The sequence below is a fragment of the Rhipicephalus sanguineus genome, chromosome 2, assembly GCF_013339695.2.
Source record: "Rhipicephalus sanguineus isolate Rsan-2018 chromosome 2, BIME_Rsan_1.4, whole genome shotgun sequence".
Classification (NCBI taxonomy): Eukaryota; Metazoa; Arthropoda; class Arachnida; order Ixodida; family Ixodidae; genus Rhipicephalus; species Rhipicephalus sanguineus.
Genome location: NC_051177.1, coordinates 225427831 through 225672918, shown reverse-complemented (window position 1 = coordinate 225672918; position 245088 = coordinate 225427831). Strand labels below are relative to the sequence as shown.

The 245088-nt window shown below is 47.3% G+C and overlaps 2 protein-coding genes and 1 long non-coding RNA gene across 3 annotated transcripts; 2 read left to right on the top strand and 1 right to left on the bottom strand.

The window, feature by feature from the left end:
• Window positions 1-2171: 2171 nt before the first annotated feature.
• Window positions 2172-199062, top strand: LOC119384135 (nitric oxide synthase-interacting protein; the record flags this gene model as incomplete). Its single annotated transcript, XM_037652427.2, is given in 7 exon segments — window positions 2172-2283; window positions 34055-34163; window positions 68483-68586; window positions 73735-73851; window positions 100934-101004; window positions 164038-164146; window positions 198959-199062. Coding segments are annotated over 7 exon segments (694 nt in total), but the record flags the coding sequence as incomplete, so codon positions are not given.
• Window positions 113588-118109, bottom strand: LOC119384134 (uncharacterized). The gene has a single exon (XM_037652426.2). It carries the CDS (start codon window positions 118056-118058, stop codon window positions 116538-116540), a length of 1521 nt encoding a protein of 506 aa, XP_037508354.1. The 5' UTR covers window positions 118059-118109; the 3' UTR covers window positions 113588-116537.
• Window positions 174505-175863, top strand: LOC125757320 (uncharacterized). The gene is made up of 2 exons (XR_007415241.1): window positions 174505-174846; window positions 175792-175863. It is a non-coding gene; the product is annotated as an uncharacterized LOC125757320 (long non-coding RNA).
• Window positions 199063-245088: the final 46026 nt, after the last annotated feature.

Sequence of the window (245088 nt, the reverse complement as noted above, 5' to 3'; positions counted from 1 at the left end):
TCGCCCAGCCTCGTAAGAAATGAAGAGGACACTGTGTCGTTCTGGCGGACTAAGTGCACTTTACGGTGCGATGATGTGAATATCATACGTAATTTTCGTTAATGTATTCCTCCGGAGTCAAGCAATGCTTGAATATAGCTTGCTGAATCATAAGAATACAAATGTAATGTTTATTAGACTGCTATAAAAGCGGAGCCAACACTGGAACCACAGACGTCAATCTGATATGACATCTGTAACGTAAGAGTATACGCATCGTAGGAGTATGATATATAGTGTTTATTGCTTTCTTGTAAAATTAGATAGCAAGCACGACAACCACAACTGACGTTGCACCGATATTACACCTGCATAGGCTGTTTTTCCAAACCAGTTCATAGACCTGGCGTGGCTCTGTGGTAGAATACCTGATTGCCATGCAGAATGCCTGGGTTCGATTCCTGCTGGGATCCTAATTTTCATTCTTTCCATTCGTCGGGTCAACGCTGCCGATGTCGGTTCTTCTTAGCGCTCTCGCATTTAATGTCTGTTCTCGCCGTTCCTGGGTAGATATAAACTGTCAATCACCTGTGGCGCATACGCATGCACCGCAGCCCGTGGTAAGTGGGTATGTGCCACACGTGTCTGGAGGAAAGGGTTTGACGACGTACGCGACACGATTTTCACTTTATTCATGTCATGACCCGACAGTCATATTCGTCAAATCTTGTTACCCTCCCATGCCAATTTTGGTCTGCACCAAGTTAAGGAGGCGATCATGAGAGCCCCCAGACGTAGCTCAATGCATAGCTGGTTAGACTGATTAGACTGCTATAAAAGTGGAGCCAACACTGGAACTACAGACGTCAATCTGATATGACATCTGTAATGTAAGAGTATACGCATCGACGTATACGATTAGCTGGTGACTGATTGCGCCAACGATTTTCTAACCCCAGACGTAGGCGGCTAGATAGATAGATAGATAGATACTTAGATAGAAACGCTGAAAGTGCCAAAGGTTCGCTAAGAAATGCTTCGCATTTAAAAAGCAGCGAACTTTACAGTGCTTGACGAGCCTCGCCATCCTTGCATGTCAGCAGCAGGCACAAAGCAGAAAACAACCACTGTACAGGGAGTTCGTGCAAGTATCCGTGCATGTGAAAAAATAAAAATAAAATAAAAATAAAATTGACAAAAAGAGAGAGAGAGATAGAGATAGAGATAGTAAACATCTTTATTTGGGTTTCATTTAGGCATCGTCATTGGGGTGGTCTCCCCATTCCAGGAAACCATAGACTTTCGCCACGTCGACAGCCCTCACTACCAGCTGGCGCTGGTCTTGACCTATGTATCATAATTGGCAACAGTACTGCGAGTGTAAAACAATAACACAGATTGATACAATATATGAAGAGATGAAAACACTTGATATTATGGTGGCACAGATTGCCGAATAATGCTCTTGTGAATGGCAGAAAGAGATATAGTATATAGGCTGTCATAAAATGAGGTATTCAAGAACTTTGGTGCAATATAATTAACATAGAAAAACCATAGTTTGTTCTACACTTTGGTAATACGTAACTACTTTGTGCTCTGGTGTCATATGTTGAGTGGCAAAACGTAAGTGGAACAATTTTAGAAAAAAAAGAATAATTTTTTCTTGTTATTGTTTCTTGTCATGCTTGACCCTACGACACAGCACGCTTTCCGCGTGCGTGGAACACCTATTTTGCCAGCCACCTTCTTAAGCCTGTGCGACACCTCGTGTACGTAGGGGATAGCAGCTGTGATGTGTTGACTATTACTTTGTCTTTTATTGTACACCCTTAATGTCATTAAGAGAGCCTCTCTGCAATGAAAGTTAGTTAGCGTCGGTGTCTTCATCTCGTCCCATCTCAAGCACCGTTTTATTCATCATCTACTATGCACCAACTATCCCAGTCAAGCACTCTGCTACAATAGATGTTGTGAGCTTTTTATGCATGTTCTTAGAGTGATCAAGACTTTCAATTTCTAATCACTTCTTAATATTTTTAGTGCAGTAAACGTATCTACGTTGTTTTGAGGACATTTTTGTAGGAAAAATTTTAGTTTGGGACACCACTTGAAAATCTTTTCAGAGGGACTTGAAAGTGTTTGAGAAGCCTTGACTGTTTGAACAACTGGAAGGAACTTTGATGATGCAGGCCAGAAGGCTACCTGTACGACAAGGAATGCATCCTGGAGTACATCATCAAACAGAAGGCAGACAATGCACGTCTCCTGAAGGAGTACGAAGCCGAGCAGAAGAGAGAGGCTGTAAGTATGGCACTCTCGATTCCGCCATCTTATTGCACGAGACATTTATCGAAAAGAAATTGTGTGGCAGAAGGTGGTGTTTTCTCCAGAGTAATTACATCATACACTGGCCATTGCATCTTCTTTTGCTCTGTGACTCCTTGCATTCATGCAGGACCAACAAATTCCCTGGGAAAAAGGCAACATTTTGTCCTGTGATTTAAATGTCCCACAAGAATGGATTAAAACGATGCATTGGTTAGCCTATGTTAGGCAACTGCTTTTTAAAAATCCAGTATTTATGGTGCATTGAAAAGCCCACTGTCAGAACTGGTTATACCATAATACCAAATGTTTATTTCTTCAGCACTTGGCAGAGTTGTTTCAGGGACAGGGTATCTGCCGAGGAAGTCCAGCTTACAGTGACTCGGAACGATAAGCCCTGTGAGTGAGTCAAGTGAGGCAGGACATCCTGTAAATGAGCACGGCACGACAAAGTCTACTTTGAAGCAATGGCCGTTCACATGAACCACCATTTGGTGGCGTCATTCCTGTGACAGCCAAATACGACTGATGCATTTTGTCCCCAAAGCAATGCAAAATAAGCTCGCTTTCCGCATAGGTTGCTGGTCGCTCTTTGGGCAGGAAACAAGTAGCATGCATGCTGTTCATTGCCACAGTGATCACACAAACCTTTCAGTCGTCCTCAAGGCCATTCGCAGTACTGGTTCACTCATCTTCTGGAAGCTTCATGAAACCTCAGGCTGGCTGCCATCGTGGTTAACTTCCGTGCCTCAGCACTGATGTTGATGGAGCGAGGCTGTGAGTTTATTGGGTTGGTCACACAAGCTAGTATCTGGCAGGCTTGCGATGAACCGGTAGTGCGTGAGGTGTTCCTTGACTGCCGCCAAATGAGTAGCTGCACTTTTTTGCCACGTTTCAGAGTCTGTGCAGAAGATGTTCACGCTTTCATCTTTGTACGTCAGTGGAATCTGTGCATTTCATTGGCGAAGTGACCTGCGAGTGGCTTTGAAGGAAGGATTGGCAGCCCTTGGTGTCTGTCATGAACAAAGAAAGTATGACCCATGCTTGGGGGTCTCTGCAGTACAGCAGTACTTTGGGTTTCTTTAGTGGCAGCAATGACACGTAGTCCTCGAATTGGAGTAGCCATGCTGTCCATTGGCTAGGGCCATAAAACGTGAAAGACAGCAGAGAGGGGAGCATAGTGCTGGCTATTGGCAGAGTTGTGGGCGAACCACTTTCTGGAGCTTGTCAGCAAAAATAGCCACTTTGCTTCATGATTGGTCCCAATATACATTGGGGAGGCACCACTGTGTAGCCGCTAGTGACCCCCCCCCCTTCCCCCCTGCACTTGGCCTGTGCCTGCCCCCACTGTCCTCATAAGACAAGCCAACTTGTTCAAGATGCTTTTACTTGTGCCAATGGATGACACTGTGCATGGTCATTTCTATGAAGTGCTATACTTTTCTACTAAAAACAAATGAAGATTTAATTGTAAATTGTTAGTTATACAGTAAAAGCTCGTTAATTCGACACTTGTTAATTTGGAAAATCAGATAATTCAGACGTGTTCTCTGGTCCCAGCCAGCATATGCATTAACGCCATCAAACTCGTTAATCCAGTCATATTTGGCCGCAACTCTGTTAATTTGGACGATCTTCGGAGCGCACCGAGCATGAAGAGCCACAAATCTGCGAAGCAAAGGAACAAAACGGCATACGCGGACAGCCGAAACTGCCGCGGGCTTTCAAAAAGGCGTGGTCGCCACGCAGAAACGCGTTGTTGCTCCATGATAAGGTATGGGTTGAGGGCACGTTTCGGATTAAGACACGAGGGTTTTGAGCTGCGTTCACGTTCTGAAGGAAATCTCAAATGACGAAAATTGCAGCTTTTGCACTGCTCTTATGCAAAATAAATACTGGATTTACATATTCCTCAAGGAAATGAAGTGCATCAATGTAACAGACATTTATTTATTGTTTCTTTAATACTTCCGATAAATCGGCATTCGGTTAATGCGGACAGTTTTTTCGGTCCCGTGAAATTCGAATTAATCAGCTTTTACTGTAAGAGAGAAGGCTTATAATAGAAATAACATATTATATTTTAAGATGGAATGAAAGCCTAGCAGCCGCGAATACTACTGTAGTGACACGGGATAGGGTGTCCTACATGGTTCGTGTTTTGTCACATAGGGTGACATATGTCAATTTCGAGTGCACACCATCATCTCGATCGCACTAGCAATCGAAAACCATAAGAGGCCTAATCTTGTCCAATTAAAAAAGATGTCTTGAACCGAGAAAACTGTCATTCAATGTCTTGCATAAAAATATGTGTTGGTCTAAACAACCTAGGAACTGTGCACACCGTGCACAGTAGTGGAAACAAACCAAAGGGCACTCATTGTACCTTCTGTGGATCTTTGACCATAAAACGGTGTGCACATTGGGGCCTCCGCAGGCCATTGTGAATGAGGAGCAAGTTGGCTGATTTCAGCAATGAAGTTAGTACTATTTTGTAAATGTGGACAAGCAGGAGGGCAATTGTCATAAAATGTGAGAACTGCATCAGAGACTTGAAGGATGAAACTGCGCTGCACAATGGGTGCCTGTGTCACAAACAAGCTAAGCCGCCCGTGCTGGATAGGTAATTGCTGGCAATGACTGCCAGGCTAACACTGCCTTAGCAGTGTCCCCTTTCACACAAAGCTTAGGTGTAGGCACAGTGCTGCATCTCATGAACATGAGAGGCCTTTCACGTAGAGTCAAATGCACAGTACTGTGAGTTTTCTTGCTTTGTTGGGAATGCAACAAGTGTCCCAGCCCTAGCAGTGTGACCACAAGCGACTGCCTAGCTATGAGGCATTTGAATGATTTAAGGTGATATTGTGGGTAAATCGAGCAAAAACCCGAATTTTTTTATTTCGTTACTAAAAGATACTGCACTCTGTGAGGAGAACAACCATGCACTGGCGAGAGCCTAGGAGCGCTCGAAGCCATTTAAAAATCACGCCTAAAACCCCGCCTCCCGACGGATGCGGGAGCTTGTTTACAAGTTGTTTTCGATCATAATTTCGCCGTGTGTATATTTCGTTATTATAAATTTGGCTAGATATTTATGTTCTGCCATTTTGATAAATAGTGATTGCAAGTTTTCCCACCAGGGATGATTTGGTAGCACAGTCATTGGTTTTTGTTGTGAGCAATTTTCATGTATGCTCTTAAACACAGAATGGAAATTTTCCCAACATAAATTTTTAAAGAATTTAGAACCTAGATGTACTTCTTGATCTTGATTACTATCTGATCAATTATGCTGAAACCTTTTTAGAGTGTACCGAAACACCTGCTAAATAGTCTTAACTAAAACTTTGAAAGACTCTTTGAGCTATAATTTACAAAAAAATTAAAAATTATTTGGAATGTCTCTCTCGCAGTATGTGATAATTGAGGGAAATACAGTGAAAGCTCGTTAATTTGGAAAATCGGATAATTCGGAAAGTTTTCTGGTCCCAGCCAGCGTATGTATTGTTTAATGGCATCAAACTCTCGTTAATTGGGTCATATGTGGCCATAACGCTCTTAATTCGGACAATCCTCAGAGTGTGCCGACCGCGAAGCACTGCAAAAGTGCGGTGCAATGGAACGAAAATGGCATTCGCGGGCAGCCGAAATGTCCACGGGCTGTGGTCGCTACCCACAATTGCGTTGTTGGTACAGTCGAACACAGATGTATCGAACCCACATATATCGAATTTCCGGCTATATCGAACACGTAAATTATCCCCTTGAAAATCCTTTGTAAAATTATAGAAACTCGCACGTTTATATCGAACGGTATTTTTACCCGCCATTGGATATAGTATCGAATGCCGCGTGAGCCGGCACGCTTTGGCACTCGCTGCGCCCCGCGACCTTAACGGCACCGCACCTCAGGCGACACCCGAAACGCTAAAAAAACGTGAGGGTGAGAGGGCTTGGACTGTACTCTTGTTGGGCGCGTTCTCGAACTTGCGGAACGGCTTTTTTTACTTTTTTTCTGTCTCTCTCTTTCTCATGCTTTCTCCGCATTACTGTCGGCTCGGAGAGCAGGAACGAAGGAGCCGGCGGCCTCCTTTCTTCACCTTTTTTCTTTTTTTGTTCCTGTTTTGTGCGCAGCTCGCGCCTTTCATATTCGCTTAGCCAACCAGAGCTCGCGCCTTTCGTACATCGCTGCTGCCCTCGCAGGTAGCCCGTGTAGCCATCACTGCCATTGCGACTGATCGCGAGCGCTTTGTTGGCGGAGTTCACTTCCGTGAGTTGTCGCATACCGCCACATTCCTCTTTTGCGTGCGTGCTCACCTGCGAGCTCAAAACCATCAAGCTGGAGTTTCTGCCAGCCAACACGACAGTGAAGCTGCAACCGCTCGATCAGGGCATCATCAAGTCCGTTTCGTAATTCAATTCTTCCCGATGATTGGCGTACGGCACGTGTTATTCCCGTATTTGAAAAAGGTGATCGCCTAAATGTTGAAAACTACCGGCCAATATCATTAACTTCTGGTCCTTCTAAACTTCTTGAGCACATCATCACGCATTACATAATGTCATTTCTTGAAGAAAACAATATTTTGACTCCTTTCCAGCATGGTTTTAGAAAAGGCCTCTCAACTACCACTCAACTTGTCACCACAATTCACGACTTCGCAATAGCACTTGATAAGGGCGACCAAATAGACGCCATCTTCTTAGATTTTAGAAAAGCTTTCGACTGTGTCTGTCATGGTAAACTACTCACCAAACTTTCAAACATTGGTCTACCCTTTAATGTAATTAATTGGATCCGCTCCTACCTTAGCAACCGGAAACAGTTTGTCCAGATCGAGGGCGGCAGCTCTGGGGTTGTGCCTGTAACCTCGGGAGTTCCACAGGGAAGTGTCCTTGGCCCTGTCTTGTTTCTCGTCTTTATCAATGACATCGTTTCATCAGTTGACACCTCCGCCATAAGCCTAAAGCTTTTTGCAGATGACTGCATTCTTTATAAGCCAATTAAAAGTGAAAGAGACCAAGAGTGCCTGCAGAACAACCTAAATTCTCTCTCCGATTGGTGCCATACCTGGTCGATGGAGTTAAACATTAGTAAATCAGTCTTTATGCGTATCTCAAATAAAATTACCCCTTTTACATCACGCTACACCTTAAATAATAATCCGTTGATCGAAGTGAGCAGTTTTAAATACTTGGGAGTCAATATTACCAATCGACTGTTGTGGAGTAAACATATTGACGACGCTTGTTCCTCCGCCTCTAGAAAACTAGGGCTTCTTAGACACAAACTAGAAAACGCGCCATCTCAGATCACACTTCTTGCATATAATACATTTATTTGGCCCCGTCTAGAGTACGCATGCGTAGCCTGGGACCCGTATTTTAAAAAGGATGTTCATAAACTTGAAATGGTCCAGAGGAGAGCAGTAAGATTCATCTATAATGCCTATCAGAATCTTGATTCACCTTCATCACTTATGGCTACTAACAACATTCCCCTCCTGAAACAGCGTAGAGCTATCGCCAGACTCAAGTTTCTTTTCCTGCTTCGTAATCGGCAGTTTAATATCGATCCCAGTAAATACATCTCTCCCTCTTCTTCCAGGAATACCAGACATGCTCACAATCATGATCTGACGCCATACTTTGCACGTACTAACCTTTTCAAACACTCCTTCTTTCCGAGAACCATTAGCGAATGGAATACACTGCCTTCAAATGTTTTTCCTGAACGTGGCACTCCCAACTTTGAAAAATACATCCATCTTTTTGTGTAATCAACACTGTTGATATTGCAATGCTACATTATCTGATCTTATTATTTCAGCTGTGTAGCTTTACTTTTTTGTGCTTGAAACTGTTTCTAGATGTTTGTTCACTTTTCTTCTACAGATGTATAACTAAGCATCCTAGTTAGTAAGACTTGTTTTTCAGTAGTATTGTGTATTCTAACTTGCTGTATAATTTGTTCGATTTTTTTCGCTATGCTCCCTTTTTTCGCCCCTCCTGCTTGGTCTACAGACTGCAGTACAGTAAAACCTCGGTAATTTGTACTCGGTTAATTGGGAATCCCAGATAATTTGTATTATTTGCGTGGTCCCAAATTTTTACATGTAAATTTAACCGGATAATTGGTGCGGCCAGTCTGCGACTTCCCGGTTAATTGGCACACTTGGCCGCGACTTCCAAGATATGCAAAGGGTGTTGCGAATCTCGGAGGCTGTAACTAAAACATGCATTTTTTTTTTGATGTACGGATCTCGAAGGCCATGTTTTTTTTTTACCGGAAATACGTCGTAGACGCCATGTTTTAGCAATTGCCAGGCGGCGATGCGTGCGGTTGCGATCATGATCATCATCATCTCAACAGCGATGTTAGCCACTCTAGCTACAATGGCTAGAATATTAGAAGTGTGATCACCGCCAAGCGGCTGCAATCATAGAGTTAATATACTGACTCTAGAGGAAAAGCTGGGCCGCGAGACCTATAACCACAAGAACGCTGACATCTTGGAACGTTGTCATTCTTGCCATCACATATCAATCCTAAAGAAGCATCTGCACAATTAAAAACTTGCGGATATTGTTTTGTGTTTATTTTGAATACTTCTACGAAAGAATACGACGGCTATTTATGCAATTTACTGCGAGCGGAAAGGAGCGTTTGCAGGCTAGTTAACTAGATGGCACCACCATATCAACACTCGCGAGTACGCGAGTGTGTGCTTGCGGCCGATTGCGCCGGTTTGCGCGCCGTGTTAAAGCCCCTGAAACTTCGTTCGCGTCGTGTGTCTCGTAGTTGTCATAGTGTCCCATTGTGTGCGTTTTCTCTCGCCGCATACCACTCGACTTCATGTGACAGCCCTTTTTTCTTTCGAGCTGGAAACTTCAGTGCATCAGTGCAAACCAGGACGGACGGCAAAGAATAGATGAGACAAGCCCTGAAAGTTATGTACGAACTAGTCGGAACCGATCTTTTTTATACTTTCTAACGGCGATAAAGCTTCGTGGGCCGTGTAACTTTAGTTTCGATTGAAGCTTTCGGGAGATGTCTCACTCACATTCGCCGCTGCATGCTGCAATCGACATTGTTCTGCTTTACGGCTCTCTGCGCTGAAGTACGGCAGCAATGAGCTGAAAAAGAACGTGGATACAGGTGTCTCGCCATGGCAAGTCGAATCAGCGCGCGACCACGGCCTACGGACTTTGCTTCGAGCTGCGAATCTGTCGAGTGACCTTTGTGCCAGCGAACGGAGAAACTTTGGTATGGAGTGCCTAGTAAAAACCACAAACAGGTGGAAATTTTAACTGTTATCAACCGGACCAGCTGCACAGACAACCGTACACTAACACACGGCTTCACGCATCAAAACACAGCTGATGTTCTCTGAACAGCGCGTAACTGGCTTAGGTTGGTAGATTAAAACTGATTACTACCGTCAAATATAGCGAGCGTCTCAGGGTCTGGCAACGCTGGCAACGATCGTTTCGTTCCATCATGGCGGAACACATGCGGTTATAGGTTTCAATGCATGGGCCCTATGGGGAGCTTTTCCTCTAGAGTCAGTATATTAACTCTATGGCTGCAATGGGAGCTAGTGACGCCGCCTTGCGATGTTTCCGCTAGGTGGCGCGCGCTGTCGTATACACGTCAGGCTCTCAGGCTGCGCACGTTGTTCAATGCTGGAACTCGCCGGTTAGGCGTGATTCTTTCGCCTGTTTACGCTGTTCTTTCGTGCTACATTTGCTGGTCGGACAGCCTTGTCGTGTTTACGTTATGTCTTTTGCGGAGTGTGTGCCATGAGCAGACGTCAGAGCCACTGTTTTGTGCCCAGATGCTCAACTGGGTACAAATCGTGCAAGCAGAAGCTTTCATTGTTTGGAGTCCCGAAGACGACCATTTGTTCCAGCAGTGGCAGCGTAATATACCAAGAGCAGGCGAGCCTTTGGGAAAAAATGCTGCCGTTCCAATCCCCGAGATCCAATCGAAAAGCTATTCGGGATGATTCGTCAGTTATCCGGGTGCAATGATCATCCCACATCAACCCAGTTCCTTACTGCCGTGAATTCCCTTAGCTTTTGCAATTTGGTAAAAGCACCAGACACGTGCAACTGTGTAGGTGACACACTTGCGTCATTAGTTGGAACTGATCAAGTGGCCATCCATGTTGACAATTTACTGGACACTGGAAACCTGGACGAAGATTCAAGTGAGTGTTCTACAGGCATCGACTCTCCTCTCTGACCATGTGTATCCTGTGCAAGTCAGTGGCGGAAGACTGGTGTACTATTTGGCCGGCTATGTGGCACGGAGGAAACTTATGCAACGAAATGCCAGGACTGTTTTGAGCAGGTGCTCAAATCCCTCGAGAACGCAGATAAGGATCTTGCGTCATTCACAGCATTCTGTGATGTTGGAGGGCTTTTGTACCTGTCACCCAGTGTTGTAGGCGTTACTGAAAAAAAGTAACTAAATACGTTACTCGTTACACTATAAAAAAAAGAACGCGTTACCGCCCTACGTTACCTACAAAAAAATGTAACGCGTTACCGTTACCGTTACCGAAAAAAAAGTAACGGACGTTACCTCTGCCGTTACTCCGCAATAATAAATATTAATCTATGTGTCTTTGCTGCAGGAACCCACAATAACAATAATTTAAATGTGAAAATTTTGTTTCACATAAAACTTCTAACCCAAACAACGAATATACCCAAAATGCTGATTTAACGAGTATTACTTGCACAAATGTACCGGACGTTAGCAATGGTATAGTGGCTTAAAGTTGCCTTTAGAGTTACGTGTGATGGCTTCTGACTCTGACACATGGTGAATCCATTTTTCTCAATGTGACATTATACAGAATATGAGATTCAATCATAAACGCTATTCGCAAAGAAAGCATCAATGAAATCTCAAGAAATTTACAATAATTCTGATGGTGTGCTTCTGCTAGCAAAATAGATGCGCGAATTTCGTAGTAGTAAAGAAATGCTTAAATGGGCTAGTCACGCAAAAAAATATCTGTGCATAAACATTTTTTGTTCACTTTAACCTGTATAATTACCGCAAACATTGCGAGCGTTTATGTGAGGGTGTTCAAGATCAGGCTCACTCGCTCAAGAGTTCAATAACCAGAAACTTCGCTGCAGTTGCGGATAGAAAAAGCAAAATTTATTTCAAAAACAAAGTTGGTAAGCCTTATCAACTTTGTAGCTGCTATAAAATGTCGCATATTTAGACACTTTTCAAAAACAGTTTCCTTAGCTCTACAAGTTTCAAGCAAATGCATTACTTTACTCTTTGTTGCGCATACATTTCATACACAAAATATCTTCTTTGTAACGATAATATTTGTGTTTTACAACATCGTGAACTTTCGAGAACGACAGGTAATGAAATTGGTCCCTCCGGATTGAATATGTTTGATATTTCCTGCCTCGTAAATCATGCAGTTAATAAGGAAATTAAGTTTCTTTTCGGGCTACTGGCATGGGACATGCATAAAATATAAAATACTCAATCAAATCTAAGATATCTATTTTCGGATCCGTGTCGATCTCTCGTGGAATCACCCGTTTGCAATAACCACGATTAGTACACTAACTGCGGTAATATCTGCCGTGTAGCTACCTGTAACCGTGGTTAGCCGTAACCGTAGTTAGCTTAACCGCGGTTAAGGCTGTTCGTGTGACAGCGGTATTAATGTAGTGAGTAAAAAAATTTTTTTTTTTGCGTTACAAGAAAAAATTCTACGTTTCGCGTCCCGCTCGCATTATTTTTCAGGGTTTTCTTCCAGCCGGAAGTCACACCTGTTCTCCACACGGCAGACTCTCGATCGGCAGCGCACCTGTAGACCGGTTGACGTTACCGGCTGTCGCCTGGATGGGCCAGAATTCCACAGAAAGCCGCTTAAGTCGACGACGCGGTAGTTGTCGAATTCGATGCGGCGGCCGTTTACCATGCTATGCTCAGCGAGTGTACTCCTTTGTCACGCGAACTTGCGGACATCGTTTTTATGTTTTCGCAGCCTTTCGGGGGAGTTCTTCGTTTCCCTCACGTAAAAAATTTCACGATCAGCACGTGGTATGGAGTAAAGCAGCCCCTTCGCTTTCTCTTCCGGCGGCCTGTCTTTTGGGCACAAAAAGCGCAGGTGCCAGCAATCCATCTGCTACATTCACTTCCACGAGAAGCATGTCCGTACAGTTTCTCATGTCGAATTATGCGGCTTTCATCAAGCTTTGTGTGGCGACGGCCCAAACGTCCGAACGAGGAGTCGACGCGTCTTAAGAAATTGGTCCCCACAAATTCCACAAAAAAGCGATTCCGCCCGCGCTTTCTTGGTCAATGCCTGGCAGGCCGACAGCAGTCCGACGCTGCGACAAACGAATTTGTCGGGGCGCGCTCTGAGAAGACTGCACCCCCAGGATGAAAAAGTAACGAGTAACGTGACACCACACGTTACCGAAAAATGTTAACGTAAGTACGTTACCCGTTACAGTTTCTAAATTGTAACGAGTACGTTACTAAGTTACCGAAAAAAGTAACGCGTTACCGGTAACGCCGTTACTTGTAACGCGTTACCGCCAACACTGCTGTCACCTGAACTATTTTCATTTGTGGAGGCACTGGAGGACACATTCACATCGTGGTTCAGTTATAATAAGCTCTAAGGGGCCAGGGGCGTAGCCAAAAATTTTTTTCGGGGGGGGGGGGGGGTTCAACCATACTTTATGTATCTTTGTGCGTGCGTTTGTATGTGTGCGTGCCTATATACGCAAGCAAAACTGAAAAATTTCGGGGGGGGGGGTTGAACCCCCCCCCCCTGGCTACGCCCCTTCTTAACTCAATGCAGACCGTACCATCCGTATAGTGCCCGACGCACACAAGCAAGATCTGACGAGCAACATGATTAATCAAGTTTTTTGTTCTCACACGGCTTCACTTCTTCACGAAATCTCTAAACAAACAGAGAAGTTCTGCAAGAGAAAGATCAAAGCACTTCAAGTTTCGAAGGGCGATGTTATGTGCATCACCCTGTAATGTGCTAGCTTTCTTCCCTACTTTGATTCGGCCAACTTTAAATAAAATGTGTAAGAAGAGTAAAATGCTCTCCGATTTTCTGTGCAGTTAATTGAAAAATATTTCCACTGCGAATACGCAAGAATACTTAAGTTCTTGAAAACTAACTCATGCAAAAAAAGAAAATTGATATCAATGTCATAGTAGCATTTTTTTTTTCGTGCTTCTTGAGGTTGCTTATAACCTTGTTTCTTGTGAAATGGCAATCCCCCCAAAATGTTAATCAGTTACATTCCTCAGCATCAAGGAACGATCGCAAGCAGTGGCAAGCTTAGCTGGCCGCGATGTTTGCGAACGATGTAAAGCTTCACTTAAGATACTGTGCGTACGGTCATACCATACGGTGATAATGTTTGATAATATCTGCCGCAAATTTCATTTCTTTATGAGGCACTTACGCCCTGCATTATAGTAGAGACACTAATAAAAATTTACGCCGCAAACAAAACCATATGAGCCACAAATCAGCCTTGACATGGCAGCTTCGCTGCAGCGAGCCGAGCGAGCGACGTGTAAGCTACAACCAGCGCCACCTAGACAGCGCCGGTCGAGGCATCGGTGGAGAGCGTCAGCGCAGGCGGCGCGGTCTTCACACTTCCCTATTCTAGCCACTGTACTCTAGCGAAGTGAATGTTTTGTGGAGTCTTTGTGCCATTTGGATGTCGGCTGGCGAGCATTGTGCGATTCGGTGCGACTGCTCCATTTGTCTCCTGTCTCCGCTTGAGTGTCTTCCCTGTGAATTACTTGATTGAGGTGTGCTTGGAAGGAAGATGCCGAAGTACAAGAGCTTGTCCCTGCACGAAAAGGTGTGCTTAATTGAAGAGGCCAGCAAGTCGACGGCGTCGAAAACGGCTCTCGCCGAAAAGCACCACGTGCCTCTGTCAACGCTGTGCAACATCATCAAGACTAAGGAGAAAATTCTCGATGCTTACAGCAAGACGCACTCGTCAAAGCGTACACGAGTACGCCCGCCTACGTACGCCGACGTTGAAGCAGCTCTGATCGACTGGCTGCAGAAAGCCAACGCAGCACACCTTCCTGTGAATGGGACCATATTGCGTGAGAAGGCCAACCAGCTGGCTCTGCAACTTGGACATTCTGAGTTTAAATGCAGCAATGGATGGTTTTGCCGATTTAAGGAGCGCAACAACCTGACATTCGTGACTGTTTGTGGCGAGAGTGGCAGCGCGGATCAGTCTGTTGTCGACGGCTGGAAGCAGCACACCTTGGCTCCACTACTCGCCAAGTACGAAGCAGCAGATGTTTACAACCTTGATGAAGCTGCTCTGTTCTACAAAATGTTGCCTACGAAGACGTTCGCTTTGAAGGAGGCAGACATTAAGGGGCGGAAACAGAACAAAGATAGAATCACTGTTTTGTTTGGTGCAAGCATGTGCGGTGAGCACAAGCTGCCACTGCTTGTTATTGGGAAGACAGAAAAGCCTCGTTGTTTCAAAAATGCACGACTGCCATCCAAGGATGACCTGATCTATAAAAACAACAAGAAAGCTTGGATGACGGCTGCACTCTTTGAAGAATACGTGCGGCACCTTGACCGCAAGTTTGCGGCCGCAGGGCGCAGCGTTTTGTTCGTCATCGATAATTGCCCAGCTCACGGCGACATTCAGAACCTGCAGGCAATCAGGCTGGTCTTTCTACCCCCGAACACGACGTCGCTATCGCAGCCGATGGACCAGGGCGTCATACGCCATACCAGGAAAATATATCGCTACAATCTGTTGAAGCGAATGCTCCTTTGCTATGACAACGGAAAGGAGTATAACATTGACCTCCTCGGTGGTATTTGCCTCATTGTTCACGCATGGAGGCAGGTGGAGGCCACCGTTATTCGACGGTGTTTTGAGCACGCCGGTTTTGTGAAAGAAGAGGCAACCTCCGCTGAGTTTGCTGTCACCGCTGTCACTTGCCCGTTTGATGAAGAAGGGGAGACTCTCTGCGCTCGATATGAGGCTTTGCACGCGGACGAGGAGTGCACTCCAATCGGATTCTCCGAGTACGCAAATCTCGAGTGCACAGTGCAGACGTGTTACGCCGACATCGACAGCGAGATAGCTGCGAGATCGACCGATTCGGCCTCTAATGTTGACAGCGATGACGAGCCCTCCCGAGCACCCCCTTTGGCGGATGTCATCGATGCCTTGAGAGTGTTGTGCGCAGCTTCGTCGAGTGCAACGGCGGCGAGGCTGAGATGCTGCGCCTCATTGACAGGCTGGAAAATATGACTTTCAGTGCTGGGAACTACCGAACGCGTCAGTCACGCATGGAGGAATTTTTCTCCAAGTAGGCTGACTTGCCACAATAAAGGTGTGACTTCCGTACATCACGTTTTCTGGCTGATTTCTTTGATTTCGCGTTGTTTCGGATAATTGGGAATCCCGCTTAATTGGGATATTTTTCTCGGTCCCGAGGCCTTCGAATTAACGAGGTTTTACTGTATGTACTAAATAAAAATAAAGGTAGGCTACAGGAGGTGACTCCTTGATAGGCTGCTGGTCAACCTCCGCATGGGCACCGATCATAAGGTTGACCTGCTTCGTGCCATTCAAATGGTGACGGGCGCCTGGCGAGACGTGAAGACTGACACAGTGGCCAACTGCTTCCGGAAGGCAGGCTTCCTGACGGCAGAACTTTCGGAAACTGGTGAAGACGGTGACCGACGAGCGTATAGACGACGCGTTTTGCGAGTTGTCATCCCTCTTCCCGGCTGCTGTTCCACCCGAAGTGTCTGCGGACGATTTCGTGCAAGCAGACTGCAATGTTCAGGCTGTTGCGAGCCTCATTGACGAGGACATTGTAGCTGTGGTCGCAGGGACCCAGGATGCCCAGGCCGACAGCTCAAGTGGCGACGAAGATCGTCTGGACGAGGAGGCGGCTACACACGCGTACTCCGCCGCTGATGTGGCAGCAGAGTTCGCCTTGATTCGCCATTTTTGCGGCGACATGGAGGGAACCGGGCTGTCGCACCTGGACAGCCTCGATAAGATCAAGGCCAGCATCTTCATTTCAAAGACGAAGAAGCAGGCCCAAGATAAGCGATTTTATTCACGCAAATAAAACATTCTGTTGCATCGTGTGTGCGGAATTAGTTGTCATTCTTGAATGCGCCGATTGTAGGTGATCGTCCGCCACTGGTAAGGTCTCGGGACCTGTATTTTTTAATATCGAATTTTTCATATATCGAACAAATTCGCGATCCCCTTTGAGTTTGATATATCGGTGTTCGACTGTACGTAGCAAGGTATGGGTTCAGAACATGTTTTGGATTAAGACGTGGGGGTCAGTTGAGCCGTGTTCTCACTGTGAACAAAGTCCCAAATGACGAAAAGGGCAGCTTTTGCACAGCTGTTATGCAAAATAATTACTGTATTTACGCAGTCATCAAGAAAATGAGAGTGCATTGACGTAATAGACATATATTTATTGTTTTCTTGATAGTTTCGATAATTCGGCATTTGGTTAATTCAGACAATTTTTTCAGTCCCGTGAAATCCAAATTAATGAGCTTTTACTGTATTTATTTTTCTGGTGAAATGAATGTAGGAACTCGTTCTTTTCGGTAGGGATTAAAGCCAGTATTATGTACCATTAGTGTGCTAAATTTCATGCTCATGCTATTTTTTTTAATAATAAAGGTACATTCATTATTACACTCCAGCCTGAAATCTGGTTCTCATATAAAACGCAGAATCTCCTTTGGGAGTTGCGTTTTGTTGCAGTTAGCGGCTGCCCTGGAATGCCTTTTTTGGGCTGCATTGGCATGCAGCCTTTCATCTTCTCTCTAGCGCTCATGTACAGGTCGGTCCACTGTTAAAGGGAACAATTGCGTTCAGGGCATGTCAGGATATCGCTCTCTTGCAACAGTACAGTGGCTTAGATTTACATAAGACTACTGGTGGTTGACAGTTCCGACTCCCTTTGACAGACCAGTACCTTGAACGAACAACGTTTCCACATCCACTTGGAATGAGGGGGCCAGCAAAATGAAGGGGGCTCATTCGAGTGTTCCCTTTAACAGTGGACCGACCTGTACATGTCACGGGACAGCGTCTGGAACGCACAGGGGTGCAACAGCTGCACCAATTTCGCCAATTTGATACAATTAATAATTTTTGCCCCAAGCTGAGGCAAAACCATGTAATTTGTTGAAATTGTGCCACGCTGCGCCAAAATGCCCCACCATCCTCAAAATTTTCTCAGTTGCACTAATTTTAGAACGAAAGAGGCGTTGTTGTCCACCTGCAGTTTTGGCAACATAATCCAATCCAGTCCAAATGTGCAGACCCTAACCATAATCCTAACTCCGCTAAGAAAGAAAAGAACAAAGGACAGCGCTTCTAGAACTTCCTGGCCTTGTTCCATCACGCACAGAACGCCTTTTAAGCCACTTTCGCCACTGTACACCGGTACCGTGCGCACAAGTGTACTAAAATTTAGAAGGGGCTATTCCACTAGCTGACTCCGGACACAGCACATTTTGTTCCTTAATTATGTGTGCATGCGCAGTAAGATTTCGAGTACTAGTATGATCGCTGATGTCTAAAAAAATTACTGGCAATTATTCAGAGCTTTGTATGATGTTTCTGCGGCCCTGAGAGACAATAAACAAAAACGTACGCCAGTTTTCTTTTTTCGCCACCCCCACTCGCTCCTGCTTTATGAATCTCCCGAATTTCAAGATTGCAAGGTTGCCAGGTTAACATTAGCATTTGCAGCACCTGTCAAATCATTTGGCAGGCACTGCAAATACTAATGTGCACTTCATCATGGTTTGCATTGTAGGGTAGTTCAACATACTGTTTTTATTAAAATAGCAGTGCACACGTGAACTGTGCATGAGTTAGCTGATTTTGAATGGCTTGTACATATTTTTGTTTTCTTTTCTAAAAGTAAGCCTTCTTTGTTATACTGCTCCAAATTTGAATTTCGTGCTAAAAATTGAGGTTTTTTTTCCCGCAACCTGCTTGATTTTCGTGCTCCAAAAGCAACATTTCGCTGCTCCAAAAATTGCTCTAAATCCTATTTTGGCTGTTGCACCCCTGAACACTGTCCCACAGCATGCGCATTCCGCGACCACTGAACTGCGTTATAAAATATATGGCAAACAGAACAGCCGACATGGTCTTGGGAACACGCACAGACTTTTATTGGCGTCCGCATGAGCCCATAACTTGGAAGACAGCTACTAGTTTCTTGTCGAACGTGCTCATGTGCTCGCTTGCACAAAGCTCTTCTTCTTCTTGCACTGGATGAATGTGGGAAATTTAACATATTCGCTGAGGCAAAAACCAGTCAAAAAGACGCCGGACCAGGGGAAGAAGTGACACACACAACGACTGATGTCTTGTCTGATGTCTTGTCTGTACGGTGTTACGTTTGGCCTGAAAATTCATCGAGGCAGGCGCCATTGAGCGTACAGCTATCAGCCAGAATGCTGTCTCCCCCACGTGTCGGCGCAGACGGATACGTGGAACGCCACGTCTCCCTGGAGGAGCTTTTGCCGAGCGAGCGGATATGTCGCCGTGGATGGATTTCCCAGACAAAGGACGTCGGAATTCAGAGACCCCTTTTTGGCTTGTTGATCTCTGCGTGAGATAGCACCGCGGGAAAGATTCTCACCCAGCCACTTCTGCCTTCTACCCTACCGCAGCAGGGAAAATTAACCTGTGCCGACGGGAGCGGTCTGCGTGCCTTCCGAAATTCGACACACGCTTTATCGTGCGCTTTGATCAGCGTGGGAGTGCGCCGTTGAAGACGCTCCCATCAACCCAGGTGGGGCCTTCACCCGAGGCAGCCATCTTTCAACGCTTCTTCCGAGTATTACCGGCAGTGGAAGCGGAGGTCATCGGCCCTCCTCCCCCAATTCCCCTTTGGACTGAACTCCTCGCCGACCTTCTCACCTACGAGTCTTCGGGGCGTGGCGAGCGTATTGTGTGACTCTTTGCCTCCTTTCTGGAGGCCGGACGCCAGGACGACAGGTCACCGGATTGGCGGAAGACGCTGACACCGGTTTGCCTGTGCTTCTGCAGTGACGGTTTCGGGGCTATAAAAGCCGAAGACTTTTGACGTTTTTCTCTCTGTTCTTTTCACCTCCTGACTTCATCATGTAAATAAACACGTTCCTTCTTGAAAGAACGCGTCTCCTCCCTGGGAGCCAGCTACGGTAACGAGACCTGCCGAACCCCACTCTTTACAACTGGTTGGCAGCGGTGAGATGGACCGTGCGACATGGTGCTGCGTTTGTGGTGAGTGCTTGGTCTTTGCTATGACTTTCCAGGCTTCATTTTGCGTTTCCACTTAAGTAGTGTAGAAGCTAGATTGTTTTTTGTGTGGGTTAGGTAGATCACCTCTTTATGAGTATTGAGTGAGTTATAGGGATCACCTAACTATTAGCGAGCAGGACCAAAGCAAAACAGCACTCATGGAGTTAAAGACAATGCTAAAAGACGAACTTTGTTTGTATGTGAGGATCTAAGCATTGAGGTTGAGGAAGGAATGGGCAGGTCTCAAATTGTGAAGCTGATTATGGAAAGTGCCAGTAAGGGGGAGATTGAAACCGCGTTAAACACTTTCAAAAGGTTTGAGGAGCAAGAAAGAAAAAGAGAGGAAAGAGAAAAAGAGGAAAGAGAGTTGCGGAGAATCGAACTTGAGAATGAAGGCAGACGTTTGGCTCAAACGAGTGGAGGGGCTCCTGAGAGAGTGAGCGAGATAGATTCATACCGCATGGACAAATATCTAAACCCTTTTCAAGTCGGGAAAGATATAGGAATATTCCTCGGGGGTTTTGAACGGACTTGCGAGAGGATGAACCTTGCTCCAAGTACATGGTCGCAGCGGTTGCTCTCGCTGTTACCGTATGAGGCGGCTGAAGTAATTACCAGACTTAGAGCGCAAGAGGCAGATGATTATGCGAAGGTTAAGGCTGCCTTATTAAAGAAGTACCGCCTTTCAGCCGAGGCATTTCGTCAAAGGTTTCGAAACACAGAAAAGAAGGATAGTGAGGGATATCCGGACTTTGCCTACGGCATGAAGAGAAACCTAATCGAGTGGTTGAAAAGTGCGGAATCCTACGAGAGTAGAGACAGGGTCATCGAGACCATCTGTCTAGAGCAATTTTACAGGAGCATTCCACAGAACGTGAAGCTATGGGTGCAAGACAGAGATAACGTAAACAGTGGAAAGGGCGGCCGAGTTAGCCGAAGATTACGCAATGCGTAGAAAACTGAGCATCGAGGGTGGAGGACCGGACGGGCGAAAGGGATCGCGGAAAGAGTTTTCGTTCAGGAAGGGCTCACATGCGAAAAAGCTAGACAATCCGAGGGCAGAAACAAGTACGCCAGAGAACAAGGGTGAAAGCGCGAGTGGTGGACATTCCCAAAGAAAAGAGTTCGAAGCTTTCAAACCCATTCGCTGTTATAACTGTCAGAAGACCGGACATATCGCGGCAAACTGCAGAAGTCCTAAGGTGGTTCTTTCCTACGCGGACGAAAGTGACGAGAACATAGAGCTGTTACGCCTGTATCTCCATGACCTGGAGGTTAACGGCAAACCTTGCAAAGTACTCAGGGACAGCGGCGCCACCATGGACATTGTCCACCTATCGTACATTACTGTAGATGACTTTACGGGAGAAGTGGCGTGGATCAGACAGGTTGTAGAGGAAAATAGCGTCTGCCTTCCTATGGCTAAAGTAACGATCACTGGGCCGTTTGGAAAAATTGTGACTGAGGCAGCGGTCTCGACATCTCTGTCGTTGCAGTACCCGTATATATTTTCAAATCGGTCAGACAGGATACTGCGCGAGCGGGGTCAGAAACTTGGAGAAGGAACTGTTCAAGCGCTGACTCGGTCCAAGGCGCGAGAGCTCGCCTCTGTGGCACCAGAAGAACCAATCGCAGCGTCAACAGAGACGGAGTTAGGTAACCCTACAGGCGCGCAGATAGAGCCAGCTGATAAGCAAAATGAGGCTTTATTGACGGAGTTAGATCATGACCTAGAGGGAGAGTCAACTGATCAGCAAAATGAGGCTTTATCAACGGAACTAGATCAGGGAGAACCAGCTGACACTCGCACAAGCAAAATGGGGTCAGAACTGTCGCCGGCCTCGAAAAACTTTGATCGGCTTGTACGAGTAAACAGAGTCGCTGGCAGCCCAGCAACAGAACGATCCTAGCTTAACTAGATTACAGTTTAACGCTAAAGAAGGGATCGCCAGGGGCAATGTGACGTTGCATAAGAAGGGAGGTTTGTTGTATCGGCACTACAGGGACAAAAGAGGCCGGATTCTAGATCAATTGGTCGTTCCTAGAGAATACCGGGAGGATCTTTTGAACCTCTGCCATGGAAACGGGTGGTCCGGCCACCTAGGAATAAATAAATCCAAAGAGAGATTGCTAATGGAATACTATTGGCCTGGGTGCTTCAAAGATGTGGAGGAATTTGTAAGATCCTGTGACACGTGCCAACGCACGGATAAGCCTGGGGAAAAGTGGAAAGCTCCGCTAAAATTGGTACCTATAATATCAGAACCATTTCGACGTCTGGTGATAGACATAGTGGGTCCCCTACCAGCAACTACACTGTAAACCACTTTGCACCCTTAAGGGTGTTTCAAGCAAGCAAAACACCCTTTTGCCTAACAAAATTAGCAAAAATTTGGGTGTAAGGGTGTTTTCCTTCTTCAAAATAACCTTTAAGGGGTAATGCTCTAACTAAACACCCTTTAGGAGGTAAGGGTGTTATGGGTTATCGAAACACCCATGGCCCGTACCACAGCGTGCCAGATGATAACTGGGACTCGCTAATTAAAATGTCGTTGGATCTTAGGCGAGTTTAGATTAAAAGCCATGTCTCTTTTAGGGATATCTACAAGCGTACCATAAATGTACGCCTATTCTCTTAATGTTTAATGTTCATTTATACGGAACAGGAATATCTCCACCGGCACTGAACGGCGGCTTAAGATACTATGGCTATATATACCAGATGGTCAGTGTAAGGCTGTGTAGCACGAGCGCTCCGTCCATGTGGTATTTTACAATACGCTCTGTTGTGTGTGCGGTTTGGCGCGTGCGTGCACCTTCTGTGCTGATGTCATCTGTAATTGCGTGTCCCCTGACTGGTAGATTTTTTTTTCACATTTTTCAGTGATAAGGGTGTTTAGGCTATTGAAAACACCCTATGGTATGGGTGTTTTGATACGTCAAAACACCCTTTTCCTAGGGTGTAAGGGTGTTAGTTATAGACACGGCAAAACCCCCTTAAGGGTGTAAAGTGGTTTACTGTGTAAGTCGGGTTATAGGTATTTGTTCACCATGCTGTGCCCAGCCACGAAGTTTCCAGAGGCAATCCCTCTGAAGGAGCCCACTTCGACAGAAATAGTAGACGCGCTTCTGTCAGTTTTCACACGCGTCGGCTTTCCGGCAGAAATAAAGGCTGATCAAGGGTCGGTTTTCACGAGCTCGTTAACTACAACTTTTTTACAGAAGTTTGGGATAAGGTTGATACACAGTTCTGTCTACCATCCTCAATCAAACAGCGTCGAGAGATGGCATTCAGTCTTGAAGCGAGTGTTGCGCGCTCTTTGTTATGAGCATAAGGAAGACTGGGAAAACTGTCTTCCAGCTACTTTGTTCGCTTTGCGTACGGTCCCACATGAGGCCACGGGGTTCTCACCGGCAGAGTTAGTGTATGGCAGAACGCTGCGTTCTCCACTTAGAATGTTGAGAGAAATGTGGGAAGAAAGAGGGGATAGTCAAACAGTGGTAGAATACGTGCTAAATCTGCTAGAACGACTAAGTACGACACAGGGGCTTGTCGAAAAGAACATGGACAAGGCTCAAAGGAATGCCAAGCTTTATTACGACAGGAATGCCAGACTTCGGACATTTAGCATTGGGGATCAAGTAATGATTCTCAGACCGTCGCGAAAGAACAAACTAGAAGTACATTGGGACGGGCCAGTCGAAGTGTTGCATAGGCTTTCTGACACTAACTACGCGTTGAAAGTGCCAGGTCGAAGGAAGGAAGTTAGAATCTACCACTGTAACCTGATGAAGCCTTACATAGAACGACATGGGGTTGTGAATCTCACCCTAAAGGAGCCCGAAGAAATTCAATCCGAGTTCGACGGATTCCCAAAGACTTCCGACTCAGAAATTAGCCTTGAAGAGGTTGTAGCTTTCTCTGTAGGCGCGGAAGCGCTTAAGCCTGAACAGGTACAGGAACTACAGGAGCTACTGAGGCAGTATCTCGATAGGTTCAGTCATCGGCCGGGTAGAACCGAACTAATAACTCACGAAATAGAACTCACATCAGCCCAACCGGTAAGGTCCAAACCTTACCGCGTGTCCCCACGACAGAAGGAGATTATGGAGGCCGAGATACGGCGCATGCTGGAGCTGGGGGTGATCGAGCCCGCTGAAAGTGACTACGCGTCACCACTAATACTTGTGGAAGCCCCAAACAAGGACCCTCGTCCATGTGTAGACTACAGGAGGTTGAATGCCATCACTAGGGATCAGTTGTACCCGATCCCAAATATTGAGGAGCGAATCGAAAGGGTCAGCGCTGCTAAATACATTTCAACGCTAGATCTCGTGAGAGGATACTGGCAGGTTCCTCTTTCAGAAAGTGCCAGCCGCTATGCCGCATTCATTTCACCTGTAGGCACTTTTAGACCTTTGGTTCTAAGCTTCGGCCTAAAGAACGCGCCTTTCAGCTTCTCCAAGTTGATGGACATCGTACTGAAAGACCTACAGGAGTTCGCACTCCCGTACCTTGACGATGTCGCGATATTTTCAGACAGCTGGGAAGATCACATAGAGCATCTGAGGGAAGTATTCTCGCGGTTGAGAAGGGCGGGTTTGACAATGAAGGCGGAAAAATGTAGTTTTGGCTGCTCTCAAGTGACCTATCTAGGCCATGTTGTTGGGCAGGGAACGAGACAGCCGGCCGACTGAAAACAGCTGCGATTGCCGGTTTTTCACAGCCACGCACAAAGACCGACATTCGGTCATTCTTGGGACTTGTCGGCTACTACCAGCGTTACATTCCCAATTTTTCGCAACTGGCAAGTCCGCTTACAGACGCACTGAGAAAAGGGGAGCCAACTAACGTGCATGGGATGGGGGTAAAGAAGCCGCCTTTCAGGGTTTGAAAGCATTGTTAGTTTCACGACCTGTGCTACGCGCACCGGACTATAGTAAAGAGTTTATAGTTCAATGCGACGCAAGCGACAGAGGTATGGGCGTTGTGCTTACCCAAGTTGGTGATGATCATGAGGAACATCCCATTCTCTATGCCAGCCGCAAACTAACGGTCCGGGAGGAAGCCTATAGTGCTTCCGAAAAGGAATGTGCCTGTTTGGTTTGGGCAGCCCAGAAGTTGTCATGCTACACTCTAAGCCAAAAATGAAAAAACTGAGAGTAACTGCGGGTTTTAGTCCTAAAGACCAACTGTTACTCCCCAAAAAGACCAACTGGAACAAGATGGCTGACATGTCTCAAGTTGGGGGAGTAACCGTTTAGGGTTAGGTCGGAAGGGAGCAACAGAAGGACGAACGGCAACATTTGCTCTCGGCCCGCAACCGTTGCTCTCCTGCAGGACGCACCCTGTATCGGTCGATGCATGGGCCACATTTTCTTGCGGGCTGGCGTAAGGAAACTACTTTTTGTAAATTGAACAGAGAGATACGCACGGTAATAGGGACATTTAGCTTGTACGTATACTTTTTAACGTTACCGTGTTACCCGAACACATGTTTTAGAAAAGTTTTAGCTCCCCGTACGTAAACGTTTACGTAAGTACGTAAACGGATACCTTTACGTTTGAATAAATCATGAAATGGTGATGATAACGGCATTTCAATTATATTTGATTTAGATAATATTGTACCACCGCTGCGGCAAAATCACGAGGGGTTTTTAGCGTGTACAGTATCCCGGTATACGCAAAGGGGTGTTGAATACCGGGTTATTCGACGATGGTGTTGCCATCTTGTGACGCTTTGTGCAACCATAGTATGGGCACGTTTGTTTTCGCCTAGTGGTTTTGAGTAAAAAAATGATTGAAAAGACAACTCATTCGTAATTATGCCGCGGCAAAGCATTTACACCAGAAGTAGAACGCACGATGTTTCTGCAATAACAATTTTTTGCTTGCCTGGTTCATCTTGTTCCCGCTAGATGGCGTCACCTATTAAGCCTGTCGGGGTATTTATGTCGAGGCTTCTCACGTTTTTACGGCTTCGGTATTCCATTTCTAGCTCACTCTAGTGACTTTAGACGCTGAAACAAGGTGATCGCAATTGGCGCTCGCACTTCGGCTTATTTTTACTCGGCGGCTGGAGCCTCGGCAAAGCGGGTATCGCGAGTAGCCGCGAACGAAGGTGGATTTGCGAGATAGGGCCGTAAACGTAAAGCCGATCCGGCGAGTAGTTCACGTTCCGTAAAGGCCTGCGCATGCACAGATTCCTTCTGGCAACTCGTAACACGGTAGCGTAAAGCTAAAAGCCCCTAATACAAGCTAAATGTTCCTAATAAAAGGCATGGTTGCACTAGAACGCCAGCACCTGAAGCTGCCGTCGTCGCAAGTTAAATGGTGTGTTTGCATATAACATTTGGCATAAATATATAGCCTGAGAATGTGGCAATAAAATGCGAAGCTTCGCGGTAGTTTGGCTTTGCGTTTTATCTCAGAGCAAATGGACGTTATCAGCTCGGCTGTGTTGTCTTTTCAAAGGGGAGGTGACTCTCCCGCAAAAACATAAAATATAACATTATTAATATTGATATTAATAATAATGATAAGGAAGAAAACACACCTCAGGGCCAAAAAGAAAAAAAGAAATTACCGGCCTTTTAGCTAGGGCAAAAGGGAGCTCTGGCAAAGCCTGTGTTTTCGCGAGAGACTCATTACCCTGACGTTTTAAGATGTTTACACTGTTACTTTCCATTCTCTTTCGAACATCACCACTGGTTCTGCACGCCTATGCTGATTTCACTAACGTGTCAGAACGCCCAGCGACCCGTCGGTAACTACATAACCCCGTTTCTGTTCACACGGGGCAGTAGCGTGTGGTGGCTTAGTGGTGAGCGTACGCGCATGGCGATTCAGTGGTCGCGAGTTCGAATCCTGTGTGTTTGTTGCAAATTTTCTGAAATTTCATTCTGAATGACGTGTCTGTATATCATTTGTACATCTAAACAAATGTCTGTATATACCTCAATATGCTCTATAAGTCAATCAAAAACGAATTTTTTTGGCCCAAGAAGAAACTAAGGAGTAACGGGAAGGAGCATCCGTTGCTCCCTTGAGGAGCATCAGGAAGGAGTAACAGTTGGTCCTCAAGGAGCAACTGGGGGGACTAACCATTCATCCCCTGAAGGAGCAGCTGAAAGAAGAGCAACGGTTCGTCCCCTTGCCGTTGCTCCTTTTAGGAGAGTAATGGGAGTGGCAATGCACTTGCTCCCTCAAAGGAGGAACCCCTATACCCCCGTTGCTCTCTTTTGGCTTAGAGTGTACTTGTACGGAGCGAGGTTCATCTTTGAGACAGATCACTGTCCTCTGACATGGCTCAATCAAATGTCACACAAAAATGGTCGCTTACTCCGACGGAGCCTCACCCTCCAGCAGTTCAACTTCGAGGTTCGTTATAAGAAAGGGAAATTGCACGGCAATGCGGATGGTCTGAGCAGACTAATTTGAAAAGTGTTGTGTTGATGAATCAAGGGCCACATTATATTGTATCTTTTGTGGTTCTCTTATGTGACCAAAACTGTTCTTTTTTTTTTCTTTGGCATGCCTTCTTCCATGAATGCTGTAGCTTTGGTGGCACGAAATTCCGTCAATATTTTAGAGTAGCGGGTTTATCATTTATTTGTGTGTCCTGAGAAGCCTGGAGAGTTTTTAGCGGGTCCAAGGCGCTTGATCGCGGCATGGCATTGTGTTGTGTGGTTCACTTTGCTGCTGTCGATCATTGTGAGGTGGTTTGGGAGTTTGTTGCGAGTTCGCAGTTGCGGTTCCAAGACAGGACGTCGTCCTCGTCACCAGCCTTTCTCTTCGTGCCCAGCGGTTGTGAGCGCTGGCCAGCCGAGATTTTCCGGGCGGTGGAGGAGCTGTTACGTTTGGCCTGAAAATTCATCGAGGCAGACGCCATTGAGCGTACAGCTATCAGCCAGAATGCTGTCTCCCCCACGTGTCGGCGCAGACGGATACGTGGAACGCCACGTCTCCCTGGAGGAGCTTTTGCCGAGCGAGCGGACATGTCGCCGTGGATGGATTTCCCAGACAAAGGACGTCGGAATTCAGAGACCCCTTTTTGGCTTGTTGATCTCTGCGTGAGATAGCACCGCGGGAAAGATTCTCACCCAGCCACTTCTGCCTTCTACCCTACCGCAGCAGGGAAAATTAACCTGTGCCGACGGGAGCGGTATGCGTGCCTTCCGAAATTCGACACACTCGCTTTATCGTGCGCTTTGATCAGCGTGGGAGTGCGCCGTTGAAGACGCTCCCATCAACCCAGGTGGGGCCTTCACCCGAGGCAGCCATCTTTCAACGCTTCTTCCGAGTATTACCGGCAGTGGAAGCGGAGGTCATCGGCCCTCCTCCCCCAATTCCCCTTTGGACTGAACTCCTCGCCGACCTTCTCACCTACGAGTCTTCGGGGCGTGGCGAGCGTATTGTGTGACTCTTTGCCTCCTTTCTGGAGGCCGGACGCCAGGACGACAGGTCACCGGATTGGCGGAAGACGCTGACACCGGTTTGCCTGTGCTTCTGCAGTGACGGTTTCGGGGCTATAAAAGCCGAAGACTTTTGACGTTTTTCTCTCTGTTCTTTTCACCTCCTGACTTCATCATGTAAATAAACACGTTCCTTCTTGAAAGAACGCGTCTCCTCCCTGGGAGCCAGCTACGGTAACGAGACCTGCCGAATCCCACTCTTTACAACGGCCATGTGCTTTCTGTGTTGCATTCTCCGAAAGGCCTCCGTACGCATCCTCCCGCTTCCTCTACATGACCTTGAGGTGCCTTCGTCAGCCTTCTACTTCTCGAACTCATCCTTCAGTTGCTGAAGCTTCTCTCGCCACTTGGCGTGGATACCGATGTCTACCTTTCCTGCCAGCTCGCGGATGTAGGCAATCAGGTCAACATGCCTCTCAGCAGGCGCTGCTTTGACTTTTTCAGTATGTTGTAGCCTGACAGTGTTAGCCTGCAGTCTTTGTGTTGGAACATCACCTCACGTGGTTTTTCCTTTCCCGAGCCGCTGCTATAAAAAGGCCAGGCTCACTCAGTAAAGCGTTCAGTATCATGTCAATCTGCGTACTGTCGTTATCGTCCAGCCACCCTTGGTCACCGCCTGTAACATAGGCAGAATAGCAATGGCAACGAGCATCGAGTCAGCCTTTTGAAGATTACGAAGACAACCATTCATTTGCCGATATATCGGGTGAAATGCCACAGTTCAACGACGGAAACGATAAGTGGACTTTATATGTTATCCGTATTGAGTTGTGCTCTGAGGCAAATGGCATCGTAGATGATGCGAAGTAAAAAGCACTTCTCGTCTCAGCACTATGCACTAAAACCATTGATGTTAAGTGGGCGTTGTGCTCCGCAAAAGGTTAGTCAGTTATCCTACATGGAAACAGTACTATTTCTGGAAGAAATGTTCACACCAAAGCTGAATGAGATAGCCGAGAGCTTCAAGTTTTTCATTCGGATTCAAAAGGAGGACGAATCAGCTCAAAGGTTCATTTTAGAACTTGGAAGCTTGGCCGACATGCAATTTTAGCAAGATGTTAGACCGCATGCTACGGTACAGGATAGTTTGCGGCATTCGAAGTGTCGACACCCAGAGGGCATTACTTCACGGGAAGTTGACCCTGCAGGAAGCAGAGAACACTGTACTCGTGCCTGAAGTGGCAGGACAAGGCGTAAGGCTCATGAAGATGCCCGACATAAAAATCGTGCCAGAACTGCATAAGCTGGTAAGTGAGCGACGACCTAAGTCCTTCTGGAAAAATAGCGAGGACAGGAGTGAACCATTGAAACCGTGTGGCCGCTGCAGCAGCCAGGAGCACCCTGAAGTGACCTGTACATTCAAGAATGCTAAGTGTTTCCAGTGTGGAAGGAAAAGGGAAAGTGGAAGCAAAAGACGTTTGCCATTATGGGCTATCCACATTCGGAGGACGACCAAACACTGTCTTTGCAGTTCTCTAAAACAACACCCAGTCATCGAGAACAAGATCGTCGAGCCAGTACAGTGAAAGTTCAACTGGGGTGGTGCGGACCTTGTCATGGAGATAGACACCAGCTCACCAGTATGTGTAATATCTTGGGACGCCTACAACAAGCATCGAGTTAGCTGGCCACCGCTTGAGAAATCGGAATTGAAGCTCTCCTGCTACTTGGGACCACTGCCAGTAGCCAGCAAGCTGATCCTTCCTCTTTCCTACGGTGACAAGACTGTTACGGTGCCAGTGACAGTGCTTCGTCAACCAGGGTCATGTTTAAGTAGCCCAGACCTCATTAAGAAGCTAAACAACTTGGGAGTTCCTGTCCTTTGCTTGTCACGCTCGGCAAGTCAAGAGGAAGACGTGAACTTAGAGGCCATATTGGCAGACTACTGTGAGGTGTTTGAGCCAGGATTAAGCCTATTCAACGTACCACCTGCGCACCTGTATGTGAAGGAGGGGGTGAAGGAGGGGAAGCAAGACCGCTGCCGCACGCTATGAAGGACAAGGTGGTCGTCGAGCTAGACAGACTACTGACATCCAGGGCGCTCTCTCCAGTTGCGCATTCGGAGTGGGCAATGCCTACATGCCAGTTGAGAAAGAAGATGGTTCAACCCGGATTTGTGGGGATGGAAAGTTAACTGTCAACTCGGCATGTGAAACAAAGCGGAACAATATCCGCTTCTCTTGATAGACCATTTCGCTGCATTCAGTGTGGGAGATCTATACAGCACATTGGATCTCAGCGACGTATACAGTCAGATACCACTGGACGAAAAGTCCAAGAAGCTAACCGTAATCAACACCCATCGGGGGCTGCTTTGTTATAACCACTTGCTGATTGGAGTGTCGGCACTGGCTATTTTTCAGCGTACTGTGGAAACCATTCTGATGGGCATTGCAGGAGTTCAAGTGTACTTGAATGACATGCTGGTTGCTGAAAATAAGCGTGATGGAAGAATTGTTCTCAAGGTGGTACGTCAGCGGTGCCGCGAGAATGGTGTGAAGCTCCGAAAAAGCAAGTGTACCTTGCGGAGCACTGAGGTTTCATACCTGGGTCACAGGATCAGCAGCGAAAGACTACAACCCCTGGAGGAGAAACTGGAAGCAGTCATGAAGGCTCAGAGTCATGAAGGCTACGAACGTAAGCACATTGCGTTCTTACATTGGTCTTCTGACATACGACAAGTTTCTTCCTAACACGACTAGCTTGTTCGCTCTGCTCTACAACCTGCTGAGGAAGGATTTCCGCTGGGTATGGGGACCGAAACAGTAGGAGGCATTTGGCAATTTGAAGCTCTCACTGCAGCAAGCAAGGATGCTAACACATTTTGATCCCACCAAGCCACTGCGCCTCGAGTGTTATGTTTCACCGCGCTGCATAGGACTGGTGCTGTCGCAGTGGATTGGAAGTATTGACAAGCCGATTGGATTCCGCTCACAAAGTCTGTCTAAAGCAGAAAGGAATTACAACTCGAGCGGGAAGTGCTGGCGTTGGTGTTTGGGGTGAAGAAGTTTCGGTACTTCCTGCTTGGGTGATATTTTGTACTGGTTACAGATCACAAACCATTGCTTGGTCTGTTCCGAGAAGACCGCCCGACGCCTCTCATGGCCGCTACCCGAATCCAGTGTTTGACACTACTACTGGGAGCTTCTCGGTACAAGATCGAATACAAACTGGGTCCTGACAACCAAAACGCAGACGCCCTCAGTTGACTTGCATTGGAGACCCTGGAGGAAGCCTCAGAGGAGCAGCCAGAGTACGTGCATTCATTGCTACAATTTGACAACACGCATCTTTCGTCACAGGTGCGCAGCAGATGACGTCAAAGGACGAACTGCTCAAGACTGTACGAAGTTCCATAGTTAACGGCTGGCCACATGCCCGGAAAGGGTGAAATTCACACTTGCAGCCATATCTGTCCAGCAAGTAGGAGCTAATGGTGATTCATGGTCTTGTGCACTGGGGCCACTGGATCGTTGTGCTGGCTGCGGCTCGTGAACAGATGCTGGAACTCCTCCACGATACACACCAGGGAGCCTCTGCAAGGAAGGCGGTCGCTCACACGAGGGTCTGGTGGCCCGAATTGGACAGTGACATCGAAGAAATGGTGAATAGTTGTACTGGATGTGTATAATCAAGGCCTCTGCCACCAGCCAAGCTGTCTGTTAACTGGCCGATGACGTAGGACATCTGGTCACGTGTGGATGTGGATTTTGCAGGGCCGCTGAACGGTGTGATGATTTTGGTGGCAGTGGATTCACACTCTTAAGTGGATAGAGGCAGTCACCATGCCGTACGCCACGACCGAAGCTACTATTACAGCACTGCATGAGATTTTCAGCCGATTAGCTATACCAAGGACGGTGGTAAGTGCCAGGCCCCATCCAAAATTACTAAGCACTCTCTGAAACAAGAAAGGGCATTGGTACAGGGAACAGCGTCCATGCCTCCTGAAGAACCAGCACTGCCACAACCCCTTCCTGTTGACGATTACCTGGTCCCAGAATTGCGGCGGTCTCGCCGGAACAAGAAACCAGTAGACCGTTGTTCATTTTAAGGATGGAGGATTGTTGTAGCCTGATGGTGTTCGCCTGCAATCCTTGTATCGTGACGTCACCTCGCGTGGTTTTTCCTTTCCTGAGCCGCCGCTATAAAAAGGCCAGGCTCACACAATAAAGCATTCGGTATGATGGCGTTCTGCGTACTGTCGTTATCGTCCGGCCACTCTTGGTCGCCGCCTGTAACGTTGGCCGAATAGCACAGTAGCAGACATCTGCCAAAGCAGTCCAGCATTGTCCTCACGTTTAGGCTTTCTGTCTTGGGTAGGCCATTCTGTACTCTTGTTACTAATGCCCATGTTGTTACTATTGTCATTTTTGAGGGCCCCATTTGGCGTAGGATCACCAGAAAAGCTTGCATCTTCTTGACCCTCACCCACTGATGACCGATGGGTTTCCAGCTTTTTTCCACTTATCTTTTTGATTTCATTTGACTTGCTTGCATGCCCCTTGCCGCCGACTTTTGAGATTTGATCCCTTCCTGGTTCACTTTGAAGGAATTCCTTCATTTCTGCTTTCCTTTTGCTTGTAGCAACACTGCCTCCAAGTCGGGTCTCAAAGCGCTGGAGTCTTCCTTTTTACTTGCAGATGATTTTGCAGAATTCTCTTCAGTTTGCCTTGTCTAGTTTGCTGGAAATGTCCATGAATCGGGTGTCAAATTTCTTTGACAATGACACCGGAACTTTTCTGTGGTAGTCATTGCTTTCCCGTTTCCAGGTCTGGAGTGTTCACCAGTCACTTTGACGTCTTCACGCGGCTTTTACCTTAGCTTATCTGGGTTGCACATACTGGACGCATGACGACCGCTGCAGCCGAAGCACGCAATTCTCTGCCTGAAATCTCTTGCATGGTGAACTTTACTGGTGCATCGAAAGCACCACATGTCAGCAGAAAGAAGTTTCTTCTCTGGAAGTGGCAAGTTCATACTGCATGACTCCGTCTAATGCTGCGTCAGCTCAAATTAGTAGCAGTAATAGAAACATGGCAATGAAGCACTGATGACGTTGGGCTCGCACTGTGAAAGTGAGGACTCTTGTCTTTAGGATGAGCCACCTCATCGTATCCTTTCTGCTCCCCAAAGTCACTCTGTTCGAGGCTCTCCACTTCAGTAGAGACGAACTGAAGGAGACACTCTAGTTCCGTGACGTGCTGAACACGTGGAACTTGCAGCTTGTGTTGCGCAATATCTGTGATAGGCTACGACGATGTAGTCTACGGCAATCACGCGCTCGCTTGCACAAAGCTCATCTTCTTTTCAACAGCGTAATTCATCAGCATATTTGACATAAAAATTTTCCAAAGTTTGAATTTTCTGATGTGTATGGTGGTCCCTGTCAGCTTTACATCTGTTATGAAGAGGGCTTTTATTTCAATTCTACAAAATTCAAGGAAGCCTTCATAAGCAGTGCTATCTTGCTGCATTTGTTCTGCACTGCCGGTACAACTCATTGATGTAGGTCATACGTGTTCATACTTTGCAAGCATGAATGCGTAGTTAAGGACACTTACGGAGCATGAGGGCCAGTGTTCAAACCCACGCACCGGAGTGAAAACTTTTCATTTATTTCTTTATAGCGGTGATCTTCTTATGCAACAGACAGATGGACAGTTTTCTCGTTGAGCCAGCGTAGTAAGGAAGGCTGCAGGAAAAAAAATTAGACTATGTGACGGCCAAATGCGTTCTTAATCCACATGCACAACAAGTATAGAACACTTGTTGAGATATGAAGCTAAAAGTAAAATGACGCAGTTAGCCTACCATACCTCCTCAATGTACCACCATGGCAGGCGTCTGTATCACTAATGACACAGTAGAATAACAGTTTTCAAAATGTCTTTTTCAGAAAGAACTGCAAGAGCTGGCCCTTGCAGAAGAACGTTCCAGAGCGGAATCCTTTGTTTGCAAGGAGCGTACCATTGTGAGCTGCTCAGCATCGACGTCGTCTTCAGTGGGTACGTATGCCAGCTCATTTAGTGCCATTTTGCCACATTATTTTATGCTTTTGCTCATGAAGACCTCGAGCAGGTAAGCACCAATGAGTACTGGATTTAGAATGTGATACTGCACAAAATATCAAATGGTACAAATGAGAAGTGAGGAATCGTAAGTGAGGCATTGTTTTCTTTTACGGACAAGGAGTTTGCCTATCTTCTCAGCTTGTGTGCCATTAGGTGATACGCTATGTTACTTCTTCCATTTGTTTTTAACACTTCTTCGCAATGTTTATATGTTTTTTTGCTCTTACGTTCATGTGTTCTTCAAATAAATCTTTTCAGTTGTGAGTCAGTGCTCGTCCACGTCCCTTCTGTTCTATTCAGTCTTCGTCGTTCTCTCGTTGTACCCAGACATGCTACCGTACCAACTAACCCAACTTTCAGTACTATTGCAAATGGCAAGATGCCCACTGCTGCGATGCCTAGTATTGCTTGTGCGAAGTGCTTGTACAATAAACAATCCTTTGTGCCTGACAACATTCAAAAACAACCTCAAATGGCTCACTGTATTGCATGGCAAGCTCCTGCTAGCCCTGCTTTTTGCTTGCTGTCTAGCGTAGACTGCTTATAACGTAAAATGCTGGAGTCGCGAATATTGGCGTTATAAGTGGTACCGCGTTGTAACAAAAACAACCTTTTTCAAAAGCTGCGCAAATGCAAAACATGTTGAGCAAGCAGGCGCATGTGTCTGACACTTGGCACATGTGGCTGGGGTATTTATCTCTGTTTAAGTTTCCAAAAATTCAGATTAAGTCCAAGAACCTGCATTGCTGACGAAACGAACACAGGAAAATAAAAGCTAAAAAAAGGCACTCTTATGAAAGGTCGCCATCTAACTTTCTGGACTTTCTGGATTATGCAGACTTCTCTTTCTCGCTGACTCTTTCTATCGCTTTCTTGCTCTCTATTTCTTTCTGTGCTTCTTGCTGCCTTTCGTTTTCTCTATATCTATTTCTTGCTATGCTATGCTTTACTCTCTCCCTCCTCCTTTCTCTCCTCCTCAGCCTCGCTTTTCTTTCCCTTCCCCTTGCTATACTGTACTATACAAGGCTATGCCATGCTCTGCTAGCGTGCCTGGATAGCCGAGTGGTTAAGGCCCTCGCTTTCGGATAGCTGGTACACGGGTTCGAATCATGCCTCGCGAAGAAATTTTCCCCCCTAGCATTTTTCTCTTTCCCTGTCTTTATTTCTTTTTCGTTGTCTCTCTCTCATTCCCTCTTCTTTTTTTTCTCTCTCTCTCTGTACTCGTCTCGCCCATCAGAGTTATTGCATTGCACTCCGGAAAACCGGTGCATGTGTTCTGGGAGCAAAGCAATAGATGAAGTAGAAGAAGAAGAGAGTGCGTGCCGCGAGGCACTCCTCAGTGGTTTTCTGCAGACACCAAAGCTTTTACGGCTGGCTTAAACAGCTTCGCTGTTAAAAAAGTGTAGTGCTATTTGTTCTGACTTCTAAAAGATTTCATCCAGGACCCTCAAGTTTTAATACCATCATACAACGACCAGGATCTGTCAACAATTCCAGCCGCTGCAGTGCGTGTGGGAAAGTATGGTGACGCACTATCTCGGTGTATCAGTTCTGCTTCTCAACTATGAGAAAACTTCAAGTTAAAGAACCTGTCTCAATAAAATGTGAAGCCTTTCATTCTCACACGTTTTTTTAAGCGCAGCGTTGGAGTTCAAACACGATATATACCAATGATTTATTAAACCCTCTCTGTTATTAACTGCCAATGAATCAAAAGCCAAACGAGTCTGTCCATAAAGTGCAACAGCATATAGTTCACCACACAACTTTAACGCCTAAGTTGTACTGGCAAGATGCCAGTATAAGCACAGACGTCATCACAATAGTTATCTTCAATAATAAAAAGAATATTAGCAGAAAATTAGCGCTGCCTGCCAGGGTGGGAATAACAGTGCTGAGGGCCCGGTTCAAAAAAAGCAAGGGTGGCCCCTTTCCACTACCCCCACCCGCCTTACCCTCTCATAATTCTTACAGACTTGGTGCTTTTTTGACTACACAGGACACATGCCGTAATTACTCGAATAATCTCCGAAGCATTCACGAACATCGCGTGGGTGTATACGTTCTTACAGAGTACGTCAAGAGATTGTCGTCAGAATTGAGCTATACCAGGAGACGAAGAGACATCGACAGCATTAAGATTTGTTAGGGTAGTTGGTTCACACTGAAAGAAGGGTTAACTGCGCGAGATTTGAGACAGAAGGAAGAAATGCTTACGACACGTAGAAGGGCAATCTAAGTGTCGCATGTGTTTCTTTCATTTGTCTTAATCTTTAGCGCAGTTTACCCTTAATTCTTGAAAATCAGAAAGCGCATTCATGCAAAAATGGCTTCCTCTATCTGCTTCATTGATTCGGCAGCACACGCTTTATTGCCTGCGTGTGAGCACTGGCGAAGCGAACAGGTGGGCCTTTTTCAAAAGCTGTTTGCACGTCCTTACAATAAATAGGGTATTTTGCGATTTCATCCAACACAACAAATTTAAGCTCTCCTAAGGTAGCATTTCCATGCAAACAGTGATAAAAATGTTATGTACATTGTATATGCCAAATGAGCACAACAGATAATTTAAATGATTTATTATTTAAATCTTTTCATCATGCATGGAGCTACATCTTTTAGAAAAGGTGTTGCCTATGAAAGATAAGCTCGATACCGCACTTTCACTGTAATGTTTTTAATAAAAGTCTCGAATAAACAATCATACGTATTTTCTTTTATGCACAGATCGTTCACTTGTAAACAGATAATACAGTTTTGCAGGCAATATCCACTTTTATAAGAGAAGGAGAGAAGGAAACACATTTGTATTGCACACAGATTTTCTGCTATTAAATGGTGGAATAAATTTACAACTTTTGTAGTGTGCACGTATCCCACAAGAGTACGGCCACTAGCGTGGGTTCGGACTTAGCGAGCCACAGGGCCGCGTCTGTCGTCGCCTCACGTGAACTAGCGCGCCGCTGCACACATACGTTCGGGCGCAAACAAAGGCGCCGAGCTGGCCGAGCGCAGTGTGGCACAATACTGCTCTCGAAATCCGCAACACTTTATTGCCTGCGGAAACACCACAAAACGCAGTACAAGGCCCGCTCCCAAAGGCGGCGGGAGAAGCAACACAGGCTTAACCACGCCACGGGCGAATATACAACACATAGGGTGCCGCTAGCACGTCTCCACGGTCAAAGGGCTCACGGCGACACGCCGCTGAGGGAAACAGTCCCTCGCGACTAGGCTGCGTACTCTCACGATCCGCGACCACAGGGCCCGATCGCTCGAGCGAGGGCAAACACCGCTCGCGTTGCCTTTGATAGGTACGGTTTCGGCGTAGTATGACCATGTGCGAACACACCGCACTGCTCTTCGGCCTAGCGTTCGGAAAGGACAATGTAAGGTAAGCGCTCACCGCTGGCGCAAGGCACCGTTAGCGAACTCCGCCGAGCAAGCCCCAAAAACAAAGGAGCCGACGGACGGGAAAGAAAATACGTGCTTACCCTACGAGGTCCAGAGAGAGTCTGAACCCCCCCCCCCCCCCCGTCGTGCAAAATGTCTCGTGAAACGAGAGACTCGAGCGCAGCGCCACCATCGAGGTGCGATGCCGGGGAGAGGGAGGTTAACGTCATTCCCCCGCTCGCCCAGCGCCGTAAGACGGCGGAGGAGGGGAGCGTCATATGATCGGACGTGAGGATGGCAGCAATAGGTAAAAAAACCGCGCAATGGCGACGGGCAAGCCTCAATCCCCACACTTTACAAAAATTTTCTACTTCAGCAAAGTGTAGAAAATAGGTTATGCGTTTCACAGAAATTCAGCCGTTTTTGTTCATCTTTTAAGAAAAGAAAGAAAGGTATGTAAATTTCTACACGCATTTTCGTCCCTTTGCTGGGACAGTTCGTTGATGAGACCTTCAACACTGACCCTACTAAGAATCTGTCTCCACGCTTCACCAGTGACAAATCATTGAGGCAGCTGTCAGTCATCATTAATCGAAGCATGTTTTTGATCAACATGTGCTTGCTGGATGATTGTTTGCCGGTGCAACTTGTGACCAAAAAGAAATCCAACAGCAACATGAACATCTGGGAATGAACCTTCAAGCTTTTCCCGAATTAGAAGGTTCAGCATGTCTGCCACAGAAGAATGGCCTTCGTTGCTAGCAAATTAAATAACTGTGGCAGAAAAGCGCAGAAGGCGGGACATGAGCACACAGGACAATGTCCTGTGTGCTCAGCGTACCGTTTTCTGCACTGTTCTGCCACAATGCTCATGAACCAACTAGCCCTTGGGGAGTAACTGTTCAAGCCAGGGGCGTAGATTTTTGTTAAGGGGGGGGGGGGGGGGGCTGAGGGTAGAGGACGAATAGAAACAGCGCTAGACACGGGACGAGAAGAGGACACATACACGGCGCCGTGTATGTGTCCTCTTCTCGTCCCGTGTCTAGCGCTGTTTCTATTCGTCCTCTACCATGCAGAACCAACCAGCCCAATCAAGCACATTGTTAAAGGGGCTGAGGGTGTTAACCATACTTATGTATGTTCATGCATGTATTTGTATGTGTGCATGTACTATATACGGGTTGTCCCACATAACTTGAGCCAAGACTTTGAAAATGAAAGACACTTTACAGGCAAATTGAGCCAAACGTATACTACTCGCACTAGCCTATAGATACTCAGGCTATTTTTATTTAAACTAATTATTTAATTATTTTTAATTAACTTTTTAATTATTGGCTGAAAACCCAAAATATGAACACTGAGCTGTAGAGCACTTCTAGAAACCACGGACTGAATTGTTTCCTGTATGATAAGTCTCGCGCTGTTATTTTTTCCGCGTTGTAAAGAAGACCCGCGAATTTTGAAAAGAAGCCACGTGACAGACCACGAGCGCACGGCTATAGTGCTGCTCTCAAGCGTGCAACCGATGAACAAGGTCGCCTGCAGCTGCCACGGGGAAATGACAGGGTGCTTTGAAAGTGGCCGATGTTTGGGCGTCCGTCTTTCTTTGAATGACGGTGCAAATGCACGCTGCTGGCCGAGTGCTGCCAAGATAAACGTCCAAGACGGATAACGAAAACAAGAAAATAGCTTTATTGTCTATTCTGAACTTGAGATGCATAAAAGGAGGCCACGACGTGAAGCTAGTCACAGGGTGGTGGTGGGTAGGCGAACGGCATGGAATGGAGTCGCAAACTTGTCATTTTTTTTTCTTTTAGATTACCTGATGTTGTGGTTGGTGCCTAGTATACCTGACTCTTGATGTACCCCCAAAGAAAAAAAATCAAGGGTGTATAAATCTGGAGACCTTGCTGGCCAAGCAATGATCCCGTGCCGCCCTATCCACTGCTGCGGGAAAACTTCATCCAGCCAATTGCATGCTTTGCTGCTTCCGTGCGCAGGAGCTCCATCATGCTGATACCGGATATCTTTAACCCTTTCAGACGCCACCTATGAAGAACTGTCTGTAAATAGAATTGAAAACTGGGCAAATTGGTAGCGATTCATAGCTGGTCGAGGTAAACAGCGCAAAGAAAATGAAGACAGACCACCTGTCACATAGGCTTAAGAAGGTGGGCTCACGTCATGGTATTGAAGTAGTTTTCGCGGCCAAGAATATGGTCGGCAATGTTTGCGCGGCGGTGCGGAAACGCGCCGAAAAAGGCCCGTTGGTGAACAATGCATGCCTCATCAAGCACAAGAATATGTTTGTACCATGTGCAGTGATTCCACTCCTGCGCCAACTGCGCCAAAGTGCGCCAAATTGCATTTACTGCGCCATCCTGCTAATATCGACGAAATTTGCGCCAAGCTGCGCCAAAGTCTCGGGTTTGGGGGCGTCTATCACCGGCAATCGCACTGCCGGCGCGTCAGAACATGTGCAGCTCGATCTTGGGGTTGCCAATAAAGTCGCACTCATGGACCAAGAATTACTCCGCTGAATAAATAGCGCTCGCGCGTGCGTTCCGAGTAAGCCACGATGCCATGCACGGTGCCGACGCAGCTTCTGTTCTGCAAGTCAGCTCGACAGCAAAACGCGCTCTCCGCAGAGGCTCCTGACGTCTAGGCCTATCGGTAGCGAGAAAGTGCGACGGCGATCCATCGGCGGACGTCGTCTGTTCCAGAAACGCTGCTGATAGCTCGTTTCAAGCGTCGCATGGCACGTAAGGAAAGCAATGTTCAGTAATAACTACATGAGTGCCGCTAAAATGTCTGTCACTTCTGTTTCCGGACATCGCGGAATGAAATCTGGGATCGCTCGCAGTAGATATATGGGACGATATCGAATTTTCCTTGCTTCGCGTTTATGGAAGAGTATGCGAACGGTGGAAACGCGTTGACACTTTTCCTCAGATATACTTTATCCATGGATCTTCATCCAGAACAGCTTTTTCGTAATTCCTTCCGCCAGCACGTCCGAGTTTGTAATCACTCTGCGGTAAATACCCCCTAAAAGGCCCTGCCCTTTCGATCTCACGTGCTAGGGTTCCAATTCGAATTTTTGCTTGCTTTTTTAAAAATGTCATCTCATTAGTAAAATCATATCTCCTAGTCGGAGCAGCCGCAAATGCGCAGCTGTCAGTAGCGGGCCCGTCGCTGACGGCCCACAGTGAAGCGGCTACGCCATGTTACACGTCCGCCCCTCGCTTTCGGGGGTCAATAGCTAACGGTTAAAAAAACTCAGTTTCGCTTAAAGGGATACTGAACAAAATTTTCGCCGCCGAGATAAATGACTCAATTGAAAGATTGGGTGCTGAAATTTGTTGAAACAACCTTCATTTCAGCCAGAGACTAGCAGAAAATAATGAATTTAATGCATTTTTCGCAAATTGGCGCGTCTAGCGGCAGTGCCGCGAACTAGAGAGGAAGTGAGAATGGCAGACTGGGCTTGTTGGTTACACATATTTCAAGTTTTAAGGCGCGAATAAGACACGGACGAAGAATAGGAACACACACACACACACACGTCCGTGTCTTATTCGCGCCTTAAAACTTCAACTAGAGAGGAAGTGACGCGAAATTCCGCGGATAGTGACTCGCCAACCATGCTCGCAGCAAAATCGCTTACCAATCGACATCGCAAGCCGCCACCCGCTGCCGCGCGTCGGCGTCTCTCTCAAAACGTGTTTTCACGGTCGGGAAAGTGTTCTCCGTGCGTGTACTCAACCGGCAGCCAACGACGCCATTGCCGCGCTCTCGGCCGTATATTTGTTTTCTCGAGCGGAGCTTGCGCCCACGTCTACGAATTTGCCGTCTGTGTTGTGTGCTGCTACGTAATGTGAACGGTGAAGCACCTGACACAACGCAGAATGCCTCAACGCTGTTCTGCGCTAGGGTGTGCCCTGTCATACCTTTCCAACAGAGCCGAAGCTTCGAAGGATATGGATTCGCACTGTGCGCCCATCGCAGCCAACGTGGGTGCCTTCAAAGCGTGACTTTTTGTGCTCCGAACACTTCGAGGATAGTGATTATGAGTTACTGTGTAAATTGCTGGTCCCGGCTGCCGACCCACGTTGGGCTACGGCGGCTCGTCTGGCTCGTCGTCCTTGCTGTCGCTTGACACAGTAGAACGGTCACACGCTTGTATTTGGCGCATCCGTTTTGGAGGCCTGTCGAACTCGGAGTCGCAATGACCGCTCGTGGAACCTCTGTCACTCGCACCCTGCATCTTTGCGCTCTCGCGACACGCTCGGTAGTTGTTGCGGCTTTTGAGGAATAAGCGCTATTTTGTTTCCTATACTCTAAAAACTGGTAAGCGTATCGCAAGAGTAAGAAAGCCGAGTTACTCTTCAGAGCGTTCTCTTACTCTCGCAAAGCATCGCATAGAGTGAAATGCACGTTCACTCTGTACGAAAGGAGAGAGTGAAATGTGCTTATACTCTACCTCCATCTGAGAGAGTGGAATGCCCGTATACTCTTCTGGCATGACAGAGTAGAACGCAGTTATACTCTTGCTCCTCATATATAGTATATGTCGATGTGCCGGCATACCGCGAGCGATGACCACTCATTATTAAGCACACGCATATACAGTAGAGAGCACTGCATTCGTCGCGGGGCTGGATACAATTAATAAAAAAAAGCAGCGTTTCCAGCGCCTCCCAGTGCTTTTCAGTTTACTGGAATGCACTGGAATCCAGCGCCTCCCAGTGCTTTTCAGTGTTGCAGGAAGACACTGGAATAAAGCCTAATATCCGCGTTTTTAGCTTTGGATTTGTGCAGTTAAATAAGCGAATATCACGTCATCGAGTCGGTCGACGATCGAAACTACATTCGAAAGGTTTTTAAGTTCTTCGTATTTCAGTATCCACGTTTTTCGCTCGAACGTCGCGCACGGAGTACACTGCCCATAAGCTAAATGGTCCGTACGGCTAGAGTGCGCTATTACGGCTGTAGCCGCGGAACGTGAACAATAATGACCGAAAATATGACCAAGGGCGTGACCAAAACTGAAGTGTTCAATGTGCAGTTCAGAAGTACAGCGTTTTCTACACAGAAATGACCGCTTAGCTGGTCAATGCGAATGCCGCACATATCCTCGGTTACGCTAATCTTGCTTGCTGAGAAACAGGCCGGATTGACGTTCTGATACCGGGAAGCACAAAACAAAGAAATGAACTATCTTGTGTTTGGTTGTCGCATGCACGGAAATACTCAAACCCAGAGCCGTCTCAAACCGGCGTTTCTAAACAAGAAAATGAAGACAGATCACCGATATGGTCAGTGCAATCAGTGACAACATGAAAGAAAAAGGACGTGTTGGTCGTCGCCGAGTGTGGCGTTGTGGTAGCGCGTCGGACTCACAGTCTGAGGGTCGCTGGTTCGAATCTCGCTCGCGCGTGTTTTTTTTTTTTTTCTCACGTCTTTTTTTTTTGTCGCAGTGCTCGTTATTATGTCATCATTACGATCTACGCATGAATAAATTCTCAAATGCACTATTAAGGCCCTATTTCGCCCGGGTTCTGCTATTTCTTTCTTGAGGTGTACTACTACTCCTTTCGGAGGGGTCCGGCTACTCTGCTTCGGCAAGAGTTATGTTACTCTGTTGAGGTGGAGTACTGTAACCCTCTCAAGGGGCATTACTCTACTCTGCCTCAAGAAGAGGTGATTTACTCTGGAAAAGAGAGTTAAATATGGGACAAGAATATACTCTCCCAAAGAGAGTGCCCAGCACTCTCTTAGTTCTTAGAGTGTATGTGGGGAAAAGAGGACAAGCCTCAGCGCCACACCAGCCACCCTCGGTTCTTGAGAGGAGAGGTGGAGAAAGGGAAGTGGCAGGACAGGAGAAAGCGTGCCGGTTGCCCCCCTCTTGCTGGAGCACTCGACGTCACGTCCGCCGACAAGCGCAGTGGAATGCAGCCGCCGCGCTCTCACAATCCACTAAAAATACGGCCAACTGCTCGAAATTACGTGAAATAAACGCTGCGTACAGGAACAGTCGTGTCGTCCGAGTCGAATGTAAGTGTTTTCGTAGCTTTTTCAAATTTTTGTTCAGTATCCCTTTAAGAGCGAAGCAATGAATGCGACACCAAAAAATTGTATTGTGAAACGAAGTAAGACTAGCAGCTAACTCTTTTGGATCCGATCTCGCGTAACTCAACAAAACGCTGGTTTAAGCGAATATGGCCCCTCCAGGAACCGAAGCGTTTTCTTGCTCTGCGTTCTCTAAACGTGAAGTAAGCGTTGAAGGCACAGCAAGTTTACGAGCCGTCTCCTGATGACTCGAGATAGTGCGCGCGCAAGCGACTGCGCCCTTTGAACGATGCGCCCCCCCCCTTTCCGCTCCGCTGGCGTCCCTTCATGCTCCTTACGAAAGACGGGTGGGGCGTTTCCTCTTTGTTTGATGAGCAATCGACGGCAGGCCCGCACGCGGGAAGATGTTATCTCATGCGCTGTCCGTGCGGCGGAGACAGACGGCCGGCTAGTTTAATCTGCGCTTCAGCCGCGTTCGTCGCCAGCGCTCGCGAGCTTTTACCCGCGGCTAGAATGCGCGTGGTGATGTTATTAATTTCGACTTTATACGGAAAATTACAGCAACGGCGACGGCAAAAATCCGCCGAGAGTGTCCATATAATTGCTATCGCAAGGGTCAATGTACGGGGCAGATTTTGCCCCCCCCCCCCCTCTTAGGTTCTTTCAGAGGCCACGGATGTGGCTATTTCGCGCAAAGAAATCACAAGGGGAGGGTTAAGGGGAGCGCGGTTAAGCCCCCCCCCCCTAATCACCCTCTTAGGTGATTAGGGGGGGGCTCCCCCCATGTGCGCACGCCTATGCTCCTGAGATGATTTTTTCCATGAGATTTGCAATGAATCGAAATATTTCTAGCCTTCATAAGAGCCCCATAATAATACTCAGGTGCTTGAATGTTAATGCAATATGCTTCTGTATTGCACTCCAGGATGTAAAATTCGCTGCTCCAAAGTGCTCCCAGATGCAAAATTATCTGCTCCAAAGTGCTCCAAGATGAAAATTTTGCTGCTCCAAAGTGCTCCAAAACGGAAATTTTGCTGCTCCAAAAATTGCTCCAAATCAGAAGTCCTCGGTAGCATCACTGCATGTGCCATTGGAGTTATTTATTTATTTATTTTTATTTACAAGTACCTTACAGGCCTCGCCGAGGCATTGTGTAAGGGGGGTGATACAAAGTAAGAACAAATTGGGTTAATATCAAGCAGTAAGAAGAATGCAGAACAACATCAAGAACAGCAAAAATGTCCAAGTACAAAAACTAGTCATATGTACATGACTACATGAGTACATACATGAGTAGGAAAGTTTGAAACACATACAAGAAATTCAACAGCGTGTTGTGCAGATCGAATGATGTGTAGTGAAACAGACTATGCAGTTTACCGGTGCTAGTTGGGAAACAAACAAAACTTAATGCAACAGCATAACTTTGATGATGAAAAAAATAAAGGGGGGATGCATGAATAATTGGAGCAGATGAACCAGCTAAGCATTATCAGTGAATTGTTGAAGGGTATGTTGTATACAACATACCCTTTACGTGCGGAAGCGTTTATATTGGTCAGACGGGGCGTGTGTAAATACGAGACTGAGGGAGCACCAAAATTCCCTCGGAAGTACAGTGCCTGTGACACACTTGGCCATACACTGCCGGGACTGCGGGTGCACGCCAGAATTTTCAAGAACGAGGGTGCTTTTCCGCCACCGGGACCAGCTGACACGGGAAATATTCGAGGCCCGGCCCACAAAATTCAAAAGGCAGGTCAAAATTGCGTCAGTCAGCCGTCAATTGCCCTCCGTGACAAGGAAATATCTTTTTAGATTATTGTAACCGCTAACGTTGTTAAGATAGTTGCCTCGTGCCACACAGAAGTGTTTTCTTCTCTCTTTTTTTTTTCCCTTGTCTTGTCAGAGCATGCGCAAGAAAATGTATATGTTTGGTGTTTCTTCAATAAAGTTTTCAATTGAAATCAGCGCTCGTGTTGTGTCCCTCCTTTACTCTGTCTTCGTTTTTTTTTTTGCGCTGTTTACCTCGACCAGCTATGTCTGTAAATGTGTCACATCGATACAACGTTATTTCAAGGCACCTAAAATTCTGTTACAACAAAAATAATGTCATAATGTGTTAATTTCTAAGTGTTATAGTATTAATTCTAATTCAGTTGTAATTAAATATCTATTTATTCTGAAGTCATTCATGCCCTGTTTTTGCATTAATAGAATGAAATCTCAGGCTAGAAATATAGTGCAAATTCGTTTTCAGTTATGTCTGTTTGGAAAGAACAATTATACTTCTGATGGTGGCTCGCGGGTAGGGGCATGTCGAACGACTCGTCGAACAGTGTTGTGCCTTCAGCAAACTGGTCGTATACAACAGTATACTGCAAAATAAAGTTAAACGAAGACAAATTTATTATGCAGGAGGTTCATTTCATCCAAAGCTCAGTGTACCTTGCTCTTTCTAATCTTCTAGTTGTTACAAATAGCAAAAACAACTGATGTACATAATTGTGTACATGGTGTGTCGAAGGGTTAATCCTAGCCAGTGGAACTTCGCACAGAAAAGTTTGAAGCGGTCCATCCACGATATCATTGACATACCACTCGCCTGTAAGTGTGCTGTCGAAGAAGATAGGTCCGATTATAGTACCACCGTAAATGCCACACCACACATTGAAAGACCACTGATATTGGTGACGTGCCTGCCAAACCCACTGAGGGTTCTTGTCACTCCAATAGTGATCGTTGTGGATGTTTACTTGAGCATTGCGCGAGAAGTTAGCTTTGTCCGTCCAAAGTACCTTGTTTACGAAACCTGGGTCTTCTTCTGTCTTGATTAGGATCCAGTTTGCAAAGTCTGTGTGATTCTGGAAGTCGCGAGGCTCCAATGCTTGTTGCAGCTGCACGTGGTAAAGATGAAGTTGTCTCTTCTTTAGTATTCTCCACACCGAAGATTTCGAGACACCAGCTTCAGCACCCACAGTATGGATACTTGCCTGGGGGCTGCAGAAAACTTCGATAGGATATCCCTCTCCACTTCCTCGCCCAAAACTGAAGATTTGTGCCGTTTCGTGGTAAATGTCCCATTCTCTTTCAGCGTTTCATATAGTCGAGCCCGACTATATCGAACCCGTTTATATCAAATTATCCCACGGAGGAAGGAAAAATAAGGAGAGGCCCTGACGTCACATTCGTGAAGCCTCCACATCGCAAACACCCGCATCGCCTCCTTGCTGTGTGTTCTTTAGGAAAGCTACGCAATGCCCAGCTGTTGCGTATGGTTGCGTATACCCGGTGCAAATCGCGTGCACTGCGGAAAGTACCGGGTGTCACTTTTTCGTGTGTACAGTACTGCTGGATTCAAACGAGACATCAAAATATTTAGTATAACGATCGGTATGCGCAATTACTCAAGATAACTACGTCGTGTCGCGACAAACCTGGTCTCCAAAGTTAATGTTTGCTATGATCTGCGCGTTCGAGTCAAAATTACTCCGATATGACCCGTAGTGAAGACGGTGGAAACGAAATTATGTGCATTATTAGCCCTAAATTGTCCTGTTTCAATCCGTGAGTACTGTACGTACACGTTCGCTTCATTGCTGATCACTAATGCATGGTATTTGCATACGAAGCTCTCGGATGTGCGCTCTGTTGCTTCTTACTCATTGTGTCAACTCAGAACACACGTGAACTTTTGTTTTTTGGCGTCTGACGCGCCGTACATAACATGCGCCGAAGGCATCGTACGTTTTTAGAGGCTGTGTCGTTCAACGAAAGGGCAATAAACTTATGTTGTTATCGGACTACGTGATATATGTATTGTGCGGTGTGCGCTCGCTGCGTGCTTGTCGTTGTGTGCGTACTGGAATTACAAACTTTACGTGCACGATCGCGTATACAATACAGCGGTGTCCTCTTTTCGACGTGAAGTTACGTCAACTATAGGTTGGCGTTGCGCCGAATAGCTCCTACGCTCAGTCTCCATATACACGAACAAAGAACCGTGCTAATCCGGCAACATATCGGGAAATCGGGCTGCGAGAAAGGGAAGGCCTAACGCCCAGCAGAACACGTAAGTCACTGCTAGGTGAGTTCGAATACGATGATGCAGGGGCTGAAGGTTTTTGATCACGGTACGTACCGGCATTCTGTACTGTTGCACAAAAACGCTCCACGAAGAATTTCAGCACGCAGCGCTCGGACCTGCCACGCACGAACAGCCTGGTAAACGTCTGCTTGCAACATTTTACTGCGTGTGAACCGCACAATACGCGATAAGTTTACGCCGGGACTACAAATCTGCGCAGAAGCTAACCACCGCGGAGAGCACGCCGCGGGGCGTCTGCTTTTTTGTTTGCCCCATACCGGTTTGTTTGCCCCATAAATCTGACGTCACTTCCGCCACACTTTTCGCAATGCATTGAAATACGATAGAGCCTCTCCTTAGTATTCCTTCCTCCATGAATTATCCCGTATATCGAACAATTTCTAAACACGGTAAATTTACATTGAGAATATATAGCAAAAGTTACTGTTACATCGAACGAAAAGTGCCCCAGCAAGTTGGCTTTCCCTCGCGGTGGCGGGGAAAACTACCGGCGCCACCCTAGAAAAAGTGGTTTAGACCCGGTTGTGCACGGGCGAACACCCCCCTGCAAGGAATGATCCTGGCCTACTCGCAGCGCTTACAGCCAATCAGAGGCCGTCGTGCTTTCTCCGAGGCGCGGAGGCGGTAGAAGTGAGCGCCATTTTTTCTTTCTTTATGCTTGTGTGCCTGCTGCTGCCTGTTTTCCTCGAGTCCTCATTCGGCGTGGTTCGTGCTGGTGGTGTTGCCTGTTGGTGCTCTGTGAACTTTATTGGCGCACTGGCTTGTCATGGCTTGTGCAAAGAGGCAGAATTTGCCGTTCGCCGCGAAACTCGAAATCATAAATCGGGTCGAGCGCGGTGAAAAGAAATCCGACGTCGCCGCCGTGTACAAAATTCCAAGGAGCACCTTGAGTACTATCCTGAAGAACAAGGCAGACATCAGGGCCAAGTCGGACAAAAGGCCAGGTGCCCGTGGCGCCCGACGTGTGCGCACTGCTGTGTACGAAGATGTTGAAGCGGCCATTTACAAATGGTTTGTGGACGTTCGGTCGCGAAACATCCCGGTGTCCGCCCCTATGATCGAGCAGAAAGCCAAGGATCTTGCTTTCCTGCTTCCTGAACGGTATGACATCGTTGGCAAAGCTGTTACAGGTGAAAGCAGAGCGGCGGACCTGGACAGCGTAGACAAATGGCTCGAGGAAAACTGGCGAGATATCGCAGCAAGATATCAAGCCCAAGATATCTTCAATGCGGATGAAACCGCTCTATTTTGGCAAATGTTGCCAAACAAGACACTTGCGTGTCGTGGCGACAAGACTTGCGGCGGCAAGGCAAACAAAGCTCGTGTGACCGTGCTGTTGGCAGCTAATTTAGACGGATCGGAAAAGCTTCGACCTCTGGTTATCGGGAAAAGCACAGCACCGCGGTGTTTTCGAAATGCGCTGTCGCTTCCAGTTACCTACCGAGCAAACTCAAAAGCGTGGATGACCGGGGAGCTTTTCGGCAGGTGGCTATCGTCGTGGAATGATGATTTGGTAGGCGAAAATCGCAAGGTGTGCCTGCTCGTGGACAATTGTTCATCGCACCACTGCAGTACTACCTTCACCCTAGCAAAAATCCCCAATAGAAAACCAATAGCCTATTGGGTTATGGAACACCTATTGGTTCTGCATAGGTCTACTTGTTTTGTATTTGCATATTTGAACTATATTAGCCTATCGGTAATGTATTAGTTTTGTATCTGTCTATTTGCCATTCATTAGCCCATCACAAATGGTCTTGCATAAATGCGTCGTTGGTGTCAGTTTTCATGCAGAAGGCCCACAATGTGGCAGCGCCCCTGCAATGACACAGTGGATGAATGAGGCATATGTTCAAATATATTCTCATAATCAAAACTACAAGTGCTTCTTCTGGCCCTTGATGATGTTGGCGATCTTGCGGGCGACTATTTTGCCAAGGCAACTATGTCTTGTGTCAATTTCTTCTGGACTGCCTCATCCGCACTCGAGGAAGTGCCTGAAAGATTCTGTAAATAAACAGAGCCATGAAATCAGAACACAGTAACAGATATTTAATTAAAGTTTATACCTTTGAAGCAATGTATAGAAAGTAGGCGGCACAGTGAGAAATTATCTAGACCTTCATTCGCTGCACATGTTCACAATGTTGCAGGAGCTGAACTATAGCAAAAAACTGAGTGAAATATTACACACCCAACTGTGGCTTATTGCGTGAAAGAAAACAGTATATCGGCAAAATTTTGCGGCAAAAAAGGAAGGAAAAGAAAGGGGCAATTTTTTTTTAATTAAGCAGCGCCTTATTTCGTTTACACGCTTGCGTCCTGTGTTTTTTGAGCTGTACCCAAGAATGAACTGCAAACTCGTCCTTAAATTACAGCAAACTCAATAATCACTTACTATCTGTGACGTGCTCTTTTTCGCGATGGTGGTGCGACTATCATACCTAGAGCATGCCACTAAATAAATTAAGCTAGGGTAGATTCACGATGAGGCAACAGTAATATGTAAGACTGTAGTAAAGGCAGCCTAGATTCCATATCGTTGCAAGCCCAACACAGCAGTCAGGCTGCAATGAGTTGGATATAACACACGTGCTGCATGTTACGTGCTTATGCAATTAAGCCAACAACATTAATAAATCGCACCAGTGTAGTACATATGCTATGCGCATTTTGTATAATGAATTATCATGTGGCCTTGGTTCTTGTGACATTATGTCGAACAAGTATTATAAGCCGATTGGCGCACACTACAACACACAAACCGCATCGACTAGAGCGTTTTACTATGAGGCGATAAACGCGTTTTCGGCTCAACATACACGTTGTAAATACTTACAAAGGGCTTGCGAGACTCCAACTACACTCACGAGCAGGGCGCCTGTCCTTTACCTCTAATCTATGCTACGTTTTTTGTGCATACTGACAAACACAAAAACAAACTGCAATAATATATGCGCTCAATCATTCAACTTCTATTAGAGCGTGTGGACTTGCAATCGAGGCATCGCTGGTCTCGCTGTCATCAAATACCGGAGACAAAGGACGAGGGACTTGTTTTCCCGACCTTTCGGCTTCGTCCCAAGTTTGGATACAAAAAGAAAGGTGACATCGAATAAATACTAAATAGGAGTAAATACACCATGCCCACTCAACTCACCAAACAATCGGAGCACATGGGCCTTGAAGTATAACCTTAATTGTTGCTCGTCTTGCCATTATTCGTGGTGCCACTTTGTAGAGTCGAAATCGGTCGAAATCCGCTCAGAACGTCTCCATCTGGTGCACGCTGAACACAGTCTTCACGTTATCGTCGCGGAAGCACACCAAAGCAAACACCGTGTAAGCAGGCTTACGTGAAGCATCGAGATCACACAAAGCGCGCGCTAAGGCGACAGACACAGAACGTTTTGGCTTAGCTTGGCCGCAGGCTGGGCTTGTCTTCGTATCAGCCGAGCGCGGATGGCGCGCCAAACGCACGCTCGGTCGCGTTTGCAGATCCACAATTCTTTCTCCTGTATCTTTACAGTACTACTTATATTGCTTAGCATAAATAGTTATAAACTTTACATATTATCCAAAGCTTCTCTTAAAGCTTAGCACATGGCTTAGCCTGCTTAACCAAGGAACGTGTAAAAAAAAAAAAAATGTTCACACATGCAGCGTCGCCACGCCGGCCACGCCGCGCACAGTCTCACTTTTTTTTTTGTCACATGGCATGGTTTTATGCCGGTTGTGATCCCATGGCGGTTTCTTTATTATTATTCTGTGGTGTCTGTGTTGTCAATTCCTTCGCAAGTTCTTCTTTAGCGTGTTTTACTATAGTGCCCGTTTACCGCACGGCAGGTACGGAGACACCGTACCCACCGTACACGCAGCCTTTTTTTTAACTCTTTTAGTCGCGCGAGTTGCTAACTGCACACGGTGTCTCACGGTGTACGATTAAGCTCAATCGGGATCAGACTTATCAAAAGTGAATTGATCCCGTCTGCAGCTTGCGTATAATAGCCAATCATGATCAAGAAATTTGATCGGGATCGGGTCCGACGCGCTCAATCAGTCATAAGATATTATAAACAGCTACCAATAGGCGGTAGCTGTTTGAACAATAAAACTCCTGTTGGCCTTATACATCTTCTGTTAGTACATTAAGAAACCAATAGAAGTACTTATTTGACCAATACAACTTCTATTGGTCCAATAAGACACCAAAAGGCAGCCCCTATTTGACCAATACAACTTCTATTGGTCCAATAAGACACCAATAGGCAGCACCTATTTGACCAATACAACTTCTATTGGTCCAATAAGACACCAATAGGTGATGGCTGTTGGTATCTATTGGTACCAATAGAAGTCTTATACGACCAATACAGCTCCAATAGATGTCCTATAGAACCAATAGCGATTTTCTATTGGACCAATAGAAAATCCTATTGGTATTTTTGCTAGGGCAGCAACATCGAGCTGTGTTTTTTGCCCCCAAACACTACGTCTGTACTGCAACCACTGGATCAAGGCGTTATACGCGCACTGAAAGCCGGCTATCGGAAGCGCCTTGTGGAGAGGCTGCTGCAGAACCTTCGTGTCGGCAGGGAGCTTAAGATCGACTTGCTCAGAGCTCTTTCTATGTTGAGTAGATCGTGGGCAGATGTCACGAAGGAGACGATCCAGAACTGCTTTAGGCATGCCGGCTTCCGCATGCCTGGTGATGACACCCCAAATTCCGATGACAGCACTGAAGACACCGCAGGTGTTTCCGCCGAAGTTTAGAGCGAGCTGGCAGAGTTCCCGGGAGCTATCGATGGATCGACATTCGACGAGTTCGTCAGTGCGGACGATGATGTCGCCATCATGGGTGAGCTACAAGATGAGGACTACGTTGCAGACGTCGTGCCGACCACGAGCCAAAGCGACAGCAATAAGGAAATTGACGATGGCCCATTGCCTACATCCTCCGAAGTGATTAGTGCACTTGCGTTGGTCCGGCGCTATTGCGTGAATGTGGAAGGTTGCGGCCTCAGCTGCTCCGACTCAGACAACGTGGAGGCGTGCGTGCTGTCGCAGGCAGCGAAGTTGTTGATACAGAAGAAAATCCAGGACTATTTTGTTCCAAAGTAGGGCACGCAAGTAACCCACCATATTAATAAAGTACTTTTCTTATTGTTATGTGCCTTTGTGTCAAAATCCTATAGCGGGCCTATATCGAATTATGCGATATATCGAACTAATAAACGTTTTTTGGCGAGTTCGATATACCCGGGTTCGACTGTATACGCACAGTGGTCATTCAGCTTGGCCGCATACCTGGATGCCAGCATTGAAACAGCTTAACTGCCTGCCTTCTGTGTCCGCGTGATGCACCTAGGGCCAGAACCATATCCGCTCGTTGCTCATTCGAATTTGGCATGTCAGCTGCTTGCACAGATTAAAACAATGTAACGTTGCTGTCCAGAACACGAAGGGTTTTCGGGTGTCTGAGGAGCACCTGAACAAAGACAACTCGTAAGGAATGGTTCGGACGACGCAGACGCTTTGTGGGGTCTCTTTTTGTTCAAACTGCGAAATTGCAGCAGCCGTCGAGGCCTTTCATCGTTCTGTCGCGTTTCGCCCTATTTACATGAATCAGAATCGAACTGCTGTTTTTTTTTTTTTTTTTTCCTCACAGTTGTGACCGCTTTATCACTGCGGTAGCGCTCTGCCAGCAGCGTCCATTTGCACCGTCATTCAACGAAAGACGGACGCCCAAACATCGGCCACTTTTAAAGCACCCTGTCGCTTCCCCATGGCAGCCGCAGGTGACCTCGTTCACCAGTTGCACGCTTGAAAGCAGCACTATAGCAGTGCGCTCGCGGTCCGTCACATGGCTTCTTTTCAAATTTCGCGGGCTTTCTTTACAATGCGGAAAAAATAACAGCGCGAGGCGTATCGTACAGGAAACAATTCAGTCCGTGGTTTCTAAAAGTGCTCTACAGCTTAGTGTTCATATTTTGGGTTTTCAGCCAATAATTAAAAAGTTAAGTAATTAAAAATAAGTAATTAGTTTAGGGGAAAATAAAAAATAGCCTCAGTATCTATAGGCTAGTGCGAGTAGTATACGTTTAGTTGAGTTTGTCTCTGAAGTGCCTGTCATTTTCAAAGTCTTGGCTCAAGTTATGTGGGACAACCTGTATATACACAGGCAAAATTGAAAAAGTTTGGGAAAGGGGGGTTGAACCCCCCTTCCCCTCTGACTATGCCAGAGGTGCAAGCTCATCGGGAAATGTGCCAGTCAAAAAAGGATACTCTTCATGAGGTCCATTCCCTGCAGGCGTTATGCATTTCATTGGGCGTTGTTTACACTATCATGAAAGCATAATATACCTAGCATAGAAAGAAACCTTTGTGTCAGCTTATTTCTGTTTTCTTTAGCGTATTAAATGAGATTTCAAAGAGAAACTGCTCTCTCTGCGCCTTCTCTTTGTGCCTTCTGAAACTGATGGACTGTAGCTGCTCTCTGTGTACATCGGGTGGATCAGCTCCGTCGTTGTACACGATGCATGATTTTCGGCGAGCGCAACGCTTTTACCTCAGACTGAAGAACTGAGAGCAGACTTCAGGATTATGCACCTTATACAACAAACAGCCTTTTCGAAGCATTCATCGTTGAAATAGATAATCTCTGTTTTTCACTTAGAGGAAATCACCAGGCGGCTTAAACTTTTTGGAACCAAACCACGAAGTCTGCCATTTTTTCCGGCCCTCGGGGTGCCTTTCAAGTCCCGAGGGCCCGGTTCATTTGAACCCAACTCCGGATAATCCTCCCCTGCTGCCTGGAGCGTCAAGGGAAACCCCACAGAATAACAAATAAGAATTGTATCGGGAGGAAATGTTGGGTGGCCACATTTCATGGGCAGTCTGCAGGAAATTCAGGAGCAGCGAATTCATTTCACGTTTTGAGATATTAGTATATAAAACTATACATGTGAGTGTGCATATATTTATATTGGTGAACGTGGGAAAACTACTCCTGCTTAGCAACCTAAAAAGTGGGCTCGAAAATGTGTGATAGGCAACTGCTCCAAAAGGCTGATTTGCTGCTCCGGCTACAAGGTTTTAGCAGCTCCAGAAGCTGAGCCAGATTGGCTTCGGCTGATCACATCACTAAAAATACAGGCTGCATATACCTACCACTAATGTACATCACGTACAACTTGCCTAGAGCACATGAGCTTTAAAAAAAATCTTGGTCGAAGTTAGCTGGGACACCTGGTATAGTTCGCAAATAAATCATCCATCCTCTAGCGAAAGTAACATCGAGCAAGATATGGAAGTTCCATGTGTAACTACCAACTAGGTTAGAAAGGCCATACGCGATATGCCTCACGAAAAGGCAATTTATTTGGAAGAAGCTTGCTATACTTTACACTCAGTGTCTCAGAACAACATTTCCAGTGAGCTGGAAGAATGCGACATTATGCTCATACACGAGAAAGGCAGCGTATAAGACTTGAGGATTATAGACCTATGAGCTCGGCATTTTGCGCTGTCGGCATTTTTTTGATAAAAAAAATATTCACAAAGGTAATTTCAAACATAAGAGAAACACTTGACTTCAACCAAGCTGGAGAACAAGAAAGTTTCAGGAAAGGACATTCTACAATGGATCACATTTGTGTGATCAATCAGGTAATAGGGAAATCTGCTGAAAAGAACAAACGCCTTTATTTAGCTATTGTAGTCTACGAAAAGGCCTTCGACTCAGTAGAGATTCCAGCAGTCTTAAAAGCACGAAGTTGACCAGGAGCACCAAGAACTTGTCACTACCTTAGCCAACATCTACGACTCCACAGCTACCTTACTGGATTTCCACACACAAAAAAGCGATATAATTTATTTATTTATTATTTTTTTTTATTTATTTCAATGTACCTTACAGGCCCCATGGGGGTCATTGAGTAAGGGGGGCAATACATATATACACCTCAAACTGGAAAAAGAATACAAAAGAAACAATTGCAAAATGTTAAGTCAAGCACAAAGCACCACAGTTCAACATGTACAAAAGATACACGCATAGTAACCATGAACAATAAAGGAGTTATACATAGATAAAGATACATAGATAAAGGAGTCGTACAAAGAGGTACGATATCTCCAATGTTGTTCAATGTATGCTTTGATTGTTTAAACAGCTAGACTGGGAATAAGCAGGAATCAAAGTTTACGGAGAATATCTCGGCAACCTACAATTTGCAGATGACATAGTGCTCTTTAGTTGGCAACTATTTGCAAGAAAGTGATTGAGGAATGAAACTGTCAAAGTAAAGTAGGCCTAAAAATGACTATGACGATGACAAAAATTATGCTGAATAGTGCCACGCCCGCTTCTTGTTTTATTTAGATGTATTCGGGTTTGACCCACAAGGACGGTTAGCCACGCTTGACGCTGACCGCGCCGCAGTGTTCGAGAAGCTTCGCGATTGTAGTAGACCATTTTGTTAACATTGCGCACAGGACGCGAATAGTCAAGATTATTCCAGAGCTTGCGTGACCACCAGTGATAAGGCTGGAAAGTTCGATGCGTGATGTATAAAACACGGCGCGTCCCAGCCATGATCAGTTTTATCGACGGTCGACGCTCCGTTCGCCGCTATCAGTGTACAGTGTCTATTAGCCCCGAGAAGTTGGGGTGGCGCCGCCTGGCGGGAGGCGTGGATGACATCACGGCAAGGACTCTTCGACGCTCGCCGTGACGCGCCGGCATATCACGCGCTTGCTTCGGGCGCTGTTCCGCTGTTTACGTTCGCTTTTTGCCTGTCTCAAGCTTTAGATGAATGAGGAAAAAAGCATCGGTAATGTTCCTAGTAAAACGACAAAAAGTTATATGCATTTTTCTTCACAGTCCCCAACGATGCCCGCGCGCCGTCGTGCACACTATGAGAGGGGTGATCAGGTTTGTTGCTGTGTCGCGCTGCTAACTTCGGGGATGGGTCTGATTCCCGACCATAGCAGTCGCATTCCGACGGATGTGAAAAGCAATATTCCTCTGCTTAGATACAGGAGCACGTTAAAGGATTCGAGGCGGTCAAAATTAATCTGCAGCGTGTCTCACAATCATGTCGCGGTCTTGACACGCAAGGCACCTTATTCACATTATTAGGTTGGGTTGTTCACGGGCGATTCCTTTAAAAAATATGATGGCTTCACCTCCACAAGTGTTATTTGCATCGGACGCATCCGCGATCGGCGGACAGTGTTCTTGCCGTTGTGCCAAGCCCCGCGCACGATTACGAAAGCACATGCAGTATTGAGCTTCACAAAATATCTCGAAAGCGCTCACCCGAGAATACTGCCGCAGTTGCTGTGTTTGTTTTTCTTGTGTACTCGCTCACTCATCATGTTGTTTAGTTTCACTTTTTTCTCGCAATAATTTCGGGGCTTCATTTCTCAACATAAAAAAGTTGAGGTTATTTGCGGAAACTCCTTATTGCTGTCAGATTGTGTCTTCATGCAGCATCGTAGCAACGGAGCTGTTACACTTGTATAAGTACTAGTTTAGGTAGCCAGCTCGTAAATTAATTTTCTTTGCATTTGATATACCCCTGAGCATCATGAACCTTTATGTGGACATGACGTGCGAGACCATTAATTGACTCATTATAGCGAAGGACGTTCAAACAATACGTGGGCCATGTTACTGAGTGTGTCATCGAAACAGTTCAAAACGCTCATTTCGACTTTCAGGCGTTTGTTTTGCAGACGATTTTTATCAACAGTGCTCCCACGAGAATTTAACATTACCGCACGTGACCCGGCAGTTGATCGGACCAGCAGTTCATGCAAATCAGGGTATATGGTCACATAATCGCAGACGAGTGTTGAGAATAAATGTTTACATCAGGCCCGTAGCCGGCCCCCCACCCCCCGAAATTTTTATGATACATGGTGTTTTGCCAAAAATAAATAATGAAAATAGGCGTTTTTCTCAAATAGTCAAGGCTTTCAGCAAGTGCCCCCCCCCCCAAAAAAAAAAAAATCCTGAATACGGGCTTGGTTTACATAATCCAAGTATACTAACACCTAAGAATTTCCAAAACCATTGTGTGCGTGGCAGCATTTTGTTTAATTTCCCGGATGTATTAAGTGATTCTTTACGATAGACAGATTCATCTAAAGTCTTCTGTAGCAGAAAGCGCAATTCTGTCAAATCGCCTAGATAATCTGCAACGGCATACATAACTTGTACGATAAGCCGCAATGTAGTTAGTGAATTGAAAACGTCCTGATTTAATTTGTAATCTTCGGGATGCGTGTTCTAACCGTGAAGTATGCGCCAAGTTGTAATGAAGTTAAAACCATTAGAGTAAATTTTTTTAACACCGATGTCCTGGAGTACGCGGTGAAAACAACGAATGTCTCGCTCTCGTGCGTCACCATTTTCACGGCGAAGCTTCCGTTCGGATGGGAACTTGCCCATTACAAGCTATATTATCCAAACTTTCTACAGCTTACGAAACTGTCGCTAGTAGTGTAAACTTGTACCTTCTCCCTTGGGTGATTTGCATCGCAAGAATGAGCAGTAATCACCACCGTATCGCGAAAGAGCGGGTACGCGGCGGGCGCAGAAAAAGGCGATCCTCGGCCGCGGAGCAAGCGACTCCTTGCCGTGACGTCGCATCGCCGCGACTGCCGCGCCGCCAGTGTTCGTTCTCGGGACTGATTGCTGTAGTTTGACTTTCCTTTTCCCAGCCACAAGTTCGGCCAAATAAAGAGTTTCATCATGGACACGCCGACTGCTGCTTTCGTTGACGTCATGACCACGTGACGTCTGGTGGAGGTGCTTCCTTGTCCATGTACCGAACGCCAACCTCCAGCCGTGAGCCAAGCCCACACCATCAAGGGGACATCGATGCCAACGCTGACCAGAGCCAGCCACAGGCAGCAGGGTCTCCCACTAGAATACGGTCCTCTACATGAAAAGAACAAGACCACGACGACGAAGACGACAGGCACCATGACGGCTGCTGTGTCACCTCAACGAGTCGTCATAAATCAGCCCAGGGAGCCGCCGACTTTCCGCAGATCACCATGTGAAGACTTGGAAAGCTGGTTAGAAAAAAATTACACCATCTCCCGCTAAAGGGGACCATGAGGCGATGCGAAGCCGGAGCACTTGCACGATCGCGTTTCGTTGGCGTTCGTTGGGCATGCTACCGACCTCGCGTCGTGGAACGCGAAGAGGGACGCTACGCGCGTCGTATCTTCCATCTAGCCCGGCCGTTAATTCTCACAGGGCGAGCGGGGAACGCGGTCGACAGGCGGGCGAGAGGGGGGCAGCGTAGGAGAGGAGGGAGAAGGGGAGGGGACGCGCATGCGCTCGAGCTCATCGCGGCGTTGCGCAGGAGAGAATTTCGGCATGTCTAGCCCGCGTTTCAGTGGAAGAGTGGAAAGGGGGAGGGGTATGGGAGAGGGAAAGCGGAGATGGAAAGTGGAGAGAGGGAGGGGAGAGGGAAAGTGGAGAGGAGAAGGAGGGGAGAGGGGGAGGGAGAGGGAATGTGGAAAGGGGAAAGGGAGAGGGTGAGTGGAGAGGGGAAGGGGAGAGGGTGAGTGGAGAGGAGGTGTGTGGAGAGGGTATGCGCATGCGCAGTAAGGGTGGTCACGCCGCACACCACCACCACCACCGGATTGAGCTCCGCCTTAAGATACTTCGCATCTAAAATACGACAGAGTTGCTCAATTCAACAAGAAGATAGGGCCAGGACCTGGTTCAAGAACAGGGAGGCCACCCTGAAGACCTGGGACCTATTTCGCGCTGCATTCCTTGGAACCTTCGCAAGTGTCGTGCGCAGGGAAAGGGCAGAAACCGTGCTGGTAAGCCATGTACAGCTCCCAAACGAGAACGTCGAAATATACACAGAAGAAATGACCCGCCTGTTCCGTCACGCCGACCCTGCCATGTCTGAAGAGAAGAAGCTCCGGTTCTTAATGCGAGGAGTCAAGCAAGACCTGTTTGCGGGCCTTGTTCGCAACCCACCCAGGAGTGTCAACGAATTCCTTGCAGAGGCCACAACAACAGAAAAGGCGCTTGAGATGCGGACAAGGCAGTACTACCGCCACTCATCAATAACTGACTACGCAGAAGTTGAAGCCCTCAGCACCGACGACCTGCGCGAGACCATTCAAGCAGTCGTGCGTGAAGAGCTGCGTAAGATGTTTCCGGAATCGCAGCCTCGAGTGGACTCGATGACCGACATTGTTCATGAAGAAGTCCAGCAAGCATTGGGCATTCCCGAACCACCGCAGCCTCATCCGGAGGCTATGAGCTATGCTGCTGCTGCGCGTCGTAGCGCTGCCCCTCGGCGCCCACGGGAAGACACCGCAGCACCACAGTTCCGCCGCCAGACACCGACGCCATACCGCCCAACTGTCGGCCAGCGCAACGCTCCGAGGAAGACCGACGTGTGGCGTGTCCCCGACCACCGTCCACTCTGCTACCACAGCGGAGAAGCTGGCCACACCTACCGCCGCTGCCAGTACCGACAGATGGGACTGTGTGGGTTCGCCATTGACGCGCCGCGTCCACAGCGGTGTGAACGGCCACGTGACATCGCCGACTATCTGGCAGTAGCGCAGTGGACCCCCCTAGGACCTTCCCGATCACTGTCGCCAGGCCGCTACGCCTTTCCCCAATGCCGACCATACACTGGCCCAACCCCAGGCCGGTCACCTAGCCCGTATCCAGAAAACTAAGGGCAGCAACCGATGGAGATGCGGTTGCTGTATGACGAAATACCGAAGATCCTCCGCCACTGCCGCCGACGCCATGACGAAACCTTGAGGACACAACGCGAACCAGACAGAGCCCAGATGATGAAACCTCACGGGCCGAAGTAGACCTGACGACCCAACGTGGAAGCAGCGGAACAAACCAACGTAGCCATGACCCGACACCACGACCGAACTCAACGCAAGACATTGAACTAGTGACCTCAACGTTCTTATCGACGGCCACAGTGTCACAGCTCTTGTCGGCACCAGAGCCGACTATTCTGTCATCAGTGTACCGATCGCCACAAAGCTGAAGTTAGGACAGCCTAGAAGGCCCCGAAATCTGGACAGCTGGAGGTCACCTAGTAACACCCGTGGGAATTGGCACAGCGAGACTCACCATTAACAGCTGAATTTATCCCGCGAACTTCATAGTGCTGCAGCATTGCTCGAGAGATGTCATCCTTCGTATGGACTTCTTAGGCCTTCATGGGGCAGTCATCGTCCTGAGATCCAAGTCGGTAACACTATCCACGGAAAAAGCACTGCCGCTGCACACTTTTCCAGGAAAGCACGCCTTGAATGTGCTGGACGACAAGGTCACCATTCCCCCTTGCTCCAGCGCCATCATTTCCGTGGGCACTCAAAAATCAGCAGACCTGAAAGGCGTTGTTGAAGGCGACCAACACCAGTTGATTAACCGCGAGTTTTGCGCCGCAAGAGGAATAGCCGAGCTGCGGAGAGGGAAATCAACAGTGATGCTCACAAATTTCGGCAACGAGTACAAGCACGTGAACAAAGGTACGACTGTCGCCTACATAGAAAAAATCGTGGAAGCCACCACTGCTTTCGCCCTCACCAATTCTTCCGAGCCTGCTCCGACGAACCACACTCCTCAACCAGCTTTCGACGTCAATCCCAGCCTTCCGAAGCATAAGCAAGAACAGCTCACAACCCTGCTCTTGCAATACAAGGAGTGCTTTTCGTCGTCGTCAAGAAGTCGGCAGACCCCTGTCGCAAAACATCGCATCTATACAGAGGAAAATGCCAGACCACTCCGTCAGAGCCCGTACAGAATTCCGACGTGAGAACACGAGGCCGTAAAGAAAGAAGTCAACAAAAAAAATTCGGCACATCCCGCGTATCGTGGGAATCGATGTTATGCAAAGCATGCGCGGGATGGTGACTGTGGCATAATTTTTTTACATTGAGCGAAACGTTACGGAATGACGCTAGAGAAATGTGGAAGTGGTATATGCACACTCATATATTGAAGAGTCCCATGTGTATTATATAACCAGTTGTGTGCAGTTGCGTGACGATGCCAACAACAACATGGGTGTTACCAACACCAGACCCGTTAAGCTGACATGTAGTGCTTATATTTTTCAATACTGGATAGCGCGAATCCGAACAGCACAAAGAAACACATATGCACAGGACAGGTGTTACTCACAACTAAGCTTGATTCACTGAAGTTTCCCTGGATATACATACAGCCGAGTGGCATGCGCAGGCGCACTGCGCGTACGTTACATTCACAGTTGCAGTTGTTACAGTTGCGTTATAGTTGCTATGCTTATGCTTGTCCGTCATGACGGAGAACGCACGCCCGTTTCACGAAGCCGTGTGTATGTGTAGAAGGGGTTCTTGACAGTTCTTGAACAAGGTCATCATCACCGTGATCAGTGAGCACCAGCAGCTGGACCGGACTTGTTAATCGGATCCGTTCGTGAAGGCAGTTACGAGCGGTCTAAGTGTAGTGAAGTGCGAGGTATAGCACAGCTGGTGGAAATCCTGGATGCCTCTTATAATGAAATGATCCATGATGACGTCTGTCCTGGACGTGGCAGCGAGGTTTCTTGATGCGCTTTCCATATTCAAGCCTTCTTTCACGCAGTATAAAGACCTGGCATTGTTGGGTCTTGATAAATCGATGTTGAAGTCACCGGTAATGTTGAGAGGCCTGGTTCTCTCGGTAGATTTATTGTAGGAAGCATTGACCCCTGTTTTTGTGTATACGACGTGGTCCACGTGGCGGACCACGTTGGTTGAGCGTCTTCCAGGGGTCTTCTGTCTTCAGCTTCCTCACTATCCTTGCGTCCGCCGCGGTGGTGTAGCGGTTACGGTGCTCGACTGCTAATCCGAAGGTCGCGGGTTCGATCCCGGCCGCGGCGGTCGCATTTCGATGGAGGCAAAATGCTAGATGACCGTGTACTGTGCGACCTCGGTGCATGTTAAAGAATATCAGATGGTCAAAATTTCCGGAGCTCCTCGCTACGGTGTTTCTCGATCATAATCATATCGTAGTTTTGGGACAGAAAGCCCCAACAATTATTATTATCACTTTCCTTGCGTGTCAATGTGTGTGTTCGCTGTTGCTGTGTTGGTTGAGACTTTGTATCACCTGTGGCACATACCCGCATAACATGAACTCTGGTATGCGGGTATGTGCCACACGTGACTGAGAGAAAGGGTTTCATGACGTACGCGACAGGTATTTTGCGTTATTCATGTCATGACCGGTGAATCATGTTCGTCATACACTGATCCCCTGCTGTGCCAATTTCGGTATATTACAAGTTATGGAGACGACCAGGAGAGCGCCCAGACGTAGGCGGCTAGATAGATAGATAGATACGTAGATAGAAACGCCCAAAGTGCCTGAGGTTCGCTAAGAAATGCTTCGCATTTAATACTACGCGACATCATCCAGCCATCTAAGAGTCACTGGGCGTCACCTATGGTATTAGTGAAGAAGGACGGAACCCTATGCTTCTGCGCCGATTATCGCCGCCCGAATAAGATCACGAAAAAGGACGTGTACCCTCTCCCACGTATAGACGACACCCTGGATAGACTCCACAATGCCCGGTACTTTTAGTACCGGCTACTGGCAAATAGAAGTCGACGAGAGAGACCGAGAGAAGACTGCCTTTATAACTCCAGACGTCCTGTTCGAGTTCAAGGTCACGCCCTTTGGTCTTTGCTCGGCACCTGCGACTTTTCAACGCGTTATGGATACAGTTCTGGCCGGCTTGAAGTGGCAGTCGTGCCTCGTATACTTGGACGACGTCGTTGTGTTTGCCTCCGATTTCGAGGGACACCTCCAGCGCCTTGAAACGGTACTTCAAGCAGTCAAGAGCTCCGTACTCACCCTGAAGCCAGTAAAGTGCCGCTTCGCATACGAGGAGCTCTTGTTTTTGGGTCGCATTACCAGCAAGGATGGTGTTCGCCCAGACCCACGGAAATCAGCTGCCTTCACTGCCTTCCCGCCACCCGCCGATAAGAAGGCCGTAGGGCGATTTCTCGGCTAGTGCGCCTACTACAGACGCTTCGTCAAGGAATGTTCACGAATAGCTGACCCGCTAACACACCTCACCAAGACCGACATGCCATTCAAGTGGGAAACGGCGCAAATAGAAGCATTTTAAGAACTGAGACGACGCCTTCAGATGCCTTCAAGACTAGCGCATTTCGACGAATATGCCGATACAGAAATCCACACCGACGCAAGCAGCGTAGGACTCGGCGCTGTCCTTGTGCAGAAGACTGACGGGCTGGAAAGAGTCAACAGTTATACTAGCAAGTCGCTATCAAAGGCAGAAAGCAACTATTCCACAACAGAAAAGGAATGCCTGGCCATCATCTGGGCCAGAGGCTGGGTCTGAGCTAGTTGGTACATTGACATTATGAAACCGTTAAGCGCACAAAGATGGGGGAACAAGAAGATGACACACGGAGCGCTACTTCCAACTCAGATGGTAACTGCGCATGTTTGAGAACTGGGCTAGCTATCAGTTTCTCTCTTATTTCTACGCTCTCCTCTCTTTCCTTTTATTCTTTTTCGCGCTAATGATAACAGGCTTTGTTAGCGCGCGTATGGAAACTGGGCGACGCAAAAAGAGCACTTGAATCACGCAAGATTTTCTTAACATCGATCATAAAGACGCTCCCAAAGGCAAAATCAACAGGGTGAAAAGGTGACGTACTTAATTGAAGCCAGGGGAACAGAATATATAAGGGCACACGTGACCTTACATGACGCTGGCGCAGCAGGCATAAAATACGACACAATCAATGACATCGCAGGTAACGCATTTCTTTGAAGGATAGTGCAATTGACAGCTTAGCTACACATTTATCTCCTAGACTGTCTATCTTTTCCGCCTGAATTATCTCCCGCACGAGTTTACTTTTGTTTCTTGTTACAACTGTGCATTTATTAAACATTGGAAGGCACTTCTTTTCCACACTGTGATTTGCATTACGGTCAGCACTGGTAACACCGGTATCATTACAACCATCACACCTTCTGCAGTGAACATCCAAGAACCCTCCACACTTCTCCCTAACATTCCGACAATGTTCCCTGAGGCGATCATTTACACAACTCCCGCTTTGTCCTACATAGGTTTTGCCACATGAAATAGGCAAGCTATACACGACAGATTCCGCACAATCGATGAACTTCTCTTTATGTTTCTTCTTGCAACCTGGATTGTGAGAGGAACTGGGGTTCGTCATTCTGCAAAGTTTTTGAAGTTTCTCAGGAGCAGAAAAAACTATTTTGACATTGGCTTTGCTGAAAAAAGGGCCACATATCCGTAGCGTGTAGGGCAAGTGTCAAGAAACATAACACCCTTGCCACAAGGGACGCCATAGGGGATACGTAGCACTTACTTCTCAGCTGTTCACAATCAGTGAAAGTCATGCTTCAGTGCCAAGCAATGAAATCGTCGATCCTGTACGGCTGCTGTGGAGGCATTGACCTAGTCATGGAAATAGACACCAGGTCGCCGATATGCATCATGCCCTGGGATGTGTACAACAGGCACCGTATAAGGTGGCCTCAAATTGAGAAGACGGACCTAAGGTTGTCCTGTTATGTTGGACGGCTTCCTATTATTGGTACGCTAACACTTCCCATTTCCTACGAGGGCATGACTCTGACAGGCTTCATAACCATATTTCTTCATTCAGGGCCTTGTTTTTGTGGATTACATGGACGCGACGTCATTCGAGCCCTTAACAACCTTGGTGCTCCTGTTTTGAGCCTGAGCAGCGCCGGCAGACGAGATGACAAGGAGCTTGAAGAAATTGTATTGGAGTATCAAGGCGTGTTTGAGCCAGAGCTACGCATGTCCAAAGTTCTGCCCGTTCGCCCCTACACGAAAGAAGGAGCCGTTCCACAGTTTTTCTTCAAGGCGAGACAAGGTGACTGAAGAGCTGAAAAGGCTAGTGTCAGGATCTGCAGCGACTACAACCTAATCGTCAACGCAGCATGTGTCATTGAACAGTACCTGCTTCCAGTCATTGATGATATTATTGCAGCGCTGCGCAAGGGAAATGCCTGCAGCACCCAAGACTTACACAACATCCATAACCAGATTTCATTAGCTGAAGTGTCAAGGAAGTTGACCACCATCAGTACCCACAAAGGGTTCTTTTGGTACAACTGCCTACCTTTTGGTGTGTCATCTGCACCAGCTATCTTCCAGCGCACGATGGAAAATTGGCTTGGTTGTTTAACTGGCATACAAGCATATCTAGATGATGGCGGAAAGGCAAGCCAACAGTGGAAGCAATCTCAAGGCAGTGCTTCAGTGCTTCCAGGATGTGGTGTCGAAATACAGAAGGATAAATGTTCTTTCAGGGATTCGGAAGTATCGTACCCGGGCCACAAAGTAACCAGTGACGGCCTTCATCCACTGGAGAAGAACATGGAGGCTGTGATCATAGAGTTTCTACCATAATACCTAGAGGGAAATCTGGCGCCACCGTTTCTGCGAATTTTTTAAGGCGTTGCCACGATGGGAATGATGGTATATGTGTCTGCGAGGCTTGTGTTGGCCAGTGTTGAGCGAGGCTTCGACTAAAAAGCAGATATGACTGCGCAATTAAAGTTTCTCTAAAAGAAAACTTTTATAATTGGATCTTATTTACGTATATTATATTCTAGAATAAAAGTCCACCCACCTGTACGGCATAACCAAACAACAAAAGAGAAAAACAGACGACAAGCAGTTGCAGAGTGAACGCTGGCTTTGTTGTCTGCATTTCAATTTTAGCGGCCGTTCATTAGTTCTTACGTTTGTAAAATTGTACATCGACGCATAAGTTTCCAAAGTTAAATAAAACTAGTTTCCGTGCAATGATAAAAAATAAATAGTTTACTACGTGCTCCTTCAGTACAAAATCGACCGTTTTAATGCAAGGAAGCCAAACGCGTCTTCGAGGTGTCCGGGCTCTTCATGAATGATGCCAATCTCAATCTAACATACCCCAGCATTCCCATGCCTACAACAGCTCGCAGCGCCAGTTTTCCCTCTAGGTAAGGGTAAGAAATTCTATGGCTGAGATGAAGGCACCAAGTCTGAGGAACGTGAGTGAGCTATGTTCTTACATCGATCTACTCGCTTACTATACAACAAGTTCCTTGTGAGTATAGCAATGATGCTTGCTCTGTTACGACCTGAAGGAAGATTGTCAGTGGAAGTGGACTTCGAGACAGCAACAGGCGTTTGAGCAATCAGAAGAAGCCCTCCGACAAACCAAAATGCCCACTCACTTTGATCCAACCAAGCTATTGCGTCTCGAGTGTGATGCGTGTCCGCGTGGCATGTGAGGGGTCCTTTCCCATCGTGTTGAAGGAGTCGTGAAACCTATAGGAATCCACTTGAGAACACTGACACAGGCGGAGCAGAATTATTCGCAGCTTGAGCGGGAGTCCTTGGCTTTGGTTTTCAGCATATCCAATTTCCGTGTTTACCTGCTGGGGCAGTCTTTCATTCTTGTGACCGATCATAAGTCGTTGGTTGGTTTGTTGCACAAAGATCGACCTACATCTGTTATGGCAGCTGCTCGCATCCAGCGCTGGTCTTTGCTTTTGGGAGCGTACTAATACAGGATGGAGTATAAACCCAGAGGAGACAACCAGAATGCCGATTTTCTCAGCAGACTGCAAAAATTAAAGCGAAAAATTTTTTCTATGCCAACAGCAAAAGAATCTCATGAGCCACCTTCTGCTAATTGTTGTCCTAATGAAAGCAGAGCACAAAAAAGACTGGACAAGAGAGACAAGAAGACAGGATGAGTGCTCACTACCAACTTTTTTTATTAGAAAAATTGAGGAATTTATACAGCTCAGTAAGTCACAGGCACACCTGCGCACACATCAACAAGCAATCTAGTCAAAAGATCTGCTTCAGATTATGGTAAAGCAGCGCAAACCCTTTCCCCCACAAACACACTTATGTTTGGCTGACACAATCTGTGCCCTTATCTTTTATGTGAAACACCTCCAGAAGGTTTCATGCAACAGTTTCCCTACTGCACCCCAGCACTTTCGATTTGAAAAACACAGCCACACACCATGCAGTGTGCAGGAAGATGAGCGTGCCGATTGTTTGTCAGTGCTGACCCATGCTCACGCCAAAAGGGTTTCTTTTTTTTGGCTGAGTTGGTGCTTAGGTTGCTTTCTTCTCCTAGTGCTTCGATTACACTTTCTTCTGTTCTCTTCTGCCCCCCCCCCCTTTTTTTTTCTTTTCTTGCAATGTATTCTGTGCTACAGTCAAGCATACATACCTAAGCAGTCATGCTCACGCGCTTACCCTGCCTGTCTTGTCCTGCGTTTTTTTGCGCTCTGCTTTTATTAAGACTATAAGCCAACTCATCCAGCAAAGCATCCTGTTAATTGTCCTTTTTTGTGAGGCCACTGATGCATTTTATGTTCACCCATTGTGTATTATCACACTGACCAGGGCATGGCTGGGTGCCCACTGAGACATTCCCACTGACAGCATATTCCACATGTGGTTAGTTGCATGCAGTGTATTGATGCACACTATCCGGACAAAATTTGCTTGAAACGTGTCTGTTATTTGCAGGGTAATTGCAAGGCCTGTAAAAACAGATGTTGTTTCAGGTCCAAGTGTGTCCAATATGGTGAATGGTAAGGATGCTCAGCTGCCGAGCTTCTGGGTGCCTAGCCTGACACCGAGTGCCAAGAAGGACAAAGCTGCCAAGCCTGTAAGATCCTTGACTTTTCAGAAATTACTGGCAGTTAAGTGACACTGTTGCAAAAAAGCCTATCAGTGCATTGTAGTGCTTTGTTATCTTCAGCCCTTTTCCAAATCTTGGTTTTTACACTGCCACATCATGCCTCACCTATTTGACATAGTGAAGGTTACAACTTCATGTGTACTGTGACCTTTTCTCTACTTATAACAGTGCATGCTTATCTGCGGTTTCAATATTGTCACGTGGTTGTGACTGTGAAAAACGTGGCAATCAGACTGGCAAAGGCAACGCTCTTCATTGGCCAAATTTGTGCCTGAAAAATCCAGTAACACTCACTGTACAAGCAAGCAAACTCCATAGGTCGGCAAAAAAGTTGGAGCTCACTCAGACTCACGCAAAAAATGTATTCTGCTCTGAGGGCTCACTCGGACTCATACTCACCAAAATTTTTCTCTACCAGACTCACTCGGACTCAGACTCACTAAACCTTTTCTCAACCGGACTCACTCGGACTTAGGCTCACCAACATACTACTCAGCCGGAGTCACTGAGACTCGGGCTTACGGCTTGACTTGAGTCTGAGTGAGCCTGATGAGTTGAGTCATGTGTTCGTGAGCGTGAAACTACCTTTTTTTGATCTTGGTGTCAGCACTCTTTAATGCCAATAGTATCTCAAATAATCGATGCTCTTCGATACGCCTTTTGATCTTATACCTTCAAACACGAGTTATCAGTAATCCAGTAAGGACATTTTTATGAAATCCCCGACTCAAACGAGATATTTTTATCAAGAACTTTCCGTGGAAGAGTTTGAGGGGGGGGGGAGGGAGGAGGATGGGGTTATGGCACCCCTGGCAATTCACATCTCTGACCAATAAATATTGAGGTGGTGCATGAACGTGAGTGCGTTGAGATATGTGTGAGTAGACTTGAGTATAAATGTAAGGTGATCGTTATAAGGCTGACAGTAACGCTGAAGATGAGGAGCTCACTCGGACTCACTCAAGAAATATATTTTGTGACTTCACCATCGAAGCGCATGCCCTACCATTAACATTTGCTATCATGTCACTGGCAGGTTGTAGAAGAGCTTGGTGTACTGGCCCAGACAGTGATGCCGGGCAGAAAGGAAACTGAAGTTGCCATGTGACATGGCAGGCTTTCAGTAGAAATAACTGTCTTGGTGAAAATGTGAAGTTTATGCACGCAACTTTATACTGTGTGTCTACGCTCAATTCAGCCGTTAAGGGGGACCCTGCTTCAGAGACATATTTCGTTATTTTTAGTACTTTTTTATTAAACTCACATCTTATGTCTTTCTATGTCCTGATTTCAAATATGCCATTATTTTTCTATTACAATATGCTGTTTTCAAAATATCAAATATTGCATGTATATTGTTGGGAGCAAGATTTATTTATAAATTGAGAGAGTTATAAAGCAAATCAGCATATCACAATAACCTGCAATGAATACTGTATGCAATAAAACAAGAATGGATGTTCTAGGCCCATTTGAACAAAAGTTATGGTATGCTGAACTTTCCCAGGTTGATCCCAGTTTGACCAAGCTCAACATTGCCCACTTGCCAAATGTTCAACATACCATAACTTTAGTTCAAATGGGCCTAGAACATTCATTCTTCTTTTACTGCATACAGTATTTATTCCAGGTTACTGTGATATGCTGATTTACTTGATAACTCTCACAGTTTAGAAATAAAGCCTGCTCCTAACAATACAAAAACTATTTAATAGTTTCAAAACTACATATAGTATTAGAACAATAATTACATGTTTGAAATCAGCATGTAAAAATGCATAAGTTGTGAAAGTTTCATAACGATATGCTCAAAAACAAAAAAACATGTTTCAGAAGCAGGGTCTCCCCTTAAAGGGACACTAAAGATCCAAACGATTTTTCTCGCATTAGTAAAGTAAGTCTTCCACGATACCAAAAACACCACGATTTCTGCGCGAAGATGCTTAATAAGTGAGAAAACGCGCAAAAAGAAAATACAGGTGGCGACGCCACCTTGGAATTCCCGCACCATTTGCCGTGACATCACATATTTTTGACGGCGCCTGCTTGGGCCTACGTAGTTCCTAATCGGTTAAATCGAAGTACATTGTCCTCTTAGGGGGCCAGAGACTTCACATAACGAGTTTGTGGAAATTTCGTTGAGCCAGGGGTGCCAAAATACTTTAAATGGTCTTTGAATTCTTTTACGTCACGAATTGCAAAGTTCGGCGCGAAATTTAAAAATGAAACTTTGAACTTAATTTTCTCCTCTAATAATAAACCCATGGTGGTGAAATAAACTACACAAGAGTTTTCAGAACACACTTTATCAATCTAAACCAATTCATTGTTTCTCTTTAGTGTCCCTTTAATTCTGCATGTTGAGTTTTCTGGCCAGGAGGGGTGAGGGGGGACCCTGCAAAACAGTGCCAACTGCCCTCTACTGTGAAATTACATCATCAAAACAGGTAAAAATATTTGCTGAATGTTATGGAGTCAGAAAATATATAATCAGTGAAATTACAAGTTTTTGTGAGATGCAAACCTTTTATGTGAAGATCGATTGCATCAATCACGGTAAGCAGTGCATGTGTGTACTTAGAACGTTTCATTCTAGTTACGTTATTTTACAAAAATATTATGGGGCTATTTGTTCGGACTTCCAACACATTTTACGCAGGGCACTTATGTTTGAATATTATACAACGGTCAGGATATATCAACAATTCCAGCCGCTGCAGGGGCCTGTGGGATTTCGCTGGGAAAGCTTCGTGAAATACTATCCAGGTGCATCGGTGCTGCTTCTCAACTGTTAAAGAACCTGTCTGAATGAAACGCAAAGCCTTTCATTCTCGCTGCTTTCTGAGCGCGGTGTTGCAATTCGGACGTAATATACCAATTATTTATTAACTCCTCTATTTAATTGCCGTCAACGAAGCAAAAGCTTAACGAGCTTGTCCATAAAGTGAGATAACTGATATTTATTCTCCAACCAAAGTTACGAAAACACGTAAAAGCCCGACGTTTCGGAACCAGCTTGGTTCCTTCCTCAGGGGGGACTGCGGCGGCTTGGCAGCGGCCTCTTTAAGGCACTCTTGCGGCGGTTAACAACCCCACGCATTACCGCGGAGCGTAGCCCATGCGCATACACTGGGGGGAGAGTTCCGAGGGAACGATTGATATTTTGAGTGGCCCTCTGTATGTGCCACGACTTCAGTAGCAACCTCCTCCTCCACTTGGTTTCACTTTCCAGGATGGCCGTTCCGTCGAAGTCTATTTTGTGGTCAAACGTCTCGGCGTGCTCGGCGACGGCGCTGCGTTCTTTGTTGAGTTTACGGACGTCGTTGACGTGTTGCCTAATTCGTTCGGGGAAGTTTTTGGTCTCGCCGATGTACGACGAGGGGCAATCGGCGCACGGTATTTTGTAAACAACGCCGGGAGCCCTGTCGGGAACGCGTCTCGGTCCCATACGTCCAGGGAGCCAGCGAGGCGTTGGCCCGGATTTTTAGAAAAGAAGGTGTACACATCGCGCACGTGCCTTCATGCACGCTGGGCCGCTTCCTTCCCCGCCCGAAAGACCGACCAACAAAGGACAGGGCTCCCGGCGTTGTTTACAAAATACCGTGCGCCGATTGCCCCTCGTCGTACATCGGCGAGACCAACTTCCCCGAACGAATTAGGCAACACGTCAACGACGTCCGTAAACTCAACAAAGAACGCAGCGCCGTCGCCGAGCACGCCGAGACGTTTGACCACAAAATAGACTTCGACGGAACGGCCATCCTGGAAAGTGAAACCAAGTGGAGGAGGAGGTTGCTACTGGAGTCGTGGCACATACAGAGGGCCACTCAAAATATCAATCGTTCCCTCGGAACTCTCCCCCCAGTGTATGCGCATGGGCTACGCTCCGCGGTAATGCGTGGGGTTGTTAACCGCCGCAAGAGTGCCTTAAAGAGGCCGCTGCCAAGCCGCCGCAGTCCCCCCTGAGGAAGGAACCAAGCTGGTTCCGAAACGTCGGGCTTTTACGTGTTTTCGTAACTTTGGTTGGAGAATAAATATCAGTTATCTCAGTTTACTTACCCAACCAGACAGACTTCTGTCTAATGTTTACCTTCAATGTCCATAAAGTGTAACAGCGTATACTTCACCGTGCAACCCGAATGCCAGTGTTGCATTGAAATTTCCGACGTCATCGCAATAGTTATTTTTGGTAGTAAAAAAAGTATGTGTGGAAAATTTACGCAGCTTGAAGCATCAGAGAAAGCTGCACTGAATAACAGATGAGAAGTGTATCGTGAGGCAATGTCGGGCAACCTGATGTCACGGGTATAGGAGATGTAGAGATTATATAGGATATATAGGCTGTGCGCAGGAAAGCGAGGATCAGTGAGGTCACGTTTCGGGAGATTATATATATATATAGTATATACATATATATATATTTATATACACACACACACACACATTTATGTGTGCATATATTTCTTTTGTTAAGCATGGCGGAACTGCTCCCGATTAGCAACTTTAAAACTTGCGTTCGTAAATGAGTGACAGGCAACTGCTCCACAAGGCTGATTTGCCGCTTCAAAGTGAGGTTTTAGCTGCTCCAGAAGCTGCACCAAAGTGACTTTGGTCGATCACATCACTGATACTCGGTAAAATGAAATGCAAAGGATCGGACAAAAAAGGTGAGACAGATGGGACGGGCGCTTACCCAGCATTTCTGTAACAGCTAGAAGCGTACAGAGAAATCCTGCCTGTTGCGACCGTGCTTCTTGGAGCATTTCCACTGACTTGTGTGTGCAAGACTTTAAAAGGGGCTGACCTGCAGCATGATTTGGCGATGCCCCTTTTAATCACTTTGGAATGTGAGAAATCAAAGGGTAGAGTGGCTTTCTTCGTCCTTGGCAAGAAGCACTCTTCCTGTGTGTCCCGTTTTTTGTGCTACATTTTACAAAATTTTCTATTTCATGACAATAAGGACATGCATTGAGTGTTTCTGTTACAGACTTAACAATGTTCAGGCTGTTGAGTCATGTGCTGATTTCAGGGACACGTTTATCTTGTGGCTGCTTAAGCTGTGCAGCTCAGCCAACATATGTGAGCATAAATTTAGAATCTGTGCCCACTTTTCAGAGGAACGTTGTGCTTTGCCCCATGAGTGGAAACCCAATCAAAGCCAAGGACCTGATTCCGATCAAGTTCACACCTGTTGTGGACCCTGATGAGAAGGCATCCCTCATTACCAAAAAGGCAAGCATGTCTGGTTTCATCATTCTTTGCGGGCGCTCCTCAAATGGCAAAATGTGCAACTCTTAGAGAGGCAGTTTGTGCTGTTTGCTCCAAAGGTGCTTGTGTTGTTCCCTTTTGTGTGTGCACTGTTTGTCGCCAATATGCCTTTTGGATTTTACCCCAGCACAGTTCTTGGATTAATTTTTCTTGCCACCTTTATATACATGTTCACTGTCTCCCAGTCATTAGTGATTGGTGGATGACGTGAAACCAAAATCAGCATGAAAAAACTCTTGCTTAAAGGTTGTGTGATGTAGATACGATCACACATCCTAAGATTTTCTGTGTTGCTGGAGACACCCTTAGTTTGAGTGGTCAGTGGAAATTGAGAATGCTAAGAAGAAAGGCAAAAAATATTAAGGCATTGAGGCCCAAGACCCAAAAAGGGTCGGCGCAACACAGACAAAACGAAGGCGCTGACATGTGAACTAGTGCGTCGTCGTCTGCTTCTTTCTGCAGATGGATGAAGCGTGCGACATAACCCTCCTACCGAAAGAGTGTCGTCTCGATGTTAAACAATGCAGTCAAACATGAAAACCTAGTGTCCGGAAAACGATGAATATCACAATGTGTGGTATGGTTTTAACAGCACCACGCGCACAGTCTCTGGTCGCTGCTGTGGGCATTGTGGTGTTTGGCTTCTGTCCAGAGGAACTTCATTATTGACATCGTTCTCTAGCTGCAGCTCTTTGTTAAGGGCCGAAGTACTGATGGTGAATTTTTCCAGAAAGACCTTTGCATTGCACGGAGGTCCAAACTAACGCTTGGTCACTTGTTCAGGGATGCAACAGCTGCGCCAATTGCGCCATTTTGATACAATTTCGTTTTTCTGCGCTGAGCTGCGCCAAAACCGCGATATTTGTCGAAATTGCGCCACGCTGCGCCAAAACGCCCCAGGAGCCGCAAATTTTTTTTCGGTTGCGCTAGTTTTAGCCTGGTTTTAGCGCGGAACGAAGCCCGCATTGGCGACCTAATGTTGGAAGAGGCACCTATCCAATCCGATCCAGTGGCGCTTGACTCAAACATGACGTTTATCTGTTTATCTGTTCTGGCGGGTTTGCTGGTGGGCCAATGGGCTTAAATGTAGTTTTTACTCCTGGTTCAAACGCTCCTTCAACATGAGCAAAGGTCATGTTGAAAAGGTCATTCAACATGAGCAAAGGTCAGCGGCCATTTAATGTGGAAGCACCGCGTAAGGTTAACTGGCAAGCGGGCCGTTTGACGCGTGCTGCAAATCTTAGTGGGGATGTCGTTATTGTTAGGTGGAGTCTGGTTCAAGGCTGCCTTTGTTCAACTAGCAGTGCTCACGTGCACGAATGCGCGGGTTGTATATGCAGCAAAGTCTTTTTAAATGTACTGACGAGTAAAGTGTTGTTTAGAGAAGTGCTACACACGAAAACCTTGACCGCCTTAGCCGAACGAGTTCGTCAAGGTCCCCCCAACTCGCAGTGAGGCCGACACCACAATCAGGGATTTTTGCGCCAAGCTGAGCCAAAACCGTGAAATTGGTTAAAATTGCGCCACGCTGCACTAAAATGCCTGACCAGCTTAAAATTTTCTCAGTTGCGCAAATTTGAGCAAGAAATGGAGGCCGCGTTGGTCATCTGCAGTGTGGGCATCGTCATCCAATACAGACGCGCAGACCTTAACCCCTCGCGAAAGAAAAAAAAAAAAAACTCAGTTTCACCGCAAGGACGAAGCAATGAATGCGATAGCAACAAATTGTAATGTTATACGAAGTGAGGCTGGCAGCAAACTCTTTTGTATTCGATCTCGCGTAACTCTACAAAACGTTGGTGTAAGAGAATATGGCCGCTCCAAGGAAAGATGCTCTTTCTGCACAGTGTCTTCGCATTGAGAGCGCAGCACGTAGCAGGATATACGAGCCGCCCGCTGATGGCTGCCGAGATAGCGCGCGCGCCAGCGATCGCGACCGTGGCCTTAGAATCAAAGTTCAAAGTTGCTACTCGAGCGACAGACCCCCCCGCCCCCCCCGCCCTCTTCTCGCGTCTTTTCATGCTCGTTCAAGACGGGCGGGGCGTTTCCTCTATGCTTTGATGGCAGGCTTCCCGAGCGGAGTGGTGTTATCGCATACGCCCTCCGAGCGACGGAGATGGGCTGGCTCGTTTAATATCTGCTTCAGCCGCGTTCGTCGCCCGCATTCGCGCGCTTTTACCCGCGGTAGAACATACTATGCACAGGGATATATTATCAGTTTGGACTTTATACGGGAGATGAGGGGAAAAACTCGTCGAGAGTGTCCATATAGTTATCGCAATAGAAAAGGACAGTAGTTCTCAAATTTCCTGATGCTTGTTTTATTGCGTGCAGAACGCTTTTTAAGCCACTTTTGCCGCAGTACACTGGTGTCCTGCGGAAAAGCATACTGAGATATAGAATGGGCTATTAGTACTAGCTGTCAGGGACACAGCACATTTTGTTCCTTAATTACTCATACGTGCACGCGCTGTGTAATTACGAGTACTAGTATAATCGCTGACGTCTGCAAAATCATTGGCAATCATTTGGAGCTGCTGTGTATGGCGTTTATGCGGCCTTGAGGAACAGTAGACAAAAGCGTATGCCAGATTTCTTTTTTCGCTACCCCCACTTGGCTCCTGCTTTACGAATCTCCCAAATTTCCATGTTGCCAGGTTCGCAGGTCCACATTAGCATTTCCAGTGCCGGTCGAATTATTCGACAGGTCCTGCAAATGCTAATGTGGACTTAGTCATTGTTCGCACTGTGGGGTGGCCCAACACACTGCTTATATTGAAATAGCAGTGTTCACGTGCACTGTGCTCGAATTAGCTGATGTTGAATGGTTTTTACATATTTTCGTTTTCTTTTCTAAAAATAAGCCTTCTTTGTTATACTGCTCCAAATTTGGGATTTCGGGCTAAAAAATTCAGGTTTTCTTTTCGCAACCTGCTCCAAATTTGTGTTTTTGTGCTCCAAAAGCAACATTTTGCTGCTCCAAAAATTGCTCCAAATCCTATTTTGGCTGTTGCATCCCTGCTTGTTTGGAACTTGACTTGTCTGTGGCAGAAATATTAGGTGTGCATAAATGCCCTTTTGTTTATTGATGTTCACACACTTGTGTGTGGCAGAAATATTAGTGCCGTGCATCGATGCCCTTTTGTTTATTGACGTTCACACAAGCCAGCTAGCATGCTTCCTTGGTGCACAATGCACAAAAAAAACACTCAGTGTCTTCATCAAGATTGTCAGTGTTGTCTCATGGGAGCATTGCATCCAACATTGTTAGGGCATCACTGCTGTATAGAAGACGAAACGGCATGAAGCGTGTGGTCTCTTGTGTAATGGTATTGTGCGCGAACGTTACGTAAGGCAGTACCTCTTCCCAGGTCTTGTGCTGTACGTTTATGTACATAGACAGCATATCAGTCATCGTTTTCTTCAGCCTTTCAGTCAAGCCATTTGTCTGTGGGGATAGTTTGTCGTTGTGCGATGCATGGTGTAACTTACTTAGTTGGAAGACGTGTTCAAGTAGGGTCATTCCACGCCAAACGTCCCAGACATTGCGCTCGACCCTCTCCAATTGTATTGTAAAAAATTGTGGACGTTCATATCAGTGCACTATTTGCCCTCGGTAAGTATTTTTTAGAAAAAAAATTTTTCTTGTCTGTTACAGTGATTTGAATTTTGCCGTAGTGGGTGAAACATAGGTTGCGAAAAAAATACTCTAAAAAATACAATACTTTATGGAACGCCTTAAATATCTGCTGTTTACTTGAAAAGGAATGGCACTATCTTATTATCACCCATTGACGACCACTACTTTGTCTCACGATGTGCTTTGTGGTGAAGCAATGCTGCAATTCTGTGCCCATTTTGATTATTTTTTAAAAATTCTACGAATATTACAGACAAAATAGGACTATATCACATGGCTGGATAGTTGGCAGTAAGTGTGTCAAAAAAGTATTGAAGTCGATGACCGAGTAGTTTCGAATAGGAAGGGGCGCAAACATTGAAAAATGTGTGAAATGCTCCACGTTCAGGCACATGTAGAGTGGTGATGCAGTCCAAGTAAAAATGCATGCTTGGTCTCGTTGGGAAGAGTAAACAAAGGAGATTTATTTGTGTAAGTTTAATCGGAGTGTTTTTTGTTTTTGGCGAGAAACAAAAATTTATGTTGAGCGTTCGCGGCGTGCCTGGGCGTGGGCCCGTAGGTCCGCTTCACTGCGCCGCCACTGTTCCTTGGGGCAACGGAAGTATGCAGCGCCCACGCGGGTGACACTATCGTGTGCTGCTGTGAGTTTTCACGTTTCGACACGCATTCTTCGGCATTCCGCAGTACCGCCGACGAAGTATCAGGGAAAACGAGGGATGGTTCGTTTAAAATATATTATTATGTAATAAAAGTGGCTAACTGGCACCGGGAATACACTTATAATTCCTTTTTATGGGCAGCTCGCTTGAACGTGACTCGCGCCATTCGTGCCTCGGAGCCGAATGGTGCTACGTATTCTTACGCTCGGATCTTCGGCAGAGGTGAACTTTGCTCCGGTGATCGCGTCGCCGAGCGAGCACGCGGCACTCGAAGGTTCGTCTTTCGGCCGCATCCCTTGGCAGCGCGTAAGATAAACATTGCGAATGGTGAGTATACTGCTATCGTGTCATATTTTAGACGGAGAGCCTGTGCGACGGAAACCGAAAGCGATAAATATACAGAAGGACGAAGCCGCCTTTAAGGCGGCTTCATCCTTTTAAATGTCTATCGCCTTCGCTTAGTAATCGCAAGGCGATTACTAAGATGAAAGCATCTCATGCAGCGTAGCAGAAAGTTGAGCTCTCAGCAAGGTTTGAGTCTACAATCTCCCTCAAAGATACGCGCACGTTTCACCTTTTCGTGCCATCATCACTGACCACTCTTAATACCGAGCTCACCACCTACTCAGCAACACAGGCATTTCAAGTGGCGAAGACCATACGTCGGCAACGGAAGTAAGAACTGCAACCTCCGCAGAGATCGAAAACACAACCCAAGCTCTGCGCCTGTCGTACGTGTGCATGCAGTGACGTGGCAATGAAATCGTGCTCTCCTCCGACTACTAACCGGCAGCCTTTAGTGCCCTTCCGAAACATTCTGCCAGCCATATACACTGTTTGCAAGTTTTCAGCAACGTGAAAACTCACAGTAGCACACGATCGTGCCACCCGCGTGGGCGCTGCATACTTCCGTTGCCCCAAGGAACAGTGGCGACGCAGTGAAGCGGACTTACGGGCCCGCGCTCAGGCACGCCGCGAATGCTCAACATAAAATTTTGTTTCTCGCCAAAAACGAAAAACACTCCGATTAAACTTTCACAAATAAATCTCCTTTGTTTACTCTTCCCAACGAGACCAAGCGTGCATTTTTACTTGGACTGCATCACCACGCTACATGGGCCTGAACGTGGAGCATTTCACACATTTTTCAATGTTTGCGCCCCTTCCACATTGAAACTACGCGGTCATCGACTTCAATACTTTTTTGACACGCTTAATGCCAACTATCCAGCCATGTGATATAGTCCTATTTTGTCTGTAATATTCGTAGAATTTTTAAAAAATAATCAAAATGGGCGCAGAATGGCAGCATTGCTTCACCACAAAGCACATCGTGAGACAAAGTAGTGGTCATCAATGGGTGATAAGATAGTGCCATTCCTTTTCAAGTAAACAGCAGATATTTAAGGCGTTCCGTAAAGTATTGTATTTTTTAGAGTATTTTTTCGCAACCTATGTTTCACCCACTATGGCAAAATTCAAATCACTGTAACAGACAAGAAAATTTTTTTTTCCGAAAAATACTTTCCGAGGGCAAATAGTGCACTGATATGAACGTCCACAATTTTTTACAATACAATTGGAGAGGGTCGAGCGCAATGTCTGGGACGTTTGGCGTGGAATGACACAGTACCCTTTCCGTAAATGCTGTTCCTCGATATGTGATGATGCACAGTAGAGTGCCATGGCATAGCGCAACATTTTGTATGAAAAACTGTGCGTTTGGGAATAGTTTCAGTGGGGCGGGTTCTGTAGCAATGATTATCCACTTGTTTTCTGAAGACAACAAGTGAAACAGGTTCAGGAGGTCCATGCCGACTTGATCATTGGGTGTTCTAGTTGGATTGATAGGGTTGAGTAATCTTGCATGCTTCTCAGCTGGTGACTTTCTGTACTTATTAAGGCACGGCAGGACAGAGGCCTTGAATAACTGTTTAATCGAGAGCCTGAAGTCAACTGCTCGGCGGCTTCTCTTGCTCTCCCTCGAAGCACGAACCCCTGGAGCAACTGGAAATGGGTGAGAGGAAAGCAGCACCTCGGTGCAAGCATGGGCGCGAAGCGAAGTCTGGTCGGCTCTGCTCTGGCTCGTGGTTGTGGTTGCGCTGGCGGCACAGGCAATGGAGGCGGTATATGACGCTTTCAATGCTGGCTTTCACGACAGGCCTGAATGTACCGTTTAACCAAGTGGAAAGCTTCAATCAGGAGTAAGACTTGTGTACCCTAGCGATGGTTCGGGTAATGCCTAGCGTTGTGAAGTATGGGGTTGTCGTACCTCTGGTGCACACCTAGGAGATACGGGTCGTGGTATCCCACCGCTGTCACCACTGTTGAGAACTTGCCCAAGTTCTATGGGTAGGGTGTCGTAGTGAGCTGCAAGGCTGACGAGCCAGCATAGCCGAGGTCAGACTTTCACTTAGAGGTCGAGCAAGGAGACAAGCGCTTTGTCAAATGATAACAAAGTTATAGCAGGTGAAAGGTTTCGCTGTATACCCTTGCAGTTTTTTAACAGTACGTGTTGCAGGAGTGCAGAGCGTGGGTATTGGTAGCGTCTAATATTCTTGGAAGGTAACAAGATCTGCCGACGATGCTCAAGCGCACAAAGCACACCAACTGCGAGTGCCATCTGCTACCCTGAAGCCCAAAAAGAGCGACATCAGTGTGCGTGTCTCTGCCTCCTAGACACTCACGCTTTCCAGGTGGATGTGTATGGCATTCATAAAAAACCAAACAAACAAGTGGACCGATAACGCAGCAGAAAGCACTGGTATCGAATGTGCCTAGCAGAACAGCACAGCTGAGGACACTTGCACTTGGCTGTGCATAGCGAGCATGCACATACTCTTGACCATTTCCCTGATGGGCTCCGTTGTACAGCGCTGTTTACTTAAAGTTTACTTAAAGATATATTGAAGTAAACACCATACCACACAGCACTTGCAGATCAGTGTGCTTTGTGGGCTTGTACATTGTTGGCAGGTCTTGTTAACTTTCGAGAATATTGGATGCTACTACATCCCTTGCTCAGTGCTCCTACGATACTGTTACAAAATTGCAAGGGTGCAAGGGTGCCAGCTTGACAGAGTCGGCTGGGGCGACTGTCTCTAACAAGGGGCCAGCATGGCCTTAAATAACATGTCGTCCGTTGTCTTGCGTCCCCTCTACGGTGGTCAGGACATGGTCCACCTTGTCCTCCCACTTCAAAGAAGTCCTCCTACATAGGCGGGGCATTGACCATTCGTCGAAAGCCGGCACGTCACGGCACGACGCTGTCGAAGACAGTCTAGTTCCCACAACTGAAGCCTGAGGAAATCCAGCTGCATAGGTGGGGTGTTAACAGTTCGTTGTAGGCCGGCACTGCACGGTTGAAAAAGGATCTGTTCCCACGGGACCGCAGCTTAATGGCATTAATGGGGGAGACAAGAGTTCGCCAAAAGTCTCTAGACTGACCAGTCTTCCGGTGGGAAGAAGGTTTGCACGAGGGCAGGGGATCTGGCATAACAGCAGATGGCCAGGCGGAAGTTCATCGTGGCAAGCAAACAGAATTTCATCACGAAGCTCTGCTGGTATGACCAATAGATAAGCTTTGTTGCTGGCGGCAGCATTCTTGTGCAACATGCTGTGTCGCACAAAAAAAGCTGACAATCTGTGAGGTTTGTGTGGGGACTGTCTACATTGCAACTCTCTAGGTGTTCAACTGTAGGTCACAATCCAGCTTTTTTTTTGTTCACTGCCCTATAGGTAAGTCTGTCATGCTTATGGCAGCAAGGAAAGTGCAGTCATCGTTGAGGTTTTGATTGGCAGGTTAAACAGGTGCGACGTGCCCGTGTGTTCCTGTGTGCTACCTGGCTAATTTACGATGGGGACGTCGTATTCCTGCAGGCGTAGACTCCCCCGTGCTAGTCGTCCAGAAGGGTATCTTAGGTTCCCCAACAAGCACGGCGAGTGAAGATTTGTCACTACCCTGAATGGGCAGCCATTGAGGTAAGGCCAAAACTTAGCAGTTGCTCATACAACGGCAAGGCAGTCCTCCGTGGTACTGTAGATGGACTCCAGGCGTGATAGGGTGCTATTTGCATAAGCAGTTATCCTTTCAACACCCTCCTGCTGCTGTACGAGTACCACACCCACACCAATGTGATTGGCATCTTTATGAATGTCTGTTTTGGCTTCTTCGTCGAAGCGCCCAAGAACAGGTAGTGACGCAAGGCAATGTTGGAGCTCAGTGAAAGCCATTTTTTGTTCAGTGCTCCCAACGAACAGCGATTTGTCTCTAGTGAGTTGGGTAAGTGGTTTGGCAATTTTCGAAGACTAGCCTATAAAGCGCTGGTAGTATGTGCATAGTACAAGGGAACGCCTAACACATTTCCTGTTGACAGTGGTGCAAAAGGCCTCTGAAGCGGCGGGCCTTCCACGCTTATAACATGTCCAAGGGACTTCAGTTCTTTCTAACTGAAGTGGCATTTCTGAGGCTTTAATGTGAGATTTAGCCCATAAGATTGCCTCGAGTACTTGTACTTGTAGTCGCTTAAGATGTTTGGAAAAGATGTTTGAAGTTGCTCTTCCACACTTTGCATCAAATGATACAGCTTCTTGTCTTTGGATGTGCTAGGATCAGCTCGCTTGAAGAGATGTACCATATCTTCCACATACATAGCCATGCTTCCATTAGGCATCTGAATGTGGGACTGGAGGGCACATTGTGCTTGCTGTTCATAATCAGGCCTGGAGTAAGTGCCCATAAGCTTGCGAAGGAACTCGTGCCATGTCTTCATGGTTCTGGAATCAGGTGTGAGCGCCATCCAGAAGACTGAGTTACGCATTTCTAAGCTTCACTTGTTCGTCCCACCTGTTGAAGTCTGTTACGTGCTTGAAATTGGCCAGCGTGTATTCCACATCATCAAGAAAGCTGCCATGGAAAGGACTGTTTTGGAACGGGTAATGAGCAAGGGTTGTAGCAATGGTGGTAGCCTCTGTAGCTCTCGACATTCTGGTTGCACTCTGAAGCACAAACTAGAGGGTCAGTTCCTGAATTCTCCGGATGGCACGGTGTACTGGCATAAGCTCCAGTTTCTGGCTAACATTAATGCTGCTGGGAGGGCTGCATTGCATAGATCGAGAATTACCCAGTACCTCTAGCAGTGAAATGTCACATTCAAAAGAAAGACAATGTTCACAAAATGAAGGGGTTGAGGCCCGAGTCCTAGATAGGGTCGGCACAGCACAGGCAAAACTAAGGCGCATGAACTACTGCGTCTTTGTCTGCTTTTTTCTTGCATGTGGATTGAGCAAGTTGCAACATTTGTCATCTTTGCATGCCGATTGTGCCAATGGTTCGCTCAATTTCGTCAACAAGGATGATGATCACAAACTGGTGCCTACGAGCTGCACTCTAAATAGAGTGCACGATGTCACGTCATTGTGACTTTGAAGAATGCAGCAGTCAGACCGGTACAAACTGAATTATTTATTGGCCCTCAAAGGAAGTAATACTCGCCGTACGATGATAGCAGCAAGCACAGTGGTCGACCATTGATAACTTCATCTTCTGTGAAATGCATTAGATTTTATACATGCATCATAGTGCATGCCTGCGTTCTTGCTTGTGCTTGCATTTAACTAAATGCATCATGCAGGCAATCTGAGTAGAGTATTTGGAAACATTCGAGAAGGTTCCCATTCACTCAAGCACTGCCGACTGGTAACACCTGTTAAAGTTTTAGATGGTGAGACCTGGTCACTATGAAAAAGGAAAACAAGGACTTGTGTAAATATGGTGTTACTGCCCCAAGTGAAAGGCTCTTATGAAGTGCACACTGTTGTTATGCATTGTGCTGCGTATATACATTAAAACCTCAATAATTTGAAGGCCATCAGACCACGAAATTCTTCAAATTAAGCAGATTTTGAAATAACCAAAATGAAGAGAAAAAGCAAGAACCTGCCACAGAATGAAATTACATTTATGTTCCATGTCAGAGAAAGGTTGCTTGCAATAATCAGCGATGTTGGATTGCTTGGTGTGGTAGTTAGCTGCCCCATTTGCCATATTCTCCAGCTTGCTCGCAACACTTAGCATTTCTTACGGTAGAATAGCGCAAATACCACGACGAGAGAAGATGGGAGATGAACAAGCGCAAACTATCAACTGATTTTATTCGAAAAGCACACACATATATAAACGAGCAAATTCATAGTCACGAGTCACCTTAGCAAACATTAAACTCGTTCAAGTAATCTACCTCTGTGGCATGCAACATGATAGATGGCCTCGCTACGCATGCCTCACCCGATCTGTTAATGAAAAAGGCCTCCTCAATTTCTCGCGCAACCTTCTCTTTTAATCTTGAGAGCACTTTAGCTTCTGATAGCAAGGGTGCGCAGCCGCACTCCCTGCAATGTAAAGACAGATTAGAACAAGGTGTTCCCCTCAATGAAGCTTTATGATCTAACAGTCTGTTGTTCACACATCGTCCCGTCTGGCCGACATAGCATTTACCACACGATAGCGGTATATGATAAACTACCCCTCTGCCACAGTCGACCAATTTATCACTGTGCTTGATGTCGCACCCATGGTCCCGGTTGCTCTGCCCTAGCAACTTCTTACCAACGGCCGCGCATACCCGCCCAAGCTTGTCTGCAGCAGAAAAAACCACACTGCATCCGAACCTATTACCCACTTTTTTCAACCTATGGGATACACCGTGAACATACGGAATGCTTAGAAAAAGTTTCCCTTCCTTATGCTTCACTTGACTTACACCCCGCGCTTCCATTTTCATCTTTTGCAAGATCCTTTCGCTCAGGACGGCCAAATGACGCTCTGGGAACCTAGACTGCCGGAGCCTCTCAACCTGCCATGCAAAACTCTCATTCATGCGATGAGGGCACAACTTCTTGAGTGAAGCCCTTAGGCTGGCCATCGCAACACCATTTTTTACTATTTTAGAGATCCCCGAATGGAAGTCGGTGATAGGTTTGACACGGCGGGGGGCGTACATCCAACATACGTGGCTTCCTCCAAAAAATATGCTCAGATCTAAGAACTGTATGCAACCGTTATTGGGAACCTCACATGTAAACCTCAGCCCGGACCCCAATTCCTGAACTCCTTCAATGCATCGATCCTAGTGCTCAAACACCGAATGTCCTCTACAAAAACCATGTAATCGTCCATGTATCTAAAGGTTTTTACCACAACGGTTGTACCCTGAAGGTTTTTACCACAACTTAAGCATTTCACAGTCACCACCACTGCATGCCACAAACCTGCAAAAGGGATTCATGGCATCGAGAACTGCTGCTAAACCACGTGCGTGGGCGAGCTTATTATCGTCACTGTCATCGCTGACCTGCCCACTGTCGATGATTTCTTCGTGCACATCAGCATACGATGTTCGTACACCTGCCTCAACATTTGAATACTCCGCAACACCTAGTTCTTCGCCGTCGTCTTCACCGGAGTCGGTGATCCGGGTACACATCGAGTCTTCCTTATTATTTAGGCAGAAGGAGCTGCAAGTGCCATCCTGATTCTCGCCACCTTCTTTTCAAAACCCAGCATGTTCAAAGCAGCGCCTTGTGACCTTTACCTGCAGCTCTTTCCAGGCAAAGGCAGTTAACAGATCGCACTGAGGAGATCGATGTTGTATTACTTGCCATTGTCGTAGCACAGCAGAACCTGCTTCAACAGGTGGGGGTGGTAAATCTTCCTCTTTTTTTTTTACCGCTGGTGTCGTCGTACCTCCCTCTGTTCTCGTCTTTTTTGTGCGGTCAAAATGTCAAACAGTAAGCACCAACTAGGCCAAACGCAAGTTCTCCTGAAATCCTCATTTGCATTGTCGCCCCTTGTCTATCTGCTGCAATATGGCCGTTGCATTAGCAGGGAGGAAGACGATGCCCTTCCAGGTTCGCGATGTCATCGTAGGCTGGGCAGTTGTCGATAACAATGAGCACATTCTGCCCTTTGGCAGCAAACTTCTGGTCGAGAAGCTGCATGTACTCCTCGAATATTGCCGGCGTCATCCAGGCTCTCTTGTTATGTCTGTAGATGACAACATCCCTCGGAGGAAGACGCACATTCTTAAGCATCTGGGCTGCCAATCATGAGCAATGGAAGCTGGTCGATATGTCCGCTCGGAACAAAATATTTTCCTTGGGCTGCTTCCTCTCTGTGCTCTCCTTGGCAGCAAATGTTTTTGTAGGAAGCATCTAAATTCCTCTCCATACTCCTGAAGCAGCACTGTCAATGTTGCCAGTTGTCAACCGACGTTCGTGTCCGTGCTGCTGCTGCTTTCCGCCACACACTGATAAAGGGCAACTCCGGCGATTTTTTTACCGTGTTTAAGTAATGGTGCTTTTATGTGTCTGAGATGCTCCTGTCACGGGCCCAGTGGTGGAAATACTCAGCAAATTGGAAAATAACTTTAATTGAGCAAAAAAAGTGCGACACTTAATCCGAAACCCAGCCGAGCAGTACTGTCTTCATGTTGTAGAGAAGCATTGGAATGCTGTAATGGGTCGTCCTCTCGAGCGCTTTCTAGTGGGTGGCCCTTCGCCTCTTCTCGGAGAGCACGCCCCTCGTGCTCGTGAGAGTCTGCGAGTCTGTGCTCCGTCGTGACTGTCGTCATTGTGCATCGTCGCCGTCAATCCTGCCGTCAATAAACGCCTTTACAAATTGGTGGAGAGTGCTCTACCGTCACAACAACTTCGGTCTTCATTCGATGCCCCTGGAGCTTCGATGCCGTACTGTGCCATCTACCATGCCGCAAGACGCCGCTCAGCAAATGCCGCCTCCAGCACCAACCGCTTGTCCCAGTTTCCCCCGTGTCCGCGACCCTCCACTCTTCACTGGCGCGGATGGCACCGACGTGGAGGACTGGCTCGCGATTTTTGAACGGGTGAGTGTCCTCAATAAATGGGACGAAGCAGGCAAGCTGAGCAACTTAGTTTTCTACCTCACGGGTGTGGCAGACATCTGGTACAACAACCATGCATCCGATTTCCTGATGTGGTCTGATTTCAAGATCGCCATTGTCGGCATGTTTGGCTGCCCTGCCGTTTGTAAGCTGCAAGCCAAACAGCGTTTACGTGAACGAGCTCAGCAGGCAGGTTAATCGTTCACGAGCTACTTTGAAGACATCCTTGACTAGTGCAAAAAAGCCAACGCGAGTATGTCGGAGTCTGACCGAATCAGGAATGTTATGAAAGGCATCAACGACGATGCTTTCTCTCTTTCTTTCTTCCTTTCTTTCTTTCTTTCTTTCTTTCTTTCTTCTTTCTTCTTTCTTTCTTTCTTTCTTTCTTTCTTTCTTTCTTTCTTTCTTTCTTTCTTTCTTTATTAGTTTATTTAGAACAACAGTGAATTGTCCAAGGGGACACGGCTAAAAGCAAACATTGCCTGACTGGGCCGTGCCACCCATACAGCAGCAGCAGCAGCAGGAAGACGACATTTTGGAACATAAAAGCATACATAAAAATCAATCATTACACTTGTTTACACAGATGAAAGGCACAATTCATCAAATCAAAGGCAATAATCGAAAAGAAGAAAAACATCAATGTTATCAGTTTGACAGGTACTTAGCACTAAAAGGTAGAAACCCAAATATAACAGATGATGCACGTGTAACTCTCGCGCAAAAAATGATCGGCAACCAAGAACAACCTGATGGGGCTCATGAGCCACATACGAAAAAAAAAGAAAAACAAACAAACAAAAAAAAACGATACATTGATGCAGAATCATAGTGCTCACAGAATAACTTTGGTTTCAGTCCTCTGAGAATAATAATTCTCTTATCGTTTTTTGAAATGCTTGCAAGCTTTTGTTCACCGTAATTTGTTCTACTACGTGGTATAGGTATAAAACTATTTCTGAAAGTATAGCCTGTCGTTTTTACACAGTATTTACTCTGGAAGGTATGTTTATCGCTCTGAAATTGCCGCATAATCTCAAGAAATGGCTTATGTGTATGGAGTTTGTACACTGTAAATATTTTATATTTGCAATAGTACGTTTTCGTGCTGACCATATGTCCTAAGTCCACCACGCTGCTGACCACATGTCCATATGTCCACCATGCTGCTGGCCAAAAACCCTCGCACAGTGGCCGAGGCCATTACGCTGTGCCAAAGCTGCGAGGAGCTGCGCTGCCAGCGCTTGATGACCTGTCAGCCGCCATCACGCGATGCTGATTTCGCGGGCTTGTCGGCCATTTCTGACCACTCCACCTTGCTCGCCGAAATCAAGTTCGTGCGTGAGGAAATTGCCCGCCAGGTCTCTCTACTGGCTTTCGCTCCACCGCAGCATGTTGACCAGCCGCCAACTACACTTCTGCCTCCCCCCCGCCGAGCGATTCAGCAAGAAATCACGGAGGTCATTCCTGAATACCACCAGCTGCCTCCAGTGCCTGCGCCACTAAGCTACGCGCAAGCTGTAGCCAGGCCGCCCCTAGCGGTTCCTGTGGCTGGCCCGCAAAGTTGCGCCGAAGCTGTCGTCAGACCTCAGGCCTTTGACGCGGCTGTGCCACCTACATACATCGACGTCGTCCCCAGGCCCGACTGCTGCCCACAATGCACTCATATCAGCAGCCGCCTCGTCCATCCCGTTCTGCGACATGGATGGGACCTGCGAACCGATGGCGCACTTCCGACAACCGCCCCATCTGCTTTGCGTGCAGTTGCGCCGGACACGTCGCACACTACTGCAATCGCGTGCAGGCGCCTCGGGTCTCATCAACCCTCACCAGCCCATCAAGCCACCCTTACTATGACCAAGCGCCGCCTATGTCACCGACGTCCCGCCCCGCACTGTCTACCCGCCGTTCACCGCCTCCACGACGTCGCTCACTGTCGCCGATGCGGCGACGTCCGGTCCCACGCAACCAGGAAAACTAGTTGTTGCAGTTCACGAGGCAAGGGCTGCGACGCTATCGAATTGCGAAAGCCCTCAGCGAAGCCCATCGAACGTGATAGACGTGTTTGTGGGCGGTGTTCGCGCTTCTGCCCTTATCGACACTGGAGCTGCCGTATCCTTTATGGATGCCAAACTTAGCCGATTACTACGAAAAGTGACCACGCCACTTTCCGAGCTCTCCCTCCGTACAGCCAGCGCCCAAAGTATTCACCCTACAGTGGTGTGCACAGCCCGCATCATTATTCAGGATGCTCTGTACGCCATCGAATTGCTCATAATTCCTGCCTGCTCTCACGACGTCATCGTAGGATAGTATTTTCTCTCCCGCCACGACGCCGTAATTCATTGCACACCACCCGAAATAGAGCTCTCACCATTATCTGATTAGACGCCTGCAGACAGTCCATCGGCTGCGGGCAAGGTACTCGTCAGAGATGACACCAAGGTGCCTGCAAACTCATCAACGGCGGTGTCAGTCTACTGCACCAGTCTCTCCGACAACGTTGCACTCCTCTCGCCATCTGACTGTGTTTGCACGAGGAAAGGCTTGCTGGTGCCTTTCGCAACCGTGCAAGTCACTCAAGGCAGCACCTCTATTTTTGTTATCAATCCATCCCCGTACTGTGTCACGTTGGTGCGAGGGGAATGTCTCGGCAGCGTGGAACCCCTCAAAGATGCACAAGTTATGGACGAACCAGGTGAAATGCACTGCCACAGTTCCAGTATGCTCAGTGCTGTTTCCACGTCTGGTTCATCACCCACTGAAGTATTTGCTTCCTCCATCGCTGACAACCTTACGCCGGTCCAGCGTTTCCAGCTTCTGGGCCTGTTGGAAGAATTTCGCTCTTCTGTCGATGTCACTCAAACTTCTCTCGGCCGCAGGTCCGCCGTTATGCGTCGCATCGACACTGGCGCCCAGCCGCTACTTCGGCAACGTCCATTACGCGTATCTCCCACAGAACGCTGTCTAATCAACGAGCAAGTCGACGACATGCTTCGACGCAATGTTATTCGACCCTCTAACAGCTCCTGGGCGTCTCCTGTCGTTCTTGTTGCAAAGAAGGACGGTTCTGTGTGGACTACCGACGACTCAACAAGATCACTCGTAACGACGTGTATCCACTACCGCGAATAGACGACGCGATTGACCGCCTGCAAAGAGCAGAATTCTTTTCATCTCTTTTTATCAGGGTACTGGCAAGTGCCTATGGCTGATGACGCTTGACCGAAGACCGCCTTTGTCACGCCCGACGGCTTGTACGAATTCAACGTCATGCCTTTTGGGCTGTGTAATGGGCCCGCCACCTTTGAGCGCATGATGGATACCGTTCTGCGCAACCTGAAATGGCACACATGCTTGTGCTACCTCGACGATGTCGTCGTTTTCGCTCCGGACTTCTCCACGCATCTTCAAAGCCTGCGGCATGTTCTGACGTGTTTGAGCGACGCCGGTCTGCAACCGAATCTAAAGAAGTGCTAATCTGCAGCACGGCAGCTGACAATACTCGGTTACGTCGTGTCCAAGGACGGTATTCTCCCCGATCCAGCCTAGCTTCGGGCCGTGACTGAGTTCCCCAAACCTACGTCCGTCAGAGAACTGCGCAGTTTCGTAGAACTGTGTTCCTACTTCCGGCGCTTCATTCGAAACATCGCGACTCTCATATCGCCGCTGACGAAGCTCCTCGGAAGTAACGGGCCCCTCAATTCGTGGTCGTCAGAGTGCGACAACACTTTCGCAAAGCTCCGTCGTTTGTCGACGTCGCCGCCCATACTACGCCACTACGACCCTACGGCCCCTACAGAGGTACGCACAGACGCCAGCGGTGTTGGCCTCGGCACTGTCCTTGCGCAGTGCAAACCAGGGTTCCCTGAACATGTCGTGGCATATGCAAGTCGTAGGCTTACCAAAGCCGAGACCAATTACACCGTCACTGAAAAGGAATGCCTGGCGATCATCTGGGCCCTTACGAAGTTCTGACCTTATTATATGGTCGCCCATTTGATGTCATCACCGACCACCATGCACTGTGCTGGTTGTCATCATTGAAGGATCCATTAGGCCGCCTTGCCTGCTAGGCACTTCGCCTACAGAACTACGATATCCGCGTGCTGTACCGCAACGGACGCCAGCATGCCGATGCACTCTCGCGCTCCCCTTTGCCTGACGACAATGCCCACAGCTCAATGTCTCACAATGCCGTTTCTTCCATCGACATTCACACCATCGCTACCGAACAGCGCAAGGATCAGTGTGGATCGCTTCACTGAGACTTGGTCACTGATCCATCGGCAACACCATCCACTTGCTCGTTGCGTTGTCAAGCCCACCATTTCGCCATTCGCGACGACCTCCTTCACCAACGCAATTACAATCCCGACGGCCGCCAGTGGCTACTAGTAATACCTCGCAGTCTCCGTTCTGACGTATGTGAATTGTTCCACGCTGATCCGCAGTGTGCGCACTCTGGGGTATCGAAAACATACCACTGCATTTGCGAGCGGTACTTTTGTCGAGGGATGTACCGCTACGTGCAGAAGTTCATTCGCTCCTGTATCGATTGTCAGCGCTGAAAAACTTCAACGCACCGGTCACCAGCAGGTCTGCAATCATTACCTTGCCCTGAACGGGCGTTTGGGAGCGTTGGCATCGATTTGTATGGGCCACTTCCGCTGACGTCGGCTGGTAACCGCTGGGGCATTGTCGCTGTAGACCACCTTATGCGATACGCCGAAACTGCCGCCCTCCCAGCGGCTACAGCGCGATGTAGCCTCCTTCGTGCTCCATCGGTTCATGCTGCACCACGGTCCACCCCAGGAGCTGCTCAGCGATCGAGGCCGTGTCTTGTCGGAAGTCGTCGAAGCCATACTCAAAGAGTGCAACGTTGTTCATCGCAAAACTACTGCCTACCACCCGCAGACGAATGGGCTCACCGAACGCTTTAACCGCATGCTCGGCGACATGCTCTCGATGTACGTCGCCACCGATCACACAAATTGGGATGCCATTCTGCCTTTTGTCACCTACGCCTACAATATTGCCCCTCAACGCGCCACTGGTTTCTCACCCTTATTGTACGGCAGGCACCCGTCGCACACAATCAACACAATCCTTCCATACAGACTGGATCGATCTGAGTGTGCGCCTCTTTCTGCCACAGCCAGACTTGCTGAGCAGTGTCGCATGACCAAGAGCAGCAGAAGAGCATTCGCGGTGACGCCAACACTTCTGCGCCCACATTCTTCCCTGGAGCGCTCGTATGGCTCTCGGTCCCTACAACTGCAACTGTCCTATCTTCCAAACTACTGCCGAAATACGAAGGCCCCTACTGTATCGTCGAACGCACATCTCTGGTCAACTACCTGATTGAACCCATTGAACAATCTTCGGACATACGCCGTCGAGGGCGCGACATTGTCAATGTGGAGCGCCTCAAGGCTTACAGTGACCTGCTCATAGTGATGGGCAAAAAGCAGCGTGCAGACGGACGGGACGAAGAAAGGGATACACACAACAAGCGCTGACTCTCAACTGTGGTTTATTAGGCATATGCAGATTATTTATACACAAATGATAAGCATCAAGAACATGCGCAGAGGAGCTGGCAAGGGACCATAACAAGGAAAAAATAGAAAATGCTTTTATACCGTGAAGAGACTGCGCAGGAGCGACAAAAGATCAGAATTACACCATTTCCCGCTAAAGGGGACCACGAGGCGATGCGAAGCCGGAGCAGTTACATGATCGTGTTCCTTTGGCGTTCTTTGGGCATGCTACCGACCTCGCGTCGTGGAACGCGAAGAGGAACGCTACGCGCGTCTTGTCTTCCCTCTAGCCTGGCCGTTAATTCTCACAGGGCGAGCGGGAAACGTGGTCGGCAGGCGTGCGAGAGGGGGGCAGCGTAGGACAGGAATGAGAGAGGGAGGGGACGCGCATGCGCTGGTGCTCATCGCGGCGTTGCGCAGGAGAGAATTTCGCCATGTCTAGCCCGCGTTTCAGAGGAAGAGTGGAAAGGGGGAGCGGAAGGGGAAGTGGGGAGGGGAGAGGGTATGCGCAGTAAGGGTGGTCACACCGCACACCACCACCACCGGATTGAACTCCGCCATAAGATACTTCGCATCTAAAAGAACGATTGTTCAATAAAGTTTTACATTCATCCATCTATCTTTTGGCAGCGGCACTGTACAGCACGCTTTAGGTGTGTCTTCATGGGAGCATGCCCTTCTGGCATATAGTAGCAATAACCGCAAAGGAAACCATACTGATACGTCATCTGGCGTGTCTTGCACATAAATAGCCGAAATGCGATCACAGGTCAACGTGAGGCGACTGTAATGACCACTAAAACGAATGCACGCAGCCAGCTGGCCACTTGTGCCAGCGGGTTTTCTTTACCGTTGTGCAGGGCTGCGGCGGTGGGAGCAAGAACTAGCCCTGTCACCGGTGCAAAAGAGCATTCGGCAGGCCGCACCTCTTTTTTATTTAGCGGCCGTGGTACAACTTTCCCTTCAAGCTTCTTGGCTAGGCTTAAGCCGACTTTTCCTAGGAAAATGTTGCTCAGTACCGGTGTCACCCTGGACCCTACCCCGCCTTTTTGGACCATCCTTTTCTCTCCCACACACTGAAGGTCAATTCCAAATAAAACATCAATAGCTCTAAAAACGTCTCTACGTTCAAACCACATTTATTTTGGAATTTTTGTTCATCGTTGTTTTCTGTAATGCATTCCTTCACGCAATTCATTAGCTCTCGCTGTGGAAGGGAATAATACAAATCTACAACATCTACACTGAATGCAGTACATCCGTCAAAATTTCCATGGCGTAAATCTTCAACAAGTACATCGGGCAAACGGGGTGCTGCCTCTATGTACGGCTAAAAGAACATTCTGGAACCTTCAAGACATGCACGTATGCCAACCTGCCTTCGCACTGCAACACGTGTGGATGCAACCCATTGTTCAGTGACACGACTGTGCTCTTTAGACACAGTGATCAAACGACACGGGAACTTGTGGAAGCTTTCTACATTAAAAAAGAAGGAGAGTCCTGCGTCAGCCAAACATCGATTTCTTTACACGAAAAAGAAGTAAACTTAATCAGTCGTATGTTTGTTTGATCTTTTGTCGCTCCTGCGCAGTCTCTTCACGGTATAAAAGCCTTTTCTATTTTTTCCTTGTTATGGTCCCTTGCCAGCTCCTCTGCGCATGTTCTTGATGCTTATCATTTGTGTATAAATAATCTGCATATGCCTAATAAACCACAGTTGAGAGTCGGCGCTTTTTCTGTGTATCCCTTTCTTCGTCCCCTCCGTCTGCACGCTGTTTTTTGCCCATTATCTATCACCAACTACCCCAACTTTCAGTCCTGCTGCTGCTCATAGTGACCAGCTGTTAGGTCGCCAGGTGGCTCTCTTTTCGTACTCGGGGTAATTGTAGAGAAGCATTGGAACGCTGTAATGGGTCGTCTTCTCGAGCGCCTTCTAGTGGGTCGCCCTCTTCTCGGAGAGCACGCCGCTCGTGAGAGTCTGCGAGTCTGCGCTCCGTCAGGACTGTCGTCATTGTGCATCGTCGCAGTCAATCCCGCCGTCAATAAATGCCTTTACAATGTCATGTATAAGATTGTAAAAAGGGGAAATCATGCAAGGCATGCGGGTCCCACCAGCACGTAGTATGAAAGCTGCGAAAGCCATGAAGAGCAGTGGCCCAGTGGAAAGGTGACCACGCTGCACCAGCCGTACCATGTCAATGGCTGACTGTGTCACTTGCACAAGCTCCTTGGAGCTGTCTGACAATGACAGTTGCGATTTGGATGCACTTGGAAATCAACTAAAATCACCATTGCTCTTCTATGAAGTAGAACACACTTGTTTAATATTGTGCTTGCCTGGTTGCACACTACGCCGCCATGTGGCACCACCTGTCCAGGCCACTCAAGCCACTGAAGTTTGTGGCTGCTGGGATGGATAAAATGCTGTCGTGAAGAAGTTGGTTGACAAACTAAATCTTTTTGGTATTCTTATGGGAAGAGTGCATAAGTTTATGGATAGCAGTGTTTGACAGTGTGTCAATGGGACTAATGGAATTCAATATTAGCCACGTACGACCTACCTTTCGCACGATGCGCAGCTTTCTATATGCGGATAGGCCCGGTATAGCAATGTTCGTGCATGTGCACTGTTCAGCCAGTACGGTATTACAGTACTTTCCGTGTGGTAAACCGGCACTGCTAGCTAAAACATTCGGATATTGAGACGAAGGGGAAATGTTAGCTGCGAGTGTTTAGCGGCTGTTATATTTATATGGGGAATCGTGTGTAGTCCACAATGCAACACCAGTTGCCACCCATCGCACGACCGCCCACAGAGAACTGAAATCGTGTGTGTTTGACCAGCGAAGCGTGGTCAAACACACACGATCTTTGCATTGTGGACAGCAGGCGCTGTAGGGGCACCTCAGTTTCGTTGTTTTCGTTGCTTTGGCATAAATGACGCCCCACACAATGTTGCGATAATTGTGGGAAGCTAGGTGGGTGATTTAAGGCACTCAATAAAATTCATATGTAAATAATCTGCATACCTCTCCTTCCTGTAATTTGGCATAAATGACGAAAACGTGCAAAAAAACATACCCAGTGAATTTTGTTCAGATTCATTGGCCTTGAAAAATCGCTGGAGTTGGCGTTTAAACAGGTTAGGTTATTTTGTTCTTTGAATCGAGCAAACCAACCATTACTGTACTTGAATCCTTCGTGGCCCAGGCGCAATGCCAGCTCATTGGCCTTCTTATTTACCGGCAGCGCAACCACACACGCGGACAGAGAAAAGAAGCGAAACGGAAAGACAGCGCTGTCTTTCCGTTTCGCTTCTTTTCTCTGTCCGCGTGTGTGCTTGCGCTGCCGGTAAATAAGAAGTACAACCAACTGGCCCAAGTTTCCATTTTGTTACAGTTCATTGGCTTTCTCTCGAAGGATGGTGCCATTCACGGAAAGATGAGCGGCGTTTGTGTGTTGTAGCCACTTCATCAAAGCGACTACAACGTCTGGGTAGGTTGGGAGGCGAATCCTTGATAGCTTAGACGAATGCATTTTCCCGTATGCCTGGAATACCGTATCCTTGTTTTTCGAGATGGGCAGAAGTGTCGTCAAAGGCATCTTGTATTTTTTGGCGAATTGAATCTTTGTGCATGTTAACTTTTCTGCCTCCTCGATTAAGCAAACTTCTCGCGGCGTCAGCATCTTGTATTTTGGCAATGTGAGTCACACAAGTGGCCGGGATTTTGCACGCTGTAAACGCAGGCACAGGCAACAAAGCCATCAAGAATGCAAGGCGGCAAACTGTGTGAACAATGCAACGCAGGCAACCCAATCTACCAGTGTAGCCCATGGGGGGAAACACGAAATGGAAAATGCACTTGACTTGCTGGCAGCTAGCGTGTTTCTGGCCCTGACAGGAAACGATGTCATGGTCACACATTTTGGAATTAAGATGTTGCAAAATCGAACGCACCAGAAGTGCGCCGCACAGCAAGCAGAGGAAAATACGAATGTGCTCTGGTTGGCTGGCTCTGGCAGCTCGCTGATCGTCAGAAAGGCAGTGGAAAAATTGAGGATGCCCATGTCGCTCAACCAACTACCATGACCCCCGAGATATGTGTTGCACGTTGCTGCGCTGGCTGGAAATTACAAATTATCTGGATGGAGACCTGCGGCTATTTAAACAGTCCAGTAGAACTTGCAATTAAAATTATGGGATTGCTCAAATTTTTCGAATTAACTGAAATTTGTATTTAACCGAGATTGAATTATGCCAACGACAGTGATTGATGCTACTGCTGCACCAATTGTGCCAAGCTGCTCAGACACGCGAACCCTGCATATATCCAAAATATGGCAAGTGTGTGCCCACTTTGCGCCAGAGGGCTTTGAGAAATGAAACCTTGAGTGCTACGTATCCCACTATCAGAGGAGCTGCCGGAATCTCGATACTGAGCCAAATTAGATTGTGCTGTTGTTATTCAGTGTGGTGATAGCGACGCAATTCCCATTTTTACTTTATCACTGTAGGAGCTGCAATATAGTACTCATTATTTGGTGACTGATTGGTGCCTGCAGTGGCCTCGCGACTGCCTTTGCAGTGTGGCCGTTCCGCTTGACTCGTGTCTTCATTTGAGATGTACCTTCTATTGCCGCTTGCATATCCGGATTATCACGATCTCCACCAACTTCATCAGGTGCAGACGGTGTGTTCATATACTATGGCTAGTGGATCAGATGGGACATGGTTGTACTTCTGTTACAGCTCCTGCCATGTTTGTGGCACTGCGCATGCATTGCACGAAGTCAAAACAAAACTCAATAGCAAAGTGCATACATGGGGTGTCTTTTGGTCCACAGCAGTATCATGCATACCTTTTCTTGCATTATCGCCGTGCGCACTGTACTTCACAAACAGCGTGCATGCTGTGTTGTCCTGCATCATTTACTTAATGAAACAATGTAGTGCAAAGTATATAACAGGTTTTAGCAATCGAATTACGTTGGAAAATTGCTGCTTCCCATGTCATAGCTACGCCAAGCGTAAATTCCTATGCCAAAGACTCTGAAGGTTCTAGTGAACGGACGATTAGTCAATAGCTAGACACATGACAATTTAAGGACGTTTTGTAATCATTTCAACTGAAATATAGGAGCTTCTGTGTGCTGCTTGCCAATGAGCTGAAGCTCGAGTTTAAAAAAAAATTTAAAATGGGGGCCCCCCCTTTCCCCTTAACACTAAAAGAATAAGTGCTAAGGATCGACTCACACAAAGGAGAACAGACAATGGACTGCGTATGTCAAAAAGCTGTCCTTTTTGACATGCGCAGCTGTCACGTGCACCTTGTTATACGGTAGGTGTTATCGCTTATTCATTTTCTGTATTATGTTTCATTTTTTCTGCTTTGTAATTCCACTGCGATGTTGCGCACGCGTAACACCCTGAATAATATATGTATTTAAACTCGATGGTTGTGACGAAAATAAACAGTTGTTAGTAGCGCCAGTCCATTGTCTGCTGTCCTCTTTTGTCCATGTCGATTCTTAGCGCTTATTCTTTTAGTGTTCATGGATAGCCAACTAGCCTAACAGTCTGTTCTACTAAAGTAGCTTTCCCCCTACCCTCGGATGTGAATCGGAGCAGTGGAGTTGTCGATCACAGCAACATCTGCAGCATCCGTGCGACTATTCTCACGAGCTCATTGTTTGGCCATTCAAGTTGCTTGGCGGCATGTTTGTTCTTTGGACACGATTATCTCTTTGCACAGACCATATTGAAGATCGGGCAATGGGATGGAAAGGAGATGGAAGGGTTCTTGTAACAGCTTGTCACCCAAACAACATTCCTAGTGTTCAAGCGTGGCCGGGCCATATCAGACGTCTCAGCCATAGAGTTTCCTGCTGTATCGTCCTCGCCTACTGACGTTTCTTTTCTCTGTTGAAAAGAGGGTCTTGTTCGAAGCCTGTAACTTTTTTTCTCATTTATTTATTAGCATATTTTTATAGGACTTTGTTTGTCACAAGTGTTTTTTTTTCTTCTTTCTTGTTTAGTTCTGCTGTGTTTCACTCCAACTGCAATAAGAAAGATCTGTGGGTGCTGTATGTCTCATGATCTCCCTAAAAGGAACGACGCAAGACACAAGGATGCCGCTGTGCTGGGCCCTCGTGTTTTCTGTCATCCTGTGTCGTTTCTTTGCTCTCAGCCTGAACGTGTACACTCAATAAGTGTAATTTTATAGTGGCATTCCAGGTTGTGTTCCATAACATTCTAGGAGCAGTCCTTGTTCGACAGTCGTCACCTCAAGTGTCCGTCAAGTGTCCTTCGGCTTATGCATTGTTTGGTTTGATACTATATGTTGTTTATCCTTGCACTGGCCTTTAGCACCAATTACGTTTAGAAATTAAGAAAACATATGCCATCATTTACCAAACTGTTACGCACTTGTGTTTTCCATCCTTGATCCACCAACTAAACAAATAACTGAACAGAAATAAATTAACATGAACTGTGAACTGTTTTTCCGCCATTTTGAAAGCGCCCTCCAAAAATATCAGTGAATCGATGAAACCTTCAATGATAGCGATTAGTTAATTAATGGCCAAACCAGTGAACAATTAATCGTTAATCGATTAAAATATTTCGACCATCACTACTGCCTCCTATCAGAGCGGTCAGACACATTGTCATCGCGGGTGCATTTTGTTGTGAGCTCACGTAGGATGATTTGTGTGCAACTGAGACTTGTGTGCATCATATTTGTTCCTGGCGAAGGGAATTGCTGATGTGCCTCCTTAATTATGAACGCTCACGTAAAGGGACAGTCGCCCCCTGAAGAAGAGACTGAACAGGTCTCAAAACATAGGGTCAGTTTTTTTTAATTAATAACCAAAGAGAAAACGTGGCTCGAGAGTCTTTTTATTCTTATAATTTCACCCAGTCAGACAGATTGCTGTCGAACATGGTTACCTTTAAAAAGTTATTTTGTACGCTGATGATAGCAGTGTTACATCCTTTTTGTGTGCTGAGTTCCGTGACCGTGAGTAGCGCAAACAAAAGGAGATCTTCAGCACCACGCCAACCAAGGAAAGTTTCCACAGGCCAAAAGTGGGAAAATATCAGGACCTCAAAGATGAGCTTTCCAACTAGCTTAATCTACTGTGTATAGATTGAGCTCGTGGATGTAATGACCTTGGAACATGCACACGACCGAGGCGTACTTAGAAGCGATCTTGAAGCCAAGAAAACTAGATCCCTGAGGAAAATGAACTGCCAGGAGGATAAATTTTCCATTCTAAGAAGGCAAATTGTGCCTGTCTCACTCTCTCTTTTTTGCTAATTGTCATCATAGAGGTACATGATATTTTACATTAAAGGGCTGATTACACTCGGGTCCATTTTTATGTTAAACCCACAGAAATTTGTTGTACGTTAGATTCGAGTAAAAGAAAGTAATTTTTTCTCGGATGGTACCAGAAAGTCGTCGTACAATGTGTGGCCGGCTAAAATTGCATTGTATAACTGTGGTTTTTAATACGTTATTTCTGTGGGGGTTTTGCCGGGAGAAAGCCGATTTGTAGTTAAATGCAAGTCGTCGCAAGACTGGGGGACACATAATCAAGGTTCCAGTGTAGTTGTATTTCTATTGCTAGCGATGTATTTTTAGGTGTGTGTTGGCCCCCGAGGGCCTTTAGGGGTACTGTAAATGAATAAATAAGAAACACTGAACTCTATCTTTGGGTTATGCTTGAGCACTACAAGGGTAGCACTTGGAAGGAGTTTGAACGCACACCCTTCCCTGCCGTTGTTAGGCCAATGGTCACTTGTTCTTTTTATCATTTGTTCAATGCAAACACTCCATTTGCATTACTTGACATTTTTGCAATTGCTTTGGTTGAGAAAGCCTGTCACCCCACCTGAAATGCTCCGAAATGGCCAGTGGCACGGGTGAAGGAGAACCTATGTGGCATAAACGTTGGGTGTGGTGATTTCAGGGTAGTCACGGTGGTCTTTTTTTCAGTGGAACAACTTTGAAAGGAATGCACTAATATCTCTCAGGAAAAATCTAAGTAGTCATATTCATGCAGTGGCACACATACATAAGCTTGAAAAATGATTTGATAATGAAAAATTCAGACTGTTGCACTTAGAGCAGTAGTATCCAGCTTCCAACCTGCTCGAGTGTATACCACTATATTCCGAAAACATTTACTGCTGCCCAAGCAATGATAAATGAGCAAGTGTTCTTCCTCAGAAATGTGCAAGCTCTCCTTACCCCTGCACATATTTTTCCTTGCCAGGCACGATACATGTGCGCCGTGACGCATGACATCCTCGGCAACTCCGTGCCTGTGGCAGCACTGCGGACCTCGTGAGTTCTCTTTCGTACTGTGCGGAATGTGAGTAATGCCGCAATGGAGGGTTTCTTTACCCACATAAAGCAGTGCGCTAACAAAACAAGCAAAACGGACTCAAATGAAATGCTATTTTATTACTTGAAGACACATATTAGGAGCATGCCAGGAATTTTAAGTACGCGTAAAATGCATAAACACTGTTATGTTTAAATTCTAGTGACAGTGAAAGTTTGTAGTGGTCATTCAAACCCTTAAGTCCCTCCAATTTCAAGATAGCATTTTCAAGGCTTTGAAAACTAATTTTTTGAGGTCCTTAAATTTTCTCGAATTTGTTCAATAGAAGGGATAAGGTTTGGGCATGTTGGTTGGTCATCACTTTAGCAAAATACATAGCGCAGAACTGAACAAAGGACTGTTGTTGACTTTTTAAGTTCGTGTGGCAACAAAATGATTACTGCATTCTCTGTTGATATCACAGATTTATTTTATTCACTTCCGCATGATGGTCTGTTGTCCTGCGTTGAAGCAGCTCTTGACGAGCACGGTGCAGTCAACTTTTTGAACGCCTCTGGCGTCAGTGCACGTTTTTTGGAGCTGTTAGTGTTTTATTTGAAGTCTACCTTTGTTGCCTTTGACAATGACATTTACCCGCAAAACAGGGTGTTTGCATCGGTTCATGCATCGCACCTACTTTAAGTAATTTGTTTTCAGCTAAATGTGACGAGGCTCTTTTTGCGTGGCTAGGTGACCTCAGGGTTTTGAAAATATTTTGCTTTGTTGACAACCTTTTAGCAATTTTGGATAGATATGCTCTTGACCCTGTTCTTAACACATGATCACGTTCTTCGGAAGGTATGATTTAGCACTGCTTTACGATTTAGCACTGCTCACTCAAAGCTCGTATTGTCCTTTCATTCAGGACTAGTGCCCCGTGTAACTCAGGTAATCATCTGCTGGAAGAAAGCGTCCAAAAGCAAGTGGTTCGTCTCGAGGTGGCTGGGTATCTGAGGCGCGTGATAGTCTCGGTGGTGGAATGTCTCCAACGCAGATCCACGCTTGAGTGAACAGCAGAGAGGTTGAAGAAACAGGAAAATAGGGACAAGGTTACCTTCACATAGTAAAGAAGGTTGGACAGCGATCTGGTGTCGAAATGTTGTTCCAAATATGCTTGTACGGTTGTGCTGGTTGAGCTGCCCTACAAAAACGCGGAAACCCTCAATCAGAGACCAATCAGCCAACATTTCTTCTTGCAGAACAAGCACAGTGTATGAGATACTGCTCTTGTGTGGTAAACACTACATAGGGCTGACAGGCAGGTGTGTGAACATGCGGCTGCAAGAGCACAATACTATAGTCAGATACAACTTTAGACGTCCTCCTCCTCAAAGGCGGCGGATGCACCCGAGCCTGCACCAGTGGGCGCGCACTCCAGGCTGACGTCATGAGCCAGACGGCCGGTGAGCCTGCCTGCGGAGACCGTTGCCGAGTGCATTAGCGGGACTACCTCTGCAGTTGAGAAGGCGATCGGCTGCCACGCTTCGGTCATTCCACGCATGCTTCTTTTTCTATTTTCATGTAACTGACCCGTTACATGTGTAACCACTGCCGTGGCGTGCCGCGCCGGAATGTTGAACATTCCTGATCGATTACATTGTTCTGATAAGCTTGAGCGTGCAACGCGAACAGTGCAGTTTATTCTGAAACTAACACAACCACCAACGATACGGCTAAAACCTATGCACATGTATAAAAATCGTCGCGCCTTACCGCTGATCAGATTATTTACTGACCGATGACTGTCTGCGCCGATATTGTTGCACTTTGAGTGTCGCTATTTTTCTGGGCGCAAGTTCGCCTATAAAGAGTATCATCTTTACTAGCCCGGCTACTTTTTCTTCACCGTCACGACCATATGCGACAATATAAACAATGACAAAGAAAAAAGCAACTAGCACGCATATACCGTAAAAACCGGAATATAGGTCGACCCCCCAAACTTTGAATCTCCAAAAAAAGAAATAAAAAAAAATCGCAAATATCGCGGTGCGTCCTCACCTTGATAAATACGCGACACAACCAGCTGCACTGTGGTCACATTTCTTTCTATTTGGACACTGTTAAACGCCAGAAGGCCACAAAGTGCTGTCACTCAGACTCGTCCGAACTTGAGTCGGATGACGCCTGCTTGTCACTAGTAACGTCCCAGAGTGCATCGTCCTCCGTTCCATCCAATGCGTTGCTGATGCAGCATTTGCGAAAAGACTTGCACACCATCTCTTCCGGGAGAGATTCCCATGCTGACGACACCCAGCCCCAAACTGTCGCGAGAGGTGGACGCCGTAGGCGGCCAGCGGGGGTCTTGGGATTGTCGCCCAGCATCCACTCATTGTAGAGCTCGCGCACGCGATCTTTAAAGGGTTTGGTGAGCGCTACGTCCAGTGGCTGGAGGATTGATGTTAGTCTCCCAGGGATCACGACAAGATCTGTCTCGCCAGGGCTCCCTTTACATCGGCCGTGAGGTGGCCTCGAAATGAGTCGAGTACCAACATGCTCGGTCGCTGAAAAAGCGCACCGGGTCGCCGATTCCACACGAGCCGGATCCATTCGAGCATGAGGGACTCATTCATGAACCCTTTTTCGTTCGCTCTCACGATCACATCCTGAGGAAAGTCTTCTTTCGGTAGCCCCTTTCTCTTGAAAATGATATAAGGGGGCAGCTTCTTTCCATCGGCTTTGCACGCGAGCATCACTGTAAATCGTGAATGCTCGTTGCCCATTGTCAAGAGCTTCACTTGCTTTGATCCTTTAGCGGTCACACTCGTGTTCGAGGGCATATCAAACCAGATCGGAGTTTCGTCAGGGTTTCCCATGTCTCCCATCCTGTAGCAACGCTGTCGACGAAGCTGTATGACGAAGCGCTGATACTCGACCAGCTTGTGATCGAAATCTTCGGGCAGTTTTTGGCACACGGAAGTACGCCGCCGCAGCGCAAAGCCCTTCCGCTTCATAAATCGGAACACCCACGATGGCGAGCCCTTGAATTGCGTCCTCGTGAGCCCAGAGTCGCGCGCTATCTCGAGAGCTTTCACGCGGGTGCACTCCGCTGTCACGGGTAGCGACCTTGCATGCAGCTCCCAGACGAACTCGGCGAGTAGCGTTTCCAGTTCGGGGTGCACTGCAGTCCGTCCACGAAACGAAGTTTTTCTTTGGTTGCTGCAGGATGTGACGCGCATCTTTTGGCTCCTCCAGTATCATACTCGATATATCATACTCGATGATAACATTTTTCTTAAAGCCTATCGTAAACTGCCGTCGGCTACCATTCATTTCTGAAGTAAACAGAAAAAAATTACACCATCTCCCGCTAAAGGGGACCATGAGGCGATGCGAAGCCGGAGCACTTGCACGATCGCGTTTCGTTGGCGTTCGTTGGGCATGCTACCGACCTCGCGTCGTGGAACGCGAAGAGGGACGCTACGCGCGTCGTATCTTCCATGTAGCCCGGCCGTTAATTCTCACAAGGCGAGCGGGGAACGCGGTCGACAGGCGGGCGAGAGGGTTGCAGCGTAGGAGAGGAGGGAGAAGGGGAGGGGACGCGCATGCGCTCGAGGTCATCGCGGCGTTGCGCAGGAGAGAATTTCGGCATGTCTAGCCCGCGTTTCAGTGGAAGAGTGGAAAGGGGGAGGGGAGAGGGGTAGGGGAGAGGGAAAGTGGAGAGAGGAAGGGGAGAGGGAAAGTGGAGAGGGGAGGGAGGGGAGAGGGAAAGTGGAAAGGGGAAGGGGAAAGGGAAAATGGAGAGGGTGAGTGGAGAGGAGGTGTGTGGAGAGGGTATGCGCATGCGCAGTAAGGGTGGTCACGCCGCACACCACCACCACCACCACCGGATTGAGCTCCGCCTTAAGATACTTCGCATCTAAAATAAAAACGGCGGATAACCGAAGCAGCCACACTTGACAGAAGAAAAATCGAAATGGCGTTGCCCAACGGTGCCGCTAGAGTGTACTAGAATATTTTGAGTGGCGCACACCTGCATTGAAAGAAAAGTGGGCATAGGTGACGACTATATACAGCTTTTGAGGGAAATATACCGAGAAAATACGGTTTGTATAGAATGGGAAGGAATAAGTAGCAAGGACAGCGTTGAAATTAGCAAGGGGCTGAGACAGGGATGTCCTTTGTCCCCGCTGTTATTCATGCTGTACATGGCGAGGATGGAAAAAGCGCTAGAAGGTAGCAACATTGGATTTAATTTGTCACACAAACAGGTCGGCACGATGGTTGAGCAGAAGCTTCCAGGTCTATTTTATGCTGATGATATTGTCAAGATGATATACAGCGACTGGCAGATATATGCGGAAGGGAATGTGAGGCTCTAGGACTAGGATTTAGTGCAACAAAGTGTGGATTGATGGTATTCAATGATCACGAAGACCATGCGGTCTTCACACAGGGCCAAAAAATACCGAGGGTAAGCGAGTACAAGTACCTCGGAGTATGGGTAAATGAGGGGGTAGATATATGGAGGTACAAGAGAAAGCATCGGTAGCAAAGGGAAAGAGGAATGCTGCAATTATGAAGCACAGAGCTTTATGGGGATACAAGAGGTACGAGGTGCTTCGAGGGCTGTGGAAGGGTGTGGTGGTCCCGGGGCTTACATTTGGGAACTCAGTGGTGGGCATGAAGTCACAGGTACAATCAGGAATGGATGTAAATCAAAGGACGGTCGGCCGCCTCGCGTTGGGCGCTCACGGGAAGACGACAAATGAGGCTGTAAAGGGTGATGTGGGATGGACAGGCTTTGAAGTGAGGGAAGCTCAGAGCAAAATGAAATTCGAAGAGAGGCTGAGGAAAATGAAGAATAGTAGATGGGCAGAGAAGGTTTTCAGGTGTTTGTATAGAAAAAAGCGTTGACACGCAGTGGAGAAAAAGAACTAGGAGGCTCACCAGTAAATATGCGGCTAGCAGTGCGGGCGATATGGCAACAAGGAGCATTCAGCTGAAGGTCAGAGAGGCGGAGAGGACTTATTGGATGACAGCGATGAAAAAGAAGCCGGCTCTGAGTAACTACCGAAAGGGAAAAAACAAAATAAGGAGGCAAAAATTTTATGATAATTCAAGGGGAAGCGCTTCACGGTTTGAAGCAAGGCCGGGCTGCCTTAGAACGCGTAGTTATAAAGCGAGATTCAGTAACGAAGAACAATGTACATGCTGCGAGGGAACTAAGGAAACGATGGAACATGTACTGATTGAATGTGGCGATATTCACCCAGGTATACGTGTGGGCACGAGTCTACAGGAAGCCTTGGGTTTTAGGGACAACAATGGAAAGCTGAACACGTCCGCGATAGAAATAAGTAAGAGACGGTTACAGTATTGGTGGCAGAAAAGTAGAGATAAAGTACAAAAATAAATAATGGGGGAAAAATAAGGTCATTCTGCCTTAAGAGGCAGAGAGATGGACCGTGAATTTATATTTTTGGTATAATAACATAGATTTAATCAATGGAGATAAGGTATCAGGCCAACATGAAACAACGAAGGTTTTTTTTATTTTTTAGGGGCGAAGCTCCTTAAAGCGGCACCCGTTCGTCCCTCGTAGTCGTAGTGCGTAACCAGTCGTAAGGCTAGTACCAGATCTTGACCTCCAAGGTGGTGCCGGTGGGAGATTTTTCCTGTGCGTTGTTGAACAATAAAAAATTCGCAGCGTGCGCGTTAACTGAAAGCCGAATTCTTCTGTCTCTCATTTCCCAATAGCAGCCATTGGCATGTTCCAGTAGGAAACGTTAGTAGAAGTGTAAGTGTTAGCTAAAAGCCGACTTCTTCTGTCTCTCATTCCCATTAGCAGCCATTGTTTACCTCCAAGGTAGTGCCTGGTGAGATTTCTCCTGTGCGTGATTAAACAATAAAAATTTTGTTCAAAACGCCGTTGATTGATGAAATAAACCAACGAAAGACGCCAGATGTTTTCTAAAAGCAAAACGAAAGAACGCCAGATGTTTCTAAAGCAAAACGAAAAGACGCCAGCTGCTTAACGAAAGACGCCAGATGTTTTCTAAAGCAATGGTTTTCTAAACAATGAAAATTCACAGCGTACATGTAAAATTCAAGTGAGCTGCAAGTCGTCATAACTCTCATCGAACCTTTAGTATAAACGCGCCCGATCTCACGTCGGTGGTGATGTACTGGGCAGAATTCACGGAAAATTCACGGTTTACCGATGAACCTCCGCAGCTTCGCCCACTCATCATCATTCACTCCGTGGATATGCTGTGATTTTTATTTTTCTTCGAGCCTGGTGGCAGACATGTCACCGCCCCGTTATAAAGGGGACGCTGATAGCATCCATCCATCCATGGCGCAACTGGCCGCCGTGGACCGGCCCATTGTGTGTAGAAAATAGCGGTGGCGCTGCAGTCGACTACTCTTGAAAACATCCCCCGGCATCATAGGTCGGCACTGTAAGAGAATACTCACTCACACACACTCACCCCAATTTTTTCAGCCTTCGCACTCACTCACGTTCATACTCATGCCTACTCACACTCATAGGCACTCACTCACGTTCATACTCACGCCTACTCACACATATAGGCACTCACTCGCGTTCATACTCACGCCGACTCACACTCATAGGCACTCACGTTCATACTCACGCCCACTCACACTCATAAGCATTCACTCACGTTCATACTCACGCCTACTCACACTCATAGACACTCACTCACGTTCGTACTCACGCCTACTCACACTCATAGGCTCTCACTCACGTTCATACTCACACTCATAGCACTCAGTCACGTTCATACTCACACTTTCAGGCACTCACGTTCGTACTCACGCCTACTTACACTCAGACGCTCACTCAAGTTCATATTCACACTTACAGGCACTCACTCACTTTCATACTCACGCCTACTCACAGTCATACGTACTCATGTTCATACTCACGCCCAGTTAAAGCAGTTAGTAGTCACTCATGTTTATACTCACACCTTGTCACACTTATAGGCGCTCACTCGCGTTCATACCCACGCCCACCAACACCCACTGATGGGCATACTCACGCCCATACTCGCGCCCACTCACACCCACTGAAGTTCATACTCACGCTTCTTCACACTCAGGCACTCACTCACGTTCATGTTCACACATCACGACCATTGGTACTCACTCGCGTTCATACTCACGCCCGCTCACACTCATAAGTGTTCACTCACTTCCAGTAACGCCTCTCAAACTCATTGGTACTCACTCACTTTCATACTCACGTGCTCTGACTGTCATACCTACTCACTCACGTTCACACTCACACGTACACACACTCATTACTCACGCTCTTACTCACATCTACTCGTACTCACTCACGTTCACACTCACGCCATCTCACACTCATAGGCACTCACTCACGTTCATACTCACGCCCACTTACGCTCATAAGTACTCACGTTCACACTCAAGGGTACTCACACTTATGGGCGCTCGCTCACGTTTATACTCATACCTGCTTATACCCATCGGTACTCACCGGCGCATTCACAATGCTAAGTACTGACTCACACCTACTCACACCGGTGCTCACGTTAATACTCACACCTACTCACAGCCATTTGTACTCACGTTCACTCATGTCTACTCACTCCCATGGGTACTCACTCACATTCATACTCACGTCTGTTACACTCGTATGTTGCCTTCGTACTCATGCCTGCTCACATCCCTCGTCACTCACTCATACTCACACTCACGCCTTTGAAATGAGTCTACTCATGAATGAACATGCCAAGCTTTCCGCTCTGCTCACTCACACGCGGCCTGTGATGTCCATGTTGAAGTACACTCCCGTTCACAGATACTCGAGTTTACACGTCTAATAGCTCCCATCTTTGATCATTACCACTCACGCCTACTCAACCTCGCCGGGTCTCATTCGCATCTAAGATGATCATCTCTCATATATTTTCGTTATATCCGAACGTGCAGATTTGTAAGTTTGTAATGGATAGTCTCAGGGACAAACCGCGCGATGTTAACACTGGTTCAAGGGAAATGTGCTATGTATATGTATTATTTTTTTTTTAAATTTGAACTTTATTCGGACAGACATTTTCTCAGATGAAGGGGCTAAAGGCAGATGCAACTGCCTGACAAAGGCCCCCCTACCCATACATTGCTCAGGGGATGTCATATGGGATGTCGAGACCGCGGAAAATTTGTTCGAATTAACCGAATGCCGAATTATCGAAAGCATCAAGGAAACAATAAACAAGTGTCTATTACATCAATGCATTCGCATTTTCTTGATGACCACTTAAATTCATGGTACATATCTGGCATAAAAGCAATGCAAATTCCGCAAATTTCTTCATTCGCAACTCCGTTCACAATGTGACCGCGGCTCAAGACAGTCGTGTTATGATCGGCCTGCCTGGCTTGGCGCCGCTTTGACGCATAGACGTTGCGGCTAAGACTAGCCTGATTTCTTCCGGGTTAGTGGTTCCAGAGATGCACCAAGAGCGGCGACAACACGAAAGTCGTTCGTCTAATTATCTCAGGTTGTCTGCGCCCCTCGTAAAACCCTTTGGGCACGCCTGACCGACTGACAGATTAGGAAGAGTTGTTGGCCGTCGAGGCGTCTTGCTTTGTCGTCAAGGTGCCCCGGACAAAGAGCCCGGCGCCTGGGAACCGTCTGCGGATGCATTTCCCACGTTCTCCGTGGCGCCTTGGTGCCGCTGTTTCCACAATTCGTTGTCTGCCTGGCGCCGCATACCCATCATTGCAACAGACTACGAAATTGACTTCCACGTAAGACTCAACGTCTTCGTGCTGTGCCGTGTAGTGCGCGGTGGGCAGTGTTTTTCCCTCGCCATGGGACGAACTGGACGTGCCTCTTTCTCCTTTCGTGGGTTGGGAAGGAGGCGGCGTTTCACCTTCCCCTTTTGGGGGCGGAGGTGAAGATGGAAATTTTCATTGGACTGTCCTGGCCTCCATTGTTTTTTCCTACAGGGAACCCTGGAAAGACCAGGACATAAAAAAATTACACCATCTCCCGCTAAAGGGGACCATGAGGCGATGCGAACGAAGCCGGAGCACTCGCACGATCGCGTTCCGTTGGCGTTCGTTGGGCATGCTACCGACCTCGCGTCGTGGAACGCGAAGAGGGACGCTACGCGCGTCGTATCATCCATCTAGCCTGGCCGTTAATTCTCACAGGGCGAGCGGGGAACGCGGCCTCCAGGCGGGCGAGAGGGGGGCAGCGTAGGAGAGGAGAGAGAAGGGGAGGGGACGCGCATGCGCTCGAGCTCATCGCGGCGTTGAGCAGGAGAGAATTTCGGCATGTCTAGCCCGCGTTTCAGAGGAAGAGTGGAAAGGGGGAGGGGAGAGGGGGAAAGTGGAGAGGAGAAGGGGAGAGGGAAAGTGGAGAGGGAAAGTGGAGAGGAGGTGTGGAGAGGGTATGCGCATGCGCAGTAAGGGTGGTCAGAACGCACACCACCACCACCACCACCACCACCACCGGATTGAGCTCCGCCTTAAGATACTTCGCATCTAAAATGCAAGCGCCGATGCACTCCCGACAAGCTCTCACAAGTTCTCTCAAGCTCTCACAAACTCCGAGAAGCTCCCAGAAGCTCGAGAGTTTCCATGATGCTAACCCCATCATGTAGCAAACACGCTACCTGTAAATAATGCAATAAACGTTACTGTTAACAGCTCCGTGCTCCTCTCCTCGACATCTCCCCGGGACTCTGGCTGGCTCCGGTCCTCTGGGCAGAACCATGATTACATCAGTGTCTTAACACTAAACGTGATCTGCCCCCGTCCCTTATTACGTACCGCCACCGCCACCACGCGCACGTGAAGATAACTTATGCGCCGAAAAAATGATCGTTCGTTCATCGCAATGTCGAAACCGAATTTTATACCAGCATGCGCACTGCGGTTGAATCTCTTCACCTTCAACAGCTTCCATTATGTTCGAGTTGCGTGACATTGCGCGCGCATTGCCCGAAGTCAAAACGAGGCTACTGAGTGCCGCATCCGCTGTGGACGAATGTGTGGTCGCTAAATTAAGACACGATCATAGCGACCACGCAGTTCCGAAGGCGCGTGCGCGGCCTGCGCCCACAGTCGAAACGAAACGGCTCCGCACAGCATCCGCTTCTGAATAAACCTGGCTCGCTAATGCACAATAATGAATGGCGACTACACAGTTCTGAAGCGACGCGGCGAAAACGAAACTGCTGCTTGTCACAGCTTTGACCCGCAGTCGCCGCTGGCGCGATCATAGATATATCACCCACGCAGTTCGCGTGCGCCGAGCAAAATCGAAGACAAAGCAAGTGGGCCGCAGCCGTCGAAGTCTTTGTCGCCAACAACGTGATTATGGCTAGATCGTGGACGGCGACCACGCCTTTAGGAAGGACCGCAGCCGTTTGAGTTGTTCGCGAACGACGTTTTTCCTCCTGTGAGTCGAACTCCGAGTCGAACCTCGGATTGCTTGGTGCGCTCCGAGGATCGTCCGAATTAACCGGGTTGCGGGGAAATATGACCGAATTAACGAGAGCTTGATACCATTAAAGAATGCATAAGCTTGCCGCGACCAGAGAACACGTTCGAATTATGTGGTTTTCCGAATTAACGAGGGGCGAATAACGACCTTTTAGCGTATAACCTTCCATTTTCGTCGACTGACCAAACAGCAAATATATGGCGCGCTTATTTGCTAACTCCACCTTCACTGCTTATGCCAGGGGCTTAAAACTCACGTCAGCTAACGAGCCGCAGTCACGAAAATTCACTCCCGCGAGAGCCAGGACACAATTTGACGAAGGTAAGAGCGGGGGGCGGGTAGGAATAGTTGGTACAAAATGTCAAGCCATGCATAAACATGCTCCGCCGCCATGTCAGTAGACAATTCCCCCCCCCCCCCCCCCCCCCCCACTCTCGCCCCTGAAAGCGCATTGCGCTTGCACGCTGCTCGACCAATATAGCATTGAATGCTCAGGTTTGTTTTGTCGGCGAACACAGTGAAAATCCAGCGCACAATCACGACGTCGAGGAAGAAGCACACCACCACAGCGCTGATCGGCCTTGTGCCATATTGTGATTTCTGTGCGCCACACCAGCGGCCGCGTTAATCCTTGGATTATGCCGCTTTTGAGACATGGCGAGTTGACGCCGCAGCATGGACGTCTGCGTTACGCCATAAAAATGTGTATCTACTACATTGAATCGGTGTACTTCATATAAAATTATTCGTATTAAGGCGAAAGTCTTATATGCCTCATCAAGCGGGAAAAGTGACGTGTAATGCCATGTGACGCTCCCTCCTAGTCCTTTTCCTTCGTACATGTACAAGCCCAATCAGTTAACACACACACACACACACACACACACACACACACACACACACACACACACACACACACACACACACACACACACACACACACACACACACACACACACACACACACACAAAAGATCACGGGAAATACACCATCTCCTCATTATGCGCTCGTGTCGACCACCGGCACGGGACCGGCGAGGCTGCCATCGTCCGAGAGGCGGCAGAAGAAATGGCCATAGCCCTAGCAATACTCCATACTGGCAACGAGGACACACTTTATTGCTTTTTTAGCGCAAAAAAATGACACCACAAGAAAGAGGACGGAACACAGCGCTACTCTCAACTGACATGGTTTATTGCGTCACTCCACTCTTTATAGCAACCAGATACCGGTAGGACATGCGCCGTGCACCCCATGCGCACAACCACCACACCTTGGACACCTGAGCGCAATCAAGAAAGCGCATCCAAAAAGCAAAACTCAGAAGAAAACAAGGTAATGGAAGGCACACTAATGCACTGTGACCCCAATGATTGAATGAAAAAAGCTTCTGATAATTCTCGGGCGGTGGTGTCACGACTCTTTTTTAAGATAGTAGTTAGTCTAAACAAGGCTTGACAATTGCATTTTTTGCAGTGTTGAGCTAAATGTGAGCCTGTACCAGTCGGCAGGGATCGCTCATGTTCTTTAAGGCGCTCATTCACACAGCGGCCTGACTGACCTACATACACTTTGCCACAAGAGAGTGAAATCTTGTAGACCACCCCTACGCTGCACTCGACAAACTTCTGGTGTCTCTTTTCACATTGTGGCTTTTTGTTTTCTTTGCAAACACGCCTGCACAACATCTTGTGGCAAAGTGTATGTAGGTCAGTCAGGCCGCTGTGTGAATGAGCGCCTAAAGAACATGAGCGATCCCTGCCGACTGGTACAGGCTCACATTTAGCTCAACACTGCAAAAAATGCAATTGTCAAGCCTTGTTTAGACTAACTACTATCTTAAAAAAGAGTCGTGACACCACCGCCCGAGAATTATCAGAAACTTTTTTCATTCAATCATTGGGGTCACAGTGCATTAGTGTGCCTTCCATTACCTTGTTTTCTTCTGAGTTTTGCTTTTTGGATGCGCTTTCTTGATTGCGCTCAGGTGTCCAAGGTGTGGTGGTTGTGCGCATGGGGTGCACGGCGCATGTCCTACCGGTATCTGGTTGCTATAAAGAGTGGAGTGACGCAATAAACCATGTTTCATTTCATTTCATTTTATTACCTTAAAGACCCCACTAGGGGGTGTTACATAAGGGGTGGATGTAGAGAAATTATACAAAAAATGCTAACCATGTGTGTTAACTGCGAGACAGGCAATGCGTTACATTTTGCAAAAATAAACTCGGGCAGGTAATGGCGGCAGTGCTGTGGGAAAGGTCGTTCCATTCAGATGATGCCCGTGGAAAGAACGAGGCGGAAAATGTCTTGGTGTGGCTGCGTGGACGGGTGACTTGTAAGGCATGACCGGTGCGATGAGATATGCGGGCTGGAGTGGTGATAAAATCCGGTCGGTCACGTGATCTGTAATAAAACTTATGGAACAGAGCTAGGGTGGCAATGCGGCGACGAAGTGCAAGAGTTAATAAAGATGATTCTTCTTTCAGTAATGACACACTGACATGGTATGAATATGATGAATGAATAAATCGTACCGCGCGGTTCTGCAGTGCCTCAAGTGAGTTTGTTAAATAAGCCTGAGGCGGGCTCCAAATGGCAGCGGCATACTCAAGCTTTGGCCTGATAATAGATTTGTAGGCTAGAAGTTTCAGGCGTTTGGGAGCGTGACGTAAATGACGTTTTAGAAATCCAAGTGATTTGTTAGCACCCGCTATTATGTTAGTGACATGCGCACCCCACGTTAGATCATATGACAATGTTAGACCTAGATACTTATAGGATTCGACTCTGTCCAAGTCAACATTACCCAGTGTGTAAGGAAAAGTTAAAGGGTTTTGACGACGTGAGAAAGATAATGATTTGCATTTAGTTGGGTTAAGTGTCATGAGCCAATGGTCACACCATGCTTGAATAGAGTTAAGATCATGTTGAAGTGCTCGCTGCTCAGATCGATTAGTAATAGTACGATAAATGACGCAGTCATCGGCGAACATGCGAATGTGACATGAAACGTGTAAAGGTAAGTCGTTAATGTATATTAGGAACAGTAGAGGACCTAACACCGAACCTTGGGGAACACCGGACGTAACTGGAAGAGGATTAGAAACACACTCATTAACAAAAACTGATTGGGAGCGATCCCTCAGAAATGCTGCAATCCAATTAAGAACATTAGGGTTAATGTTTAGGCTAGAAAGTTTTAAAAGAAGGAGCTGATGAGACACTTTATCAAACGCTTTCGCGAAATCTAAAAAGATGGCATCAGTTTGCTGGTTACAGTCTAAGTTTAAGTGTAAATCATGGAGGAAGTTAGCTAGTTGAGTTTCACAGGATAGACCTTTGCGAAAACCGTGCTGTGAAGGATTAAAAAAATTATTTAAGTCTAGGAAGGTCATGATTTGTGAATAAATGACATGTTCGATGATTTTACATGGTATACTTGTTAACGAGATTGGACGATAATTTAATGGTGACTGCTTACTGCCAGATTTATGGATGGGAACGACCTTTCCCACTTTCCAGTCATCGGGCAAGTGACCTGTAGAAAGGGACTGAGAAAACAAAAGACACAAGAAAGCAGCCGAAATGTTCTTAGTATTAAGTAAAAACTTCGAATTAATTTCGTCAAAACCAGCTGATGATGTTAACTTGAGACGTTCTATGCAAGATATTATGCCATTAATGGAAAATACAATGTCAGGCATTGGTAGTTCACTGGTAATACACCGAGATCTTGGTACAATCGGAGGCATTGCACGATCATTAGTAAATACACTTGCGAATGCGGTGTTAAATACGTCCGCACATTCTGCATTACTTATAACATCATTGTTTTCATTAGCTAGTGTTATCGTGTGTTTTTGTTCTGGGTTAATCACCCGCCAAAATTGTTTAGGATTTTGTGTTAGCATACAAGGAAGGTCATTGTGAAAAAACTTGTACTTAGCGTTTTGTATTGCCGTGAGGTACTCGGTTTCTGCTGAATAGTACTTATCCCACAGAAGTGGGTTGTTGCTCTGTTTAGCAGCTCGGAAGTATCTTTTTTTCTTATTTTCTAGTCGCTTCAGTGATTTGTTGAACCATGGTTTGTTTTTATTAGCACGGAAACTACATACCGGGATATACTTATCAATTAGCTCTAGTACTTTGCTCTTGAAAAGCAACCAGTTTTCTTGCACTGGATGGTTACTAAATTGCGTCTCAAATACCGGGAAAAAGCGGGTTAGCTCACTGTTGATAGCTTCATAATTGGCCTTATCATAAAGTCGAATTGTTTTTTTGTAGGTTTCACATACTAGCGGGGCAAAGTTAAAGGTTGCATGAACAACCTTGTGGTCGCTTATTTCCCTTAAGTGCGTTATGGATGTCATACAGTCGGGGTTGTTTGTTAGTATCAAATCTAGGATGCTTGACGAGCTCTGTGCGACACGCGTTGGTTCAGTTATCAACTGTGAGAGGTTGAAGTTCAGACACACATCAACAAAGTTAGTTGCTTCTGGGCTATTTGTTAAAGTTGTGTAGTTACGCCAGTCAATGTGAGGATAATTGAAATCCCCGAAGAGAACGATGTCAGCTTTTGGATGCACTCTTGTAAGAGTGTTTAGAATGCTGTTCAGTTTGTACGGGAAATCGGGGTTACTTTGGGGCGGCCTATAGCAAACGCCTAAAAGTACGGTTCGCGGCACCGCGCGGCAGATGATCCATAATATTTCAATGTCCGAATCGACGTGGAATACTGAAGATGATAGTTGCTGATTCACTGCCACAAGGACCCCACCCCCACGTCCATCTTTGCGATCTTTGCGATAAATACAGAAGTTAGGCAGGTCGGCTAGAACTTCATCGTCACTGATGTTGCTATGTAGCCACGTTTCAGTTAATATGAGCACATTGCTGGTAGACGATAAGACAACATTTGAAACAAGCTGACGCTTCGGCAAGAAGCTGCGAATATTAGTGAAGATTACAGACAATGTAAGGTTAGCCCGAGGAACTTTGCTATGATGCGATTGCTTTCTTTTACAGCCCGTTGATTGCTATTTGAATTCTTTGACAGTTTGCGAGACTTCGTCATAAATATATTTCTTTGAGCCAATAGAAAGTGTCTTGTAAGACAGTTGGAAACGAGCAGATTTAGTTTTGGCAAAAGCAACCAAATGCTTACGAGCGTTTCTGACAGAGCGGGAGAAGTCCTGTGCGATACTGTAATTAGTTCCTTTTAATTTTCGAGCATTAGAAAGAACAGCTTCTTTCATTTTGTAGAAGCTAAACTTAACGATAATAGGGCGGCCGCGCTCAATAGGGTGACGGCCTAGGCGATGAACTCTTTCAATTTCTTTTGGATTTATTGTAAGGCCAAGGTGCTCACGACAGTGCTGTATGACCAATTCTTCGGTTTGGGCGTAACTTTCTGAATTACTAGGCTCGGGCAGGCCATAAAATACCAAGTTGTTTCGCCGGGATCGATTTTCGGCATCGTCAAGACGTGCCTCGAGTTCGAATACTTGTCGAGCTGTCTGGGCAGTGTTGGACTTTATGTTGTCTATTTCTGTGCGAAGCAAAGTAAGGCTCTGACAATGTTTTTCAACATCATTCATCCGCTGGCTCAACTGGGCGATAGTTTGATTTGTGGTTAGAAGTTGATCTTTCAGGTTACTTACTTCAGAAATTAGTTTGGACTGACCAGCTGATATTTTATGCAATTCGTCGAGTATAGCGGTTGTGTTAGGACCCGGATTTGACTCAACGTCGCCCGATTGCATGAGCAGGGAACGAATGACGTCAGTACACTCAACAACAATTAAAAAGCAGCACCGTGGGCTCGGCAGCTGTAGCAAAAAGTAGTTGCTTGATTTCTTTGAGAACAGAGCGTATGGTTTACTAACCTGCATGGCAAAGGTAAGCGGGTTATTGCTCTGTGCTGTAGCACAGCTGTCGAGCCCACGAAGCGCCGCGGTTGATCGCAGCTCTCTTGTAGGCGACGAACAGGTTGATGTTCCAGGCGATGCGGCCTCCCACGGTGAAGTGAGGACCGAGTGTTCCAGGGTTAGCGCCATCTGGTCGGTTGAGGTACTGGCTACCGGTTGGGTAAGGGGCGTTGTTCGGTAGAAGGCTTGAGTTTTCCAGCCATTTCCTTGGGACCGGCATGTCGACGCAGTCTCGGTGGTGGCGAACGATAAGGCAGGCAACAGCACGCGCGAGATAGCGAGCGTGAATACCTGCATGGCAAAGGTAAGCGGGTTATTGCTCTGTGCTGTAGCACAGCTGTCGAGCCCACGAAGCGCCGCGGTTGATCGCAGCTCTCTTGTAGGCGACGAACAGGTTGATGTTCCAGGCGATGCGGCCTCCCACGGTGAAGTGAGGACCGAGTGTTCCAGGGTTAGCGCCATCTGGTCGGTTGAGGTACTGGCTACCGGTTGGGTAAGGGGCGTTGTTCGGTAGAAGGCTTGAGTTTTCCAGCCATTTCCTTGGGACCGGCATGTCGACGCAGTCTCGGTGGTGGCGAACGATAAGGCAGGCAACAGCACGCGCGAGATAGCGAGCGTGAATACCTGCATGGCAAAGGTAAGCGGGTTATTGCTCTGTGCTGTAGCACAGCTGTCGAGCCCACGTCAGTTGAGAGTAGCGCTGTGTTCCGTCCTCTTTCTTGTGGTGTCATTTTTTTGCGCTAAAAAAGCAATATGTAATCCCACCAACTAGCCCGCCAACGCATTCTGTTGAGGACACACTTGTCGTGAGTGACGCCAAGGCGGTGGTCCGAAACTTTACTGTGGTGTCGTGCCTTACCAGTTTCGGTTTCGATTGTGTGACGCAGAGCGCCACACAACGGGTATTTCATGTACGAAATCGTATGACCAAATCTCTTTGTTAATAAACTACAGTCCCATCCCCGTCCTCCGGCTGTCTTGACGCAACTGCGGGCGCTCCGGCGCTGAGCCGCCTTCCTAGCCCGCCGGACGGTACCTCCGGCGGCCACACTACAAAGTGGCGACGAGGTGAAAACAATGTAAGCCTCTACATTCTTCGCCGGCATTTTCCGCCGCATTACGGGGCACCACCCCACTTGCAAGCTGCACGGAATACGGCCACACCCTACTGCGGCCACACCCTGTGCACGTACTGCCAATGCTTGCTGGCACCAGTGACTCGCCAACGCATCCTGGCGACTGCGACTCAACAGTGAACCACGTTTCCAGCATGAGTGCCGCTATTCCTCCTCCGCCGTTTTTACAAACTCCGGGCACTCCTCCCGTGCCTTGGGCTAAATGGCGCCGTGTCTTTCAGGCGTACGTCGACGTTGCCGCCGGAGACACCGCCCGGCCCGCTCTGAAGAAGAGCCTCCTGCTGAATGCACTGGGAGTTGAAGGCCTGGATGTTTACTGGACGCTACAAGCTGCCCAGGAACAGGCGGGGAACGGCGATGGCACTCGGGACGAAGGCACGCAAGATGAGTACATCGCAGCGCTCACGCTGCTCGAGAATCACTTCAAGGCGCCGAGCAATGAAATACTAGAGCGTCACTACTTCAAACTGCGCAAACAGCTACCAGGGGAATCCGTTACTGACTATGTTTCTGCACTACAGACGATGGCCAGCAGATGCAATTTCGGGACTTCCGTCAATGCCATGGTCCGCGATCAGCTTTTAAGCGGAATTACCGTACAACAAGTCCGCAGACGACTTCTGCAGCTGGGACCTACCCTTACTGTACATCAAGCAATACAAATTGCCAAAGAAGAGGAGCGTACCGAACTCGAAATGCAGGAGTTCGCGAACGCGCAAATTGACAGGGTCGGATTTCAAGCGGGTACGCAAGATGGCCGCCAAAGCACTTCACATTCCTTTCCACCAAAACAAAAGAATCATGGCCGCCGGCCTCCCCGACAGAACTCGGGAGGGAGCCAACATGGCCGCTCGCAACATGGCTCGCAACATGACACCCGTCCTCATTCTTTATCGGACTCTTCGGGACAGCAGAATGAACCGCACCGATCCGAATCGAATTTCTGCTGTAGATGCGGATCGTCTCAACATTACGCAAATTTTGCAAACTGTCCTGCCCGCAACCGCACTTGTTCTGCCTGCGGAAAACGAGGTCACTTCAGAGCTGTCTGCCGCTCATCAAATGTCCGAACTTCGCAACCAAACGTAGCTCAAGTGCAAGATACTGCAGTAACAAATACAGTTACTATTCTCAACGTTGATGAACGCTCCAGCCGTCCTTCGCCACTGAAGATTTCTGTTCAAGTTGGCCAAGTCAACATTCCTTTCCTCGTTGACACCGGTGCGACCGTCTCATTGCTGAACTTACAAGATTTCAAGCAGTACTTTCCGGGGACCAGACTCCTTGACTCCTACATTGTCCTTCAGGACTATTCAAAGAAATGCATTCCCCATGTCGGATACTTCTCTACAAACGTCCGGTACAACGATACCACTGCTACTGTCACATTTTACGTGACAAAAGAAGGTTCCTCACTTCTCGGTTTGGACGCCATTCGAAGCCTCCACATACACATCGACGGCGCTACATTGTCCTGCTCACAAGTTTCAAGTACAGCAACTCCAAGAATTCCTGCCAATGCTCCGTCCGAATTTCATCACCTCTTCACCCAGGAACTTGGCCTGGTGAAAGGCTACATGCACGAAGTGAAACGCCGCCCAGGTGTGCAACCTGTAGCTGCCAAGCTTCGCAGATTGCCATTCCTGCTTCGACAACAAGTCTGCGATGAACTTTCCCGTCTTGAAAATGCAGGCGTCATCGAACGTGTTTCAGCATCAGATTGGGTCTCTCCACTGGTCGTGGTGAAGAAAAAGAACGGTTCATTAAGACTTTGTGTGGACTTGCGTGAACCAAACAAAGCTATCGTGATTGATGGGTTTCCCTTGCCCCACATCGAAGAACTTCTCCAGCAACTTACAGGTGCTGTTTACTTTTCAAAGCTAGATCTTGCATCATCAGATTAACTTGTCAGAATCAAGTAGAGACTTAACCACTTTTGTAACGCATGATGGTTTGTTCAGATTCCGTAGAGTCTGCTTCGGGCTTGCATCTGCCCCTGCTGTTTTTCAGAAAATGATGTCAGACATCTTGAAAGGTTGTTCTGGAGTACTATGCTACCTAGATGACATTTTAGTCTGGGGTCGAACGCGTGCTGAACATGATGCTAATTTACAAGCAGTACTAAGCCGCATAAGCAACACAGGAATGAAACTCAACGACAAATGTGTCTTTGCTGTCCAAGAAATCCAGTTTTTAGGACACAATGTCAGTGCCAGAGGATTGTCTCCTCTTTAGTCCAAAGTGCATGCTATCGTTAATGCACCTGCTCCTACAGATTGTAAATCCTTGCATTCATTTCTTGGTCTCGCTGGCTACTACTCAAAGTTCATTCCTCATTATGCTGACGTTGTTGAACCACTGCGCTCCATGTTGCGCAAAGGCCAAACATTTAATTGGTCGCATGAAGCCAATTCGGCATTCAACAGTATCAAAGAAGTACTGGCTGAAAACCCAGTCATTCAACTCTTTGACGAGAAGCTTCTGATAGTCATAACGACTGATGCTTCCAACATAGGTTTGGGTGCTGTGTTTCAACAACGCAAAGGTGACCAGTTAATTACAATTGCTTTTGCTTCGAGAACCTTGTCATCTGCTGAACGCAGATATTCTACTGGTGAGCGTGAAGCCTTAGCATGCCTCTTGCTTGCGAGAAATTGCATGTATACCTCTGGGGTAGACATTTTACATTACGCTCTGATCATCAAGCACTTACTACATTACTTTCTGCTGGATCAGAGGGCCGACGCCCATTACGCATTTCACGCTGGTGCGCCAGACTTTTGTACTACAACTTCACTGTACAGTACTGCAAAGGTTCAAATAATGTTGTAGCAGATGCACTTTCCCGTCTGCCTTTGCAACTTCCAGTCTCTCCAGACTTGGAAGAAGAGATAATCTCACTTGTCACTCCATGCATCAGTAAAGCTGATTTACAGGCAGCAACTGCTGAGGATACTACTTTGCAACAAGTAATTCCGTACATTGCGAACGGATGGCCAGAAAAGAAATCTCTTCAGCCAGAACTACTGCCCTACTTTGCAATCAGAAATGAGCTGTCCTATGTAGACAACTTAGTTTTCCGCGCAGATAGAGTAAGCATTCCTACTTCACTCTGCAATAAACTCGTACAGTTGGCTCATGAAAGTCACCCTGGAATTGTCAGGACTAAGCAGCGACTTAGAGGAAGATACTGGTGGCCTGGCTTACATAGCCAAGTTGAACGTGCAGTTCGCGACTGTGTCGTATGCCAAATAGCAGATAAATCTGCTAAACCAGTTTTTGCACCCTTACAGCCTGTCCCATGGCCAGACAAACCTTGGGAAAAGCTAGGCATGGACATTGTCGGTCCACTCGAACGTGCTCCTTTCGACTGCAGATTTGCAATCACATTAGTTGACTACCACTCTAAGTGGCCTGAGGTTTGCTTTACCCATGCAGTCACTTCTGACGCAGTAATTACATTTCTGTCAGCACTTTTCAGTAGGGAAGGTTTTCCAGAAGCAATCGTCACGGACAACGGTCCTCAATTTAAATCTCAAATATTTGAGAAGTTCCTCTCCGACAGAGGCATACAGCATCTTTGCTCTTCGGACTACTATCCGCAATCTAACGGTCAAGTTGAACGCTTCAACCGCGTTTTGAAAGAGCAAATTCAGCTCGCTCAACTTGAATGCCGCCCACTGAAACAAGCTGTAACAGAGTACTTAGGCACGTATCACTTTACGCCTCAAGCTACTACAGGCTTGTCGCCTGCACAACTTCTGCATAACCGCCAACCGCGTTCTGGAATTGACATTGCAGGGTTACACCCAAACTCTTCCACTCCTTCGCCAAGTTTGGATCCTGTGAGAACACGAGTGTTCCACAAGCAACAGGCAACTAAGCAACGCATTGATTCTAAGCGTGGAGCAAAACCTCCTAAGCTACAGGTGGGCCTCAGAGTTAAAGTTCGTCTGCCAGGGAAGCAGAATAAATACAGAGGTTTTTATACAATCCTTAGTCAAACTGGATTCAATTCCTTTCGCCTTAGTGATGGCAACGTCTGGAATGCATCAAAGCTGGTAGTTGTTCATGCTGAGCAGAATGCAACTCCACAGCAGAATTCATGTCCTCCACCTAACACATCGTCCATGCATCAACATAATTCCTCCCCACCTCCATGTTCTTCTGCAGTTCCACAGTTAGTGCGACTTCCACTAACCACCTTGCAGGCACCTTCACAACAATCGGCTGATGTGCCCAGCCCCAATGCAACGCTTCTCGAAGGGGGGATAGATACGTCGACTAACATGCCGACTACGGAAAATCTCGAAACTTTGCCGCGTTCGCTCTCCGATGAGCGCGTAGGTGAGCCCCAAGGCTCAAATTCCTCTACTGACCGTCCCCTTCGTCCCAAACGGCACCGAAGAAAGCCGACACGGTACAAGGACTATGTTCCTTGATATATATACATTTTTTCATAATACTCATGTTTCACATACTACTATACTGCTTATACACTACTTTATATACTACTTTCATATATTACTACATAATCCTTTTTGGGGAACATATAATGGTGACTGACACTAAGTTCCTAATTACTACTTGCACTAGTTCATAAATGGGCTCATGCAATAAAACTAAAAATCCATTACATCAAGTTTAGTCAAACTACGTGAACTCTGGTCACATAAATATTGTCCTAATAAAGAATACATTCCTACATTTGATAACTATTGTATAATGATGTTACTTATTTTTGCACATTTTCTTACAAGATGTTCAAGGATTGTGTGCCAACATGTTACTTCATACAAACTTTTCAGTGCCTTACCACTGTATAATGTCATATACAGACTACAACTCCTTTCCTTTTTAGGGGGAGATGATGTGGTGTTGTGCCTTACCAGTTTCGGTTTCGATTGTGTGACGCAGAGCGCCACACAACGGGTATTTCATGTACGAAATCGTATGACCAAATCTCTTTGTAAATAAACTACAGTCCCATCCCCGTCCTCCGGCTGTCTTGACGCAACTGCGGGCGCTCCAGCGCTGAGCCGCCTTCCTAGCCCGCCGGACGGTACCTCCGGCGGCGACGCTACATTTACCAAGGGATGGGTCTCCGCCGAGGCGGCGCACATGCTGAACGCCAGAGTCGCGGAGTTTAAGTCCGGCGCGATCACCACCAAATCTCTCAAGTGGTTCCCCGCGCATGTGGGAGAGCTTGGCAACGAACAAAGACCCGACCTCCCGTCGAACCACAACGAGCGCGCCCGCCGCGACGCGGACGAAAGGGTCACCGCTGTGCGAGACGTCGTCGATGGCGAGGCACCCAATGTTGGAGGACATTATTCTGCAATGATAACAGACCCCGAAGCCTTACAGGACTGCAAGGACATCATGGTCACGTACCACGAGATCCTCAGCCACTACAGGAAAACGCCAGCCCACAAGCAGCTAGAGAGGTCTCAGGCGTCTGACCTGAGACGTCTGCTAACTGACACATTCGAATATCCCGGGCATCTGAACAGGCTGTGTCCGTCGCTCCACCCGTCACCCGTCTGTCCGTGGTGCGGGCACGAGACAGCCGACATGGCACACATACTTTGGAAGTTCGAGTGCGGTATTAGGGATGGTGAAATCGATGAACGATTAATCATATTAATCGATTAAAGGTCTACAATTAATCGATTAATCGTCATCGATTTCCGCCTTTCGATTAATCGAATTAATCGATTAAACTATTCGATTAATCGATTACGGATGCCCCCCACTCCCGCCCCCCAACCTCGCCCCTTGGCCGAAGCGCATGACTGCGAGGCGAGCTATCGCCTCTCTTTCACTGCTTTCACTACAGCGCATATTTCTGCGCTAGCAGAACGAGCTCGGAGCTGGCGGCGGCCATACCCCATAGAGAAAGATATGAACTCGCCCTGATCTCCGTCGCGTACGGCGTCCAAACCGTCCAACTCCAAGCACTCCCCAATGCACTGTACCAATGCTTCAAGCCCCGGCAGGTGGCGGCTCCACCCCATCGAGGCAGAAATGAACTTGCCTCTCCGGCTCACAGTCTACTGCTGCTACTGCCTTTACCTCCTCTCCCTTAAGCTAATTGAACGTCGCCGGAGTATTCGCAATGCCCATAGACTGTAGCGCTGCCAAGCGGAATTCAGGAGCGTCCTCTCGAGGAGGCTTAGTAGACGATAAAATGTGAAGGCCCCGCCTCCGCTCAGGGGGGTCAGTGAGCCGTAATTCGCACGACACAAGCCAGCACCGCTGGGAACAAGAACCGTTTTAATTCACGACTCAAAAGAATCACCACCGGCCTTCCAGACCGGCACAACACGGCACTAACGTATACAGGAGAGCCAAAAGCCCGGAACGAACAGTCCCCGCAGACTGGCGGTCAAATGGAACCTACGCGCGAAACATAACGGCAGGAAAGCAAACTCACGCGCAACTCGCAGTAGAAGACGAGCCACGGACGTCCCAAACCGGCGTGGCCTCTGCTCTGCAGCACTCACGGAGGAAACCGTCGCGCCTAGCGCGACCGTCGCCGCATCCCATCGTCCTGCCGCCCACCAAAAAGCCCTGGGGCTTGTCTCGCCTCCCTTCTTATCCGCCAGCCATCTTCACGCCCCCTGTGGCTTTCCGCCGCTGCCGCTCGTCACGCGCATGGGCAATGCGCGTGTGTTCTCCTCCCCCTGCTTCCAACGTGCGTGCTGCAGATAAGGGCCTATCGGCCCGACACTCCCCCCCACACAAGAATGGACACTCCAATGAGTGTCATTTTCCAGCGACTACTAAGTACAAATATGACACCACAGAAAATAGAAAAGGGTAACTGAGAAGCAGTTCTGAATTAGTCTACACAGTTCGTCGGGAACCACAACAGTTCATAATGTGTCGCATGTCCTTGTCTACTCAGTTTGTCGGGCACCACAACACATCACCATTCGTCGCATGTCTTTGTCCTGATGATTACACCGAACGGAGCCGGCCCACACGTCACCCACATAACCATTCGTGCCCTGTCTGTCCCACCGGTTGCACAGAATGGAACGTGCACGTAGCGTGTGTCGGCGTTCACAGCAGCCTGTGTCGGCGTTCCGTGATGGGTGCCAGCCTTGTGCTTTGTCGCGGGCTAGTTGGCACTGAAGTTGCTGCGGGGTGTTCTGCGAAAGGCAAGGTTATTACAGCAAGACAACAAAAAGGCACCGCATCCTGATTGAGAAACAGCGAATACCCAGGACAGCAATGTCGACGGTAGCGGGGGAATGTGTTTACGCGTCTAGCGGGCGCTCGTAGTAAGCTTTGAGGTCGCACACGTTTACAGGGCCTGTTACTCGACCACCGCGTTTGTTTTTGAGAAGGTATGCCAACCTAGAAATTCGCTTTGTAATCACGTAGGGACCGTCCCATCGTGGTGCGAGGGAGGCAGCAAACCCTTTTGCTGCATCACTGAGTGGATGCGTGCGGCGGAGCACCTCATCACCAACCGCGAACTCTAGAGGTCGCCTGCCCTTGTTGTATTGATTGCAATGTTCCAGGCGGGCCAGTTCCAAGTTCTCTCTGGCCTCCCGCAAAGTTTCGCTCCAGCGACTGGAGAGATTTTGCGCGAACGTCGCGTAGTTACAGCGCGGTGATTCGGAGTCATGGGTGAGCTCATGTTCGATAGGAAACTTGAGCTCGCGACCTAATAGAATGGCTGCCGGAGTAAATCCAGTTGAACGATTCACTGTTGTTCGCGTGGCGAATGCCATTTCCTGTACGCGGGCAATCCATCCCTGTGCCGGTCAGTGAAAGCCACCAACATTGTTTTAAGGTTTCTGTTGACGCGCTCAGTAATGTTGGCCTGAGGGTGGTAAGGTGTCGTTCTTTTGTGGTGTACACCAAGAACTTTGCAAGTGTCCGCAAATATTCTGCCTGTGAAATATGTGGCATTATCTGTTATTAGCTGCTTTGGAAAACCGAAGCGAGTGAACGTCTGCAGCAGACAATCCCAGATTATTTTGAATCAGCCGCGTAGCGGGTACAGCTCTACCCATTTAGAAAGTGGTCCGTGAGTACTAACAATATCGACACCCCTTAGCTGATCTGGGGTACGAGGCCCATTGCATCACAGCAACGATTTCCCATGGATACCTGCTTTCTACAGATTGCATGAGGCCCGTGGTTTGCCTCCCCTCGGTTTTGCGGTCTGGCAGGTAGGCAGTGTGGACGTATGTTATGACGTCCTTTCTCATGTGCGGCCATGTGGCGACGCGACACAGCTTTTCAAAAGTTCTCTTGCCATCACTGTGACCAGCGAGGCGTGTGTCATGAAAAGTACGCCAGGAACGTTTTGCGTAGAGTCGAGGAATGAAAACACGGAAACGGGGACTCGTCATCATGAGTCTCAGTGAGGGGTCGTAACGCTAAGAGCAGGGAGCCGTCCTCCGGCTTGCAAGTAGCTGCCATAGGTGTTTGCGGACCGTGGGTTCCCGGTGGAAACTAGCAGCGCCCAGGCCACTGCATATCTGCTTGCACTGGGCGTCGCTTCTCTGAGCGTCGAGGAGCTGCTGTCGTGAGACCAGTGTTCCCCAGACTTCTTCAGGGACTGTCACGACCAGGACATCGGCGGCTGGTTCGCCATCCCCTGACAGTGCGCTCGGGAAAGCGCGTCAGCCACTTTGTTGCCAGTGCCTTTCCATGTACTCCACTCTGTAGTTATATTTCTGAAGAGAAAGGGCCCACCGGGCCAGACGACCGGAGGGTTTGTAGCTTTGACAGCCATGATCAGCGCCTGGTGATCGGTTTGAATCGTAAATGCAGCTCCATCCAGATACATGTCGAATTCTCAGGCGAATACGATTGCAAGGCATTCTTTCTCTGTTACGGTGTAGTTCCTTTCTGCGCCTGAGAGCGTGTGGCTCGCAAATGCTAGCGGGTTTAAAGCATCCCTTGATATTCCTGGAGCAAAACTGCTCCAAGGACATAATCGCTTGCGTCGGTCTGCACCGTGAAGGGTAAGTTTAGGTCAGGGAGGCGCAGCCGTGCTGTATCAGCGAATAGCCTCCGACAGAGCCTGGAAGGCTGCCTGCTCCATGTTAGTCCAAGACCAATGGGCACCCTTGCGCAGGAGCATGGTGAAGTGGTCTTGCCAGATCGGCGCAGTGAGGAATGAAGTGACGTAGAAGCCCGCCATACCCAAAAAACCGTTGCAGGCTCTTAACGCCCGTTTGGTGGTGGAAAAATGCAGGATGGCCTGAAGTTTCTGTTCATCTGGCCGTATTGTGCCTTGCTCGACAATGAAACCTAGTAGGTTTATCCTGTTTGAGACCAACTGAACTTTCCGGGGTTGACGGTGATGCCCGCGTCCTGCATTCGTTGTAGTACAGTGGTTAGGTGGGTCAGGTGCTCGTCAAAGGTTTGCGAAAAGACTACCACGTCGTCCATGTAAGCCATTGCGTAGTTGAATTTGGCACTCGAAGCACAATGTCCATGACGCGCTGAAATGTGGCCGGTGAATTGCACAATCCGAAAGGTAACCTCGAAAACTCAAACAATCCCCTGTGGGCAAGTAAATGCCGTTTTCTGAGCATCGCGCTCTGCTAACGGGATCTGCAGGAAGCCTCTGCTACAGTCAAGGGGTAGTGAAGAATTTGGCGGCTCCAAGGGAGTACATAACAGAGTCGATTGATGGGAAGGGGTACGAGTCTCGAACCGTGACGGCGTTTAACCGCCGGTAATCAACGCACAACCGAGCAGAACCGTCCTTCTTTGGAGCTAAAACAACTGGAAACGCCCAGGGACTGTTGGCGCTCTTACAGCACCGGTGGCGAGCATTTCGTCGAGGGCAGCGTCCAGAAGTTCACGCTTGTGGACGTCAGGGGACGAGGATTGAAACGGATAGGGCGGACGTCGCCTGTGTCGATCGTGTGTTCCAATACATTAACTCTGCCAGGAGCCTCTGTGAACATTGCCGCAAAGGGCTTTAGGGCTGTTCGATTCTAGCTTTTAGCTGTGATGGCCCTTTGAAGGATTCGATAATAGTGAAGAAGTCCTCCCTGGCCTCGAAGAAACGGATGCACATTTGTTGCAAGCAGATCAGACTGGGGGTTGTGGCGAAGTAGTCACAAACGCGAGTGGTTTTGCATTGATGCCATGGGCTGTAGGTGCCCGTACGGACATCAAGCACGATACCCGACTTCGCTATAAAATTGCGTCCCAAAATTACGGGGCAGGAAAAGTCCGGGTAGGTGTAGGAAACGTTGCCGAAGTTTTCGCCCGTCGAGTCTAACCGCTAAGAGAGCTGCAAGCTTAGCAGGGACAACATGAGCAGAGGCACGCGCAGATTAGTGCTTACACTTCGCAAAGTTAAGCCTTTCATCTCGCAGGCATTCTTAATGCGATCCCCGAAAACGGAAACAGCTGAACCAGTATCTAACAGCGCCGGGACCTTTTACTCCTGCCATGGAAACCCTCACTAATGGTGCTTATCGGAGTGGGCAGCGAGGGGAGTGAATGTAGACGGACGATCGCTCACCGTATTGTTGAGTACACCATGGCTGTTATCGGGCGGGGAGTAACTTCGCAGGAGCGTTGGTTGCTGATTCTCTGGCAGTGTCCGAGCGGGAAGGGATGCGGCCTTGTCCCTTTGGGCGTGCGTTGCTTTGTCGAAGGTTTGCCGCGGCTGTGATTCCTGGCGGGTGGATGAATGTGAAGACCAAAACCACCCGGTGGCCTGGCCCTCTGCAGCGTGGCTGGCTGCTCTTGCAGACGCGTAGTAAGCCCACAGAGGAGCCGCAGTAGTTCTTCCAGGACCTGCGCTAAAGTGAGAGGACCCCGGGCGGGCGTGGAATGCTGGCGGCGATTGGCATGCGCTCACCATCGCCGGCCCGATCGTTTCCCCAGCGGCACAGAACGTGGTCTGCTTGGGCACTGGCTCCTATAGTGGCCCCCGACCATCCCACTGGAAGCATACCGGAGGGTTCCTACTTGTGCCTCCGGCACTAGAATGGGCGGCGACCGCTACGGGCTGGCCTTGGGTCGAGACGCCCCGGTGTGGGTGTCCCACGTTCCTGGGTAGTTGACTGGAAGGCGGACGGAGCAGGCAGATTGTGGTGGCTGAATGGGTCTAGAGTTCTTGGTGGGGTCATCGGTGAGGCCATTGGGTTGGACCGACCGTGCCACGCACAGGATGGCTCGAGAGTGGATTCAGGCGGTGGCGGTGGTTGGTACGTGAGCTCCGCCAACATCGCGGCCTGAATATCACCCGCTGCTGTAGCGAGGACGTCGAGTGAAGAGAATGAACGACCCCTCAAATACGCCTGAAAACGCGGATGCGACTGCTTAACTGCCCGAGCCACTCTTTCCGCTTCAGGTGCCGAAGGGTCCGCGCGGTCGTAAAGCTCCTGTAAGGACCGTATGTATTCTTGGAGGCTTTCCTCCTCAGCCTGTGTACGGCTGCGAAGTTCATCTTTCATGCGCACGGCGTAGTCGGGGGGCAGAAATTCGGCACGGAATAGCTGCTCAAAGTGAGACCAACTTTCGAAAGACTGGCGACGACGCCAACGTGCGGCAGAGCCAGACAGGGCGACGGGCAGAACGCGTAGCAGAAGAGTCTCATTTGGGAGGGCTTGCGCGTCGCGATAATCTTGTAAATCTTGTAAAAAGTCTGTGACCGATTTCTTGTCTGTGTGTCCCTCGTACGTAGGCACGGCCAGCGGTAAGCGAAATGTGTCGGCTGGTGTAGCCTGGCGGTTCTAGCAACGCGGTCAGCTGCTCGACGATACGAGGAGTATCTGGCGCGGACGCGTCCTGTTTCACCTTGTCGGGCATTATATTAGACTTGAGGTCCGTAGGGCTTTCACCTTCGCGAGCTGTAACTGTACCGGAACGCAAGAGCATGGAATATGCGCAAAGCATACCGCGAGTGCGATGGGCCGGCAGGACGGGGGCCTAATGCGTGCGGTTCTCGCGGTGCGAAAGCGAACTCAAACGAAAAGCATAAATACTGCATGAGGAAACCACGTTGCAAGGAACGAAAGGAAGGTCAGCTACGTGCGAAAACCACGTTGGGCGCCAGATGAAGGCCCCGCCTCCGCTCAGGGGGGTCAGTGAGCCGTAATTCGCACGACACAAGCCAGCACCGCTGGGAACAAGAACCGTTTAATTCACGACTCAAAAGAATCACCACCGGCCTTCCAGACCGGCACAACACGGCACTAACATACAGGAGAGCCAAAAGCCCGGAACGAACAGTCCCCGCAGGACTGGCGGTCAAATGGAACCTACGCGCGAAACATAACGGCAGGGAAAGCAAACTCACGCGCAACTCGCAGTAGAAGACGAGCACGGACGTCCCAAACCGGCGTGGCCTCTGCTCTGCAGCACTCACGGAGGAAACCGTCGCGCCTAGCGCGACCGTCGCCGCATCCCATCGTCCTGCCGCCCACCAAAAGCCCTGGGGCTTGTCTCGCCTCCCTTCTTATCCGCCAGCCATCTTCACGCCCCCTGTGGCTTTCCGCCGCTGCCGCTCGTCACGCGCCTATGGGCAATGCGCGTGTGTTCTCCTCCCCCTGCTTCCAAACGTGCGTGCTGCAGATAAGGGCCTATCGGCCGACAAATGGCAGCACTACTGCAGTCTCTCCCTTGTTCGGCTGTTCTAACCTCAGTGTTAACGCATTGGCAAGGAAGGTACACTACGACTTTGCTCGTTCCCTGCATCAGTGAACAAACCGGGCCTCCGTGACATGAGAAATCTGATTCGTTCTTGCGAGACGCGAAGTTTTCGTGAAAATACGTGGCGACTCGCGCTTTCATGCTAGCCCACAGCGTACGCAATACTATCAGCTTCGCGAGGCTTTCTGTAGCCACGTAGGTTAGTTAAATATTATCGTCTGACATATTCAGTTGAATCTCACCCTGTTTTACTTGCATATAGCATTGGTCAGTGTTTCTTGTAGAGTATGAATCCCATAACACTACGCGGGAAGTCGCGCGGGCTCGCGATGTGCTCTTGTAAAACTCAGCTATCTCAGTTGTCGATACATTAAAATAGAGCCTCTATCCTTTGTCAGCAAAGCGCTGTTACTAATCGTGCGAGCGACGTTTTCAATCATTCGAGGACGCGTCTGCTCCACGCCTTTCGTGGAGCGAAACGCTTTCCACACGTCATTCTCCAGTGTGTGGTGTTGGTTTCATAGCCAGCGCTGCGCCGTTTGTTTTTCTACGTTTGTTGATAGGTGGCAGCACACTGCAAGCGATTTGCTCGTTGACCGATCCGAGAGCATAATGTTCTTCGCGCCCAAACTACCCAGGACGTCTCTCTAATTGTAAACGTGATGACGCGGACTGGGTCGCAGTCGTTCGGCGGAGGAATTTCTTCGGATTGCTTTCAGCAGTGATGTTAAAGAAACCATCCTTGACGACGAGGATTTTACACTTGAGATTGAAGACTGTGAAAGCACCGAGAGTGACACAAAACGGAAAGGCGAGCTAGTTGGTACTGATTCATAATGGTGTAATAGTAGCGCAAAAAAGACGAGGACAAGAAAGTGAACACCACAAGCGCTTGTGGTGTTCACTTTCTTGTCCTCGTCTTTTTTGCGCTACTATTACACCATTACGAGAGTGACAGCTGTGACAGCGACGAATGAACGATCAGCTGAACTCACGAGGAGCGAGTTGCACTCACGTCTCCTCGTGCGTTAATGTTCTTTCACGCTCGTAAGTCACTTGATGTATTTAACGTATAATATCCTTGAGTGAGACCAGAATAAAAGCATAGTCCTCTTGTGCATTGCATGTATCACAATTATTGTGGATATTATGGAGCGCCGCATCGCCAACACGCTCGAGCTCGACCAGCGAAGCGAAATGGTTAGAGCGATGGAACGTGCAGTCACGGCCACAATCTACGCCTCTCGGCTAACTTCTTCGACGTTGCGAAAAGCACACGTGTGCATTCTTTTCGATATTCATGTTTGGATCGGGCTGATCGAATCTGCAACATGCGAGTGAAGTGAATTGCACACGGCTAGAGTCTCAGCATGGCTGTGACACAAGCGTACTAAATGGGATGTTAAATGCTCGTGTTCCGTTGAAGACGTAATACCGCGTTCCCGACTGCGCAAGTGATGACGACGTGCGGTCCCGTGCTGCATGCAGCGATGACGCTACTCGCTGGCGGCCTACTACTGCGGCAAATCCGTCAGGCAGGCTCGGTTACGTACTACCTCGGTGTTGCCGTTCAGCTCATACGTCAATTTTAGTTCATGCAGTTTTTATGTAGCACGCACAGGATATCGCAAAGCATCGTTATGCACGGTAACGGAGCGGAAATATAACCTTTCACACCGCAGCAAATAATTAGGTGGTGGGTACGTTGCACTTTCCATGGTTTGGGAAAGTATTGTCTCATATCCAATTCAGCGCGGTCATGACTTCTCGGTGAAAGTGGCACGGGCCGTACGTCCGACGTCCTATCTGTTCCTATGCTAACCAAACGGGTTGACCTAGAGTCACTGTATATGCTACCCTTTAGGTAGCAGAGTAGCGCATAGGTCCGGCTAGCAACCACCGCTATGCGGTGAAGTCGCACTTCGTTTTTGCAGGCGTCATGCCTACCGTGTCGCCGATTAACCTGTCTGGCGTGTCGAAGACCGGCGATAAAACCATTGGCTGTCGATGGCTAGTGATAATTCAGTTCGCTGCAGCGGCGCCGTCGAGAAATAACATAATTGGCCCAAGCGGCAGCTTCTCCGCAATGCATGGTGGCTAGCGGCCGTTGGAAGACGGATGCCCACACTCTGCTACCTAAAGGTTAGCATATACAGTAACTCTAGGTTGACCCTCCTCCTGGCGCCATCTTGAAAAGCACGGCGCGCCACCTATAGACCAGAACACAGCGAATTCCATGCGCATCGCCATATTTGCATCGCGCGTCGCGCCATCTATCGCACACGCGAGGAAACAACGTGCGCGGGCTGCCACGCTAGCAGACGCTGCACAGAGCAAACGTGAAACTTTCGAAACTCAGCCCGTCGGAGGAGCGTGTTTCGCGTCTTTTCTGGCCTGGACATTTTCGCTGATTTTATTGGAATATCAAAAACATCTTGCTCATGCAATTCCACAATGTATACAGTACGTGCTGAGTGGGCTGCGAAAGCAATCTCGTCAGATACGTACGCTGTGTACATTTGTAAAAAACGTTCTCGCTGTAGTACGCCGTGAATCGTAATTGCAGTGCAGCTCGCGAAAGAGTGAAACGATGTTTTGTTGCCCCATATTACAAGTGTGCACAAAGTTTTGTGAAAGCTCATCATTTCAGCATGCATCGCGTAATGATTAGAGTACGCTTTACAGGTAGTTTCGCGGAACGTAATTTTTGTTTCACGAGCGCTCTTACAATAATGCGTCTTGCTCACAAAGCGTGCTATCAGAGAGTATCACCTGCAGTGACGTTCATCGATCCCTTTTGGAAGCTACCTGCGCGATTTTATTCTTGTAACGATGGTGCTTTACAAGCGATACTGTGCTACTCTTAGTTAAGCCGGTTAGCTACCTCTGCGACGTAGCTAACCGACGTAGCTAACCGACTGGCGCGAGTACTCTTTACTTACGTGCCAATATATGTATTACGCGCAGCTGGATGCGTCGTGTCCAAATAAATTTGGGGACATCGAACACTGCAATGAAAACACGAAATTCTGGTCAGCTGTTGAGGAGCACCGTTCCATTTATTACCTTTTGAAGACGAAATCTCGAAGGCGTGGATGCCATCAAAAGCACTAAAGCTTAATACTACGTTGAAAGTGGCAAAGCATGCTGATTCATTGTGCTTGAAAGCACTACCTTGCACGACATTTTCGTCAAAGGAAACGCTCAAAGGTATGAAGTGCACCCCCACACAAAGCTCGCGCCTGCCTTCAACCCAGTTGCGTGTCACGCAAATTAGGTTCGCAGAATGAAATAGGTGGGAATCACACTGCAGAATACACGCATTTAGTGTATTTACTCGAGCATTTTCACTCGGCTCCTAGTTTTTTTTGCTTGAATCACAGTTATCCACTCGCGGCGAAGCTGAAAACACCGCACCGGCACTATTTCCGTGGCGCGTCGTATAATCGTCGCAGACAACGCTATTATCCTCTTGTTGCGCTGCTTGTTTTGGCATCCAAAGACGACACAGTAGTGCCCAGACGAGCTCTTATACGCTGAAGCGGCGTGAACGGGTACTTTTTTGCACTTTAAAGCTTCGGAACTGCAGTTCGCCCTGTTTACTTGGTGCAGCCCGCGCGCGCCTTGGCTGCCTTGGCAGCCCCGGTCAGCCCGGCGTCTGGGTGCGAGAGTATCCGCTCTGCTCGCCAGCAGCCTGGGTGCGAGACAGGCGTGCTCTGGTGCATGGATATGGTGGCTACCATAGCATGGAGGAAGGAAAAATAAGGAGAGGCCCTGACGTCACATTCGTGAAGCCTCCACATCGCAAACACCCGCATCGCCTCCTAGCGAAGGAGCCTCGAAACATTTCGCGATTTCCGCCGTGTCGTTTGCAAGCGCATGCGCGATTCAAGCCTTTTTTTTTTTTTTCGCCGTGCAAGCGGCGCAGGCGATTCACGCATGCTGCTCCTTCTGTGTGTTCGTTAGGAAAGCTACGCAATGCCCAGCTGTTGCGTATGGTTGCGTATACCCGGTGCAAATCGCGTGGACTGCGGAAAGTACCGGGTGTTACTTTTCATGTGTACGTACACGTTCGCTTCATTGCTGATCACTAATGCATGGTATTTGCATGCGAAGCTCTCGGATGTGCGCTCTGTTGCTTCTTACTCATTGTGTCAACTCAGAACACACGTGAACTTTTGTTTTTGGCGTCTGACACGCCGTACATAACATGCGCCGAAGGCATCGTACGTTTTTAGAGGCTGTGTCGTTCAACGAAAGGGCAATAAACTTATGTTGTTATCGGACTACGTGATATATGTATTGTGCGGTGTGCGCTCGCTGCGTGCTTGTCGTTGTGTGCGTACTGGAATTACAAACTTTACGTGCACGATCGCGTATACAATACAGCGGTGTCCTCTTTTCGACGTGAAGTTACGTCAACTATAGGTTGGCGTTGCGCCGAATAGCTCCTACGCTCAGTCTCCATATAGGGCTGACGCGCTGGAGTTTTGAGTACTGTGGCGGAGCCTGGTGGCGTGCGCCGAAGTTGCTTGGGTAGTCAAAAATGGACGCCGACCGGCGAGTTACGCAGTTCTCAGTTGCTTTAAGCGTTTTACTTAATTTTGCGCCTAGTTTTCAGGCTCAAAAAGTGCTTAAAACGTACTCAGGAACTTGTCCGCTATGCCTGCAGAGTCTGACATGTTTGACGAGCGATCCCTGCTTCAACAAACCGTGCCGAAAGCAGGTGGTCTGGGCGACGGCTCTGAGCAGCGCGCGGTCCCGAAGCGCGGTCGCCGTGGTTAATTGCCTCGAACATGGGGGTAAGGATCCTAATGTGCAGTTTTACTGGTTCCCCTGAAAGCCGTACGAAGTGGAGCGACGGAACCGCGGGATACGTGCCGTCCGACGCGTGAAGTGAGTACGCGAGCAAAACGTGGTTTGCAACGTAACGTGCTGATTACTTTTCGTACGCGCGTGCACGCGTTTATATATATACATTCCCTGTGTGCAGTCCAGACGGCACGCCGTGGCTGCCGACGGCGATCACGAGGATATGCAGCCGGCATTTCGTGCGAAACGAGAAAAACGATGCCATGAGTCACCCTGCGTATGTGCCTACGATTTTTCCGGCTGCTTCCAGCGGCCGGCTGTAAACATTGCGCGCCGTCGCTTCTCGACCGCCACCGCACGCTGACAGAATTTGACGAATTCTAGAAGCAAATGTTGAAAATTACGACCGTGCATGGGGAAAAAGTGTGTTTGCGACTGAATGCGGCAGAAAACGGCACACGACGCGAATGCGCTCATTCGGGCCGCCGACGGCTAGCCTTCGTCTGGACCTTTCTTGATTCCGTTTCGTCGTGTAATGCAAATCATGTCGGTTTTCTTAACAGCAATATTTTCGTTTATGCACTGTCGTTAATCGCGCGAGCAGGCCTCGTAAAACTTAACTCGAGTTCAACGTCGTATGAGATTCGCTGCACTTGCGAGTTGCAGCGCGCCGAAATGGTTCCTTCAATCTCCTGCACGTCGTAAACATACTTGACGTTGACGAGCTTCTTGCGTTTACGCAGATTGCTTGGCCTCAAGAACTCAGCCACGCCAGAAACTGGCCAAGGGCGTCCGCAGAACTTTTTCCAGGGGGGTGCATCTGCAGAGGGTGGGGGAGGGGGAGGGGGGGGCATACAGCATAGGTAGCTTTTGTTTCATTGCCGTGACATGACCGGCAAGATTAGTCCATAGCAGTATGCAACGTGCAAAGTTGGCTGGTAATCCTGAATGACGTTTCACGCGGATATGCAGGACTGGAGTGTCCTAATCAAGCTGTGTAGCTTACTGCTACTGCATAGAAAATTATTATCCAAAATTCCAAGGGGGGGCAGCTGCCCCCCCCCCTTGCACCCCCCTCCGGACGCCCATGAAACTGGCCGAGATCCAAAGCGCAGCACAACCGACAGCGGCGGCTCCATTGCGCATCTGAGCTTAGTGCTGCATGCGGCCGCCTGTCTGACTACTCGAAACCAAAGAACTTGTCGTAGGGGGCGCTTTTTAGCACGTTTTCGCAGCGCCGCCTGGGCAGCCAGTCGGGCCTATACACGAACAAAGAACCGTGCTAATCCGGCAACAGATCGGGAAATCGGGCTGCGAGAAAGGGAAGGCCTAACGCCCAGCAGAACACGTAAGTCACTGCTAGGTGAGTTCGAATACGATGATGCAGGGGCTGAACGTTTTTGATCACGGCACGTACCGGTGTTCTGTACTGTTGCACAAAAACGCTCCACGAAGAATTTCAGCACGCAGCGCTCGTGCCTGCCACGCAGGAACAGCCTGGTAAACGTCTGCTTGCAACATTTTACTGCGTGCGAACCGCACAATACGCGCTAAGTTTACGCCGGGACTACAAATTGCGCAGAAGCTAACCACCGCGGAGAGCACGCCGCGGGGCGTCTGCTGTTTTGTTTGCCCCATACCGGTTTGTTTGCCCCATAGATCTGACGTCACTTCCGCCACACTTTTCGCAATGCATTGAAATACGATAGGGCCTCTCCTTCTTTGGGGCATAGTCCGTGGGCATTGCGAATACATCGCGTGGTCGCGTGGCGGCGTGGCTGCCTGCCGTTCAGCGCGGTTCGCGCAGTTCGCGTACGCTGCCCGGCGAGGCGCCGGGGCTCGCCGTCGCGTCGGCGCCTCGGCGCGACAGTGGCGGAGGCGGCGCCTCCTCCCCTCCTCTCTGCTTTCCCTGTCTCATGAAGTGCGTTGTGTCTTTGGTAGTTTTGTGGTTTTATGTTCGAGAAAATGTGCGCATCTTCGGTCTTCGGTTGCGCTCACGCGGAAGGCTCCGTGGAAGGGACGCTTGGAGGGGGCCATATTCACGGGCAACGTGCGCCTCTTAATAGACAGTTTTAGTTGAGCGTCTGCAACAGCTCTGCGGACGCAGCCTGCCATTTCGAATACACTTTTAGTTGGGCGTACGCAGATATTGAATGCGCAGTGCACGATACGTTGCGCGCGCTGCAAGCGAAGCGCGCCGCAACACTTGTAGTTTACCCCGCTGTGGTACGTTTCGCTCAATGAGACAAGTCATATTCGAGATGTAATTGTTTTCGATTGCTTATCAGCGCCACCGACGTCGGAAGTACACTAGGTCCCAGTAACAACGTGGCCTCTGCGATCTGTGCGCAAGACCTCGATGGCCAGGGTAACGGCTATCAGCGTACACGTCAGACCGCGGCGTTGGCTGTGTGCATTTTTAATGCCGTTCCTAGGAGCATTGGTTGCGCGCGTTGACCTTTGCCGTGTACGTTCAACTTTTTTATGCGTGCAGAGCTTTGAAGCTGGGTGGACTTAGTAGAAGGGCATCTCATGAGGCACAGCCACACTGGATAGAACAATACAATACAATGCGGCTTTATTTCCAGAAATACAAACATTCTGGGGAATACCATTCGCTAAAAGCTGTCCTATCCTGCGCGGCCGTGAATAAGGCTTAGCAACTGGTTGTATTCAACGTATTCTTGAGTTTGTGATCTACAAGCAACACTCTCAAGGAGTTAAAGCTCGCACAACGCTCGACGCGCGTTATGTTGCAGCTTGAATTAAAGCACGCACCAAGCTTATTTTTTATTTTTATTTTTTTTTACGGAGGCATTCGCCGAGAGGCCTGACAGAGATTAACGCGTTCCCGCACACAACCTGTCGAAGACGATTGCTTGAGAATTTTTGTGAGACGCCAGGCTATGTCTTCCCGCTCGTGAGGACGCTGGAACGTGCCTCTTTATTTTAGTACCTTGTCTGGCGTGGAAACATGTCCTTTCAATGTGGAGTACACCACTGACCTCCATTAAAAAGGCTGGACGGCGCATCCCCGCTCTGCGAGGCGGGCGCTTGTGAAGCCACCGGAAGGTCCCCTTTTGTCCCGGAAGCTGGCGTCTTCTGTCCGTCTGAGTCGCGCAATTCAAATATTCTCGGGTTGCGGCTGTTGTTATGATCGTTTTTCTTTTTTATTTTTTCAAACTCTGCGATTACGCCTCACTTTAGACGCCGACGAACGCTACACGAAAGATGACAGACGCCGTGCCGACACCGTCCGAATACGGCGGAGTGCTGCAACGTACAAAACGCGTAAAAAAGTAATGCAACTTTGAGGTACTTACGCGTGAAATGTCTTCCCTGACGAATTTCCCGGTCGATTCGTACAGTTTACTGCGCTACAGGCACGTATTTCTTTAAAAAAGAAGAGAACAGCTCTCTTCCGGGACAAAAACGGCGGCTTCCGGTGGCTTCACGCCCGCGTGCTCATTGCGCCATCCAGCTCCTCCTAGTGGAGATCAGTGGAGTACACACGACTTGCGTCGGGTTCGCTGTTGCTGTCTGCGTCGAAAGCCACTGCAGCCATCATGTGCTCTCGTTTCTGGTTTGTTCGAGGTCTGGCGAGAACGCAACGTCTTGTTACAGGCATATACGCGCGCATCCCTGGAATAGATACGCTACGTACTGCGCATGCGCACTTCTCTCCCGCAGCCGTGCTGCGTACGTAGGCTCGTTACGTACGCACAACTTTATAAAAGTGTCTTGCGGAATGGCTGGCAGCGTCAGTCCTCCGAGCTGTTGCGGCGCCCAACTAAAACTGTCAATGAACGAGTTGAACCGTTATGCGCGTCTTTGTACAGGCTCCGGCTATATGAGCTATGTAATAAATTATCAAGGGTGATTGTTTGCTGACTACAGATTGTGTCTGCACTTCTGAAGGCACAGTATGTCGCTTTGAGATGCGGTTTCCTGTAAGGCCTAATAAACATTTGCAGCGATATTCAAGGTGCAGCGCGCGTCCACTCGCGGAACGTGAAAAAGAAATGTCAATCTTTGTGGGGAACATTTCGGTGTACTGAATAAATATAATGGATTTTCTTTGTTAAAGACGATAGTTTGAGGCGCAGATTCAGTATGCAGTGATTCCACTCCTGCGCCAACTGCGCCAAAGTGCGCCAAATTGTATTTACTGCGCCATCCTGATAATATCGACAAAAATTGCGCCAAACTGCGCCAAAGTGTCGGGTTTGGCGGCGTCTATCACCGGCAATCGCACTGCCGGCGCGTCAGAACATGTGCAGCTTGATCTTGGGGCTGCCAAAGTCGCAATCATGGACCAAGAATTATTCCGCTGAATAAATAGAGCTCGCGCGTGCGTCCCGAATAAGCCACGATGCCATGCACGGTGCCGACGCATCTTCTGTTCTGCAAGTCGGTTCGACAGCAAAACGCGCTCTCCGCAGAGGCTCGTGACGGCTAGGCCTATCGGTAGCGAGAAAGTGCGACGGCAACTCATCGGCGAACGTCGTCTGTTCCAGAAACGCTGCTGATAGCTCGTTTCAAGCGTCGTACGGCACATAACGAAAACAATGTTCAGTAATAACTACATGCGTGCCGCTAAAATGTCTGTCACTTCCGTTTCTGGACATTGCGGAATGAAATCTGGGATCGCTAGCAGTAGATATGGAACAATATCGAATTTTCCTTGCTTCGCGTTTATGGAAGAGCACGCGAACAGTGGGAACGCGTTGACACTTTTCCTCAGATATACTTTATCCATGGATCTTCATCCAGAAGAGCTTTTGCGTAATTCCTTCCACCAGCACATCCGAGTTTGTAATTACTCTGCGCTAAATACCCCTTAAAAGGCCCTGCCCTTTTGAGCTCACTACGTAGGGTTCCAATTCGAATTTTTCGCTTACTTTTATAAAAATGTCATCTCATTATTAACAGCATATCTCCTGGTCGGAGCAGCCGCAAATGCGCAGCTGTCTGTAGCGGGCCCGTCACTGACGGCCCACAGTGAAGCGGCTACGCCATGTTATACACGTCCGCCCCTCGCTTTCGAGGGTCAATAGCTGACGGTTAAAAAACTCAGTTTCGCTGAAGGGCGAAGCAATGAATGCGATACGAACAAATTGTATGGTTAAACTAAGCAAGGCTAGCAGCTAACTCTTTTGGATCCGATTTCGCCTAACTGAACAAAATGCTGCTTTAGGGGAATATGGCCGCTCCAGGAACCGAAGCGTTTTCGTGCTCTTAGTTCTCTAAACGCGAAGTAAGCGTTGAGAGCATATATATAGCAAATTCATGAGCCGTCTCCTGATGCCTCGAGATAGCGCGCGCGCAAGCGACTGCGCCCTTCGAACGATGCGGTCCACCCCCCCCCCCCCCCTCCGCTTCCCTGGCGTCCCTTCGCGCTTTTTACGAAAGACGGGCGGGGCGTTTCCTCTCTGTTTGATGAGCAATCGACGGCAGGCCCGCACGCGGGAAGATGTTATCTCATGCTCTCTCCGTGCGACGGAGACAGACGGCCGGCTAGTTTAATCTCCGCTTCAGCCGCGTTCGTCGCCAGCGCTCGCGAGCTTTTACCCGCGGTTAGAATGAGGGTGGTGATGTTATTAATTTGGACTTTATACGGAAAATTATGGCAACGGCGACGGCAAAAATCCGCCAAGTGTCCATATAATTGCTATCACAATAATTTTTTTTTAATTGAGGAGCTGTGAAGTGGATGATAAGCGAAGTTGTTTTGCGCATGGCACAGAGGTGACATGGTGGAGGACAGTTTGGTATGTAAGACCAGGTTGTTAACGGCCAGGCTGTTAGCGTTAAATCCGCAATATTATTGCGAAAGCCTTAGATGCTTTATCAAACACAAAAACAGACCGTCGGCGGCGTTCGATTGATGCAAAATATAACCATCATGTGATGTCATCATCACGTCATAGATCGTCAAAACTTGTGACGTCATCATGGCGTCATATATCGTGATGTCACGTGACGATGTCATCACATGACATCGTCGCTTTACACTGCTTCCGTGATCGGTGCGCCGATCAAGGAGCTAGCGTAAAACCAGGTGAGGTGCAGAAAGCTTGCAGATAGGGAGGGGGAGGATCAGCACATCGATTGAGAAAAAGAACTTGGCTTTCGCCTTTGAGTCGTCTCAGGGGAATGCATTAGGGACAGTGTGACTCTTTAGCATTGATGCACTGTTGTACGTCACGGCGTTTGTCTGCCACGCCTGCTGATAACCACGTAGATGTATTTAGAGTGTTATTTCATAAATTGCAATTTTATTGATCCGGTAGCTTGTTTATTTGCTAGTGTCAAAAATAATCGCCGAAGGGGTTAATTCAGAACACTCAACTGCATGAGCCCTTATTTTTTCATTAGCGAGTGAAGTATGGAGTTCTCCTGAGATTATTTTTTCCATCAGATTTGCAACGAATCGAAATATTTCTAGCCTTCATAAGAGCCCCATAATAATATTCATGTGCTTGAATGTCAATGCAATATGCTTCTGTAGTACACTCCAGGATGTAAAATTTGCTGCTCCAGAGTGCTCCCAGATCCAAAATTATCTGCTCCAAAGTGCTCCAAGATGAACATTTTTGCTGCTCCAAAGTGCTCCAAAACGGAAATTTTGCTGCTCCAAAAATTGCTCCAAATCAGAAGTCCTCGGTAGCATCACTGAGTATGGCCCTTACAGCGCGTACGCGGCATTCGGTTAAATTGGACATGCCTCGTCGGGACGCCTCGTCGGTACAATGCCGACAGCGCGCGTTGCCCGGGGCCACCGCCGCGCACGCTTTTACCCTCGTTTCTGGTTGCTGTTTTCGGGGTTTGCCTGCACCTGCGGTGACGTTATGCGTTGCAATAGAACAAAATGAACGTACGTGGCCCTGGTGGGTGCTATGTGCGGTAATTCTATATCATTTGATATGTCTGATCTCAAGGCAGACGGCGTCCGCGCGCGTTCGCTGTCGTTCGGGCGCTCGCACTCGCATGTGTTTATCTGAGTCTTTAGGGACAGATTACGTTTATAAAAGACGCGGTAAATAACCCCTCACGGCGTGCCCATGACTGCGGATGGGTGCGCTTAGGTGCCGGATATGCCGCGCAACGCCGGGCTTACTCCGGGGGCGATTTGTGATTTTTCAGGAGTGCTTTCATTCGCGCTTAGCGTGCGACTATTACAAAACGAGGTTCCCGCCTTATTTTTTCTCAAAATTTGTTTTCGTTGAGAAATTGTTAAAAGCAAAAACACTCGTGTCATAGGTGTATATAGTTACGGTGCGTTGCGTAAAGAGCGGGTTTAAATCCAAATCACTCGCTTTCATATTCACGCTCATCGGGGCTCACTTACGTTCATTCTCATTTCCACTCAGAGCCCTCGATACATTCATCGGCACTCGCTGCGGTTCATACTCATGTATACTCACACTCATCGGCACTCACTCACGTTCGTACTCACTTCTACTCGCTCAAATCAGTACTCACTCAAGTTCATTATCGTCTACTCGGACTCACTGGTACTCACTCACGTTCATACGTCTACTCACGCTCACGAGCACTCAGTCACTGTTATACTCACGCCAACTCACTCTTATCGGTAGTCACTCACGTTCATAGTCGCGTCCTCTTACCTTCATCGATACATTCATACGTCCATTCACTTTCATGAGAGCTCACCCACGTTCACACTCACGCCTACTCAGTCATCGGTAATCACTCACGTTATACTCATGGCAGCATACAGTCATCGGTACTCACGTTCACTCTCACGTCCACTCACTGTCGTCAATACTTACTCACATACAGCTCCCGTCTACTCACACTCAAGAGTACTCACTCACGTCTACTCACACTACTCGCACTCTTGATACTCGAGTTTATACTCACGTCTGCTCACACTCATGAGTACTCACTCACGCCTACTCACCCTCATGAGTGCTCACTCACGTTCACGCCCACTCACACTCATGAGTACTCACTTACTTTCATACGCTTACTCACACTCATGAGCACTCACTCACGTTCATACTTATACCTACTCACACTCATGAGTGCTCACTCACGTTCATACTCATGACTACTCACTCTCATGAGCACTCATGTTCATACTCATTCCTACTCACACTCATGAGTACTCACTGACGTCCACTCACCCTCATGAGCACTCACTCACGTTCATACTCACATCTACTCACACTCATGAGTACTCACGTTCACACTCACGCCTACACACCCTCATGAGTGCTCACTCACGTTCACACTCACGTCCACTCACACTTATGAGTTCTCACTCACGTTCATACTCACGACTACTCACACTCATGAGTGCTCACTCACGTTCACACTCACATCCACTCACACTCATCAGTACTCACTCATACTCACACTCACAACGTTCGAATGAGTGTGAGTGAGTGTACTCATGAGTGAATGTGCCGAGCTATGCCCGGCATCGCAGGTGGCTGCTTGCCGGTGCGTTTCAGAGGCGGCGAGAGAGAGCAAAAAGAATTTTGAAATGAACGCTCCATCGCAACTGAACCACATTAACGTGCCGGCTACAACTAATATATGCCGTGCGAGCCCCTGGCAGACTCGAGATTTTTTTTTTTTTTTTCAGGAGCGAAGCTCCTTATAGGCCCGCACCCCACCGTCGCCAATGAAGCTTCCTGCAACACAGATGCGGCGCCGTTGCAAAAAGACAATAAAACGACGCGCACGGAAAGAAGAGAAAATAAATAAATAAATAAAGAAGGCGCGCGCGGCGTTCGGCGCGCGTTGCGCAAAAAACAAGGCGCGCGCACTGATCTCCACTAGGAGGAGCTGGATGGCGCGTCGAGCACGCGGGCGTGAAGCCACGGGAAGCCGCCGTTTTTGTCCCGGGAGAGAGCTTTTCTCTTCTTTTTTTAAGGAAATACCTGCCTGTAGCGCAGTAAACTGTACGAATCGACCGGAAAAGTCGTCAGGGGAGAAATTTCACGCGTAAGTACCTTAAAGTTGCATTACTTTTTACTCATTTGTACGTTGCAGCACTCCGCCGTATTCGGACGGTGTCGGCACGGCGTCTGCGTGTAGCGTTCGTCGGCGTCTAAAGTGAGGCGTAATCGCAGAGTTTGAAAAAATAAAAAAGAAAAACGATGGTAACAACAACTGCCACCCAAAAATATTTGAATTGCGCGACTGTCTGGACAGAAGACGTCAGCTTCCGGGACAAACAGGGGACCTTCCAGTAGCTTCACAAGCGCCCGCCTTGCAGAGCAGGGATGCGCCGTCAAGCCTTTTTATGGAGGTCAGTGGGATCGCGGCGCGAATAAACAGTTTCAAAATGGGCAGGGTTCTGTTTGGTGTCACAGAAGTCTGGCAACTTGGGGCAATGCGCCCCAGTGATACGACACGGGCACACCACAGACGCTGGCACGGACGCGTGCAAAGTTGCCGGCAGTTTTTCCCTGTTGCTCAGTGAAGGCCCTCTGCGCCCTTCGGGCGCGGAAAACTAATCGTGGCTTCGCCCTCGCTTCGCGAGTGCGGCCATTTCGCTGACGCTCAATGGCCGGTTGGCAGGGTCTCCGGCACGCGCTACTGGCCGCTGTCGCGGTCACGCGCTATTTAGCCCGCGCGCCTGTCCCTTCGGGGCAGGCGTGCGTCCGTGCCCGTGTCACTGGGGCGCACGTAACCCACGAGCCGCTTCGCGCTTATCAGTATGCCAGCGTCCTTGGTGTGCCCACGTTGCCAGACTTCTGTGATACCAAACAGAACCCTTCCTCAAAACGCATACATGGTCGTTTGCGTTCCATTTGTAAGGAGCGTGGTTGTTTGGTTGTATTCGTACACAAAACAACTGCTAATTTTTAAATTTTTTTTATGACGCGCAGAGTGATTATACGTTGTCGTGCTGTGGTGAAACGCGACAATAATCTAGTTCTAGAAAACGCTTTTGTTAACCTGCCGTTTCTTGCAATTTGCTCTAAGCATTTCTTCAACTTGGACGCAACGTATGCAGCGTTAAAGGCCAACTCCGGCGATTTTTCGGCCATGTAAAAGTAATGGTGCTTTTATGTTCCTGAGACGTTCCTGTTACGGGCCCGATAGCAGAAATACTCGGTAAATTGGAGAATCATTTTAAATAAGCAAAAAAGCGCAACACCGAAACCGAAACCCAACCGAGTGTACTGTCTACGTATGACGTAGACGTTGTTACGAACGAAGCGGAAGTCGTGCAAGGCATGCCGGTCACGCCGGCGCGGAGTATGAAAACTGTGACAGCCGGGACGACCAGCGAAGCGCCGGCCAAACCAACGCTGTCTGTCGCCTTGTGCACAGCAGACGCTCGCTGTAGCGGCCGGAGCGCCGAAGTTAGCGGTGCCCTTGGCTGCGTCACTTCCGCCGCCTTCCCAATACTGACGTCACAGACGCAATGTTGCTAATAATTGTGGGAAGCCAAGAGGGCGTTTGCAGACAATCTTTAAAATTTATTTGCAAACAATCTGCGCATGTCTCAAGGCTGTAATTTGGCATAAATGACGGAAACGTGCAAAGGAACGTACCCAGCGAATTTCATTGAGGTCCATCGACCTCGAAAAATCGCCGGAGTTGGCCTTTGAGCTCATGGAATTCACGCACTGCCCACGACGTCAATGGAACGGCGAATTTGTGCAGCTCGTTAACGGAGGAGGCTTGCTCAGAAGCAAAGCCCACGACCGCACCCCCCGTTTCACTTTACGTTTCACCGCCTTCGTTCGCAGTAGCGACTGTTGAACATTCGTCGGGCGACGACGCATTGCCCTGCTCGATGCGACGTCGTTTCCTTTCACTGTGGTCGTCAGACGCAAGCTGACGCCGTTTTGTCCAAGGCCGCGGCGCCGGTGTTTCCTTGGAGAGATGTGACGGTGCATTAGGTAAAAGTGTCGGCACCGCGTCAAGTCGAATAGATGGCTTTTCTCTCGGCACTCGAACTTCCGCTGCGGTAATTACATGCACGTAGTCTCTCTCGATGAAGTGAGGCTCAAAGTGATATTCACACACAGCGCTATCGGCACCGAGGGACTTCTGAAGTCGTCACAAGTTTCTTTCCCACGCAAGTTCTCGCTCTTTATCATTGGGAGTAGGTTGTCTTGATGCGCGCTTTCTCTGCGCATCGACACACACAAAATTGGAGCTTTAAAAAAATTACACCATTTCCCGCTAAAGGGGACCATGAGGCGATGCGAAGCCGGAGCACTTGCACGATCGCGTTCCGTTGGCGTTCTTTGGGCATGCTACCGACCTCGCGTCGTGGAACGCGAAGAGGAACGCTACGCGCGTCTTATCTTCCCTCTAGCCTCACAGGGCGAGTAGGGAACGCAGTTGGCAGGCATGCGAGAGGGGGGCAGCGTAGGAGAGAGAGGGGGAGGGGACGTGCATGCGTGGTGCTCATCGCGGCGTTGCGCAGGACAGAATTTCGGCATGTCTAGCCCGCGTTTCAGAGGAGTAGTGGAAAGGGGAGGGGAGAGGGAAAGCGGAGAGGGGGAAAGAGGAAAGGGAAAGTGGAGAGGGGAAATGGGAGGCGGGGAGAGGGGGAGTGGAGAGGGTATGCGCATGCGCAGTAAGGGTGGTCACGCCGCACACCACCACCGGATTGAACTCCGCCATAAGATCGCATCCAAAAGCGATATCTTGCGACCTTGGTTCATATGCGGGCGTACACAATCTTGCACCCGGGCGCGTAGCAGAGATTTAAACGTTGTTTTCTTTTTAAATGCGAATGCATTTCTTAGTCGGGGGTTGTCCTGCGTCGCTGGCCGGCGTGCGCACAGATCTCTCCGCGCGCGCTCCTCCTCGCCCCTAGCAACAGCTGCGCCGCGCCTAGCAACCGGAGCAGGTGGTGAGCGGCGGAGGGTAACGGAGAGGAGGAGCGCGCGGGCGTGTGATGGCGCTCGCATCGCGGAGCAGCGGAGGGTAAGGAAGAGGAGGAGTGTACCCGGTGAGGGCGCTCGCATCGCGGATCTCGCTCGGCGGAGAGAGAGCTCGGGCGCTCCTCTTCTCCGCGCTCGGACCTATATATATCATGCAGGGAGCGCGCGCTTTGGTGTTTTGATAGCGATGGAAGTCGGTGAAGTCGAATCTCTCGCGGCATCGATACCACTAGGACGAAGTGTAACACAATGCAACTCGAGCATTACGCCTCTACGTGCACACTCTTGTCTCTCTTCATTAATTAATCGCACACTCATCGGGTGCACCCAAATGCATTCGCATTTCCTCACGGTCCTCTTCGGGGAGGTGCGGGGGACTTTTTTTTTTCTTTTTGTGTTTAGGTCACTGATGCGCGGCGCAATTTGCAGACGCGAACGCAAGCGAGTCGGAGCATGCCAATTTTAGTCGGCGCGGCCGGGCAAGGGGGGAGACGCGCGCGTTCCTTCATTTGCGCGTGCCGCGTCCCCGGCCGTGTTCAAGATTATGCGACGCCAGCGCCGCCGCTACTTTCTTCACAAGAGGGGACACCGGTTTGCAAGGTCAGGGCTGGTCTGGAGGCGCGCACTCGCTCCTTCCTTTACGGCCTGCGCACGGGGGCCTGTTGCTACCTATGGCCGCAATTTCGTGGGGGCGCTCCGAGCCAACTGCTCCTAGAGTCACTGGAAAAATTTCCAGTGACTCTAACTTCCAGTGATTTCCAGTGATTTTCCAGTGACTCTAACTGCTCCCTAACTCACTCCCGGCCGTTGCGGAGGCTAGCGCGCGCAGGGAGTGCTCGGCTCCTGACTTACCGTGGCGCTTTCTGAAGTTACTCTATATGGTATTCATGGTACCAATGCGATAGAAACATGGTAGCAAGTATATATGACGACTCTGGTAAATTCCGCTTTACAGAAGTCGTGGCGCAGGCCGCTCATAAGCCCGCTTCTGTTGCTCGGCAAAGCATCGACACGGTTATAACACAGTGTGAGATGCGGAGTAGGTGAAGGACGGATCCCAACATAAAACGAAACGATGTTTATTAACGTAGTAGCAGCAGCAGGGCAAGCATGCCGATGCTGCGCTTCGGAAGGTTAGAGAAACAAACATGAAACCAAGCTTGGTAGCTTGGGTTATATAGCCAGCAGTGGTGACGTAAGCCTCCGGTGAAACTGCGTGGCGCTGTCTTTTATCGGAAGCGTGTTGCAGCAGGTAGCTGTGTCACGCCGGGCTAATCAGTGACGAGACGGAGGCTGCGTAGGTCTGTGCGCAGTGGTCGCCACATCACCCCCCCCCCCCCCCCCCCCGCGGAGTGCAGAGCCCTCAGGGTCTGTAGAAATCTGGGAGGCGTACCAGACGTCCAGAGCGTGTCGTGAAAGGAGCGGGCTGCGACGTCGGTGGCTGTGGAAGGACGCCAGTTGAAAGAGTGGCGCTGCCAGGTTTGTTCGCCGCGATGTATGCGTGCTTGAGTCGGTCAATCGAGACGCGGACGTCGTTCCCGTTCAAGCGAAAGGTGAAGTTCTTGTCGTCGCGATGGACGACTAGATAGGGTTCGCTGTAGGGTGGCTGGAAAGGCCGGCGGACGGTGTCGTTGCGGAGGAAGGCATTCGTGCACGATGCTAGCTCTTTGAACACAAAAGGTGTGGGCTTGCTATGGTGGTCTGCAGGGGACGGGCGTAAGGCAGCGTTGGTGCGTCGGGGTCGGGCGACGAAGTCGGTGGGGTCTGACGTCTTAGTGCTGGATGGCAGAGCTGCGAGAAATTCACCTGGCAGTGATCAGTGAGTGGCTCCCCGTAGACGAGCTCTGCTGGCGTAGCATGGATGTCCGGCTTGAAGGTGGCGCGAAGACCGAGGATGACAGCTGGGATGGCCTCGAGCCAGGTTGAGTCCGGGTGGCACATAATGGCGGCTTTGAACTGTCGGTGAAAACGCTCGATCATTCCGTTGGCGCAGGGGTGGTAGCTCGTGGTCCTCAAGCGTTCAAACCCGATGGTCAATCCCAGGAGCCTGAATAGGTGAGACTCAAACTGTCGCCCTTGGTCGGTGGTTACGCGAGAAACAAACATGAAACCAAGCTTGGTAGCTTGGGTTATATAGCCAGCAGTGGTGACGTAAGCCTCCGGTGAAACTGCGTGGCGCTGTCTTTTATCGGAAGCGTGTTGCAGCAGGTAGCTGTGTCACGCCGGGCTAATCAGTGACGAGACGGAAGCTGCGTAGGTCTGTGCGCAGTGGTCGCCACAACAGCCCTGTTTTTTTTTTTTTTTAGGTTTCTGTAACTTCGAGAATAAGTAAGAGGATGAACGCTGCATTTGGTTGAGGAAACGGTTTAATCATGGTTTAGGAAATGTTTATTTCAAATGTACGTGCCGGCCGTCGCTGTACTTGAAAATAACAAAATTTCACGTTTTTTGTTGGAGGCATCTTAATTCGTGCTTTAATATTGAAACAAATACTTCAAAAAAGTGAAAGTCACTGCATAATGGGGACGGCCACGCTGCAGACGAAGAGGAAACATAATCTTTCAGAGAATCCTTTCAATGGGAAACAGAATGTTTTCGTTGGTACTACAACAATATGTGCATGGAGAACTGAAAAAAAATCACTGCTGGTAAAACACTGTAATGACGATCACAGTTTAAAGGAGTCAAGTCTGTCACAGCCTGATATGCTTCCGCGAGGGCTTGTGAATAAAACCGGAAGGCCTGTCATTCTGATCTGTTAACTTTTTTGTGTAATTAATAAGAAGAATCCGGGGAAACTTCTCAGAAATAATATGAGCCAGCACTCTCGCGTGACTCTTGTCCACACCTTTCGGACAGTCCAGAAGTGACGAATCTTCAAGGTATGGCTCAACAGTCAATTGCAGAGTCTCGAGGATTTTCGTTTGAGGAAGATATTTGACTGCTTTCTCGAAGAACGTCTCAATTGTGTCCAGCATTGATAGTAACTCCGGCTTTGGGTAGTGTAGATCATAGGCTTCTTGCTGACGGAGAAGAGAGAAAGGACTGCTTGTTTTGTTTGTCGTCACTAGCATGACGCATGTTTCGCAACCGACATCAGTGATGAGTTTGGCAATGTAACCACCTACATACACCAAGCCTGAATAGGCAACAGAGTTCGCTGGTTTGCGAGGAGGTTCTCGCAGAGCTTCAAGTTCCTCAATAACATCTTCCGGAATAGACACCGCCGCTTCTTCAATGTTTTCGTCGCGAATGCCCATGTCTTTTGAAGGCAGCGCCTTTTCCTTGACAATGTGCGTCAAAGCAGTTGTGACGGCTCTTGCGTCTAGCGCGTCATTGCCCCCGCACGTTGCCCTCAATTTTCCAAACAATGCCTCTATAGGATCACTGTTAAATTTCTTCGTGAGCACATAGTTTACTCCTTTTCTCAGAAGAAATCGGACTGTCTCCACTGCTGACTTTGCGGTGAAAAGCAGGGCAGTGTACGTCTCGTCTGTAAAGTTTCCAATGCCAGCGGCGACAGAAGAATCCTGGATGCGCTTAATGTAGCCTGAAAATTCATTTTCCAGCCACAGCAATCTAAGCACACGGGCCTCAGGCATTTTCGCATCCATTGAATATAAGGTGGTCGGGTCTTAAAAAATATTGTTGTTGCTAGTAGCGCTGCGTGTGCGTCTTCTATTGCCGAGTGCCGAGAAAGGCAGACTGTCCCCACACGCACCTGTACTTCCTTAACCGCTTGCTACAACCGAAAGAAGTAATTAGTACGAGAAATTGGCCGGGCACAGCTGGTTTACAACACGAAGCGCGTGCGGCGAAACGCGCTTTGGGCGGTTGGCTCGCGACGCCCCCACGCGGAGCGCGCCGTCGTGACTGTACATATATATATATATATATATATATATATATATATATATATATATAGAGAGAGAGAGAGAGAGAGAGAGAAAGTTCTATTGTAATCCCGGCGGCTGCTCAGGCCGTAATGGAAGGAGCGAGCGCGCGCCTGTAGACCGGCCGTGGCAAGGTGCGCCGGCTTCGGTTGCGCCACTCAAAATATTCTAGTACACTAGTGCCGCCAGCCAGCCCTCCGCTGCTGATGCTCACGATGGCAATGGAGGCTTCTGACTTCAGCTACCCATTGTTGCGAGACTTCCACATCTTTTTCTGCCAACCAGGTCGACTTTTCATCGCGTTTTTTTGAAAAAAAATTCGACTTATATTCCGGTTTTTACAGTGCCTAAGATCGATAAGTGGTTACAGCACAATGCAAGTAGTGAGGAATTAAAAATGGATACAAAAATTACGACTGTGAGTGAATCGCAATTCACTAACAGTTCAAAAGCACACGCCTAACAGCGGCTAACTATAACAAAAGTTCAATAGTAAACAAAAGCTGGCATTTGGATGACCAGCCAAGAAGTTGAGCAGTCCCGCAGAGTGGGGGAGTATTCTTGCATTGAATGGGATTGCAGCACAGTTTCTTTCGGGAGTCTAGTTCTGTAGGCAATTCTCAAGCTGGTTGTGCTATATCATAGACTTGTTGCAGACGCTGGTTTGACGTCTCTTCCTCAACTAAGTTACGCGGCCAGGCGATAGTGGGCGACACTAACTTCTTTTAGGTTCAGCTTCTATACCATGCTGGACTAGACTAGACTGCTTAACTAATGTCTTGCGCTTAAATAACCCTTAATCTCCTGAGAAAGTGGGGACCTCGATATGTGTCCAGTCACGCACACTCCGTGCTAAAACGTATTTGCTGTGCCTTTTTAATCAGAGGCGAGAGTGACGGCCGAGTTCCTCACGACTCCGGCGTCTAAAAAGATGTACTGTCACTGGATCTGGAAGCGCTAAAGCACTACGAGGAGGAGCGGTAGTATGGTAAGAGCATGCCGTATACGGCACGGTATTACCGTAACTTGTTAAAAGACCCTGTTGTCAGGGTTATGTGGTTCCATGTGCATGGGCATGGCGAGCACAGCATGCCCAAGTTGTCAGTGTTCACACCGAAGTGTGTATGACTGCGAGAAGGAATTCTAAAAAAGATCCAGGATGATTTAGGGTGCAGGCGGCTGTTTTTATTGGGTCTCTATGACAGTACAAAAAAATTTCGAGCGAGGGAGCGTTGAGGCCTCAAGCCTTCCCCCTCCCCACTTTTATAGGACTAGCACGTGTGGGACTTTTCGAATTTGTAAATCTGTTTCTGCTTTTTGACACCTCTAAAGTGCCCTTGTGGGCAATGCAGATCTCGAGACGCTTGGTGTCTGAAACTTAGCTAAATGGAAAATAAGATATAATATTATTTCAAAACTGTGCACTGCTTGAAAAACTATGTTGTACGTACCAACAAGCCCACTTGACCACCGGCCAATTTCTTTAACTTGCACTAGTTGCAAAATTCTCGAGCACATTATCTTAAAATTAATAACTAAGTACGTAGAAGAAAACAACCTCATCTCTCTTTCTCAGCATGGGTTCAGAAGTGGGCTATCTACTGTCACTCAACTCGTAGAGGCTGTACATGACTTTGGGCTGGCAATATACGAACAATCGCAAATCGATGTAATTTTTTTAGACTTCTCTAAGGCCTTCGACCGCGTGTCCCATTCTAAACTCATCACTAAACTCATAGAAAAACTAGGCAATGGTCCAATAGTTGAATGGATTAGTGATTACCTTTCAGATCGCTACCAGTTTGTGCACTATAATGGACAGAATTCTGACACGGTTAAAGTCCTCTCGGGCGTACCGCAGGGATCTGTTCTTGCTCCGCTCTTGTTCCTGTTATTCATAGATGACATTGTTGACACAGTAAACGTTAAAATTAGACTTTTTGCAGATGACTGCATGATTTACAGTGAAATCAAAGACGTTGACGATCAGGTTACCCTTAACAATTCCCTAAACAACGTAGCCCAGTGGTGCCAAGACTGGCAGATGTTTATTAATTCTGAAAAAACGGTCGTGATGAACATAAGCAGAAAGAAAAGCAAACTATTATTTCCGTACTCGCTTAATGGTGTCACCCTTCGCACAGCAACTCAGTATAAATATTTAGGGATTTTAATATCATCTGACCTCAAGTGGACTGCGCATGTACAACAGGTAACGAAAAAGGCAATGAACAAGTTATTTTTCCTAAAACGGACACTACGTTACGCTACCACAGATACGAAGCGCTTATCTTACATTACTTTTATAAGACCGATGCTGGAATATGCGAATATAGTGTGGTTTCCTTCAACAAATACTGACACAGCTATGCTCGAGAGCGTACAGCGCAAGGCCGTAAGATTCATTTTTAACCGCTATAAGCGAACGGATTCCCCTTCCGAGCTTCTGCACCGAGCAGAGCTACCTACGCTCCGCGATAGAGCAAAAATACACCGGTTGAAGTTTTTTTACCAATTGTTGAACGGCCACTTTAAAACTAATGCCTCAGCTTTCACTGTTATAAAAGAAAAAGGGATAGTGCGCCAGAAACACGACCTGATCTTCAAAGAATATTTCTGCCATAACAATACCTTCCGTTTTTCATTTTTTCCTCGCGTAATAAGAGAATGGAATGCGCTTGATTCCGCTACTGTAGCACAGCCAACAATTAATAAATTTCTAGAAAGTGTTGAAAACCTCATGTCGGTGCTCCCGAGTTCTATGTGCTAACCTACTCGCTTACGGGTGAAGGCATCTACACTTGAACGTTTTATTTTTATCTTCATCTTTTGGTTGCAGGCAATGTATTGCTATGCTTGTATGTTGATGATCGCGACACTTGTACGTGATGATGTCATTGCTCTTGTATGCGTTTTTATTCTATTGTACTCTTGTATTGGCCATTGCATTACTTTGCTTGCATAATGTTTGTATGTTTGTACAATGTTTGTATCTTTTCCACTCCTGTAATAACCCTCAAGGAGGGTTGACAGTATTCTGTAAATAAATAAATAATCTTGGATGCATTATAGCGTTTTGAAATGCCAAAAGGGCTCCGCTTGTCTCCAAACTGCCTATCTACTTTTGCAAGGCGCAAAGCAGTGAGGACAAGAGCTATGAACGAGCCTATGGAAATCCTGTATTCTTGCCTGTGCAAGACTCCCTGGAATATGACATATGGTGATGGCAAGTACATCCTAAGGAGCTTCATGAAGTTGCAAACGCTCACCCCCACAGGCGTCAATAGCCAGGCAGGCCTCGGGTTGCGGCGCTTTGTAGAATGACTCTTTAGCGTGCACAGAGAAGCATTTTGAGGATCAGGCAGGCCTCGGGTTGCGGCGCATTGTGGAATGACTCCTTAGCGTCCACAGAGAAGCATTTTGAGGATCGGCGATTGTCCCAACATTCCATTAATTCTGCACAGCGCCCAATCATAAGCGGGTCTTTGACTGGGAGGATTTGAACGCACTTCTAGAAATTTGGCTGTGTACCTCTGCCAGGGTCCGTTCAATATTTGTAAACTCGACTTGCTGCGCAACCAGCAGGAAAGAAGGAGGGACACTGGAAAGAGCGCAGACTACCAACTGTTTATTGTCAGTTTGACGAAGCCAACATATATAGGCATGCCACGCTGCGCCATCACGATGCACACAACACAAAGATTCATTTACAAAACTGTACCGCTGACAGAGCTGTGAAAAAACACCTCATTTGTACCGAGCGCCACAATGTTTTTTCTTTCCTACGTAATCACAGGGTGTACACCCCTAATTTTATCTCTCTATTTTTTTTTACCACTCCAAGCGTCTGCGATGGTGCCGACAACACATGAAAAGGCACAGTGAAAATTGTAAAGGCCATGGAAAATGACTAAAATTATAAAAGAACACTATTCCCATATCATCCAAAGCCATCTACAAAAGAGTAGCAACGATGAAGCGCACCAATGAAGCAAAACACCAAGAGAGTCGCAACTTAAAACCTTCTAAAAGCTTTACAAATGACAATATGGGGAACAATATAGGCGAAAAGAGTGCACAGCAGCTAACCCTCGTCAAAAGGTTGACAGAAGAAAACCTCCAAGGTGTACCTGCAAAATTAAATATGGCCATTTAAGAACACTATTTCTTTGTCCGAAAGCGATATCGACGGCATGCCTATGCATTTGTCATTGTACTACCTGATAAAATACGCTTCTATTATTTCCCTTTCAGTCTTTTCCCGTCCCTCTTGCCATGACTGATACATTCTCGAATCGGGCGGTACAGCCACACGTCCTACAGTCAAAATCCAAATGACCACCATTCTTACCCCTTACAGCCAGACTGTGCTCACGCATGCGTTCGTTGAGGCATCGCCCCGTCTGCCCTATGTATGCTCTCCCACATGATAAAGGGATGTGATAAACTACAGCAGAAATACACCGAGTGAACACGTTTGCATGCTTTTTAACACGAAAGTGTTTTATGCCGGGGTTCACCAAGACTTCAGTCACGTATTTCCGTCACGGAAATGACGTCGAAAAAATGTACACGATCAGATGGCAAAGAAAAACAGTTCCGTCAAAGGGCATCGAACCCACAACCGCTCGGTCCGTAATAACGGACGCCGGGCACGCTGTCCACTGCACCACAGTCACAGACTCTAGAGGCTTTTCAAACGCGCCTTTTATATCTACCATTCTCGCGGTCGGCGGGGTGGTGCTGCCCTCTGGGAGCGGCAAAACACAGTAATTCATCATTACTGTGGCTTCCGCGATTAGTACCTGCAACGCGTTACACGTTCGTCCCATTCGGCGCGTTTTCAATAGAAGTGCAATTTTGCCAATGCCTTAACACACCGCGAGATGGCGACCTTAATGCAAGCGTCGTAAAAGCGTCGGCCTCGCTCATAGCATCACGCTAATCAAACCAAAAATAGATCTACTCGCTCGCCTCGAGAAAAATTGCGGCCGGGCTCCGGGGCAGCACGGCGCGCTTTGCGTTTCCCTCTAGTGCGGCCGTGGTGTTAAATCGCATTTTAACATGCCACAGGATGGCAACCAAATTCTGCGTCCAATATGCGACGCTCTTTTGGCTATCACAACTCGTCCTCTGATTACGCTTTCACCGCTAACTACTACAGCTACCACAAGGGTTTGTTTAATCATTGAACATGGACGTTAGTCGTCGGCATGGAGATGTACCACCAAGCATCAAAGTGGGTGCATCCACGTTAAACGGTGCTATAGCTGCCAGACATCAATATACATTGTGCAAACTCTATTATATCAATGTACAGTAAAGATTCAGTTACTTCTATAAGGGCACGTTTTACGTTCGTGTTATTCAGATCCCTACGACGGAAGGATCAACCATGTTTGTTTTTTTTAGCACACCGCCTCCTTCTGTTTGGTCATTAACGAACAGATCTGCCCTAAGGTTCTATGCGCGGAAAACGCTACACCATCACCGTACCTATTAGCAACCTTTTTCGCATTGTGGGATATGTTATGCAGGTACGGCATAACATGTACAGGTTTCTTCTCCTTTGCTTTGACTTTGGGATCACCACTCTTGTATTTCTGAAGAAGGCTTTTGCAAGCACTGGAGATAATCTGCATGGGGTATCCAGCTGCACCCAGACGAACCACCTGGGTCTTGAAGCTCTCACGCATCAGATGCGGGCAGGACTTATCAAGGACTGCTGCACAAGCTGACAGCACTATGCCCCTTTAAATCAACTTTGAGTGAGCGCTTTCGTACAGCAAGAAGCCTTTCATAGATTGCGGATTGTATTTGTAGCAGATGTGCTCCTTGGTAAACTCCAGCTGTAGGTCCAGAAACTGGATCTCATTTTCGACCAGCATTTCATGAGTGAACTTTAACCACTGGAGTGTCTGTTAAAAGCCTCTAGGACATCATTCACAGCATCATGCACACGTTCGTCTGGTATCTTCCTAAGCACAGTAAGGTAATCGTCGACATACCTGAAGGTGCGAACAACATCCAAGGAGGACAGCTCATCTTTCAGGCGCTGGTCGAAAGCTGTCAGGAATATGTCACTGTGAAAAAACTGAGAGCTTCAGGACCCAGGAGAGAGCTTCAAGTGAGGCTTCAAGACCCAGGTGGTTCGTCTGGGCGCAGCTGGATACCCCATGCAGATTATCTCCAGTGCTTGCGAAAGCCTTCTTCAGAAATACAAGGGTGCTGATCGCAAAGTCAAACAAAAGGAAAAGAAACCTGTACATGTTATGCCATACCTGCATAACATATCCCACAATGTGAAAAAGGTTGCTAATAGGTACGGTGTTGATCTAGCGTTTTCCACGCTTAGAACGTTAGGGCAGATCTGTTCGTTAATGACCAAACAGAAGAAGGCAGTGTGCTCAAAAAAGAATGCAAATGTGTTCACTCGGTGTATTTCTGCTGTAGTTTATCACATCCTTTTATCATGTGGGAGAGCATACATAGGGCAGACGGGGCGATGCCTGAACGAACGCATGCATGAGCACAGGTAAGAATGGTGGTCCTTTGGATTTTCACTGTAGGACGTGTGGCTGTACCGCCCGATTCGAGAATGTATCAGTCATGGCAAAGGCACGGGAAAAGACTGAAAGGGAAATAGAAGCATAGAAATAGAAAGTAGAGAAGGAAATAGAAGGGAAATAGAAGCGTATTTTATCAGGCAGTACAATGACAAGTGCATAAGCATGCCGTCGATATCGCTTTCGGAAAAAGAGTGTTTTTAAATGGCCACACTTAATTTCGTGGGTACACCTTGGAAGGGTTTTCTTCTGTTAACCTTTTGATGAGGGTTAGCTGCTGTGCACTCCTCTCGCCTATTTTGTTTCCCATATGACGATTTGTAAAGTTTTTAGAACGTTTTAAGTTGCGACTCTCTTGGTGTTTTGCTTCATTGGTGCGCTTCATCGTTGTTGCTCTTTTGTGGGTGTCTTTGGATGATATGAATAGTGTTCTTTTATAGTTTTAGTCATTTTCCGTGGCCTTTACAATTTTCACTGTGCCGCTTCATGTGTTGTCCGCGCCATCGCACACGCTTGGAGTGGTAAAAAGAAAAAAAGAAATAGATAAAATTAGAGGTGTACACCTTGTGATTATGTGGGAAAGAAAAAAATAGCGCTTGCTACGAATGAGGTGTTTTTTCACAGCTCTGTCGGCGGTAGTTTTGTAAATGAATCTTTGTGTTGTGCGCATCGTGATGGCGCAGTGTGGCATGCCTATATATATTGGCTTCGTCAAACTGACAATAAGCAGTTGGTAGTCTGCCCTCTTTCCTGTCTCCCTCCTTCTTTCCTGCTGGTTGCGCAGCAAGTCGAGTTTACAAATATGAACCAACTAGCCTGCCAAGAAGTATTGCTCCCTTCAATAATTATCGGGAATAGCTTGTTGTCCTCGTGGGTTTGAGCACTGAAAAAGAAATTCAGGCAGAGGTTCTTGCTTTCCTTGGTTCTGTTGGCGGTACTGTCCAATCCTGGTAGCCTGTGTTTGGCCTATTTTCTGCCTCCATTCATCTGTGGCATCTTTAGCCTCTTCTTGATTTCATCGGTGTCTTTCTATGCACACTGTTCATTGCGCAAGACCACAAAAACTGTGGTCTTGTCTGTGGTATGAAGCTTCGTTCTGTCGCTCACTTAACTGCGCTTGTATGCTTCCAGATTGCTAGCGAACACGCACAAAGGACGACATAGAAAGCGACAAGACAACCGCTAGACTGATTTTTAATGGACATGAAGTGCACAATACATTTCTTTGCGCACACGCAGGTGGGACGTCACAGACAAAGTTTATCCCCCAAAAGAAAAAGAAAAGAAATTCTCCGCCGCCTATCGGTACCGCCAGTTCGCACGTGGTTTCTTCTTACACAGATAGTCCAGTTCTCTTTTCGACAACGCGATGGACGGAGTGCTGACACATGTGTCACCCGCCTTGTGAATTTCGACAGCCTCTACTATTTCCCTCTTTCTCTGTTCCCCGCCAACGTACATCACAGAAGCGGCGTCATATGCTGGGGTACAACCCACGCACTTCTTGCAGTGCATCGCCCATAAACCACTCCCTGCAAGCGATCGAACAGCCGTGCAATGCTCCCTGAGCCTTTCATTGACGCATCTGCCCGTCTGGCCAATATGCACCTTGCCATAGAACTGTCATATTGAAATATTTGCGCAGGCACACGGGGACACGGAAGAGACACACTCACAGGCGCAATCTAACAACTGGTTTATTTTTTGAAAAACGTTCACTTAACAACCCTCGGAACTGCGCACTCTAATCACAAAAATCCATTTGAATTGCGCACATCGCGCATCTTATCACATGCTCATTGAACAGCAGACAACAGCGAAATTTCCTTCTCAAGCAGGGCAACTGATGGATGAGTAACACACTTTTCTTTCAGCCTGTCAATGTGATAGGCCTATTTCTCTTGATGTTCGGTTCCGATGCTTGTACTCCAAAGTAGTGTTTTCAAAACCAGGCGAACATGCGCACTCATTGCAATGCAGTGCTAAATGTGTGCTGGGCGACCTTTCAGAACATTAAAACAAAAAAAAATCCGGCAGATCCCATGCACTGTGGGAATCGATGTAATGCGAAGCAGCCAGCAAAGAGCTGCATACATCGCCTTGTTTGAACTTGAGCCAAATGAAATCATTCATGCCACGCTATCTAGTTCACCATATATCGCATGTTTGCCATGCACGCATGCATCCACAATCTAGTATATGCCGTGCCAATGAGACGCATATTCTGGCATGTAGAATGCATGACCTGTCGTTTATGTTCATCACGCACTCGTGTCATGCAACACCAGTTTTGGTAAATATCCAGTTAACAAAACAACCGGAAGCGGACCATGACAGTGTCATGTAAATCATCCCGCACATGACATGCATAACATGATTCGCATGTTAGGACGTGTCTTTTACGTTCGTCATACAGTCACATCGCGCAATACCAATTTTGGTGTATATCAAACAAGCGAAATGGCCGCGAGTGTACCATGAGTATGGCATGTAAATCATGCCATACATGACATGCATATTATGGTTTTCATATTAACACCTGTCACTTATATTCTTCATACAGTCACGTCGCACAATACAAATTTTGGTGTATATCAATTTAGCGAAACGTCCGCAATCGGGACAATGAGCGTGTCATGTAAATCATGCCGTAAATGATATGCATGTCATGCTTTTCAAGATCCCACCTGGAATTTATGTTTGTCATACAGTCGCATCGCGCAATACCAGTTTTGGTGTATATCAAGCTAGCGAAACAGCCGCGAATGCACCATGAGCAAATCATGCCATACATGACTTGCATGTCATTATTTTCATGTTACCACCTCCCGTTTACGTTAGCGATGCAGTCGCGTCGCGCAATACCAATTTTAATGAACATCAAGCTAGCGAAACGGCCGCGAATGCACCATGAGCGTGACATGTAAAAGGTGACATACATGACATGCATATCATGGTTATCATGTTACCAACAGTTATTCATGTTCTTCATAAAGTAACATTGCGCAATACCAATTTTGGTGCATATCAATCTAGCGCAGCAGCCGCAAATGCACCATGAGCAAATCATGTCGTACATGGCTTGCATGTCATGGTTTTCATGTTACCACCTCTCGTTTACGTTCGTCATACAGTCGCGCCGCGCAATACCAATTTTGGTGTGTATCAAGCAAGCGAAACGACGGCGAATTCACCATGAGCGTTCATGTAAATCATGACATACACGACATGCATGTCATGGTTTTCATGTTACCACCTGTTATTCATGTTCTTCATACAGTCACATCGCAAAATACCTATTTTGGTGTATATCAATCTAGCGAAACGGCCGCGAGTGCGCCATGAGCGTGGCATGTAAATCATGTCGTACATGACACGTATCTCATGATTTTCAAGTTAACACAAGTCAGTTATGTTCGTCATACAGAAATCTCTCGTCATACCAATTTTGGTATATATCCATTGATTTCAACGGTCGCGAGTGCTACGAGACCATTTCATGTAAATAATGCTGCACATGACATGCGTGTCATGATTTGCACGTTAGGACCTGTCATTATGTTCGTCATGAACTCTAGGCACAGCAATTTAATTTTGGTATATATGAAATTAACGGAACGACCGCGAGAGCCCCAAGGCCGTGGAATGTAAATCATGCTGTTCATGACATGCATGTCATGATTTTCATGTTATGACCTGTCTTTTATGTTCGTAGCACAGTCATGTTATCACATACCTTTTTTGGTATACATCCGATTAACGAAACGGCCAGGAGAGCACAAAATTGTAGACAGACAGACAGACAGACAGACAGACAGACAGACAGACAGACAGATAGATAGATAGATAGATAGATAGATAGATAGATAGATAGATAGATAGATAGATAGATAGATAGATAGATAGATAGATAGATAGATAGATAGATAGATAGATAGATAGATACGCAGATACGCTCAAAGTCGCAGAAGTTCGCTAGGAAATGCTTCGCATTTAATAATGGAGGCCAATCACATTGACAGGCTGAAAGAAAAGTGTGTTAGTCACCCATCAGTTGCCCTGCTTGAGAAGGAAATTTTGCTGTTGTCTGCTGTTCAATGAGCGTGTGATAAGATGCGCGATGTGCGCAATTCAAATGGATTTTTGTGATCAGAGTGCGCAGTTCCGAGGGTTGTTAAGTGAACGTTTTTCAAAAAATAAACCAATTGTTAGATTGCGCCCGTGTGTGTGTCTCTTCTGTGTCCCCGTGTGCCTGCGCAAATATTTCAATATGAATGTGTTCCAATTAGGCCGCATCGCAGTTTTGCTTAAGTGGAAGTGTGTACACGAATCCTATCTTACAAGCTGTGAACTTTGATTGGTGTTTCTTAGCACACCGCGGATTCTCAGGTTCTGTCACAGCGGAACAGAGCCCAGCCAGCTTATGAGGAGCCGTGAACAAGACACCAAGACCGCAATTTACAATTACACAAAGGTGTTACGCATAGGTGTATATTACAAATACACAAAAGGTGTATATTGGCCACACGGGCAGATGCGTCAATGAAAGGCTCAGGGAGCATCGCACGGCTGTTCGATCGCTTGCAGGGAGTGGTTTATTGGCGATGCACTGCAAGAAGTGCGAGGTTTGTACCCCAGCATATGACGCCGCTTCTGTGATGTACGTTGGCGGGGAACAGAGAAAGAGGGAAATAGTAGAGGCTGTCGAAATTCACAAGGCGGGTGACACATGTGTCAGCACTCCGTCCATCGCGTTGTCGAAAAGAGAACTGGACTATCTGTGTAAGAAGAAACCACGTGCGAACTGGCGGGACCGATAGGCGGCGGAGAATTTCTTTTCTTTTTCTTTTGGGGGATAAACTTTTTCTGTGACGTGGCACCTGCGTGTGCGCAAAGAAAGGTATTGTGCACTTCATGTCGATTAAAAATCACTTGAAGTCTAGTGGTTGTCCTGTCTCTTTCTATGTCGTCCTTTGTGCGTGTTCGCTAGCAATATGGAAGCATACAATCAATACCAACTAGCCCAGCTTAATGCATTAACTGCGCTTGTCATGTGTGCTTCGTGAGCTTCAAGCTCCGTCTGAAATGCAAGCTCTCCCCTTCTGGGGCTTTGTCCGCACCAGGTCGATGACTCCTGGTGCTGTCGTTCTAGGTTGAACAGCGGCCCCTTTTCCGAAGTTGCTGTAGTGGGGGTCAACGGTCGTCCAGACATTTTAATCACCTGTGCTTCTTCATGTCCGGCTTTCTTCTAGACAGGAAGACTCCAACTCTCTGCTTCTCCATGACAAAAATGCTTTCCCATCCATTCATGTTGTGTTTTTCGTGTCTTCTGTAAGGGTTTCTTTTGTGCCACCTATGCAGTGTACTTTTGTACTTGGCATGGATGCATCCAGTGCAAACCCAGAGTCAGACAACACAAATGTTGCGTGAGGTTATGTGCTATAGTATGAGTAAGGTGAAAGTAAATACAATTGTTGGCGTGAAAATTAAATTGCATGGTGCTTCATGAACTACTTTGCTCAAATTTTGCTCCAACTCTGCTCGTGTTTCTAGTCTTGTTTTGACATAGATATAAAGCTTTTCTTCACACATATTACAACATTTGCAACTGGCTTTGCAGTCACTTTGTGTGCAGTTCTTGTATTTAAGTAATCTCGTTTTCGCAGGGGTAACGTGGTCACAATGGAGTGTGTTGAAAAGCTGCTCAAGAAAGACTGGGTTGACCCCACCAACAGCAAGCCACTCAAGGAGTCTGACATCATTCCTCTGCAAAGGGCGAGTACACCTTTCATAACAGGACTCTTGAAACGCCTTGCACCACATATTTTTTTTTGTTTGTTTTTGAAGTTCAAATCAATGTTGACAGTAGTTAACTGCCAAGCTTTTTTGCGCATCATGAATGGCATTGTGAAAGCTGTAGATCGGTAAAAATTCATGAGCCCACTTAACCACAGTTGTTATGAAGCAGATTAATGAATGTGTGCAAGAGAAGCAGCATGGATTTTGTTATATCGACGCCATGTGTTGTGTAGGCAGGAGCGCGGCGTAGCCCGCGGACGGCCGACAGAGAGGCCTAGTGGTGGGAGGCGCGCGGGGTAACGAGACGGACACGGAGCGTTCGGGCGAGACTGGAAGTGTGTCCCCACAACGTTTATTACAGCGCATTTTAAGGAAGGGGAAAAGGGGTGATTGGCCGGCATGACATGGGCCACATGGTTTACGTGGCCACGCCAGGTTGGCTCAAGAGTTCAAAAAAAGCGAACACCCTCGGAGTGTGGCTCCATCCTCCGGCGCTGACAGGAAACACAGCTGAAGCCTGGTGGCAGACATGTCACCGCCCCGTTTTAAAGGGGACGCTCATAGCATCCATCCATCCACTTTATGAAGCACAGAGCTTTATGGGGATACAATAGGTACGAGGTGCTTCGAGGGCTGTGGAAGGGTGTGATGGTCCCGGGGCTTACATTTGAGAACTCAGTAGTGTGCATGAAGTCAGAGGTACAATCAGGAATGGATGTAAATCAAAGGACGGTGGGCCGCCTCGCGTTGGGCGCTCACGGGAAGACGACAAATGAGGCTGTAAAGGGTGATATGGGATGGACAGGCTTTGAAGTGAGGGAAGCTCAGAGCAAAATGAGATTCGAAGAGAGGCTGAAGAAAATGAAGAAGAGTAGATGGGCAGAGAAGGTTTTCAGGTATTTGTATAGAAAAAGCGTTGACACGCAGTGGAGAAAAAGAACTAGGAGGCTCACCAGTAAATATACGGCTAGCAGTGCGGGCGATATGGCAATAAGGAGCATTAAGCGGAAGGTCAGAGAGGCGGAGAGGACTTATTGGATGGCAGCGATGGAAAAGAAGCCAGCTCTGAGTAACTACCGAAAAGGAAAAAACGAAATAACGAGGGAACGGTTTTATGATAATTCAAGGGGAAGCGCTTTACTGTTTGAAGCAAGGTCGGGCTGCCTTAGAACGCGTAGTTATAAAGCGAGATTCAGTAACGAAGAAGAACAATGTACATGCTGCGGGGGAACTAAGGAAACGATGGAACATGTACTGATTGAATGTGGCGATATTCACCCAGGTATACGTTTGGGCACGAGTCTACATGAAGCCTTGGGTTTTAGGGACAACAATGGAAAGCTGCACACGTCCGCGATAGAAATAAGTAAGAGACGGTTAGATTATTGGTGGCAGAAAAGTAGAGATAAAGGACAAAAATAAATAATGGGGGAAAAATAAGGTCATTCTGCCTTAAAGGGGCCCTGCAACACTTTTCGAGCATGCTCAAAAAGCGCTGCCGATCGGTAGTCGAGGCTCCCGAGAACACGCGAGCCAAATATTATAGCGATGCGCACGGCCTGGAATTTACAATAAATTCTCAAAGTCAGCTGAAAATCGCTCCCTCTTCTCTCGACAAATGATGTATTAGTCGCAAAATATGACGCGATTGTCGGCAGTTCCACCATTGGCTGATGTTATAATCACGATAACACCCTCATTATTACTTTCGTTGTTAATTTTGAGTTCACTAAGTAGATAATATGTATGTTTATATTATGTTATCGCGTTAAAAACACCGAACAAGCATTAATATTAGCACTTCCGGTCTCAGCGACAGCTCGTCTGCTCGTAGTTGCGTGGTTCCGTTTTCTTCGCCATGCGCAGTGCCGAAAACGTGAATATTTCTGTGCTTTTGACCATCGCCGGTTGCCGTTGAGTGGCAGCCGTTCGAGTGTTGCCTCGTCAGCTGAGAACTGCATCGTCGGCACGTTCTCACGACCGACCGAGGCACGGGCGCAGCGTGTCTCCGATAACAATGCTGGCGTCCGGTAATGGCGGCGCTTCGGGGTCGTCTGCCAGTGCCGTCTTACGAGGCGGTGTATCGGAGTATGGGCCGAAACCGATCTCAGCTGTCATTCGTTCCAAACGAGCGCGCACGTTTGCTTCCATGGTTGGCAGAGCGATGAAAACACTACGGCGTTCGAGGTGCACACCCAACATTACCAAACCGACGCGCAGTTTTCAAGCACGCGCGATACACAGCGCGATCGACTCCGCCCGACGAGAACGACGCAAGCCGACCGGAAGTGGCGGCACAGACCACGTGGTTGCGCCGAGACGCCAGAGAGAAAAAAATGAAAAAAAATGCCGCCGGCGCTGACGTCGCCTCCTCGCACCTCCGCCCTCCCTCCCTCCCCTCACGTCGCGCGCAGCTTTCCGCGCGCTCGCTGCGTTGAGTTGAGAGAGAAAGCTGCGGAACGTGATCTCTATAATTTGGTAACACCACTTAGACTTGACGGATTCGAAAAATTTTTGCGGCATATGGCTGGTGAAGAGTCATACGTCAATAATGGGACTATTCCAATATAACAAAGAAAGGTGTTGCAGGGCCCAGAGAGATGGACCGTGAATTTATATTTTTTTGGTATAATAACATAGATTTAATCAATGTAGATAAGGTATTAGGCCAACATAAAACAAGAAAGCTTTTTTTTTTCCTTAGAGCCTGGTGGCAGACACGTCACCGCCCCGTTTTAAAGGGGACGCTCATAGCATCCATCCATCCATCCACTTCCAACTTTTTTATATTTATTTATTCGTTTATTTATTCATATGGCAGTCTCAAACAGATTGTATGGAGGTGTGATACAGAAAGATAGTTTGATGAAAAAGGCACAAACATATAAAAATAAGAAATACGCAACGTTGTATAAGCACAAGAGGTTATTAAGGCGTACAAAGATAAATAATGAATAATTCATAAATGATTAGAAGTTAAATGCAAAACGTTAGAAAATTCTAGCGAATCAATAATACATGTAATAAAGAAATATTAACATGAAAAGGGCACAACGAATACATAATCATGATCAACATGGCTGAGGAACTATCTTAAGCATTTCTGAAAGACAATGATTCTTGGGTAACAACATTATCTGTAAGTCTATTCTATTCCAACAGTCGCTCTAGAAAAGAAAGTTTTTAAAATAGTTATTTCATAGAAATAAATATGTTGTCAATGAAAGATATTTGTCTGGTAGCATGGCCTTCAGAATAAGTGATTATGTGAGACATATGTCATTTCATTTTTCTTCCTTAGAGACCTCATTGAAGGGGTATTAGATAAGGGTGGGTGCATACATGAAAAATTGAAACCCATATTTTATTACAGTGCAAAGTAATTTGTTATGGTGGTCGAAAATGTTGAGGGACTGGTTATGGCTGTGCTGTCGTTAGAAAGGCCATTCCAGCCTGTTGCTGCACAGCAAAAAGGACTGAAGACGAAAGAGTGACGGGTGCACATACGCGGGTGTGCAACTTGTTGCAGGTGACCTGTGCGACTGGAAATGCGTGTCGGGGGGAGAATGTATGGTGGCTGGCCAAGTCAGCTGTAAAATAATCTGTTTTATGATGTCCTTTAACTAAGTGGGAAAAAAACTTTAGTCTAATAATAGGTTAATAGGTCTTCATAATCTATAGTTTCAACATTTGTAGGGCAATAAAAAAGAACTGCACAAAAGAAAAACGCCAGGCCTGCACGTAACAGCGGTCGTCCTGTCTTTCTTCGTTCCTTGTCGTGCCTTGTCTAAGTGCACTGCTTCCCACGTAAACATTTATTTATTTATTTATTTATTTATTTATTTATTTATTTATTTATTGAATACTGCAGACCAAGAACTGGTCCAAGCAGGACAGGTACAAGAGGCAGGATATAATCAAAAACACATGTGATAACATAAGAATATATCACGAGAAATGGAATCGAAACACCTACTAACGGAACGCATAAAAGATAACATGGGAAAAGTATTACATTAAATGGATACATAACACAAATTAACAGTGCATGTTTTATCTCTAAGTAACAGAAAATTGGCTAAGATCAGTTAAGCAGTTCCACTCTGATACAGTACGCGGAAAAAAGGAAAACTGAAACGCGTTAGTTTTAGCAAAATACGGGGTTAAAGAATGGGCGTGATGATGGCGTGTATGCCTAGTGGACAGAGGAGATACATATGCATGCGGGTCAAGGGCTAACTTATGATTAACAAGAAGATATAGAAAGTTAAGCCGGTTTCTTTTTCGTCGTAATTCAAGTGTTTCGATGTTAGCAGTCATGAGTTCAGTCGCCGAGTCTGTAATTTTAAACTTAGAATAAGCAAACCTAACAGCTTTTCTTTGTACTACTTCCAGTTTTCTAATGTTACATTTAGTAAAGGGGTCCCATACAACACAAGCGTGTTCTAGTTTTGGTCTTATGTACGTAAAGTAACTAAGTAGTTTTATGTTAGAAGGAGAATTTCTAAGTTTATGTTTTAGGAAACACATCTTACGGAAGGCAGCAGAACATACGTTGTCTATGTGTAAGTTCCAAGATAGGTCATTAGTTATTGTTACGCCTAGATATTTGTAGTTATTAACCTGTTGTAGTGATGATGAGCCGAGGTTATAAGCAAAATGAAGAGGTGTTTTTCAACGTGTTACACAAAGATAAACAGTTTTTTGTGCGTTAAGTGCCATACCACTGTCATTACACCAGTTTAGTATGTTATTAAGACTTAAGTTCAGGTTCTGTTGATCATTAGAACAGGTAATTTCACGAAAGAGCACGCAGTCATCCGCGAACAGTCTGATTTGAATTCCTGGTAGTACTGTGTTAACAATGTCGTTTACATAAATTAACAATAATAGCGGCCCCAGAACACTACCCTGTGGCACTCCTGATGTTACAGGAACAGAGCCCGAATTGTTCCCATCTACTGAAACAAACTGTGAACGTTCTGTTAAATAGTGTTGAATCCAGGCAATGAATATGTCGGGTAGATTGATGTCCCTGAGTATTGTAATTAGTTTGTGACGAATAACTTTATCAAATGCCTTACTAAAATCAATAAACATGAACTATCACCAACTCGCCCAACTTTCAACTTTACTGACGTGACACGCAGCTTAGTCACAGCGGAAGCTGGAGGAGCGGCCTTTCTAGAGCTATTGTAAACTCTAATGGGGCGACTACTACAAGTACAGTTCCAAGGTGTACCCACTGTGCCATAAATCATCATAAAGTTGGAGAGTACCTATGCCTTTATTGGTAGAGCATCGTATTGGTAGAGCATTGGACGCGTTATTCGAAGGTCGCAGGTTCGGCCCCTGCCCGCGGCAAGTTATCTTTTCGTCCACTTTTCTTTCTTCACATTTACGTTGCATTTACTACTAATAACATCCCCTATACTTTCTTTGGCATTATTGTCTGTTAGTGCTCATTAATATTGTGTATAACAAAGAAAAAAACGAGCCCTTAAAATTTCCACTTCTTTCCTTATGCCTTTATTCGTCATTCTACGGAGAAGCGAGGTACCCGCTACACCTTTGTAAGGCATTATGCACATTTTGTTTATGCAGTGGCTGAAGATGAAGTGTGGCTGAGCCATTTGGAAATGAATGGGAAGCATTAAACCACCCACTCGTTACACACTTCGCATTGTGTGAGGCCTGGTTCTAATCTTACTCTTCTACAGCACTGTATTAATTACATCTGTTAACGTGATTCCTTGCCCGACATGAAGCCTGTATAGGGTCTTTTTGCGAAGGAGTTTCAAGCATCAGCGTGGCTCTGTGGTAGAATACTTGACTGCCTGTCACGAGGCTGTTAAATTAACAAGCTCTCGTGTAGGTTCGTATAACCAAAACTGGATGACACAATCGTCATCAGGATAGGAGAAACGAGTCTATTTGCGCCGAAAGAAAAAACAACACTCAGTATATTTAAACAAATGGAAAAAGAAAGAAACTGATAGAAAAGGGAACAAACCATACAAAAGATAAAGTAAACAGAGCTACGAAACGATTAGGAGACGCTAACAGTGCACGTAAAAGTTCAGAAGAAAAAAATCACAGCATATTCACGGAGTGAATGATGATGAGTGGGCGAAGCTGCGGAGGTTCATCGGTAAACCGTGAATCTTCCGTGAATTCTGCCCAGTACATCATCACCGACGTGAGATCGGGCGCGTTTATACTAAAGGTTCGATGAGTTATGACGACTTGCAGCTCACTTTAATTTTACATGTACGCTGTGAATTTTCATTGTTTAGAAAACCATTGCTTTATAAAACATCTGGCGTCTTTCGTTAAGCAGCTGGCGTCTTTTCGTTTTGCTTTAGAAACATCTGGCGTTCTTTCGATCTGCTTTTAGAAAACATCTGGCGTCTTTCGTTGGTTTATTTCATCAATCAACGGCGTTTTGAACAAAATTTTTATTGTTTAATCACGCACAGGAGAAACCTCACCAGGCACTACCTTGGAGGTAAACAATGGCTGCTAATGGGAATGAGAAACAGAAGAAGTCGGCTTTTAGCTAACACTTACAGTTCTACTTCTACTAACGTTTCCTACTGGAACATGCCAATGGCTGCTAATGGGGAATGAGAGACAGAAGAATTCGGCTTTTAGATGCGAAGTATCTTAAGGCGGAGCTCAATCCGGTGGTGGTGGTGGTGTGCGGCGTGACCACCCTTACTGCGCATGCGCATACCCTCCACACACCTCCTCTCCACTCGCCCTCTCCCCTTCCCCTCTCCACTTTCCCTCCCCACTTTCCCTCTCCCCTTCCCCTCTCCAATTTCCCTCCCCCTCTCCCATACCCCTCTCCCCTCCCTCCCCTCTTCCATTCCCCTCTCCACTTTCCCTCTCCCCTCCTCTCCCATACCCCTCTCCCCTCCCCCTTTCCACTCTTCCTCTGAAACGCGGGCTAGACATGCCGAAATTCTCTCCTGCGCAACGCCGCGATGAGCTCGAGCGCATGCGCGTCCCCTCCCCTTCTCCCTCCTCTCCTACGCTGCCCCCCACTCGCCCGCCTGTCGACCGCGTTCCCCGCTCGCCCTGTGAGAATTAAAGGCCATGCTAGATGTAACATACGACGCGCGTAGCGTCCCTCTTCGCGTTCCACGACGCGAGGTTGGTAGCATGCCCAACGAACGCCAACGGAACGCGATCGTGCAAGTGCTCCGGCTTCGCATCGCCTCATGGTCCCCTTTAGCGGGAGATGGTGTAATTTTTTAGTTAACGCGCACGCTGCGAATTTTTTATTGTTCAACAACGCACAGGAAAAATCTCCCACCGGCACCACCTTGGAGGTCAAGATCTGGTACTAGCGTTACGACTGGTTACGCACTACTACGAGGGACGAACGGGTGCCGCCTTAAGGAGCTTCGCCCCCTAAAAGACTGTTCACCGTTCCGTACACGTAGCCCCACAGAAGAGACGCAGTAAAGCAGACGGCGATGCTGGAAGATGCGGTTGGGACGCTCTGAGGCTTGGCTTGGATGAAGGCGCCGCACGGAGGGAAAGTGGCGTCTGGCGTATCGAGGTCGGCAACCTTTCGGCGTTCGTCCACCGACGTTTGGAAATGGAGCAGGAGACGTAGGCGTGCCTGGCCAACGCCAGACGTTGAGAAGAACCTTGGGTTTGTGTCCAGGTGGGAGCCCGCAGCGGCCTCGACGCAGGAACCTGCCGGCCGCCACTCCCGCGCCCTGGTCACGTTCTTCTCTTAGCCACGTCTCAGCCACTCAGCCACTCAATTTGTGACAGGTTCGTTTAATAAAGCCAGTTGAATCACCTGTGCAGTATACTATCCTTGAATAAGAGACGGAGGTGAGCGTTTGATTTTCAGACAAATGAAAATATATTTGCACACACAGAAAAATAAAGGAAAGGGAAGCACTAGAATCAACAAAAGTAAACTAACAAGCGTCAGCCTGACCACAAATACATAAAGTCCCTAAACAAGGGAAACTTATCATGAGCCTAAAAGTCGTGCACGTCCACACGCTAATATCGTCAGGAGAGTCCTGATGTGGAAACAGAGTGGTACGGCTCACCAACGGGTTGGACACACAAGCAGTCAAGTGAGGAGGACGCGGGAGTGGAAGTCTCCATGCTCGGGCTCTCAGCCCGACGGCTCACTCCCGCTCCCGGTGGATGCCGTCATCAGCGGTGCTGTCTTCCGCCCAAGCACCACAACCACGCCATACCGGGGCCTCAGCAAAAGCCACTCCGCTAGAATCGTCGCCAGGCCCGCGTGCAGGCCTGCGCCGGCTAAGTGGACGCCTTTTAGAGCACGAGTACAAACGCCCGACGAGCTCGCACTCCGCGCCCTAGCCATGTTCTTCGAACAGCCAGCACAGCTCTTCTTTTAGATGCGAAGTATCTTATGGTCGAGCTCAATCCGGTGGTGGTGTGCGGCGTGACCACCCTTACTGCGCATGCGCATACCCTCCCCATCCCCCTCCCCACTTTCCCTCTCCACCTCCCCTCTCCCATCCCTCTCTCCTCTTCCCCTCTCCACTCTTCCTCTGAAACGCGGGCTAGACATGCCGAAATTCTCTCCTGCGCAACGCCGCGATGAGCACCAGCGCATGTGCGTCCCCTTCCCCTCTCTCTCCTCTCTTACGCTGCCCCCCTCTCGCACGCCTGCCGACTGCGTTCCCCGCTCGCCCTGTGAGAATTAACGACCAGGCTGGAAGACAAGACGCGCGTAGCGTTCCTCTTCGCGTTCCACGACGCGAGGTCGGTAGCATGCCCAAAGAACGCCAACGGAACGCGATCGTGCAAGTGCTCCGGCTTCGCATCGCTCATGGTCCCCCTTAGCGGGAAATGGTGTAATTTTTCTTTTTCCACGCAGTGGCTTTATTCTTTATTTTTATTTATTTCTTTATTTTCCGTGTGTGTGTGTGTGTGTGTGTGTGTGTGTGTGTGTGTGTGTGTGTGTGTGTGTGTGTGTGTGTGTGTGTGTGTGTGTGTGTGTGTGTGTGTTTTCCATGCTCCGATGCTCGGCGCGCTCGCGCTAGTAGCACGTTGTACGTCGTCCTCGTCGTTTTTGCTGCTCCAGCCATCGGACACACCACACGCGCACTTCACTCATAACATTGCCACGCAGAGGGCCTGGGTTCAAATCTCACTGGATCCTGGAGATTTTTCTCTCATTGTGCGCTATCATAGGTGGAGAGTACGGGAGGGCTGGGGGGCTTGCCCCTCCCCCCCCCCCCCGGCCCCGGACTGCCTGGATGTATGGATGCTATGAGCGTCCCCTTTATAACGGGGCGGTGACAAGTGTGCCACCTGGTTCAACAAAAAAATCTTTCCTTTTTTCTTTTTCTTTTATGTTCGCCTACAACGCGGGAGGGCATATGTCGGAGCACTGTAAACGCTGCAACTGCCGACCAATTTTGAATCAGACTAAATTCTTAGCACGATCCAGTGTATAGATTAGAGAGGGAGATCCTCGAAGCGTTTCACATTGCGCGTGCCGGAGACAAGTGCATCAGCTGCGCGTCAGTAGCACTCCAAGAAAAAGAGATTACCTTCATGTCGCGATAGAGCCTGAGCATGTGATGATGTGACGTGTGGTTCTTACGTGTATAAATGTCAGTGTTTCTTGAAATAAACTTCAGTTGATAGTTTGCGCTTGTCTGTTTAAGTGTTCCTTTCTTGTCCTCGTGTACGTTGCGCAACGTTAAATTTACCAGTACTCTACTTCGATAAAATCTACCTTACTACAGGAAAAAAAAAACGTTAATTCTCAGCCCAGTTGTCTCCTTTACGGCAGACTGTCCTTATTTTTTCCCAATATTTATTTTTGTCCTTTCTCTCTCATTTTCTGCCACCAATACTCTAACCGTCTCTTACTTATTTCAATCACGGGTGTGTTCAGCTTTCCATTGTTGTCCCTAAAACCTAAGGCTTCATGTAGGCTCGTGCCCAAACGTACACCTGGATGGATATCTCCACATTCAATCAGAACATGCTTCGCCGTTTCCTTATCTTCCCCGCGGCATGTGCATTGTTGTTCTTTACTGAATCTCGCTTTATAACTCCGCGTTCTAAGGCAACCCGATCTCGCTTCAAACAGTAAAGCGATTCCCCTTGAATTATCGTAAAATGCCTCCCTCCTTATTTCATTTTTGCCCTTTCAGTAGTTACTCAAAGCCGGTTTTTTCTCCATGGGTAACCAGCGCTGCCCAGGTGGCGCACCTAAAATCTACAAGCTGCGCCGCCCTGGCGAGCTAGTTGAGAAACAACCAGTAATACAAAGCCGCCGCGAGGCGTAGGACGGCACGTTTCAACGTGCCCTCACATACCTCGTGGCACGTTCAAACGCATGCTGAACGTCATTCGACACTACCGCGGCTTTTGCTCGATGTGCGTCGTTTTGTAGGTACTTTGGAACGCGCAAGACTAGCGAAGATCGGGACACTTCGCTGCACTGTGGCGCAGCGGGCGAGCAGCGATGCCACCGATTATTCTCCGCTGATGTGTGCGGACGGGTACCTTCGCGAGAGTGTGCTGTCGAAAGGACGGAAGCTGTCATTGGCAATGAGAAGTATGTCTATGACGTGGAAGAAGCTGTTTTTTGAAGAGACAGCGCTTGTGACCTTTCGGCGAAGTGCCAAGCGCCGCACGACGTAAACTTACAGGTAAGTGTGTTCAAATAGCGCTAGCAAGCTTGACGGTGTATGCAGTGTGCTCGTTGTGCGCCCGCTTTGAAATAAAGTTAGTGCCTCAGGCAGCACTGAGAACATTCGGCTCAGTGAGTGACAGCTGTTTTGAGCGAGCATATCACAATTACGTAATCTGTAGTTACAGCTCTCGTACTATATTACAGAAGCTGTAATTCGCTGCACGTTTTGCTTTACGGTGTAAAGACTGCGATACGAGCATTTACTGGGCACATGTAAGCCGTTAAAAATTTTTAACGGCTTTCATGTGCCCACTAAATGTTCGTATCGCAGTCTTTACAAACAACGTTTTTGAAGTTGACGGTGAAGCGCGAAATAAATGTAAAAAGGCCGGTGTAAAGTAGAGATCAGTGGTGTTAGCGGAAATACAAACATGTCGCAGGTCTCGTGCTTTAACGACGTCGACTCGCCATCGACTGCAGACCGTTTGCAAACTTGCGATCGGGCGTCGCCTAAGCCTGATACTTAAAAAAAATGCCTTTGAGGAACCTAGTGCTAATTGACTTCGTGGTGGTTCCGAGTTTGACATGCAGTGTGTGATCAGCAATGGAACATGCGTAGACAACGGTTTTTCTAGCGGTCATGGACTTGTAACCGGTGTAGAGCTGTGCGCGTGACAGTGACGTATAATACCGTTTTACACGAATGTAACGCGAGTTTTTTTTTCTAGATTTTTGCAACCTAAAGTCGACCCTCGCGTTACAATCGAATACCGAAATTCTATTTTTTCTTCCTGGACGTAATGAAATGTCACACCTGGCGTTACAATCGTGGTCACGTTACAATCGAGTAAATACGGTATGTTTAATGTACGGCGCGATGCTTACGCAACCTAAGCTGTCATGTGCTTCCTTTGACTTTTTCAAGGCCAGTTTCAAATAAAAGATTTGTGATGTTTTCCAGAGCGCCAACCCATGTGCATCGGTGGAAAGCAAGGCCAAAGGGAGTCAACTATGCTCTGGACATTTTTTTTTTCAGTTATTAAAGACATTTTTGATTGTGGCATTTGTGGATACAACAATACCGCCGGTCTCGACGCTTCTTTTTCCTCGTTTGATGATCGCGCATGGCGGCATGGTTCACGTTAGCAGCCACTCGTATTTGTTTGTATGCCCCAGTGTTTCCTTCCGTGCCCGGCAGGGCGGCGCAGCCTGTCGGCGGAAACTCCAGCGCAGGTTCCCTCTCCGCCTCTGATTTTTCGCTTAACGCTCTTTGTTGACATTTTGCTTACTCTACCAGTCGTATATTTACTAGTGAGCTTCCTAGTTCTTTTTCTCCACTGTGTGTCCACACTCTTCCTATACAAATAACGGAATACCTTCTCTGCCCATCTACTCTCCTTCATATTTCTTAGCCTTTCTTCGAACCTCATTTTGCTCTGAGCTTCCCTCGCCTCAAAACCTGCCCATCCCATATCGCGCTTTACAGCCTCATTTGTCGTCCTCCCGTGAGCACTCAACGCGAGGCGTCCCACAGTCCTTTGATTTACATCCATTTCTGATTACACCTCTGCCCTCATGCACACCACTGAGATCCCAAAAGTAAGCCCCGGAACCATTACACCTTTCCACAGACCTCGAAGCACCTCGTACCTATTGTATCGCCACAACGCTCTGTGCTTCATTATTGCAGCATTCCTCTTTCCTTTTGCTGCCGAGGCTTTTTTCCTGTACCTCCATGTATCTATCACTCTCATTTACCCACACTCCAAGGTACTTGTATTCGCTTACCCTCGGTATTTCTTGGCCTTGTATTGACACCGTCTGATCACAGGGATCATTGAATACCATCAATCCATACTTCGTTACACTCAGTGATTCCACTCCTGCGCCAACTGCGCCAAAGTGCGCCAAATTGTATTTGCTGCGCCATCTTGATAATATCGACGAAAATTGCGCCAAACTGCGCCAAAGTCTTGGGTTTAGGGGCGTCTATCATCGGCAATCACACCGCCGGCACGTCAGAACATGTGCAGCTTGATCTTGGGGCTGCCAAAGTCGCTACCATGGACCAAGAATTACGCCGCTGAATGGCCACCGTGCATGGCATCGTGGCTTACTCGGGACGCACGCGTTCGCGCGTGCGTTCCGAGTAAGCCACGATGCCATGCACAGTGCCGACGCAGCTTCTGTTCTGCAAGTCGGCTCGACAGCAAAACGCGCTCGCCGCAGAGGCTCGTGACGTCTAGGCCTATCGGTAGCGAGAAAGTGCGACGGCGATTCATCGGCGGACGTCGTCTGTTCCAGAAACGCTGCTGATAGCTCGTTTCAAGCGTCGCACGGCCCGCAAGGAAAGCAATGTTCAGTAATAACTACATACGTGCCGCTGAAATGTCTGTCACTTCTGTTTCTGGACATCGCGGAATGAAATGTGGGATCACTAGCAGTAGATATATGGAACAATATCGAATTTTCCTTGCTTCGCGTTTATGGAAGAGCACGCGAACGATGGGAACGCGTTGACACTTTTCCACAGATATACTTTATCCATGAATCTTCATCCAGAAGAGCTTTTTCGTAATTCCTTCCACCAGCACATCCGAGTTTGTAATCACTCTGCGTTAAATATCCCCCTAAAAGGCCCTGCCCTTTCGAACTCACGTGCTAGGGTTCCAATTGAAATTTTTGCTTGCTTTTTTAAAAATAATCTCATTAATAAAAAAATCACGCCATATCCACGAAGTGAATAACGATTGAGGAGCTGGCTCGGAGATAATCGAGTAAACCATGAATGCTCCATACATAAAGACGTCACACGTTTTTATAGTAGCGATTGTGGTCAGGTTGTTGTCGAACCACAAGCGGTCGCAGACCTTGCAGCTGTGGCCGAACATGTGGTCGAGGAAATCGAGGAAATGTGGTTTTGCCTGTGTTAATGTCATTATCAAGGCGCTCGAAGAACAAGAGGAAGAAGACTTTTCTTTCGCGTGAGCGTGCACATGCTACAGTTGGCTATCCTATATGTGGTTTTGCCTGCGTCAATGTCATCATCAAGGCGCTCAAAGAGCAAGAGGAAGAAGACTTCTCTTTCGCGCGACCTGCGCCTGTAGCAGTCGCCTATGGAACTAAGGTTACGCTTACGACGCGGTTACATTGCACCAGCTTAAGAACCTGGTGAGCCAGCTCGAAACGCTTGTCGAGCAATGAGCAACTCCATTACTCATCCAGATTCATAAGTGCAGCTTCGCACAAGGTGTAGTGGTAGCAAATGGTATTTGCTACCATCTCAGAATTACTTTCGGCCATCTTGAATTGAACTCACTGGCATATTGTTACTTCATGCGTGATTTGGGTATGAGCATCTGTGTAGTGGGAAACAGGGAGGTTGTAGTAGAAGAGGACGTTCGGCTAGTGGAAAAGGCCTGCGGTGCGCGTTTGTTCAACACTTTCGCGTCCACCGGTACGTCGCAGCTAAATAAACCCTCTCGTAGACGTAACAGAGTGGTGGAGGTGCGGGGTACAGCACGTCAACGTACCACGCAGCCACAGCTGTTTTGCCTTCGCCGGAGCCGTCGTCTTGCCGGTCTGCCACCGACAACATTCGTCATGGCCCAGAGCACAGGTCAAGACTCAACACCCTCAACCACGCAAAGGTCAGCGCCAGCTGCACCTCGGCATCACTATATCGAACCCCGCCCGTTCGCGGGCAGGGCAGAAGAAGATGTGGACGTGTGGCTGACGCATTACAAGAGGGTGAGTCGGTACAACTGCTGGAATTCCACCGACCAACTGGCAAATGTCGCGCTGTTTCTCCCGGAAACCGCCCTGACGTGGTATGAAAACCACAAAGAGTCCTTAACGACGTGGGATCTTTTCGCTGAAGAGCTCAAGAAGTGCTTTGGCGACTCTGATTCGAAAAAGAAAAGCGCGGAGCGCACGCTGGCTCAAAGAGCTCAGACTCCTGGAGAGACGTGCACCACCTATATAGAGGAAGTTCTGAAGCTTTGTAAGATCTTGAACCCGCAGATGTCCGTAGAAGACCGGGTCGGACACCTCCTGATTGGTATAGCAGAAGACGTCTACAATTTTCTGATAGGTAGGGAAGACCTCACCTCCGTCTCCGCCGTCCAACGTCACTGCCGTACGTTTGAAAAGTTGGAGACTCGTCGTATTGCCCCGAAATTTAGTAGGCTGGCAAATGTAACAACGGTCGCCAGTGTCGACGTGAGCCCGCCCGCCGACCTTGCCGCTACTATCCGGGCAATAGTGCGCGAAGAGCTACAGCGACAAGACACACTGGTCTACGACACCATCCATCATCCGCCCAGCTGTCCAACCTACTACACGGCGCCGGTAGCTCCTTTGCCACCATCGGTATGTGTGACGGACATCAGCGAAGCTCGCACTTCGTGGCCACGTCGGGACTCATTCACGTTTGACCAGCGGTACGGCCAACGCCTTCGTTCCGGTGCCGCCCCACAGAGGCGGCCAGTTCCCGTTCAGCAAGCTGGCCCACTGCATTCGGCTAGACGACACTCCACAGTAAGCGCTCTCAGCAGTGGTCCGGCGAGCGTCCCCTACCAGTCTGCTACAACTGTGGCGTTGAAGGCCACATTGCCAGGTACTGCAACTACCAGCAGCCGCTGAGGTACGACCGATCACCGAGATACCACCGGTCTGGTTTTGCACGAGCACCGAAGTTCCCGGGGAGCGCATCTCACGAGATACCAACACCGCTACGAAACCGTTCTCCGGCCTCCGACCGCAGTGTGACACCACCACCGGCCCCTCGCGCCAACCGATCGCCGTCTCCTCGGCACTGCTATTCATTGCCTCCTCCGGAAAACTAGTCGGCGCGGCCGTTGGAGGTGAGGTCGCTGGACAGTCTTCGATTTCAACCGAAATACCTCCTTTAATTTGCATGCTTAAAAATAAGGTTCTTGTGCTTATTGATGGTGTATCAACAATGGCCCTAGTGGACACAGGTGCAACCGTGTCAGTGATGAGTCTTGTGTTTCAACGCCTCCTTGGACGAAAAGTTATGTTCCGCTGGGACAGTGGTGATACGTTTCGCGTAGTTAGCGGAGATGTACTACAACCTGTTGGTGTCTGCACTGTGGCTGTTAGTTTGGGGTGTCAGAAATTTATTGCAGAGTTTGCTGTTCTCCTTCATACTACGCATGATGTAATTCTGGGACTCGATTTCCTGAAGCTTTGTGGTGCTACTGTCGATTGCCGCACAGGAGAAATGACCGTAGTGTAGAGAAGCATTGGAACACTGTAATGGGCCGTCCTCTCGAGCACCTTCTAGTGGGTCGACCTCTTCGCCTCTTGTCGGGGAGCACGCCCCTCGTGCTCGAGCTCGTGAGAGTCTGCGAGGTTGCGCTCCGTTGTGACTGTCGCCGCTGTGCATCGTCACCGTCAATCGCGCCGTCAATAAACACCTTTACAAAGTGGTGGAGGTGCTGTACCGTCACCACAACTTCGGTCTCCATTCGATGCCCCTGGAGCTACGATCCCGTACCGTACCATCTACCATGCCGCAAGACGCCGCTCAGCAAACGTCGCCTCCTGCCCCGACCGCTTGTCCCGGTGTCCCTCGCATCCGCGACCCTCCTATCTTCACCGGCGCGGATGGCACCGACGTGGAGGACTGGCTCGCGATTTACGAACGGGTGAGTGTTCCGAATAAATGGGACGAAGCAGGCAAGCTCAGCAACTTGGTTTTCTACCTCGCGGGTGTGGCAGGCATGTGGTACAACAACCATGCATCCGATTTCCCGACGTGGTCCGATTTCAAGACCGCCATCGTCGACGTGTTTGGCCGCCCTGCCGTTCGGAAGCTCCAAGCCGAACACCGTTTACGTGAACGAGCTCAGCAGGCAGGTGAGTCGTTCACGAGCTATATTGAAGACATCCTTGACCTGTGCAAGAAAGCCGACGCGAGCATGTCGGAGTCTGACCGAATCAGGAATATTATGAAGGGTATCGACGACGATGCCTTCACGATGCTGCTGGCCAAAAACCCTCGCACAGTGGCAGAGGTCATTACGCTGTGCCAAAGCTACCAGGAGCTGCTGAGCGATCGAGGCCGTGTCTTCCTCCGTCAATAAACACCTTTACAGTAGATTCAAATGTTACAGTTGCGTTTCTAACAAACCCGCCCTGCCAGGAAAGTACCCTTTGCGTGTCCATGGACACAACTGTGCCACCCTTGTCTGCCAAGTGTGTCCCTGTCGCCTGTTCCCCTGCAACCGAGAAAACATTTGACGCCACCGTAGAGCCTGTTCACCTCAGTTGCATAGAGAATAATGTTTTAATACCCTACTGTACGCTGTCAGTTGTGCAAGGGCATACTGGTTTATGGGCCATCAACTGCTCTGATGAACCTACGGTACTGCCGGAGGGTCTAAAACTTGCCGAGATTCGTCAACATGAAGTGCTCTCACTTGCCATACTTGCAGAGAGCAGCGATTCCCGCACGCCAGGGACACCTCTATTATGGCTATGATTGACAAGTCTCTCAGCTCCAACGAGCGTAATGAACTGGCGAGTATTCTGCGCAAACATGCCGGTCTTTTCGATTTCGCCCAGCTACAGGCTCCGTCATCATTCCCTGCTTCTCGTATAAAGCACCGCATAGACACGGCATCCCATAGACCTCTCCGACAGAAACCATACCGTGTATCGCCTTCGGAACGCGCCGTCATCAATGAACAGGTCTGGGAAATGCTAAAGAAAAATGTAATTCAAGAATCATGTAGTCCGTGGGCCGCTCCCGTAATTCTAGTCAAGAAGAAGGATGGAACATGGAGATTTTGTGTTGACTACCGCCGCCTTAACGCCATCACCAAAAAAGACGTATACCCACTACCACGGATTGATGATGCTATTGACTGTCTTTCATCAGCCTCTTATTTTTCGTCCGTTGATTTGAGGTCATGGTATTGGCAGATTCCAATGCACGAGGAAGACAATGAGAAAACGGCATTTGTTTCACCAGATGGACTTTTTGAATTTAATGTGATGCCGTTCGGGCTGTGCAATGCACCTGCAACTTTTGAGCGCTTCATGGACAACATTCTCCGTGGTCTGAAGTGGGAAGTCTGCATGTGTTATTTGGACGACGTTGTGATTTTCGGGCGCACTTTCTATGAGCACAACACACGCCTTGGTCTCGTGCTGGATTGCCTAAGCAACGCATGCTTGGTGCTCAACTCAAAGAAATGTCGTTTTGGAGACCGCCAAACACTCGTCCTTGGACACTTAGCGGACAAAGAAGGCATACGACTGGGTCCCGCGAAGACGGGCGCAGTGGAGGCGTTCAAGCAACCTCACTCGGTAAAAGGACGGCGCAGCTTTTTGGGCCTTTGCTCATACTTCCGTCGATTCATTCCTGGCTTTGCCAATATCGCGCACCCGCTCACCTGCCTGCTTCAGAAAGGCGTGCGGTTTGACTGGACCCCGGAATGTGCGTCCGCTTTTTCTGTGTTGAAGTTCCTTTTGACGTCTCATCCAATTCTTCGATACTTCGATCCTCTGGCTCCTACAAAACTCCATACAGACGCCAGCGGTGTTGGTGTAGGCGCCGTCTTGGTTCAGCGCTTAGATACCAAAGAACACGTCGTAGCGTATGCCATTCGCTCGCTAAGCAAGTCCGAGCGCAACTACACCGTCACAGAGCAAGAATGCCTCGCAGTAGTCTTCGCAGTGCAGCGCTGCCGGTCCTACCTGTACGGACGCCCCTTTACCATCGTGACAGACCATAATTCTCTGCTGGTTGGTCAACCTGCGTGACCCGTCCGGTCGCCTTGCGCGTTGGGCACTCCGTCTGCAGGAATACGACTTTACGGTTTCCTTTAAAAGCGGTCGTTGTCACGCTGATGCAGATTGTCTTTCCCGACTACCGCTTCCATCGACGGACTGTGACGCGGACAACTTCGACACCTACATCACACCATTGGACCTACCATTTCCTGATACCAATGCCTTTAAGATTGAACAGCAAAGGGACGGTACCATTCAGCAGATACTTGCTACCGAACCACAATCATCGGCGACTCGCTTCTGCATCCGCGACGGGCTAGTGTACAAAAAGAACTACACTTCGACCGGCTCACGATATCATCTCGTGGTTCCGAAGAGTCTCCGCGTTTCCGTCTTGCAGGCTATGCATGATGATCCAACGTCCGGTCATTTAGGCACAGCGAAAACTCTTTGCCGGCTTCAAGAAAGCTTTTACTGACCAAAAATGCGCCAGACGACGGAACACTACGTCTCTAGTTGCAACTAGTGTCAACGTCACAAGCGCCCTACAAGTGCTCTTCCAGGGCGACTACACCTTTGTGCCGCCCCCTAGAACTCCATTCGAGCAAGTTGGGATCGACCTTCTTGGGCCCTTTCCGCGGTCTTCTGATAGAAATCGGTGGATAGTCGTATGCACCGATCATTTCACAAGGTACTGCGAGACAGCTGCTATACCATCGGCAACTGCAGCCGGTGTGTGTTTATTCATGCTCCATTTTGTCGTTCTACGTCACGGACCCCCTAAAATTGTTGTCAGTGATCGTGGGCGAGAATTCACTGCAGACGTGGTGGAAGAAATGCTTCGTGTATGCGCTTCAACGTTTCGGCACTCTACACCATATCATCCCCAAACAAATGGTCTAACGGAACGAACTAACAAGACTCTCACGAACATGCTATCTATGTATGTCGCATCAGACCACAAGAACTGGGACAGCGTTCTACCTTTCATCACTTATGCCTTTAACACCGCACAGCATGAAACCACCGGCTTCAGTCCGTTCTTTATTCTATATGCTCGGCCGCCTCGTCATACCCTCGATCTTCTTCCGTCTTCCCGTTTTTAGACCACCATGATCCCTGTATATCCGAGATCATCTGCCGTGCAGAAGAAGCCCGACGTCTTGCTTATTTGCGCACACTTGCTTCGCAAGATTAGGGATGGTAAAATCGATGAACGATTAATCGATTAAAGGTCCACAATTAATCGATTAATCGTCATCGATTTCGGCCGCTCGATTAATCGAATTAATCGATTAAAACTATTCGATTAATCGATTACGCCCCCCTCCCCCAAAACCCGCCCTCCAACCTCGCCCCTTGGCCGGAGCGCATGTTTGCGAGGCCCGCTATCGGCGCTATCCTGAGACGCAGATGCCGTGCACATCGCCTCTCTTTCACTGCTTTCACTACAGCGCATATTTCTGCGCCAGCAGAACGAGCCCGGAGCTGGCAGCGGCCATACCCTATAGTGAAAGATATGAACTCGCCCTGATCTCCGTCGCGTACGGCGTCCAACTACAAGCATTCCCCAATGCCTCAAGCCCGGGCAGGAGGCGGCTCCACCCCATCGAGGCCGGAATGAACTTCTTCTCTCCGGCTCACAGTCTACTGCTGCTACTGCCTTCACCTCCTCTCCCTTAAGCTTGTTGCCGTCGATCGTGCACCAGCAATTGCGTTGCACCAGTTGCACTTGAGGGCGATCGAATGAACCAATTGCCTCCTCAGTTCAAGACATACATAGTAAACCTGCAGTCGATCGCCGCACCGATCCGAATCCACTTGAGACTTGGCCCAGCATGCGAACTGGCTTAGATCATTTGTTTGACGTTGCAATGGAGTATTTGCCAATTCCTGCAACGTCAGTAGCATTCGAGCACCTTTTTTCGCATGCTGGATGTGTGGCGACCCAGAGGAGGTGTAGGTTGTCGCTCGAGCATCTGGGGCAACTGACAATTCTTCGCTCAGTAGAAAAATGCATATGGTTTGCAGCACCAACCCCATCAAACAAAACAAAAGGGGACTGTTGAGAAAGTTAGCAGCACGGCGATTCGCCAACTTTCAACAAAGACGTTTATTCTTTTCTGTAAATTTCACACGTGCCAGCGCATCGTCTTGTTGCTTATTTTGTTCGTGTTCGTTTTTCGCCGCGCTGTTTCATCGTGTTGCCGCATAAACGCATCTCTCCTTACATTTGATAAACGAGTAGTTTTCGTCGCCTGTAGTGTCAGTCGCAACTTTCTTTATATTTTATTCAACCCTCAGATTTTACTCGTTTTTTGTGTAAGTGCGGCACTCTAATATGCGCTGCTTATTTCCTGACTGGTTCTTAGTGCCGTTGTGTTATACTATTTAGTAAATAAAATATTGTTTACCAATGAAAGAGAGAGAAAAATATATTACAAGGCAGAGAGGGTGGCCTGAGCTAGCACGCCCCTGCCTTCTACTCTGCACCGGGGAAAACGCAACGGGGGAAAAAGAGTGATGAAGTACGGTGATGGGGAGAGGATTAGGTAATCCGTATATACATAATAAGACACGTTTGCTAGCGTAAAGACAAGGACGCTAGTAACCATCTTTTATTATGCTGTACACCAACTAGCCCAACTGTCCGTCTTATAGGTTATATACCATTTTCATAATTGTTCAGCTAGCTTTCCTGCGATGCAGTTAGCCCGATTAATGGCATCGAGTGACTTCATCAAACAGAGTGTTCAAGCGTGGTTTGCTTGCGCTGGGACGCGGAAAATGTAGACTCGGCTCTCTTGACACGAACACGCATAATAGACAAAACACTAGCACGTGCAACTACGACCTCGTCTCCACTTGAAGCACGAAAGTTGCTGCCATTAGTTGTGAGAAAATGTAGCGCAGGAATGCGCACTCGCGAATTGTGAAAAGGGTCTTATAGACCCTTTATGTAATCCGCAACTTTACGCGTCGGTTTACCGAACGTCTAGCATCCAGTGCATTACTATTGAAGAAGTGACCTTGTAGCACTTAGTAATACTGTATGGTCACATATTTAGGGAGAAATGCAGCTTTCAGCAAGAGGCCCCCGTCTTCTGCTGTGACAAGAAAGAAGGACAGTCGGGAAATTTATGTTGTAATCTCTGATACTCTAGGTAGCGCTCACAGTTCAGGCTGTACGCACGATTGGAAAGGTGCGAGTGGCGCCGTGTTAAGGCAACGATCGGATGAAACCTGTGGAGTATACTCGCGCAGCTGCTGTTCTTTCTAGCCGGGAGGCAGAAACTCATGCCACTCTATTTTCCGCAGTTGCCTGTACCGACGGTCTGTTTGAGGCCAGTATGTTCCTGTGTAATCTCTGCATGGGTGATCTCAAGGAAAAGATCGCTTCAGTCCGCAATCATAGTATTATGTAGGGCTTCCACAATATCTAACCGACAAACCGAGAAAAGACGCCGTGCTTACGAGAGCGAGCATCTTATTCAATTCCTCTTTCGTCTCTCTTTTACCTTTCTCGGGATTCCCTCACCCTCCGCCACACTGCATGTTTCAGCTTCGACTTTCCCACCAGTGTAGTCCCCGAACGCGTCTCCGGGATTGATGAGCTCGAGTAGGCAGGCTTCGAGAAAATACGACCTGCTGCCAAATAGTCCAGGGATGATGGCCAGAGATGCTTGAATCCGCGACATCAACCAACGACGACGGGCCCTTTGTGTCCAGTGTGCGAAAGTGGGAATTTTCGCACACTGGACACAAGGGGCCCGTCGTCGACACTTTCGAAAGTGGGAATTTTCGATCGTCAGCGCGTCTGATAAAAAGATTTGGGACCATATCAAACACGAACGATGCCTCTCAAACAAATAGATATCGGTTTTAAAGCACCCATAAAAAATGTCGATTAATCGATTAAAACATTCCACCGAAACCAATTAATCGATTAAAGGCTGCATCGATTAACGATTAATCGATTAAAAATTTTAATCGACCATCCCTACGCAAGATCGCTCGAAGGCACGTTTTGACCGTCGACGCCGACACGTGACGTATAATCGGGGAGACCTAGTGTTGCTGTGGACGCCAACTAGAAAACGCGGGTTGTGCGAAAAACTGCTGGCGCACTATGCGGGACCTTATGTTGTTATAGGCCGTCTAAGCGATTTAACTTAACGCGCAGCGCGTCTCCATTCAAATGGCCGACGGTCTGCAAAGACTGAATTTGCCCATGTAGTGCGTTTGAAGCGCTTTGTTCCTCGAGAGACTATTTGACTCGCCCGGTGGGCTTCGTCTGCGCGGAGGGAAATGTTACTGCATGCATGATTTGGGTATGAGCATCTGTGTAGTGGGAAACAGGGAGGTTGTAGTAGAAGAGGACGTTCGGCTAGTGGAAAAGGCCTCCGGTGCGCGTTTGTTCAACACCTTCGCGTCCACCGGTACGTCGCAGCTAAATAAACCCTCTCGTAGACGTAACAATATAATTAAAGCTTCCCGTGATAGCGTTAGCCTACTCTCTCCTGTGTGGCGCATGTTTTAACAAAGTAAAGCCTAACCCCGCGCATTGCGTGAATCGATTTTACGCGACGCAGTCAACGAGTCAACAAAAAAGGTCGCCTACGCGACCTTTTTCGCTTCGAGCCAAGAGTTACGAGGTGGATCGATGTCTTTGTGTAATTTGAAAAATAAATCTAGGGTCTTCCACTTACAGATCTTCATTATGATATCGCGGGCACCTAAGAGACTAAAGTTACAATAAATTCTGTAATTTGGAAGTTGGACACCTCTCTCTCTCTCTCTCTCTCTCTCTATATATATATATATATATATATATATATATATATATATATATATATATATATATATATATATATATATATATATATATTGTGATGACAACGAATGACACTGGGGTCAGGGCGCACGCGGGGAGCTGATCGAGGCAGAGGAAAAGAGGGTCAGATTAGAACAGCTTGCCCGAGAAACGGGTGTTGTCTCTGTCTGTAATATTTTAGAGCAGCGCAAAAGACGGGACAAAGGACAAGCAGTTCACAGACGAGCGCTTACTCGCAACTGGCAGATTTATTACAAGAATCAAAGAAAAGAAAAGATACAGAAGGTGATCCAAATGATCTGTGCATTCGCCGCCACGTGGGGATCATACCAACATGCGCAAGGGCAAGAAAACCAAAAGAACCAAGAAATAGCTATAGGTAAAACTCTACCGTCATAATACCAGATAGGCAGCAGCAAGGTAAGCCAACAAAACCAGAAAAACAAAAACACAAAAGCCAACAAGCGTCTATCTACCCCGCTTCCAAAAAACTAATTTCGGTTCGCGATAGCGCCACTGAAGGAGAGCTGATGCAACTCTCCCCAGCATTCTTAATGAAGAATGCTTCCATAACCTCACGCGCCGTATCATCCCTGTGCCTAAAAGTAACAGTAGTTTTATGAAAAAGAGGCGTGCATTTGTAACCTTTACAGTGGGCAGCTAGGTGTGACCCATAATTGTTACTTAGATTATTTTTATGCTCTCTAAGACGGGTGTTTAGGCAGCGTCCCGTCTGTCCAATGTAACAACGCCCACACGTCACTGGGATGCTGTAGACAACACCTGAAGCACACGGCACAAACTGATTTAGATGCTTCGTGCTGCAATCCCCTTTTCGTGCGGTAGAACTTCTTTCAAGTTTATTGTGAACAGCAGCGCAAATCTTTCCAAGTCTGTTAGGGGCGCTAAAAACCACTTGCACGCCGTAGCGGGCACCAACTTTTTTTTTTTTTAGACAATGGGAGAACTTGCGCACATAGGGAATGACAGCGACGTTTCTTTTTGTGTTTTCGTCTTTCTTTTGTGATACAAACTTCTCTTTTACCTGCTTCAAAAGCTTTTCACATTGGACAATCAAAGTCTGAGGCGGGAAGGCAGAACCCAACAGTCTATCTAACTGAAGGGAGAAGCTAGTGCTAATGAGGTGGCTACATGTTTTAGTGAGCGCTGAACGGAGGCAGGCCGTCTTTTGCGCTGCTCTAAAATATTATGGAACCTTACCAACTAGCCCAGCTGTCGACCTTGCTGCAATATGTCTCTGTCTGGTTCATCACAATGGCGCAGCCGACAGGCGGCTACATCCAACATGGCGCTGATAGCACTCAACGCCGGCAAGATGACAGGAAAAAGCGCGGAGTTCGACGCTGTCATGGCGTTGACCGTGACGCGGAGTCGCGCGACGGTACGGAAAAGCTCGGCGGCGCCTTCGGGCGATTCACACGCGGAGCCAACGGCGACGTCCGAGGAGGAGGTGGTCACCGTGCTCACTGCGGCGGGATTCTTGCCAAAGGGACCTTTTCTCATAAACATAGCTGAGTGCAAATCCACTCCTGCACTTGAATGCGATTGCTTTGACCCAAAGCAACACCTTGTTGTCGCCGAAAGAACTGATAAAACTCTTTCCACTCTATCCATGGCTTGTTGCTGTGAGCGTTGACACGCAATTCGTACCAACTCTTCGCTATTCCCAATAGGAATAATCGCATCTCGTCACTGTGCCAGTAATTTTCATTGCATACATATTCATAAAATGTTAGCCAGGACTCTCCCTCAAACCTGTATGGCTTCACGTGTTGGAGATTCAGTCTGCTTATTTTTTCAGTCACATTTATTAATGCAAGCGCATTAAATCATCTTGCTGCCTGTTCTGTTGCTGTTGCACTTCAAGGAACTTGTTGACCAGCTCGATGGATCTGCCAGACGAAGCAATGGTAGCAGGCTTCGCGCAGTTTCTATTTGGAGTCGGAAGAAAATTCTCATAAACTTGAAGTTTCATGTTGTTCCTCACTGTTCCTTTCGCAGTTAAATCTTCTGGAGTGAGCTTCGTTTAGTGCTTACATAGAAGACAAATGCGGAAGTGCTCACTACTTCTGGAAGAGCTTGTTACATTTCATCTTGAGGTGTCGCAGCCAAGATCCAGATGCCACCGCTTTGATTTGCTCCAATGGTGAAGTCCACCCGCATCTCGACTTGGAAGTCCACGCAGAAAGTGTACGCTGGTGCACCAGTTGGTAATAATAAATATGCAGTTGGGCTAGGCTGCGGTGTCAGCCGTCTTCTTTATTCCGAACACCTTCATCTTCCTCGTCTTCGGTCAGACCCTCTCTAACTTCTCAACAATGTCCATGTACAACATATGCATACATATTCTTTTCTGTCTTGTGATACATCTGCCTCATAACTATAGCATTGTATCCTGTCTACGTTTGGATTCTGTAATAATTCTGATTACTGCTGTTGTAATGATTCACAGTGTCATATTTCAGTATATTAGTACATGCAAACAAGGGAGCGGCTGCGGTATGTCATCTGCTAACCCTCCTCCAGGGGGTTCTCCTGACATCCGCTTGGTGGCGTGACAGTCTATGGGCATTGCGAATACTATGAGCACTAGCATTGTAGAAAGAAAAAGACAGGACGCCGCCCAAGCAGGCGTCAAAAATATAAAAAGTGACGTTTCGGCTTCCACAGAGTGAACAAGGCTTCCGTGTGGAAGCCGAAACATCATTTTATTATATTTTTGACACCTGCTTGGTCGGCGTCCTGTCTTTTTCTTTCTACAATGGCATTACATCCAGACCAGGCGAGATTTCGTGCAATTCTCGATTTCAATGTGAGCACTAGCTCGATTGATTTTTATGAAGTGTCAGCATTCCACATGAGTATAATTCACTAACCAATTATTAAGAATTTTTTGATCACTGTTACAATTCTTGCAAATTTTTCTGCCTATGTTATTCATGTTTGCTCATTAAAAACACGGCGTTAATGTGCGATCTGCACCAGGGGCGTAGCCAAAGGGGCGGTTGGGGGGTTCAACCCTCCCCCCCCCCCCGAAATTTTTCAGTTTTGCTTGCGTATATATACACGCACACATACAAACGCACGCACGAACATACATAAAATATGGTTGAACCCAACGTTACTAGACTGGTCTAGTAACGTTGGGTTGAACGCCCCCCCCCCCCCCCCCCCGAAAAAATTTGCTGGCTATGCCCCTGTTCTGCACTAAAGCTGAACCGCTTCAGTTTGCTAAATAGCTGAAGTCAGTTGTGCCGAGGTTGTATGTTGTACGTATCCTAATATATACGATATTTCGTGCAATGTTTCAGAAATACAGATTTATTTATTTTATTTATTTCCTTAGGGGTTTTACATGAGGGGCGGGCAGCAGTTTAGCATAGTACACGTTTTACAACATCTTCGAAAAGGATCGAGCTGCAGTTGTGCACAGTGTTGGCAGGAAGAGCGTTCCAGTCTTTTGGCGTGAGCACAAAAGCGAAAGATGCTCGCCCGCTCCATGCTCCGAGCATGGGGCAGGGGAACGGCTCCGGTGTGGTTCAGTCTCCTCGAATGGCGATGAGCTCAAATGATGACAGATGTGTGAGGGGTTGCCTCTCAAATTGTATGAAAAAGACGAAGCCGACCGACTTTGCGACGAGATTTATACGAGATTTTAGTTCTGTAATGCTGCTAATGTATGAGTAGTCCGAAAGGATAAACCTAGTCGCATGATTTTGAACATAATCTGCTGTTTTATTCAGGTTATATTGTTTAGGATTCCATGTGGCACATCCATATTCTAACTTTGACCGGAGTAAGTGTTTAAGCTGATGGTTTTATTGAAGATAGAGGGTGTACGTTCTCGCGAAGGTAGCCAAGTACGCGGTTAGCTACGTTGATTATATTGATTATTTGGTGCGTTCAAGAAAGATACTTTACGAGGTAGTGATACCTCACCTGCCCAATGTATCATGATACAGATACAAGATATCCAAAGAGTATCTAAGGTAGCATCTAAAATACCTGTATCTTCGATACTGCCCAGCCCTGCTCGTATATACCGTGGTCGCCCACAGGTTGCTGGGACGTGCTGACGGCGCGCGTCTCAACTGAAAGTAGGTTGCAGAGAAAAAAAAAACATGGCTGATCCCTCTGTCATAGGAATCGGTATAACACGAAAGTGAAACGTGTCTTCACAGACGTAGTTGAGCGTTTGTTGTGCATTCTTTCGCCCCAAGCGCGAAGGAATTAATCCTACAGCATCAAATTATAATGTTACACGAAGAACGGCAAGCCGCTCGAAACTTGCAATGTGCTGCTCAAGCAGAAAGGACGCGCGGAACGAACATACACAGGATGAGCGCAAACTGTCACAGTTGTAACTTATTTCTGTGTGAGCAGCGCGCTCCTTTCGCAAAAGCGGCCGCTGCAGTGAGCGAAGTGATGACCTTCGTGCTCTCAACGGAAACTTGCAGGCAGAGCGCAAGACGTAGAAACCACCGAGATCACGAGATAAGCGCCCGCACGAGCGACCACGCCCTGTCGAGGCGCGCGCTAATCCGCGCGGGGGACGACATTTAAAGCGCGCTCTTCGAGCCCTTCGCGCCCTCTCGCTAGTGATAACGAAAACACGCTGTACCGCCGATCTCTGAGTACAGCCACCGGCGAATGGTGTACATAAATAGCTCGCCGTTAGCATAGCAGAGAACATGCCGTTTGTGGCGGAGTCGTTTCGCGCTGCGCGCTGGCGATCGAGAGGTCGTATGTTCGACTCCCGGTGACAGAACTTTTAAGTGCGAATGCACTTTATAAGCGACCCTGAATCCGCCGTCCCATAGCAACGGCGCGAGCAGCGGAGAGGAGCGTCTGTAGCAACGGCGCAGCGACGTCACGCCCCACGTGACTGCGCGCGCTCCGCCCTCCGCTCCGTGGCTGCGCGCGCCCCGCGCATTGCCTGTGGTGATGAAGGCCGGCGGCGAGACGCCGAACGAAAGCGTGCGAAGCGAGCCGAGCACCCCGAAGCCGATCTGGCGCGGGGACGCGCGATGCGTGAGTGAGCGCGGGCCCTCGAATTCGATCGGCCGGACGCGCGCTTCAAGCGAGACTTCCTGGACCACAGCTTCGGATATAGCTGCGCGGTGTGCGATCGACTGTGGTTCGACAACAACCTGAGCCCCATCTCGGGCGTGCGCAACGCCGCCAACAAGTTGAACGCGTTGCGGGTTCTTTGGAACGAGTTCGGAAGACAGATCATCATCATCAGTAAAAGTGCTTTGCACTTAAAAACAGCCAGACCTCCGTGGGTCGGCTGGCGCGTGCTCTCTCGCTGCCATCTCCTTCGCTCGGCTCTGCAGTTTGGTCGCGCGCGCCCCCTCATAGCATCACCCCGTGCTTCGCACTTCCTCATACTCCCCTTCGGGGAAATGCGGGTTTTTTTCTTATAGTTTTTTCTTTGCCATATGTTAGTCTTTATATTTTACAACGTCATATCCGTGACGGAAATTCGTCAGTGGAGCCGTGGTGGACCCCGGCATAAAACACTTTCGTGTTAAAAAGGCCATGACGTTCGATGGCATGCCGTTGGGCGGCCCCTTGCCACGCCTCTTCACTTGTGGAGCTTCCAGGGTGAAAGGAGGGTGAAAGGGGGGGGGGGGGGATTGACAACCGCCTGTTTGTAGCACGAAGCCACTTCGTGCTACAAATGGGTGGTTGTCTCGTCAGTAGGGATGTGCGAATATTCGAGTTTCGAATTTGAATCGAATAATTCGATTCGACTTTCGAATAGCTAGTATTCGAAGTTTCGAATAATTCGACGGGACGAATATTTAAACGCGACAAAGGTCAATGGTGCAACTTGGTTAGGGTAAGGTGGCTAAAAGTAGCACTATACGTATAAGGTCGTTACAGTCGGCCTTTCGTTAAAACTTTGACTGATATCCTGGTTCAAAGGCGAGCGCATGTTTATTTTAAAGGAGATCATGTCATTTCAGCACGTAAAAAACACACGCACGAGAAAACTGTCAAGCCCGTCGCAACTTCGCTTCCGAAACGAAAGCACGGACTTCTTACGTACTTCGGTCGCGTATGCCGCAAACGCCGTAAAATGTCCTGACTTTGGCCCGCGAAACCTTCGGATTTCTTAGCGAACTTCTGCGACTTTGAGCGTATCTATCTATCTATCTATCTATCTATCTATCTATCTATCTATCTATCTATCTATCTATCTATCTATCTATCTATCTATCTAATCTATCTATCTATCTATCTATCTATCTATCTATCTATCTATCTATCTATCTATCTATCTATCTATCTATCTATCTATCTATCTAGCAGCCTACGACTTTGTGCTCTCCTGGTCGCTTGGTTAATCGAATGTACACCAAAGTTGGTATGGCATAACATGACTGTATGACGAACATAAATGACAAGTCATAACATGAAAATCATGACACGCATGTCATGTAGAGCATGATTTACATGCCACGCTCATGGTGCGCTGGCGGCCGTTTCGCTAGCTTGATATACACCAAAATTGGGATCTTGCGACGTGACTGTGTGACGAGCATAAATAACACGAGTTAACATGAATATCATGACAAGCATGTCATGTACAGCATGACTTACGTGCCACGCTCATGGGGCGCTGGCGGCCGCTTCGCTAGCTTGATCTACCCCGAAATTGGTATTGCGTGACGTGACAGTGTGACGAACATAAAAACCACGAGTTAACACGAAAATCATGACACGCATGTCATGTACAGCATGACTTACGTGCCACGCTCATGGGGCGCTGGCATCCGTTTCGCTAGCTTGATCTACCCCGAAATTGGTATTGCGCGACGTTACTGTGTGACGAACATAAAAAAATCATGGCACGCATGTCATGTACAGTATGACTTACGTGCCACTCTCATGGGGCGCTGGCGGTCGTTTCGCTAGCTTAATCTACCCCGAAATTGGTATTGCGCGACGTGACTGTGTGACGAACATAAATAACACGAGTTAACACGAAAATCATGACACGCATGTCATGTACAGCATGACCTACGTGCCACGCTCATGGGGCGCTGGCGGCCGTTTCGCTAGCTTGATCTACCCCGAAATTGGTATTGCGTGAGGTGACTGTGTGACGAACATAAAAACACGAATTAACATGAAAATCATGACACGCATGTCATGTACAGCGTGACTTACGTGCCACGCTCATGGGGCGCTGGCGGCCGTTTCGCTAGCTTGATATACACCAAAATTGGTATCTTGCGACGTGACTGTGTGACGAACATAACTAACACGAGTTAACATGAAAGTCATGACACATATATCATGTACAGGATGACTTACGTGCCAGGCTCATGGTGCGCTGGCGGCTGTTTCACTAGCTTGATCTACCCCGATGTTGGTATTGCGTGACGTTACTGTGTGACGAACATAAATAATAGGAGTTAACATGAAAACCATGACACGCATTTTGCTAAACGACATACAAGACGATGTATGCAGCTCTTTGCTGGGTGCTTCGCATTACATCGATTCCCACAATGCGTGGGATCTGGTGGCTTTTTCTTCAGTCGATGTATTATTGATCCTCCTCCGCTCCCCTCCGAAAGCCTTCTGCATCTAACGCGATTTTGCACTGGCCGACCGATCACGCATTGATAGGCCGACCTATCACGGATGCACTGTAAAGTGAGGACGTCATGTGATGACGTCATGATGACGCTACAAATTTTAGCGACTTGTGATGACGTCATATAGTCACGTCATCACGTAATCACGATTTTTTGCATCACTCTTGTTGACGCCGTTGACGCGGGACGCCGACGGTCAATATTGGTTTTTGATGAGGCATCGAAGGCTTTCGCCTTAAAATGGCACAAGAACAAACTAAAAAGATATAGACAGATGTGTGTGTGTTTTGTGCGTTTCTTCCTGTCCCGTTTTTTCGCGCTGCACAAACCATGTGCCAACTAGCCTGTGAACGAGTGCTTCCAGAGAAAAATAGTCTTGACTGATTAGGAAAAAAAATATAGCGGCAGGATATTCGCGATGCAAAAGAAAGATGATTGTATGGTAATATAACTTCAGTGCTGGGCAGTATCGAAGATACATGTATCTTAGATACTATCTGAGATACTCTTTGGGTATCTTGTATCTGTATCGCGATACGTCTCGCAAGACGAGTATCTGTATCTGTATTTCCGATACATTCAATAATGTATCGTGTATCTTAAGATACAAGATATTCCTATAGAAACACCAGCGTACGAAACAATAATCGCTGGCTCAAGTCCGCTTCTCAAGCTGGTACTGGTGCTACTAAAGCGCCCCAGTAAAACTCAGCGCAGTGACATAATTTTATTTTTCCGACAAAGTCCACCAGTGAAGGCAGGCAATGAAGTGTGCGCGTCCGTTTTGGTGGAGCAGAGCAACTTGACAGCGCTCGCGTAGTCACGACAGAACAAGCGCGCGAACGTCCAGCTTAGCTCACGTGCCTTTCGTTTTCTCGATTTTTTTTTTTTTTTTTGTTTTTTCGTGTGCCAGTGCCATGATACTTACCCTTATCCACTGTCCAGCGCCGCGTACCACAATGCGTGCGGTGACTATCGCGCATATTCTGATGCCGCTCCCCTGCGCAGTGCTTCGTTACGAAATCTGAAGTATAGGGTTGCGTTGCTTGTCGTGGCTTTCACACACAAGTGATTTGAAGGATCTTGTGGATGTAAGTTCGACTTACATGCGATTGACTTATGTGCAAATAAGATCCTAACTGTAGCACCACTAGTACCGATGCTAGATCTAATAGATGAAGCGCTTTTCTAACAGAATATATGTTCGTGTACCGTATCTTTTTCTTCCTGCTGTCGATACACTTCCGGCCGGGGCGGTCGCATTTTCGATGGAGGCGAAAATACTTGAGGTCCGTGTACTTCGATTTAGATGCACGTGAAAGAACTCCAGGTGGTCAAACTTTCCGGATCCCTTCACTGCGGCGTCTCTCATAATCGCATCGTGGTTTTGGGGTGCTAAACCGTAACAATTATTATTATTATCTTCCTGCTATCTTTATTCAAAGAGCTTTTGAAATCATAATTTGATCGTTAGCACAAGTTCTTTCTTAGTTGTCCTTCTTTTGCATCCCGTACATTGCCTAGGGCTCTGAACTTTTTTTTCCGGTCTGGTCGCACAAATATGCCTCTTGTAACGTGCTGCCAAAATAAGTTCTCTGCTTTACTCTTACATTGAACTGTCTGCTTTATTTCTGCTACTGTTTGCACATTTATATTTCGCTTTAGCTTACTGTTCTGCGAGGTGATTTTGAAAACAAATATGTAATCATATGGGCGCGCACTGAGTATGCAGTACCAAACATCCTGCTTACTGCTTAGTAAAAGAGCGAAATTGAGTTTGCATTATAATGATGAAAATAATTATGAGCCATCTTAAAGTTGTTAGGAAGGGGATTCGAGAAACATTGCTCTACCAAATGATCTGTTTTTCTTATGAGCGTCCCAACGAGCCGTTTCAGTCAATTTTTGATAGGCACCAAATATTTTTACTGTCTTGCATTAAGAAGTAAGTTCAAGATGCTTCATGATTAATTGTCATAGCTATTAAGGGTGCCGCCTGTATTGTGTTTCAATACTTATTCACGATGAATGTTTGATACAGAACGACTTTTCTATTTTATTTAGATATATTTGATTTGTTTTCCTTTTTTTTAGGCCTCCCTAATTTTTTTACTATTACTAATCGCCAGTTAATCGGTCATATAGGTGGCAATACCGTGAATAGCAGCGCTGTGCTGCGACGATTTGTGGCACTTGCCACGTGCTCTCATTTCTTTATTTTGGTGGGATCGGGTTTAAACTGCAAAAACATTATTAGCAGCGCTCAGCTCAAGACACGTCGCGATGTTTCGGAAGCTTCGCAGTTGTTTCAGATTGTTCGGTTAAGATTACGCGCGAATCCTAGCCGCGGCGGCCACATTTCAATGGAGGCGGAATGCTGGAGCTCATGTACTTAGATTTAGGATGCGAAAACTAGAAGCAGCGCAAAAAAAAAAAACGACAAAAATAGGAACACACACAACAGGACTAGCGCTGTACTAGCGCCTACCCGTTAAGGGTAATTGTGTCTGAAAAAAAGCTTCGTGGCAGTTGCACGTCGGAAAGTACAGCGCTAGTCCTGTTGTGTGTGTTCCTATTTTTGTCGTCGTTTTTTTTTTTTTTTTTGCGCTGCTTCTAGTTTTCGCATCATGAACCGACTCGCCCAAACCTACAAGTTGTTGCTAACATAGATTTAGGAGCACGTTAAAGAACCCCAGGTGGTCGAAATTCCTGGAGCCCTCCACTACGGCGTCCATCATAATCATGTCGTGGTTTTAGGATGTAAAACTGCAACAGTTATTATTAAAATTATGCGCAGGACGCGAGCACTGTAGTTCATTCGGGAGCTTACGCGAGCACCATCGGTAACGCTGGAAGGTTCGATCGCAGATGTGACCACGCGTTCCGTCTGTGATCAGAATACCGAAGGCCAACGACAATGATTGCCGCTATCAGTGTACAGAGTGCTTTGCTTGTATTATGAGTTGCTTAGTATTCTGGGCACAAGTTTGCCCAGTGAGCAGTTTAGTCTCTACCAGAGTGACTGCCTCCTTCTTTATCCTTAGCACCACGTGACAATACAATTTCTGGGGTGAACATATTCTCTCGTTGAAGAAAAATTGTTAAAAGATTGCACGTTAGTGAATATATTGATAACGAACCCTTTGCGCCTGCAGATAAGTAGAACATGAAAAGTCATTGCAGTTGTATGAGCTCTACGCATACACAGTGCGTCACGAAAAATATCGCCAGCTACTGTACACCGGTGGTTCGGTGTTGCGTGAACGGTCTTTTACAGACAAGGTAAAACTCCACACCGGTATTTGCGCCATCGTGCGAAGGCTTCGTATTGAAGTTCTTGCGATTAGATCGCAACCCGCTAGCTGGTCGGCAAGCTGAGCCGCGACTCCCATCAATTACAAAAATGATAAGCAAGAGCCGCTATCAATGAAGAGCTGTCCTGTTAAGCAGCCAAAACAAACCCCAATAAGTTCTGTCGGAAGTAAACTAATGCACTTGGAGCAAGAAGGACAATACTTTTGAAATACTAACGCACATTTCATTAAAATTAAACAAAATTGGTCACATTAAAGAAATTTTCAACCAAACCTTTTCTTGCATAGGCGTTCGCTACTGCATTAGGGGGTCTATAATAACAAATTTGCGAATGTATCGAAGTATCTTAAGATACAGTTGGCAAGTATCGTATCGGATACAATTATTGCGGTAGTATCTTGTATCTGTATCTCCAATACTTCTTGCCTGAGTATCTTGTATCGTATCGCGATACAATTTCAAGGTATCTTTGCCCAGCCCTGTATAAGTTAAAATGTATTGTAAGGCATAGTGGCCTTACTTTTACGACCTTTTTCTGACGTGTGGAAGAACCTGCTACTGACTGTGGTTTTCCTTGACAGGGTGGCACTGGCTATTCAAGCACCAACTTCACTCTTGATGCCAAGGTAAAGAAACCAGTGATGACTGTGTAAGTCCGGAGCATGGACATGTTTGGCTTCATTCACCCGACAGAGTTAAAGCGAGTAAGAAATAAAGAGATTTTGATGGCTGTCTTCACTTTTCTCTGCGATTACCCTCACTGTACAGTAATCATATCTCTAAGCTTTCCCTTGTGCATGTTGGAGACAAATGGTTCTCTGTTAAATGCTGTAAAACTAGTCATATGTCGGTCTAGTTACATGGCCCCAGTGCATACTGTCTTGCTACCTAGGGGTGGGAGCTCGAGCCGACGTTTCGGCAAGTGGACTTGTCTTCTTCAAGGCTGGAACAGCCTTGAAGAAGACAAGACAAGACAAGTTCAAGCCTTGAAGAAGACAAGTCCACTTGTCGAAACGTCGGCTCGAGCACCTACCTTCTGTTTACGGATTTTTTCATCGCAGCTTCCATCTTCCACTTCCTGCCGTTTTCTAGAGTTTTCGAGTAATATTCTTGTCAATGCAGTTGAGTGGCGACGTCGAAGAAAATACAAGTCCTTATAAAATATATCAGATACTAAAGACGGTCGATGAAATTAAGCTCTTGACACTGGCCCACCATGATGAACCAGATGTGCAGCCACTCCTGTTGCAGATATAATCTGCTATTACGTCACTGAATGAATGCCAATAAAAAGTTGAAAATTGGGAAGCAAATGTTTCCTTCACATGGAAGGGGTTCGCAGAGGTGCAACAAAATTGATACCTTGAAAGCAGAAGCCGCTGAAAGATTGTTACGTAACATAGCCTGAGGCGTGACTATTTACGAGTGCAATTACACTGAGATGCACAGCATCGACCAAGATGGAGGACACCACGCACACAAGGCAGGCCAGTGCACTTTATCGTCTTCTGCAGGCAGAATATCTGTCTTCGATTGTGCTAGCTATGTAACAGTTCCCCCTGTGGTAGAAGCGCCATATCGGTACACAGCAGAGGGGTCGTGAAACGTTTTCCGAAAATTTTCAACTACGTGTGTATTCGAAATCCCGGCATTCCGTTCAATATTTTCATCGTCCGGGTTCATTTAATAACTATAAAACCACAATTACGATTTCCCAGCTCACGTTCCCCTCAACTGTACAGCTGACGTCACTTTAAGTCAGCCAATGAAAAGTCTGTCGTCGACAAAACATGGGCGACACAGCGATGTTTGCTGAGCCATAGTTGGCCGAGGTTCGTAGCGTCATACCGTGTCGCTTGTGACGCCGGCAGCTTGTGAAAGCGAACGTTGTTTCCACTCTGATAAGTTGCATGGCACTGTCTGACGACGCACACGGCTGACATAGCGAGGACTAAGACACCCAAAACACTCCGTAAAACACAACCTGACGTAACCAGAAAGAAAAAAATCACAGCATATCCACGGAGTGAATGATGATGAGTGGGCGAAGCTGCGGAGGTTCATCGGTAAACCGTGAATCTTCCGTGAATTCTGCCCAGTACATCATCACCGACGTGAGATCGGGCGCGTTTATACTAAAGGTTCGATGAGTTATGACGACTTGCAGCTCACTTTAATTTTACATGTACGCTGTGAATTTTCATTGTTTAGAAAACCATTGCTTTAGAAAACATCTGGCGTCTTTCGTTAAGCAGCTGGTGTCTTTTCGTTTTGCTTTAGAAACATCTGGCGTTCTTTCGTTTTGCTTTTAGAAAACATCTGGCGTCTTTCGTTGGTTTATTTCATCAATCAACGGCGTTTTGAAGAAAATTTTTATTGTTTAATCACGCACAGGAGAAATCTCACCAGGCACTACCTTGGAGGTAAACAATGGCTGCTAATGGGAATGAGAGACAGAAGAAGTCGGCTTTTAGCTAACACTTACACTTCTACTTCTACTAACGTTTCCTACTGGAACATGCCAATGGCTGCTAATGGGGAATGAGAGACAGAAGAATTCGGCTTTTAGTTAACGCGCACGCTGCGAATTTTTTATTGTTCAACAACGCACAGGAAAAATCTCCCACCGGCACCACCTTGGAGGTCAAGATCTGGTACTAGCGTTACGACTGGTTACGCACTACTACTACGACTACGAGGGACGAACGGGTGCCGCCTTAAGGAGCTTCGCCCCTAAAACTGGGATGCTGCACCGTGCGAGCGAAGCCAATACAAGCATGACGGAGCGCGGATGTACTTGAAAGCGGAAGCAAGCAGATCAAGTGCTGTACTTGCACAGTATACAACTCAGGGCGCAAAAGTTGCTGTGTTATTTGTTTCTTTTGTAGGTTCCTATAAACCTATTATTTTAGAGCAAAAGAAAGCTAACGCTGTGTTTATAACTTCCCTTAGCATGACGTCACACGTCAGTGCCTATAGCGGCCGGTAGGGCCGCATAGTCGTTTAGGAGCCCAGCAAAAATGCGATTTCAAACAGGCGTCATTAATTATAGACTGATCTTTGTGGAACAGCGCTCACGAGACGACGACGAAGTAAAAGAAGGCACAGGACAGGCGCTGACTCGCAACTAAAGTTTATTAGGAAAGACACGCATATATATAGGTGATGTGCCACAACAAAACAACAACTAAAAAACACCAAAAGCGAAAAAGACCCAAACAAGTCTCAGGCAAGTAAAAGCAAACAAAACAGGTATCATACTCTGCAGGTGCTGCAAAGGTATGAAAATTCTGAGTCACTCAGCGAAATCGATGGCATGCTAACACACATATCTCCTTTTCTTCTAATGTGGAACGCCTCGATCACTTCCCTTGCTACCTGTTCTTTATATCCGTGTCTTTCCTAATAAACTTTAGTTGCGAGTCAGCGCCTGTCCTGTGCCTTCTTTTACTTCGTCGTCGTCTCGTGAGCGCTGTTCCACAAAGATGAACGCATACCAACTCGCTCAAGCTTCCATTATTATAGACTGAATATAGCGCCGAAATATTTCGGAAGCGGCATGTGTAATCCTTGTTGTAGAAGGGTAAATTACATCCGGGCAGCTTCATTTTCTTTTCACGATACCTTTAAACATGCTCGTTAGAAGAACCTGGTTTTAGAAGCGCGTTAAGGCCTCTCCGCGCTACGACCGTTCCGTCTCCCGTGTCCCGTCTCTCGAGTCCCGTTCCGTTTTTCGACCGGTCCGACGACGGAGGCTGTTCTCGGTGAGACCGTTCGGAGCGGCCGGCGTGAGCACGCTGATTGGACGGTGTGGTGTTTCGAAGTGCTGGCAACAGTTCGGCAGAGCCAATTGGCAGAGCAGAAGAGTTCGATGGCGGCGAGTATTACTAGCAGACGACACAAACGTACACTTATGCCCATGTGAGTTCAATTTTTCAGTATTGTGGCGTAAACGAAGCATTCGCCCTGCTACGTTCTGTTCTGCAGCAACACGAATGGCATGGTTGCGCTCACTGGCGCCCGAAATGCTGCACAGAGAGGCTTAGCAACTTGTGAAACAGTTCAAATTCAGTTATTGCTGCCGCATCTCGTAGCATATCAATCAACCCATCTTCGCTAGATCGCATCCGGCGTGGCACGGCAGCGATTGAAGGTGTGAGCGCGTCGACTAGCAAAAACGCGGCGTCCCCGCACACGCCTGTAACCCGACGATTCAGGTAGGGAGCCTGCCGCGCAGGGCCGTACCCAGGAATTTTTTTCGGGGGGGGGGGGGGTTTGCGTGTAGAACGGCTGCCATTTTTTAAGATTTATACTGGCTTATTTTCGTGAATAAAACAAGTACATCGCTTACTTGTAATAATTCGATGGTACTTTTCAATTATTTGTACCCAAATAAAGAAATTGGTATGTCAACCTCAAATTCTGGTTAAAGCAAGAAATAAGTTTGGACAATAGCACCACCAAAGCCGGGGACACCGCGACCAACGGCTCCTGATGAAGTAACCCAATGTAACCGCGGTACAAAAACGGTATGTATGTGCACGGCCGCTGGATAAAAAGCGCACGGGTACGGCCTGCCGCGTGCTCCGAAACCGGCGTGACGGGCCTAGTTTCCCGGACCACCGCCGCGGCGCCACCGGGCGGGGACGGGTTTCGCGGACGCCCGCGGGATCACATGCGCGGCGCGCTTGCGGCAGTTATGCTTGAGCGCGTGCGTCTTCATGTGACGCCCGAAATCTTCTTCTAAAATTTATCTAGCGTGTACACATCAGTTAATTACCGATATTTCTTGTACATTCTTGCAGCTCTTAGGAATTTTTGTTCTTGCCTTGCCAAAGATGGAACTTCGCGCACCGATCGCTTTTTGCGGAAGTAATCGCGTGGGCATATTTTTCTGCTATCCTAGAAGACCACAACTAACCAACCTGGAGGCGCTGCACCTTTCCTAATGCATCGAAATTCTTTATTTTGGCTCTGAGTATGTTGCTTCAGATTTAATCATTTCATTTCAAAAAAGTGGTCTCAGAAACTGCAGCGGCCGCTGTTTATTTTACACAAAATAAGATAAACTTCTTCCTTCCTCCAAAGATGTTTATAGTACACATACGGTACGGTATTGCATGCAACTGCCATGAAATATTGCTTATCATATGTGCGACCATCTCATAGAAGGAGATTCGAGTCACTTTGAAATTTCAGTGACTACATCTTCAATACTGACAATTGGGGGAGCTGTTACGGATTAATTAATATGGAAACGGTCAGACGGAAAGAGTGGTTAAGAGCCTGAAAAACACACGAACACAACTGCTTGCATTCCTGCGCTTTTCAGTATTTCTGTCTCTTTCCGTTACGCCGTTTTCATGATCGTGCAACGAATTCAACAGTGAACTTAAAATCTGGACAAAATGTGAGAAGTTATTTTATTTATTATGAATTCAGGGCTCATCCCTGCTAGCTGCAAACGGCGGCTTGTTGCAAACGTTGTTGAAATCCAGCAGCCGTGACACGTACCACCTTCCCGTTTTCTCTTATCTCTCGTTTTTTTTTAGTTCCCACCTTTCAGCCCGCGGCACCTTTGTCATCGGTTCCGGTTGTTTATGAACGCTGTCGCGTTGCGGTAGCGTGCGTTGCCCCGCAATGCCATGTGGTACCTATGTTGGTTTCCGTGAAAAGCACGTGTATCCCTTTTATTCAGAGTTTGGTTGTCTGTGGTCATTAGCGGTACGGGGCACAGACTCAAACTTACCTCAGCAAAACATGCGGAGACAAAAAAAGTGCAGAAAAGCGGCTGGTGGGCGACGACAAGATTTCATTTCAAACAAATATACGTGGCAGCTAACACACACATTGCGAGCGACTCACTGGGACAAAGTTAAGGTGTGTCACTTTTGACTGCTATACGGTAAACAACAAAAAAAAAGGGGGGGGGAGGGGTACGCTTCTTATACTCGTCTCTGTTTCCTTATTTTTTATTATTCTTTTGTTATGCCTCCAGCTTGTGAGCCCAAATTTCGGCTTCCCATGTCTACTTACAGTCTGTGCAGACCATAAAACCTTCCGTTTTGCTCCTTTGACGTTGGCCGCTGTAGACACTGGCAAATCTTCGTTGCAGACCAACATGATTGTCTTCTGGCAGTCTCAGTCATGTGGTTCTGTCATCTATTACTATTTATTTTTTCTATATTTATTTTCTACAAAGGCACACGTGCTCGCTCCAACAAAGGTACGTACTTGACTGTCCTACAGCAACCGTGGTTTTGCGTGCTACTATAGTATACTTGTGTAAATATGAAAACGTTGTTGTCACTTGACCCGGCCGCCTCGAAAAAAACCGGGTAAGCTATTGTCACGCATGAATATATATATATATATATATATATATATATATATATATATATATATATATATATATATATATATATATATATATAGGTTCAGTTGATCTCCGCCATTTCGTGGTTTTGTATCTTGAGTTAAAGAAAACTTCAGTTGTAGCTTGATTCTTCAGATATTAGTCACTCCAGTGATCGGCCTTATATATACATCAATTTGATGACATTGCCCTGCTAAGAACTGTCAAGAATATTTGCAAGCCACTTCTAATGAATAATATAATTTCGCAGCCTTTTTAACAAAGTTACGAGGAGTGCGTCACTATATTTGTAAAATCCGCTAGTATCAAGCATCCGAAGCTGAATTAATTTTCGGCCCAGTATCATGTATCAGACATCATGAAAAAGATTCAACGTATGTTTTTACATGCACTTCCTGTGTATAAAGAACATGAACGTGTATTGTCAGATGTTTCAAATAAATACTTGTCAAGCATTTTCAGAAAGGTGCTGAAGAAATGTCACGGAAATCAATATGTTAAAATAAACGATGCATTTATTACACGCACATAAATATAACAACCACTTTTTGACACATTCAGCGCCATATAATGTTGCTACGCGCATTGTGGAATATTCTTTCAGACACACAGCAAAAAGTTAGTCTTGGAAAAAGAAATACCAGGAGCTCGGCACGTACACGGAAATTTCAGTGGCTGTTTAACCAGATTACGCGAACGAACTCAACTGAATGCATATGTCATGACTGCGATAGATGAGATAGAAAAAAACCGCTTAGAACAGCTGAGTGAGATCGCTGTTGTGACCACCACCAACTAATTTGCTGCGGCTGCTGCCCCAACGGAGCCGCCGGCACCCGTTTCCCCTTCCCCGCCCCGTCGCGCCGCAGCGGCCGCAACTGCAACTAGGGCCAACACGCGCTCTCCCATAGAAAGCCGCCCGACGCGGCAGGCCGTACCGTGCGCTCTTTATCCAGCGGCCGTGGTATGTGTTACAAGCTGCCACTGTAGCGTCGCCAGCGCGAAGTCGGCGACGGGAATGGCAGCAGGTTAGGTCGTTCCGTACGTAAGCAGAGACAGTGAAGAGATCAGAGACGTGTGAGGGGAGGCGAACCAGAATGTGTAGGTGCCATGCCACTCACCTTCCTTGGGCATTGCCCAGTGGTAAAGGCGTCACTTTGCCCAGCGTTGACTGTAGAACAAAGGTCACTAGGAGTTGCACTGCGGCCACCATCATTTCCCGGCGGCGCATGGGTGTCCTGCTTGTGTTCGTTCTCAGGTGATTCATATAAACCGGTGCATTCTCCTGAGTCGCTACAGAAGTTCGGACGCGCTTGGCTTTCCACCAGTGCTGAGGAGAGCGAAGTTTTATCCTTCGAAGGAGGCGGTTCTTCTCCGTCCGCTTCATCGGTTCGAACTTTCTTGAAGTAAGACGCAAGACTCCTTTGCTTCGTTGTTGCTTCATTTTGCTGCCGCAATCCTGTGCACGCACACAGAAGTGGCCAGTGGCTCCAAAAAGACGTTTGCGACTGCTTCGACTGCCTGGCGTGAACGGCGGGCGATGTTTTCTTCCTCTCTTATCCACTTTACAGTGGCTAGAATGTAGAAGTGTGATGAACGCGCCGGCTCCCGCGTGGCGCATGTGTTTTCTGAACGCCGCTACAGCTGGTGTGCATGCAGGCCCATTATTGTACTCCAGCTGCAGCAAACTGGATTAACGCTACTTAAAGACCTTTTCACAGAAGACTCCATGGGCACTGCATACTCCCCTTAATATACGTGAACCCCCAAGAATGCACTGCCGAGACATTTGCACTCCCGTGGTACAGTCCAGAATAGAGCACTGCACGGGCTCGGGCCTACCCGAAAACCCGGGCCCGGCCCGGCCCGTGGGCCGGGCCGGGCCGGGTAAAGTAGTTTTCACGGCGGGCCCGGGCCGGGCTCGGGCCTGAAGCTCCGGGCTTAGGGCCGGGCCCGGGTTTGAGGTGGCGGGCTCGTGTCGGGCCGCGCTTGGACTTTGCACCATTCTTAAAGGGTCACTAAAGTGAAACACTGAATTTGTTTAGACCGATAAAGTGTACTCTCAGAACCCGAACGTCATTAATTTCACCATCAATGAGTTTATTAATAAAGGATAAAATCAAGGTCAAAGTTCCATTTTCAAATTTCGCGCTGAAATCTCCGAACGTGACGTCACGGATTTCAAACTGTATTCGTCGTATTTTGGGAACATTGGCTCAACGAAATTTCCAGAAATTTGGTATGTTAAGTGTTATGACCCCCTCAGAGGTCAATGTACTTCATTTTTACCCACTATAAACTACGTAGGGCCCAGTAGATGCCGTCAGAATATATGACGTCACGGAGTTTGCTGCGTGAATTTCAAGTTGGCGTCGTTACCTGCATTTTCATGGGAGTTTTCTCTCTTACCAAGAGTCTTGTCGCGGTGAGCGTGGCGCTTTTGGAATGGTAAAAGAGTAATTTACTGATAATAGAAAAATTGGCCGCGTATCTGCGTGCTTCGCTGCAAATGTCGTCTAAAGACGATAGAAGAGGCGCTGCGTGAGATATGGACGCCATCTGTCAATACGTCGGGAAACATGAGTGCTGTGTTGCGGGCTGGTAGTCCCGGCGCAGCGGCAGGCGAAGACCGGCGGTGACCAACGCGACCGGTGGGGACGCCGGCCAGCCCGAACACTGTTTGGCGCGATGCGCCGAAGGAAAAGAAACGTTCGCACTCAACGAGTACTCTCCACAAACTCTCTTACTTACACGTCGCCTGGGTAAAACAGGAATGCCAGAGTGGCGCCCCCTGTCATTCGTACAATGCAATACTGAACCGAAACCGAAACAAAACATGAGCTTGTGCAGAGGGCACGGAGGAAGACAAGTTTCAGCGCAGTCGCATTCTCAGCGCACCTTAAGAAACTAGGGTTGTAACATTGTAGGGCGAGTAGGGCCAGAAGGACCGTCACGACGAAAACCTGCCTTCTCAGTCGTATTCGCCTGGAACGTTGGTGTGGCTTCGCGTTCCCTCCTCCGCTCCTGGCCTTTCCACAAAGCTACTGCCTAAGTACGAAGGCCCCTACCGCGTCCTACGTGAAGCATCCCCAGTTAACTATATGATTTAGCCTGTTCAATCATCTACGGACCGCCGTCGTCGCGGCCGCGAGACTGTTCACGTCGATCGACTGAAGCCGCATTATGGCCCAACAGCTGTAGCTGTTCCTTAGCTCGCCAGGATGGCTCCTTTTCCGCGGGGGAGTGATTTGTAACATGGTAGGGCGCAGACAAGAACGCCTGCGAAAGAAGAAGACGAAGACGGTTGTTGTTGGCGCTCGCGCTTGCTCGGCTTGGACTGCTGATCGCTTCAACTGTGCCAATCTTTTAATAAACGCCTTACTGTCTCAACGTTAAACGCATACCATCAAGGTCTTTAAAATTGCGTATCTATGTATTTTCTATTAAAGGAACACACCACCTAATATTTACCTAATGACGTTACGCCTCAGATATGCGTTATATTTACTTTTTGATCGACAACGTTCACAAGTATGAACAGCCGTACCAGTTCAAGATGGGTGGGCGGTAAGCAAGTGGTTCAACTTTGGCCGGTTGGCTGAATCGGGTGACGTGCCGACAAACAGAAAGACAGAAAGACAGACCAAAATTTCTGCGTTTAAGTTCCCCAAGAAAGACTATCGTCTTTAAAATCGTTGTTCTCTTTAATATGCCTTGTTCCGCATACGCTGTGCATGCATACATGTCCCACATTTTATCTCGAAAACACGCTTTTTTATGTGGGGTAAGCTCTTTGGAGAAGTTTTATGATGGATAAGTACTGAACTTCTTTTGCTTCTTGCATATGAGCTACTTGATTTATCTGAAACGGGCGAGCTAAAAGTAAATAGACCAGGCACTTATATGTAATTTATCGCTATTCCGTGCTTTATTTGCTTTCGTTATTATTTTATTTCCCAAATGTTACTCTATAATCGCAGTAATAAATGTAATATAATAAAATCAGAGCTCCAAAGCGGGGATACATTGTTGAATGTACAACCCCCCTCTAAAACAATAAGACTGCACGGAGTTTTGATACATAGAATCCCTATAAAGGCACATTGTTTTTCCGTGACTCTGTGACGGCTCCCAGTGGTCATCAGGCGCGAGATGGACATGCACAGCCTGCTTTGTGTGCCCACATTGTTAACGTCTGAGCTTTCGTCTTGTTCCGCCATATCAGGGTTCTCAAACTCACCTCAGCTAACGGGCCGCATTCGCGAAAATTAACCCCTGCAAAAGGCTAGGGCAATGACGAAGGTATGAGGGTGGGAACAGGTTGTTTTAAAACTACCGTTATTTCACAGCAGACCTTTCCCATATCTCATACACGGGATCATTTCTGAAGGGGATTTGGCGGCAGGATTCCAACAACATATTGTTGCAAAATAGTGCGGAACGGAGCAACTTGGAGCGCGCCAGACTCTATCGAAGAAGAGGAAACCGATGGTCATCGAGGGCACGTGCACGTGGCCGGCGCAGCAGTTCGCCTTTAGTATTGCCATTAACGGACGTCTCCGTTTCACGTCTGGGCAACCAGTCATTTCGTATCACCCATAGTGACTAAAATCTGGACGCCGATTCTGAAATATAGCTTTTGTTTCACGGTTATGTATCAACACACGGTGACCACAGGGGGTGCCTCACGAAAAATATGCTTTGGATCTGTGATGCCTGTGTATCTCAGGAACATACTTATAAAAAAAATGGGATGAAGACAGTCATGTGCGGGCGGAGAGCCGCTAGCGAGAGGTTCGCGAGCCGCGTGTTTGAGGCCCTATATAGTGCGCTATATAGTGCGAGATCTACATGATACTGCCGCAAAAGCGTTGGAATGTGCAGGAATAGAACAGGTCCATTAAACAAGGTGTGGGGTGAAGTATATTCGCTTGACGAAATATCTGGCTTGAAAAAGGACAATGACAGATTTCGTGCCGGGTGATGTCCCCTTACCTCGAACCATATGCATCCAATGAGTAAGCTTCGAGAAGCTTAGTCGCGCATCTATTACCAAACTCGAGCGAACCCCGAAAATATATCGAAATTGCTTCGTCCACTTCCTGCCAGTCCTAACCGCGTAGTCCAATGGCCAGCTTCTACCGATACAACATAGCTGGGAAGGCATAAACCATTATAATATGGATAAAACGAGCACGGTGGAAACCGTGCATAACATACACTGCTGAAAACTACAAGGAGAAGCCCTCAAAGAGGAGTTTTATAAACGACATTGAAGAGTGGCACGACGTTCGGGAACGAGAGAAGTGAAGGGATGAGCTGGACAGCTATGGTCATTCTGCAGAGGTCCACAAAGACATCCTAGATTTGCTCCAGTGGTGGAAGCTAAGAACAACGACTGCCGACGCCTTCGCAATTGGCAAGGCAGATGTGGTGCGCCCGTCCGGCTAGCGCGAGCAGTGCAAGAAGCTTTAGCGCGGCAGGATATGTGATGCAACAGCGCATGGCGTGCTTAAATCGGGAATCTCTTGATACTTTGATTTTTCGCACAATATGTGAAGAAGTAAACTGTAAACTATGCCATGAGAAACTTACAGTCTGTATATACTAGCAGTGGTATGGTGTATGAAAATAGTGCTATGACAAATAGTTTTTTCTTCCTTTCGGTTGATTATACGCATACACGTGGTGCACGCGGTTCCATACCTTTGCCCAGATTAGTGTATTTACAACAAAGGTCACAAATTTGTTTTTTCCCCCTGTTTCTCTTGCTCTGGCAAGGTGCTACAATGGTGAAGACGGGTGCTATACATATCGAGAAGGGTGCATGGTTGGCTTTGTGGCTAGAGCATGCTATAAATTACAATAGGTTATAAAGTGCAATAAAAACAAAGTGAAGTGAGCGTTTTGTTCTCTGCCAAGCCAATCTAGAGCACGTGCTCTGGCGATGCTCCGTGTTACGCGGCGGCGAAGCCATCGCGCTGTCCAAATGGGAGGCTGCTATTATATACCAGCTCCGCGCTAGAAGAGCAGCTATATGGGCAGGCCAACGGGCCCGCGACGAAGCAGAGAGACTCGGTCTTTCTGTTCCGATGTCGGAGCGGCCCGCAACGTGCTAGAGCGCGTTCCGATGGGCCATAATAAAGTTTATCCATCCATCAATCCATCCTTTGTTGTTATTGCGCTCCCTATCGAAACTAAACTCGTGCTGCAAATCACTCTTCTTGCTACAATGTCTGCTACAAAACACCCTTCATGATCCCCAGTGTATATGCAGAACAAATAGGTACAGTATACCACTGCCGAACAAACATTCATTGCATTCATAGTATGTCCGCTCAACTGTTTGCACCGTGAGCCCCTTTTTACAAGAAATTACCGTAACTATGTTAAAGTATAATTGTTAGCAAAACATGCGCCAACAAAGCTTAGATATTTGCCACTTAAAACACCCTGCTGTCGATTCCATGTTCGGGCATCACCACCTAGATTACTGGGTCGGGCCTCAGTCGGGCCTGATCTGTGGTCGGGCCGGGCCGGGCCGGGTAGGTGAAATCTTTTCTCGGGTTCGGGCCGGGCCCGGGTCTTATTTTGAGTCACCGGGCCGGGTTCGGGCGGGTAAATTTGAACGAGGTCCGGGCCCGGGCCGGGCCCGGGCCGAAAATTACGGCCCGTGCAGTGCTCTAGTCCAGAAAGGAGGTGTTGCTCCGTTCCTGTGAAAAAGTCACCTTTTCACAGACGGCTCCCTGGGCGCCTGCATAATTCTCTCTGGGCTGCGCTAATTAAATAGCCGTGACCCCCCAAAAATGCACTTTGTAGGCTGTGACGTCAGCCTCTGTACTCCCGCGCGCAGCCCAGCTTGGCGGCGTTTTTTCTCTCCTGTGAAAGTTGACCGCTGGTGCCGGATTGTGTGCCAGCTGTATCCTCGCTTAGAAGAGGTAGATTTCCTTGCGTGTGGTTAAGGTTGTTCGAAGTTGCTCGGATATGCCAGTCTTTCAGTAGATGTCATCTTCGATGATTCGTTTCGGTGGCGAGGACTACAGTTTGAGAAAAGTTTACCCTGCAGCCTGCGTCCTCGGAATGCGCCGCTGAGTTTTTCCGCTTAGGGGTTTCGTTCCCTGGAAAATTTGTGCACGTCGTGTTGGTGTTGCCGTTGCTGTCGAACTGTTTACCTTCACAGAAGGAGACGCGCTTTTCGTAGGAACCCAAAGCCGACACGTGCGGTCCGCACAGACGGGTAACTTCTCCAGCGGCAATGCACAAGGAAAGCATCTGGAATCAATAAAGGAGCTGCTACGGGGTGAAAGACGAAGGAACGCGAGGGCGAAGTGCAAAGCTGTACAAATAGGGCAGGTGCGAGGGAGGGAGCGCTGAGGTGTTCTGGTAAAAGGGTAGGTTTGAAGAAAGGAAGAAGAGGGAAGCAATGCCAGGAAAGTTGCAGTGTAACTTTGGCAGCTGGTGGTCGCTGTGAAGGCGTGTAAATATTTTAGTATCACCCGAAAAGTTAAAGCATCAAAAAAATTTCGGGGGGGGTCAGAACCCCCTCAACCCCCCCCTAGTTACGGGCCTGCTGCCGCGGCAACACCGTTGCTCGCTGTCGACGATCAGGCCGTCGATCGCGACGTGCGGACGCATAGGTCACCAATAAAATTTCAAGCTCTTCATGTCGTAGAAGTGCGCAGTCACAGGCGTACGCACGGGGAGGGGGGGGGCAGGGGGACAGCCGCCCCCCTTGTTACTTAAGAGGTTAAGAGGGGGGGGGGCAATATGTCTGTCCTGTACACTGACGTAATATGGGGAGGGGGGCGCTACAATAACCCTTCGCCCCCCCCCCCTTCCTGAAGGGGAACCTCGCTCTCGTCTATGTGCGCAGTGCCGGATTAGGGTGGGAGAGCGCCATAAACTAACGGCGGACCCCTGCCACCTTACCCCACCCCCCAAAAGATATTCAATTTTGCATGTGTATATATACATGCGCACACAGAGGGGGCACACGATAGGGACAGGGGGGGGCGGCCACCCCCCCCCCCCCATTCACCTAAGAGGGAGGCGCAAAATCTGCCCCATACATTGACTTAGTATATGGCAGGGGGGTGCTACGATGAACCTTTGCCCTCCCATGATGGGGAACCTTGCACATGCCTATGCATGCACATACAAACGCATGCGCAAACATGCTTACAGTACATGGTTGAACCACCCTCCGCCCAATCCCCCGAAAAAAGTTTCTGGCTACGCCACCGGTTGGCCCCGTCACAAAATGCAGTGAAACGAAATGCTTACTTGCACCAGTTGTATGTTCCCTCTGCAGATACGAAGAAAGTAAAGTGGCCTGAAAGACATTTTGCCACTGTCAGGGACCCTCAACCTGCAACCTTGGGATGACACATCCCACAGCGGCACACCGGGCCCGTGCCCCCTGCCCCCAGATAATTTTTTTTGCCAGGGCATGCAGAGCACGAATTGACATTCGACCCTATCTGCCTGCCCCGCCTGCACTTCAAATCAATGCGTTCGACCCTATCTGTACAGCTACTTGAACAGAGGCGGCATAAAGTTCCCTCATGAAGTAAATACATATCCTTTTGCAGTAGCGGGTTGTGAGAGGGCTCTCTGCTGGCAGCAGCAATGTTGCTTCAAGTTTGCTGGCCTGGCTATCCTTAAGGGTAGGTGGACCTTTCTCATGGTCACAGTCATACATTGGATATATTGGTTGCTGCATAGATTTTCTACAAGTTGTTCCTGCTAATATTTGATAAGGCAGAATCTGGCAGTGTCTGGAGCTAAACTGTTACCAACCCTTTTAGGAACACATGGGGATGTAAGCAGTACGTAGGAACTTATGAACATGGGAGGTGGCAGCGGATTGGTTCCCTTGGTTATATCTCGCTTGCACCCTCCCTGTGCATTAATATCGCCAAGGAGAATTAGTCGGTCCCACTGTACCAGCCAAAGTAACACTATAGTGTCTACGTGTGCTTCATTTAATTAGTAGGAATGCAATATAATACATATGTTATGAAGCCACATTACTCATGCACCATAAACTTTTTATTTCTTCATTTCTTACCTACATTTCACCCAAGGGCAATGCAAAAGAAGGGCTCCAGCAACAACAACAGCATTTACGTTCACTAACTGAAACAGTGGTTTGAATTGCAGTGTTACTAACCCAAAATCATTGCTTCTGGAACATAATACATGGTCTGAATGTTACATTATGAAAAATAAATATGTTACTTACAAATGGTGACAAACACAAAATACATACAGATATGTAGCATGTGATAATGGATGCACATGTAATAGAGAAATATTCTGCCTTGACATTAACTGCAGATAATTCAGTGCGAACAAATCTGAGCGGCATGTAACTTGTACAGCTTCAATGAGTAGTTTATTCTATAAATTTGTTGCATGAAAGCAGAATACATTTGGCCAAACTGTGACAAGGTGGGTTTGAGCAACAAAAGCTGTCCACTTTTTATTTAGTTAATGACCACTGTGTGATGACACATGCTTCAGAGTATGAAGCTATTGGTTTTTTTCAATTGCACTACGATTTCAAAATGTGTCTCATAAGACATAAAATACCTGAACAATGCATCATGTTCAGGCCATTAGGCTGTTATCTAACATTGTGTTACATGAGAGCAGAGCTCGGCATCTTGAGAACGCTCAGTCACACTCATTCAGATGACATAAGTCAGTATGAGCTTGTGACGAGGGTGTGAGCAAACATGAGTAAGAGTAATCACGAGCATGAGTAGGCGTAATCATGAATCAAAGCAAATCAAGTTTATTTTCATTCTATAATATACAGAAAGAACTGTGACGAAAAGCTGTTTTTTCAATGAAGAGCTTGACTAGTGCACAGCCGCATACAAAAAAAAGGAAAAAGAAAAGTTGGAGTAGCTACGGAACCACAGTAAACAAAAAAGATAAATTGACATTTCACAGGTAGCATATTGTAACAGTGCATACACAATAAAGAACCAAACTGTGAATCTCTCACTGCATTACGTAAGGTTCAAACTGACTATTAGAATACGTCTAATAGAAAACGTAAACAGAATACGGTTTCCAGTAACATCATAATGCGATTGTTATTCGCTGACTAATGTATACAGCCAATCACACTGAGAAAAAAAAAACAATATTGATATTACCTCCTTACAAACACCTACATAGAGTCAAAATAAAATAATTAGATACAACAGCTTCGATTCCATACAGAAACAAGCTGTGTAACAGAAAAGAAGTGCCAAGTAGTTGAACTCGAGTTTCACACCCCAGCAAACAACTTGGGAACATTCAGATATGAACAGTTGAACAAGTCAAAATTTTCAAGATCATAGTGACTTCGAAGTTAGGAGAGAGACAAGCTCTCTTTTCTGCAGTTTAGTCATGTGATATCTGCCTCTCTTGATTTCTCCATGACGGGTGGGCAACTTACATACATGAACATGAGTCAGTACTGATGAGCACGAGCTGGACCTGAGCGAGTACTAATGAATGTGAGAAGGCGTGAGTATGAATGCGAGTGATTAGTGCCCTTGAGTGTTAGTAGTCGTGAGTATGAACGTGAGTGAGTACTTGTGAGAGTAAGAAGGCGTGAGTAAGCATGTGAGTGAGCAGCATGGAGTATTAGTATATGCAAGTATAAATGCAAGTGAGTACCTGGAAATGTCAGTGTACTGACATATGAGTATGAATGTAAGTGAGTTGGAAGCCTGAAAAATCTCAGGGTGAGTGAGCATTCTCTTGTATTGCCGACATGCTTGGGAGTTGGACGGTATTAGTCGTGCATTCCGCTGCAGTTATGCATCGCTAAAATATTTCATTTTTGAATGTTTCCATCTGCACAGTGTTTAGTAGAGCATAGCATACGCGTAGTGAATGGCTGAGCTTTTTCAGCACGAGAAACGACAAGGACATACGATAGACACAAAGGGCACACGGGTGCTACTCACAGCAACATTTAATTCCTTCACATACCAACCATGTGTACCTTTGGAAGTATGTGACCAATAACGAGGTATCATTTTTGGCAATAAGAGTATAGGATAAGCCTGAGCTCTTCCAAAAGAAATAATACACGAGGGGTAGAGTGCTATTACGCATGAGGAGGAAATTCAAGTTTTTGTCAAACAAGGTAATGCAAGATTGACTAACACACAATGCGTCACAGGGGTCGATGTGCTCACTCTCGATTATTAGTTCAGTGAGCTCATCCTTACTACATCGCACTATAACGGCTTGATGAACCCGAGTTACACACCCACAGTTTCTTCTGTGAATCACAAGAAAACTGTCCGAAGGCATTTCATTCACCGAATCGTGATGTAATAGTACCATACCGTGACGTAATAGTACCATACCAAATTAAATTAAACGAGGCTGTTAAGGCTGCTAAACTTCGTTACTTTCAGTTTACCCTGCCTTTCCACTGTAACCCAATTAACTACTGTAATTCATAGTCTTGCCAGCGTTGTCGACAAATCAGGAGGAACTGACATCACATTTCTGGATTTTAGTAAGGCGTTTGATAACGTGTCACACGCAAAACTAATCGTAAAACTTGTAAATCTTAATATTCGTTCATATCTTGTAAAGTGGATTTCTGCTGACCTCACTAACCGTAGGCAATTCGTTGTTGTTGATAATCGCTTTTCTGGTGACCTTTCTGTAACTTCTGGCGTTCCCAAAGGAAGTGTTCTTGGACCTTTGTTATTTAACATATACATATTAATGACATTGTAGACTCTATTTGTGAACCTGTACAGATAAAAGTGTTCGCTGATGAGTGCTTACTCTTTAATGAAATCACCTGCCAGCAAGATCAAATTACCCTAAACTCTAGCCTTCAAATTATTTTAGCATGGTGCGTACGCTGGGATATGCAACTTAATATTGATAAAACAGTATTTATGAAAATCACCAAAAAGATTAATAAACTGTCATTTACATATAATCTTGCATCTATGCCACTTACAGAGGTTGAGGAATACAAGTACCTCGGCCTCACAATAACTAATAATCTCAGTTCGAACTCCCACATCTCTAACCTTTGCGAATCAGCTTTCAAAAAACTCTGCTATCTCAGACACAAATTAAAACATGCTCCTGCTGAGACCCGCCTAATTGCTTATACCTCACTTGTCCATCCTAAGCTCAAATACGTAGCTATCGCATGGGATCCTTACACTAAAACTAACTAACATCGATGCGATAGAAAGGATCCAACGTAAAGCAATAAGGTTCATCTCTAAATATCGCCCCAGTGATTCTACAAGTGACCTAATGACCGTACACAACATTCAGCCTTTGCAACTAAGAAGAAAAATTCACAGGCTTAAATTTCTATTCGTACTATATAATAATAAGTTGTCTCTTTCTCCTGAACCTTATATAAAGCCACTCACTGCTCGCCGAACAAGACATTACTAGTCTTTACTAGTGACAGAAGGTGCCTTGGTCGCGTGACAATATAAACTGCCGGCTGACAATTCCTCGGACACACAGTGAGCGCTCCACTGCTATAGCACAACGATGCTACTTGGTGCACAAATAAAGACATGCCCACCATCGGAAAGTGTTGACCGACACGTCGGTCGAAATAGAGCATGGAGCGAACACCAGCAGCACTCATACTTTGGTCTCTCAAGGTGTCCAGGACTGAGTGACTTGAATGCGTCATTTAATTGACAGTACATCAAAACATAGTGATTGAGTCAGCCCTAAAGAAACTAAAGTCTTGCAGGGAGCAACAACTTGTGGCACTGTGGGGTAGCAAGCCTGCTCTGCAACTGTTATGAAGGGATTGGTCTTGGAGAAGTGAACACAAGGATCTCTGCACATTTTGAAAGAACTTCATAGTATGGGACGTACTGAAGTAGGACTCAATAAAATGTTTCAATGGATTTCGTTGCATGGGGGTATAGCGCGCAATAAAGTGGCTGACAGGCTTGCTTGGAATGCCTTAGAACTGAAGGCAACAAAGAAAGCTTCCAAAAATCTCCGTCTTCTAAGAGACTGTCATGAAGTGTTTCTATTTTTTATGGCTGATGCACATCACCAGCCATGTATGCTGGTGATGAAGGGCTAAGCAGGGCAAAGGCCTTCCTGCTACAACACATCAGATTGGGGTCAGCGTGTGCACCAGCATGGCTGCACGAGATCAGACTTGCCACTACGCCATTGTGTCCAATTTACAAGATCTATGGGGATATGAAGCATTATTTGTTGAAATGCAATAAACTTAAAGATTGAAATGTTTGCTTGATGCAACATAGTGCTTAAGCTTGCCACATGACTGAGCGAATGTAACTTCTCTAGCTGCTACTGCTGTAGGCAAAGCTGCAGTCTCGGTGTAACACATGAGACGGTCTCTGCCAATTATTCATCTGTTCTCAGAATTATTTAAGGCAGTGGGTCGTATAAATTCACATCGCAGTGGTAAAATGGGCAAGCCAAGCAAAGTAGAGGCTGAAGTGTACCGGCAGAGCGTTGAGGAGAGCCTTCCACCGATGGCAGGCAGTCTAAGCATCAGTATACTTGCACACCAATGTTTAATTTCCACAGCAGTAGTATCGTCCATGAAGGGAGTTTAGGTTCTGATAATGGCAGTGTCAGTGCTTTCTGGGGTAGTTGTAGAAAGCAGCACATATTTACATGCACACGTAGTTCAGAGGTGATTGTCTCAAATATAAAAACAAGAAGCTTAATAAGGGAGAGCTGTTGAGGAGGGATAAGCTAGTGGACAAGTCGAAAAGGCGCTATGTTCGCAAACCCAAGAATCCTTGCGACAACATGCCTGCAAGGTTATTTCGCGACAAAACACAGGCCAATGAAACTTCAAAGCGTCTTTATGGAATTCGGCTAGGAGTATTCGGCAACAGCACGAAGGACACCCTCCTAGCAGATGACGTCCTCGTATTGTCAGCTTGCCTGCAGCAGAATGCGACGTCTTAATGCTGGCCAGCAGAGGTGAAGCACATGATAACCGCGCGAAGTCAAACATGGTGTGTTCGAAAATGTCAAGAAAACGACTACAACGTCATCAATGTAGCACAACCAAGTATTTGCACTTGTAGCCATGAAGGATTTCACTAATCATCCGTTCAAAAATATAACCGGGGTGTTACGCAACGCAAACAGTGTGACGCCAAACTTATGCAGTCCAATCAGGAGTGACGACAGCAATCTGCGGACAACCAGTGACGACCATCAAAACTTCCCAATAACCATAACAGAAATCTGAAGATGACAAACACAGGTGATGCGCGTAAGTCTGTTGTCCAGTGTTCACTACGTGTCTTCTCAGAGAAAAAAAAAGAAAAAGAAACCGGACCTGAAGGCCTTGCAAAGGGACGTGTGCAGTGGTCATGGTGGCTGGCAATGCATGGGTCAGCATCGCAGCTCATTTACATGATACAGGCTGTTGAGGGGGCCAAGTAGCAATGGAGTGCATGTAAGTAGCCCAGCGATAAGTGGCTGTTCATGCTTCATCTCATTAAATCCTGATTGACAAACTGCTATTCTAAAAATGGCAAAAAAAAGCATTACAAGGGAAGACCTTAAAACTGACAAGTCAATATCAAAAAAAGTGTGCAGCAGGTATTTTGTTCAAAGCGATTATGTTGAAGGCTACTATATAATACAACTGTTGTGGTGCCATGCTGACAGTCTTCGTAGATTACGCTTCTTGCCTGGCGCCTATCTCAACAGAAGCCTCGCGAGGCAGCAACAGCTAGGAACCCACCATTGCGTTCTCAACCTAATAAACGAAAAGCCAAAGGAGGAGAGTCATTGTATGACATTTCAAGCACACAAGACTACACAAGCAGTCAGTGAGTCGGCAATGAGTGAGTTGTTGTTTCACTGTTAGCAAGACTGCATGCTCAAATTTCCTGCTACCTCTCACACTGCACAACATTGTTCAGCAAGTAGCAATGAAAAAAATGTGACCACCTTCAGTGAGGACAATAATTATGGCTTGATGCAGATTATCGTTGGGGGTTCCCACAGAGAAGAAAAGAAGGCAGCTCTCCTTTTGCATTAGATTCTAAGCCATGAAATGAGCGCCAAAGCTACCCTGAAGATATAATAGGATGCATCATTTGGCACTTAGCATTGCCCATGCTGCTGATTGTCATCAGTTTTGAGCAGCAAGCAAAACATCACTAGAAGCTGATGAGGCTGCAATAATACTCGAGCGGTCATAAGACCAAAAGGCACACACGTTTATTGAATTAAAAGACTGACGGAACAACAGTGCATCCTGAATCTAGTATTATGTGCTGATATTCAAGATGTAAAAACAGCACAACAGACAAGGACTGATGAAAATAACAGACACAAACAGCGCTCTTTTTACATTCATTATGTCCTACCAACACACCCAAGTTTCCACTCTACTCATCTTTAAGTTGGGACGACCACACAGACAATATTTTGCTCGTATTATTTTACACATGTAGAAAAAGATGGAGTAATGAACACGTGCAAGCAAGCACTGCAAAAGAAGTAGTTGGAGCAATGAAAGGCAGTCGGTCCGGTTCCTTCGCGGATCGTTAGTTTTCTTTACATTTTGGTACCGAAAATCCTCGTGCGGACACATTTCTCTGATCGCACGACTCGAAGGTACCTTTTACCTTTTACACGTCTGTGTCGCGCTTCGAGCGCCAAGGACTGACCACGGATCATTTGTGATCGGCATGGACCCCAGACATTTGATATTTCGGATTGCCTCAAGACCAAGCGCTCAGCTCGACGAGCACAGAATATGAAGCTTCTACACGAAGCACAGCCTCTACTGACGGATCCTGCTGTGGACGAGGCCAAGCTGACAGGTATTTATGACCATCTATCGGGTACCAACAGCGAGCTCTCGAAGCTTAATGATGCACTCGAAGATCACCTCGCCGACGATGAGCTCGAAACAGACTATGTATCTAACTGTGTCAGAGTACGACAACCAAGCCATCAGCATGCTTTCAGAGGTTTGCTGCAATATCACTGTTTTTGGGATGCGCGGAGAGTACAGCGGCGGCTGCTCCCCAGAATGCAAAACCGACAGCTCCTGATGCTCTGACCAGAATTGGCCCAAAGCGGGTGAACCTTGACTTGCCAACATTTAGAGGTGATATTCACGAGTGGTGAGCTTTCTGGGAGCAGTTTGAGCAGACTGTTCATATTAACAGCGCCTTATCGCCGACGAAGTTTTTCTACCTACAACATTACCTTGCGGGTGAAGCGGCAGCAGCGATTTCTGAGTTCCCCACTTCCAAAGCCTGTAACACAGACGCCGTGGATATACTCAAACAACAGTTCGGAGATTGGAGAAAAATAGTACAACACCAGCGCTTCGCAATCTCTCTCATGTAAAATCAGGAAGCGACGTCCGAGGCCTCAGGCAACTTTATGATGCTGTGCAGCTGAACATTCGATGTCTGACTGCACTAAATATACCAACGGTAACTTTCTCCAGAGCAATGTTGATTGACATTCTACGAGAGTCTTTGCCATACGAGGTCGTTCTGTCATATACACATGCAAAGTGAAGCCAGGCTTTAGGACAACATGGGTCTGACATGAATGCCTCAGATCCGGCACTGGCAGCTTCAACGTGAGAATCGCAGTTACAAGAGCTGCTCATGTTCATACGCATCGAATTGGAAAGCTGGGAGCAGTGTAAGCCATTCCCACAATGACCTGGTGATGACCACATCCTCAGTCATCAGAGTGCTCGAGGCAGCAGCACCGCTTCTGTACTGCACAGTGCATCACACACAGACTCTTCTGTTCAAGTTGTAACAGAAGGCATGCATCAGGCATCTGCGACCCTCACTGCAGGAAGAACATGACAGCGAACACTTCTTGACCAGTGGACGCTTCGGTAGCCCAGTCGGAATGGTCTCATCACATATGATTATGCTGTCCAACAGCTTCTTCAAACGGCTGCGAGAGAAATTACAGCAAAGTGCACCTGCAGACCTTTTGCGCCTTTGTCATAAAAATGACAGATCACGATACGTCCGAGGGATACTCGATGGAGGCAGTCAGCAATCTTTCGTCACAGAAGATCTCGTGGTGAAACTGAATTTGCGGGTACTGGGAGAGACACGGGTTGCATTCAACACGTTCGGCAGCGCATCACCAACTTCTGCGGAAAAACTAAAAGTTGTTCAAGTTCCCCTGCGCAGCCAGCACTCTACCGACATCCACATCATTCAGGCAATCGTCGTTCCAGTTATATGTCACGACATTCCTGCACTGACAGCTGCCACTTCATGCAAAAGTTGCATCTCGAAGGCAAAATTATTGCTGACGAAAAGAATTTTCTTGATCAGCTTGTTGATTGGAGCTGACCACCTTTGGAAAATTACTACTGGAGATGTAATAAGGAGCACAGAAATTCCAGAATCGGTCGCAATCAACACGCCGTTTGGATGGTCACTGCAATGACCCAGTCATCAAGGTGACTGCAACACTAACCTCGTGGTCTGTGTTCTGCGAGTCGAAACGATCAGCGACTATCACACAATCTCACAGATTCCCCAGTCGTTTCAGCAACTTGAAGCAGCGGGCATCACAGATTCTGGCGAAACACCCTTACACAAGTTCACTGCACGCTTCCAAGGAACTATTAGCAAGAAAAACAACAGATACACTGTGGCGTTGCCATGGAAGGAAGATGAGAAACCGCTACTTAGAAGCAACTGGGAAACTGTGTTCTCACCTCTACAAAGACTAACACGGAGGTTATCTATGAAGGAAGGATTGTTGCAGCGATATGACAGTCATCCGGCAATATCTGGAGTTAGGTCACGCTGAAGCAGTGCCTAAGGGTATTCCTATGGATCAAGATCGAGTGATTTCCACACCATTGAGAGACTCAACGACAACGTCGAGATTTCCAGGACATTCAGAGCGTCTTGAAGAGCTCTCAATTTGGTACGCCTTGTTGGGATAGTCGGAAGAGACTCTTGCAATCACTCAAGTGTGCACGCTCTTGTTGTGCGAGACAGGGTAGAAAGATGGCGCCAGGCCACGACCACTGTGGGAGCCGAGCCGGCCCGTGGCCGGAGCTGCAATGTGACACCGAAGTGAACCCCCTGTGGTGAGCACTGGTGTGCGACTGTGCACGGACCCCAGAGGGAAAGCAGAAGAGGGACGGCTGTGCAACTGGAGAGATGCCGTATTCTTGTCTCTCCAGCAGTTTTCTTTACTTTATCTAAATAAATGTTGTTCTGTTAAAGTAACCGTTGTTCTTGCCAGTCTTTCCCTAACGTCTCCCGAATCATCGTTTTACATCTAACACAAGTAATCATTACGCAAGGTGCTGGGAAAGTGCAAACTCGAAAGTGAACAAACTGAGATTGTACTGTTGGCGGAAGATGCTTTTTTTAATTCAAGACCACTGACCTGCACGTATACAGACACTAAACATTCATCATTGGCTTCTCCACAGCGAACCAACGACTACGAAGCTCGAAGTGCTCAGGCTATTCGACGTGACAGCAAGAAGCTGAGATATTGTCAGAAGCTGGTAGATCACCAGTGGATCCGGTGGAAGAAGGAGCACCTATTACGGGCACTTCACCTTTGCCTAGCATATCTTAGTAGCAGTCTGGTCAAGGCGATTTGGTGATCCAGGAGCTTCGCACTTTGACAGGTGGTGCTTAGGGCGAATCATAGAGGTTTACCCTGGTCAAGATGGCACAATTCGAACATGCTGAGTGAAAGGCTAAGAAAGCAAGTTTTTAAGAATACCTGCACACAAATTCTATAAGCTCGAGTTATGCAGCTCTACTGGGGGGCGGGATTATGTAGAAAAATATGAAGTAATGAATGCGTGCAGGTGAGCACTGCAAATGAAGGAGAAGTTGGAACAATGAACGGCTATCAGTCTGGTTCCTTCTTGGATCGATAGTTTTCTTTACAAGACATCAACTCAATGGGAAGGTTCTCCTTGCCTGGGTCGAAGAATTCATAGCAGCAGTGGAGTCGAGTGGATTTATAGTAGTGCATATAGTGACCAACAAGTACTTTGCAAACAAAACAGCATTTCAGCTGCAAAGTTGTTGATTGTCCACAACTGTGAGTCAGCCATGGGACGACAGAATAAATTTTTTTAGTTTTGACTCTTGACACATTCTAAGGTCCAGAAGGACAAAACATCTGAACTTACTAGAAATTTTGATGCTGAAGCAGGTCTATCTGTCAAATCTGGAGAAGATGAATTTGCTTCGAGCCACACAAGTATTCTCACCACAAGTGATTGCAGCATCTGCAAGCTAGCTCCCATAGCAACTCAGCTGCATGCACCTTCAAGGAAGCAGGCTCTACAACTGGCTTTATGAAGAAAATAAAACTGTTAAACATTTACGATAACTTGGAGCGGGTGTGACTGCTAGATACCTATTTCACAACAGCAAGGTTGCTCAGGCTGGAAAATGAGCTGTTTCATGAAGAACATCTAAGAGTGTTTGCTTATATCATGAGAGGATGGCTTCTTGGACGAAGCATTTCATGTTTTATTACGCACTATCATATTTATGGTGCAGATGCTGCAGTACCTCCTAAGCAGGGGTGTCGATATATCTTGACAAGAAAACTGAATAGCAATTCAAGTGAGGCCGTCTTCGGGGGACTCAGCTCCATGTGTGAAGGCAATGATGCACCTCATGCCAGTGGTGTAACAGCCCATGACCACACTGTCAAGAAAAGCAGACCTTTGATGCAGTTCCACACATCAGATGTCAAGAATGCCGAATAGCAAAGTGGATGTACTTAGGAGGTACTTGATGAATGAATTGCTCAAACGAACAGCAATGCAATGTCTCACCATCACGAACATACTATGACTTGCACTACATTAGCGATTATCTCGTGAAGCTCATCAGCAAGTATGGGTGTGTTGCCTGGCTGCTTTCAACTACCATAAGAAATAACGTTTTGTTTGAATTAGTGAAACACTAAGACAGGAGTGGCCTTCAGTACCTGAACCCTAGCATTCTGGCTTCGTGCACTCCTAAACAATATTGTAAGTTTTTCACGCCACATGATGCAGAAAATGCGATGTCGGTGTCAGCAGTGCTGTCCATTTGCAAAAAAATCTCAATGGATGCAAAGAATAAACATGAGGGGTTGAACAGCTATCGAACCCAAGCGTTCGGTGTGGCAGTAAAGTATTTCACAACAGAGCCACGCCAATGCTTGAAACTGCTTTGGAAAAAAAAGCCAACAAAATTGTCATCTTGGGTGAGGAGTCAGAATGACAGATGTAATAATGTATGGTAGAAGCACAGAACTGTTGCAGGCATCACACTATGTCAACTGTGTAACCAGTGGGTAGTTTTTACCTCCTTTAGGGTCGTCACCCTTCCCACACCATTGACACCATTCTGCCCTATCGACCGGACACGTCCGAATGCCCGCCGATCTTGGACGCCGCCAGACATGCAGAAGAGTGTCGCCAGCTGGCCCGCCGCTTTACCTCCGATGACCAGAACCGCCAAAAAGCAATCCACGATGCCCAGAACTCGACCCCCGTCTTTTCTTCCGGGTGCCCTTGTGTGGCTGTCAGTGCCGCATCGCACACCAGGGCTTCTCTTCCAACTTCTTCCTAAGTACGATGGGCCATACCGCGTTTTGAAGACTTCTCCAGTGAACTACCTTATTGAGCCTCTCACAGCCGCCGTCTGACCTGCGACGTCGTAACCGCGAGGTTGTACACGTTCAGAGACTCAAGCCGTATCATGGTTCTACGGTCTCTGCAGACGACTAGTCGCCAGGATGGCTCCTTTTTTTTTCAGCGGGGCAATTGTAACGAAGAGGAAGTACTCCGGCGCAGAGGCAGCATCATCGAGTGTGCAGCAGAGGCTCGAGCTAGCGAACTGCTCTTGGTGCATTGCGCGACCAGCGACCAGCTACACACTCATACAATCGCCTTTATATATATATGATATATATATTATATTATATATATAGATATAGATTAATATATAATTAGATCTGATATATATATATATTATATTATATATATATATTATCTATATATATATTATATATACATATTTAGTGTGTGTGTGTGTGTGTTGACGTGGCAGCCCCCTCCCCCCCCTCTCTCCCCCGAAAAAAATGTTTTTTCTGGCTACGCCACTGATGAAGACGTCATAGTCGTCACGGCCCTTTTTTCGCAACCAATCAGTGACAAGTTACGTGCAACGTACTTACAGAATATTTTAGAGGAATATTTTGCTAGTGCGATTTCTTTGACACATTGTCCAGCACGAGCCAATATCAATGCTTTTTATGTCAGCCAAGTATGATAGCTGTGTGCAGCACTTGCAAAATAGCTCACGGGATATTTTGCTGGTGCGATTTGAAGACGCATTATTCGGCATCAGCTGTAGACAAAATTAGTGAACAAAGAGTACCTGATGGAGTGTCCAGCCAGGCTATTTGGGTAATACGTGTTAATTATAACTCGCATTGTAATAAAGGATTACGGCAAAACGATATGTCACAAATGATGGAATGATCAAAGGCAGATCCGCAAGGTACTGGAAAGCTTTAATTTGGGCGACTCTGCCACCTTTTGTAACATGACCGCAGCTAGCATGTGAGGGCAAACTGTCAGCAAAGTTTCGTACAAGTCACTGGGCCAGTCGTAATTTTGTGAGAGTATTACTTTACCTTTCTCCTACACGTACATGACTTTCGATTATAAAGTAAACATTTGTTGAGCATTGAAGCATTTCTACTCGACATGAATATCAATAAGCAGTTTGTGTGGTTGGGAAACATTAGAACCAAGCAATATAGCTTCTTGCTAGTGGTGCTTGCTCGCATCACGGCCTGCCATTTCTGAAATTTTCTCTTGGGGCATTATTTACAAGCGGTAGAAATGAAGGCTACCTGATGTTGTCAATCATTACTTCAGTTTTCTCAGGCATATGCAATACAGCGCTGTACGAAAGCACAAAGTTGAAAAGTACAGAAAGAACTTCAAACAATCTCTACGCGAACGAAACAGCAAATTCAACTTTGATGAAGCTTCTGTACCGAGATGGCTGATACACAAGAAAGCTGCACTGATACACAAGAAAGCTCCACATGCACGGCACACTCCAGAGCACACACACAGCAAGCAACACTTGTGCCTGTAGCACTGCTTATGGCACTGCTGCAGCACATCGCAGGTTCATATTCCGACTTGTATTTCGTGGGCAAACTGGGGACACGTTCGAGCACTTCGGAGGCGATGCGGTCACCACAGCGCACTGAAAGCGCCAAAACAGCGCACACACAGCGGAACATGTTTAACGACGGCGATAATAAGACAATAAACTTATCGCTACTGACTGTATCATCACTAGGAACTTCACACCGGACCTGGCCGTTCACCCAAAGCTCCAGCATACACGTACGCATTTCGCTGGAATGAACCTCGAACACGGACCACATACACATAGCATACGCCGTTTGCGGCGATCGAACATGATTGACGTTTGCGTACGGTGAGCATGTGTGACACGCAGATACCTGGCGGTATTCTAGCACGAGTTCCAAAGCAAAGCGAATGACGGCACAAAACACACGAAATCGGCGGCCTCCGATCCTCGCGTAGCACATTTCGTCGAGGATCGCGGGCTCCGAGGAAGGCAGGATGGTAACGTCGGCTTGCTCCTTTTCGATGAATATCTCTGCGGATGATCATTAACTCTCGTACCCGTCACAGTAACACCCATATAAACCCTTTTCTTGCGGCTGCTGCCTAGGCCTTGACTGTCGCTTCGTCGCTTCACGCGGGCGCCATGTTTTCCGCAAACGGGCAGGCGGCCACCGTTTTTTTTTGTCAGCCAATCAGCGACCGAGAGAGCGAACGGGCCCGTTCTTTCCGACCGAAGCCAAAAAGCAGGTACCGTCTCCGGCCCGGTCGAAAAACGGAACGGGACTCGAGAGACGGGACACGAGAGCCGGAACGGTCGTAGCGCGGAGAGGCCTTTATCGTGTACTTATGTGCGGTCCGACCTGGGAATTAGCGCCGCTCGTAGCCATGACGGCGAGTGAGGAACACTCTTTCTTCGCCAGCTGGCGTCACGTAGCGTGGGATCCCTTAACGAGCGGACAGCTGACCAGTAAGCCCTCGCATACTACCTGAAGGCATCAAGTCTGCCGGAACGAAGCCCTCGCTATGAATGAATGAAAGCTGGTAATTTTGAGGGATGTGATCTTTCTTTGACACAACCGCAATGAACTTTAGTTTATTCACATCTATATCAGAAATAAATTAACCTAAAACAGAACAATTATCGTCCGCTATATCTTCCTTGGCTTCATTTTCTGCTAATTTCCATTAAGGCTGTGTCAAACAAGGAAACGAGTCCCGAAAATCACATTATTTCATTCATGTGATGTCGTACTGACTTAATGATGACGTCATGTTGGTGTCCAAGATTTTGACAACATGTGACGACATGATGAAGTCATCATGTGATGATGCTTTTTTGCATCACTTGTTTTCACGCCGAAGAATAATTTTTGCGTTTGATGAGGCATCCAAAGCTTTCGCCTTATAAATATGTCAAACGGAACCAACTTCCATGCCAGGGCCAATTTTCGAACCCGCGCTCCCACGCTTCGAAGGCGAGTGTCTGAACCACTGGGCTATACACCCGCGCTTGCAGAACGTGAATGTTTCTGAACAAAATGCGATGTAGTCTCAACGGCAAAAAAAAAATGACACAATCTCCCGCTCAAGGGAACAACAATGAGAGGATGAGAAGCAGCGTTGGGGGCGTACACCAAGTTTCCGTTACGTTCACTCGGCGCTTCCGTTAGTTTGTGAGGTTTGTATTTAGTGTTTGTGTTATTGTTACGTTGTGTTTTTGCGTTGCTTTCCGTTAGCGCCGAGTGAACGAGTGGCGTCGACGTTGACGTTACAACTCATCTGAACGGGAGCGAACCGAGAATGACAGAAGCCATTCGAGCGCATACGCTTATATTACACATGAAATGGGGGAGGGATAGGAGAGAGTGGGTCACAGGCTGTATTTGGCTGCGGCGCGGCTGCATCACGTGGGAGGAGTGGCTGCGCCGCGGCTGCAGCGAGGGAAAGGAGAGAAGGCGACGGAACACCTGCGTAAAGGAGGAGAGTGAGACAGAGAGAGAGAGTAGGCGCATGCGCAGTACAGCGCGGATGCCATCACCGCCGCCCGACACAGGCCGGATCAAGAGCTGCTTCGCATCTAAAAGAGTGGCACAAGTCTCCGGTGGTCGGAGTGGCGAGATTGCGACATGCGGCACTGTTTTTACCGACCACGCCGATATCGAGAGTGCCAAGCACATACCATTTTTTCAAAGCAGGGGTGGCCGGCGGAAAGCAATCCAGCAAACAGCTTTTTCAGGGTAACAGTGATACGGATACGGTTGCTCGCAACTCCCGCGAACAAAAAAAAAAAGGAATCATGTGCAAAAAAGGAATCAATCTTTAGGATATAGGCTTTCGGATGGTCCAACAGCAAGACTGGATTGCTACGCCGGACCGCCGGCCACCTCTGCTTCGGGAAATAGAATGTGCTCGGCAATCTCGCTGTCGGCGTGCTCGTGAGCAACAGCGCCGCGTGTCGCGATTTTGCAGCTCCGGCCGCCGGCCACTTGTGCTAATGTTTTTGCATTAAGACTGTACCAGTAATAAACAAACAGTCTAAAAGGACAGCACGGTCTCTTAAGGGTGTGCTTGATTACGCAGTGATTATAGAATAAGCCTTCTCGGGCACGACATGCAAAGCTGACATGGAACACAGTAAAAATCAGGAAAGTTCTCATTCCTAAAAAATGAAAAGTTACAGCCAAACAATCGTTCCGTTGATTGTCAGATGCCCTTACGCTGGGCCGTTCTGAATGCTGAAAAACATTAGAGGGATTATAAAAGATGACAAAAGACACCCTGCCGACGCGGCGCGTAAACACCGTTGCAGCGAAGACCGCAACCTATAATAATACTCGAATGGAGTTGAGATCAACCTCTTGTGCACATGCCGTTTCAACAAAAGTTGTTTCTCGCTCTCCCTTTCCCAACGCTTACTCGTCACTTAGACAATTCCAAAGAGAGATTTTGCGGTGTTTTTTACTCGTCCAATCCACCACTTCAAGAATGTATTCACCGGTGAAATCGGATGCTGCACATATGACTAAGGATTGGCCGCAATAAGACGATGAAGCGCCTTTGATGAAGATAAGTGTGCTGCCGAAACGTCGGTTAGCCTGTTTGCGGCACTTACTCTGTCTTAAGGCTTTTTGTATACCACAGTGTACTTCAATCCGTCCGTCTCCACCTGAAAATTGATGTTTCCTTTAAGTATGTGCTATGTCTGAGACCCTTATCACATCCATTGCCCGGTACTCCTCTATTGTGTCGCCAACGCTGTTTTCATCTTTGTTTTTCACGGCGATCGCAACTAAGAATTACATACAAACACATCATCATATAACGAAAAAGTTCATTTGATGCACAAAGCACAATCTTCAGCTACTACAGAATGGCTTGGTCTGCCTTCCGCCACACACGCAAGGTTACGTTGAATCTCAAAATCTGTCTGAAGAAAAAGGACTTGTAAGAAAATTTGGTACGGTCGCATCGTGGTTGGCCAGGGCATTCAACCGCCATGTGCACATTATTCGACCGGCATAAAGTCGAGTCTCAGTAGCGGCTGCCGCGGAGAAACTCCGTTTTTCATGACGCTTCGGCAATTACAAAGCTATCCACGATTATGTGATCTGACAACGACAAATATTGTTGCTGTGTGTCATTAGCGATTACGATGAGTACATTCAATGATGATTCTTTTGGTCGATTCACGCCCCAGGGATGTATAGACAGAAAGACTGACAAACGCGGACACACGGTGCACTTCTGCAGTACGAATAACGTTGACGATCAAGTTGTGCTAACAAAAAATGTGCAGGGGTTCGTTTAAGACATCTGAATGAACTAAATATTGGATACCAACCTGTTTAAAACTCTTCATGAGGCTCCCCCGGCATGCTTTGCTGTCAACGCTTAATGCCCTTACAACTTGTTCATTTGCGTGAAATACTGCGCACTCTGTGTGAAGAAGTATCACGACAAAAAAAAAGTAGATACTGTAGTTTATGTCGCCATACGTTCGACGCAATTCTACATTTACGAAATGCCTCCAACACACCCAAATCCCAAACCCACGTTTCTCGAATATTTACCATGACGAAGCGCGATGTAGGACCAGCGAGCTGAAAAATTCTTACGATGTTAAAGAGGGAACCTTACTTGAATGCTTGTAATTAGCAAGCAGGCGAAGCTCGTCGCAGCAACGACATATAAGCAAGATCGTTAAACGTACTGCCTGAACAAAGGACGCGCGGGCAATCGAGACTTGCCCAAGTGGGCGTGAATGGCCTCCGGGTGCTTCGGCGTACTCAGCGCTCGGGGTATGCGCATGTAATCATCTTTGTGCACGCCTCCGAACTAGGTCGAGTGGTGAAGTGTTCGTCCTGTGTTTCTTTTGAAGTGAAGCAACGACTTGTTATAAGGGTACTTGATTGCAAAAGTGTAAATGGGAATTACTTACAGAAAAGGCACTTTTGCAAATAAAAAAAAAACGGGGAAGGGAGGGGAACCAGCAAGAAGACGTAAAACTGCGTGGAAAAGCATCATCGCACCTTTCATTTGCATGAACTTTCATTTTTTGCCCTAGTCTCTGCGCCTAAAGAAAGAAATGCTCGCAAGAATGAATAATTTCTCTTCAGGAAAAACGAATATTGGTAATGTAGCGCATTCTAGAAGTGTGTGAACGCCACGCTTTAATTAAAGAAAAAAATCATAAATGCGTACGATTCGTTATGAAGAGTTACGTGCGGCCGATTTCAAAGAACGCCGCATCCTTAGGCCTCTACGGTGGGCTTTGCAAACCTGGGTAAAAGTACTTGTTGCAAGCTAATTGGTTCATTCCGACCTTGTTAACACTGTACTGCGCGACACGATCACCATAAGACGATGACAATAGAAGGACGCGATAGGAAAAAGTGCGGTCTGCCAACGCTTATTTTTATTGCGATAGCAATTATATGGACACTCTCGGCGAATTTTCGCCGTCGCCGTGATGTCCCGGATATGTATATATATCTTTATATATGAAAAAGGCAGAGATAAAAATAGAGCAGAAGAAAGAAATTCTGAAGCACCCGACTGGCGATTCGAACCAGCGACCCTTCGCTTCTCAGCGCGCTGCGCTAGACTACTCGACCACGCGCAATGCATGCGTGGGCGTAACAACTGCGTTCTATTTATATACACCATTTACCACTGGTGCTACGCAGATCTCGGAGGAGCTTGAGCGCGTTTTCTCAGGCAACGGTCCTACATTTGCTTTTAGTTTGAAAGCTGCCCTTGAGACACAAATCTGTCATGGCTACTCCCTATATTAAAGGCCTCAATCATTTCTCATTCCTTGTTGCTTCTGACTCATGTTATGGCCAAAATCTTGTAAAATAACAGCTCGCATCAGGATCTCCTACAATGAAAGTCGATGTGTCTGCATGTCTTGCTTCGTACTAGCAATATGTGCTTACGTGTCCGGTATTTGATGCAGAACCCAATTCATCCGATATATTACCTCACATAACATATTTCACGAACACACTAAAATATTTCTTTGTGCACTGCGCCGTCTGTGCTGATCATAGAGCAGATCAAACCTAACTTGTGAGAGCAACAGCACATTTAATCCATGTCGGCTTGCTTCATTTTTCATGTTGTGACAAATCTTGTGCAAATGTGGCATTACCAATACCGGCTTCCCTTTTTTTGGTGCAGCTGTCCTTGTACTTTTTTTCACACGTGTAGGTCATTGTCCCGCGTACTTTGTTTACAAATTCTTTGCTGCTATTAAGCGCAAGAAAACATTAGAGCGACTTGAAACCATGCGCTCGACTTTGAAGAGAGGCATAACAGTCCATGTGCGCATATATTTTCACAAAAGAACATAAAAGACTAACAATTTATTAAGGTCAGAACAACCATACCAGGATTGAGCTTTGACAGGCATATATCGGGAGGGAGAAGCGTGACGTTTTTTTCACAAGTTCAACATAAATTAATTTTGATTCAAGCGACAATTTATTCAATGTACGTCTACATGACAGCAATGAAATTAATGATCGTTTCCCAAAGATGCCCTGCAGCACTTCCCCACAGTCAGACAACACTCTTTACTAGTAGGTAGATAGATAGATAGATAGATAGATAGATAGATAGATAGATAGATAGATAGATAGAAGATAGATAGATAGATAGATAGATAGATAGATAGATAGATAGATAGATAGATAGATAGATAGATAGATAGATAGATAGATAGATAGATAGAAGATAGATAGATAGATAGATAGATAGATAGAGTAGGTAGTAGGTAGGTAGGTAGGTAGGTAGGTAGGTAGGTAGGAAGGAAGGAAGGAAGGAAGGAAGGAAGGAAGGAAGGAAGGAAGGAACGGTGCAAGTGCGTTTGGTTTGCTAATAAATGCTTCGTATTTAAAGAAATATTCTTCGATGCGCATTGCACGTAATTGGTCCGCGAATATATTGAAGTTATAGTACAAGGTGAACTGCAAATTCCCAATATACATAAAAATAATGGTTCTAATCGCACAGTCATAACGGACGGTTTCAACTGTTTGGTTCTTTATATAACCATGCTTTTTGCACATCAATTTCCTGACCCATGTTCTTCCTGACTGCTGTCAATGTTTTCTTTTTTTAAGTGAGGCTTTCATGTATTCATTATTCTTGGCTGAGAACTGGGCTGAAGAATATACACCTGGAAAAGTGAAAATCTCATCGTTGGTTCTTTTTCTAGCCCCCGCCACGTGTAAGAGAGGACTTTCATTTTCCTGGATTCCACGTAAATATACTTCATTTGATGTCGACGAGGATGCTTGGTATATTGTAGTAAAAATAGTGTATTTAACTAGCAAGAGACATCTGTAGAACTCCTTCTTGTCACATTTGCTGTGCTGCATCTTTGCGCTAAATTAAGTGTTATGATTTGCCACAACTATCTCGTCATTTTACTCTACATATAAACCGTTCTGGCAATGTGTTCTCTTTTTTTCATCAGGTTCGATAATCCTATACTGTGAATTCCGGACATTATATTTCAAGCGATTGACTAGAAGCGTTATATAGCTTTTATTTTCAAGTTTAAAATTGCCTAGACTTCGTGCTCTTTGTTCTGCTAATATTGCCGAATATTAAATTTTTTCAGTATGAATTCCCAGCGAAGCCGTTTCTAGTAGAAAGGAAGACGTAAACGGTACAAGTGCTAGAGGCAGAATTAAATATAACGGATAGTGGTGGTGTAACCGCAGTTGAAATTGCAGGATGACGCCACGCCATCATCTTGTAATACAGCGCGGAGATCGCATGCGAGTTCCTAATTTTCGTAGGTTATAGTTTCCCTACGTGGTGTGGTGCTTGGCGCAAAAGTCACTAAATCGTGTTTGTCTGCTCGAAAATTGTGGTTTTAGTGTGCATTGGTTAGGTTGTTGAATGTCACAGGGCGTACACTTGTGCAATGAACGCCAGATTTCAAAAGCAAAATTTATGTTTTATTTTGCGATCGAAACGACAAGGCGGGGAAGGGAACACACAACTCGCTTGGTTTGTTATCCGCTGTGAACCCTTAATGTATGTAACAGAGATTTTGAAACTGCGCCGACTTATAAAAGACGCCATAAATTTCATAGTCTGGTAGCGTAACTATTTACGAAGGTCTTCAGTGCAGCGGCGCCATAATTTGCAGAAAAAACGAACAGTTGTCTTGCTCACAAACGTTAAAATCATTGTCAGGGCTTCTGTACAGACCTCCCATTTCGAGCGAAACAGATTGCAGTGCACGGTCAAGGCGTCTGAGGCCTAACGCTCGTTCATGTCCATGTTAGCTCTCTAAAGATAAACTAAATTAAATATTCCTAATATGAAAAAGGAAAATGAAAGTTGTCGTATACTAGTTCAGAGGGAAAAAACGAGTTTCAAAGTTTTTTGTTGTGAATGAATTTATTCACTGGTGCCCTGGGATATTGAAACCAGTTTCATTCTGCCGAGACAGAACGAAATGACAACAAAAACCGTAACTGAGTACATCCACCGGAAAATGAGTCTGCTACTTCTGGCGTCACTGCCCTGTTCATCTCGAAAGAATTGTGTCTCTCGGTGGCAGTTTGGACAACTGAAGAAAAGCCAAATCACCGTTCTCAGTATTTGCAACAGATATCGAAGAGAGGGCTGGAAACGTTGATTACAGTTTGCTTTTGCGTTTGCTCAATACAGTCTCGTTTTCCTGACGCCAACCAACAACTGTATTCTGTTACGGGGATTTTTTTTTTCTTTTCCTCGAGTAGCCAGACTTCTGTGTATAGAAGGAGATTTAGTAAACATCGCCAACCTAGCAATGTTCCTTGGAGAAAAGTGTGCTTTCATAACCTGGTTCCTCGCTCAACAAACTTCTCGAGATGGGTACTCTGTTTTCCTTTTACGTGCCAATGGCTTCGGCAACTTCATGTCTCCTGCATGCAGGTTATCGAAACACTAAGTCTGCAGGAATTTCAATATTTCAAGTTCCTCATCCTCTGAGCCAATATAGCCCAACCATTGTGTGATTTAGTTTGCATAATGGATACATACAATGATTTTTTCCCTAGCCTGAATTTTCTATTCACAAGCGGTGTCGTTTATAACATTCCTTGAGGCATAAGTTCTAGCTCAGACTGCACAAAGTTGAAGTTAATAAGTATTAGCAATGAAGACTAAACGGCATGAAAAATTAATTATTCCAGTCACATAATTTGTGTTCCGATGAACAAAATTGCTTGATCAACAGTGGGTGGAAATAAAAATACTCAATTAAATACACAATGTGAAGTATAAATGTTTCCTTGTGGCGTGAATTTACTGCTCCCGCTATTTTCGTGAATCCGCAGGGCCGTTAGGGAGTTTTGATTGTCCGAAATGAAATCGCTCGCATCTACATCGTCAGGCGATGCAGGAAATCGTGGCTGGAGGCACCGCTCTAGTGCCGACGAAGTAGGTGATTATCTCAACAGAGGGTCAGGTGAGGTGCGAGCTTCTAAAGTTCGCTAGCCACCACAAGTACGTCCTCCTCAAAAAGCGTTGGTGAATCCATTGTCTTCCTTTTTTTTTCCATTTCCTCCCCCTCTCTCTCATCTTTATTTTTCCCTTTCCCAATCACACAGTGTAAGGTAGCCAACCGGAAGGATTTCGGGTTAAGCTTCCTGCCTTCTGCCATTTTGTTTCCTTTCTTTCACCAACCAAATCGCCAACTACCTTAACAGCCAAGCGAGCGAATTGAAAACGGCAAGGTACAGCGGCTGCGCCGAGCCAATGAGCACCGGCTGCCTTGTCCAACTGTGACGCTACTTCGGTGCAGACACACAGATTCGAAAGGGGCCGCGTGGCAATATATACGTATACGTGGTGACAAATGGGTCTCCACGTGGGTTTGTTGGTTCTGCAGTAAGACGAGTAGCGTAGCGCATAAGACAAGGGAAAGGACATGATGAGAGACACACAACGTAAAGTATCAACAGTTCACTGACGAGAGTAACCCGCCACGGTGCTGTGGTCATTATGGTGCTCGACTACTGAGCCGAAGGTCACGGCGTCCCTCATAATCATATCGTGGTTTTGGGACGTAAAACCCCAGCAATAGTTATGTTACTGACGAGACTATAGGCAGTGCCTTTTAACAGGACTATTGTACATGACCGCGGTGCAAATTTATAATGAGAAAACATCACCATACAGGTGGCATGCCACTCATATATCCTACTTCCTTCTTAGATAAAGTGACGGAAGCTGTGTTAACGCACCGGTAATTTAGACTTATGGTGTGGTGGGTTTCAAAAGCCGATTGGAGAACCCCGTCGTTGAATCAACCACCGCCTTCGTGAACACGCAAACCGTAAAACGCGAAGGTTGGCTGGCTCTCCACTGCGACAAGTGGGGTTGTGCGCCTAAGCTATACCAGTGCATAGTCTTAGCTAGAAGGAACCGTGAAATTACACGGCTCATTAACGGGGTCCGAAACATCGCAAGTATAAATGACGGTGTGTTAGCACAGCTTGCATCACTTCATTTCAGAAGCAATTAGCATATATGAGTGGCACGCCACGTGTACGGTGATGTTTTCTGGTTATGAATTAGCACTGGTATTGTGCGCAATGATGATAAATCACCATGAGTACGGTCATCTTTTACTGTTACGAATTGGCGCCGCTGTCATGCGCGATATTTTTGTTAAATTGCAGTGCTGCCATGCGCAATTTTGACATAAAAATGTATAAAATAGTCCCCTTACTCCCGTCAGTAAACTGTTGATGGTTTGCGTTCTGTGTGTGTCATCAAGTCCTTTCCTTTGTCCCATCTTATGCGCGACACTTCTCGCCTTGGTGCCAAATGTTTCTCACACGGAGGCGGCAACGTTCATGCTTCATCATCTATGGTTGTCCTAGAAGGCTTCAGTCCGGACTTGAGGCGCGCCTTTGCAAAGATGCAATCACCACTTTGCGAGGCACCGCTATATACAACATGTCGCGCAACATACACGAAGTAAGGCATGCGTTGACGTAATACTTTGATCACTGGGCCATGCCACTATCGATCAACTAAGACCCGTAGACGCCGTCGCAAGCATCCACGAATGGAGATAACGAATAAGATGCAAGACGCTTCAGGTAGCCTTCCTGCCACGACTACTTGGATATCCGCACAGATTAGAAGGTGGAGTTCGCCTACAAACTGGATGAATAAGTGCTTTTAAATGCGAAGCATTTCTTGGCGAACTTCTGCGACTTTGAGCGTATCTATCTATCTATCTATCTATCTATCTATCTATCTATCTATCTATCTATCTATCTATCTATCTATCTATCTATCTATCTATCTATCTATCTATCTATCTATCTATCTAGCCGCCTACGACTTTGTGCTGTCCTGGCCGTTTCGTTAATCGGATGTATACCAAAATTGGCGTGTCATAACATGGCCTTATTACGAACATAAATGACAGGTAATATCATGAAAATCATGACACGCATGTCATGAACAGCACGATTTACATTCCACGACCTTAGGCTCTTGCGGCCGTTCCGTTAACTTCATATACACCAAAATTGGTACGACGTGACAAGAATTCATCACGAACATAATGACTGGTCCTAACATGCAAATCATGACGCGCATGTCATGTGCAGCATGATTTACATGACATGGTCTCTGGGCGCTCGCGGCCGTTTAAATGAAGGGATATATACGAAAACTGGTATGACGAGACATTTCTGTATGAAGAACATAACTGACTCGTGGTAACATGAAAATCATGACATGCATGTCATGCATGACATGATTTACATGCCACGCTCATGGCGCCCTCGCGGTCGTTTCGCTAGATTGATATACACCAAAATTGGTATTGTGCTATGCGACTGTATGAAGAACATGAATAACAGGTCGTAGCATGAAAACCATGACATCCATGACATGTATGTCATGATTTACATGCCACGCTCATGGTGCATTTGCGGCCGTTTCGCTTGCATGATATACACCAAAACTGGTATTGCGCGACATGACCGTATGAGGAACGTGAGAGGTGGTAACATGAAAATCATGACGTGCAAGTCATGTACAACCTGATTTACATGCCACGCTCATGGTGCGCTAGCGGCCGTTTCAGTAGATTGATATACACCAAAATTGTTATTGCGCGAAGTGACTGTTTGAAGAACGTGAATAACAATTGGTAAGATGAAAACCATGACATGCATGTCATGTATGTCATGATTTACATGCCACGCTCATGATGCATTCGTGGCCGCTTCGCTAGCTTGATGTACACCAAAATTCGTATTGCGCGCAGCGACTGTATGACGAGCGCAAATGAGACGTGGTAACATCATAATCATGACATGCATGACATGTACGACATGATTTACATGTCATGCTCATGGCGCACTCGTCGCCGTTTCGCTTGCGTGATATCCACCAAAATTGGTGTTGTGCTATGCGACTGTATGAAGAACATGAATAACAGGTGCTGGCATGAAAACCATGACATATATGACATGTATGTCATGATTTACATGCCTCGCTCATGGTGCACTTGCGGCCGTTTCGCTGGCATAATATGCACCAAAATTGGTATTGCGTGATACGACCGTATGACGAACGTAAGTGAGAGGTGGTAACATGAAAATCATGACATGCAAGTCATGTACAACCTGATTTACATGCCACGCTCATGGTGCGCTAGAGGCCGTTTCAGTACATTGATATACACCAAAATTGGTATTGCGCTAAGTGACTGTATGAAGAACATGAATAACAGTTGGTAAGATGAAAACCATGACATGCATGTCATGTATGTCATGATTTACATGCCACGCTCATGATGCATTCGCGGCCGCTTCGCTAGTTTGATGTACACCAAAATTGGTATTGCGCGCAGCGACTGTACGGCGAACGTAAATGAGACATGGTAACATGAAAATCATGACATGCATGACACGTACGACATGATTTACATGTCATGGTCATGGTGCATTCGCGGCCGTTTCGCTTGCGTGGTATACACCAAAATTGGTATTGCGCGACGCGACTGCATGACGAACGTAAATGAGAGGTGGTAACATGGAAGCATGACATGCAGGTCATGTACGACATGATTTGCAAGCCACACTCATGATACATTCGCGGCCGTTTTCCTAGCTTGATATATACCAAAATTGGTATTGCGCGACGCGACTCTATGACGAACATGAATAACAGGTGGTAACGTGAAAACCGTGACAAGATGTCATGTATGTCATGATTTACATGCCGCGCTCATGGTGCATTCGCGGCCGTTTCGCTAGCTTGATATACACCAAAACTTGTATTGCGCGAAGCGACTGTATGACCAACGTAAATGAAAGGTGTTAACTTGAAAATCATGACATGCATGTCATGTATGGTATGATTTACATGCTATACTCGTGGTGCACTCGCGGCCATTTCGCTCGCTTGATATACACCAAAATTGATAAGCGCGATGTGACTGTATGACGAACATAAATGGGAGGTCTTAACATGCGAATCATGTTATGCATGTCATGTACGGTATGATTTACATGCCACTGTCATGGTGTGCTTCCGGCCGTTTTGTTAACTGGATATATACCGAAATTGGTATGGCACGCCTCGAGTGCGTGATGAACATAGGCGACAGGTCATGCATTGTATATACCAGAATATGCGTTTCATTGGCATGGTGTATACTAGATTATGCATGCATGCGTGCATGGCAAACACACGATATATGGTGGACTACATGCCATGGCATGAATGATTTCATTTGGCTCAAAAACAAACAAGGCGATGTATGCAGCTCTTTGCTGGCTGCTTCGCATTACATCGATTCCCACAGTGCGTGGGATCTGCCGAATTTTTTTGATCATTATAATGTAGCTCGTAAAGCGGTGCTATCGCGCTGCTGATACGTAGTGCCATCACGAATACTCAAGGAAATTCGCGTAGAATACCAGTCTGAGCTCTGCAACTAAAAGTCATCTGAGAAACTGCAGTACGACTGGTTGGAGCTCTTGCGTTTCGGCTACTTCATAAGCCGCAGCATTACACTCGAAAACAATGCAGCAGTACTAAACGCATTGACACTATTGAGCAATGCCCTAAGCCAAAAGTAAAGGCCTCGCATTTACGCGCCATAAGGTGGGCTTTGTTGTCGTCATAGTTTTCATATATCAGATTGAAGTTTTCAGAGCTACATTCTTTCTCTATGACAGCGTACCGTTTTACAATTGATTTGCGGTCGTATTTCGCGACATTGAAACACGCCTGAGCGTCACCTTCTCGATCACTACCATAACTTCCCTTCTTAGTGTACGCTTCAACCGTGCCACAACGGAAGGAATGTCTGTACACGTACATATGGCTCTTTAAAACTCTCTTAGAATGCCTACTGCAAGTACAGCAGCGAAGTGCCCACTGCGCCGTAGTTCTCCCTCTTGCGAATTGGCGACGTACCCACTACGCGTCCGTAAGGCAACACGCGCACCTGCGCAGATGCATACTTTGTTGATGCGGTTACTGATAATGATGACTAGTTATATCTGTGCGCTTTTGTAGTTAGTGGCCGCTTAAACCCACCACTCGTTGCGCAATACTTCTTTTGACGCACGGTGCGATTCTGTGCTTCTGGAACGCGATATAACATGCGTTAAGGACATATCGTCGTATTACATGATATTTGTATCGGGTTTTCTTTTCGATCCATTTTCAAGCGCAGGCGTGGTTTGTGGCAGGCGATATGCTTATCACCAAGAAGTCTTGGGTTTGATTCCCACGTGAACCGAATATTTTCACTGTTTCTTTATTTGCGGCTGTCTGAAATTTGCGCTCACGGACAACACTGATTTTTGCTCACAAACAACGATGGCGACGTCGACATTTCTGCGAAACTAGCTGTTTAAAAATATGGGTGAATACCTCATTTAATTTCATAGTGCTGCGTCACATACTACGCTGCAACCCACCCCCCTTTCACCGCTGCATGCTGAGTGATGTATTTGGTGGGTGAGAACCTAGTTCAGTGGACAGACAGTGGTGCTCTCGACACCACTATGAACGTTTTAATATTGGAAATAAAATTAATAGTAATACCAATAGTGCACTCGCAAATAATATCAGAAACCTGCCACTACCACTAAAAGAAAAAAGTATACAACCGGTGCACACTGCCAGTTGTAACAGATGGGGCATAAACATGGAAGATAACAAACCAAGTAGAAAAAAAAAGTTGAGCACCACGCAACGTGCAAAGGAACGTAAAATTATAGGAGTAACATTAAGAGACCGGAGGACGGAATAATGAGTCGGAGAACAAACAGGGTTTGCAGATATCCTAGTTGATATCAAGCGAAAGAAATGGACCTGGGATGGCCGCGTAATACGCCGAGCAGAAAAAACCGGTGGACAGTGAAAGCAACGTAATGGTTGCCATATGATGGGGTACGCAGTCGAGGAAGGCAGTGAGTTAGATGGAGTGACATAATTAGGAAGTTCGCAGGGATAAAATGGAATCAGGTAGCGCAGGATAGGCTAAACTGGTGACCATTGGGGGCGGCCTTCGTCCTGCAATGGACTAAAGCAGGCTGCGAATGAGGATTACAATATTAATGTCACAATTACTACTACTACTACTACTACTACTACTACTACTACTACTCTACTACTACTACTACCACCACTACTACTACTACTACTACTACTACTATACTACTACTACTACCACCACTACTACTACTACTACTACTACTACTACTACAACTACTACTACTACTACTACTACTACTACTACTACTACTACTACTAATATTGCTACTGCTGCTGCTGCTGCTGATAAATAGCTGTTCAGTAGATCACACTTCCCACCTAAGCAGCAGCTAATGAATCCGCAAGACAACTAATTGTAATAAAAAATGCGCTTGAACAAGAAGACATGAATGAGCTTATCGGCTCGCCCAAATTTGTGAAAGCTTTTATCGAACGAAAGCTGCTCCCTGTAACAAAACTTAAGCTTCAATGCTTTGGCGAAACATTCACCGTACACAATCTTGACTCCCGAATCACGCTATTGAATAGTGCCTCTTCAGGACGAGTACTTATGAGCACCTCGCGAAAATGCCTGTGCGAAATGTGAAGCTTCATTTCGTTTTTCCAAAGCACACTTGTTAATTAGGGCCTAGTACTCTAGAAGTATTTCCTTTCTTGAGCGCACAAATGAACAACGACGAAAAGCGACACGGACACAGCGCTGTGTCCTCGTCGATTTTCGTCCTTGTTCACTTGTGCGCTGAAAAAGTGAAACATGAATTACAAACATGCCCAAGCATACGCGCTTTCAATGTAGAAATATCTTCACATAGCATAAGTCTGAAAATCAGGCTTGAGACAGGTTATTCTGGTTCAGAGAGACTGCAATGATGAGTAGCGTAGGACTTATATTACAATAGGTTGATAGGGATGGTAAGGTTAGGTAAGACTTAGTATCTCCAAAATGTTTTGGACGCGGTCAGAACTGGATGTGCGTGTTTCACGCACATGCATTATAGGCTGTGCTGCTCCTGCGCTCGAGTTTTGTCGCTCCTCAGGCCCTATTCAACGTAAGTGATTGCAAACTTAGCTAATGGAACTTGGAAACTCTTAGCCACCCCTAAGCGAATCTCGTCTTTTTCTACAATTGATCGCGCGAAGGTGCCATCGCACAGCTGGCCATCGCTTTGTGATGAGTAGACTGAAGACGGAACGTTTCCATTTGCACTTCAATGGAGTTCCGTGATATAACTTAACGTGCATAAACCTGCGTGGCGTGAATTGGATTCCCGTGCACATTTAAATGAAGTGTTTTCGAACGTTTCCTGACGAACCATTTCTCCAACTTGCTGAATTGCATTTATTCCAGTACCTCTGAAATCTCTCTCGGGACTCGTAGCTTAAACTCACGCACTCGTAGCTTACGGTAACTAGATCGGAGAATCGCCTTAACTATATATTATGGAGCTCCACTTTAAAATTAGGAGACAGTCTACGATCTTGTTGTTCGGTGCTATACGGATGTACAAACGCGAGGCTATTAAAATGCACAAGAACGACACACCAGCGAGTATAACCAAGCAAGCGAGCATACAAAGAAATAATGGCCTACCCATGCACCGTTAGGAGCTATGATAGCGCATATCTTCAATAAGGACATCTGTCCTCTCAGCACATATATGCAGGCTCTGCATGCATCGCTTCTGTTATTTTTTGTCTCTAATCAACTCGAACATTGTCACGTGATTGTTACTGTGACGAAGGTGGCAACAAGAGTGGTAAAGAGGCCACACTTTATTGGGCGGACTTGTGCCTAGACAAAGCAAGCATAAACGTAAAAGCAATACTCGGTGTGCACTGATAGCCGCGAGCACAGTCGTTGGTCGTCGATAATCGGAACTTCTGTGAAACACGTCCACTTTTATGCATGCCTGATCGAAAATTCCTGCATTATTACTGGTGCTGGCATAGCTTCTAGATGATCGCATGGTGCCCGCGATCTGAGCAGAACTCCAAAACAATCGCCAAGGTTACCACGCATTCTGGCGTGGCCTCGGAGGAGTGGTAACACGGGTAACAGTTCTTGTAAATGAATCCTGCTCACATGAAAATAATGAAACACGCGCACGTGGCAGTATTTACAGCGAATATTCGCTAAAAAAGATTGAAAAACGATTTTTCTGCACGCAACTTTTTCCGGCGGAACGGAAAGCCCCAAATCGGTAGTGATGAAACCTCCAGTGGTTGTTTAAGAATCACCTGGAGATTTTGTAAGCAGATTTTTTTACTTCAGAAACCTCTGAACTTTTCCCTTCTCCCGCCTCAGCGTCGGGAGGTGGAACTGAAAGAGTTTCTCTCCAGCAGCGCTGGGTAGGTATGGCACTGCTGATAGCCTTCCTCGCAAACTATTCATTATGCGCAACGTTGTGCTTTCACAGGAGTGAATGCAACTGCGGTTGACCATCTATAATTTGACATATTCGACCATTTTTGCATATAGAAAGCAGATGGAATAATGAAGTTATTCGAACGGTCGCCGTCACGTGAAGTACCTTTACGGCCTCGCGAGACAGGCTCTCCTGGCACATTCCTACTCCTCGGGAGGTGCCACTGGCCCCTGAGCTAGCATATTTTATGCTGCGGTTCATGAGCATTGGATAAACCGTCAATCGAAGGTGGCTCCACTGTTCTCTGGAGTACGTCATGTATCTGCGGTTCTGCTTCTTTCGCAAGGCTACTTGAATGATTTTATTGCGCTTGTGTTTCGACAGTAGACAGAATGGTGTCATCGCTACTCATCGAAGTGCCACGAGAGAAAGCTGCTGCACAAAATGTTGCTGCGCCATGAGTTTCTGGCGATATTACTGCTATATCCGATCTTAAATGGCATGATTGCAGTAATTTAGGTCAAGTGATAGGGAGCATTTCGAGACAGCCATCGTGACAAGCATGAGAAGAAAGCATATAGACGCTAGCATGAGGAGAAAGAAAAAACAACCTCATCTTATGTGCGTTATATGATCATTCAGTTTCATTACATAATAAGGTGTGTGCAAGCAGAGCCGTATTTAGCACTGAATGCAACGGGGAGGATCGCTAATCCGACCGCGCCTCCTGTTTAC

Coding starts and splice junctions, on each gene's coding strand:
- LOC119384134 (XM_037652426.2), bottom strand. CDS start 118,058: ATGCAGGTATTCACGCTCGCTATCTCGCGCGTGCTGTTGCCTGCCTTA.